Source organism: Eublepharis macularius, chromosome 8 (genome assembly GCF_028583425.1).
Source record: "Eublepharis macularius isolate TG4126 chromosome 8, MPM_Emac_v1.0, whole genome shotgun sequence".
Lineage (NCBI taxonomy): Eukaryota > Metazoa > Chordata > Lepidosauria > Squamata > Eublepharidae > Eublepharis > Eublepharis macularius.
In genome coordinates, this window is record NC_072797.1 from 101,966,767 (window position 1) to 102,255,124 (window position 288,358).

General features: G+C 42.3%; 1 protein-coding gene across 4 annotated transcripts; it reads left to right on the plus strand.

Moving 5' to 3' along the window:
- Positions 1 to 30,843: 30,843 nt before the first annotated feature.
- On the plus strand, positions 30,844 to 176,759 carry SMARCA2 (SWI/SNF related, matrix associated, actin dependent regulator of chromatin, subfamily a, member 2). Of its 4 annotated transcripts, none has more exons than XM_054987638.1 (34): positions 30,844 to 30,932; positions 41,722 to 41,980; positions 58,294 to 58,423; positions 74,640 to 74,966; positions 76,807 to 76,908; positions 78,590 to 78,839; positions 87,863 to 87,989; positions 88,385 to 88,558; positions 90,119 to 90,292; positions 92,347 to 92,517; positions 98,062 to 98,115; positions 99,759 to 99,889; positions 100,051 to 100,111; positions 102,050 to 102,150; positions 102,299 to 102,446; positions 104,659 to 104,822; positions 108,904 to 108,970; positions 109,459 to 109,569; positions 112,473 to 112,715; positions 112,992 to 113,105; positions 113,860 to 113,967; positions 115,082 to 115,168; positions 117,579 to 117,625; positions 118,635 to 118,801; positions 122,228 to 122,391; positions 124,708 to 124,935; positions 134,168 to 134,245; positions 137,683 to 137,901; positions 153,173 to 153,390; positions 169,361 to 169,466; positions 170,721 to 170,822; positions 173,085 to 173,214; positions 173,968 to 174,110; positions 175,861 to 176,759. In XM_054987638.1, the coding sequence occupies exons 2-34, from the start codon at positions 41,756 to 41,758 to the stop codon at positions 175,894 to 175,896; spliced, it is 4,707 nt and encodes a 1,568-aa protein (XP_054843613.1). In that variant the 5' UTR covers positions 30,844 to 30,932; positions 41,722 to 41,755; the 3' UTR covers positions 175,897 to 176,759. The 4 variants fall into 4 exon arrangements, with proteins under 4 accessions (XP_054843613.1, XP_054843612.1, XP_054843615.1 ...); XM_054987637.1 differs by lacking the exon at positions 30,844 to 30,932 and adding an exon at positions 32,486 to 32,827; XM_054987640.1 differs by lacking the exons at positions 30,844 to 30,932; positions 41,722 to 41,980; positions 58,294 to 58,423; ... (13 more) ...; positions 108,904 to 108,970; positions 109,459 to 109,569 and adding an exon at positions 111,561 to 111,577.
- The last annotated feature ends 111,599 nt before the right edge of the window (positions 176,760 to 288,358 follow it).

The window sequence follows — 288,358 nt, forward strand, 5'->3', positions numbered from 1 at the left end:
TATCTGAAAATGGTTGTTGTGGACCTAAACATGATATTCAAATAATGTATGGTGGTTGTGCTCTAGATAATCTGTGTAATCTTCCCTTAGTGTAATGGGTATCTCTGTTTTTCCATATTGTTTTTTTGTATTCTCTTTATTGTTTAGAAAATAAAAAAATTAAAATAAAAAATACAATAAGTCACTATTAATTTTCTTTTTCTTGCTATGATTTTAATTATGTATTTCAATTTTTAATGGACATTTTATAGGTTCTAACTGATATTGTATGTATTGTTGTTTTCTCTGGGTGTTGTTTGCTAAGGTTATGAACTAATGCAATCAAGTTTATGATGATGATGACAGGAGCAGATACACTGGGAGTATGCAATATGTAAACGACTCCCTTCCACAAGGACTCATAGTAATTTGGGCAAATGCAAAAAAAGTGAAGACCCACAATCTGTGACGAAGATACACTTTCCAGAATATGTGGATTTTATATTTTGATCTCATTTATTTACTGCGTTTCGGTCCTGCCTTTTCTCCACCATGGAATTCAAGGTAGCTTATTTGGACCAAACGAGACACAATGAGAAAGGCCACCGTTTCTTTCAAGACTTCCCAGGTTTTTAAAAACTGTTAATTTCCAGCCCCAAGTGGCTGCTTTGAAGATTTGGAAAGCATCACAAAGGGTGGGGGGTTGCTTCCATGATTTAAAATTTAATTGGTTCTTGTTCCAGATCCATGTATTTTACCACAACAACCAATTGCAATATTGGAGATGGGCATTTTAAATTAGAGAAGGGCATAGGAAGAAGACTGTCTTTCATCCACAGCCATAGAAAAATGTTGAGTGTGTTTTGTATTCTACTCATGATGAAAGGATTCTACGAACAGATCCTCTGATGTATTATTTTGCCACAAAAGTCAGATGGGAGAGCGATGTGGGCTGCAGGACTGAGGAAGGGCTCGCCCCATGCACTATTTCTCTGATTTTCCCATCATGATCCAGAGGCTAAAGCTGGCCATGCTACACAGAAAAAATCATAGGTCTTTTCCCCCTAGAGAGGCTAAATGCCTCTCTAGGAGGCAATTTTGATCAGGGAAATGCCACGGAGGAAATAGTCAGCCCTATTCCCCATCCTCATAGCTTGAGCTTTATCACCTTCCCCCACCCTATTTGCAGCTAAATTATGCATTGGGGAATGCAATCAGAGATCACTGTCACATATAGTTCAGCCCTCAGTTCTTGCACGGCAGATATATGGTTCATAAGGATGTTCCCTTTGGAACTGAGAGAACTGGAAGAACAAAAGCTTTAGCCTCCTCCTCTTTTAAACTGTTTCTAAAACACTGTATGTAGATTTATCCATTTTGTTTGTTTATGTGTTCCCTTATTATGTAAAAAGAAAAGCTTGTTGAAAGTGCAAAATTGCTTCTGTTTGGAAGAAGTTTATATATTTCTTTTCTTTTTAAAAAGTTTTCAAGCTAGTTGTACACAAATCACCATAGATTCCTGATTTCTTTCTGAAAATATTTTATGCTAATATTTAGTTTTCATATTTATGCCAAGTACAAGAAGATTGTTTTAGTGTTTTTAACAAATGAAATAGTTTTTAAAAGCTGTGCAATTTCTCTGTTACAGCTGCACCCTCTCCTAAAAAAATAATTTTGTTGTTTAAATACGTGGAAAGGCTTCCTTCCATCCTCTGCCCTGCAAGGCAACTTCTAACTCCATCTCCATGCAAGACTTCACTCTACTGTGCAGGATCAGGATTAATGCTTATAGAGTGCTACAAATTAAATGCATTTTCCGTCATCTAGAAAAAGCCATACAGAAATTAGCCATAATAGGGATGAGCAGGTTCTAGCATGAGCAAATTTACTATCAACCAGGGCTTTTTTTCAGCAGGAACGCGGGGGAACGGAGTTCCAGAACCTCTTGAAAATGGTCACATGGCTGGTGGCCCCGCCCCCGATCTCCAGACAGAGGGGAGTTGAGATTGCCCTCCGAGCTGCTGAGCAGCGCGGAGGGCAATCTAGACTCCCCTCTGTCTGGAGATCAGGGGGCGGGGCCGCCAGCCATGTGACCATTTTCTCCGAGGGCAACCCACTGAGTTCCAACACCTCTTTTCCCAGAAAAAAAGCCCTGCTATCACCGCAGATATATTCTCCAGGTGTATATTTCAAGTGAAAACGTTAATCATCATAATTGCAAAATATGTTTGCTGACCTTGTCAATTAAGTGGTTATCCTTTAGTGTTTAGACAAAATTTTTAAGGAACGTAAGACATTTTATTGTTGATCAGCTGAAAAATATTTATGATACATGAGAGTGGATTGTGAATATAACCAAGAGTTACATGATTGGAAATATAGTACAAAGTCCAGTAGCACCTTTAAGACTAACCAACTTTATTGAGGCATAAGCTTTCGAGAACCACAGCTCTCTTCATCAGATGCAACCTCTGGATCTATTATTGGCAATGCCATCCTAAGAAGAATCACAGTGTTCTTGTTTCTTGGCTAAGGATTGCACTTTGGACTATACATTGGTTTATGATTTTAAAGCCTATTGACGTTGAATATTTCACAGCTTTGTGAGTCTTCTTGACGTTGAGATGCATTAAAGGTTTTATCTTTGCCTACTGCCAGTTTGGGAGTCATCTGGAAAACATTGTCTTACAGATTACTCCTGTTGAAATTTCACAATTATTAGCCACATCTTGAAAGCAGAGCATTTCTCCTGTATCTTCTAAATGGTATAACATGTATATACAATTGTAATGAATGCTCATTAAATTATTACAACCTCGTTCTGGTACTCACACTTCCCATCTTTTCCCTCTGTAGTTCATCTGTGACCCTACCATTCAAACTAGCATGAAGATAGGAAATTAATTGAAAGAACTGCAGATGGCATATTTTCATACATTTCCCCAGTCTATTCAAGTTGCTTCTAAGGAGGAGCATCCCCAGTGCGAGATATGAAGAAAGAGTCAATCAAAATATGGACTGGGGTTGGCTAGTTATTTTAACTGTATATAGACTTGGACCTTTTATGTAAACATTGCATATTTCAGCAGCATGGTAGCATTGGTTAGCTACATGGCAAGCTTGGCCAGGACTGTCAGAGTAATGACAATCTGTGGTGAAAAGGTATCTATTGATTGTCTTTACTGTGCTTAGCCATCTTTTTAAAGTGAAACTGTTCTAGAAATTGTTTGTGCCTCATTAGGCTGCCTCAGTCTCTGCAAATGCGAAATTTGCTTTAATGGCATTGTTTTGAATTGCTGAGGGAAGAATCTATCAACCGCAAGGTGCCCTGCTGCTGAACTCAGCCAAAAGGCTGTTAATAACTCCAGCAGATGTTTCAGCTTTTTAGGCCAATAGATTCCTCCCCTCCCTTTTGGAGAATCATTTGCCACCGTGAGACAAATCTGGAACTCGCTGTTGCTAAAGCATAAAGAAAGATCTTGGACCAATCACTGACAACAGATGCTAAAACAAAACAAAAAAGTCATCAAATTATTGTTTATGCTTCTGGGATTAACATTTTAAGTGTGAAAACAGTTTGATAGTGAAAAGAAGCCCTAATTTATGGATCTCATATTTATAGTTCAGTATTACTACATGGTGATCTTCTGTAAAGAATGTCACTCTTTTTAAAGGTTTTAGATGTTTTATATGCTGATGCATAGTTTCCTGGTAAGCCATCTTGAGGCTCTTTTCAAGGAGGGAAGGTGGGACAGAAGTGTTTTAAATAAACAGTCTTTCAAATCTCCGCTCTTCTCTCTTGTAGTATACTGCTCCTTTGCAAGGTAAGATGAAGCAAAGAAAAAATTTCTGTTACTGGCTAAACAAGTAGAAATCTGATGGCAGAAGGTGCTTTACTAAGGTGCTATTTTCTTTCTATTGTTTGGAGATTGGTTATTCATTCATCTGACATAGAATGGACTCTCTGAGATTCCCAGTAGAGCATTGCTGTTTTATTTTAACACTGCATGTTTTTAAGTGCTCTGACCTTCACAGTTCTGCAATACTAGAAATATGTTTTATAAATCCTACCATCATTGTGCTGTGCATACAGTATGAAAAAAATCCTTGACTCTGCAATGCCTGAATAGATTTGGTTGGCATCTTTATGCTGTTATGAACTTACATTACATCTGTATTCCTAATGAAAAGGGGGGGAGGGGAGAAAGAACGATAAAAGCTTCCTTATTTTGAAGGTGAGGTTAAAAGACCCTCCTATGACAAGGGGGAATGACCCTGAAAAGACAAGTGTGTCCCATTTATAAGATGTTCATGATGTACCAATTGTATAGACACAGAAAACAGGAAAGTTCTAACAATGTTCACTGCCATACTCATATGGAATTGTTCTGAATGCTAAGAGTGCTGGCCTAGATAAGATGCTTATAAGCATCTTTCCTATGAGCAGATTTCTATGGCATATGATCAGACTTTCCAAAAGACCTGGTGAGAGGATAAGAGAGATCTCATTAAAAAAACAAAACAAAAAATCCTGAAGGACCCAACAGGGACCACTGATACTGACACACATTAAAAGCTGGTTTAGAGGACTAAATGGAATGCGGTTGATTAATTTTGCCATCCTAAACAGAGTTACACCCTTCTAAGCCCATTGACTTCATTGCACATAGAAGGATGTAACTCCACTTAGAATGGCACTGTCAGTCTGTCCTGAATTCAGCAGGTGGCAAAACTATTTGTTGCATCATATTTGTAAATTGTAGCTTATGCCACATTTTCTGCATTACTGGAAAAGTGGGTTGAATAGCTGGTTGTGTGATGAAGTGGATATCATCTATGGTACATTACTGAACAATGTCTTTATAACATGCTGAATTCTGCCCCGATCCACTCAACCCACATTTGGTTCTCAGAATTCACCTATTGTAATGTCTTGCAAACTCTATAAAAAGTAGCAGTTGTGGATCATCATTCTCCATAGCTCTCTGAGCATTCTGATATAAATGCTCATATATAGTTTATTGTTTAGCCAAAGGTAATCTCAATCACAAATGCCTTAAACCAGATGTCTTTGTGCCCTGTAAGAATAAGATGACATGGAAACATTAGTATAGACAAATGCTTCCATATGTGACTTTTTCTGAGCAAATTTTTGCCTAGGGTCCATGTGTATAGCACCTGAAATGATATGAGCATGCACACTAATGTATAAATAAATACTTTCAGGAGGAGAGCAGTTCATAAATATGTTGGAAACAGACCTTATTCTGTTGCCTACATGCAAGTTATTTTCAAAGTCTAATAGAAAGAAATATATTTTAAAAGAAGGCAAACAATCTCTATCTGGCTATCTATCTGTGACATCTTGGTAATATTTGTTTCATTTACAATATACAAACAGAGCATATTGGAAGCAAATCAATACACACAGCAGGCAGGAAATCTGCTAATCCTACATCAATTCCCTTGCCCCCCACCCCCATGATTCACCTTTAGCCAACTTGCAGCTTTCTTTCCATCACTGTCTCCTTCTACCTAATTCAAAACTCTAAATTGGTACCAAACTTTGCTTCCTATCACTTGATGGAATTGTGTCATCCTGTACCCCCTCATGGAGGGTGAAAGAGTCTGGAGGTCCAAAGGGGCCTGGCCTAGACTGCAATCCCCATTACCAAAAAAATGAGATACACTGTCAATAATGCCTGCTCAGCCCCAATTGGCGACCAGCTATTCCCATGACGTATTCAGGAAGGGAGGGTGGATTGACCTCCGTGATGAATGGAGGCTGAGGGAGAGGGCAGAGTGCTACATCCCTTGCGGCCCCATTCTGATTGGCTGAGCCACCTACCTCAGCTCCTACCCATCACACCTTGTGCCATATTCAAATTATGTGGGCTGGAGCAAAATTGGTCCATTGCTGAATATGATGAACTTCACTTTTTCTGATAGGATTGCAGACCCAAAATACATGAAAGTGTCTAATTTACTCACTGTCACAAACATACACACTCCTTGCTGCCATGTCTGATGGCAACTATAAATCAGGCAGCCAAAAATATAAGGAGATAAAATAAACAGAACAATAAGACACTAAAGGAAACCAATCTATGCTCCAGTTTTTCAAATCAGACAAGAACTTTCTGCAGTCGGGAAAATACAGAAACTAGGGAAGCAGACGAACAAGATCAAGATGAAAAAGGTTTCAATATAGAGATGGAGTCTGTGGCGACTAATTTTCAGTGAAGTGTGCATAGCTCTATGGATTCTTTGCCCACTACCCGAATGGGTGGCAGAAGCTGAAAGAAGGTTCAGCAAGTGAGCACTCATCAAGAACTGTAGGTGTTCCACAACATGGCAAGGAAGAGTAAGCCACCAAGCCAAAGTATATTTGTTCACATATACAAAAGATACCACTTGTCAAATTCATTCACCTTCCTCTGGTGCAAGGAGTCTTCCTTGGATGCCAGATTCTCTTGTGTTAGAAGAATGTTCCTTGTATAAGAGGAAGATGTCATGGTTAGCTGAGATGAGTGCTAACACACTGCTGCTGACAACACAGAAGGCACAGAAAAGTGGCCGGGTTTATTGCAATATTGAAACATTTATTGGTTTCAGAGCTAGAGACTAGAGATGGGCACGAACCAGAATACAAACTAAAATTAGTCACGAACTGGGCCAGTTCATGCTTTGCGAACATGCTGTTTGTGGAAGCTTGTTTTCCACGAACTTCCACGAACTGGTCTCCCAGTTCGTGTTAAACCCCAATGCCCCTTTCTGTGCCACTGCAAAGCAGCACAGAAAGGGGCATTTAAACCTACAGATCAGCTGCTTGTCAGGGAGATCCCCAACAAGCAGCTGATCCAAACCGGTGGGGGTTTAAATGCCCGTTTCCCTGCCACTGTGAAGCAGCTTGGAAAGGGGCATTTAAACCCCCAGATAAGCTGCTTGTTAGGGATCTCCCCGACAAGCAGTGGATCATTTAAACAGTGGGTGTGGCTTGGCTGGCTGGCAAGGGGTTCCTAGCAGGTCAGCCAAGACCCACCCACCCGCTGTTTAAATGGCCATTTCTCTACCACTCGGAGCGGCAGGGAAATGCCCATTTAAATAGTGGGGCTTGGCTGCCTGGCCAGGATTTCCTGGCTGGCCAGCCAAACTCCACCCACAGTTTAAATGGCTGTTTCCCTGCCACTCTGAGCGACGGGGAAATGTCCATTTAAACAGTGGGTGGGGCTTGGCTGGCCAGCTGGGAGCTTCTGGCCAGCCAGCCAAGCCCAGTCCCGATTTAAATAGACATTCCCCCCTCCCCCCCCCATTTGGAGCAGCGGGGAAATGCCCATTTAAACTGCAGGTGGGGCTTGGCTGCCTGGCCAGGAGTTCCCGGCCGGCCAGCCAAGCCCCACTTTTTAAATAATCAGCTGCTTGTCTGGGATCTCCCCGACAAGCAGCTGATCCAGAGGTTTAAATGCCCCTTTCCATGCTGCTGCAAAATGGCACAGAAAGGGGCATTTAAACCTCAAGAACCTCAAGCCACAAACCGGTTCGAGAACTCGGGTAAGTTTGGGAAAGTTAGAGCCAAAACACATGAGAAGAAATACCTAGATTCAGCACGTGTTCTCTTACCTCAAGGTTTGCCGGGATCTGTAGGTGTCCTGGAAGCTTAAAGTTTAGCATTTACAGAGCAGCAGGAAGGGAAATACAGGTGCCTGTATTTCCCTTCCCCTTCCTGCTGCTCTGTAAATGCTAAACTTTAAGCTGCCAAGACACCTACACTTCCCAACAAACCTTGAGGTAAGAGAACAAGTTTAGCATTTACAGAGCAGCAGGAAGGGGAAGGGAAATACAGGCGCCTGTATTTCCCTTCCTGCTGCTCTGTAAATGCTAAACTTTAAGCTTCCAGGACGCCTACAGATCCCAGCAAACCTTGAGGTAAGAGAACACGTGCTGAATCTGGGTATTTCTTCTCGTGTGTTTTGGCTCTTAGTGGTTTGAGGTTCATGAAACACCACGAACTACGAACTGCACGGTTCGTTTTTTCCCCAGTTCGTGCCCACTTCTACTAGAAACTGCAACTTTGGTCTTAATAAAAAGAAAATAGTTTGTTTTATCAAATAGATCCACCAAGAGGTTACTACAAAAATAAAGTGCACATTTTTCTGTGTGCTTGGTCATATGTCTGTTTTGAATTTCAAATCCAGAGCAAAGGGTAATTACAGAATTATGGGTTTTTAATATAATCTCTGTCTCAGCACTTACATTATACATGGGCTTTTGCTACAATGATAAGGGGAGAAGTTGAATGTCTATTGTTATACAAAATATGGCCTTGATGTAGCCCAGCTATTTTTCTTTTTAGGAATATGTAAAAGGATTTTTATTCCTATAGCCATGTGCTTCTTAATTTCAAAAGAAATAAACAGCAATAGACTTCCCCACCAACAGCTGCCATATTCTGTGTTTAAGTAGCATAGAATATTCCATGTCATTATATAATAGCAAAGTGACTGCCTACAATAGTAGACAAGGTAAACATGGAAAAAGAAAAAAGAAGTTACAAATTACAAGCAGAATCCCATGGCCAGCTTAGTTTCATTCACTCATAAATTTATTGAATGGAGAGGACCAGAATCTGTATCAACTAGTACAGTATATTGCACATACCCGAAACTTTATATGTCATCCTGTCATGGCTGAATTCTGTAGGCAAGATATTTTTGACTGTTAGCTAACCAGAAAGGAGATGCAGGTGCCCTTCTGATATCTTCAATAAGAACCACCCTACTTCATTTATATGCAATAAAATGTATATGGTGCCTGTGTGTACATGTTTTGGGCGGGGGAGCAAGATTTGAGTTTGCTGCCCCTGTGTATGGCCTGTATCTGTCTCTCTTCAACAGAATTTCTGAATGAACCTATGTATAAATGGTATACATGTAGACTCTGTATTTGCAAATAGGAACTTAAGGGTCCTAGATTTTGCATGCAGAGTAAACATGCATATGGTTTTGCATGCACATAAAATGTTTCAGAAGTAATGCTAAATGAGGCCAAAGGCATACTCCCATTTCCTGATATATGGGTGTTCTTTGTAAATACCACAATATGATCAGACAACCTTCTTTGCATTCAAGCAGAATCAAGACAGTTCAACATTTCCACAGAGAACTATCTTCTGTATGCTTTTATACCTGCTTTTGAAGCAGGTGGTGTTACAAGTTAGATAAACAGTTCTTAGATTTTAAGGTTTTTTATACAACAAACGTGAAATGAATAAACCTGCTGAGAAGGGTCATAACAATGGGCCCTGACTTACACATTCAGAAAACAGTGGGAACAGACCTCCATGCATGAAAACTTTATACACATGCAAGCTTGTCTGCATGATCAAGGACTCCAATTTTTACAGGGTTTCTGACTGTATCCTTGCAGCCCGACCTGTGTTCAGGTTATGTGTGTGTTATGTGCCGTCACGTTATCACCAACCTATGGCGACCTTAAGATGGAAAGACCTCCAAAATGTCCGATCATTAACAGACTTGCCAAGATCCTGCAAACTGGAGGTTGTACTTCTTTTATTGAGTCAAGCTGTCTCGTTTTAGGTCTTCCTAGCAAACTGATTCAGCTATAAGGTCAGGCCACTTTTAGCAAAGATTGAGAGGCCAGTGGATTTCATCAAATATTTATTTATACATTTATTTATTTAGCAAATTTTTATGCCACCTTCAAGGAACCTGCCCAAGGCAGCTTGCATAATAAAACATAATAAAAACAAAACACTAAGAGTTATTAATTAAAATCCAGCATTTAAAAACTTGGCCATAGCATAAAAACATTATTCTTCATGTACAGAAGGCTTTCAATAGAGCTAACTCTGGCAAGAATCATATTTTCTTTTGAGTATGGAGAGCTGAGATTGTATTTCTTTGTTAGTTGAAAAAGTCCTGATTTCTATTGGTATTAGATTTATTTCAAACATTCCCTTTTTAATTTGCTTATTGAAAAGCTTGCCATGACATACCTATATCTCTGTATTATTTAGTACTCTCTTTGAATTCATATTGTTCCTTCAGAATATATTGTCACTGTAGATTGTCTCAAATTGAATTTATTTGAAATTATTGTATGCTAGTTTATGCAAAAGTATGGGTAAAATTATTTTCTGTTGTCTGTTTGTAGCAAAGAAAAACCTGAACATAATGGAAATGAGAGCTGAAGATTTAGGTCTTTCCAAGATTCCACATAGTCCCATTCAGGGCCTTTTTTCTGGGAAAAGAGGTGGTGGAACTCAGTGGATTGCCAGCACAGGGGGCAACTCTTGGAGGGAGGTAGTGCCCCTGGTACCACATGTGCGTGCCCAAAGTGCACACATGCTCCCAGGGCCAATGACGTCACTTTGGGTCAGCTGGAACAAGGGGGGAGTTTTTAAAAGTTTAAATCACCCTCGGCAGAAATGGTCACATGGCTAGTGGCAATCTAAACCCCCCTCTGTCTGGAGACCAGGGGACGGGGCCACCAGCCATGTGTCCATTTTCAAGAGGTTCCGGAACTCCGTTCCACCATGTTCCAGCTGAAAAAAACCCTGGTCCCATTCCAACAACTTAAGTTACTTGACAAAAATGTCTAGTTAGCTGAATTGGTCAATACATTAATTTTACCTCCATCTATATTAATTGTATGCAACAGACTGTTGTATATACCTATGTTTCATCATTAAGTATGCCAATTACCTATTACTACAACAGATTGTTCCAAAATGGTTCCATGTTACTCAGAAACAAGGTCAATTTAAGGTTTTTAGGTCCTCAGGTAACTTAGAATAGAAGGGACACATACAATATTCTGCAGGGAGGAAATGCAAACATGTCTGACGGGAAACACAGAGGGAGAGAATGCCTAAAGCCCCCTTTTTACAGGAAAAAGAACCTCCTGCACACTAAATATCTAGGTTTTTATGTATCACTAAGATTTTCCCCCCTTTAATATAGTAACAGAGTATTATGTAGTATATTTACAAAACTATTGTTTATTTATTTAAAACATCTGTAGCCCAGTTTGTGCCCTCAAGGAGGCAAACACTTAAAAAGACATTAACTTTAAAAACATGTAAACCAGCAAACTGAAACAAACAGAAAGATGAGTCAATAAGGGAACACCAAATGAAACAAGTTAGAAAGATGCCATCAAGAAAGTTGGTTTCCTTTAAGAATCAGTGGCCGTTTCCACACACGCTGGATAATGCACTTTCAATGCACTTTAGAAATCCTTTGGAAGTGGATCTTTTGTTTCACACATGAAAATCCAGTTCCAAATGATCACTAAAGAGCATTGAAAGTGCATTATCCAATGTGTGTGGAAGCAGCCAGTGAGAACTGAGTGAGAGTTTGCAGTATAGGAGCATGTGCTCAGAGAGGACTATTCTTAGAAGTTAGGCCAGAGTATACACAATAAGCTTTCCTAAGGTAATTTTGTTGATAAGCAGAAAGATATAGTTAGTAGCACCCTGATAGGTAGACACTGAACTTAGTATTGCCAGATCCCCTTACCTTCCTGGTGGGAGGAGGGAGAACCCAACACTCATCAGCCTGGAAATCTACACTCACTCCTGGGCCGTTTCCAGACGGCCCCCCCGCCTTGCGAAACGTCGCGCGTCGTCGCGCGTCGTTGCGCAGAAAACGCGAAATATCGCGTTTTCTCGCGCGAGTTTTGCGCGACGTCGCGCAAAACTCGCGCGAGAAAACGCGATATTTCGCATTTTCTGCGCAACGACGCGCGACGACGCGCGACGTTTCGCAAGGCGGGGGGCCGTCTGGAAACGGCCCAGGTGTCAGCATGATAACATCACTTCCAGGAGTGAAGTCATTATGTTGGCCATGGGAATGCCCCAAACAAAGTGCAGGAGCATTCCTGATGTGATGACGTCACCCCTGGAAGTGACATCGTTGTGTCCTGCTGGGTGTGTGTCCAGTGCAGTTTTGCCCAGGAAGTATTTTGCCTCCTGGACCCATTCCCTGTGGCTTTCCCCCCCTGCCAGCCAGGGGGGGGGGAGGGCACAGAGGCTGGGATCAGGGAATTCCTGGCAGCCCTACCTGAACCATTTAGAACAAAATTAACATTAAAAATGTTGGAAAATATTATGAGTTTAAAAGAGAATAGATTTTTATTGGGGTTTCTCGCTATGATAATATATAAAGAATGCAGCAAATAAATTTCCTTTATTTTACATATATATATGTACTATACTATACTATACTATACTATACTATACTATACTATACTATACTATACTATACTATACTATACTATACTATACTATACTATACTATATATGTCTTGTTTTTTTCTTTTCTTGCAGAGCTGTAAATTTTTGTTGTTTGAATTTGTTGTACCACTTCTGGACTATCAGATAAGGTTACTGTAATTTATAGAGACCATGGTCACATTGATGTTGCACAGAAATGAAAGGAGAAAAAACAATTACTCTCTACAGGATTATAGCTAATTTTGAGTGAGGATTTACCTGACTCAGACTAGGAATCTTTTTTCAGTATGAAAGATCAGCTATGTTAGAATGAGTAAGTTTGCAAAACTTTTTCTCTTTATCGTATACATTTTAAAATGTACATCTGTGGTAGAGTAAAAACCTCTGCACCATACACTTTAAAAAAGAAAGCAGTTATTTGCCCTATAAAGCACAATTTTGCATCTGAAATAAAAAGAATCTATTCTTACAACAATTATCTCAGAATGGCTGTGTATGTCTCTTTCTCTCTCTCTCTCTGAAAAGAAAGCTTTTAAAACATTAAAACAAAGACAAATATTTTATTTTTCAAGTACTCCTCAGGGACTGTAATCTTCAGCAGAGATATAAAATGTGCATGAGCTATTACTGCTGCAAGTTAGAAGAATGAAATTTATAATTTCAGACAACAAATTAGCTGGGGAGCTCATTTGTATTTTCTAATCAGAACAAAGCCTAGTGCACTTCTAGAATATGCTTAAAGGAAAAACTGCAGTAATTAGTCACTTCATACACATAGCACTGTTTAAGTAAATATCTATTAATGGGGAGGGCCTGATACAAATATTATGTTTTCTAGTATGTTCACAGATTCATAGAGTTTCCTTAAAGCAGCTTTGTACTGACAAGAAAATTGAGTAACAGCTTTAGGTATTTTAGCACCTTAGGCAAAACATTGATATGATATACATATACATATAATTTTTCGGAAGCGGATAAAAAGTTTAAGCCTGCCATCTTACTCTCTTATTGCCTGCCCTCTTATCTTCAGCCTCTTATCCTTCTGCTGCTCATCTGGTTTTTTTCACCTCCCTATGATTAAGTTTAGCTAGAAGCCTGAGGATCTTACTATATCAAGATGTTAAAAATCACATGAAGCAGTGGTGATGGCATAAGAAGGAACCTTCTGAACATCAGGGGTGTGTAAAATGAAACAAAAGAAAATTACACCCAGAATTTGCTGTTTCGTTTAGTTAAAGTGGCATCCAGAACCGTGAATCCAGTCCAGGAGACCAAGTTATAATGGCATCCTCCCACACAGTAGTTCACATGTTTTGTTTCAGTTTTTACAGTGCAGTGGCAGCTGCAGCAGGCAGGCAGCATCTTGTTTTACTTAATGGCAAATTACCAACTGGATCCCAAGAGAGCTCTGTTGGCAGGAAGGAGGAACTGCAGTGCTCATGAGTGCAGCTTCCTCCCCCCACCCCCGCCAGTACTATCTGGGCAAAGGCATTGTCTTCCTGCCAATTGGGTGAGTCCTTGCAAGAGGAGAACCCTCCTCCATCCGCTCTGGAAATATTTAGAAGATGGAATGTTCTTCTTCTTTTGCAGTGCTATCCGGGCACTAGTTTGTCTCCGTCCTCCCCATCAGAGCATTTGGACGGACAATCAATCAATCAATCAATCAATCAATCAATCAATCAATCAATCAATCAATCAATCAATCAATCAATCAATCAATCAATCAATCAATCAATTTAACTTAATAAAAGCCCTGGAAAACTTTAATCAGGCTGCAATCCTAAAGACACTTCCCCTGGAGCATGCACTATTTAATAACATGGAACTTACATCTGAGTAGACCTGTTTAGGATTATCTCCCCCCCCCATCCAGCATCTGCCAAAACATAATTTAAAAACAAATTCTCCACATCAAGCTTAAGAAAAGCACCCTGTGAGCCATTCGCCTACTCTGCCTTTCAAAAACTATTCTGCCTGCCCCACAGGAAAAGAAAAACTTATGGAAAAAATATACGTCTGTTTAGGCAATGGTGGGAATTCAGACAATCATGCTGCCTGCTTGCCTGCACTCAGGCAATGCAGATTGGTGAAAACACCCCATTTTGCAGCAGAATGCTGAGCATCAAAAGAAAGGATCCAGATCCGCCCAACATCATGAGAATGAAATTGCAAAGCACAAGGAAACATGGCAGAAGTACGACGACGATCATGGGAGATAAGATTGCGCCCTGTGGAACCCCACAAGATAGTTCCCATTCTGGAGATAGCTGATCTGCAATGGCAACCTTTTGAGTCCATTCCATGTGAAATGATTTAAACCAGCCCAAGGAACATCCTTTGATGCCCACTTCTGTTCATAATGCCTCAATAGGATGGCACAGCTTACTGTGTCAAAGGCTGCAGACAGATCCTGGAGGAGCAATAAGGCGGCATGGCCTTTGTCTATACTCTGACGGAGATCATCCACTAACGCTACTAGTGCTGTCTCTGTCCCATGCCCAGACCATGAATCCAGACTGGAAAGGGTCTAGAGCACTAGAGTCTTCCAAGAAGTTCTGAAGTTGGTCAGCTACTGCTGTCTCACTCACTTTGCCCATAAAGGGCAGATTAGAGACTGGATGATAATTGGCCACATCAGTTTTGTCTAGAGAAGGTTTTTTAATTAGCGGACGGATAACTGTCTGTTTGAGTGGCCGGGGGAAGGTGCCCTGAGTTAGCAACTGATTTACAATAGATCTCAATGGTTCACTTATGTGATCTTGACTTGATTTTAACAGCCAAGATGGCACTCCGCGGGGTTTTCAAGACCAGAGACATTCAGAGATGGTTTGCTATCATCTTCCTCTCTGTAGCAACCCTCGACTTCCTTGCAAAAACTGGGTACAGCATGAGAGGTTTGCAGCAGCACTGCATAGTGTACACAGTGTACACTCAGTGTGCCTCTGAGTGTACACAGAATGCCCCTATTTCACCATCAAGTAACTATAACAAGCCCCTGTGCATTTGGGATTAGAGGGCAGAGCTTTCAGATCAGAAGTTGAGGATTGTGGGATGATTCAAATCCAAATCCCAGGAAGTTTGATTTTATACATCAGCCATGTCATATGGTTCCCCAAGTGTCTGGTAATCTGTGTGGGCCTACATATTGAATATGCCATATATATTATGAACTCAATAGATTTTGTACTCCACTTGCAATTTTTTCACTGAATTAGGGCAGAATAGTCATCAAGACGGTAATTAGAACATAATTAATTATTTCTCTTCTCTCATCGCTGACATTTCTGCCTTGGAGTTTGTTTTCACCTTCTCAAATGACCTCCCCCCCCCCTCTTTTCTCCCCTCCTCAGCACTCTCTGGGCCAGATTATGATCTCAGCAACATGCTGTCACTTAGATAAGAAGCTGGCTAGGTGCCTCCACTTCTCTCTCCTCTGCTTGATGATCTGTCTCTCTTTCTAAAACTGTCTTCATTGCCGTTCCCACAGTAGGAGGTATACTTTTTAGGTATCCTTGACTACAGCTCTCACACAGTCCGCAATTACGGGCCAGCTGGATCAATTCCTATGGTGATACCATGTTGAAATTTAAAGACATAAGCCAGTCATCAGCAGCAGCATGAAATAGTGGCATATCAGAGGTGAACATTCACACTGGAGCTTATACTAGGCTGTGACTTCCAAACACTGGACCATAGTCAATGGGATGGAGTGAAGCACAGTGGAAAAACAGCTACCAAATTTATCTTCTCAGCAATGCGGCTTCTCTGCCAAATGGGCTTGAGCTGATACTGCAGTCACAGCTAGCTTGGAGGTGGGCCCACTGGAACTTTTTAATGCAAAAACTGGGTACAGCATGAGAGGTTTGCAGCAATAGTCGTGCTGTTAAACAGGAAACTTGTCCAGCAGTTGGCTCCCATTTGAATGCAGTGTTGTACAATAGTAAAAACAAATTACTTGCATACAATCAAATACTAATGCAAGTTATATGCAAAATCATGCTGTTGATACATAGAAACAATATCTTTACAAAGTTCCTAGTCTTGTCATTTTGTAAGAGTCAGACTAAGCACTGATTTATATGACTTTGGTCAGGCCTGATTCAGACACAGGCATGCACTTAGGAAGCCCGGAGCATCTAGTTAACTTTCCTATTTCAAATCATTTAACTCCTGGCAAGAGGTAAACCACAGATAACATCTTAGGTTCGTTACTGGATATTGTACATAAGCAATACAATAACAGAGTCCCTGCTTCCATTTTAAGCCTTTATTGTTACGAAATAATTATTCAGCATCCATTATAATGACATAGATCATTAAAAGAGAACAATTACATGAGTCCAAAAATGTATCTTACCCAAAGATATGAAGGTCACAGGCAAGGAGCCTGTTCTAAGAAGAAGCTCTCTATCAGTTTAGCTTACCATATTTATAGGGTTTCAGACCCTTCTCTTAACAATAGCTGCTTCAAAAACTCAAATTTTTGGCTATTATTATCTTATGATTTCATACACCGACCAAGGTTATCTATATTGGAAGTATCTTCTTGAAACATATAACAGTAACTACTTCATTCTTGCTACTTTTGTGTTAACAAAATCTATGCTGAATCAGTGATTACAAGTTTCTCATACATCTGAATACCTTTTGGTCCTTCATCAGAACATCTAATAATATTGCTAGCTTCTATGAAGTTAGACATTCCTGCCATTCTCAAATGTTCCCTGAATCTGGGCCTTGGTACATTGTATGCCTTAATATGAGTTAGATGGCTCTTCTGATCTACATGGCAATACAACTGTGCAAATCTATTGTTTTATTCCCCTCTCCAAAGTTATTTTATGCTAGGCCTAGTCTAGACTCCCTTGGTGGCCTATCTAGTTATGGGGCTAGGATAGCCCTGTTTTTATGTCTGTAGGTGTCTAGAATAACATTCTTGGTCATATCCAGCAACTTTTTCCCTATAGATTTTAGCTATATCCATGACAACTTGGTATAACTTTTCTGGAATTGTTCCACTTTGGATGGCAGATGAGCATTCACATATTTATATATGCTCTCCCATGTTAAAAAAAACTCCTGCCTCTATGAAGTTAATGGCTAGGTTAGAACTTTCTTCCCTGAAGCAGTACATGTCCACAAGCAAGAGTTTCTGAAGTAGGTGATTATTCAGACACATCTATACATTATGAAGTGGTATGATCCCAGATGGAGTGTACCACATGCTTTTGAAACACATAAGTCAACACTGAGTTCACAGAGTTTATGCAAATTAAGAACACTGGAAAATAAAGACTTGATCCAATTTGTTCTGCAAGAGTGAAGGCAGAAGAAGGACTCCAGCACATGTATACACACACACACAAAGTGAAACAGGCAAGCAAGAAAGTCCCCATTCACTTCCAAATACTACTACTATTGAAGCAGCAGCAGCAGCAACAATCTGAATACTCAAGGCATTTTACAAATAGTTAGGATGTGAGATATGAATGATTATTGTTCTGGTTTTTACTAGAAGATTTTCTGAAGAAATCTGAAGAAAAATTGGAAAAACATCTGGTCTTGTACTTTAAACGCAAGACAATATTCAGTCTTTCTATATACATTTACTGGCTGAAATAACAGAAAAGGGAACCATTTTAAAGTTACGATTCATCATTTACATAACGTTTTATAAGTTCAAATGTCCTTGCAACCTTCATTTTCCTTGCGCTCACAACAAACCTCTGAGGAATGCCATTGTTTCCATTTTAAAGATAAGAACAGAAGCCAACAGACAGCGACTTGCCCAGGACTGTGACTGGAACTCTTGGATCAAAGTCCAGCTCTCTAAAGTAAAACATGGTGGCTCGGCAGCCCACACATGCTAATTACTGCTCTCTAGTCATCTTTTTCACTCTTTTCTCCCTTAACTGTCTGGATATATTAATGATATATACCCACATTGCTTCTTGCCAGTTTGACTTCTCATTTTTCTCTAACAATCGAAGGGAGAGCGCACCCTCCAATACAGGAAAGCCCCATTAGTAGTTCACTGGAAAGAGGCTTTAGGAGCACCTGTTTCTTCCCGTTCTTTCTGACTGTTGGGGTAACCATGGCTTATATGTACAAATAATGCAACAACAGTATCAACTCATTCATTATTTTCCTCGCCATCAGCTTTATAATCAATTAATCAAAAGGATCATTTCTCCTTTCCCACAAATTCATTTTCATTAAATTGTTAACAAAATTTACTCATCTATTTCTTTTCCCATTCCTTAGCCCCAAAGAGGTATTTTTAATCAGTTTAAAACTGAGAAGGCTCCCTTTTAATTTACCTGACCAAATGGTTTCCTGTATGTGAGATCACAAACAGTGTCAACACTCCTGCATTTCCCCTTCTGCTTCCCCTTCACCAAGGATTCAGGCAGGATACAACTTATTACCTTATGGACTCCAGTGCCTTAAGACAATCCTATCAACTTGGAGAAAAGTAGAAGCCAGGAAGCCATCCGCATTCATTTCTTTTATAACAGGAACACAGTGGATTTCAATGAAGGATAAAAACCAAACTGTATTGGTAGAAGACATGAAAGCAGGGATGGACTTAGCCATAGGGGCATCCATGGCAGCTGCTGTGAGCCCAGGACAGGGCAGGGCCCTGATTGGCCCCCTACCCCCCTGCAGTGCAGGGGAAGTGACAGGGAGAGCAGGCTCCCATCACGGGCACACACCTCTCCCCTCTGGGGCTTGGGCAGCTGGCTCGGCAGCAGCAGCACACAAGCACACCTTCAGTAGCTAGCCTGTTGGTGGCAGTATGCACCTGTCCAGTCAACAGCTGCCTTGAAAGCTGCCTTTTACTTGGGCCTGGATTAGTGTTGCCAGGTCCCCGTCCTCCCAGCAGGAGGTGGGGGGCCCAGCACTTACCTCCCACCCTCTTCCTCATGTGATGACATCACTTCCGGGGCACAGCCGTTCCAGGAGCACTCCTGCGCTCCACAGGGGGCTGGATCAGGCCCAAATCAGGCCAGGTTCAGGCCAATTCAGCCTGAATCATGCTGCTGTGGAGCACAGGAGTGCTGCTGCACTCCGCAGTGGCCCGATCCATCCCGATTTGGGGCAGGGGGGTGGAAGCAGGGGACTGAAAACCCTAGCCTGAAGTGTTCCCAGAGGTGTAATGATTCTGGGGCTCGATCCTGGACTTTTGCATAGGGCTCCAAAATCCCAAAGGGCAGCCTTGCATGGAAGTTGGGAATTTGTTTTGCAATTGTTGATTTTTCTGCAAATGTGTGAATTCTGAGCTCTCAAACAATAAATGGAGCCAAGTATATTGTGCTAGTTGTGCCCTAATGTGACCTCTGAGTGGGGTGTATATGCCTGTAATGTCAATAAATAAGTAGGACATATTTATTTATCCAAACAGACTCTTGGAATATGCCAGAGGGGTAGCAGTGTTCATCCATTATAGCAAAATATAACAAAAAAGCCCCAAATTATTTTGGTAAAAAATGTGCCACTTGACTTCTTTGAATATGCCTTGAGCCCAAATGACTCTGTTGCAAGCACTTAGTTATACCACATAATTATGTAGTGAGGATTCTCTTCTGAATGCTATTGTTTTGCCTCATTTTAGGAACTGAACAGTAACGGAATTTGACCTAATTTACGGAAAGTTCTGATTTCATGAGGTTAACCATCAAGGTAATTCAGAAATGTCCACTTGCAGTGCCTTGCCTTTTAGCTTAGTCTGGACAATATACTCATACAGCACTGATTTTAAAACATTTATATTGGCTGTAGCATAGTGGTTAAGTGGTTGGGTTGTGAATCAACACTCTGCTGGTTCAAATCCCACTACTGCCATGAGTGCAGCAGGTGGTCTTGGGTAAGCCATTCCTCTCAGCCTCAGCTCCCCAGCTATATTGTGGAGATAACAACACTGACGTTGTTCACTGCTCTGAGTTAAGCACTAATCTGTTTAGAAGAGTGGTACATAAGTGCAGTGGTGGTTGTTGTTGTTATTCCTGTTAGTTTGTAGGTACAATTCAAGGGGATGATTTTAACCTTTACAGCCCTTCATAAGTGATCTGAAGGATCTCTTTTCCTGGTAAGGCCCATTTACCATTTTCAGTCTATGCAATGTCTCCTCCTGGATATTCTTTCCTTTGGGAAAGGTACCTTTAAGATAAAGATAAAGGTAGTCCCCTGTGCAAGCACCAAGTCATTACTGACCGATGGAGGGACGTCACATCATGACATTTTCTTGGCAGACTTTTTACGGGGTGGTTTGCCATTGCCTTCCCCAGTCATCTACAATTTACCCCCAGGAAACTGGGTATTCATTTTACCGACCTTGGAAGGATGGAAGGCTGAGTCACCCTTGAGGCAGCTACCTGAACCCAGCTTCCGCTGGGATCGAACTCAAGTCATGAGCAGAGCTTGGGCTGCAGTACTGCAGCTTACCTCTCTGCGCCACAGGGCTCTCTTAAGGTACCTTTAGCCTCTTTCAAATCATTTGCCTTTCACTTGCCTTCTCAGTGGTAGTCACAACTCTCTGGAATGGCTAGGCAAAAGGTGTGCATAAGGGCTCAAGCACACGATACATTTTTTACAGGGGGTGTCCTCAGGCTGCTTTAAAAGATGTGCACTAGCCCAATTTGTGTGCTTAGCTCCATTTGGATGGGGACCATGGTATGCAGAGAGAAGGAGCTTACACCTACCCCCACCCCTAAACACCATGTTCCCAACTTATAACAAAGCGTTGCTATTTGGGAAAACATAACGTGTAGCTCATCAGTACACAATCACATGGAACTGGTGGTTTATTTGTTCTGGGTAGGGTTCTGTTTACTTTATTACTGCTGTTGTCTGTAGTGCTTTTATTTTATGTAAGATTTTTAATTTTTATGAGGCACTTCATATGCAGAAGCAGCAGCATAAAATTCTGAAATAAGTAAATTTCATCAAGGGACATTTACTTCTGCCATTTGGAATGTCTGATTGGTTTCCCTGGTTGAGCCGATGGCTGACAAGGGAAAATTCTGCTTATAATATTTAGTTGATTAAGGCTTGTTCTTACACTATTACAATTAAAATATAATACAGGCTAGGTGTAAAGTATTCTTAGCTGTTTAAGTATTCCATGTGTCCTTACCCCTTCTACATATACTTATCACTTGCATTAATCCACACATGTACAATAGTGCATATGTGTGGATCAACACGTGTTAAGTGCATTTAAATATGGTGATATGTGTGGAACAATTACACAGGCACGTGACACATAAAGTCAGGCCTTACCTATACAGGAGCTACTGAAGAGTGACTCCAAAAACTACTTTGGAGATATAGAATTCAATAAAAGAAAACCTGTAGCATTCATTTTGAGAAAAATGATTTCTACAAACTCAGTTTTGCCTGGAAGACGGCCCCCTATCTCAACACAGCTGACCTGGCCACTTGGATCCATGTCATGGTGACATCTAGTCTTGACTACTGGGAAGTACTGTACATATGTCTCCCCTCTACGTCAATTCAGAGACTCCGGCTGGTGCAGAATGCTGCTGTTTGGTTATGAATATCACTCCCATTCTGCAGTAACTTCGTTGGCTACCTGTCAGCTACCAGGACCAATCCAAGGTATTAGTATCACATAGAAACTCTTCATGGCCTTGGTCTGTCTTATCTATGGAACCACCTCTCTCCCTATATTCCACCACAGCAGCTTAACTCATCTGAACTGGGCCTTCTGCAGGTGTTGCTTTTCACACAGACAAAATCAACAGCTGTCTGTACATGTGTATTCTCTGTGGTGGCCTACACTTTATGGAATTGCCTACCTGAAGAAGTTAGGAAAGTTCCCACTCTTCTGACTTTCCTCAAACTATGCACAACTGAATTACTCAAGAAGGCTTTTTTACTCAGATAGGAGGGTTGTACTATAAGGAAGCAGCCTCAAAAGATGCATAAGTAAAGGGATAGGGACTATAGACTTCGCTACTATGTAACATCTGTTGCTGTATGATCCTACTGGATAGTTTATATGTTGTTCAATATGTCAGTTTCAAAATCGCTTATAGTTTGTTTTAGCGTTTCTTCAACTCTGTATTAGATTTTTGCTAGTTTTAAATCTTTGCAAATTTGCATTTATATACTCTGTTTATTGAAATGTCTGCAATTGTCTGTACTGACTCACACTGGATAATCAGCCTTGAGTCTCTGAGAAAGGTGGACTATATATAAATAAATTTTAAAAATAAGTAAGCGTGCATCAAAGCTTCCACATGAAGAGTAAGGAGACTACTTGCTTCAGGATTCACAGTATCTTTGCTGTAGTAAATCTTGAATAGGGAAAGAGCCACGGGTAAACACAGCGTGCTTCTTAATATATTGTTATTATTGAAACAGGTTAGGAAAAATAGGCTAAATAAATCTTTTAAACATTCTTTGTTTAACCACCTTTTGATTTACTACCTTGTCCAGCCAGAATAAGAGGTGAGGAAAAGTATCTCTGGTTTAAGAAATATTTGGCTGAAGAGACAGTAGTCAACTGGAAGAAAAAAATGTACCTTGTAGTTTCTGTCACTACATTTTATGAGATGTGCAACTGTGTCTTTATTTTGATCCTTTCCCTACATTCATATAGTGGTGGAATATATCTTATTATTTTATTGAATCCAACGATATGAAAGCTGCTCATGTCTTCAGGTGAGTAGCCTAGCTAGTTATACTGTGGTAATTATGATGATGATAAACACAAGGCCTCAGTTCCATACAGTGACTATGTGTATAAAACTACTGTTGCAGCAGCAGCCTGGCACGCAAGCTCACCTAGTAACATGTAGCAATGATGCAGTTTTCCCGGGACTCAGAAGTTCTCATCTGAGCCTCTCTTTGTGAGGATATCATTCTAGATAAAAAAAACATTAGGATGTTTCATTTGCCAACATTTTATATGGGAATTAATCTGAACTCCCAGATAGAAAGTAACACGTATAAATGATATATATATGATGACATGAATGTGTCAAGTTCAATGGGAGTGTAAAAAAGGCATTCACAATGGATTGCCCCCCCTTTCCACTCCACTCCAGGTGGACGAATCCACAGTACTGTCTGCGCCCTCTACAAAGTGGATTGTGAGTAGTACTCTGCTCTGGGGATACTGGTTAGTGAATCAGTATTAATAGCTTTTGGAACGTTTTTCGAAGTTGCACTGTGTTATATTTAAATTGGATTTACATTTTGAATTTGCGAACATTACTCTAGAATTTGAACCTGGCCCTCAGGAGGACTCAGGGAGTTACAACATCACTTAATGTTAATTCCGGCACATTTTCTTGTGGCTGTTTGGCAAACTTATTTCAGGGGTGTTTAGTGGGGGGCACATGTCTTGTCTGATCTGGCCAAATCTTCTGTTTTTTTATACCTTGTTGACTGACTGTTATAGTATTTCTATTTCCACAACTTGTTGCATTGTTACTAGCCTTGAATTTAATAATAACTAATAATAACTGCACTTACATACTGCTCTTCTAGACAAATTAGTGCCCCACCCACAGCAGTGAACAAGTTAGTGTTATTACTATCCCTTCAATTCAGCCGGGGAGCCGGAACTGAGAGGAGTGGCTTACCCAAGGCCACCTACTGAGCTCACTGCAGTAGTAGGCTCTGAACCAGAAGAGTGCTGATTCACAGCCAAACCCCTTAACCACTGGGCTACAGCAGCATATAAATAAAATGCATAAAGGATTCCTCAGGGCCAAACTAGACACCAGTCTCTCCTCTCCCCAAGTTGTTTTTTCTCTATAGCAGAAATGATACGCTAGGTCTCTTCAGGCTACAGGGAATATACTTATATCTTGTGTGTACATCTGTACTTCTGTTTGTAAGATCCAGCGTATGTTCATTTTGTAACTGAAACCAGTAACCAAAATCTGGGTAAGTGTAGGGCTGGTATCACACATTTAGCTGTTCACGTGCATATTTATTTAAATATTTATACACTGACTTTTGGCTCAAGGCAGCGCTGAATGCAACATGAGAATTACTTAATACGTGCATTTTAAAAAGCGTATACTGTACACAGATTGTGTGTGTGCTCGCTGTATCTTGTGAACAGGGCTAGAGTGTGGGAACGTAAGTGCAGTTGAGAGAGGCAATTCTGAGTGGAAAGTAGCTGATGGGTCGAGTTCGGCGCACACTCTACTGCTCTTCCTTTCCTCATGGCAGCCTCCTGTGATTGTTTTTCATTACACAGAAAAATAAAGGAGAATGTTTTAGTGTAACTATGTATAACTTGTTTTACCCATTGTTGCTCAAAAGTGAGAAGGAAACAGGAACAACTAGGTAGAGGAAGAAACATTCAAACTCATGTTTTCCTTTTGTTCTCTCTTCTCTGTTATAGCTCACGCTTGCAGTTTTATAATTTAATGTCCGCTGGGGCCACTTCAGTAGAAAGCAGAGGCTTAGCTGTGTGTGCCTTTTCTAGGAGCCAACCCTGAAGCATTGCATAACAAATATGCCATGGGTACTGCCAGATAACCAATAATCTCCAGCTTCTTCAAAACCATCCATATAATTTACTTGGAAGATTCAGAAGGCAGCCCTGAACTCCCGTAATAACAGGTGATCAGTATAAACATCTAGATTATTGTTCTGAATAAGAATCATGTACATTAGTAAGAGATTCCCATATCAGAAGACTATCTCAAACACTGTACTGTATCTGAGAATAGTCCCTGATTCCAGGAAGATAAAAAGCTACCTGGTTTAAAGTTTAGCTCTCAGATGCTCAGTTCTAGCATTTAGACTAAATCTCCTTTTTTCTAGTATGTTAACTTTTTGTTCTGGTCTAATTGCAATTCTCTGGAGGCAAAGGTAGGAGCTCTGTCCTCCAATTTACCACATACCTATTCCCTAACCCCACGATATGGATTGCCTTTGTTGGCTTATGATCTTCTAGAGATATCTGGCAGGTCACTGATGGAAACGCAATTCCACAAGGAAATTCTTACATTTTTATATGATATCCTTCCTATTTTGTACACTGTATGCGTTAAAACCTCCAGTTTGCATTATGACGTTCTAAGCTCACAATCAACACTTGATAAATAATAAAAAATGATTATATTTCTCAACTGTCATCTCAGCATTTGATTTATTCATTTTCACAGCAAATGCCTACAGTACCACAAAAATCATGCCCAGTTCCACCTCAATACAGGAATCTGTCATTCTGATTTTTTAATGAACAGCTATGAAACAAATAGAGAACAGTCTAGCTAGAGTGGGGAGCTGACTTTGTTCTAAGTTGCTAGCATTGCAAGTTTGGAATCAAGCAGTCAGCTCAATTATAATCATTTGCATCCATATAAAGTAGTTGCGATATTTAGTTTCTAGATCAACTTTGACTACAGGTCAAACTTCCTTCTAAGAGTTCTAATATGGTACTAATAGTTCAGCAGCATCTCTCTTTGGACTGTTTTTGGGTCAGTTTATTAAAATCTAGTTCTTTCTAAGCTTTATAACTTACGAAAACCTTAGCTGTTAGCCAAGTTACATTATTTTTGTCTTTACTTATCAAGATCAATCAGCACAGAAATAATTTATCTATTAAATAGCACTCTATGATTTTACATATTCAGAAGAATTCTGCCTTTGTAGACTGAATACTTTTGTTTGTTCCACTGCTTTATTTATTTAAAACATTTGTTAGCCACCTTTCTACCTTACAGTACTCAAGATGGCTTATGGAGCAAACATAAAAATACATTAAAACCTCAATTTAAAATCACCATATAAAACTATAAAGAAACAGTAAATTAATTGAATGAGGTTCTAAATAAAACTGACTTTTAAGATCGAGAGTGAGGCGGCCAGGCATACTTCCCCAGGAAGACTGCTGCACAATTGTGAGGCTGCCATGGAAAAGGCCCTCTCTTGTGTACCCACCAATCAAGGTATGACAGACAAAACTGGTTCTAGCTCAGTTTCTCCTTGGAAACAGCCAATGAGAGCTGGCAGAATGCTGGACTACTAACAGTTGCAAGTCTATTGGAAGACCAGTTAAGGCACTTACTGGGGTGAGAAAATTTTAAAGCTGCTAGGAGAAGTAATAGAAAAATAGCTGGCTGTTTACTCTTGTTCTAATAAATAGTAATCATTCTGTTAACCATAATATATCTATGCATTTTTAAATCGTTCACTACAATATTCTATATCATAAATGAAATTTACTCTCCTTTCTGTTTTAATCCTGGCTGGCTTGGAGTTATTGGCTGAGGGGAAAAAACACACACACGCACAAACCTCAAACACTCTTGGTCACAACCAATGGGCCAAAATATTTAATCTAAATGGTGGTAGTGTACATAGGGAGAATAAACACTAAATTACCTTTTCCCCAATAGGTCTGGGCAGTAGTTGCAAGAGAGGAATGTAGGGAGCTGGTTGCCTGTCTCGTAGAGCCTCTAGGAAGAGGAGAAAGAGAGAGGACCTGATGTGGATTTGGGTCAGGGCTCTCTGTCTGAAAATTAGAGGTTAGACAAGTGGCTTGTTGTGACTGCTTTTAACTTCCCGTGAAACTCCAAACCTGGGAAGGGAGATTTACGGTAGATAGCAGTGTCTTGGGGGGGGGGGGGGTAAGGATTAAGCTTCAGTTTGTTCACCCTCATTATGCAAACAGAATATCTGTACAGAAACAAAACCAATGGACCCCATTCCTGTACCCTAAACGATGGATTTGAAAAAAGCTCATCTTGCTGTAACTTGAACACCACCATTTAAGATCCCACTGTCCTCTAAGCATCCGACAAAAATCAGCTACTGTATGATTTATAGCTAACAAAAGTAATCAGCGCTTTAACTCTCACACCACTTGAACAATTTATTTTTCTAGAGAGATTAATTTCATATTCCTTCCCTTTCTTGTATCCTCCTGACTGAAAGAGATGGTCATTTGGTTTGATTTTTTGCTTAGTTCAAGGCCAGTCCAAGTGAACTACCTTGTGCAAGCTTATCCCATAGATATATTCTGTTTACTCTTCCACAGTGAAAAAATACAAAAGCACTGAAGATCTACCTAGCATTAAAAATGGGAAATTGTGGAAGAAGGCTGAAGGAAATAAAAAATTAAAACACTCCTGCATTTCTGCTCCTAATTACACAGTTCTGTCTCTAAACTCTGCTTGGCAATCAGAGAAAACAAAATATTACACATACAGTTGTGACCCCCCCCCTTTGTTCCTTGTACTCTTTGGATATGCACTGCTGCTTGTCTTCTGCTTTGTTCTCTTCATTTTAAGACCATATAATTTGTGAGGCCATCTTCACCCCCTTTTCTTTTTTTCACCTCCTTTTCATAGTCTTAACCTCATCTCTCCCCTAGAAAAGATTCAAACAATCCCTCTACTATGTTCATTATCTCTAATGCAATTAGAATCCCCACTTCACATAGGTAAGCCTCAAAAGGGAGATGGGAAGGGCACAAAGTCCATACTATGGTCACTTTTTAAGAGCTCTGGTTGCCAGTGCAGGAAGACATGAATAATAATACTTAGTATTTATACAGCTGTTAAAGAGTGTTTGAAGTGTTTTGCGTACACAGTATCCCAATAAAGCCTACAGCCCAGTAGTACAGCTTAGCTTTAACCTTTTTTAGTTGATACATAGCAGTAAATGATGCCCTGCCGTATCAGGGAGTGGGACCCCTCCCCCTCAATTCGCCCAGAAACTCCAGTAAGGCAAAAGCAAAAGCCATGTAACACCTTTTATTAAGACCAATCAAAATGACACAAAACAGTGTTAGCTTCTGAGTAATCCAGAACTCTTCATCAGGCTGACTATTAAAACCCAAAGGGAGTGGGGTGGAAAAATGTTTCAGGTAATGATCTTGAGACCTCTTGTTTGCTCCTGTTTTGAAGGTCCTATGGTCTTAGAATGTACTGGGACTATTGGGTGAAGGTGGCACCCTGGCCCTCTTGTAACAACGACTGCTTTAAAGAAAAATCTAGCCTGATAAAGAGTTCTGAAGAAATTCAAAACTTGTATACTGTTTTGTGTCATTTTGATTGGTACTATACAGTTCTTTGAGTTTTTCTTCAGATCAGCACAGGAACTTTGGCTGCTAAAGGGATCCTTCAACCAAAGGAAAATGAACTGGGAAAAGTCTGCAGTCTAGGCAATGCTTCCCAGACTGGTTTCCATTAACTCTTTACCTGGTCCATAAGATAAAATTAATATCCAGTGTTTACTATGGGCTACCATGTTCTCCCTCTGCTCTCAGCCTTTTAAAAAGAACTCATCGTTTTAAGAATAACACTTGATTAACCCCTCAATTTTTTATTCACAGTGGAGGCTGTTATCATAAATACAATTTATGTCAAATTGTTTGTTTTGTTTCAGGATTGTATAAACTATCAGATTTTCTGCTTGTTTTCAGTTTCTGCAATCTATACCCTATTGTATGGTGCATATGAATGTCCCAGCCATTGATCATGTTGATTTACATGGTGTAATTCACCTTGAGTCTCAGTGAGAAGTAACAATAACAACAACAAAGAGCAGAATAAAGATCAAGCTCTTCATTTGTACGTTGGATACACTTGATGAAAAGGGATCTGATGCCAAGGAAAGGGTCCAATGGAAGCTAACTCATGCTAGATTAAGGAGGAGAGGTTATCACTTCGACTGAGTAGGCTGAAGATCTAGGTTGGAGGTGGCAGAGAGGTACTCCCGAGAGGCATAATATAAACTTCAGGCTTCTTAGTTCACAGCTCAGTTACTTCGCCTCTATGCATGCCCCAAATCCCCATAATTTTAACCAATGCTTTGTTTCAGCAGAAGTGGTACATTGGTAAAGTGCACGGGGGGGGGGGGGGCATCATTTTTGGCATCAAGCTAATATACTCATCTTGGGGAGGCCCATCACTGAGTTACTACCAGGCCCATCTGTACTATTTTTAGCTTGCATGAAATATTTCAATGCCTGTACATTTCCTTCAGTACAGAAGCTGTTAGCAGAGCAGAAGCATTTCCCCAGGCCAACTTGCAACACTGGCATACAATATCCAGCATGATAATATACACCATCCAGAGTTTTATCTGATTGCGCAGTGATGTGAAACTACTACGACTGCAGAGTTCCTCCTGTTTGTAAATTATTGTATTGGTACTACCCTTCCCAAAACCCTGTGCACTTGCTTTCTTGGCTGTATAGCACTGGCACACAGTCCCTCTGCACAGCAAAACCGAAGGTTTACTCAGTTAAGATGGTCATGGCATACATATTCTAGCCGGAGGGGATAGTTCTGAATACTAGGCTTTAGAAAATGATTGACAATGTTGGAATTTTATGAGTCAGGGAAGCATATTACTCAAGATTGACACTAACAGATTTGCTGATTTTAAAAGTCTTGTAAGTCTGGAATTTCCTGCTGAATTCTGCAATAGTTTTATAGACTTTGATTAGAACAAACAAATGATTATACTCCCATCCCTTCCCCTGTCACAAGAGGAAATCTTCAGGTTCGGATAAAGTAAATGGCATTGGGAGAGAAGACGTAGTTTGCCGCTGGTAAAACAAATTCAGGATATTTTAAAAGGCATGATGAGGAAAGCAATGCACAAAATCACGTTACTTACTTTTGCTAGCTGTAAGCACCAGATTTACCCTCAATTGCCCTCCTTAGACTCCAGCAGGCTTTTTAGCATACAGATTACATTCCTATGATTGCTTTCAGAGCTGCCTCCACACCAGTGACCACTGCCTCCCTCCCTTTTTCCCCTGCCGGACTGTTTAGTAAACAACCGTCTATAGCTCCTGGTGCCAGGTCTCCATTAATGGGCCCTTGGAACTTGAAAGGGCAGCTGATTGGCAGACAGATTGAGCTGGAATGTTCTCTGCATTCCCTGCCTCTTGACACAAAAGGAAGCTTCAGGTTCACGGATCAAGATAGGGCTGAGAAGTTTTAGTATGCATAACAATGACCTTCGATGCCTCACCTCAACCCCCCTCCCCACATAGGCAAATATAAACAACGGGCACAAAGCTAGCATTCTGCTCCAGTCAGCTCGCTCCTCCCCGTCGCCCTCGCCTCCCTCTTCCCTTCTCTACAGGCGTGCACTGGCAGGCACCGCTAAAATTCTAGCACCTTCGTCACCTGCCGCCCCCCTCCCCCATTATGATCACTAGGCATCCGCTTCATCTCTTTCCCAAGCGAAGAGTCTTCAGTCACTCCCTTGCAATCCAAACACACGCAGGAATGCAGCCGAAGAGGGTGAAGGGGAATACCTCCCGTCCTCTCTTCTCATGCACGCGTTAGACATGCAAAGAAAACATGCCTGTTCACACGCGCGCACATGCACACACACGAGGCGCAGCCTGCCTGTCTCCACTTTCTTGAACACCAGCAGCAGCCCCGCCCCCACATGGCTGTGGCGTGAGTGACAGTCGGCGTTTACCAATCGACTCCTCGCTTTAGCATTTAGGGCGGGGTAAGTTCTCTGCCGGCTCAGCCAATGGGAAGATGTCTTTCAGGCGTGTGGCGTCAGGATGGGGGAGGGGGCAGAGCAGAGGAGGCGGGGCAGGGGTTCGAGGGGGGGGCGGCTGTCATCAATGAAGTCATATTCATAATCGAGTTCCTCTCTCTGGATCGGTACTGGGGGTGACTCATAGAGCGGGAGAGATCCAGTCACAGCACTCTCTCCAAGCAAGGTAAATATCACCTACAACTCCCTTCTCCTTCCCTCTCCGCCTCATCCATCTTTTCCTCCTTTCTCGCTTCTCAGCCTCCTCGTTACTCCGCTCGTATGTTTTGGAGAGGGGGAAGGAAATAATTTAGTTTGCATTTGGCCATGCTCTCCCGCCGCCTGCTAAGGAGAAAAAAAATACCCCGAGCCACCGTCTTTCACCCCCACCCCCGCTCCTTTGGGTCCTTGCCTGGATATTCAGCCCGTCTTTCCAAACCTCCAAAAATTACAAGAAAGTTTTGGATCGAAATCATCATTCATTTTAGGGGCTGGGGGGGAATGGTGGCTCCGAGACGTGTCATAATCGAGAAGCCCCGCCGCTGACTTTGTGAGTCAGCTGAACCCAGGGGGACGAAGGTCGGCAGAGGAGGGCTGCAACACGGCGAGAGATATTGGGAGGTGGCGGGAAGGAGCCAGGCGACGGCCAGCCGCTCTGAGGGTTTTGCTCCAAAGGGAGCTTGGAAAAAGCAAAGACTTCGGGCCAGCAGGCGGGAGAGAGACAGAAATAGATTTGCAGGGGCTGTTCGCCCGCCTGGTTGAGCTGGCCAGCTCCGGCGGGCTGGGAGGTCGGCGTTGCCTCCTGTGTGACTCCCGGCATTGATTGACTGAGCAGTATTTGGGTGGCTAGAAATCAGGAGCCGTGAGGGGAGGGAGAGGCTGCCCTGCCCGCTTCCCTCGCTGTCTTCCTCCCCAGCCTGGCAACAACCGCGGGGAGGGGGCTCGCTTTGGAAATGGAGGCATGCGGGGCTACACGAGCGAGCCCTGGCTGAAGTTCGCCCAGCCCTCAGGCAGGCAGGCGAACAAACCTTCCCGGCGGGAGCCCTTTGCCCGGGGAAGGGGCTGGTGCTCGGGACCACCCCCTCCGCCCCGCTCCTTAGAGCTGGACTTGAAACAGCGAGTCCGAGGAAGAGGGGAACGGGAGGCTTCCCTGCCAGAGGAGCGGCGTGAAGCAGCAGAAGCCGGGGAGGCCATGATCCGGATCATCTCCCTGTCAGGCTTTCACAAACATTGCGCGCACCGGAGGGGAGGCCAAAGGGGGAGGCCGGGATTCGACCAGCCGGACCGAGGTTTTTCAAAACCGGAGGAATGAATCCGCTCGGTAGGGGCTCTTTTTGCTCTCCTGCTGCGAAGGTGGTGTCGGCGCGTGTCCAAAAATAGCCCGGCGTCCCCCCCATCTTTGCAGCAGAGATGCACAAGGCAGGTTTTCCTTTTCAGCCCCCACCGGCCAGACCTTTCCGGCAGGGCGAGCAATCGCCCTCGACCGGGGATTTATTCCTAAAGGTGTTTGCGCGTGAAAGACGAACAGGGGGCTTGCGCGGCGCCCTCCGCGGGCGAGCAGTGGGGCGCCTGGTCCCTCGCCATGATTACTGCTGTTGTCAACGCTGCTGGGCCGGGGAAGGGGAGGAAAAAAGTTTTTTTGGTCGATGATGAGGCGTGCGGGGAGAAGGGGGAGGATTCAGCGCGAGTGCTGCCGCTTGCTCCTGGTGGCCGGGCGTGTGAGTGAGGCTGCAGGAGGAAGAGGACAGCTGGAGCTGACCGCTCTTTCTCGCCTGGCGCCGGAGCCTGCTGGGGGGAGAGAGGAAGAGGCGAGGTTTCGGCCGGCTGGGGTGGATATTTTTTGTTCCAGCCCTCCCCCTGTGTGTGATCGGCGGCGGAGAGAATCAGGAAGTCGCGGCCGCCGAAGGAGCCTCTCTCGCTCTCACACAGACATGTTTGATCCGGATGACAAGATGACGGAGTGAGGGGGGGGGGGGCAGAGACGGGCCTAGCTGTGTCGTGAGAGAGCCCTGCCCGCGCATCTGGCCTCGCACCCCCTCGTGGACGCCGAGAGCCTCCGTGGCTGGGGTCACTCTGGGAAAGGTAAAAAAAGCCTCTGAGGGGAGCGAGGAGGAGGAGACGGGACTCGCCTTGGCAAAATGGGGCCTGGAGTTGCTCACGGGGGGGGGGGGGCGTCGAAAACTTTTAAACAGGGCTCTCTCTCCCCGAAATGTGCCCGCTGTTGCTCGTCTTTTCTCGGGCGAGCGCCAGTCCAAGCATCGGGGCGTGTGACAGACGGAAAAGTTGAGGCCTGTGTCGGCTGCCAAACTCCCGGAAGAGTCTCGAATGCTGTAGAAGCCGTCGTTTACAATCCAAAATGGGGAGGAGAAAACGCGCCTAGCGTAACGGGGAGGCATGCTGTAGCCGCGAGGTGAAATTTGGATTCGCCTTCATACGTTCCAAACGAAATGCGCGGTGCCCCCTCGCTGCTTCCCGACCCTACCGCGCAACTTCCAAGGCCTTCTGGGAGACTTTCGGAGGCCTCCATTTGTTTTCAGGCGTAATTATGAGCGAGTTCCCTTCTGAAGTGTTCCATCTACATCACATTACCAGCAATTTACAGCAGACAAGAGGGGTTGATTAACCACTTTTTTTACTGCGGTGTTTTTAAGGCAGAGAGACATACCGACTGCTTTCTGTACTTGCATCTTAATGTGATTGTGGCGATTGTCTTGTATGCATGTTTAATTGAAATAAAAACCAGTTTGTTGAAATTAGGAAGTTTATAGAATTTTAGGTTTGAGTGATTTACATAAATAATTTTAGCCAGAGAGCTTTACCAAACATTTCAATGAACTAAGTATTGAGTTTAAAGTGGATTTGGGGTTGGGGAGACAAGAAGGGGAGCTGTGCCTTTTACATGGCATTTGACATTTGAACCATTGTTCTCTAGTCTTCAGTTTTTTCTGTGTCCTTTAGTTCCTTTACTTCAGCTTCCTTTAATTCCAGCCACTAACTCCTGAGGGCTGGACAATGCATGTAAAGCCAGTCTTCCAATTCCTTTAGTACTATAACAGCTACATGTTAGGAGGTGGGGCAGCTTTTGCTGTGTGAGTTACTGTATTGTTATGGAAATTTAGGCACACTTTCTCTTTGTGAACCTAATTGCCCTATTATTCTCATTGTTGTATTTTTTTTCTTTCCTTCTCTGGAGAGTCCCTTTGTTACAGCAGGAAAAAAATGATGTAGCAGAAGGACAGAATTAGAGACAGATTTTAATGTCCATCTGTAATCCATCAGCCATACCAAACAAAAAGATCCTATCGGTTATGAGCATTTTAAAGCAAATTCAAAGTTCAGCATATCATGTAACAGATGTGGGCTTGACAAAGGTGAAGGTAGTGCTTCATTAAATAAGTATTTCTCCTGAGTTATGTCTGTGCTTCTGGACTGGCTATGCTGGAGGATTTCATAGAAAGTATGCAGCTCCGGAGTGTGTTCAAAGCAGTCTTAGATCTTTTCTTTTGTTCACTTCTAAAGTAGTCGGTGAGCATTCCTTGTCAAGTTTGAAAAGTGCTTTGACCAAAGCCTGAGGCTTGAGACTGACAAGAAAAAGTCCTATAGCTACTAGTTTTGTATTAATGTTGTTATCCTGTTTAATATATTCTTTTCAAAAGTATAACTGAAATTAATATCCATCCCCTATATGCACTTTTGTTTAAATTTGAAGTTAAGATGAGAAGGTACTTTTAAACAGTTTGTACTTTTTATTTCTGTTTCAGACTAATGAGCTCCTAATTATTATTGTTGTAACCCCTGTGATCCATGCATGAAGATTTCACACTTGGGAACAAATGGAAACACTTATATGAACTCATAAAAATACTTCCATTGAGTTTCCTGGTGTTTTTGAAGATAATTGTGTATAGGCTGCTTTTCTCTCCTACTTCCTCAGAATTCACCTCTGTTGATTTTATTCAGTGTGATTATTCCATAAATCTTCAGAGCTATATCTGTAGAAGTCCTTAGTAAGGTGAATAGTTAGAGATTTCACATAAGTGCTCCAAAAAGATGCTGTAAAAACAGGACCTCCCTTTTAGCTTTCAGATGATAAATAAACGCAGAGGATTATATTTCTTAGTTTGGAGGTTTATGCATAGTTCTAAATATCTCTGGTTGGTAAAAAAGAGCTTTGTACTTTTCCCTTCATGGGTGGAAAGGACATGCGAAAGTAGAAGATAGAATAGACTTAAATTTACTACTTAACATCGTGTGGGAAAGTGCCTGCTAAAGTTGCGCACCCCCTTTCACCTTAAAAACCTCATTGGATATACCCTTCCAAGTTTTTGGTGTACACATGTATACTCATCATGTGCATCTACAGAGAGCCAAATTCTCTCTTCTTCGTTGTCTCCCAGTAGTATAACCTTTGTTGTGCCCCTCCTGTCTCTTACAGGCGCTCTCTGTTGTAGTCATGTCCATGCTGAAGCATCCAGGGTTACAACGGGCAGTCCTCCCTTTTAGTGATTTCTGGTAGGTAGTGAGTGACCCATGATTTTTGCTTACATAAGTGTTGACTTGTTTATAAGTCCCAATGCCAATAACATATGCAAAATGACTTGTTTCCTTCAGTGGTCCCTTATGTTCCCCCTTGGGGCTCTGTTCCTTAACTGCCAAAGAGTGATTGCTCTCACAAACAATGAGTATTTTACCTCTTCTGTGAATTACTTTGCTATTATGTGGACTGTAATAAAGAGTGGATATTTAGTCAATTTTCTAATAATGTGTAGACATATTCCTTGACAAGCCTTCAAAAAAGTAGAAAACATTTATTGACTTTTTCTTTCTAGATAAATCATTATCTCGGAGGATAAGTTGTAAAAAGGGTCTGGTGAACAGTTTACTTTGAAGGATTTAGTGCTTGCCCCAGTGAGCAGCTGACCACCAAGCTGATGTATTTTGCAGTACTGCTGAAAATCCTTTTTCTATGGCTGGATCTCCAGAGTTGAAGAAATATTTGGAGCTGCTTTCTCTATGATTTCTGTGACTTGCTAGTTAATCTTGCTTGTAAATTGGCCCTTTATTTGTATTCTGCTGTCTTAGCTGTGCTGATCTGTACCTCTGCCTCCAGATTGGTTTATTGTCATGCACTCTCTGTGGGGCTAAGATGACTCAAAAGCTGCCATTGGTACAAAATATGGCAGCACCGCTCTTGTCTGCGACCAGCTGTTTGACGAATGGGGGGCGGCGGGGGGATCCAACCAGCTTTTCCACTGTCTTGTCCAACTCCCCTCTTTACTGTATCTTTTGTCTCATGTGGCTTTTGTCCACACAGGTCCCATGATCCTCAGCAATCCCCGTGGGTTGGTGAGGGGAACCCTTCCCTTTTTCATCCACAGAAAAGCCGTTTGGATCCACCCCAATATCTCTGGTACTTTAGCATCTACACTGATTACCTGTTTGTTTCTGGGCCCCTTTGAAGTGCCTAATTAAGGCCTTCACAGTCCTGTGTCCCTCATGCCTGTTGTTTCCCCTCTTTTGACACACTCCCATGCCTTAATTGAGCTCTTCGGGTGGCCACCTCCTTACAGTGCCTTCCCTAAGGCTAGTTGGTTCTGCAACAGCCAGAGCTAGGACACTCTCCGCACTCTCTGTTGTGGCGCTGGTAGTTTGGAATGGCTTTTCATAATGGGTGAGGAGGGCACCCTTTGCTATTTGCTTTATGGAAAGCACGCAAGAGCATTTCATTTGAGAGTTTTTTTGTGGAGGATAAAGAAATTGTTGAGAAGGTAGTGTTGCAAAGCTTAGCCATGATAGTCTTTGTTGTTTAAATTTTTATTGCAACTTACTGTTGCTTGTGTGAGCCACCTTGAGTCTTGTGGAAAAGGTAGGATTTAAAAAAAAATAGAGGGAAATTGCAGTATCGGAGTGATGTTATGTTTCTTCCCTCGCTCATCTCCACCCAAAACTCCACTGTATTAACTAATGAGTGTTTTTGTTGAAGTAATCAAAAGCCCAATCCTGTATTCCGTTGTATTGTGACAGCAAAGCCCTGGATCAGGTTTTAAGGTAAAGGTCTCCCTCAAGAAGCATGATCATATCAAAGTAGTCCATGTTGGTTTTTGCCCTAGGTTAGATTACTCTAATGCCATCTGAGTGAGTCTGTTTCTGAAGAGAGTTCAGAAAATTTAGTTACTCCAAAATGTAGGAGCGTTTGCTTCTTGGATTAGATTTACACATGTTAAGACTAGAGCCAGTGCCTGAAGATTTTCACTGGTTACATGTTTCATTCAAGGTGCTAGTTTTAATATTTAAAGCCCAGTATGGCTGGGACCGTGGTCGTTGAATGGCCATTACTCCCATATAAGCCTGCTTGGGCACTTTATTTGGCCCCTGTTCATGTTCCCCTGCCTTCAGAAGTGAAGTTAGTGGTCCCAAAGGAGGAGGTATTTTTTTTGGCCTCCCATCCGTGGAATGTCCTCGAGCATCCTACATCCAAAGCCTAGACTTTCCCTGCATTTTAGTTGTTTTTTATTTGGTTGTTTGTTATTCCCCTGAATTGGCTGTTCTTTTCTTGCCTTCATATGGTTTTCCGGTTCTGAGATGATGCTGTTTTTAGTGGTTCAGGGTTTCTTTCATTCTTTATTTTTTTGCTGGCTTTATGCTTGTTGCTGGGTATTTAACTCGGGGTGTTTGGTGGGTATGAATTGTTTCCTTATATTGTAAATTTTCTAGAATACATTGACCTGAGTAGGCGGTATATAACTATTTGAAATAAACAACAAGGGGATAACTAATGGCATAAGCCAGTTCTGCTTCCTGTTTTGGACAGCAGGTAACATCACCCCAGGAAACAGCAAAATAGCTTAAAATGTATTAAAATGCATATAGTTTCTGGCACTGATTCACTTTAGATTTACTAAAACATTGGCAGCAATAGTTCTGCAACGCGTCACTGGACTATGCCCCTCTCCAACCAAAGAGATATGCAGTGTTGGGCTCCTCTTGGATGTTTGACTGCTTTTGGATTCCGAAGTGGAATTTAACTTATTTTTTTTCTTTGGAACATGTTATTTTTCCTTTTCTTCTATTGATTTTGCATCAGTCTTATATAATAACTTGGCAATTAAATTTTATGCACCATCTGAGAGTATCTCATGGACTTCAGCAGTGCTGTTGATCGCAGCCCTTGTTATAGTGTATAGTTAATGGTGTGGAATGCATGAACTAATAATGGGTAACAATAATTTAAGTTTTGACAGTATGTATGACATATTTTCTCACCACCCTCCCCAAATGGTGAATCTAGTACAAATCTGTTCCATATCTTCAGTGACTCTCTTAGTGTAGGGAAACTCTTAGAAACACTTATCCTCACAGAGTGAGGATTTTAAAATGTTATAGAGTCCATCTCTTACCTGAAATTAAATGCAAACTATAATAGTTTAATACTGATTAATGTTGAATTATGAATTTAAAACTCCAATTATTTGGGTACCTTGCAATAGTAACTCCTAGTAGCACATTAGAAATCTACCATTCTAGGTATTGCCTACCATGATGTTCTCTCACTTGAGGACATTACTGTGGGCAACTCATATTTCCTATCTCAGGCTTACTTTTAGACTTCTAAAATTTAATGTTATTGATGTTGTACTGGCTGTTCAATTTTCTACTTCCAAGTTAGTTTTGTAGAAATTACAAGCTGGATCATCTTTTTAGTCTTTATAGGCATTGTCTTGCATTAGATCTCTTACATCATTTCAATTTAAGGCACTTAAATTGCCTTATAGTATTTGCACTGGTCAGTGAGGGCATGTTGCTACCATACTTATAAATGGTGTAGGAAAATATCCCTGTTCTAAAATTTACTTGGATGGAAACCTCATAAATTAATTAACGCTCCTTCCATTTTCTATCTCCTTTTTCTTTTTGTTAGTTTCCAACAGGAGAATGAATAGAAAATGTACATTTACAGGTGGGTGCAAATTCTACATGAGTGTAACTGGTTCCTGGTGTGTGTGTGTGGTTGTGTTTGCTTAAAAGGGCTTCTAGGAATATAACAGAAAGCAACCAAACTTGAGAGGATGGGCTGCTTTCCCTAGAATAAGGCAATAGATGCAGTTACAGAATGAGTTTAGAATGGGAAACTGGAAGGAGTACATGATGAGAGGAAAGTATTGGCAACGTTGCCAACTGGCAGTGTGTAAAATGGATCTAACCTGTGGGGCAAACTAGACTCACATAAAAAAACAAGAATTCAGAATTAGAGCTATGTCTTTCTGTTCACTAGTCTTACATGTATAGTGCTGAATTATCTCCGGAGCCAATGTTGTACTTGAGAGCAAATATGTCCTGCTTTGACAAGGTTTTACATCCCTTTAGGGCCACATCAGTGGCCTGAATCCAGTTGCTTATGTTTCTCCGTCAGGGTGAATGCAGCTATTCTGTAGCACATAGGGATGCTGTTTGCACGGGAGCCAAAACTTTTCCCTGTCCGAGACAGAGAGTTGTATGATTCCCCCAGTACAGGTACGTGTATGTGTTAATTCATCTCTATATGTCCAGCACAGAGAGGCATGGTGTCCCCTTCCACCTAGGAACCCTGCAGTGTTTGGCCTCTCCGATTGTCATAATGATAAGCATATCTTTAATCCTTAATGCTAAACAAGTGTCTTCTTTGTACTGTGATGCATTCTCTGACTACCCAATCACATAATGTTACCCCATGGGACTGAATGAGGATAATAAGACAATTTCAAGAGAAACAATACTCAAGGGGCAAATTTGATGTGCGGGGTTGTCCAGGATAATGATGATCTGTACAGATTCTGCAGATGGAAAAAAACAAAATTTTGAACTCTTGTCTTCATTAAAAATTCTAATTGCTGCGTGAAAATGTTCTCCTTCTTAAATGGTGATTATTGTGGAGGTGACTTTACAAATAAGAAATAACTACATATATACAGAAAAAATAGTGCTTCTAGTGGACAGTTTTAGTGAAAGGTAATGTATGTTGCTCTGAACCTAAGGATGGTATGTGCAGATGCTATTTATGGTTCTTTTGCACTGGCTACATAGCAGTTTCTGTTTAAATTTAGCCTTGTTCATGTAGCAGTGCTACATTTCACTTTGATTTTTCCCAGTACTGAGAATTTTCACTATAAGATATACACTCTTTAATGGTGATTTCTTCTGACTGTGCTTGGCTCGTGTAAAAACTCATTTTCTAGTATAGAAATGCCTTTGTTCCAACCTCCCTCCAATGCCTTCTTTGTAAGCACCTTGTAAGTGACCCAGCAGATGCAGTTGTGTGTACATTTAAATACTTCCTTTTGTGACAGTGCTATGGGAATGTGGGGGACTAATTAGCCCCTGTGGTGTTCTGTAGTTATTGTTTATTTTAAACAGGATAGTTTCAGAAGTATTTCCATGCTATGCCTTGCAAAGAATTGGCTCCCAAGGTAGTTTATTTTAAGTAACTTTAATAGTTCTTGTTCTAATTCATTGGCTGGCTAAACCAGAGGAAGAGATAGATATTAAAATGCAAGAATATAATGTTTACAAAGAAATGTGTTCGAATAATTGAGTATTGCTGAGTGTTCAGTGTCAAGCTATAATATGATATAAACAGAGAGCAATCTAAGGCATCTGGGCTTTCCCCTGAAGGATGAAATTCATAAAGCATTGGTACAGTACATTCAGAAGTTCTTCCATAAGCTGAGACTTGGTTGTTTTGCACACTATGTGCCAGAAGGCAAGACCAATCACAGATTCCCTCTGAATATTTCCATGGCATACACAAAGTGGAAAAAAGATACGTATATTTGTAATTTCAGATGTTACAATTTTGTGCTTCAGGCCGTCACTGTGTACGCTGAGGATGTGCACTGCTGCTTCCTATAAGGATCCAGTGTAGCTACCCGTCCTTTACTTTGGAGCCTCCATGGTCAATGTATTGTAGGTTAAAGATTGGGTCCCAGGATGGTCATGTGGGTACGCGCACGTGCTGGCTATCCCTCAGGTTGTGCTGGAAATGTGTTGGGAGGACAGGCACAAACTGTCCAGCACTAGGCAAAGCTTGTTAGAGAGTATGGAACTGCGGGATAGGAGTGGCTTGTTGAATATGAGGCATGGAAGGACTTCTGTTTCAAGAGGTGGGATTGGCAAGAGCCAGTGTGCTTCATATGGCAGTGGTATAGTGTGCGTGAAGATACTCAGGGGTGGCTGGGGAGACTGTTTGCTGCTTATCAGAGGCTGCTCCACAGGCAGGGCATAAGAAGACAGTCTATGGGATCATACAACAAGGGCATATTACATATATCCACTACATCAGCAGTGTAAGAAGTGACTTTAATTTGCTTGACATACAAGAGTAAGTACATGTCATTTGTCTATCTAGGTACATTCTGTCATTTGTCTGTCTAGGTATATTCTCTTTTTCTCTCATGAAAATGCATGAATGTTACCACTAAATGAGTCTCATTCAGCACACATAGGTATACCACTGTACTCACAGAGAGGATGACAATTTCCTGGATTCCACATTAGGTATTATATGTCCTGCTTTGTGACTTGATGTAACTGCAGGGGGTTTCAAAAGTTGTGGTCATCACTATTATGTTTTTATATACCATCCAGACCTTTTAGTTTTTTTCAAAATCCTGATAATTTAGGATTGAGTTTTTGTTCCATTCCTTGTGGGTTTCTTAAATAGAAAAATGTATCCAGGTCTATCTCTATACATTACAGTTTAGGCATAATTCTGTAGAATTCCACTATCATTGCAGAACTCTGTTTGATAACTAGTTTGGTTTGATACAAAACTACTTTAAATTAACTTCTTTTATAACTTCAGATTACGCAATTGAAAGCTGAGCAACTCCTTAAAAATTGCTAAACACTAATTTATTTCCACAAGCTCCTAACCTTACTGATAATGAACAGTTGGCCTTGAAATTATGTAAATAAATTGTCTTTTTCCTTACTCCCTACAGCTGTACCAGTGATTAGAAGACAGCCACAGGATAGATGTCTACACCAACAGATCCTGGTGCAATGCCTCATCCTGGTCCTTCCCCAGGCCCAGGTCCTTCACCAGGACCAATATTGGGTCCTAGCCCAGGCCCCGGGCCCTCACCAAGTTCAGTACATAGCATGATGGGACCAAGCCCTGGACCCCCAAGTGTTCCACATGCAATGCCAACTATGGGACCGAGTGATTACCCACAAGAAGGCATGCACCAAATGCACAAAGTAAGTACTTCTTGCATGCATACACATTTTATTTTCCAAATGTCTGCATAACAATAGTCCACAGTACTTTGTGCCATAGGACATTGTTGTGCGTTTTATATCATCAGAGTAAGTGGATAAAGTACAGTCCTGAGATAAGAATAGCCTTTGTGTTCCAAATTAAACATTTTTATGAACGATAGATATGGAGCACCTCTGAACGTGCACTCTCTAATTAGGTCCTTTAGCTGCTTTTCAAGGATACACCAGTGTTTCTAGAAAAAAACAATGTATATAGGCTTAAATGTAGTTTGAACTGAAAACTGTTGAAATCTTTAGAAATGGGTGTGAAAGCATTTAAGACGGGAGCACAAGAAACAATGCTCTGCTCCTACTACAGGCATGGAAATGGTCACTCACCTTGTTGCCCAGGACAAGTAAGAATCAATTTCAGACAAGAAGATAGGGAATTTTTAATATATTGGAAGAAAAGGTTTGCATTTATTTTCCTCTTTACTCTTTCAGCATTACATAAAACACTGGCATAGTTACTTACCATTAGTGAATCTTCGGAATGCTTGGGCTAGTAACTTTTGTGGACTTACTTGGAAGTCTGGCCCAATATACTTCTTGCAACCCAAACTTGCATTAACATTGGTGGGTTAGTCTTCCATGCCAATTTGCTCAGTGCAAATCTCCATTAGGTCTCTGATGTGCTCAGTTTTTGATTGCACTTCAATAAGGGATTCCCCATTCATTTCAAAATTTGAGATGCTCAAGGTAGAGTTCTACATATGCAGTGTGGAAGCATTTGATGATGTTTCCAACAAGGGATTGAACAATAGCTCTGTAGGTCTGCGGTGTCTCCAGATATGTAGAAAATCATTTGATTGGGCCTAATGTACAGTGTATTCTTCATTTTCCCCCTTGTTTTAAGGGGGAAATTGTTCATAAAATGAATGATCTGTACAGTGTAAATAGGTGTGTCAGTTTTTTGAAAGTCTTATTTTTGAATTAATCTCAGCTGCATTTGTTGGGAGGGTGAAAATAAACTGTGCACATTAAACTCTGTTTAATTGCTTGAGTATTTTGAAGTAATTTGCCAGTGTACTCTGGTTCTCAGAAATTTGGTGAAGTCATAGAAATAGAAAGTGTCCCAATAGCAATAATCTACAGTGTAATCTCTTAATTTACTACTGCTCTGAAGGCAGGTGGAAATCAGTTAAATTACTACTTAACACCCCCAAGCTGAAGCACCCTTTGCTTGGCAGTAAGTCTCATTGGTTTCAGTGGCCAAAGGCCATCTACTAGGGAACAACTCCTGTTAAACTCAGTGGTGTTTAAACATGCCTGGGGCTGAACTGGGCATCTGGTTAATCCTGTTCTGTGCTCTGCAGTCAAGCCCAGTCAGGTTTCTTCCAAAATAGTGTCCTTGAGCCTGGGCTGATAAGGATTAGGAGGTAGGCTGGAGCTTGGGGCTTGAGTGGACACTTGGAGCAAGGGTGTGGTGCTTGATGATGATGATGATGATGATAACAACAGCAACAACATTTGATTTATACACCGCCCTTCAGGATAACTTAACACCCACTCAGAACGGTTTACTACTACTACTACTACTACTACTACTACTACTACTACTACTAACTTATTCAATTTCTTGCCTGCCCTCCCCACAAGCGAGCGCAGGGCGGATTACAACAATGTCATGAAACAAATAAACCATTTAAATACATTAAAAATCAGTCAGCAGTAAATACATTTAAAATCCCAAGATGGTGGTTCCCTCCACATCATCGCAGCCAGATATAAGTAATGGGGGGAGAGAATATGAGCTGGTATTGTACGGTGACTTTTCATATAGGGAGATGGATGTTATGTAGCCCCTCCCCCCTAACAGGAGACTGGTTGGGAGACATTTCTAAAACAACTAAGAGTGGCCTCAACCATACGCCTGATGGAACATCTCCATCTTGCAGGCCCGCTGAAAAGACATAAGGTCCTGGCGGGCCTCCGACAGAGTTCCACCAGGTAGGGGCTAGGACTGAAAAGGCCAGCCAAGCCTCCCTGGGGCCAGGGACCACCAGAAGATGTTTCCCACTGATCTAAGCGCTCTCTGGGATACATAATGGGAGAGGCGGTCTCTCAGGTATGTTGGTTCCCATCTGTTTAGGGTTCTAAAGGTTAAAACCAAAACCTTGAACTTGATCCAGAACTCTACAGGAAACCAGTGTAGCTGCTGTAAGATCAGAGTAATGTGTGCCCTGTACAGTACGCCCATCAGGACACACACAGCCACATTCTGGACCCGCTGTAATTTCTGGGTCAGTCTCAAGGGAAGCCCTACATAGAGTGAGTTACTGTAATCTAATCTGTATGTTATTATTATCCCCACATCAATCACCATGTGAGGTGGGTAGGGCTGAGAGAACTCAGAGATCTGTGACTGACCCAAGATCACCCAGCTGGCTTCAGGCGGAGGAGTGAGGAATCAAACCCGGTTCTCCGGATTAGAGTCCTGCCACTCTTAACCACTACACCAAACTGGCTCTTGGAACACAGGGCTTGCTTCTGGTGGACTGGCAAGGGTGTTCTCATAGTCTGAAAGGTAATTGACCCCAGCTGCTGGAGCTGGCAGCTGCAGGCAGGTACTGCAGGCAGGTGCTGGAGCTCCTGGGGCTGCGCTGTGTTCCCGCCAGGTTGCTGCAAGGAAGTACCATCATCAGTGCGCTGTTCCAGTTTCACAGTGGGGTTGTGTGCAGCTGGTCTGGCACTTCACCTCTTCAGTGCCACCTTGGTCTGGGCCTTCTGCTGCTGCAAAGTGGGAGAGAATCCTGGGGGCTATGGGCCCAGGCTCAATGCCTTGGCAGCTACCTGAGGGGCCAATGGCGACATTTCCTTCACAGGCTCTGGTAGGGTAGCCTCTGGCATTGATGGTATAGTGAAACATAAAAAGAGGCAACCCTGAGAACCAGGACTCCAGAAAAGCGGGGGGGGGGGGGGGGGACACTCCCCAACAGGTCAGCAACGTGAAGACTACTCCAAATAAACTCACATGAATGGATCAATTCATTACTATACAGCCACAGTAAATATAAATTTTTTTACAGCTTTGGTGAGGGGAAACAATGTTGTTGAAATTTTTCTGTAAACATAATAAAAAATTAATTCTCCAGCTTGTTGTCCAGTAAATCAAATCTATGTGATATGGTACTTTTGGGGCATGCTCACTTTATCTCTTACTTCCTTTGACCCGTATAATAATAATAATAACTGCACTTATATACTACTCTTCTAGACAGATTAGTGCCTTACCCAGAGCGGTGAACAAGTTAGTGTTATTATTATCCCCACAATACAGTTGGGGAGCTGTGGCTGAGAGGAGTGGCTTACCCAAGGCCACCTACTGAGCTCATGGCAGTAGTGGGATTCAAACCAGTAGAGTGCTGATTCACAGCTGAACCACTTAACCACTGTGCTACAGACTCTTAACCTACTAGCAGTCATATCTGGTGAAATACATTCCTACTGCTCACTATTTCAACAACATTGTTTGCCCTTAACAAAGCTGTATGCAAAACGATAGTCTTTGCTGGCATCAAAGTCATTGTTGGGCGGGGCCACAGCAAGCGTCCAGTACTCTGGCATTTTCCGACATGCCCGTTTGAAGAAACAAAAGGACAAACTAAATGGCCACCTAGTTGGCAAGTATTGATTTCTTATAAATACATACTTTCAGCATATACAGTCTTGCAAAGATCCATTGGATTGGATGCACCTGAAATAGAGAAAACAACTATTTTAATAGGAACGGTGCCTCCCAGAGGTCCTTCACGGCCATTGTGGACTTTAAAGTTGATATTGTTAATTAGGTCTTGTATTTTGTCTCTGTAATAATAATACAGTATTATTGATCATAGGCAGATATTTGAGCACTTAGCACTTTAGTATATTTGCACTGGAATTTGTATAAAAATATTTTTAAAAAACGTTTATAATATTTACTGCGGCTGTATAGTAATCAGTTGATCCATTGATCCATTCATGAGAGTTTATTTGGAGTAGTCTTCATGTTGTTGCCCTGTTGGGAAGTGTTCCCCCACTTTCTTTGGATTGATGGTATAGTGTCAGCGCAGTGCTGCGCCTTCTCTGGTCTCTCTGGTCTTCCTCAGCCACCCACTTTGGCTCCTTGGGGTCTTCTCCTGAGGCCTCTGAGCCTGAGTCACTAAAGGTCATGACAGATTCATTGAGATGGGTGACTGTAGGCATTGATTAGATGGAAAGGTTGCCTATGTATGTTCCCCCCCCCCCCCCGAAAACAGGTGATAGTTCGCCAGATTTTTGAGCTACTCTCACATTCCAGGAAAAACAGGCCTCTTCAGAGATGCGCTAGGTTTGCTCTTTATTAGAACTTCAGAGCTCCGTACTCTGTCTTCTGTTCAGGAGCTAGACTTCTCTGAGGAGGGGTAAACGTTATTCATTCCTGTGTTTCCTGTATTGTATATTGTCCTGCACAACTGAAGGCTTGTCTTCAGCTTGAAGCAATTATTGTTTCTGATTGTAACTGTGGAAATCCCCATTAAGTGGCTTAATGCTATGTAATCTAGTAGGACAGATTGAATTGTGCCCAGTACAAGCTTCATGTGGTCCATTGCAATCATAAAACTACTTAAGTTTAATCTCATAAGATTCCAATGTGACTACTTAAAAAAAAGTAGTTTTGGGGATAGACTTCATGATTTGTCAGAGTTTGTTATAATGCTAGCTAACTTGATTATTTGCATTCAAAGTAATCAGGTGACTACTATGATTTCTTCAGTGGGATCCCATCATGATGGTGATTAGAAAATTGCATTCATGGGATGCAGTATATATTTTTCTTTACCATAAGTATCTTCTTTACTGGGAAGGATGTGTTTTTCTTTTCTTTGCACCTGTTAATTGTGTTCACCAATGCAGACATTTAACTCAGTGGACAATGTAATTTTTAATACAAATTAAGGACGAAAAACTATTCTCCATAATACCATTGTCCAGCTAAAGTTTAAGCACCCTTAAATCTAATGAATTCTAATCAGAGCACGTGTTTGCTTTTCTATGTTTGATACTAATAGGCTTTAAAATTACTTAAGTTTGTCTGGAGCAAGTCCTCTATATAGAGAGTGTGAGTTCTTGAGAATTCTGTTGGATGGAAAGACCAGATAAAAATATTTTTTAAAAATCTTAAAATGCTAACCACTAATTTGCAGGTTATATTATCTGCTTTATGATATGCATGTTGAATTGGATTAGTTTGTAAGCTACTACAATTTCCCATGCTAAGCAGAAACCTGTTACAGATTGTGAAACTGTTGAAGGTAATTCTGATGATTGGAAATGGAAGCCACTGCATCCATTGCAGTGCTTTTTGGCTTGTTTTAGCCTTTTTGTAACTTTCTGATTATTGTGATTATAACTGGTTTGTTGAAGGGTGTTATGAGGTCACTAATCCGTATTAATTTGACTTTACTGGACATCCTGCGGAGCTTCCCTTCCTGGTCCTCAGCCTTCTTTAATGATTTACTCCTCTTCTATATGCAACGGGAATTTCTGAACAATTGCTATATCAATATTGGCAAGTGCCAAGTAGCACATCCACAAACGTGGTGGGGTTTCTAGAAACTTGGGAAACTCTCCAGTTATGCAGAAAATTATGGCTTTGTAAATGAAACAGAAGTACCCCCCCTCCCAAAGTCCTAATCTAATGAAGGCGGAATATGCTTCAGGAGCACAGGTTCTTAAGAGCCATTTAGAGTCAGTTAAATGGGAAAAGTGAAGGGGAGAAATTAACCTGCTCAAACCTCTCACACTAATAGAATCCTGGAGTTTGTAGAGGGACTTCCAAATTGTTCTACCCCCCATGCAGTTCATCACTAGCCTTCCAGCTTGTTAAATGCCAATGCTAAACATGGGGGGGGGAACCCCTTCATTTATGTCAACTAATATACTGTATATACTGGTTCTTTAAATGAAAAACTCTATAACTAACTTGGATATCTCTTCGCTGAAAGCAACTGAAAATTTTGCCTCTAAGTCAACTAACTCCCCGACTATGCAGTCCTACACCAACCTCCCTATGGTAGTCAGGGCGGTGGAGTTACTATTATTATTCGCGAGTCCTTCAGCTTCCGCAGCTCTCCAGTACAAACTATAGCTGGTATTGACTGCATGTTCTTGTCTCTGGGAATTAAAGACAGACTGGGTATCCTGCTTGTTTATAGACCACCCAGCTCCTCCATAAGCACCTTTTCTGAGTTGGCAGAGCTGCTAGCAGACATGGTATTGGAGACACCTAGAGTTACTGTTCTGGGAGGCTTCAACATCCATGCTGAGTGTTCAAAGTCAGGCCTGGCTCAGGAATTTATAGCTTCCCTCAAAGAGTGTCAGGCCCTACATGTGAAAAAGGCCACACACACGACTTAATATTCTGCACTGAGCTTTTGCTTTGAAGGAAAGTCTTATTTCAACTTTAGAACCATGGTCAGATCATCATCTGCTGAAGACGATAGTGAATATGGCCCCAACACCCCACAAAATAGAGGGTCCAGTTAAAATGATTCACCCACAAAGGCTCATAGACTGTTCCAAATTCCAAAATGCCTTAAGGGATTTTAGAATTCCAGACAGATGCTCCCCAGAAGCTGCTGCAGGAGTGTGGAACACAAAGCTCCTTGAAGCTATTGACACTATTGCTCCTTGTCAACCCCTCCAGCCCTTGGAACAGAAGCTGGCACCATGGTTTACCATGGAGCCAGCTGACTTGAAGAGGGCTGGAAGATGTCTAGAAAGACACTGGCGTAAAACCCGCCCAGAAACTGATAGAACTTGCTAAAGAACACACTGGATGATCTATGAAAGCAGCAAAGAAACATTACTACTAAGGAACATTGCATCGGCTATTTCATGACTATCCCAATTGTTCAGAGTATCTAGACACCTTCTAACCCCTAAATCTGAACCTTTACAGTCCCAAGAACAGATAATTAGCTGCGAGGCTTTTGCTAAGTTTTTTGCTGATAAAATAGCACAAATACATTCTGATATAGATGCTAGCTACAATGCAAATGAGATAGAAAAAATGCTTAATACATCATCTGGCCTACATTTGAACTGCTTTGAACCAATTACAATGACAGACCTTAACAGGATCCTGGCATCTATGAAAGCCACTACTTGTGTGCTTAATCCTTGCCCATCTTGGCTGTTAAAATCAAGTAAAGATCACATGAGTGAACCACTGAGATCTATTGTGAATCAATTGCTAACTCAGGGCATCTTTCCCCAGCCGCTTAAACAGGCAGTTATCTGTCCGCGAATTAAAAAACTATCCCTAGACAAAACTGATGTAGCCAATTATTGTCCAGTCTCTAACCTTTCTGGTAAAAGTGATTGAAAGAGCAGTAGCTGAGCAACTTCAGATCTTCTTGGAAAACTCTAGTGCTCTAGACCCTTTCCAGTCTGGATTCAGACAAGTGCATGGGATAGAGACAGCACTAGTAGCATTAGTGGATGACCTCCGTCTGAATATAGAAAAAGCAATGTCTCCTTATTGCTCCTCCTGGATCTATCTGCAGCCTTTGACACAGTAGACCATGCCATCCTGTTGAGACATTTAGAAACAGAAGTGAGCATCAAAGGATGTGCCCTGGACTGGTTTAAATCGTTTCTCTTGGAGCGGACTCAAAGGATTGCCGTTGGAGATCAGCTATCTCCAGAATGGGAACTATCTTGTGAGGTTCCACAGAGCGCAATGTTACCTCCCATGTTATTCAACCTCTGTGTAAAACCTTTAGGAGAACTTATTCACAGCTATGGAGTTGGATGTCATCAAAATGCCGACTACACCCAACTCTATATCTTGCTATCCAGGTCCCCACAGGATGCAGTAGAAATCTTAGATCGCTGCCTGACAGCTGTGGTGAAATGGCTGAAAAAGAACAAATTGAAATTGAACCCAGACAAGACGGAAGTTATGCTTGTTGGGAAGTCAGAGATCTTGAAAGACATTGTACTCCCCACTTTTGATGGAGTTCGTCTTACCCTTGCAGACTCAGTTAAGAGCCATGGGGTTATATTGGATCCAGCACTACTACTAGAAAAACAAGTTAAGGCAGCTGCAAAAAATGCTTTCTACAATCTCACTCTAGCCTGGAAGATGGCGTCTTACCTCGACACGGCCAACCTGGCCACCTGGATCCATGCTGTGATATCATCAAGAATTGACTATTGTAGTGCACTATACATTGGTCTTCCATCTAAGTTAACTGGGAGACTTCAGTTGGTGCAAAATGCTGCGGCCCGACTGTTAGCAGGAGTGAGAAGGAGCATGGACATCACTCCCATTGTACAGTCACTCCATTGGCTACCTATCAGTTACCATGCTCAATTCAAGATATTGATTATTACATACAAAGCTCTTCACAGCTTTGGCCTGGCATACGTACTCTCTATGCCCCTCCACAGCAGCTTTGCTCATCTGAATTTTGCTCTTGCAGGTGCTAGCCTGCACATGGGTGAAATCAACAACAGCCCATACGTGGGCTTTCTCTGTGGTGGCCCCTAACCTGTGGAATGACCTGCCTGAGGAGGTCAGGAGAGCCCCCACACTCCTGGCTTTCCGCAAACAATGCAAAATTATTCAAAAAGGCTTTTTACTCAGATAGGAGGGAAGTATTGTAAGGAGGGGGTCTCAGATGTTTCGCTAATGAATTAGGTACCATAGATTTCACCACTATGTTGCCTTACATATTATCTGTTGCTTTAAATATGTACTCCTATATACTACCTGTGCTTCATGTTGTCTGATGTCAGTCCTAGAACTGATTATGCTGTTTCAGCAGTTTTTTAACCCCATATTGAATCCTTGCTACTGTTATGTCTTTGTAAACTTGTATTTATTTACCCTATGATGTTGTTTATGGAAACGTCCTTGACACTGTATGGAAATGCCTGTCCTTGTCCTTGCTACTGATTGTACTAATCTCATGCTATGTAATCCGCCTTGAGTCTCAGTGAGAAAGGTGGACTATAAATAACATAAATAAATAAAAATAAATATTCTGTTATTTTCTAACTGGAGTCATGGCATTAACAAACTTTCTTAGTATTTGGGAAGTACTAGTTTTACATCTTTAACTATGATATATTTGTTTTTTTAAAAGATTCTGTCATCAAAACTAGGCATCTCCTCCCCTTCCTTTTGGCAGGAGAGGGTAAGCTAGTTTACAAATGCCATTCTGTATAGAGCAAACATTTGGAAAACATATATTATTTGTCTTGCCTCTGGCCATCTTCCCCATCTCCTCCTTTCTCTTTAGACTTCTAAGTTCCATTGCAGCTTTTCTCTCCATTTCCTCCACTTTCTTGCCCTTCAAAGCATTCAGTATATATACACACTGTCCATTTTGTGATGTAAAGTTTCAGGTGGTATGGATTGGGCTGAAACTGGTTATTACAGAAAGCTGGGAGCATTTCAGCTGCATGCCTTTTCCTGTGAATGGCTGCCAAACATTTCTCCTCCCTTTAAATAGCGATTCCCCAGTGAGATATGCTCACAGCCGGCAAGGGAAGTAAATGTTTTAGATGATCTTGTGTTGATTTTTTTTTAAAGTTTAGGTTTAATTTTAAGGTTCCATTTCCACAACTTTGACTTTTCTCCTCTCCAGTTGCTAGTTACTCTCTGTGTGCGGCATTGATTTCATCTTGTCACTGTATAACACTCTGCCCTGTATTTTACTACCCACCTTTACACTATTATCCTTGCCCAGATACCTTCTTGGCCTTTAGATACCGAGTCTGGCATACAAACCTTGTTTTCCTCCCAGACACAGGCAATGGCGCTCCTTGCTGAGGGTGATTTGGCAATTTGTCTATTGCTCCCTCCTCCCCCTAAGAGGGAGGGTTGATTTCCTCAACAGAATGTTCACATTCAAAGAAAAACTGCCTTTGGGGTGTCCTGATGCAGCAGATCGTCTTCGTCCTTCTGTGCAGCCCCACATTGGGACTGCGCAGGCGCAGGCCAGCCGCGGAAAAGATTTTTCTAGCTCTAAGAGATGTGAGGGGGACGTTCGGATCCACCGCGCATGCGCGCCGGTGTTCCCGCCAATTTTGAATGCATATATATCCGAACGTCCCCGGCATTCCCTCAGTTCCTTTTTCGCCGCCGTCGAAAAGGTTCTTATTGTCTAGCGTTCGTTTCAAGCGTCTCTTCGGAGTTTTGGATCGTTTCTTCTGCTGGTCGGTATTTTCCCCTTGTCATCTGTCGGGAGATACCGTTCATTATGTCGCAGACATCTTTGTTTAAAAAGTGTCATAAATGCGGCACTAAGATGACCCATTCGGACGGCCATGAGCTCTGCCTCATCTGCCTGGGCGAGGGGCATGTTGTCGAGCGCTGCTCCATTTGTATGTCCTTCACTCCGAAGGCAAGGAGTGATCGGAAGGCCAGGCTCCGTGCCTTCTTGTGGGATGCCAACCTTCTCCCCCCCAAGCCGTCAGGCTCTTCGGGAGATAGGCCGCGCTCCGCCGCTCCGTCACCGGCGCCGTCTCGTAAGTCGCCAGAGCCGCTCCCCTCGGAACCGACGGGGCAACCCGTTCCGGAGGCCCGTCCTGATTCCGGTTCCGGGGACCGTCCTTCGAGCCGGAAGGCCAAGAAGCGTTCCGCGCCCAAGCCGAAGTCCTCCTCCAAGCCTTCGGTTCCGGAGGCTGTTTCGGAGCCCCCGTCCAAGAAGGCCAAGGCGAAGTCGAGGGCCAAGGACCGTGCATTGTCCCCAGCTCCGACTGTGCTGCCTGGTTCTCCGGCCGAACCAGTCCTGATACCCGACGATGTGGTGAGTCTCCACACCCCGTCGCCTCCTTGCACGCCTCCTCCGTCGGTTCCCGAGGAGTTTATGCCGTTTCCGCCTTTCCCGGAACCGTTCCAATCTTTTGAGCACTCCCTGCCGTCCGCCCCGGCGCCTTCAGAGGCCTCCGTTCCACTGCCGTCTACCTCGTCGGTTCCGATGCCTCTTCGCTGGCCTGCCCCGGTGCCTGCTCCTCTGCCCCCTTGCCAGCCGGTCGCGGGGGTTGGGAACATGACCTCCTGGCAGGATTTTGTGGCGTGGTTCCAGCAGTCGCTGCCCTTCCTGCAACATCCGTCGGTTCCGATGGTCTCCGTTCCGGCTCAGCCAGTCGGGCTCCCAGCACCCGCTCCTCCACCTCCGGGCTTACCTCTGCGACCGCCGGTTCCTGCAACTTATCCGTCGGCCCCGACCGCTCACCGGTCTTCGGTTCCGACGCAAACCTCGCCGGAGTTTTCGGATTCCGAGGATGATGAAGGTCTGGCGTCACCGTCGGAGTGCTCTTCAGACGCGGCCTCGGATCCTTCCCCGGATGACACCGTGGGTGGGCCCCGCTCATCGTCCCCGAATGACGATTACAGGCTATTCTCCGAACAAATGGTGCGGATGGCCGCCGCGCTGGAGATAGACGTCTCCTCCACGACCTCCAAGCCCAAGAGTAAGCTGCTGGAGGCGCTGTATTCCGGGTCCCCCGCGTCGGTGGCGTTTCCCCCTGTGGAGGATTTTGTTGATAACGCTCTCGCGCTCTGGCAGGCGCCGGCGTCCCTGTCCGCGACGGCAAAGAAGGTGGAACGGTACTACCGTTTAAAGCAAGATGATTGCCCGTACCTCTTCAATCACCCGAAACCCTCGTCGATCGTGGCTGAGGAGGGTCAGGCTCGGTTCCGTTCCGGTTCCTCGTCGGCCCCGGCGGACCGAGAAGGTAGGAAGCTGGATGGCGTGGGCAGGAAACTCTACTCATCCGCGTCTCTGGGATTCCGTATTGCCAACTTCCAGGCCATAATGGGATCCTATAATCTATTCCTGTGGAAGAGGCTGTCTTCTTACCTCTCCGACCTCCCGGAGGATCGCCGCCACCTGGTTAAGGCCCTCCAAGCCGAGGCCGTGAAGCTGTCAAAACAGCAAATGACAGCTGGCAAGGACGCCGCCGACTCTGCAGCGCGAGCGATGGCAACTTCGGTGGTCCTGCGTCGGCACGCCTGGCTCCGGTCCACGGCCCTGCCTCCGGAGAAGAAGGCGAAGGTGGAGGACTTCCCGTTCGAGGGGCCCCAGCTCTTCTCGGAGAAGACGGATGAGTCCCTCTCCCTGATGAAGAAGAATCAGCAGACGGCCAAGTCCCTCGGGGTCGCCCCCTCAGCCCAGTCGTCGGGTCCGAGGTATCGCTATGGTCGGTTCCGATCCTACCAGACCCCTTACCAGCCTTACCAGCAGCGTCAAGGGCGCTTCTTCTCGGGCCAGTCCTACGGTCACCGATCCTACTCTGCCCAGCAGCGTCACCCTTCCAGGCGCTCCGGCCGGTCCAAGGGCAGGCAACAGCCCTCTTCGCCCAAGCCTTCGACCTCGGCGCAGAAGCCCTCGGTCTTCTGACTGCGCCTGAACGCTCCCCCGTTGGCCTCCGAGGGTGCTTCCTCTGCTGCCCAGTTTCTGGACAGGCTTCGACCTTTTTTGCCCTGTTGGCAACGTGTTACTTCTGACGCTTGGGTCCTGTCCATTGTGGCCCATGGTTACAAGTTAATGTTTACGGATGCACCCCCTCTCTCTCTCCCTCCCCGTTGTTCTCCATGTTGTGATGTTGTGTTACACAATAATGTTATGGAGTTGGTTACCAAAGGTGCTGTCCGGGTGGTCAATGTCTCTACTTCCCCATGGGGATTTTACTCCAGATACTTCCTTGTGGATAAAAAGGGTGGAGGTTCCCGGCCCATCTTAGACCTTCGAGGCCTCAATGGTTATTTGAAGGCTGAGAAGTTTCGCATGCTGACCCTGGCGCGAGTCATGGAACTCCTAGAAGTGGGCGTCTGGCTGGCCATTCTAGACCTGAAGGATGCCTACTTCCACATTTCTATATTTGAGGGCCACAGGAAATACCTGCGGTTTGTGTATGGGGATTCTGTGTATGAATATACAGTGTTGCCCTTCGGGCTAGCCTCTGCACCCAGAGTGTTCACAAAGTGCATGGCCACCGTAGTGGCATACCTGCGGTCCCAGGGTTGCTTTATCTACCCGTACCTGGATGACTGGCTCCTGGTGGGGCCCTCACCTGACTCTCTCCAGGCCCATATTGCCCTCACTTTGTCCGTGCTGGCTAGGCTGGGCTTGGTGGTTAATGGGGATAAGTCTATCCTGACCCCAGGCATGGCCATTAGGTTTATTGGGGTCCATTTCAATTCCCTGCTGGGTAGAGCCTACCTGCCCCCTGACCGGTTGGCCAGGCTTTCCGCTTTGGCCCGGCATTTTATGCATTGCCGGTATCAGACTGCCCTTTTGGTTCAGACTCTGTTGGGCCTTATGGCCTCCACCACAGGGGTGGTTTTCTTTGCGCGCCTGCGTATGAGGCCTCTGCAAAACTGGTTTGTCCGGAGGTACAACCCCCTCACCATGGGTCAGCACCAGAGGTTTTCCATCCCCAGGGTGGTGCTGCGCTCTCTGGCCTGGTGGACTGTCCCTGGGAACCTGTCTGAAGGTTGTCCTTTCGGCCCCTTCCTAGCTGAGGTCACGGTTTATACCGATGCCTCCAACTTGGGATGGGGGGGGCGCTGTGGACAGCTTTCGGCTCAGGGCATCTGGTCCCCATCTGAGGCATCCATGCATATCAACCTTCTTGAGCTTAGGGCGATCCGTTACTCCCTCGCTTCTTTTGCAGATGCCATTCGGAACAGGAGGGTTCAGGTCCTGTCGGACAATACCACGGCCTGCTACTACCTCAACAAGCAGGGAGGGACGGTCTCGCTCAAGCTCTGCAAGGAGGCAACGACTCTATGGAATTGGGCCATGGTCAACAACGTCCTTCCCAGAGCCGTGCACATTGCCGGGGATCTCAACACCTCGGCGGATGCGCTGAGCAGGGTGTTTCTGCCTCAGCACGAGTGGTCCCTAAACAGGGTTTACCTCGACCAGGTTTTCCGCACATGGGGCACGCCGTTGGTCGACCTCTTCGCCACTGCCCGCAACAAACAGGCCCCGCTGTTCTGCTCCCGGGCCGGCATTGGCCGCCACTCCCTAGGGGATGCCTTCCAAATACCTTGGTCCCCAGGGCTCTTTTATGCCTTCCCGCCCTTTCCGCTCCTGTACAAGGTTCTTTCCAGGGTCAGGGCCTACCGAACCCGCTGTATCCTCGTTGCCCCTCGGTGGCCTCGCCAGGATTGGTTCCCCCTTTTGCTCTCCCTGTCCCGGGGGCGATGCCTCCCCCTGCCTCACGCCCCGGACCTCTTAACCAGGGACGGGGTGTGGCATCACGATGTGGCTGTACTGAATCTGGCTGCCTGGCTTCTGGGCAACCGGGAATGAACCTCTCTTCTGGGGTGCTTGGGGTGATCTTGAATGCCCGGAAACCGTCCACCAGGTTGTCCTACCAGAGGAAGTGGTCACGTTTTTCCCGGTGGTTGGCCCCAAAGGGGGTTTCTCCCTTTAGTTGCCCGCTCCCTGTCATCCTGGACTACCTCCTGGAACTTTGCTCCCAGGGCCTTGCGTTTTCCAGTATTAAGGTCCACATGGCTGCAATCTCTGCCTTCCATGAGCAGATTGATGGGAAGACAGTTTTTACTCACTGGCTTTCCAAGCAGTTCCTGAAGGGCCTGTTCAAGACCTTCCCTCCTAGGGCCCATCCCATTCCGCAATGGAGTCTCTCCCTGGTTCTCTCCCGGCTGATGCTCCAGCCCTTTGAGCCTCTATCTTCTTGTCCCCTACCTTTGCTCACTCAGAAGGTGGCTTTCCTGGTAGCAATCACGTCCTCCAGGCGTGTTGGGGAGCTGTCTGCCCTGCGGTGTGACCCTCCCTTCCTGCAGTTTTTCCCTGGTACTGTCATGCTCCACACTAGCATGGAGTTTCTGCCCAAGGTAGTCTCAAGGTTTCACCTACAGCAAAAGGTGTTCCTCCCTTCCTTTTTTCCAACACCTTCATCCCCAGGGGAACGAGCACTACACACGTTGGATGTAAAGCGTGCTTTATTGTTTTATTTGCACCGCACCAAATGTTTCAGGAAGTCTCCTGCCCTGTTTGTGTGTTACTCTGGCCCTCGCAAGGGCTCACCTGCTTCTGCCCAGTCCATCTCTCGCTGGATTGTGTCTACGATTAAACTTTGCTATCAGCATGCTGGAGTCCAGTGTCCCTTGTTGGTTACCGCTCATTCCACTCGAGCGCAAGCTGCTTCTGCTGCCTTCCTACGAGGAGTGCCGCTCCGGGACGTCTGCCAAGCTGCGACATGGTCCACTGCAGACACTTTCATCAAGCACTATTCTGTGGATGTGCATGCACGACGTGACTCGGCTGTGGGCACAGCTGTCCTGCAGTCCTTGTTCAAGTAGACACTCACACCCGCCCCCATTGGTGAGATGCTAGTTACTCTCCCAATGTGGGGCTGCACAGAAGGACGAAGACGATAAACAGGGTTTCTCACCTGTAACTGTTGATCGTCGAGTCTCTTCTGTGCAGACACACATTCCCTCCCGCCTGCCCCGCTGTGAGTGTTTGGTTTCTTCCATTGTTTCTCCGGCGGCTCAGGTGAACTGAGGGAATGCCGGGGACGTTCGGATATATATGCATTCAAAATTGGCGGGAACACCGGCGCGCATGCGCGGTGGATCCGAACGTCCCCCTCACATCTCTTAGAGCTAGAAAAATCTTTTCCGCGGCTGGCCTGCGCCTGCGCAGTCCCAATGTGTGTCTGCACAGAAGAGACTCGACGATCAACAGTTACAGGTGAGAAACCCTGTTTTTACTGCTTATAGTTGGAGGCTGGGCCAATAACAAATCTTTTAATTGGCGCCACTAACTGGTAGCTCGCAGATTACGTAAGTGGTATTTGTGGTCTCCTACTTGGTCGCTAATGCCGACAAAAATGTAGAAGGTTATCTTTGGCAATACTGTTGTCTAAACACATCACAAGAGATCTTTAAAGGCAGCAAGAGTATGGTGTAATAGTCTGAATGAAATGACTAAAGAGGCCATGTTTCAATGTTCTTCTTTACAACTAGTATTAAAAGATTAAAGCATGCAAGCATCAAAGGTGTCATTACAGAAAATATTGGTGCCATATCATGGTTCACATAGGTCTGATCACTTTGTTGACTTGGATACTGTTCATACCACTTTTATTTTTCTGTTTTTTTCATACACTTCAATTTTAATACTGCTTTTAGATTTTAACACTACAGATAATGTCACTTGTCATAAGCCCTGCATAGTGAGTTAGAAATTCTCTGAAACAATGTCAAATTCTTTATTGGTTGAATCTTGCAGTCCATCGATGGTTTGCATGAGAAAGGAATGGTTGAAGACCTGCACAGCACCTCCATGAAGTCAGCAAGTATGCGACCTCCTCATCCTGGAATGGGGCCACCACAAAGTCCGATGGATCAGCATAGTCAAGGTTTATATCCACTATGTTTTTGATATATTTTGGGTCTAGTCTAAGTTCTTTAAAGCTACAGTATAATATCCCAGTTAGAAGTGTATACATTTTGGGTATGTATGGGATAATATGCCCAGACCTGGATAGTACAGGCAAGCCAGATCTCAACAGATCTTGAAAGCTAAGCAGCATTGGCCTTGGTTAGTTATGAGATGGGAGACTTCCAAAGACCAGGGTTGCAGAGACAAACTGCCTCTGTTAGTTCCTTGCCTTGAAAGTCCTAGCAGAGGTCACCATAAGTCATCAATGACTTGACAGCACTTTCCACCACCACTATGTGAGAATACATATAACATGCACATGTAGAGGAGGAGGAGGGAGGGGTGATATGCACAGGTGGTGTTTGCTGAAAACATTGGGTTCAAAATTAGATACAGATGAGGCATTTCCCCATGCCCCCACACCTCTTTTTGGGTAGATCAATTATCATTGTGTTTAAGAGCCGGTTTTAAGGTTAAGAGGATGCAGTCTTTTGGCTCATATGAACTTGCCTTATACTAAGCTGATAATAGTGCTTGCATATAGTGCTGTTAAATGTTGAAAATGCTTCATATAAATTATCTTTTTGTAGTCTTCTCAACAGTCCCGTAAGGTAGGTCAGTGCTGTTATCCTAATATTACAGAAATGGGGCTATGACTTGCTTAAGGTCTCCTAATGACTTTGGATCAGAGATGAGATTTGACCGGGGACTTCTAAATTTGTTGTACTCTATTATAGCTAATAGAGTTACAATGAACCTTTATGGCTTCCCAGTGCCTTGACTGGCAGTGGCTCTCCAAGGCCTCAGGCAGAAACCCTGTAGCAGTGGTACCAGCCCTGCTACATTTTAAACTGGAGATTCAAGGAATTAGACCAAAGTTATGATTATGCTCCTTATGGCTGCCTTCTCAGCCCAGAGATATCAACAAGAAGGAAAGTTGCAAGGGGAAGGCTTCTCACCCTCTGTTGCCAGCTCTGGCTTGCTGCTCCGGGCTTGCTGCCGCAGTCCTGACCACTTGTTCACCACTACAGCTGGCAAGAGGGAGAGTGGGTGATTGTGGGCAAGACACAAACCAGATCTAGCTGCAGATTCCTGATTAATCACCTCTTGAAGGCCACCATGGTTTTTTTGTATGTGTTTTAGGTTGCCTGTGCTCTGGCAGAGTATTGTTTTTAACATTGCTATTAACTTGGTGGTGGAGGACAGTGCCATCAAGTTATAGCTGACTTGTGGTGACCCCTGGTGGGGTTTTCATGGCAAGAGACTAACAGAGGTGGTTTACCACTGCCTGCCTCTGCAACCCTGGTCTTCGTTGGAGGTCTTGCATCCAATTACTAACCAAGGCCGACCCTGCTTAGCTTCTGAGATCTGATGAGATCAGGCTCACCTGGGCTATCCAGGTCAGGGCACTATTAACTAGGGGTGGGATGTAGAATTGTACCCTCAAATTAGATTGCTAAAAAAATTTAAGTTTTTTTTACAAGTCTGGGGAATCCTGGATTTGTGGAACACTATATTGTAGTTGTGGACATTGTTTGGGTTTATTTGTTTGCATGGGGACCAGCCCATGATTATTTGATGCAGAGATATTTTGTGTTTTATATCTACATTTAAATCTAATGATCTGAACTCTAGTTTTGATGACCACATGTTAGCAGTTGCTGTGTGATTGTTTTGAGAGTAGTTTTTCAACATTTGCCATAATTTATGTGTGTATTAACTGTACTCAAACTTTGTATTTAATTTCTGTTGTGAACTGCCCTGAACCCTCTTGCAGAGAGGGCAATATATAAGTGTAATAAACTGAACTGAACTGCCATGAACTGTAACAGTTCCAATTACTTATGTCTGCCATCACAAATCAAACATAGTTTAGAGTTCAGAGTTGTACTTGGATCTTGGAGACATGGCTGTGAATCTTACCTCGATAGGAATCCATTAGTCCCCATTTCTTAAATGGAGATGACAGTGACTTGCTTAATAGATTTTCATGAGGGCAAAACTTGGACAATTCAAAATGGTTGGTCATTGCTCAAACCAGTGAGGAATGATGAGACTTTTGTTCCCAAGTAGTAGCATTGAAGATAAGTAATTTTTAGATGCTGATATTGAAGAGAACAGACATTCAAACAGAGGAAAATAATCTTCCCTATCCCTTCCTCTTTGGTGTTGAGATGTTTTTAAAATTACAAATGATGAATTTTTGCCATTCTTCTTTCAAAAACCCTACCCAGGAGTCAGATTCTTTGTGAGCTTCCTTTCACCATGCAGGGTCCTCTAGTTAGACCACCTGATTTATAGACTGTTGCAGTTTTCTGCATTCTGTCCTGAATTCCATGTGTGGATGTTTTGAATCTGACAACACACATGATCTGTGTGCAGTTTTTTGTCACAATATGATTTCCTAAATTTATTTTCATGGTGAGAAACAGATGGGTTTCAGTCCTGAGACTATATTTCTCTAGGACAGAGATGATCTCCGTGGTGATAGGATGAATGCATTGAAGCTTTTTTGTTGAGACTGAATTCAGGTTTGTTATCTAAAAATTAAAAGCTAGGATGTGTTATAAATCTTTGAATATCTTCAACTGTATTAAGTAGATTCTCAGAAAAAAATGCTTAGATTCTTATCCAAATGCTAAACAGCAGGAATAATCAGCTGTTGTTTGTCTCAGGAGCACGACCTAACAGGTCCCGGAGGTACCTGGATTGTCTCAGAGAGAGGCTGAGGGGCAGTAAACATCTTTGCCCAGGAGCAAGAGGAGAATAGGAGTAGGTACCTCCCTGAGGCTCAATTTAGATTCACATCACAAATAACAGCGGTGTAATTGAATACCACCAATATTAGTTCATCCTGTATTCACACTGAATATTGTTTTTCTAGTGTTAGATGGTACATTGTGATATAATTCTGCTTTGATTGTACATGCCTACCTTTGCTAACCAAGGTGCAAAGACGAATTTCTTGTTTTCCCAGATCTCTGAGGGCCAAACAACGTATTCAATAGTACAAGAGATCTATGATTAGGTACTGAGTTTTCTTTTAAGGCAAAAGCAGGCACAAAGGGAAGAAGATTCAGATTGGGGCTGCAGATGGACGTAGCTCTTTCTTTCACTGTGCTGTTTTGGAGGTGCAAAGCCTTCCCTCTGGAGCTGCTTATTTACTCTTTAGGAGAAAACATATGGGGACTCTTACTAGCCCTGTGTGGCTAATAGCAGCCCTGAGGACAGGGCAGGGAATTTGAGTTGGGTAAATAGTGGTGGAGGAGGAAAGGGTCAAACCTCTAGTCTTCTTATATCATGGTTGTAGTCATATTCTGCCCCCCCCACTACTTCTTTGTCTTGAATATGCATGCACACACACACAAACATACCCCACTACGTGTCAAAGATCCTAATCACAGATCTTGTGTCATATATAGTTTGGCTCTGACATCCAGGAGAAAGAACATGTGCTTTACAGATTACATACTTATTACTAGTTACAAATATTGAAATTAGATGTTTCTCAGGGATATAGCACATGATTTTTTAAAAACTTCTTTAATGGCCAAAGCAGCTGCAATATCAGTCTGAGTCTGTACAAGTTACAACCCACCAAGCCTGTAGATGCAAACTGGCTATGCCTTATGGATCACTCTCCTTTCCCTGTTTGCCTGAGATGTATCTAACAGGCAGTCTGCAGTATTTGGTTGTGGGCTGCATTTAACTTGGTGGGTCAGAAGTCATGTAGGCTAGTTTTAGGTGGAAGGTTTACTTTGCATTCTGTAAAAGAAAAATAGTAGGTACAGATAGACTTTTATTACTGGACCAGATGTTATTAAAAATCTGTGCAACCCATATGTGGATTTAATACTTGCTTACCTATTCTGTGCTAGACAGATTATTCTCACTACAGCCTATTTCTGGTTCCTGCATTAGTAATGTGCCTGCTGCCTTAGAAACTTCCCATTTCATTTCCTTGCTCTCTATGTCTGCAGCTGTTTGTTTTCAGATGTGCATGGAAACAGGGAAGACCTCAGAAAGGTGAAATGTTCATATAATGGCATACATTATATGTAAGCTCTGGGAATGGAAGTTGATGTAAAATCCTCTTACATCTCTGACAGTGTAAAAACTGAGCGAGTGGTAACAAAAGTGCATCACTTACGGTTCTTTCCCCCCAAAAATTCACAGTTGAAATCAAACACTGGTAATATCATTTAGGGATCTCTATGTGGCTTTCAGACATTCTTTATTTTAAAAATAACCTCAGAATGAATATTTCCTTTTTCAGAATGTTCGTGTGCTGTTGAACTCTGTAAGGTAGTACAGTGTGTCCCCTTGAAAAAAATTCAAGTAGCAATTAGTGCAATGGTTTTGTTTATTTATCTTCATTGTAATAATGCAGTATCACTTGTTTTTTGATTCATTCACATACACATAATGTCAGTCTGATCTTCAGATGAGAAAGTTGTATTCATTGTACACCATACACATATCCACACTGCATGGATAAACAAATGTCTTTAAACAGCTAGACTGTTAGACCATAACAGTACATTCTATGACTGGGGCTGCCATATGGGTTCTGAATTAATACTGGACCCCAGGGAGAGGGAGGGGAGACAAGCTAACCTTTTTTAAGAATCGTGCATGCAGTGCGCACTCCTGTCCAGTGCAATGTCACTACCAGATGTGATGTCATCATGACAACCCACTTCCGAGAGCCTGGGCTTCTGGCCACTCCTGTGAAGCACTGAACAGCCACAGGAGGCAGCCCAGGCACCCAGGGTGCTGGCCACTCCTGCCTGTGCTGCTCAGCCACAAGAGGCTGTCCAGGCACCCAGGCTGCTGGCCTCTCTTGCTGGTGCCACTCAACCACAGGAGGCCACTGGGGCTGCTGGCCATTTCCCTGGGCTGGCCATGGCATGGCACAGCCGCAGAAGGCCAGGCAGCTGGGCTGGGTGATGGGGGAGGGGAAGGAGAGGGGCCAGGTGTCCAATATTTAGGGCATGTTTCCCCCAAACAATCTCCAAAAATACTGGACTGTCTGGGTGGAAACCGGACATGTGGCAAACCTCCTTATGATGTTACTTTTAGACGCATAAACAAATGTACGAATCATGATACATAGTTGCATACACAAGTGGTTGAGAGTTTAATGTAGATTGTGTTTTGATTACATATGATTATTTTCTGTTCAGGTTGCTGAAGTATTAGGGGAGCAATGATTGTGGTGGATAGCAGTTGATTGTCAGTTTGTTCCTTGACATTTTGGTTCTTGATGCAGAAAATCTAAATAGTATCCTTTCTTCCTTGTTTCCGTGGGTCTACATGGAGGAGGTTTTTCTGAACAATTCTCACTGAAATGGATAGGGTTATGTAAGAGCATTGATATGCTCTTGGGAAGAAAGATTGTAGACTATACTACTGTGTACTGTCTGTAGCTGTGTGTTCTTACTGAATAGTTTCCATGTCATTAGTATATCATGTCAAATTGCTTGTGTTTTGTTTCAGCATTCTATCACCTCTGGATCAGATACTCTGCTTCTTTTCAATTTCTGCATTCTATGCCTCACTGTATTGCTTATTGAATGTCCCAGCCATTGATCGTATTGCCTTACATTATGTAATCCACCTTGAGTCTCAGTGAGAAAGGCGGTCTATAAATAACAATGACAATTGAGTAAAGCTTTTGCAGAAGAATCACGCAAGGAGAACTAAGAATAGTGTGGCTTCCATTTTATTTCTCTTAATGGCAATCAATATCTGCAGCCTTTCTTTGCCTCACAGTAGAGCTCATTATGGTATGAACTGGGACTTCATTGCAAAATATGAAAACTTACAGCAGAAGTCATTCTTCTGCTGCAGCATGGGCAGGTTTTGCTAGTGTTCTGCTTGCATTAAAACATACATCTGATAAAGTATTAATTTCCGAATTAGTTGTGTGGAGCACTGTTATAAATTGTTGAACTACAGAACAGGCTGGTGTGGAAAATTTTGGAACCAGCTTTGTTTAAGGGAGAAACAGGAGAGAAAAGCAGAAGGATTGGGGTGTGGGCAGAGTGATGATTAACCCGTCGGCTCCAGTGGATTAATATAAACAGATTGCAGTGTTTGGTTATAAAACATAGCAAACAAGATTATTGCAGTGGAGTAGTGACAGTTTGATCTATTTGTAAGGTAGGTGTGTTAAGTACATTGTCTGTTTATGTTGGAAGTAAGGATATGTGATATACCACTATTACACTTCTGCCTATCAAATGTTAAAATCACTCAGGGTTTTTTGTGGGCATCTGTAACTTAAACTAGAGCTAGGATTTACCTCATGATTTCTAAAAAAATGTATTTATACAGTACATGCTAACTTTGGGCAGCTGCTGACATCAGTCAAAAAATGGAAATGTCTTGTCCTTCTTTGCATAATGTTTGTGGTCTGTGGTAGTGAGTTTTGGCTAGAGCTCTTATAATTATGCAAGCCCTGCTGATTTCAGTGTTGCATAGTTGTGTATAACTGAATAGTACATCATGAGTGCTTACCATATCAACATCATTCATCCTTAGAATGACAGTGGGAGATAGGTGATTCTTACTCTAACTCACAAATGAGAAGATGGAGGCTGGGAATGATTGCCTTGTCCAAGTACACCCAGTGAGTTTATAGATAAACTAGGATTCAATCTTTTTACCGAGGCAAATTTGTTTTCCAGAGCTTTCTAAAAACTGTGTTGTATGAAGATTTTTATCTAAGGCAAAAGTTTGCAAAAGATTTTAAGGATTAAGTTTGCAAAAGTTAACAAGGATTACAGGGGAAATGTCAAAATATGGATTGTCAGGGGTTGGCAGCCCCCTCCCCCCTGAACTTACCTCTCAGGCCCAGAAGAGGGCCCGAGGAGGAAGACGCTGCCGCAGCTGAGCTCCAGGTGGTGGCCAGGGCAGCCAAGGGGCACAGAGCCGCCTGGAGACAGGCGGCTAGGCCTGTGGCAAGCGCCACTGCAGAGGCTGAAACTGTCCCAGCCCCAGGAGGAGTGGCAGAGCGGGAGCAGATGGCCACCTCAGCCCAGCCCGCAATAACAACACCGCCCAGGGGAAATCCTGGGCCAACGGCTGGGCACATTCCAGTGAGGAACAAACTGGTGGGGCCAGGAGGAGGGGTGGAGGCGGCACAATGGGCTGCCAGAGCTGTGGGTTTGGCCGAGCCTCAAGAGTGATGGACCCCACCCTTGTGGTCCCATCCACGCCGGGTCTGGCCAGGCCCAGCCAGCCCCACCCTCCAGAAAGGTAGGAGTAGGCAGGGCGGTACTCCCACAAGCAATCCACTGGGGAGAGGGGAGGGACTGCAAGAGATAGGGTGGGACCAGAGGGAGGCGGGATACCCTTTTATGGGAAGGCCCCATAAAAGTGGGCAGCTCAGGAAGACAGGTGAGGACTAGTTGGAAGGCAAGTGAGCAAAAGACAGAGAGGGAGTTGGAGGAAAGGGACAGGGCTGAGAGAGAGAGAGGTCTTGACCAACCAACGAAGGGAGAGAGGGTTGAGGGTGCTGTAAACCCTCCTCCTCCCCCCAATTCTGAGGCCTACCCTTAGCCTTCCCAAGGGAGTGGGGCCAACCTGGAGGGTGCACCCCCTGCTGGTTCCGACGACCGGAGGGCTGAGGCCCACATGGATGCAACATTCTATCACATGTGGTGGACGTGCAAAAAAGCAAGGAAATATTGGATAGAAATACATGGAGAAATGCAAATGATACTAAAGTTTCGTTTTGTATTGAACCCTAAAAATATATTATTTAATATCTTACCAAGTTATATTATAAAAAATACATACCAAACTGTTTAAATATATACTGACAGCAGCAAGAGTAGTATATGCAGCAAAATGGAAAACAATGCTATCCAAATTTGACAGAATGAATGAATAAGCTATACGAATATGTGCCAGTGGCAAAATTAACATCTTATATACAAAATAGGCTGATCCTAGAATTTCAGGAAAAATTGAAAGCTTTTTTTGATCATGTAGCTGATAATTAAGAATAACTAAGAACAATTATCAGTAATATAGATTAGTTACCTAATTTGTAATCTAAAGTGTTGAATATAATTATAAGTATCATTGTATTTTATAGAAAATGTCTTAAAAATTTAACGAAGGGCATGCTGGGAAGAAATACTTTCCCATGTTTTATATATTCTGTTATATATAACTATCTCAAATCTACACAACTATGTTCTAAAATCCCTTTTTTCGTTCTGTATCTCCTCTTACTATTATTTGGTTTTTCAAAATAAAAATAAATTATATGAAGAAAAAATGACTTTTATCTAAGGTACTCAATAATGATAATTTCTGAGTACTCTATAAAGATACTTAACGTATTTTCAGGGATATGTATACGGGACTCATTTTGTCACATTATTGAAGATTTTACTGTTTTCTGTGTTCTTGCATGTAATACAATTGTCAAATCAGATTGCCTTTTACACTGTAACGTGTAAAAGACTGCTTCTAAGTCCAAATAATAAATGTTTTGTTTGCTACACATTTATGATTTTTTATTTTCAGTGTTGGGGACATTGAAACAGAGCACCAGCAGCAAGTTCCCCATGAGCACTCAATTTTAACGTGCTGTAGGGGCCTGATTCAACTTGGAACTGTGGTACAGGAGAGGAGGGGCTCCAGTCTTCTCTGCATACACTATTTTCGCAACTCAGAATGGCCCTGGGAGACGTTATTTGCCTCATAGCAGTGCACTTGAAGCCCCCAGTGGGGCAAAAACCACCCACCCAGGGCCATTTGGGGTTGGGAAAATAGAGCATGAAGGGAGGGCTGAAACCGCTCCTGCACTGCAGTCCCATTCCAAATGGGGTTCCTTCATGGTTTCAGAATTAAACTCCCATAGGCAATGTGCAGCTGGTGTCCTGCTGCCCACCTAAGAGACAGTCATGTGTTAAATGAGATGTGCTTTAATAGCATAGGATACAGCAGTTTGCAGCTCTCTCTGGTGTTCACAGTTTTGAGTATGACCAAAATAAAGTTTTATATTTGCAGATACGAATTTTATGTTATTAAAATGGTAAAATAAATGGAAGCATATAGGAAAATGAGTTTTACATATATTATGATTTTCTTTAGACATTTTTGAGAGAAATCTGCCCCCCATGGCTTCAAAATTTTCAACGACTAAGTATTTCTATATTTAAAAAGTTCAATTCATTTATTTAACATATTTCTATGGTGCCTTTCCACTCAGTTCAGGGTCCCCAAGGTGGCAAACATTAAAATACTTCAAACAGAGAGAAGAGTTAATAAGAGTTAATGAGGGAACACTAACAGTGCAATCCTAACCCCCCAGGCAGCGCCGTTGCTCGTGCACCAGTGTAAATGGGGTGGCACTGGACGGCACCCTATTGACTTTTGCAGGATAGTTTCGCCGGTGCCTGAGCGTGGCAAGGTGAAATGCAGCGGCCCCTGAGAGGTCCCACCCACCGTTGCCCCGACAACCCTGCTCACACTAGCCAATGGCCACACCCCTCCCCTCACATCCAGGCGAGGGAAAAGCAGCAGCGCAGCCAATGGGGAGGCCGCGATCTCTGCCACCGCTGCCGCCAATATGCCCCTGTCAGAGGGCAGGCATCCCTGCCAGGGAGGGGGGGCAGAGGTGACAGTGAAGGTACAGGTCGAACACACACCCCTCGCCCGTCCAGCCCCCATTTCTGATGAGGCACTTGCTGCGCCTGCACATACCTGCTTCCACTGCCACCCCCCAAAGAAAAAGGTTCCCCCCCTGAAAAGTAGGGCCAGACAGTAGAGAGCTGATCTCTGTTGCCTGGGGAGCAGTTGTAATTTCTGGAGATCTCCAGCTACCACCTGGAGACCGGCAACCCTAATTAGTCCCCCGGTTCCGGAGAAGCAGGTGGGGGGAGGAGGCTGGGCTGGCAATGAGTGACAGGAACGCCCATTGGGAACCACGTGGGGGGCCGGGAGGCTGTTTGGAAACGAGGGGAATGAAAAGCGCACTCAGACTTGCTGCCGCGCAACGGGAACACATCACTGCATCTCTACAAAGCGAGAGCGGGGGCCAGACCCTGATAGCCACGTCCCAGTACTGGGGAGAAGTTCCCCCCAGAGCCAACTGACAGACCCTCCCCATTGCAAGCCCATCCCTGCTTCTGCAAACACAACCCCCACCCCCTGGCAGCAGCTTTCCACATGCACCCCGTCTTCCTGGCTTTTCAGATGCCACAGCCGCTCACCCTATCAGAGAATGAAAGTCCTCAGTGCTTCCCCCCTCCCCCCAGACATTCATGGGCCACAGTTCAATTCCCACCCCTTTGCTTGACGTTACATTGGGGGGAGGAAGGGGGCAGGGAGGCTGAACGGGGTCCACTTGATACATTTGTGGGGATGTGCAATTGGGAATGTGTGATGGTGTTGGGGGAGGGGCTAAGGACAAAGTCAGTCAGGCATGCAAACACACAAGTTTGTTGTTTTTCAACTCGTTTTATTAAACTGGAAACAGTGCCATTGTTTCTAGGCTGGAAAGGGGGCCAAGGCATTTTGCGCAGCCCTCCTTCTAGCTCCCAGGGGCGCGGCTGAGATGTGGACTGCTGTGAGGTATTGCTTCCTGGGCTGGATCCAGATGTCACTCGGAGAGGATTCCGGGGGGGAGGGGGCAAGCAGACATGCTCAAGATGTGCCTGCAAGAGAAAGACACACATGTGGGCTTTGCCTTGGTCCACAGCTGAGGTAAAGCCCACACTCCAGGATCTGAGGAGATGCGCATAGTAGAGAGCACCAGTGGCAGCGGCAGTGACCAGCTGATGCAAGACCGTCTGGCGAGGATGCACTCTGTCTTGAGGTGCTTTTACCTTTAAGGGAGGAAACGAGCTGGTAGTTAGAAACACCTGGTCAAGAGTAGTTTTCTGGGCAACTGCCTCTGGGGCAGGCAGGGGCTGCCGCCATCGCCCCCTCCCCTGCTGAGCCTCACCTGAAGAGGTCAGGTGGGTTCAGGTGATGGGGCAGTTAGCACTAATCAGCGGGACGGTTAGCCATCGCCCCATCTCCACCTTACCTGTCAGCACTCCCTCGTGCCTTACCAAGCTGGAACTTCAGAGTCAGGACACCTGCAAGGAAACAGGAGTGGCTGTTGTTAGTTAGCCAGGCATTCTGGACTTTGCCCTTCTTCCCTTCAGTGAGTGCACAGTTCTCCCACTTTCCTCGCAAAGTCCCCAAAGTGCACCCAGTGCCTGCCACCGTGGGCACCCTCTCTCCCGCCTAGTGTTCAAAGTGCCCACGGCACACAGCAAAGGGGCAGAGCTTCCCGCCATGTGCTCACTTACTTGGGGCGCGGGCAGCGCTGGCCGGTTGTTTTATAGGGTGCGTTTGCAGGTGATTGGGTGCGTGGAGGAGGGCTTGTCCACGCTGGGAGCACACGCTGATTGGTCCCCATGGTAGTTCCCATCCTATGCTCCTTTGGGCCATGGGGGTGGGGCTGGGCGCTCGGAGAGGGGGGCCGAGTTTTCACCGTTCAGTGGACGCCTATGGGCTACGCCTTGTTCTTTCGTGGCGTAGCTCTTTTGCGCCACTGTGGGCATTCCCGCTTCTGGAAGGGCTTAGGGAGCAAACTAACTCCGGCCCTGCCCTCCTCCCCACCCCTCCTGCACTGATCGGGGCTCTACGCCGCTCCTCCGCCTCCTCCTGGCCGCCTCTCGCTTGCGGCGGTGCCAGCCCACCAGCGGTGCTGTGCCTCGTGCCACCGCCGACAGAAGGGCATTTACGCACACATAGGAGCCAGTTCCGCCGTCGCAAGCCTTAGTTCGATTCCTATTCACTTTTCCTGTCCCCGTTAGGGTTGCGCTGCCCATCAAACAGAAAAGTTTTCACCCATTGGAGGAAGACAACAGTAGATGAAGACAAACAAATCTCCCTAGTGCCATGACACAGAAGGACCTTTCTTGAGTTGCCACCTATGATGCTACCAGGGGCCTAAACCCCCTAGGAGGAATGTTTGGTGTAGTGGTTTGGGACTCTAATCTGGAGAACCAGATTTGACTCCCAACTCCTTCGCTTGATGCTAGCTGGGTGAACTTGGGTCAGTCACAGTTTCTAGGAGCTCTCTCAGCCCCACCCACCTCACAAAGTGATTGTTGTTGTAGGGATAATAATAATATACTTTGTAAACTGCTGAGTGGATGTTAAGTTGTCCTGAAGGGTGGTATATACATAGATGATGATGATTGTAGTTGTAGTTGTTGTTTCTGGCTCCAAAGACCTGGAACCCTGAACAACTTCCCTCAGAATCGGGCAAAGCAAACCTTTGCTGGTTTCCAGGGTGGTCTCACTCACAAATAAGTACAACTGCTGTAAAATATAGAAACCTATCTGTCTAAACAACACTTTCAATACCTTGAGCTTAGATAGTACTTCACTTCTGAGCATAGAGTAGATCCTTGAGTTGTAGCATAGGCACACAAATTGGCACAGTAAGAGGTAACAACTGGATAGCTTGGTAGAGAGTAAGTAAGTTAGGGCAGCCAAAAAAGAATAGATTGACCAATGCTCAATTACAGAATTTGGCCTGCTGTATCAGATGACCAGTAATAACCAATAAGATCTTCTTATGGGAACTTTCCTGAAGTTACACGCCATTACTCCTTTCTTCCTCCCTCCCAAATCAGTTAGAGCCGTTCTCTGAGATTTAGGACCTTGAGAGAGAGGAACAGGAATGCCTAGGCCAAGTACATCTTATTTAGGCCAACTGAGCAGTTAATATTCTCATTATCCCGTAGATGGAATAAAGGTACTATTGCATCACACCACCAGTCTAACCTCAGATGGCAGGAGTACCCAAAGCAGGCCCTTTAAATATCACCTGAGTGGTTGGATGGATTCATATGGGAGTAGGTGGCCCTTTAAGAATGATGCCTCTAAGGGATATAGGGCTTTAAAGGTCAATACCAGCACCTTGAATTTGGCCTGGGAATAAATTGTTGAGCCAGTGTAGCTGAAACAAGACTGTAGTGATACAGTCTCTACAACTCACACCAGTTAGTGTTCTGACCACAGCATTTTGTACCAACTGCAATTTCTGGACAGCCCTTGAGGGCAGCCCCATGTAGAGTTCATTGCAGTAATCCAATCTAGATGTTACCAAGGCATGTACCGCAGTAGTGTACCACCACCACAGTTGTGTACCACCAGGACACCCCATTTTCCTGCCCAGGAACAGCTGCTGGTGAAAGGCACTCATGGCCACCACTAACAACTGTTTATCCAACTGGAAGCCTGGGTCCAGCAGCACCCTTAAGCTATGAATCTACTTCTTTAGGAGAGACTGTAAAGCCATCCAGAACAGGAGACATCCCAGTTTTGGGGTCAGACATTTCCCCCGCTAGTAACACCTCCACTTTGTTGGGATTAAGTTTCAGCTGCTTAGCCCTCGTCCATCTCAAAACTTCTTCCAGGCATGTGTTCACGATTTGCTAGATCTGCTAGAAGCATGAGATAGAGCTGAGTGCCATCTGCATATTGGTGGCAACTGAGCCCAGATCTGCCTGTCCTGGTAGCTTGCAAAGCAGTGCTCCCAGTCCCAGCCTGGAAAGGCTGTCCAGGAGGATGCCATGATTGATGGTATTGAGAGATCCAGCAGAATCAATACTCACGCTTCATTTGTTCATCTCCCAATGCAAGTAATCTACCAGGGTGACTAAGGCCATTTCAGTTCCATAGCCAAACCAGAAAACAGACTGGAAGCGATCCATATAACCCTATTCATATAAAAGATAAAAGTAGTCCTCTGTGCAAGCACCGAGTCATTACTGACCCATGGGGGATGTTGCATCACAACGTTTTCTTGGCAGACTTTTTACGGGGTGGTTTGCCATTGCCTTCCCCAGTCATCTACACTTTACCCCCAGGAAACTGGGTACTCATTTTACCGACCTCGGAAGGATGGAAGGCTGAGTCAACCTTGAGCTGGCTCTCTGAACCCAGCTTCCGCTAGGATTGAACTCAGGTCGTGAGCAGAGCTTGGGCTGCAGTACTGCCGCTTACTGCTCTGCGCCACATAAGAATGCTTAAAGCTGGCCAGCCACCACTTGTTCAGTCACCTTACTCAAGAGCTGTACATTTGAGACTGGATGCCATTCAGCTTTCCTGAATCGAGAATTTAGGAGTAGATGCACCACTTTCCACTTCAAGGAAGGGATGACAACTTCCTTTCCCAGTCTGTCAGCCCCTCCCTGCCCAGGCTGGGCAAGGATTATATAAGCAAGTGGTAAGACTCAAACGTCCAAGTATCTTGTCTTCATCCTCATACTGAACAAACTGAAAGGTATCTCACTCGAGTGGACACGTTGCCTACTCTGGGACCTTCTCATCCTGTTATTGCTAATGTAGAGTCCAAGTTGGATTGAATGTGAGCAATTTTATCTGCAATGTACTGAACAAAACAAGCCCCTGACCACCCAGAAGGGTCCCTCAGATCTATGTTTTGTGGATGTAATGGATGTATTTGGTGCTGAGTAATATTGTTTTATTTATTAATAGATAATATCTTTTTAAAATAAATATTTAATGAAAATATTTATGTCCTGCCTCTCGTGGCTCAGGGCTGTAGAAAATATCTATATTTGGTGTTCAGGTGTTCACTCACTAAATGAATAAGCTTTGGGGCTTGAATTGATACCTCAAAGATGCATTTATTATTTTTCCGTAGGTTCCGTGGGTTATAGATACTGGGCCTGTATAAATCTTAATGACTGCACTGCACATTGCAAAATAGATAGAATTTTGGCTCATATTTGATGTGCCAATCGGTGTTGACTGGTTCTCTGCTACTATTCTCCTGTCAGTACATGAAAAACGTGAAGGGGAAATGCACATCTCTAAATGCTCAGTTGTATGTTGTGAACACATGCCAGGGAGGTGCATTTGGCTGCAGCTACATGCCATTTGTCCACAGTATGTTTTGAAACATATGGCTTCTCTTCACATGTTTCATGTACAGGTGGGCACTAGTGTAGCAGTGGCAAAACATGAAAACATGGCTGCTTCATCAATTGGATCTTAAGTTGTATATATGCAATAGTTTTTCTATGAACTAGAGGCAGTATCATGGAGTTGTCATGTTATATAGTATACATGATCCTTTTTGTGCCTTTGTGCATCTTTGATCTAACTGGTTCTTTAAGTTTCTTCAAGTATTAGTATTAGTGAAAGTATTAGTATTAGTGAAACTGAATGCTAACTTGTAGCCACACAATTGAGTAATATGTATATGTTTTGGTATGAGCATCTTTTTAGATAGCATGCTCCCCTCATTGCTTTTTCCTGGGCGCTCTCTCTCTCTCTCTCTCTCTCTCTCTCTCTCTCTCTCTCTCTCTCTCTCTCTCTCTCTCTCTCACACACACATTCTCATCCATTCATTGTTTTCTTTTTGAAAAAACAGATGTTCCTAGATTGATTACTCCTGTGAGCAGTTTCGCTTCAATGTAGTCAGCTGGGTTAGAGGGTGCAGTTTCAGTAATGATTCTGATAGTAGTTAAAAGACTTGAGTCCCTTCAGCAAGACTTGCCCTATTACATTTGCAAAGTTATCAAGCTACCAGTGCTGGACCAGAGCTACTGCTGGGGTAGTGTTAAGAGGGAAGTCACTGTCATTTGTACATAGCCTAAATATCCATTAAATCCTTCAGCTGTGCTATGAAATGTCTAATTGTTAATCATTCAGTGTTGAAATTTGATAGATTGGAAGCTATGTCTCTAACCTTTTACTAGTTTGCGCATTTTTAAATGCATTGCAGAGAAACAGCAGAGTTCTGGAGATATGAGTATGTCAAGGTATATTTAACTTAGATGTGTCAAACTCTTTATTACCAAAGAAAGAAATTTCCAAATGGCTACCTGATGAATTTAAAGGAAGGAATTGGCATTGATTAACAGTTTGTGTTCTTATGTGTTGTTATTTGGAAAGCCATTAAAGACTGTTAATGATTGTTTTAATTGTAGTTTTTAGTAAACAGTCAAATTATTTGAGTAAAGGACCAAAATTAACTGTCTCAGGCCTAATAACAGGGAATACTTGTTGAGGTCCCAGTAATGTACAGGAGGATATGCTTGCTTCATATATCATATTCAGGTGTTAAATAGGCCATACTTAATAACTGTGATGAGTAAAACTACAGCTGATTATCCTTCTGCTTTCTTCATTAGGCTATATGTCTCCTCACCCATCTCCTCTGGGAGCACCAGACCACGTGTCTAGTCCAATGTCTGGAGGAGGACCAACTCCACCCCAGATGCCTCCAAGCCAGCCAGGACCCATGATCGCAGGAGATCCGCAAGTTATGAGCCAGCCCAGCAGAGGCCCTTCACCTTTTAGTCCTGTTCAGCTGCATCAACTCCGAGCTCAGATTCTAGCGTACAAAATGCTGGCTAGAGGTCAGCCATTACCTGAAAATCTTCAACTTGCTGTTCAAGGAAAGAGGACACTGCCTGGGATTCAACAGCAGCAGCAGACTCTTTACAACAAGGCAACTGGTAAAATAGCTGCATGCTGTTTATTGGTCAGCTCCCTTTTTGATTTATTCCTGTGCCATAGTTATGGACACATTGTGGCCTTGTTTGCTTCTTTATGCTTATTAAATAACAAATTGGGTTCCTGCAAGGAATTGCCAGTGGGGAATTTGAAGGGGGAGATACACGATCGAAAAATACTGCATTTATTACTCTGACAGCTGCGTTTTGGGGCTAGCTGAGCAGGAAACTGTTCATCTTACCCCAGATGGGAGTGGAACAGCACAGCAATGGAAGTATTTTTTCCTCTTTCTTCTGATGCTATATGGGAGGATTGATGGGAAAGGACTGGTTAGGAAAAGTACAGTTTATGGTACATGTCTCCAGTTATAAAATTCCTTGTGTATGAGCATACCAATATTTTTGTGGGGGAGAGGTGTTACATTCTTTTTATTTCTTTGAATTTTTCTAAGTTGTCTTCAAACAGAAACAGTCAAATACTAGTAGAAATCACCAACATAAATTCTCACCTGCCTTGCTGCTCCCACCTTATATCTCTCTGTAGATGAGGTAAATAAAAGCAGTAGGCTACTAGAGCAAGCAGCCAAATATAAAAGGGGAATTGGAACAAGTAATGGAGGAAAAAGGGAAATGGCAAATTGGTGAGATGTCAAGGGGAAGTATTGCAGCAGGGGAACCCAAGTTGTACCCCAAAAGTAAAGAACCTTTTCCATCTAAATTGGAAGGTTTGGGGGTTTCTCTTTAGTGCAGAGATGGAGTATATTGCTAATCCAGAAGTCTGTTGAAAGGAATAAATGAGACTTTGGGTACTGCAAGATGATCGTTTCAGTCAGCAAAGATGCTTTATTAACCTGAAGTACTTATTTCGTTCATTTTAAATTTACATTTTTATGCATTTCTGGGGAACTCTTAAAGTATGCATAAACCCTTCTGTTGTCTGTGAGTTGCCCTGTTTTGACTTTCCTGCTGATTGGCAGGCTTCCATTCGTTTCACCACTGAAAGAAGTGATGATGAGAGCAGGATTCTTCCCTTGTGATGATGTGGGGGTGCAGTGCATCTCATGGGAATCTCCCTCGGGCACAGTAGAGCCCTGTTTTTTCTTTCCCTTGGTCTCAGTGAGTTCACATAACTATACTGCTTTGGTGTGCTCTCTAATGTTATAGGAGATGGTAGGTCTGTTTCTTCCATGTTAACTTTTTATTTAGTTATTTACTTTATTGATAGCCTGTCTTTCTCACTGAGACACAAGGCATATAACACAACATAAAACAATATAATGCGGCAGCATAAGACATTCAGTTCACAATGTAATAAGCTAGGATCCAAAGTTAGAAAAAGAATGCAAAAAGAAAAAGACACTGGACCTGAGATATAGTAAACAGTGCAGAAAATGAAATTACAAAAGTAGAAGACAATGCAGTAAAAGTAATGACAGTGAACATTAAAATAGACTACAATCCTGTTTCCTTTTGTATAGAAGCATCCTCTGAACCATTCCTTTATATTTTACATCTACTTACTTGAAAAAATGCCTAACTGAGCAATTCTGTTTTAAACAGTCTACAGAATGAGAGAAATGTGGGAGCTTTCCTAACCACCTCAGGCAAGGCAAGGCCTACAACAGAGATTGCGCATGTACAGGCAGCTGTTGACTTTGAAGGGACTTAGCTTATTGCAATGCCTACACTTGCTATAGTGAACAGTTATACTTTTCATTCAATATTTAACAGGCTTGCATTTTAAAATATAGAATAACCCTTCAATATTCTGTTTCCTCTCAATGGCCTTAAAGCTTCCTCCAGAGAAAGGGGTTAATTCCATCTCTTCATCTACTACTTGCAGTGATGGGGATTCCACCATTGGGTGGCCCTGCAGCTGGGCCAGGAGCTGCTTCAGGAATGCCAGGACACACAGCTGCCATGGCCACAAAAACCTGGCCAGAAGGTAAGCCTGTTTTATAGCATATCCACTTTAACTGAAGACAAATATTTACATGGTTGGGCCTGGGAAAGGAAGAGAGGGAAGCAAAGACAACAAGAGCTATAAAACTCATTTTTGCTACAGGATTTTGGTGGCATGGTTCAGCATCAGTGTGGAGGGCATAGAGTTCCTCCAGGTGCCAAACTGTAGTACAAGCCCCTTCTCTGGCATCTCTGTGCACACACAAGAGATCTCATGCACTAATCATAGTTTATTGCTACAGCAGCATGGGCTGCAGAGCTGGTGCAAGATTTCCATTCAAGAAAAGCATAAGAAAGAAGTAAATCCATTACTTCTTTTCAGCAACACTCCTATCTGGAAAATACTTGCTTTTTAACTTTTCAGTCTGATTTTAATTTAGGCTGGGCAGGGTCCCAGGGGCCAGAGTGGGGGGCATGGGGCAGGGTACAGTAGGGTACTCAACTCCTGTGTGAATGGGGTGAGGGGTGGGTGCTAGATGGGGGCAGGGGTATGGCAGGACTTATTTTACTAGCTTCTTCATAGTCTTTTTTTTTTTGGAGAATGGAATCGGTTTATTGTTTCAGTGGAAAATGTTTCACTAGTGCATAGTCTCCTTTGAATAAAATTTAGGAAACCACACTTTCAGCTCTTGAAATCCCAAGCAGTCTTATTTGTGTTATACATAAGATGTGTCAGTAACAAAAGGAGAGTTCTGATGCCTAACTGCCTTTTCCAGATGGGCTTCGAACCTGTCTAAAAATATAAATTAACTGATTAGTGTCACCGGGAGTGGTCAGTTAATGTGTAAAGCTCCTAGGGTTTAACTTACTATTTTTTCTTTCTTATCAGTGCTATTCTTTACATATTTGCATGAAGAACAATCGAATAATAATTAAGGAATACTAGTCATGAAAAAAACAACAAATAAGCTAGAATGCAGGACAAATGTAAAATAATTAAAAGCAGCAAGGGATAGTGCATTCTTCAGTTTCCAGTGGGAATTGTTGCCCACCCAACCCCCAAACCTGTTCTGCTCTTTTTAAAGGATTTTATTGCTAAAAGAGCCTGTTTCTCATATTGCAAGGTATTTAAGGAAGGCCCTCTGACCACAAGAGTGGTGGAAGAAACACTTAATAATTTTCTTCCAGTTGAGATTTTTGTAGGAACATCATAATATTCTTGCACTGCATGTTTTATTGGTATTGATAAGTTGGTTTAATAAGTTCTTTAGTATATCTGAAAGGCTAAACATTCTCTTCCAAGTTATCTGAAATAATTTTCAAGAAAATAGGTGCAGAAATGTGCTTTTATATGGGTCATGTTTATTTCACACAGAAGGGACTAATATCTTAAAAAGTCCAGACATGGCCAATTATACATGTTTCCCTAATTCAGTAAGCCCTCTATTTGCATATTTAAAGAATCAAATGTTCAGATGCTCTTTTGGCATACCTGAGAACTGCAAGCTTAAAACTCAGTGTTTGACAAGCAGGATTAAGAAATGAATTGCTTTTTCAGATTTCTGCAAATATTTTCTGTAAAGTTATTTCATCCCTTACTGTATTTTCTTCCTTTATAGTGAATGGATTGTGGGAACTTTTTTGATCATATGGCCTAGGTTCTTATTTTGTTTAGATATCATTGGCCAATATATTTTTTTAAATGGATATATTTTATTTTACAGGACAAGTGGCAGATATGAGTGTCTCCAGTACACCTCAGAAGCTTGCTGTTCCCCCTCCTAGTGGACGACCTTCACCTGCTCCTGCAGCCCCCCAGCCTTCCACGGTAATGCCTGGTCCTTCTGTACCACAGCCCACTGCTGTGCAGCCGTCACCTATTGTTCCACTGCAGCAAAAACAGAACCGTATCAGCCCAATTCAAAAACCTCAAGGACTGGATCCTGTTGAAATACTTCAAGAGCGAGAATACAGGTAATAGCCCTGATTGAGATGCTTGTGTTTCTTAAACTGTTGTAATGATTGTAGCGCTGTTTTTATATGTACTGCTTACTGGAGGTAACAAATGTTATAAAACTGCTACTGTGTAATTGTTGGGTGACTTAAAACAAAAATGCTGAATCAACAGAGGAATAGAGCAGTGCCACTGAGAGGTACCATTAAGTCCCTTTGGACTAAGCAGTTAGAAACACTTAATGGCAGATGTTTGAAGGCCTTAGGATCTGTTATCAAACTTAGTTAAGCAGTATTCACTAGTTATAAAAGCATTCATGTACAGAAATGTAGAAGGTACCCACAATAAATATAACTTTTGGGCTAGATAAGACTTCTGGAAACTTCTTACTGATAATAAAATACCATAGAGTAAAAGATCTCCATTCCAAAAAAGCATTTCCCTAAAAATGGGCTAGTTTGTGCATTACCCAGGGTTCAGGGTTTTGACTTGATGCTGAGTACAAGTCCTCCTGTACTTTTGCGGGTTGTTTAAAAGAGAGAGTTTTAAAATGATATCAGCCCGGTAAGCTACCTCTGTCCAACTCTTCATGGCTCAGAAGCCCTATGTTGGGGGAAATTATAATGCAACATACCTTCTGAAATAGTGTTGTACCATCTGTTGTCAGCAACAGGGCAGTCTTATGGCACAGTCCTAGGCACATTTACTCAGTTCCACTAAGTTCAATGGGATTTGCTTCCTGGTAGCTGAATTTAGTGCTGTTTGGTTTAAAAAGTATGTTTGGCTGCAGCAGAAAATCCTACTGCTACCATTTGTCAATCTCTCCCACTGAAGACCTTCAACTCATCGCTCCTGCTGTTCCTAGGGATCCGTTTCTCCCGGGAGCTGAATGTCAAACTGTATTGCAGGCTGCAGTGGAAGGGGGGGGGGGTTCAAGGAAGTCCCATTCTGCCCACGGTAGTAGCCCCTTCCATTTTTGAGATTTACCAAGGCTCTATATTGTGGCTTGCCATGTGTTTGACAGCCCTCATAATTTTGCAGTCTAGTGCAGATTGTAAAAACAAGCAAGTTTATCATTCTGGGGTGGCTCATTTGCTGTTGGTGGGTTAGATTTTGTGCAGGCCTGGCTTATAGTGATGTTGCACAAAATGTGCGTATACTCATCCATGTTTTCATTGTATATATACTACACTTTTATCTGTTGGGTCTGATTTTTGCTTCTGGATTCATGCATAAAGTTATTCCATGTTTCCTGTTAAGTAATAAAACTACAAGATATTTTTATACCTGTTTGAAAAATTGCTTAGATGAGATTGCAGTTTGGCATAATAACCTTCTCTGAGAAGGGACTGTGATTAATATGGTCTTGATCAAATGGGCTTCTAAGGATTTCAGAATTTCTTGATATTTTATACTGAGGAACAGGCTCTTGCTGCTGAAATTGCAAACAACACAGCCAAGGGGAGTCATGCTGTTCCTGAGGTTTTCTGTTTGAGGCTTGGAACTGCTGTGACAGCTCTGACCCTCAGTATGCAGTGCTGGCAGTTGTTGTCTTTGAGCCTGGCTCTGCCTATGGCTTGCTATGACTCAGCTTTCTGTGCTTGCTCTGGGAAGTGTCAGGGCAGTGCAAGTGATTCTGGATTATGTCCTTAAAACTGCTTCCACAGACTGAAACCTGTCACAAAAATAGTGTTGATGAGCTCAACCTGTGTTTGGCCTCTGTTGAATTCTTTGTCTTTAACTGATGTTGCATCATATATTGGTCTAAAATGAGACTATGCTATCCTTTGTTGTTATATGGCTAACAAAGTATATAGTAAAACAAGTATCTCAAATCTCTGTATAAAACCTATATATATTGTTATAATAATACAATAACAACATTCGATTTATATATGGCCCTTCAGGACAACTTAACGTTCACTCAGAGCGGTTTACAAAGTATGTTATTATTATCCCCACAACAATCACCCTGTGAGGTGGGTGGGCCTGAGAGAGCTCTGGGAGAGCTGTCACTGACCTAAGGTCACCCAGCTGCCTTCAGGTGGAGGAATGGGGAATCAAACCCAGTTCTCCAGATTAGAGTCCCGCTGCTCTTAACCACTATACCAAACTGTTAATATACAGAGAAGAGTTCATCTTATTTGCTGTTTGAAACTGGGCCAACATGATAAATTTATGCCATATTTCTTATTAAGCAATCTTAACACTTTCCCCCCCAAAGAACATACTGCTTTAATCTTAATGAATAAGTCTTGTAAAACTAATAATGTGCAGTGTAATTTAATGTCATTCCAGTGTGTGTAAAGCGTCTTTTCTTTTCTGAGCTAATAAAAAAATTGCACACTATTGTCCTGAAATTATGAGTGCAGTGGATTATGTCAAATTGATCCTTTTTATCATTACAAAAGTAGGAAGTATCCCTAGTAGAAAGCTTTTCTGGCTCTTGGTGTAATCAGTCCTGCTGTATGGTGCCTGTTCTAAAAATCCTCTATCTCTTCTAATGTTACTTTGGTAGTTGCGTTCGCTGGGAATACCTTTTGGAAGAAGGTCTTTATCTTTAGTTCAATTCAAAACTCACTTTCTGCATGGATGAAGACAAATAACTGTACTGTGGAGATTAATTAAACGTATTTTGAACAGGGTTACATTAAATCCCTGAAGCGCTTGTAAATGGCAGCTTCAAGAAACTGCTCTCCTCTTGGCCCTTTCTTATGACTGAATGACTTTAACATTTCCCCATGAATATAAGAACTGTCTTTATTATCTGTTCCAAGGATTAGACGTTAAGCATGATTCAAGTATTTGATGCATTTATTTTAGGTGAAAGTTGACTGTCATAAACTCTTTTAAGATAAAGCATTAATTATGGTTGCATTTAGAGAGCATTACCTGTAGTAATTTTTTTTAAAATGCAGATTTCTTTCTTAATTTTTATGTGAAAGTCACTTGGCTGCTGCTTTTATATAAAACAAAATTCAGTTCTTTTAGTAAGGCCGAGATAAAGTGCATTCCACTTTAATGGCAGTAGTTACCATTTGTAGATACTTTTCTTAGTGCATGTGTTTCATTTGACTTTACAAGTGAGGATTTTCGGCTGTCGCATGCTAGTTTATCTGACAAGTTTTTATTCAGGGAAATGGGTTATCAGTAACACTGGCTTCCTATGGTCATGTTTAGCAAATCAGTTGCCAGTCTCGGAAATTTAGACTTTCTGCTTTCCTTTCCCTCCCTCCCTCCCTTGATGCAGTCAAATGGTTGTCAGCATTTTTAGGCTTGCCAGATTTCCCATTGTGGCAGGAGGCCACAATGGGATAGAAGATGGGAGCGGGGGATCCCCCATCCCCACCCACGGAACAGCAACCCTACATGCTTGCCCCCAGCCCTCCCATTTGTTGACAGGCTTAGACTGCCAACTCTAGCATTCATAAAGTTCCCTTCTCGCTACAATTTGAAATGGGTTGAATCGTGTTATCCGTAGTTAAAAGAGAGCCAACATTATGTTTGCACTAGCCAGGTATATTTCAAATAAGTATCTTATCATATTTAAGCAGATGCAGCTACTATTCAATTTTTACTTAATATCATCACAGTGTGCTAATGCTCCTGCCCAAACAGCTTGCAGTCTTACAGTTCCTTCATACTTGATGTCAAAAGATGGTTCCCCATATTTCTTCAGTGGAATGTACCATTCTGCACCCCTGTGTCCCTGTTTGCTTGCACGTACAGTACATGCATGTGTGTGTGTGGGGGGGGGAGATGATGTCACTTCCGGGAAGTGACACCATCGTGCGAGTCAAAGGGTGGCCTGGGAGTGCTCCAGGGGTCACCAAGGGGCTGAATTGGCCCGTTGCGGGGCACAGTTCGGCCCAAATCAGGCCTGCTATGGGGTGCAATTCAGCCCAAATTGGGATGCTGTGGGCGTGGGAATGCGCCATGCTGCCTGGGGACACAGCATGCCGCCCTGGAGGAGCACCCTGAGAAGCGCACAGGCTAGGTAAGTGGGGGCAGGGGGAAGGTAGGGGCAGGGAATCCCCCACCCCACACAGGGGAATGGCAACCCTCATTTGTGTGTCTGATAACATGGCCTAGAACTTGGCTACTCATGACCCTAGAGACATGTTTTTACTGCATGTTTTCAGAGGCACTAATACCATTCTGTATAACAGAAAAAGAGATTTTTCTGAAAAGTTGTCTTTAAAAGAGAGAAGTAGAAGAGGTAGCTTTTTGAATAGAGATATGGGGGCTGGTCCATCTAGCAGAAGGACACCATGCTGAACTTAAAACCTCTCAAAATATTCTAGTTTGTGGATTCTCTTCTTTTTGTCTTTAGTTTTGTAGCACAGTTATTCTGTGGGCTTTAGTGGATCTGCTAGGAGTACACACTTGAAATGTTTTTTCTTGTCTTTTTGCTTGGGAAATCATTCATTACAAACAGCCCAGCTCATGCAAAGCTTAATAGTATGAGACATGTGGTCTCTGTTTGGAGTCTGTGTTTCCAGTACAGGGAATGTTTGGGTTTCTGCCAAAGCTAAGAAAGCAGAAGGAACTCTGGCTTAACCTTCTAAAGATTTTTCATATATCAGAAGATGTTTACGGTTGATAATGTATTTCAACATTTCTGGCTTATGCAGAATAATTCAAATAACCTTTCAGCTCCTTTATCCCATGGTTGACCTTGACTAGCAACCCACAGCTTGTAAAATGGGTTAATAGCCTTAATTTAGAATGTGCCTTGAGCTATCCAGTGATAGCCATTAGATAGGAATGAGTTCATTAAAGAGAACGACTCTCTTGTGGATTCAGTGGACTTTTTCTTCCCTATCCTGTCCTGACTTCTCTAAGCCCTGCATAATGGAACTAGGCTTTCTGAAGATGTCCATTGGGCAATACTGATTAGTTGCTGCATTTGTCTTTTCCCTCTCCCTTTTTCTTTTTTAACATCCAGTGCCACTTTTATATCTTTTGTAATGCAAGGAGGTAGAGCAGTCACCAAAAATGTCAATTTTATATTGTTATTTTTTTCTTGTTACTGTTCTAAAATCCCACCCCACCCCTCTTTCCAAAACAGGCCAATTACTGAGTGGCGCAAAAATCATAGAGATTTTTACAGTGTCATACAGTTATTACAAGGAACAAAATGTACCAGCATCATTCTGAACAAATAACTCTCCTACTAGGAATCATAAACTTCTCCTTTGGACCTGAACAAATATCTGTTGCCTTTAATGGAATTCATTCTTGCCAGTACTGTAGCCCTTTCTGATTTACTGCTCAATCTGTATGAAAAACCTGTCTGACCTAATTTTGCTTCAATTTTCTGTACTCTTGAGGATGCCAAATGAGGCTCCTATGGTTATGTAGTATTACATCCTTTTTGGTTGTTTCAAAAAGTTCAGAATTCCCTGTCTGCCTGCTGTATCCCATTGAAGTTTGGAGACATTGTCTGGAGAGAAGCAGGGTTTTAAATATAAAGATATGTCAAATTATTTGTCAACCACCGGCAAAAAACATTTGAATCCACATTTTGAATATGATTAATTTTTGTGTTTATGAAATTCTAATGTGCCCATGTTGCTCCTGGTGTTAGGGTTGCCAGGTCCTCTTACCCTCCTGGCACTTACCTGCAGCTTCGTGTGCATGCTTCTGGCATGGCACAATAACATCACTTCCGACAGGGACATCATTGTGCAGGCCCCAGAAATGCTCCTGGGCTTCACGCTGGGCCAAATTGGGCCCCCAAATGGGCCCAGTGCAAAGCCCATCGTAGGCCTGCACGATTACATCACTCTTGGAAGTGATACTGTTGTGCTGCTCCAGGTGCGTGCCCTGAGAGGCCAGTTCCCACACCTGTTTCCCTGATGGCCAGGTGAGTGGTGGGTGGGGGGAGGAGGAGGAGGAGGCTAGGAGTGGGGAATCCCCTGCCCCATTTGGGGAACAGTAACCCTACATTGTATGTTGACTCAGGACAGTTTATACATCAGACAAATAAAGCTGTAAAGCATTTTTATAAACTTTTTTTTACTGCACAGTATCTGGCTGTGGGGTGAGGTAGAAGTTGGATTTTTGAAAAAAAAATCCGATCCTAGGAAAATAGCATGTCACAGGGAAGGTTAATTTGAGTTTCCCCCCTGAGATGCTAGATCTTTCTAAATGCAATTTGGAAGTACCCAAATATGTAAAACCTACACCTGTTGGCCTGAACATTTTACCACTTGATTCTGTGGAGATAATGAACCAGCCCTCAGATATGTTTGTGTACATTACAACTCATGTTTGCTTTCCCCCCTTCTACTTCCCTTACAGTGGCTATATATATGTATTTATACCATGAGAAAAGGGATTAAGTAAAGATACCTAATGGTGCCCTGTCTTTCAGCTGAATTTCACTTTAACATGAGGGTCCTATGGAATGTGTTATTGTTCTATCCCAGCAGTGTTACAAACGCCTGATCAATAAGCCTAAAGACAGCTGTCTGTCTAAAAGCATAGTTTATGCACTGACTTGGAACCTTTAGGAGGATGAAGTGAGGCCTTAAAAATTTCCTGTGAAATGTTTAAAGACTAGGTTTTAATTTCTACATATGTTGTTAGGTAGAAATCCACTTCCACTAGAAACTAATGAATGATAAGTGGCAGGAGATGTTTGGCTGTTGCTTTATTTTTGGGCAGCTGAGCTTTCAGGATTCTTTGGTGGCTCATGCCCACTTAGTCTGGCCTGCAAATAACCTTCAAAACTGTTAATGCATTAGTTAGATTCTGAAGAAAGGAACGAAGCCTGGTTTCATATTTTGTTTCTTTTAAGGTTTAGTATCTTTATGAAAATAAATTTTCTCCAGTTGTACAGTTTTATTAAGTTAATGGGCCTGCCCATCCGGTGGCTCCTTGCAGTTTCAGGAGCTGGCTTAAGATAGGAATCTCTTGTGTGCAAAGGTGCTCTCTCATTCATCTCAGTGGAAGGAACATGACTGGTTGTTCATCTGTAACGTTACAAGTCTAGCTAGTGCGAACATTGATTATTTATTTATAACATTGATAAATGAGGAATCTCAATGAACTTTTTTTCCTGTGCTGTTCTCAGGAATATCTGGGATCTGGGATACTGCATAACCTAGTGGCTGTACATTTAGGGCTGCTGCTGCTGCACCTGGTCCAAATAGTTCCAGTAACCCGTTAGTCAGGAGTTTACAATGTACTATCCTTCCTATGACTGGATGTTGGTCTCAGAAGGAACTGAGGCAGCTGCTATGGTCGGTTGTTGCAGAGCTGCTGGACCATGTAATGCCAGTATTTTGCAGCATTTGGCTTCCTGCCCTGGTATTGGAGAGAGGAAGTACATTAGCACCAGTGTAATGTTAGAATTCATTTGGCTTCTAAAAGTGTTGTTCTTCAAGAGTCTGTCTGGTGCCGGACTGACACAACTCTTAACATTTTGCTTACTTAACAGCTTTTCATATCAGAGCTGCCAGCTACTCAATTAGCATCCGTAACATTAATTCTTACATTTAGTAGTGCGATAATAAGAGATCAAAGATATGATAGGGACAGCTTATAATTAGATAAATTTATGGATATTTGAATGGAATGATCAGAACTAAATTTTAGTGGCAGTTACGTTTTCCATATTAATTTCCAGAAGTGTGGGGGGATGACAAGATCTCTTCAGCTGAAGTGTGAAAAAAATTCCTTGCCTTTCAAGGCTGTTAGAAGGTTCTCACCTTTTCTTTTTTTCATCTTAACATATATTTCTCTTGACTGTGGTCCCAAAGTGTTTCTATATATGTTAGTAATTCTTAAACAATTTATACCCCAAAGAGCTTGAATATAAATATTGGCATTTGTAAGCTCCTTATTTTTAATGTGTGTGAGTGTGAGAGAGAGAGAGAGAGAACGAATGACCGAATGACCAAATGAATGAATGCCACAAGAAAAATACTCTGTGAGCTGCTGTGGTTCCAGTTAAAAGGATCAGATAGTCAGTGATGTGAAAGACCTCCACCGGCGACCTTGGATAGCCGCCACCAGTCTGAATAGACAGTAATGACTTTGATGGACCAAGGGCCCGATTCAGGGTAAAGGGACTTCATGGGCTCATACTGCCTTATTGTTTATCTTGTTTATTTGCAAGCAGATGCCGTTGTGTTCAATGGCACTTGCTCTCAAATAACCACAGGATTTTAGAGATGTTAAATCTATCAGATAGGCATGGAATTGAAAAATAAAACTGTTTTTCCCTACATATGTGGTCTGAAACCAGGGTGGAGCACTCCCATACAAACATTTCCGTCACTTAAAATCTACTTGAGAAGCTCTGCTCTGTTTAGTTTTCCCTTTAGAAATAAAATGGGTGAGCACTACACACACATCCTTCCCTCCTATGGTACCTTGATTGCAGAACCTTCTCTAGAAGGATTTACCTGGTGCCAGGTGAAAATACATATTTTTCCAGGCATTTGAGGGATTCTGGTTTTTTTGTTTTTGCTATATTTTAGTTTAGGTTTTGTCCTGTTTCATTTGTGTGGATTTGAAAAACATGGTTTACTATTAGGGTTACCATTCTCCCGGTGGGGGTGGGGGATCTCCTGCTCCTAGCTACTGCTCACCTGGCCAGCCTCCTGGGGCACTTCCAGAAGTGATGTTATTGTACAAGCCACAGAAGTGTTCCTGTACTTCATGCTGGGTCAATTTAAGCCCCAAATGGGAAGATTCTTTAAGAAGTGCAGGAGCATTCCCTCAGCCTGCATGATGATGTCACTCCTGGAAGTGACATCACGTCAGCCCTGGGAGTCCATGCAAAGGCTTCCAAAAGGTGAGTGCTGGGTTCCCTCCCCTCCTCTCTAGAGGTTAATGGGACCTGGCAACCTATTTACTACTGGTCTTTGTCCTGTTGCGGTTTTATCACTGCCTACCTGGCCCTTTTTATTGATCTTTATTAATATTTATTTTTAAAATGTTACTTGGAGGGGACCTTGAGAACTATGCTGATGCATGCTGGGTGGAAATGTTTTAAATAATTCCCTGTTTTTTATCCTTATCTACTTAGGCTTCAGGCTCGAATTGCTCACAGAATTCAGGAATTAGAAAATTTGCCTGGCTCCTTGCCTCCAGATCTGAGAACTAAAGCCACAGTGGAGCTGAAGGCGCTTAGACTACTGAATTTCCAGCGGCAGGTAATAATGCTTTCTAAAAGAAAGTGTTCCCCCCCCCCCCAGTTATTTGAGTTCTGGTATGTGAGGGGTTAAAAGAACAACTATGTACATAAATATTCTATAAAACTGAATCAGTTTTAAACTATTTATAGTGAATCTTGTTGATCTGTATGCTATTTTGTATATACATCTCAGAACTGGATGAATTTTTAAAAAATTAATTTCTGTTTCTGCAATCTTAGCTCTAAGGTTAACTTAATCAACTTAGCAGACTCTAGGAATCCAGTCATAGTTGAAGAAATCCTAAGGCTGAACAGAAAAAGAAGAAGCTTTGTGAAAAACTCGTTTGTCATTATTCAGTTAAACTGCTCTGAGAGATTATTTGCTTTTTAAAAAACTTTTATTGCGGATTACAGTTAAGACAAGAGGTTGTGGCCTGCATGCGTCGTGACACAACTTTGGAGACTGCTTTGAACTCTAAAGCCTACAAACGCAGCAAGCGCCAAACTCTGAGGGAAGCCCGAATGACTGAAAAACTTGAGAAACAACAGAAGATAGAACAGGAGAGAAAGCGTAGACAAAAGCACCAGGTATAGATATTTTCAGCAACTGCTTTGTTGGTCTATTACATTAAGTATTTTTTTTTGTCTTGACATCAACAGTGTATAGCAGCCATTTTGGTTAAAAACAGCCAGTTGTGTCCTTTATAGTTTATTTATTCATGATTTATTCATTTATCCAAGGCTGCATTCTTAAGCTGTGTTCTCTAACCTGTACTCTTTACCAGGGGTCTTGAGGCATCCTACAGAAATAAAAACCAGTGGACTAAAATAAGCAACAATGTTAGCAATAAAAAGCTATATCATTTGCATAAACAATCATACTATAACATATTCCTGATATAAACAACCCTAGAAGTAAAGTAAAAGGAACAGTAAATACTTGCACTTTGGAAAATAAAAATGTTTTTTCCTTTTGTCTGATGTTCAACAGATTCAGTACCAGAGAGTTCCAAAACTGAGGCGCCAGAACAGAGAAAGCTCTGCCTTTCATAGTTTTCCATCTTGTCTCTGAAACTTAGGGGGCATGTAGAACAGGGCCTCTAACCAAGGTCTTAGCTGCTGGGTAGGTTCTGAAAATTAATCTAAACAAAACAGAGGTATAGTTGGTCTGTCTAGTTTGTTGGAGTGTTAGGACTAAGCCTGTTGTCCATAGAATTGCTCTCCCCTTAAAGCAACATGGGAGTGTCTGCAGACAGATGTAGGGTGATCATATATGGCACATAGGGCTTTTATCCATTTTCTCCCTTTAAAAATCCTTAATTATTTGAAACCAGGTTATCTGAAGGGCTGCCTACTGTCATGTAATCTTCCCAACAGCTGAAATTTTCTTGAGAGGCCCTGCTCAAGGTTCTCCTATGCTAGTAAAGTGGATGGCTACTGGAAGCATGGCCTTTTCTGTGGTAGCTCCTTTGCTTATCCCCCTGGTACAAAGTTTGATGACATTTAGGTGCCAGGTGAAGACACTTCGAATAAAAATAACCAGTGCTGGTGACTAGTTTTACATTTTTTCATTTGGTTTGTTATTCTCTAATTTATTGTTTACTTGTTTATTATGTGACCTCTTTTGTTTTCAATATCTAGTGCTGTTTTTGTGCTGTTAAGATGAATAATATAACTATTGGGATATTTACGGTGCTATCCTAAGCAGAGTTACATCTTTTTATGTCAGCTGACATCAGTGTACCTCTGCTTAGGATTGCTCTGTTAATAACAACTTTAATAATATTGCTAAAAACTGGTTTTTACTGTATTTTTGTTTGAACTATTCAAAACTACAGTATTATTGCATCGTTGATTAGCATTTAAAGTATGTCCTACTTTAGGGCCTGAGCCTGAGTTCTTTCAGCTTAACCAATGTGCGCTTCAGCCAAAGCAGATGTGTATATGGTTTGACTATGGTTATCATCTTAGCTTTAAATCATAAGTGCTATTCAGGAGTTAGCTTTTTCATTGCAGAACTAAATACATACTCTTGCAGCTTAATACCAAGTCAGTAAAAAGAAATATATCTGAATCTTCTATAGCATACTCGGTTTGAGGAAACTTATATAAACACACCCAGTTATTTCATATTTAATTATTTTACAGGAATATCTCAACAGCATTTTGCAGCATGCTAAAGATTTTAAAGAGTACCATCGGTCAGTGGCTGGTAAAATTCAGAAACTTTCAAAAGCTGTGGCTACTTGGCATGCCAACACTGAGCGTGAACAGAAGAAAGAAACAGAGAGAATTGAAAAAGAAAGAATGAGAAGGCTGATGGTAAGAGTGGCATTTGGTAAGAGGCCAGTCAATGTGGTTCTCAATACATATTTTGGTGGGGTGATAGTGGTACCGAATGCTGGGGTTCCACCTTGCCTACCTGTGTGGGGTGCAATGTCCTTGCAGTCCCCATTGGAGGAGCAGAGTGTCCCCTTTGTTGTCTGTGTCCTGTAGGAGAATATCTGTCAGGGTTCTGAGTAGAGATAGGCATGAAATAGGAAAAAACTGAAACAAGTGTTTCGTATTTTGTCACATTCCACGAATCATGAACTTTTACGAAATTGTCCCATTTCACAAAACGATTCATTAGTTTCATGATTCGTCAGAACCCAGGGCACTTCAATGGCCCCCTTCTTACCCAGAGATACTAAACTCACAGGGAGACTTCAGCAGGCTCTCCTCCGCCCACCCTCACCCAACAAAACAGCAAGAACAAATGCTCTAAATAAGAATATAAGCAAAACAAAATTAAAGAAAAAAAAGGTAGGCCTCAGTCAAGCTTGGCCCAAGAGCCAGGCAATGCCCTGAGACTGGGGTTGGGTGGGGTAGAGGAAAGAAGGCACCCTCACCTTCCCAGCAAGGCCAAGAGCTGAAAATAAGAAAGAGGCTTTTCAGTTTCTTTTAAAGCTGCAGCAAATCCACCCCAAAGCTCCCAATTCCACTCTCTCAGTCCAAATCCCGGCAACAGGTCTTGCCTCTCCCTCTGTCTACTAGAACTGAAAAGCACGAGGCAGAGAGCTGTGCCTTATGTAAGAAATGCTTACATAGAGCAGAACAGAAGGTCTCCAGTTGGCAGACAGACCTGCCTAACAGGGTTTGGACGGATGAGATTGGTGTTCTCATGACTACAGAAGACCCATCTCCTCAGTTGCCTACCCCCCTGCTCCTTGGTGTATAGGGCAGAATGGAAACTCTCCAGTTGGCAGGGAGAGCTGCCTATCAAGGTTATGTGGGCTAAGATTGGGATTTCCAATGGCAACAAAAGGTCTGCAGACATTCCGGGCCTATATTGCCTAGGGAATCAATGGATTGGCACCAGCCTGTCTGGCATCACAAATCATTCACGAATCAAATGAATCGGCCCCCAAAGTAATGAATTTCATGAAAACTGCGGCCTCATGAACCGCGTTTCACAAAACACGAATTGGCCCGATTCATCAAGAAATTTTATTCTCATTTCGATTCGTGCCCATGTCTAGTTCTGAGCGGAGCATAGTTAGGCAAATGCAGCATCAATGTTGGTTTTCTCCCTTGGATATTGGTGCTAAGGGCTCCTTCTGTGGCCTTTATGTTCAGTTCCCACCAGCATAGCACAAAGCCCTGTGTTTCAGATGTTCCTGACATGGGTCAGAGAGGTATAGTACCGTGTTATGTACCGTGTCATATGAACTATGCTTGTCCAGGCTGAAGTTTATATGGTGATGGATAGTGGAATGTGCTGTGGACGGATGTTACTGACTGCAGACTTATCTGGCATCCTAAGCTGCTGCTATATTTGGGAGCAGTTTGGAAAGTGAGAGGAGGCACTGTTTATTTCACCAGTATGGGATGATTTTGAGGTATGTCGGGGTTTTGGTGGTGTAACATTATATTAGCATCTGGTTTGTAACCAGTGCTGGATGGATTTAGAAACGCAGCTACATTCTGATCCTCCCATGGTATGCCCTGATGCTGCCCAGGCCCAGTATAGCCGTTACACCTGCATGGCACCGGCAGGGTTTGCTGCTGGCATATCTCTGGAATATGCCAACATAGCACTTAGTTGCCATTCTAAGCCTTTTAGTATCTCAAACATAATTGAGGCAATTGTTTTATTTTAGGCTATATTGGATAACATTTAAAATTTGGCTTCTGACAAACACATTTTCAAAATGGTAGTCTGTTAGTAAATGTGTGGTTGAAGTCCCCCATCCCTTACTTGGATAACACCCAAACACATGCGAGAGGTTGAAACTGCTCCATCCACCTCAGTTAAACCTGTCTGGATCTCATATGGGTAACTGTACTCAGTGGTTAGTTGCACAACATTACTTTTTATTTCCCTGCATTGCTAGGCTGAAGATGAAGAAGGCTACCGTAAACTGATCGATCAGAAGAAAGACAGACGTTTGGCATACCTGCTACAGCAAACAGATGAATATGTGGCTAACCTGACTAATCTGGTGTGGGAGCACAAACAAGCACAAGCTGCCAAAGAAAAGAAAAAGAGGAGGAGAAGAAAGAAGGCAAGTATATTATTCAGCTGTCACTATCTGCCATTTAAAATATATCCCTTCATCCTTTCCATTCTTCCCCAGAAAAGTAAGTGGCACCCTTTCAGAAAGTGTCTCTGAGGTCTCAATAAAATAAATTAAAAATCTTTGCCAGATAAAATCTATGCTGCAAAGAGAGGAGCATTTCATTTTTAACACTGTCAAATCCCCTTACCTGGTTATAAGCTCTCCCCTTCCAAAACCAATTGTTTCAGATGTGAATACACAAAAGAAACACATCTCTAGTTAACTAACTCTATATGCTCCTGATCTTACTTCAGACTATGTTCACACTTGACTAGTTTCAGGATTTAACAGGCAGACTCTCCTTCCAGGATTCTCTATAAGACAAAGCACATGTGTAGTCAAGGCTGCATCTCCCTCAGTGGAAACAGAGTTAAGAGAGAGATGGATGTTGGCTGAATTCAATTCCAGTTATCTGAGATGTGTATGAACATGACTCGTTGCTATTCTTTTGCCTCATTCCTATGACCTTCTGGTATGAAGGATTCCTGGTTTGAAATGAGCTGTGATTCCTCCTTACATATAAATGCAGGCACCCAGGTATTCTCTGAGAGAGATGAGAGAGGAGAAGAGAGGTGTTTCTGTGAGCACAGCACCAAGCTGTCTAATTTCAGTTTAATTGGAGTTTGTTGTGATTCCTGAGTTCAGGCAAAGTGTCTGCGTGTATGCTAATCCCAGGAATTTCCTACGTAAGTAAAGGCCTCCCCATCTCAAGACGTACAGATTCACTGGCATTTGACCTGTAGATGCTGGTTTGCACTTTAAGCAAAAGCTTCCTGGCATATTTCCTACATTAATTTAGCTTGGAATCACAGTTCATAGATGTGCACAGTTCTCAAGGTAATCAGGAGGATGGTCAATGTGCTCTTCCCCCTCCAAAAAATGTTTGAAGGAGAATGTGAACTGATATTAAATTAATTGTCCTGAGGTTAGAAAAGCATAAATTATAATTCCCAGATCGCAATCAGGGCAGCTTTTTAATCATCTCATTAGATGCAAAGTAGTAAAAAGTAAACTTGCTTTTTTTTGTTTACAGTACTGAAAGATAGTGGGCTTCCACGGTTTTGGTTGTTTTGCTGGATAAAACACACCAAAATGAAATTAAAAGGCCCTTTGCTTTTTCATTGTATTCTCATTCTTTATTTGAATCTGGTTTCAACTGCTTTCACAAATTTCATAATTTGGTGTATTGTACTATCACAATATAAAACAGAATGTGCAGAACATGCAGTTTTACTCAAGAGTGCCTGGGTGCCACATCACAAACCTGGATTTTTCTTTACTCAAGAGATTTTCTATCATTCGTACTTAATGTTATTTTACATGTTTTAATTTCCTGGGTTTTACCAGTCACATAGTGCCTTAAATCTACTACTCACCATGATCTATGACACCTATTTCCTGTTAAATAACCAGGTTACTGCTCTGTCAGCAGGTCAGTTTGCTAATTTATCCAAGGAGCTGTGTCAGTGTCTTTCTTAATATTTCAAACCTTCCTAGTTTGTAATATTATGCGATTGTCTATTTAAAAATACAATTCAGACTTCATTCTTCAGTAACAGTGACATAAAAGAGGGTTCTTGAGGCTTAGTCCTGTAGGCAGAGCATTGGTGAAATGACTGATGCTAAAGAATCATTCTCTTTAAGCTGCCCTGTATATAATTAATTCCCTTTACTCTGGGGGACCACATTGGTTATGAAGAATTCATTTTGTACGCTTAAGTAAGTTTGAGTTTTCTCCCTAGTTGTACTTCTATGGAATAGCTAAAATCAAAACTAAACCCACTTGGTAGAATTTTTTGAAACAATTTTGTGTATTTTTTTGAAGATGAATATTCTCAAATGTGCACCCTTCCTCAGGAAGATGTTCCTAAGTAACAGAGAGCCTGATGATAAGATTCAGTTCAAGTTCTATACATGCCTCATGCAAAGTAGAAAAATTCCACATGCCTTTTTGCATGGGCTTAGTGACAGTTCATAGAAATTGTTGTGACCCCACTCTTCCAGTAGTCTCAGAGCAGCTAACAGAGAATCAGAAATGTACAATAAAGAAAGATATACTAACAACATAACCCTCTTCCTACAATTAAAAAAAAAGATATTCTCCATCCACTCCATTAAAATCCTGAAAAGTTAACAGGTATCATAATTAGCAGCATCTGCATTTAAGATCCCTTAGTCCAGTGGCTCGCAGCATAAAATTCTCCAGAACAGCCAGGCTTGCCAGGAGGTTAAGTGGATCTAGCAAGCATAGGACGTCAGGGAGATAGTTCCATATTGTGGGAAGAGGGCTATGAGAGACCATAGTCTCTGATTGAGCCAAATGGACTCTCTGTGATCAAGGGATAATCAAAAGAGTGTGTTGGGCTGCATGTGTGTTCTGTTCAGGTTTATAGCAAGAGAGGCAGTCAGAATCCTGTTGCCTAGAATTTTAACCATCATTCCATCCCTGTGTAGGGCTAGATGCTGGTTGCTGTGAATCTGAAGTATTTTTCTTGGCCTAATATTCGGTTTCTCTACATGTACATAGCTGAAATTTACAATTTTACTATATTGATAGTAATAGTATAAATGGTTTAACTGAAAAATAGTATGATTGTATGGAAGCACAGCTTCTGTTGTGTAAAAGATATTGGTAAGCAGTGCAGATATTGTCAGTTTATGAGGAGTTTACATCATTGAGACATAGATTTTAAGCTTTCTGTCTTTCCTCCAACAGCTTTGGGTTAACATTTTAAAGATAACGGTGAGGGTATAATATATATTGTAGAGCTGATAGTCTTAATTCACTCTGTTTCAGCGCACTGCTGAATAACAATAATGAAGTATGCAATCACAAGGCATTTATCAGATGTGATTTTTAACAGATAAATGTGAGGGGTTTAAATATCTGAGGAAAAACAGGGGAGCCTTGTTTGAAGGCGTTGCCACTTGTAACGTTTTGTTTTGTCACCGTATACTACTGGTAAATACAGTGGATTTCATTGTAGAACTGTGTGTGATATGTAATCCTATGATCATTCTTACAATCTATTTTACTTTACAGAGATAAGCTGGTAGGACTGTGGTTTTAAAGGGGAGAGACTAGTACAGATGAGTGAGGAGAGTGTTAACCTTTTTTCCTCATTCCATTTTCTCTTTGAAAATTGCCAAATTGCCACTCCCCCTTGCTTTTATCCTGGGCTGGTGGTTTTCAGCACGAAGCCAGCTTGAAGCTAGAATTTTAAGAAGCCCTTCTCTGTGCTATTCTCTGTCTTGAAACATCAGCCCCAACTGCTGCATTTGTTAAAAGGATCATGAAATTTCATGTAATTTAGAGTCTTACTCAGTTTGTAAAAGTTTTTTAATTATATGGTCCAATTATGACCACATAAAACAGTGAAGAGAGGGTTTTAGAGTTGTGCAAATATCGAATGCAAATACATTGAACACTTGATATCTGCATATATTTTAGTTTAATCCCTCTCATTAATTTTTTAATTAATTGAAGTATATCCAGCTCCAAAATATAACTAATCAACATAATGCAAATTAATATCAGTATTTCACTTTCTTCAGAGTGAAATACTGATGTTTGCAAAAGAACCTGTCAGTGGTGCACTCCCACCTACCCTTTCTACCAAATATTTTCTCATCTGATTTTCTTTACACTCACTTTTCTCTGGCCATTTCTGCATGTAATGGTGGTTCTTGTATTGTGTTTGGGATTCAGGTATGAAGGACATGTGTGTATTAAACTGAGAGAGGCCCAGTCCTTGGGTGGGGGCAACTCAAGACAAAATATTGACTGGTACAGAGGCGTGCCCTTTTCATGTTTATTTCCTCTTAACTCTCAGTTCTTAGCAGCTCTTTAATACTGAAGTAGACACGCAGAATGTCAGCTCTGGGCCAATTTCAGGCCTCTCCTTTTGCTTTGAAGCAGTGGTCAATACAGAATAGTGAGTCTGGTGCAAAGGAAGCAGACTCCATTCATAGCTGGTTGATGTTAAAAGTAGCAGCAAATTGCTCTAAGTGGCCCACCTAACTGCTGCTGCCAGGACTTGCTTGCATGCCACCTGACGTCTGCCACCCCTTGCTGGTGCCACAGCACAATCTGCCACCACAATATTGCCCCCATCCAGGGAGAGAAAGGGCAACAAAACTTAAGCCAACTTGTCAGAAGTTTTTGTTATTCCAGGTGTAGTGTCCGTTTAAATGACAAATGCAAAGGACTCAAATTGTTCCGCAGTGGACAGTAAAGGTGCTAGTTTGTTCTAAATAGAACAAGAGAAATGAATGTCAAAAAAGAAGGGGAAATATGGGCTGCTCTTTATGACATTTTGTGTTGGCATGCAATACCCAAATACAAGATGTACTCATCTTCTGGCAATTGCAAAAAAACAGCTTTTCTCTTATAAATATTCCGGTATGTGGGATATCTTCCCACTTATTTGGAAAAAGTACTTTGTGACTGGTAGATGCAAAATATGAAATGTGTATATTTAGTGCATCGATATTTGGAGCCATCTATAGAAGATCATATTGGAAGCAGTTGTTTATGATATAGATTGGGGCAAATAATGGAAGTGAAATGATAAAAATAAGCATGCAGGGAAGCATAATAGACAGAGAACACATGGGAAGTGAAAGATATTAGAATGAGAAAGGAGGCAGGTAATGAGAAAGAAGTGGGATATGTTGAGAAGACAACAAGTGGAAACTACCAGGGGAACATGCAGCCACCACAAAATTACCCACTTGTTTTAAATTTGACTGCTTTGTATTGTATATCTATTTACTCTAGTGACAGCATTTCTGAATGCTGCAGAATCTGCACTATATTAAAGGGGGAATTGGGCCCAGTTTAATTTCTGAGCCTGGTAGAACTAGGGCTGCAAAATTCCTTCTGGGGGCAGGAGTTCTCCTGCCCCCAGTGATTGTTGCCTGCCAGCAGTTAACAAAAGAAAAAAATAATCACCATTAACGCTGGTATGGGTTATCCTAGAAGTAAATCACGTCGTTGTCAACAGCTGCCCCCCATGTCCCTCCCAATCTCCCACTGGTCACCAGGCCATGCCTCGCAGCCCTGTGTAGAACTGTGAATCATTCGCAGGGGCAAGCCAGTCAGGTCCCAGTTACAAGAGTATTCCTTGTTTTGTTAAGTAAAACTTTATGGGAACAAGTATTTACAGAACAAGTTTAAAGGCTGTTTACTTTAATGATAAGCATTGATCTTGAAGCATTGAACTTATGAGGCCTACTTTTCATTCCTGAAGCTCTTTAGACTCCCTGTAGAAACTGAAAAAACTGTACATATTTATTTTAAAGTACAATTCTGCATCCATGCCCACCTGCAAACAACCAATTCTTATTGTCCAAAATGTGTTTATGATATGTATCATAGCCGTACACATCTAAGGTAGATATAAAATATTCCAAGTATAACATACTATACTTCACATTTTTTTGTATTTTCCTAATGTTCTTAGTTTGACTCATATCATTTTGTTACAGAAGGCAGAAGACAGTACAGAAGGAATGGGATCTGGACTTGGTCCTGATGGAGAGGTAAGAATTCTTGTTTCTCTTTAGAAGGTATTTCAACTTATTGCCCTTAGTTCATAATGAGCATTGGCCATAGTCCAAATGTGTAAGGCACGGTCAAAGGAAAAAGGACAGGGCAAGCGTACTCAAACTATTACCCTTAGTATCGGTTTCAGGATTGGGCCTATGAATGTTTATGAACTGCTGTAATGTAGTTTGAAAAACATAAAATATATTTTTATAAAAATACAAAGAAAAATGTTTGAGGTTTTCATACAAGCGTGCTAAGATGACCAGCATTACCTTTTCTGATCTTCTTAAAGAAGAAAGGTAAATTAATATTGGAATAATAAAATAAATTATACACAGATTGTTACCAATTAAATTGGATTTTATTTTGTGAAACTTCAAAATGTGCAATTGTTGAATATAAGCTGTAAAGAAGTGATTTGTGTGGGAAATTAACAGTCTTACAATAAATAACAAATGATCTTGGAGTAAGGAAGTTGATGACTTGTGCATAGTTTTCTTAAATAATATAATTTAGAAGTTTCTGTTCTGTAGTTAGAAATAATGTTTCAGATAAATATTCATGCAGATTACGTTGTCCAAAGACCTACATTCTAGATTCAGCTTAGTATTACCCTGTTCATCTTTTTTCCTTCACAAGTAAAAGGAGACTTTTTAACATGATCCACAGCTGATTTTGCAAATTGGATTGTTACACCCTAACTAATCAAGCAAACACACACGACTAGCTATACATATTGCTGTCTTTTCTGGCATGCAATAAAATGTGTAGTAAATTGGTTTAATGGAAGACACTTTGTCCAACACAACTAATTGAAGATTTTAATGAGTGCCCTTGCAGTTAATGAGCTGTCTCACTAATGAGCATGCTGAAGAGGTCTCTAGAAAGTTTATCTGGGTGCATGTATATGTAGGCATCTTATGCTGATAATATGATGAATAGGGTTGTTTTTTAAAAAGTCATTTCTTGTTTTGAGGAAAGATAATAAGGAGACATTAGACCATTCATTAGCAGTACCCCCTCCCCCCTGGAGATTAGTTAAATATATTGAAATGCTGCTCGTAAGTTGCTAAGAAATAATAAGCCTTAAAGTACAATATATTTTTGTAGATTTGTATATAAATGGCAACAAAGAAATAGAAATGAATGTTGTTATTTTAACTCCTGAGTCCTGACACTTTGGCTGTGCTGTGCTTAGTGAACTATACTATATTTTTGTCATATACTAAAACCAAACATCTGAATGGTTTTGATTCATACTGATTGTCATCCATTTTTGAAACTGAGAAGGAATTTTCCCTGAAGCCCAATTTTGTGATTTCCTTTTTAAAACTTCTTCAGCATGTGGCTTGGCTCACTTGTACCAAGCCATCTCGTACTACAAAGTTTGTAAGAATCTTATACAGTGTCACATTATAGGGTACATTGTGGGGATGGTTTTTTGTAGGGGGAGTCTGCTGTTGGGTAGGGTATTTCTGACCTGTACATCCCTTCTGTTTTTCGCTCTAATGTGGTAACTTGGTGCTGACATGGATTTTGAAGAAGAAACTAATATGAACTTTGTAACAGAACTGTTTCTGTCAGATAGAGATGTTTTCTTCACAGATTAAGCTGTACATTTCTCCTTTCTGTTCAGCCCATAGATGAGAGCAGTCAAATGAGTGATCTCCCAGTCAAAGTAACTCACACTGAAACAGGCAAAGTTCTTCTTGGACCAGAGGCTCCTAAAGCTAGTCAGTTGGATGCTTGGTTAGAAATGAACCCTGGGTAAGTAGCTAGAAATTAGCAAAAAAACACTTTGGGTTTTTTGCTTTATATTTATATATTTGCAGATTCTATGCCTTTTTGAAATGCATATTTATTCTTACCCATATTTGGAGTCTGTGTTTCACTTTTTCAATTTCTCTTGTCTGCTTCTTCCCCATCAGCTATGAAGTTGCTCCTCGGTCAGACAGTGAAGAAGAAAGTGGCTCTGAGTATGAGGAGGAAGTAAGGGAATACTTCACTTTGATAGATATGTTTTTATTTATAATACTAATTTGAAAAATTTGTGTTTTATTCACTGAATGAGAAGCATACAAAAGTAGTTCTAACCATTAAAATAATCACTATTATAATATTACATGATAAATCATGGGGAAAATAGCTTTAAAATAAAGTTTGCTAAGTATCGTTTCCTTCTTTTGTATTGTAACAGATAACAAGAGCTACTTGTTAATACTAATTCATTTGGCTTTTCTGGTCTAAATAAGAATTTTTAATGTGATAGGACTGAAATTGCTATATTAGAATCCTATTAATTAACAGGGAAAATAAAGTAGAAGTTATAACTCTTCAGGTAGTGACAGAATACATATTTCTCTTCAATTATGGATGCCCATGTATCACAATAAGCCAGGAGGTTTACATTTTTAGAACTTGTCCTCTATTAAAGCAGATACTAGTTGTCATTATTTACCACAGCTAGTGTCATGTCTACTTAAATCAGTTTTATCTTCACATAAGTAGACTTGTTTATCTGCAAAGTGTTATATTTTTAATCAGTCCTTTATTAAAATACAATGATGCTTCAGATAGGAAGGAGAAAAATGTGAAATGCAGCTGTTGGTATGTTTTCTTACTTTAGCAATCAAGCATGGATTCAGCAATATGCAAAACTTATTTACCGGCATTGTTAAGTAACAGCTAGGAAAATACATGTGCATAGTTACAGCCCAGCACTAAGGAGTGAGTGTGCTTTGATTATTTCTTGAGACTCTTTGCTGTGACTCTGGGGTAAGAAAAGGTGGAAAGGAGTCTGTTAAATGAGTATGGCTGGATGCTATTATTGCTTTTCTCATTCTGTGTCCTGTATCCAGATCAGTTTTGCTCATCTCTAGTCATAAGCTACTAGGGCACTGCAGATTTTAAGTGCTATCCTAAGCAGAGATAAACCTTTTTAAGGCCCACTGATGTCACAGGACTTGGAAGGGCGTATCTGTGCTTAGGATGGCCTTGTAAGCTGTTGAACTGAGAAGGTCCTGGCAAGGTGAATTCAGAGGTCCCCTTAATATGTTCAAGCTTTTTTTTTTTGTCTTATAGTTTCCTCCTTGGTGAACACAATGAGTTCTAATTTTCCATCTCAGAAGGCTGACAAATGCGGTTCAAAGCCTCAGATTTGGGAGGGGAACAGCCTTTTGAACTCTAAAGCCTATTTGTCTTAGAGTCTCTATTGGGTATACAGAGTTACTTTGTGACCTGGCAGATAATAGGGTACTTCATGCTTATTGGAAACTCCTGTATTTATACTAAATACAAGGCTTTTAACCTCAGGCACACTCTGCTTGTGCCCAAATATATAAATTGGTTACTTCTCACTCACCTTAATCTCTTATCAAGGAAAGAAGAGATCATACAGATAGCTGACAGTATAAAAAGTGAAATCAGAACAGGAAGCTGTGACAGTGGTTTCAGAATTTTAATGTAGTATGCTTGGATTGGGTGGGTGGTTAATGAAAAAATTAAATAGTCTTTTGGGCATCGTGTTCTGAATACTTTAAAATTCCTAAGATGTTCAGCTGTGATGGGTATTATATGGCTCTATAGAAGTATTTTTTCCCCTGAGCGTATGATATGATGGAATTTTCTTTCTCAGAATGTTATGCACCATGTCAGGTGTCTGTGGAATACAAATGAGATAGAATTTTCTCCTTATTAAGTATTTTAAAAATAGGGGGAAGCAAGGAAGATCTGACAATATTTTAAAAATTCTGAAATTAAATGCCCATAACAGTACACGCACAAATAATTGTGATAAACAAGCACTGCTTGTTAAAAGGCTTTTTTTAAAATAAAAGATATAAATTATCATTTTAAAGAAGTAATTTTGCTTTTACTAAGTTCTTACTGATGTTACAAATATAACACCTGGTCTGTTCTTTTCTGCAGGATGATGACGAAGACTCAAGTAGGCAAGAGACAGATGAGAAGATCCACTTGGATCCAAACAGTGAAGATGTTTCTGAACGAGATGCTAAACAAATAATTGAGTGAGTCTAATTTGAGACGTCTGCTCTCTCCAGGAAGGAAACTGTTTTGTACCACATATATTTTGCAGTTGAATGAAGAATGCTTGCTAACCTCTCAAACTTTTTAGTAACACAGGGTTCCAAATGACTCTCTCTACTTGCTTTGAAGGACAGCCAAACAAGATGTGGATGATGAATACAGCATGCAATATAGTGCCAGAGGGTCTCAGTCTTACTATACAGTGGCTCATGCAATTGCAGAGAGAGTAGATAAGCAATCTTCTCTTCTTATTAATGGCACACTAAAGCATTATCAGGTAAGAACTCTAGAAGAAGACAGCTTTCATATTTGCAAATATTTCCATTTATAGTATAACTCCCTTCAGCATAACTTTACATCAGGGGCTCTTAAAGTCTGCCATAAGGAGCCTCCCTGAAAAAGATCAAAGCAAAATGGTTCAGTCTTACAAACTAATACCTTAGAATCCAATAATTTGAGCTCTTGATTCCCTGTTCAATATTTTAAAGCAAGGGTCCCCAACATGGTGCTCGTAGGCACATTTGTGCCCACTGATACCTTTCCTGGTGCCTGCTGAGTGTTTAAGTATTTTTAGAAAGTGGGGAGGCCAGGTGGGCTTTTGCAAAGCATGGCTTCTGACTCGCCATTGGAGTATTGATCATCTGCAGATTTTTAAAAACATTGTTTTGGCAGAAACTGCTTCTGCAGCACAAGGATCTTCACTGTATGGCTGAAGGTAAGCTGTAGCAGCTGTTTTGTGGATGGCTACGTTTCCTGCTGCAGCTGTTTTGTGGCAGCCATATTGTTGCTGTGCCCACTGTACTGTGTCAGAATTTCAGATGTTCCTGCAGGCTCAGAAAGGTTGGGGACCCTTGTTTTAAAGTATATCTAATTCCTTCTCCGCTGAGCAGCCTGGCCTCACATATGTGACAAGAACTTTGTCTTTTGAGAGTATTGTTTCACGACTTCTGCAGTTTTTGAGAACTTCTTGCTTGCTGCAACCAAAAAGCCATGTGCTCTCCCTCTCAATTGCATACAAACTGCATGTTTGTTCCCCTTGTGATGCAGGATAATGCCATAAATTAGATGCCTGTCAACCAGAGTACCTCCTGCCCTGATCATTGTTCCCATAAATGATTGAGGTCTGGTTCAGACATAAAGTGTCTCCCTTCAATCCATGCAGGATCAATCTAATCAGGAGCCAGCCTTGAAAAATATGCACTTTCTCCTTCCCTTCATGTGAATGTGTTTAACCTTTCCTTGCCTGTCTTAACCATGGTTTAGTGATGCATCTGTGTAGGCACAAGCTAGGTCACATTAAATAGATTCCTCCATAACTAGAGTTTTCAAATCCTCTTGAAATCATTGCTTCAAACTCTGTTTAATATGAAAACATTTAATATGAAAGCATCAACTGTGATTAGCATTAATGTAAATGCTAGGCCTAGGTCAAATGTCAAAGTTTAGTGGGTCAGGAGTTTGTCATGGGCTCATACAGTCCCCCCCTTCTCTCTTACGTGTGAATTTCCTCCTGGGCTGCTCTGGCCATGGTTTGCTGTAACATCTAACTTGGGCAAACTGGTCTACACTGATCTTCCAAACTATGGTTTGTTGATTAGTGTTGAGCATCATTCCCTGAGCAGTCACAGCTACTTGTTCTTACAGCATCTTCAAAACGGAGACGAGTAAGTAAGTTCCCAATTCCCCAAACTGCTTTGGAGGATCATCAAAATTAAGCCTAAAACATTGTTAATGCAGAGAGGTGCTGTGAAGGAAGAGCTCAGCAGCTGCCATCCTAATTCTCAGTGGCAGAGCAGCACCTGGTTCCTCCCCCAATGGCTGTCATCCTAGGAAGAAAAGCTAACGTATTCACTTCACAAATATTAGGAAAGGAGGAAAAGAGAGGCTTGTTTATTATTTGCTCGTAGACAGCTTTGAGCAGTGAGGAAAAGTGATACAGAAATATAGCAAATACAGATTTTTTTCTCCCATTCTAAATGTCTGAAGTTTTTCTTAGGTATCATTCAGTTTTAAAAGTTGCATTTTTGAAAGTTTTATCTCAATGTACCAATATGGAATTAATTCTGTAGTCCATAATTTCTTCAGTTTTTAAAGAATATTCAGGATAGTTTTGTTGTTGCCACACGCAGTATGAAGGGTAGGCCTCTTCCAAAAGGGAACGGTGGGAAAATCTAGACCCTGGAAATATAAAGCCTCAAGGCATGTATGAGCTATTGAGTCCATTGTATATCTCAGTTGCTGCCACATTAATCATAAAAGGATCATGCCCAAATTATAAAACAGTTTTGGGAGCAAAGGCATTCTAAATGTTGGTCTACATAGCTGCAGTGATTCTTATATAGAGAACTTTTTGTATCGTGTCCATTGTACTGGCTGCAGAAAACACATCCTCAGCTGACAAGCACCAAAGCAGAGATGTTTTAAAAATTGCTTGAACTATTACCATGGGCATGGATACTAGGTAACTGAAGCAATCTCCTTCATTTCAGATCCAGGGTCTTGAATGGATGGTTTCTCTGTATAATAACAATTTGAATGGAATTTTAGCTGATGAAATGGGGCTTGGAAAGACCATACAGACTATTGCACTCATCACTTATCTGATGGATCACAAACGGCTCAATGGCCCCTATCTCATCATTGTTCCCCTCTCGTAAGTCAATGAACTCCTCCTAATGATATTTTTCTATGCTATGCAGATTGGCTCATTAACGATGTGTACTTTTTTCACTTAATGGCTAGAGAAAGTGTGTAGAGGGGCAGTGCGGAGTGTATACTCTGGATTTAGTTTGCAAATCTCTTCTTCCCAATCTGGCATTGGTGACCAAATGGCTGATAAATGCCCTTAGTAGGCAAGCTTTACACTGTGTCACTATAGCTTGTTCCTGCTGTGATTCACAAGAGAGAAAATGCATGTATGGCAAGAATAACATTTCCCCTAAAGTTATTGAAGGAATTTTCTTTTAAATATCTTTAACATGGCAGTTTCTAAATAGCTACAGCATACTAGATTATTAGTGCTGCTGACTTTCTTTGATACAGGTACTGCCTAGGCATTGAGATTATTATCTTTACTTACTGGTTAATCACCAATCTTTGCATTTGCCCCATAGCTATGTATAATATTAGATTTAAAGGCAACATACGTATAAAAACATGTACACCCTACAGGCTTAGAGAAGAATCATTAACAGGCCTTTTCAGAATCCCAGTAAAGTATACTCAGTTCTTAAGACTGCACTGTTTGTCTCCATTTGGAATCTGCAAGAAATTTTTTTTATTACATTTAGCCTTAATAATATTGATAATGCTTTTTCAACATTATCCATTGCTGACCTAAAAGTGGCTGTCTTCAAACAGAAACTTCAAGAGGAGATTACAACATGAGATTGCTGAAGTGGAGTTAATTTACAAATTCAGAAAAATGGACACCCCCCCACCCCCATCCCCGGCTGAACAGAGATTTAGGATTTTATCTCACGACAGATGCTAATTTCTGCTCTAATCAAGTTGCATTGTACCTTTACATCCTGATGCCCTCCCTTGTAACACCCCACTCACCTTTTACTGGGATATAAAGGCTCAGGGATCTCCATTCCTACTCATGTCTGAAGCAGGCAGCTCTGACTCTCAAAAGCTTATACTCTGAATATCTTGTTGGTCTCTCAGGTGCCAATGGTCTCAAATCCTTCTGTTTTACTGCAGACCAATGTGGCTACTTATCTGAACTATGTCTTTTCAGAATTAATTATTGTAATTATATTAAGATTATCTTCCTTGATGACATCCATTTATACCAATGTGTCACTCAGTTAAAACAGTTTGTCCATGTTCAGCAAAATCAGGGTGCCAATCCCCTGGTGAGGGAACCCCCTACCCCTGCCTCTCATTTCCTCTTGGACTGGCACCAGAAGATTTTTTTTTTTAATTACTGTTGTGCCAGTGGTGTGATGTCACTTCCAGTGCGAAACTGGAAGTGATATCACATCTCTCCAGGAATTGCTGGAAACACTGGTAGAACCAGAATAGTTTTTGGTGATTCCTAGAGTTGTCTGATTTCACTTTAGAGTTTTCCCTTGAAGTGAGATCACGCTGCCATTAACATGTTCCCTCCCCCACTTTGGTCTCCTGCTGGTTTCCTGGCAGCCCTAGGCAAAATGTCTACCCATCTAGTACATTTTTATCCCCATGTTTCCCTCTTTATTCTTAAACGTGCCTATATATAGTTATAAATATAGATATACTAGCTTGATGCCCGTGCTTCACTATGGTATTTAACTACTTTAAATCCAGTTATAATGATGTATTGTCGAAGGCTTTCACGGCCGGAGAACGATGGTTGTTGGGGGTTTTCCGGGCTGTATTGCCGTGGTCTTGGCATTGTAGTTCCTGACGTTTCGCCAGCAGCTGTGGCTGGCATCTTCAGAGGTGTAGCACCAAAAGAGTGCTACACCTCTGAAGATGTGTCTTTTGGTGCTACACCTCTGAAGATGCCAGCCACAGCTGCTGGCGAAACGTCAGGAACTACAATGCCAAGACCACGGCAATACAGCCCGGAAAACCCCCAACAACCACCAGTTATAATGCTTAAAGGTATGTAACATTTTTTGATTTGTGGGGTGGTTTTTTTTTAGTTGGTTTTGTAGCATAATAGCATAGTACCCAAGCTTGGTGTTTGAATAAAGCGAAGCGTGTTGATGCCTAAAACTGATGAAGTGAATTTCAAAATAGAACATTTATTGAAGAGATTTTAAAAGGAAAAGATTGTAGTGCAATAAATAAAGTGAAAAATATGTACAACCTCTTTTTTTCTACTGAAGGACCTCATTGGTGGTTTTCCCCTCAGGTGCTAGGATCACCAGGCTGCTGGGTGAACTCACTCTGGAGCAGGTCACATAGAACTGCCCATGTGAGAAGCAGTCCTCCCTCAAGTCAATTCTTGCCACCTTCAGTGTCTGCCCCTGGGACTTGTTAATCGTCATACATAGCAAAGCAGGCCTTGAGGAGGAACTGCAGTCTCTTGAATTTGAAGGGGTTCTCTGATGGTATGAGTAGTATGTGTGGTATGAACACTGACTCCCCTCCCCCAAGCACTGCCAGTAAACAATGTGGCCTCAATGATGTTCCTGTGGAGGCTTTCACATGTAGTCTGGTGCCATTGCAGAGTTTGGGTGGGCTGGTTCTGGAGCAGCATCACTGGAGCCCCCACTTTGAGGAGAAGCTTGTGGGCTGGGAAGCCAGGAGGGTTGAGCATACTGAGGAACTCCACAGGGTAGTGGACTGCATCATCCATTTGCACCAGTGAGTCCACAGACCTGCACTCTATTTTGAGTGAGTTGTGTTTCATTAATGATGGCAGCCTTGTCGATCTTGGGAGTCAGAATGGTATGCTTGCTCAGCCAGTCCACGGACTTCTCCGTGATATTGACGATATCAGGGTATATCGTGGCTGTTAGGTCTGCTAGGGTCGTCATTACTGTGCCCAGGCCTGCAGAGATGGTCACCTTTCCCTTGGGATACACTCCGTCCCCTATTTTTAGTAGTAGTACAGAGAATTCCCCAGCAGACGCCTCGCCTCTCAAGTGGACCCTTATGTTCTTTCTTAGTGAGTTTCCTGATGAGGGGCCACACATACAACGCCTTGACACACACGGTAACCTCGTCAGCTCGAGTTCCCCTTGGGACTACTGGCAGAGTCTGCCTTACTGACTTTTATATAAAATCCCTCTTCGGGAGTCTTGTACCATCTTTATTCAACTGTCTGCAGTTTCCTTTACCTGATTTTTACCTCAGAACACAGAGTTCCACCAATCAGCCTGCATATGCAAATGACCTCAGGGCAGAGTTGCTGAGTTGGCTGGGGGGGGGGGGATGAGCAGCCTCCCAGCCACACAGGGAAGCTGTATCCCTATGGGAAAACATATTTTACCCCCTTAGGGGCCAAATTTCTTAAAATCCCTTCTTAGTGAGTCTCTTATATCACGAAAGGAACATTCTCCGCAAAATTTCATGTTTCTAGGTCCAGGGGTTTGGGTTGGGCATTGATAAGTCAGTCAGGACACGTGTCTTTATATATATAGATTACAAATAAAAACAATGTAGCAAAACCAACAGCATAAAAACAAGTCAGAGACATAAAAACGACATGAAATGATAGTGAGAAGCCTAAAATGATATTCACAAAAGAGTCCTCAGGCTAGAAGCAGACAATTAAAAACAACAACAAAAGCCGCAGTTAGAAGTCTTTGTAAAAAGAGAGCTTGGAACCTAAAGAAAAGAAAAGGTAGGTTCCAGGTGGCTTTAAGGGGGAAAGCAGGGTTTGGGAAGACAATCTTAATCGGCCTACGAGCTAGGTTAGGCTGAAAGTGTGACTGGGGCAAGATTACCTCATGAGCTTCATGGCACCCTGGGATTTTGAACTCACATTTCACAGAGTTTAGCACTTTGACCACTTAAACTACTTTGGAAAATAGTTAAAGCAATTCATTTGATTTAATTGGCCTGAACCAACTTAGGAGAGAAATCGTGAGCTGAAACTCGGGCAACTTCTCCTCACGTGATTACAAATGTGATTACTACGCAGCCTGCATGTTTTATTTTCTATTCATGTTGCAGTTTAAATATGAGGGTATAAAATTTGTTGCTGTTTATCACTTTTACTATCAGAAGCTGTTCTAAATAAGTATATTAGAAAATGTTTTTAATATGCCTCATATTCTTCCTCTTTTGCATAGGACTTTATCCAACTGGACTTACGAATTTGACAAATGGGCCCCTTCTGTGGTGAAAATTTCTTACAAGGTTAGGTTTTCTTTATATAGGGATAGATAACTGGGAGTATAATCTTTTCTCTCTTTTGGTGCGCTTAAAATTGCTTGATCAGTACATTTACTGTAATATACCATAATGTCTTTCAGGTTTTGAAATGCAGTAGAAAAGCGCTATGATGGGAGTGATAGAAATTATGAATAATGTACATTTGTGTGTTCCTGGATGCTTTATCATTAGGCTAGCTCAGTCATGATTATTCTTATGAAGGCAAGCATATGTAGGGGCATGAGGCTGCCTGCTGCATAAATATCTGAGCAAAGATTTCTATCCATCTTCTGTTTGTTAGGGCAAAGGTATTTTATTTTTTTTAATCTTTACTCCTTCTGTGAAGAGTTTAGAAATGTGACAAACATTAGTATAATTCTTGTTACATGTGCCTAATGTGATGTGTTTTGTTCAGATATCCTTATTCTACTGATCTGTTATTTGAATGTTTTTGTTTCTTTTTTTTCTTTCAGGGCACACCTGCTATGCGCCGATCTCTTGTTCCTCAGCTTCGCAGTGGAAAATTTAATGTTCTTTTGACCACTTATGAGTATATAATTAAGGACAAGCACATTCTTGCTAAGGTAGTGTTGTATTTCTGTCTTCTCTTAATGACGTGCTTTCTTCCCTTCCGAATTTCCCCCTTCCCCATAGCTCACATTCTACCTGGCAAAAAGACTCCAAGTGCAGCATCCATGATCACTGTTGTTTTTTGAAAGCCAGTTCCAAGTTTTTCTATGCCTGAATTGAAGTGTTAGGCCTTTCTTCCAGTCCATTCAGATTCTCCTCTCCTGCCGCGGCACTTTCAGGATTGCAGATGAGAGAATGGTTTTGCTACCTGTGGATCCCATCAATACTGCACAGCCGCTTCTCCATCATTCTGCCTAATAACATTTATCCTGGAACCCTGCTATTCCATTTTCATCCACAGCTCTTCTGTAGCTCTTTGTTTCTGAGGAGAGATGAGCATGGTTTAAAAAAGGTGTCAGGCTGTGTCTTTACTTTCCAGATGTGAAAGATAATAGACACTAGACTGAAACCTTTTGTGTTCATTATTAGTTGTGCATTAAACCTAAATAGCTGGAGAGAACTCCTTTGATGTAAATATCTCCTAAATAGTGTAATAGACTCTATAATATAGAGGCTAATCTTTGGGAACTGTTGCTTCAGTGAAAATGGGGGTATTTAAAATGCATAGGTAATGGAGATCACTTTGAGTTGTTAGATATATAGCCACAGTTTCACTTGTCAAACATCAATTCATGTACATTCCTTAATAAGATTTCATATGCTCACTAGAAATCACCTTTCTAAATGCAGTTCTCTTACTGCTTTCTCTTTCGTTTACTGCTTTCTCAGCCTTAAATAAAATGTGCACATTCTAGGCACAAAGGCTGTTTTACTTGTTCTGGAACCTTCTGATGAAGCTTTGTGGCTTGCTTATTAAAATACCAACAGTTTGGTTTAGGATTTGGAAAGATTTACATCTCCTCATTCTTTTGCACTCCGTATGGTACTTCCAGTCTTTTAATTAGCAGTGAGCAGCTGCTCTGATTCTGCTATATTGCTCGTGTCATTCTAGAAGCTGAAATTTCCTGGAATGATACCTGAAGTTGCTTCCACTGAAGTCATGCTGTTACTGTGATGGCCTCATTGCTTCCTTTTTTTTTAGTTCAAGAATTGGCTGATGGAAGGAAGTTTTTTACATTTCAGTTCCATCTACACTTTAATGGTTGTTTTAAATGAATTTTAATTTATGTGACACTCATTTTGCAAAACATGAATTTGGAGATTTTGATTTTTTTCTTACTTTAAACTGAATCCATTGCACAGATGTCTTAAAAGCATTGTGCTGTAAATATGGGTCATTGGAAAATTGTAATCTCTTTTGAGGAGGCTGTGCAGTAGGCTGTGTTTTGTAAGATGTGTCTAGTCAAGGATTCCAAGCAGCATTTTCTGTTAGCTTTGGCTATCAGGCTCTTCTTAATGCTACTATAAAAGAGCAAAGTGGTAGACAGAACAGTGCTCCACTTTGCTCAAAACTTCTTTTATCTAGAGCCTTCTCTCAAGAAAGTGTTAGACATCATAGAATACTTAGGGTTAGATCTTATAGCACTCTTCCAATAACAGTGTAATCCTAACCAGAATCCTTCTGTTAAATCCATGGAAGTCAGTAGGCTTAGACAGGTATAACTCTGCTTAGGACTGTGTTGTGAGAAGCTTTAATTAGGTAGAAAGAGCATTACAAGGTTTCCTCTGTTAGAGTAAGGCTTTTCGGTTTGCAGAAGGAAATCATAGGATCTAAACCCTAGGAAAAAAGAGAGATCTTTAATTTCCCTTACATGTGTTTTCTTATTTCGCTAGCTTAGAATGTTAAAAGTACAACAGAAGACTACTGTGGACAGAGTGGATTTCTGTTTGGAGCATGACTTTCATGCCTCTTTCCTCCTGCTACAGCCCCAAATGACACCCCTAGTGGACCCCCAAGAACACCATGAGGGGTGAGTCAGAGGTCTGCAGCAGGAAGGGAGAATCAATGAATATCACCCATGCCATGCATCAGTGGACATTCTCTGCTGGATTCAATCCTGTGTATGCTCCGTTGCTATCCAGTTATTTAAGTATTTGAGTGTTATTTGCACCATTGCAGTCTGTTTATGTATTTGCAGTAGTAATCTCAGTTTTCTCTCAAATATTCTTAAAGTGGTATACATAAAAATGTAAAACAATACATCATAAAAAAAACCCTAAAAATATAATCAGCTGCAGTAGTCAGCAATTTAAGAGGCAGGCTCCCAAATGCTCAGTGGAATAAATGTTTCTCTATGTTTCCAAAGGAGCTAACAGTGCAATCCTATGCAGAGTTACTTCAGTTGAAGCCCAGGGATTTCAATCAACTTGGACTGGAGTAACTCAGTTTAAGATTGCACTGTAACTAAGGTAGTTAAGTGAACTTCATGAGGGATGGCATGCCTGAATTCTGGTGGCACTACAAAGAGAGCCTCATTTCACTTTGATGTTAATAGAGCATTAAAAAATATAGTTCATAGCAGGGCTTATTGGCTGATCTTAATCATGAAAGGATGTTGGGTAGGAGTTATAAAGGAAAATACATAGACACCCAGTAGCAGGTTATGTTTATGCTGGATTATACTGATCAGGTGTCTGATTTGTGAACCAGCTGAAAGGTCCATGCTATTTTTAAGGAACACATATCCAGAGTGCAGTACTATAGACCAACCTAATATTACTTGCATGGTAAATTTAAATTCGATGCATTGAATATTTTCCAGTTCTGGTATTACTCAAAGTCGGAACAAATGATTCCAATTTACCTTTTCAAATCAACTAATGAGTATAATCATATCCCTATAGTCATATCCCTATAGTCTGTTCTTTTTTTTTAAGACAGAATCATTTTAGCCTTGCCTCAAATGGGAATTTAGGGGAATAAAGATTTGTTGCCAATGACTTTGTCCTTTTGTAGATTCGGTGGAAGTATATGATTGTAGATGAAGGTCATCGAATGAAGAACCATCATTGCAAGCTGACTCAGGTGTTGAATACTCATTATGTAGCCCCAAGACGGATTCTCTTGACTGGAACTCCATTGCAGAATAAACTGCCTGAACTTTGGGCTCTTCTTAACTTCCTCCTTCCAACAATTTTCAAGAGCTGCAGCACCTTTGAACAGTGGTTCAATGCCCCGTTTGCCATGACAGGAGAAAGGGTACTGGTGTATTTTGTTTAAACTTAAATTCACAGAGATTTAAATAGTTGCACTGTGAAAATTTATATTGAACTTGGGCCATACTTTTAACCTTAACATTGTAACATTACAACTTTAAAGTACTTCAAAGAAAATATCTATTCAGATTCTTCTAAGCTGAGCGGAAACATGGCATGATTTAAACATTATAAATCCATTTATAATGGAAAAAATGATGAAACTTGGCAGGTTTCTGTTGTTAAGAGCATATAATTTTTGGTCATTATGTTCCTGCAGGTAGATTTAAATGAGGAGGAAACTATTTTGATCATTCGGCGTCTCCACAAAGTTCTGCGACCCTTCCTGTTAAGGAGACTGAAGAAAGAAGTTGAATCTCAGCTACCAGAAAAGGTTTGTGCAGGGAATGCATTGCTGCATATTTCTCGTCACCTGAATGAATTTTGGGTTCCACAATGTTGCAGAATGCCAATGAAAAGTGTGGTGCTGAACCCAAAGATTCCAGGCCCCAAACCTTTCAAAGCAAACATAGTACAACTCTGTGTTGTGACTAGCGAATATGAGTGGCACAATGACTCAGACGTAGGAGAAAATCAGTCCCATAGAGCCAGTGTCCCAGAAGTTGTAGAACCACTCTGTACTGTACACTGTTAGTTGTTCACTGTACAACTAACTCAAAGTCATAATAATTTCTACTGTAATGATCTCTTTGTTTACCACTGCACTTTTGCAATGCTGTGAACTTGTAGGCACTCTAAAAGGTAGCCTGTATCTAAATAAGGCTATTTATTTATTTTCAATATTTATAAATTTCCTTTCACTGGTTGTACCCATGGTAAAGTGAACAATAAAAGCTACCTTTTCTGTAATCTACCTCATTAACTTCTGCTACAGCATAGGCAATTTTCCCACTGTCAAGACTTTTCTGTTTGGTGATGAAATCCTTTTTCTATATCATTGTCCTCTGTAGTCAAATGGCTAGGGACAGCATGAAAAAGAGGTAGCCTCTTAAGTCCTTCTTGACTAATAATCCTGTCTGCTTTGTAAACCTGTTTCCTGGTAAAGATACATTTCTATTACTGAGAGGGTTGGGTTTTGGTGGTTGGGCAGATTCTGCATTATTTACTACTAACCTTTCTCTCACTAGGTTGAATATGTTATTAAGTGTGATATGTCAGCACTTCAGAAAATATTATATCGCCACATGCAAGCCAAGGGAATCCTCCTTACTGATGGTTCTGAGAAAGACAAGAAGGTGAGAAATTCTTACTGCTTAGAACAGAGTCCTCAGCCAAAATAAACCTGTCCTAATCAAGAAACAAACCTTTGTTTAAAATCTTCTCAGGTGCAACTGGGAGAATTTAGCTAAGAGATTTTATTCCGTTCCAGATACAGGATGTCACAGATTGGTAGAGAAAGGATGGAGCATGATATGCTTTACAGTTCCTAAAACAAAACAGTACTATTAATTAACACAGATGGAAGGCCATCATCGAGATGTTGTAGAACAGGAATATTGTAGGGGACATGCATAGGTCTATGATATTATATGATCCGCATTTGAGAAGTCCAGATATTTATTTATTTTATTTATCTATGTCATTTAGCAGGAATCCAATACATTAGCAGGAATCCAATACAACATAGTGGTGACGTCTATGGTCCCACTCATTAGTGAAGCATCTGAGACCCCCCTCCCTACAATACAGCCCTCCTATCTGAGTAAAAAACCTTTTTGAATAATTTGGTTTTGCATCCTTTGCAGAAAGGCAAGAGAGTGGGGGCTCTCCTGACCTCCTCAGGCAAGCCATTTTGCATGATAGGGGCCACCACAGAGAAAGCCCATACACGGGCTGCTGTTGATTTCGCCCATGTGCATGGCAGCACCTGCAGGAGGCCCTGTTCAGGTGAATGAAGCTGCCGTGAAGGAGCATAGGGAGGGAGGCGGTCCCTTAGGTATGCTGGACCAAGGCCATGAAGAACGTTGTAAGTGATAACCAGTACCTTGAACTAAGTGTGGTAACCAATAGGTAGCTAATGGAGTGACTGCAGGATGGGAGTGATGTTCATGCTCCTGCTCGCTCCTGATAACAGTTTAGCATTTTGCACCAATTGGAGTCTCCTAGTTAATTTAGATGGGAGACCTATGTATAGTGCATTACAGTAGTCAAGTCTTGATGTTACCATAGCATGGATCCAGGGGGCCAAGTTGGCCATGTTGAGGTAAGAAGCCATTTTCCAGGCTAGGGAGAGGTTGTAGAAAGTAATTTTTGCGGCTGCATAAACTAAGCCACTTACTGTAATTTGTGAGCTTGTGCCTTTCCAAATTTTCACTGAAATTCATAACTGCTTTTTATTTACTACTTCAGGGGAAAGGAGGAGCCAAAACTCTTATGAACACCATCATGCAATTGAGAAAAATATGCAATCACCCATATATGTTCCAGCATATTGAGGTAAACATATGTAGGGTTTTTTTTCTAAGCCACTAACATATACTCATGAAACTGCATCAATAGGAGAGCAATCTTGTACTTTAATGGAGTAATCCTAAACAGAGTTACATACTTCTAAGCCCATTGGCTTAAATTGATTTAGAGGTGTTCAGCTATATTTAAGATGGTATGATAATTTTAAGTAAGTCTGAGCAGAAATGGAAGGCCATGCTCCATGTAAAAAGGCCCATCCTCCTCTTCCACAGTTTTTAAAAGTAGAAGCAAAAATAGATTTTGTCTATTGTTGTACTTTGTTATTTGCTAAAAGTAGCTGGAGACTATTCTGAATTGTTTGGGGCTACGTTTGATTGAAGATACTGATGACGGGTGGACCTAATCCTATGACTCGCTACACTTGAAGTAAGGATGTGGGATGGGTTTAATGATTACTGTGCCAGTGCATCATCAACTGTTATTATTTTTATTTATTTACAAAAATTTTATTCTGCCTTTCTGCCCTCATCAGGATCACCAAGGTGGCTAACCAATTAAAAACACATTACAAACAAAAACAGTTAAAACTTAAGAAAAACACACCATTCAAACGATTAGAATAAAAGTAAAATACACACATAGAATGACAACTAAGAAAGCCGTCTCCTGGGTTGCCTTCTGCCTAGTTTCAGAAGGCAGGTGCACCTGAAGCAGGGCCTTGGAAGATGACAACAGTGATTGGGTAGGTTCGAAGGGAGGTGGGTGGTCCTTCAAGTATGCTAGTCCCAAACCATGCAAGGCTTTAAAGATCAACACCACCACCTTGAATTTTGCCCAGAAACAGATTGGGAGCCAGCGTAGATTGGTCAAGACTGGAGTAATATGATAATATAACCGGAACATTTACTACAGTAGCCAGGTCTTTGCCCACAAAAGAGCACATCTGGTTGCTAATCAAAGCTGGTAAAAGGCACTCCTGGCCACAGCTGCCACCAACTTATTTAGCAGTATGCTTGGGTCCAAGAACACCACCATACTACAGACCCATTCCTTCAAGGGTAGTGCTGCCCTGTCTAGAACCATAACATCTTAAATCCCAGATCAGACTTTCTGATGACCAGTACCACTTCAGTCTTGTATGAATTAAGTTTCAGTTTATTAGCCTACATGCATTCCAAAACTGCATCCACCGGTTCAGAGATTCTACAGCCTCCCTAGGGTTGACCAGAAGCATAAGATAGAGCTGAGTGTCATCCATATATTGGTGACAACCCAGCACAAGTCTCCAGGTGACCTCACCCAGTGGTTTCATGTAGATATTGAAGAGCATAGGGGACAAGATGAAGTCTTGTGGGACACCACAGGCCAAAGGCCAGGCACTGAGCATCAATCTTTCAGCACCACCTTCTTAGACCTACCCTCTGGGTAGGACTGCAACTACCGCAAAAAGGTGGTTCTCAATCCCAGCCTCGAAAGGCAATTCAAGAGTATACCACAGTCAATGGTATCAAAAGCCATTGAGAGGCCTAAGAAAATCAACAGAGTTGCATTTTGTCTGGACAACTCCTGACTCAGTTAATCCACTAGGGCAGCCAGTCTCATAACCAGGACTAAAAAAAGACTGAAAAGGATCCAAATAATCAACTTCATCCAAAAATGCTTGAAGCTGTCCAGCCACTACTCATTGTTTGAGACTGGTGAATAGTTATTGAAATCTTCTGGGTCCAGGGTAGACTTCTTTAGTAGTGGACACACCACTTCTACCCCCTTTCTGAAGGAGACATTAACCACTTATCAGATCCAATCAACCAGCACCCCCCACATTTAAGTAGTCAGGAAGGGCAAGAGTCATACAAGCAGGTGGTATGCCTCAAACCTTCAAGGATTCTGTCCATATCTTCAGACTGAATAAACTGAAAAGTACCCCAAACAACTGGACAGGTCAGCACCCTGGTACCATCTGACTCTGTTGCTGCTAATGTAGAGTCCAAATTGGAGATAACACTCTCCCATTAGTGAGCTGTTCTATTCTGTATATATTTATTGGTATATTGTGAAAATGTTCATAAATTTAAAAAATGATTAAAATAATATAAACATTAACAACATCAACAACTGATTAGTATAGTAGACAAGAGTTAGTTGTAAGTATTAAATTAGTTTTATGTTAAGATGAAAGAATAAATTACATGTTGCCATTTTATGGGTCATTTCTTTACTGATCCATCCAGTTATTGAAAATAGGCCTAACACTTGCACATATGATAAGCAAGATTATTGAAATATGGTCCCACTCAGGAAAGATAGCTCCTAAAATCCAAAATATAATTTTAAATGCAGTTTTCTAGTACAACTGTTGTTTAAAGTTTGAGTTTTAAGATTACCATTGGATACCTTTTATTTAAAGTTAAATAATTCACTTTCAATTGTTTTACAGGAATCCTTTGCTGAGCATTTGGGCTATTCAAATGGTGTCATCAATGGGTAATTTTTATGTATCTATCCAATGTTTTGTTGTTGATTTTTTAAGGAGCTTTAATTGTTTCCAAAAAAGTGTTTAAAAATGCTTTCTAACAAGGTTTAAAACAGCTTAAAGTCCCATTAATTTTAATGGAGGCACATGTGTAAATCCCTTCCATTGAAATACGTGTGACTGGTCACATCCCAGCCTATATAAAGATGCCTGCTGTTTTAAAATTGCCTGTGCAGTTGAGAAATGCCTTATCAAACTATAGATCAACAACTAGGTAACTTACAGCAGAGTTACTCCAGTCTGAGCCCATTAATTTCAGTGTGCTTAGACTAGTGTAACACTGCTTAGGATTTCACTGTTAGAAGGCCAAGTTTAAAATACGTTGGAAGAGAGAAAGCTTAGGTGAAATCCTAAGAGCTACACCCTTTTGAAACCATTGAAGTCAGTGGGCCTAGAAAGGTGTAATACTGCTTAGGATAGCACTGAAAGCTTCTTCTACAAATTCAGGAAAACCCAAGTTTATTGTAGAGGTCCTAGAAACAGTAGCCTGAACCTTTGATAGGGTCAGTAAGTGATGAACCAATTTCCATTCTCCTTGCTCATGACCAGACACTGGATGTTCTATTCTCTGTCCACTTGAAGGCATGTTTTGAAAAAGATCTATCACAGGGGCTAGACCAGGAGGGACCTCTCAATTCTTTTCTATAGCCAGTCTTTGCTCCTGCTTTTTGCAGGAGGATCTAGTGGACTTTGGCTTTAAGTCTGAACTCTTTAATGCTTTGGAGCTGTAATGTTTTGGGGACATTGTCACTGCATGTTATAATGCCTCAGGGGAAAAATGTTTAGTGACTATTCCTGTACCATTCCAAACTGCTAAGTTTAACAGCATGTAGACAAGCAGTGGTTATGAGTAAAGGAATGTCATAAGTCTATCATAAAAGATGCCAGCATGATTAGACATATGCATAAGTATTGCTTTTAATAAGATTGTGGAGCAGATTGCTTTTTTTGTCTTCACAGAGCTGAGCTTTATCGAGCCTCAGGGAAGTTTGAGCTACTTGATCGAATTCTACCAAAGCTGCGAGCCACTAACCATCGTGTGCTTCTCTTCTGTCAAATGACATCACTCATGACCATTATGGAAGATTATTTTGCCTTTAGAAACTTTGCTTACCTACGACTTGATGGTAATGTCCATGATGAAGCAAACTGAGAAAATGTAGTGGAGTGTGTTCTAGGTGCTAAATCTTGCTCTCATCAGCTGGTCACTGTTTCTCTGGTTTAGTGTAATAGTAGTAGGTGTATGCAATCCTAAATTTCTGGGCCAAAAATATATACAAAAATCACTATTTCAGGTTGTAAACTATGATTTTCCAAAATGGGATTCTTAGTTTGCTACAGGGCCAACTTGTGTTCCCCGCGGCTGCACAACAGCTATGGGATATGGCTTCTTTTTAAAAAAGAGGACCTAAACAGGCTTGGAACACTGCTGCTGGAGGAGGGAGGGCTCCAGTTTTCCTCCCCAAGCCACTCTCCTGTGCAAAAACAGTGAGGGGGGGATATTTACCTGTTTCTGCTGCTCCACTTGCATAGAATACTCTAGATCCCCCGCCACCATCTGGATCCTAGATCCAAAATTATAATGAATTTTTTCTCAGCGCACTAGTACAAATATAATGACTTCAAGTGTCAGTGGTCAGTTAGGAAGTCCCTTATTTAAATTTCACATCAGTCATGAACTTGCTAGACAAATAAAGGTAAGCTCTCTCTCAGCCTCAGTAGACTGTCCAGTTTAATACTGGATAATAATACTGGATTGGTGTTGTAAACATTACTGAGATTAGAAACAGTCAAAAAGTGCGATATAAATGCCTCGGAATCATTCCTTTGACTTCCTTTAGTACCATTTTCCTCAAAATGTTGCTCTGACTACAAGTTCCATTAGTTGCTGGAGTGGGATTGCCTTTTGGTATTCCTGTATGCAGGAACAAATACAGCAGAGTTCCATTTTTACAAAGGATTTCCAGATAATACTATAGTCCCAGCTTTATTTTATTTATTTACTTATTTCATTTATGCCCCACCTTTTTCCCCAGTGGGGTCCCCAATGCAGCGTACATTGTTCTTCTCTCCTTCATTTTAGCCTCACCGCAGTCCTGTGAGGTAGGTTAAGCTGAGTGTGTGTGACTGGCTCAAGGTCAATCAGCAAGTTTCTATACCAGAGTGGGGATTTGAACCTGGGTCTCCCAGCTCCTATTCTGACACACTAACCGCTACAACTTGCTGTTAAAAAAACACAGGTTAGACAAACACTCAAGTCCATTATTGGAAGGAGTTTATCTTTATTTCTTTGGTCAGATCTTCAGAAAGACATTCAGTTCTTAAATTTAACACTAATTAGTACATTCCTACAAGATTTTTCTGTTGTATAAAGTGAATCGATGTGTTCTAGTTTAGGTGAAAGTAATTTACCTTATGCAAAAGATTTATGCGATCTGAAGAAAAACCAGAGTAATTTACCGTATGTCTTTCAAAATCAGTGTTTCAATAGCAGATTAATATGGGTAAAATGTTTTTGGATTGAATCTAAAGATGCCCTTTCATACAAGCAGAAGATACTTCTTATTATACGAAGGATTGTACAACAGAGCAGAATGCAGGTGTATGGGCAGTTAATAGCTAGACAATGGGCTTATTGGGCACATGGAACCTTATGCTGTGCGCTGAATTTCCTCTACTGACTCTTTTTTCCTTAAGACTCTACTGTTTTACGGGATCTTAATCTCCTTGTATTTTAATAACAGCAGCAGCAGCCATGTGCTTATATACTGCTCTTCTGAACAGATTAGTGCCAGAGCGACTAACAAAATCAGTGTTGATATCTCCACAGTACAGCTGGGGAACTGGGACTGAGAGCTAAACTACCCAAGATGACTTACACAAGGACACTCAAATGAAGGGAGATGCAATGTTAGCCAGGAAGTGTAATTTGAATTTCACCTCTCTCTCCGGAGCTGGCAAAGATCGCTCCTCAGAGGGTTTGTTAATTTCCTCTTTGCCTCCTGGAAGGCTCTGTCAATTATTAACAAACCCTCTGAGAAGTGATCTTTGCAGGCTGTGTAAAGAGGTGAAATTCAAATTACACTTCCCAGCTAACATTGCGTCTCTCTTCACTTGAGCATCCTCGTGTAATTCGTCTCATGTAGTTTAGCTCTGAGAAGAGTGGCTTACCCAAGGTCACCTGCAGAGTTTCACTGGGCCTGCAAGACGGCGATGTCCCACCTGTCCTGTGGTTGTGGTTGAGGTGTGGGCAGACTATCTAACTGCCCTCTTCTGCTGTGGGCCTTTAGGCTGTTCCTCTTTTATTGTGTCCTGCTGTTGATTCTGGCAGTCTGCCTTTGTCCTACCCCATAATGTCTGAATATACTGGATTGTGTGGCATTTAGTGCCACATTTTGAATTCAGATGGTTTTAATTCTACTTGTACTGTATGAGAAGGTATTTTTATCTTGCTGTATTTATTGTATGGTTTTAATTTATATGTGATTTGTTGTGACCTGCCCTGAGCCCGCTTGCGGGGAGGGTGAGCTAGAACTATTATAAATCAAATCATGGCAGTAGTAGGAGTCAAATCAGCAGAGTGCTGGCTCAGAGCCCAGCCACTTAACCAACAGTATTTTTAGTACAAACTAGTAAGCAAAAAGCTGTATCTTTATATGAGATACTCCCTGAATATACCTATGTTCTAAAGTGCTTGCAGCTCAGGACAAATAGTGTGTGCACAAAATGGAAACTTGAGATACTCAGCTATATCATGTCTGTTGATAGTACTTTGAAAAGTATGTATTTAAAGACCTCCCTACCATCAGTGGAATAGAGCCCCATCAGAAGAAATTTAACTTGTTATTTGTGACTACCTTGTTCTATTTGCTTAAGTGAGAATTAAAACGCAATTCTGTCTGTATGTTTGGGAGAAAGTATAGCTGTGTGCATGAAGGCTTACTCCTCAAAGACATGGACAGGGCTTAAGTGGTTGGTTTTGTAATCATGCTAGTGGCATTTCTTCACGCCTTATAAATTACTGACTTGCTCTGTATTCCAGATCTTACATATATGTTGGCTTACAATAATGTGTATCTTCTCTTATAATTTCTGTTACTCTGTCATTGATGCATTGCAACATTCTATCAATTCATAACAAAACAAAATAAAACACTAGATTTTATTCAGTATGCGTTATTTATGCCTCTCTCAGAACATGGGTTTTACAGGTGCTCATGTGAGGTGTTGACCCACATTAGATAAGATACCTTGTTAGGACCAACTATTTTTGTTAAAAAACTTTTCTTTAGAGCCTCTCTCAAGTAAAAGATGTTTTTCCTACTGGTTATTTCTCTGGAGCCAACACAATAATAACATTGTATGCAAAAATGCTTTGAATAGGTCAACATTTTTTGTGGAAACTCCAGCATTTCTTGCAGATACAGTGATTTTTGTATTGCATGAAATGTCAAAGTCAGTAGTGAGGGAAAATTAAATACGACAATCCTTTATAGATGCACCCAGTTATGACAGCATCTATATGCATAATTTTTAATGACTTTTCTTTTCAGGAACAACAAAATCTGAAGATCGAGCAGCTCTGCTGAAAAAGTTCAACGAGCCCAATTCCCAATACTTCATCTTTCTGCTGAGCACAAGGGCTGGAGGTCTGGGCTTGAATCTTCAGGCAGCTGATACTGTCATTATTTTTGACAGTGACTGGAATCCTCACCAGGTTATTTTCTGATCATTGTTTATTGTTCCCTCATTACATGGGGGATCCATTTCTTTTGCATTTTGAAACAGTTATGAATTCTTGTTCTTATTTCTCCTTTTTTTGGCTTGTTTTAAATCAGTTATATAGAGCCCCGTGGCACAGAGTGGTAAGCTGCAGTACTGCAGTCCAAGCTCTGCTCACGACCTGAGTTCGATCCTGGCGGAAGTCAGGTTCAGGTAGCTGGCTCAAGGTTGACTCAGCCTTCCATCCTTCCAAGGTTGGTAAAATGAGTACCCAGTTTCCTGGGGGTAAAGTGTAGATGACTGGGGAAGGCAATGGCAAACCACCCCGTAAAAAGTCAGCCAAGAAAACGTTGTGATGCAACGTCCCCCCATGGGTCAGTAATGACTCAATGCTTGCACAGGGGACTACCTTTACTTAAATTAGTTATAATAAAAAATACAGTGGCTGCATTTATAACAAGCCTTGAAAGTCCTCAGGCTTCTGCTTTCTCTCACCTCATGCATGACACAGGAACTGAAGATTTCTTGGTTGCAGTTTGTTGTACAAAATATAGTTCGTTGCCTTCACATCAGATTTCTAAACATGGTTTTTAGGTTGGGTATATACAATAGTTAATGGTTGGTCACAAGCTAGAAAGTCTTCGGTTCCCAAGCAGTGCTTGCAGAAGGATAAGGGAAGAGTGGACAATTGTCAAAACTTCCAAGGCTTGTTCTCTTAAGTACAAATGATGATTTAATGTTCCATCTCAACACAGACTTAGTGTTCATGCTCTGTTAGCTGTGGGTTCTTCTGTGTAAGAGTTCTTTGGAATCTTTGATGCAGTTCAGTGCTGTGGATGCCAGCCTCTGGACAAGAAGTGACTGTTTCAGTAGTTTGGGAAGAAATGTTGTAGACAATAGACTGAAATTCAGAAAGGCAGCCCAGGCAATTTTGATGGTGTATTGTTTTCAGAAACATCAAAGTGAACCATGCACATTATATTGCACTTCCTTTTAGGGTTTCTGTTGACTAGATTTTATGCTAGTTTTCCTTCACAATGACTTGCCGAATAGCAATATGTTTATATCTAGAAAATGTTAGTGCATAGAAAAGAGGTTTAAAAGTTTTGTCTGAAGTTTAATTTGTTTGTTTATAAAACTTTAAAAACATTTCTCTGTAAATAATTCTATCAGTACTACAATATTTTATATTTACCCTACCTTTCTAGATCTTGGAACCTATAATTATTTAAAAACTCCACCTTATTGGTAGATTATATTATAGGTATCAAAACCAGGCTGGTTTTAAGATAGGGGTTCTCAAACTGTGTGAGGGGTACAGGATACCTGAAAGGGGGGACACAAAGTTCTAGGGAGGTATAAGATCTTGATGCTGATGGATCCTTCCTCTTCTTAACCTGGCAGGGGACTTCCAGTGACCCAAATTAGATATGAGGGAGAAATTGCATGATTCCAACTTGTATGGAACAAAGAAATGCATCAAGAGCTGTTGCTTTGTTCCATTGATAATTCTTTGATTAAAGTTAGTCCAGATAAATCCTGTTCTGTCCTTCACAGAATGCTAATGTTGTATTAGTATTGTTACCTATAGATCTTTGCATGTATCAGGGTGTACATTCAGCTGTCCATAAAAATCACCACATGTTCACTGGTAGAACAAATATATTGGTATTGGGGTCACAAGGCAAAGGAAGTTCTTGAAAATGGGCCCAAGTTCAAAAATGGCATTATTTTTAAGGTCTTACAATTACTGAGCATCACACAGGTTGTGTCTTACTGCTGAAATGTATTGGCAAGGTATTTGAAACGCTGTAAACTATCACAGTTTGTTATGAATGTTAATGAATATACTCTAAAATAAATAAATTCATATTTGATCTGACGACAGAGTCTCTTGAAATAAGCGCAGTTAGAATCAAAGGACATAAAGTATAATTGGTTGCTGCATGGGAGAACATGAAACTCAAATAATTGGATGCCTGAATTCAGTGATTTCAGTCTGTACCAACAGAAGGCATATGCTGATACCTTAAATCACTGAATTAAAGCCTACTCTTTAAAGCTATATTTACAAATGCGCCCTCAAATAAATACACAAATTAAATACATTCACTACATTATGTAACAAATGATCTTTCACTTTATCTTGCACACTGAGAATCTACCATTTAAGCAGGTTTTGCGTTTAGGTATTAGGGTTTGTCTTGTTTTATAACTTATGGTTATAAAATGTTTATGATACTGTTTTTCTTGGCCAGCCAATTTATAATTCAAGGCAACCAATACATTGTATTTAATATATATTTAACAGGATTTGCAAGCACAAGACCGAGCTCATCGAATTGGACAGCAGAATGAAGTTCGAGTCTTACGACTATGCACAGTGAACAGCGTGGAAGAGAAAATTCTTGCAGCTGCCAAGTATAAATTGAATGTGGATCAGAAAGTTATTCAAGCTGGCATGTTTGACCAAAAATCTTCAAGTCATGAACGGAGGGCTTTTCTACAGGCCATATTGGAGCATGAAGAAGAAAATGAGGTATTCTACAAGCTTACTGATATGCTTAAAAACAGAAACACATTCACTTCTGCCCCCATCCCCAGTCTCCTGAAGTTCATTATGTTAATAATAATAATAATAACAACATTTGATTTATATACTGCCCTTCAGGACAACACCCACTCAGAGCAGTTTACAAAGTATGTTGTTATTATCCCCACAACAACAATAACTCTGTGAGGTGGGTGGGGCTGAGAGAGCTCCTAGAAGCTGTGACTGACCCAAGGTCACCCAGCTGGCTTCAAGTAGAGAGTGGGGACTCAAACCAGGTTCTCCAGATTAGAGTCCCGTACTCTGAACCACACCAAACTGGCTCTCAGGGCTGTGTTGAAATGATGTGTCCGGGTAATACAAGTTTTATGACCTATATTTATTAATTCAAAACATTAATTTAAAATTTGCCACCTTTTCACTCAAATAGGATCCCCAGTGAGGTAACAACAGGCATTAAAACATTTAAAACATTAAAACAACATTTAAAATATATATAAATACAATAAGAACATATAGACATGTAATTTAAATAGTTTAGATTATATTTCTCTGTGCTAATGTGGGGTCTTTAAAGTTGTTGCTGTTCGTTAAAATGCAGAGGGAGGAAGAAAGGGAAAGAAAAAACATAAACGAACACACACAACTAACTAGGGAGGAGTGCCAGTAAGAGTTTACCTGGGGTACAGCAAACAAAAACATCTTCATCTGCTGGCAGAAGATAGTAGCAGGGATATAGAGGAATAGGGTTGCCAGGCCCCTTTACCCTCCCAGCGGGAAGGGGAGGCAGCACTTACATTTTCAATGCTCCTTGCGCACATTCAGGAGCACTCTCAGGGTGGTGCGACGACATCACTCCTGGGAATGATGCCATCATGCTGCCCCCGGGAACAAGCCCAGGAGTCCTGTTCCCCACCTCTCCCCACCCCCTTGCCAGGCAGGTGAATGATGGCAGGGGGTGGAGGGTGGGAGCAGGGGACCTGGGATCGCTATAGGGGAATCTCCCTGGGGTGAGAGTTCCAAAGTTTCAGCTGAGAAGGCCCTTTTTGGGGTTACCACCTATCTATCCTCAGATAGTGGGGGCATCCAAATCAAGACCTCCAAATATGACCAAAGTGAACAGATTCATATAAAAATTCTACATTCATATACCGATCCGATCCAAGCCACACAGTCGCGTCCGACCCTCGGCTACTCTGTAGATCGTCCCCCTCCAGGTCTTTCTGTCCTATAGCGCGTCGAGAGAGATCCGCAGAGTCTCGCAGTGAAGTTTTTACAGGGTAGTTCACCATTGCTTTCCCCAACCCAACACACTTAGCCGCACGACAGCCACAAATGGTAAGTCATACGTTGCCACCCCCCTTGGCACTTTGAGCCGGTGTGGGATAAGGGGGCATTCATATAAAAATAATACAAATTTGTATTAGCTCTTCTGTGCATAATCTATTTGGAGTCAGTGGCTTCTATCTAACCACATTAAGAACATGTTGAGAATCTTGACAACTGTTCATTTTTACAAATCTATTTGTATTTAGCAGTTGTTCTTTAAACAGTTTGTAGAGCTATTTGTGTCATTGAGCAGTTGTCTGAGGATAATGGCCTGTACAAATTGCAGGGATATCTTTTTTCAGTTTACTGAGACATATACCTTCCACAGCTTGAGTGATTAGGAGTCCGCACTGGGTAAATCCTACCTCATCATCTCCTTAATTTTCATTATTGTTTAGCTGTGATCATCTTGTTGTGTCTAATAAAGTTCATAAAAGTCAAAGGTATTACTTGTTCAATTATTGGATCTTCTAATATACTGCTATCAATGGTGTAATGATTGTATTACAAAGGAAGACCAATGGTGTCATTAAAAAGGAATGGGCTATTTTATAGTTTTTAGCATCAGATAATTGTTCTGAATATTATGTATAACAAATATGCTCAGTAGATTAGAAAGATATAGCAATGCACATTCTTATGTGGTAGCCAAATTATACATACATATTTACCTTTTTCTAATTGAACTTGTGTTTAAAAATTCTTTACCTCTTAAGGAAGGAGTTTTTAGTAGATTAAAATTCTGTTTCAAATCTGTCAAGGCTGGTCCACATTGTTGACTGTTGGTAATAATATGTGAGACCTAATTATAGTCTTTCAGTACCTAAGGGTTAATCGTTTGACATAACATCAGAGCGTTCAAACAGTGTTGAATTCTCAAAAACCTTCTTCTTTTCAATGGAAAAATTAACAGTAAAAATTAGTTGTATTTAATCCATAATGAGGACTCCTACATTTTTGTACTGTGGAGAGCAATTTTTAAGAGTTTTAGCTGAAAGGCTAGTTCTGATGAACTCCAAATGGAAATGGAACCAGGATAATTAACACACTTTGCTTTTCTCTGCATAATTACATAAGGATTATCAGGTAATAAACAATATCAAGAAACGGCATGGTTGAGTAAGGATGAAATTCAATCCCATTTTAGAGTGGTGAATTTAAGTGTTAGATCATGTTATGACCAATCCTCTTTCTATACAGGTTTCTATGCTAAAGGGAGTTAAACGTCATGCTCTAAACGTCTGAAATAGTTGCACTGATTTTGATAGAATTGCTTCAGGGGGACAGATTGGATGATTGCACCCCAACAATTTCTATAGTTTCAGTACAGGTTTTCCCCATATTTCAAAATGAATTTGCCCCATTCTTGAGTGTTTTAAAATAAACATTGGTTACATTTTCCTGTTTTTATATATCTTTATTTTGTAAGTATATGCTAAAATTAACTACATATTTTAATTATATTTTAATATATTTTAAAGGACTAAAAACATAATGTAAAGGATTCTTGATAGACTATAAATAAAAGTCTAAGTTTATATTCACCCCAGAAGCTGCATTAAGTAGTTTACAAATAAAGACCAGGGTCAAAACTGCCTGCTTCTTAGGCTCTCATGCAAAGGACTTGCACACAAGAGTATTTTTTGTTTGAATTGTTGATTCCAATGCCAAACCTCAAATTGGTTTTGAAATTCCCTAAGTTTCAAAAACAGTGTGAGGGGGTGGCTACTGTTTGATGCACACTAGTCTAACAATCCCTTTGGATTTATGGAACAAGTTTCAGAATTCTTTGTTTCTCGGGCAAAGAGGCCCTTAATTAACAATGTATAGGCAAATCAAGTTCGTCGTCGTCCTTCTGTGCAGCCCCACATTGGGACTGCACACGCGCAGGCCTGCCACGGAGAGATTTTTCTAGCTTTTTCATTCTGTTAAGGGGGGCGCTCGCCCCTACTGCGCATGTGCAGTAGCGTTCCCGCAAAACACGGTTGCTAGGGCGAGTGCCCCCAGAATCACTCAGTTCTTTCTTTGCCGCCGTCGAGTGAACATCTCTTCTAGCGTTGTCCTACTTATCTCAGGTTATCTTCATTTTCTTTTTCAACATCATGTCTCACTCTTCGCTGTTTAAAAAGTGCCAGAAGTGTGAGACTCGGATGACTCAGACGGATAAACATGAATTGTGTTTACTTTGTCTCAGCGAAGGCCGTAATGTCTCGGCCTGTAAAATCTGCCAGAGTTTTACCGCAAAGGCGAGGGGGGATAGAGCAGCACGTCTTAGAGCTGCCTTGTGGGAGCAATCCCTGTTGAGCCCTGATACCCAGTTTTTCATAGATCTGCCGTGAAAGGGCATTCTCCCCATTCTGAGTTGGTGACCTTGGTTCCATCAAAATGCTCTGCGGATTTGCATCGTCTGCCTGAACTGAAGAAACAGCTGCCCTCGGAACCTAATGTGCTGTCACCTGCTCCTCCCTCTATGGAACCGGTATCGGTTCCTGCACAGTTGGATCCTGTGCATGCCTGTCCTAACCTCCGCCTCATAAGGCTAAGGACAAGACAAAGCACAAGAAGCGCTCTGCTTCGGCATCACGCAGGGAGAAATCTAAGTCTCCTCCCTCTCTTATCCCAGAAGAAGAGGTTGCTGACTTTTTGCATACTCCTTCTCCACCACACACACCTCCACCTCAGGTGGAAGAGATGGAATTCCCTCCGATGCCGTCTGATCCCATCTTGCAGTTTGACCCTCTTACTGCTTCGAACTGTTCCAGCTGCCGCCATTGGACCCCAACCAACGTTCATCGTCAGCACAGATTCAACATCAGCCTCTTCCTTGGCAACAACAAATGTCTATGTGGATCCCGCGATCCCTCCCAGTTTGGCAAGCCGTTCCGGGCCTCGGGCATTTAACCACCTGGCAGGATTTTGTTGCATGGTTCCACTCCTTTGCCACCTTCGCTCATCACTCTACAAATACACCATTCCAACCCCAGCAGCCCGTTCCAGCCGCCAATCCGAATTTAGCGGTTCCATCCACCTCGACGGGTTCCATTTTTCTTTTGCCTGCCAGGCCATCGGTGCTGGTTCCTGCATCTTCGGCGCCAGCCCCGGTTCTGTATCAATGCGCCCTTCACTCTTCAGAGTTCTCCGGTTCTGAGGAGGAGGAGGACCTGGCCTCCTATTCCGATGCACCATCCGATCTCGCATCTGATCCCTCACCAGAAGAAACTCTGGGAGATTCTGGATCCTCACCTCATGACAATTACAGGTTGTTTTTGAAGCAGATGGTTTGCATGGCCACTGCACTGGAGTTGGAGATCTCTACTTCCACCTCCAAGCCGGAAAGCAAGTTGATGCAGCCTTTATACTCCGGCTCTCCAGCAACTGTACCCTTCCCTCCTGTTGAGGACCTTATTGAAATGGCTCATACTCTGTGGCTGTCGCCTTCCTCTACTCCAGCCACTTCGCGTAAAGTGGAAAAATGTTATAAGCTGAAGCAGCAAGATTGCCCGTTCCTATTCATCCATCCAAAGCCATCTTCACTTGTGGCTGAAGAGGTGCAGGCGAAATACCAACAGGGTTCCCTTTCCGCTCCTGCGGATCAAGAGGGCAGGAAACTAGATGCGTTGGGACGGAAGTTGTACTCATCTGCATCCCTGACATTTTGCATTGCCCATTTTCAAGTGATTATGGGATCCTACAATCTGTTCCTTTGGCAACAGCTGAATTCCTACATTCGTGACCTCCCTGATAGACATCAGCCTGTTTTGTGTGCCTTGCAAGCTGAGACTATGAAGCTAGCTAAACAGTAAATGACAGCGGGAAAAAATGCGGCAGATTGTTCTTCTTGCTCAATAGCTTCTTCCGTGGTCCTCCAGCGCCACGCTTGGCTTCGCTCTACGGCTCTTCCAAATGATAAGAAATCTAAGATTGAGGACTTTCCATTTGAAGGTCCGCTTCTCTTCGAAGAAAAGACGGACGAATTGCTCTCCGCAATGAAGAAGAACCATCAGACTGCCAAATCTCTTGGCATTATTGCCCCGCAACAGGCCTTCCAGTCTTGTGGCAGGTTCCAGCAAACCCATCCCTACTATCCAGCTTACCAGCACTCTTATCAGCCTCAGAATGGAAGGTATTCCTACCAACCATCCTATGGCCACTGTTCTTACCCCACGTCTCAACACCAGTCTTCAAAGAGATCCACCAGACCTAGGGGCAAGCAAGGTCAACCACCTTCACCCAAGTTGTCCACTAATGGACAAAAGTCCCTCTTCTGACTAGATCACTTGGGGGACCAGTTGGGGGACTCGCTTTCAGCCCTATTCCTGGACAGATTGTGTCCATATTCTGTTTTTTGGGAGTGCATTATTAGTGACTCCTGGGTGATGTCGATTGTTTCTGTGGGTTACAAGTTACTTTTTGATGAGAGACCTCCTGTTTCTTTGCCTCCTTTTTTTTCACATGATTGTTCTGTTGACCAAGTAAACGTGTTTGAGCTGTTGAAAAAAGGTGCTATTCACCAGGTTGATTTAAATGTGTCACCCTATGGTTTTTATTCCAGGTAGTTTCTGGTAGACAAGAAGGACGGTGGGTCTATCCTCGACCTTAGAGGTCTGAATAAGTTTATTCAAGTTCAAAAGTTCAGAATGCTTACCTTGGCCAAGGTCATACAGCTTTTTGAACCTAATGTTTGGTTTGCTATTATCGACTTAAAGGACACATATTTCCATATTTCAATCCACTCTGAGTATAGAAAGTACCTCCGTTTCATCTGCAACAGGCAGGCATACAAGTACACGATCCTGCCTTTTGGTCTGGCATCCACTCCCCAGGTGTTTACAAAATGTATGCTGGTTGTGGTGGCGTTCCTACGAGCCAAGGGATGCACTATATACCCATATCTAGATGATTGGTTATTGGTGGGCCCCACTGCAAACGATCTCTCTTAGCAGTTCACACTTGCTATCCTGTCTCAATTGGGGTTGCTTGTAAATTGGGAAAAATCTATCCTGTCTCCTTATAGGAGAATCACATTTATTGGGACCCTTTTTGACTCCTTGCAGGGTAGAGCCTTCTTGCCCCTTGAGAGACTGAAGCGTTTACAGGGCCTGGCCAAATTTTTCATTACTAATCGCTTTCAAACAGTCCTCATGATTCAGACGCTCTTTGGTCTTATTTTCTTTGCCTGCTTAAGAATGCAGCCTTTACAAAATTGGTTTGTCCGTAGGTATGACCCACAGCTCACCAGTCAACATGCAAAATTGTCCATACCCAGAGCCATACTCGCATCTCTGCGATGGTGGACTGACCCCCTGAATTTGTCACAGGGGGTGGAATAAGGAATCTTTTCTGCAGATGTCTCCCTATCTACTGACGTGTCCTCAGTGGGTTGGGGGAGGGGCACTGTGGCTTGAGGGTGGTCCAGGACACCTGGTCTCCTGCTGAGCTTAGAATGCACATTAATATACTCGAGCTTCGGGCTATCCGTTGTTCCCTTACCTCTTTCACAGGTATTCTGTGCAACAACCGAGTACTGGTCCATACAGACAACACAACCGCATTGCATTACCTGAACAGGCAGGGAGGGACGGCGTCGCTCAAACTCTGCTCCAAAGCTGCTGCCCTATGGGAGTGGGCAATAGTCAACATCCATCCACATGCCATCCATGTGGCAGGCTCTGCAAACACCACAGCAGACACCCTCTGCAGGGTGTTCCAGTATCAGCATGAGTGGTCCATCAATGACAAATATCTCCTCCCTATATACCATCAGTGGGGATTCCCTCAGTTAGACCTTTTTGCTACCAGGGTCAACAAGAAAATGATCAGATTCTGTACCCAGGCGGGGACAGATCCTCAGTCATTGGGAGATGTCTTCCAAATCCCTTGGTCCCAGGGTCTATTCTATGCTTTCCCCCCTACACCTTTGTTGACTAAAGTTATTTGCAGGATTCGTCTCTTCCAAACCCACTGTATTCTAATTGCTCCCTTCTGGCCATGCCAGGAATGGTTCTCGACACTTCACTCCATGGCCCAGGGCTGCTTCCTCCACTTCCCACCAACACGCGACCTCCTACACAGGGAGGGCATTTGGCATCACAACATCACCACTTTGAACCTGACAGTCTGGCTGCTGAACCCCACGGCTATGGGTTCTCTAGAGAGGTTTCCCAAATTATCTTAAATGCACGAAAGTTGACTACTAGGGTCTCTTATGGGCAGAAGTGGAACCGTTTTTGTCATTAGCTGCTGGCCAGCTACATCTCCCCTTTTGTCTGCCCCCTGCCATAGGTCCTTCAGTACTTATTCAACCTTCATACGGAAGGTCTGTCCGTCAGCAGTATCAAGGTTCATATGGCTGCCATTTCAGCCTTCCACGATAAAGTGGATGGTAAAACCATATTTGCCCATCACATCTCCAAACAGTTTTTAAAGGGTCTTTTCAAAACCTTCCCTCCCAAGGTGCCCCCGGTTCCACAGTGGAGCCTACCCTTGGTGCTTGCTCAGCTGATGATGCCTCCCTTTGAGCCCCTGGCCTCCTTCCCTCTTCCCTTTCTGTCCATGAAGGTGGTTTTTCTCGTGGTCATTACTTCATCTAGGCGTATGGGGGAAACCTCTGCTTTCCGTGTTGACCCACCCTTACAGTTTTTTCCCAGGAAAGTCATGTTACACACCAGTATTGAATTTCTACCAAAGGTGGTGTCTAAGTTTCATGTGCAACAGAAGGTGGTACTACCTGTGTTTTTTGCTAACCCGTCTAACAGTGCAGAAAAATCACTACACACTTTAGATCTTAAACGTTCTTTATTGTATTATCCAGACAGAAGAAAGCAATTTCATAAATCAAAGTCCTTGTTTGTCTGTTATTCCGGTGTTCGCAAAGGCCTTTCTGCCTCTTCTCAGACTCTGTCTCATTGGATTGTGTCATCCATTAGACTGTGTTATCGAAAGGCTGGGAAATCATGTCCTTCCCCAATCAAGGCCCACTCAACTCATGCTCAAGCTGCGTCCGCTGCCTTTCTTCGAGGTGTTCCATTGCAGGATGTCTGCCAAGCCACAACCTGGTCCTCTCCTGATACGTTCATCAGACATTATTCTATGGACACAAATGCACAGTGTGATTCAGCTGTAGGGAGAGCTGTACTGCAATCACTCTTCGATTAATCACTCACACACCCCTCCATTGGTGAGTAGCTCGCTATACTCTCAATGTGGGACTGCACAGAAGGATGACAACAAAAAACAGTGTTTCACTCACCTGTAACTGTTGCTTGTCGAGTACCTTCTGTGCAGACACACATTCCCTCCCTCCTGCCCCGCTGTGAGTTTTGTTTAATTATATTGCTTCTCCGGTGGCTCAGGAGAACTGAGGGATTCTGGGGGCGCTCGCCCTAGCGACCGCGTTTTGGTGCAAATGCTACTGTGCATGCGCAGTAGGGGCGAGCGTCCCCCTTAACAGATTTTAAAGCTAGAAAAATTGCTCCGCGACAGGCCTGTGCGTGTGCAGTCCCAGTGTGTGTCTGCACAGAAGATACTCGACGAACAACAGTTACAGGTGAGTGAAACGCTGTTTTTATACAGCATTTTTATGAGTGTGAGTTAATTTCCCTTCCCTAAGCCTTCTCCCGTATTTGCCTTATTTCAGGAAAATTACTAAAGTGATCTAATCTTGCTATGTAGAATGTGCATTAGGAGTATAATAAACTTTACTTGATACTGTAAAATTCTGAGCACGCTCAAATCCATGTTCCTTTTTTGCCCATTGCATAACCTTAAAATAGGTTAGATTAAGGTTTCTGCTGTTTGTAAAATAGTTGACTGTTATCCTATATATGTATATATTTTCCTTTGCTTGCCTCACACACACATTTATTGTGGGTAATTATATCTTTATTTACAGGAAGAAGATGAAGTCCCGGATGATGAGACTCTGAATCAGATGATTGCTCGGCGGGAAGAGGAATTTGATCTTTTCATGGTAACAGCACTATACGATCATGTCTCTAATTACTGCCTAATGAATTTCAGAGCCTAAACCTTTGATGGTTTCCTAAAGTCCTGAAGATGACAAACGCAAGAACGCTGTCCCAGAATAGTGTACAGTGTACTCATTCTGGCTCATTTCTTCATAATTGTGCTCACTAACTGTCTTTACAATGTAGTTGTGTCCAATATGGATGCTATTGCATTTGAAATTAGGAAAAAGTCTAATTATTCCATTATGTATTTCCACATAAAGTTATTCTGACATAGTTTGTGAGCTCAGGAAAAGCAACCAAGGCACATATTGCATGTCTAAGTTTGTGGCTGACTTGCTTCTGTGGATGAAATAAATAAGTGAATACTTACCCTTACATACAAATATATCAAGATTATGCATAATGTAGAAATGCTGCTTTCTTACGTTAAAGTCATTTGATCCTTTGATAGGCTTAAGCTGCAGAGATAAGCTAATAACATGCCACTGTGCCTAGGTAGCTGGGCAATTGTCACCTGGCTTTGACACCCTTTCCAGGAAAACTATATACTGTCCCTTGCTAAATGAAATGGCTAGTACAAATTGCATTGTCTGTCGGTGTATTACATTGCATCCAGTAGTCTGTCGGTGCTCAAGGGACGCTAAGTATGGCTCATGCCTACTTTTCACTCGCCTTAATAACCCATTTGTGTCTTTCAGTGACACATAAGCCCTGTTCACAAGTTACAGTGAACACAGTTACAATCCATGTACAGTGTACAGTTGATTTTCTTTATATGTTTAATTCTCATGTTAAGTGCAACACATGTTCAACTGAATGTGTGATTTAAATCCCACGTTTATCTAGGTACTAGTCCCCAGTTTCACTTGTAAAGTGAATGCCTGTTGGGTCTTTCTTACAAACAATTGTATGCATTTTTGGTGTAACGTGAACAGGGCTAGAGGCATGTAATCATGCCGAGTTCAAGTTGTGCACCTGTTCAAGGATGCATAGAATATAACTGTTGGAAACATATCCTTGACATGGTGATGTACTGTATTCCTGTTCTGCAAATTTAGCCTCTATGTTACCTGAGAAGCCGGGATGCAAATGGATTTGTACCTGCCCAGTGCCTGTTTGTATGTCAGACAGCATGGACCAAATGTTTTGTCCTTTGTGCTTTTCCTTCACTGTAGCATGAAATAAAACACTCCTGGATCCATTGGACAGTCAGAAGGTCTTGGAATGCATTTTTTCCTATGTGCCACAAGAGGATGCTGTGGCACCTGCTCTGTTGGTAGACCAACTGGTTCCTCTTCTTCATCTGTTCTTTCTTCCTCTGCCCATCTTTGCTGATCCTCAACTGCAGATCTTGATAAAAAAAATACAAGCCAGAAGCAACAGCATTGAGAAAACTGCGAGCTTCACTCCATGAAAGCACTGATTGATTTATAGATTTTTTTGTCCTACACGCTAGTACAGTATTAAAAGCAGTGTGAAAAAGAAAACAGCACAATAAATAATAAAATCACTTTAAAACATTTCTTAAAAATAACAAAGAAAGCAGAATATTGTAGACCTGAAACCTGAGATTGTACATTTACTTATAAATAAAATTAGGAGGAACTAAGAAGGGTAGGGTTTACTGAAGAAGGGAGAAAATTTAAGTGGAATTGAATTAAATATATAAATTAAAGAAGAATATTGAACTCTTTTGGACTGATGGACCAGTTAAAGAGCTGGTGCTAATCAAGACTAGCATGAAAAGCCTCTTCCATATTCCAGTAAATCCTACCATCCATGCCCTTACCGTTGCTAAAATACTTATACTTCAGCATTGGAAAGCCAAGCTACTGTAAATCACTGAATTGAAAACCTTACAAACTTAACAACATTTGAACGTATCGCGTATAGAAGGCAACTGTTCATGGACTTCTTTTTAGATATTTGGAAATCTTTTATAGATACCTATGTATAGATTCGCCAATAGTGTTTTTGTAGCTAGCACTGTTTTCTTTTTCTGTCCTGTTTGCTTTTTAATTTTTTAAAAAAGTTTTTGCACTAATAAATTTTTTTAAAAAATCCAGTAAATCCTAACAACATGAAATCTTGCAAGCTCTTTGACAGTTAACCAACTGGAGTCACAGCCTGCTGCCATATTGAGACTAAGGCCTATTTCAACATCTTTCTTCTGTTCACTGAAAAACCATCAGGAGTATTCATCCCTCAGTTTTGCTTCAGAGAAATGAGTGTCTTACCTCTCAAAAATAATTTCCTTTGTCTTCCTTTTACACCAATGTTATAGTGATATTGAAGAAACAAAGTGGATAAAGTTTGAGGGTATAATAGATTCCTAGAATTGAAAGGTATTTTGCATCTCTTGTCATTCTCATAAGTTACATTTAAATTTATAGTGTGGGAGAGTGTGGCCAAAGAATGTCTTATATAAATAGCTTTAGAGTGGGAGAGAATACAATTCTTTGCCCTATTCATTTGATGATTTAGTGAAAGTTTTCAAGGTTTAGTTGATCAGATTTGGGAGTTTGGTAAGTGTTACTGCTCTCAAGTACATAATTAAAAAGATTTTCATGTGGGCCTTTCAATTGATATCTTACAAGGAGTAAGTCAAATACTTCCAGTAGAAGAAACATATCCTGTGCATTATTTGTATACATTCAGTAATCTATGCATTAAAATTATTTGGTCTCATTTTAGCGTTTAAAAAATATACACACTTCCAGTTCATTTGAAGATTAGTTGAGTTTTCAAGGGGATTCATGGTCATACTGTGGTAAGAAACATAAGACTTAATTGTATGCAGAGTTTCATAGTCAGGAGTCAGGACTGAAATTCTGTACCTATATAGGCTTTTCATAGCTGTATGGGAGATTGCTGTCCATAGTGCCTTTACAATGTGCTCTACGTGGATTGTTCAAAAGCAGTGTTGGAGTGTGAATTTACCACCAAATTCTGTAGCAGTATGATATCATCATTGCCATATCCATCTTTCATTATTTCATACAAGTGATAGAACAGTTTTTTTCAAGGCTACTCACAAAACTAGTATATCCCTTGCTGAACTTCTCCTGTATTTGAGTTGCTGAGAATTCAAAGTACTGAACAAGTAATTAAGGCAATCACCATCTCCAAATGTAATTACATAATAGTAGCTAATATGCATTCTAGTAGTTTTCAAATACCAGCTTTTCCCTAAGACCAGCCAATTGAAAATTTATTGTTGTTATTTTTCATAATCCAGAACATAAATATGTCAGAGAAATCAGACTACGAATTTCTCTATCATAAGGAACAATTAGCTCCAAAGGCATGAGCTAGAAAAACTTTCCTAGGACCTCTATAGTTAATGCCAGTGCCTAGAAATTGGAAACATTTTGCAAGAATGAAATACAGTGTTTATTGTTGTTTAGAATGATTAAGAATCTTACTATTCTTACAGCGGATGGATATGGACCGGCGTAGAGAGGATGCCCGAAATCCAAAACGCAAACCACGCTTGATGGAGGAAGATGATCTGCCATCCTGGATTATCAAAGATGATGCTGAAGTTGAAAGACTTACATGTGAGGAAGAGGAGGAGAAAATATTTGGGAGAGGATCCCGACAGCGCAGGGATGTGGACTACAGTGATGCTTTGACAGAAAAACAGTGGTTAAGGGTATGTGCTGTATATTTTGTTATACACTGGATAGGTGGCTAATTTTGATTTTTTACTTCATAATTAGAAGAATGCAATAAAAATTTTCTCTATTGCAGATAAGGTCAGTTTATTCTTTTCAGAGTGAGTACATAATTTTAATTATAATTAACAAGAAAGCTTATGCTAGAACCTAAATTACAGCAACAGTAGTGCTGTCTTCCTTCTTAATTGGACGCAGGCCATTTATTGCAGTATAGTAAATTGGTGATTATTGTGTGTCATGTGTCTGGTTGAGTAAATGATTAAAAATCTTAACATTTTGAAAGGCCTTTTTTCTACATTTTCATTGTCTGGTGCCCATTAGACATTGCTGAGATCCAAAAGCTTGCTTCAGAATGAGAGGTTGCAATAAAACATTCAAGAATTAGATTGTTCTTGTCCATCCAGATGTTTTTCAGCTATTTAGAAAACTCTCCTCCTTGCAATATCCACAGATGCTCTGGCCTACTGATAGTTTGTGTGATCGGATATCTTGTTCTTATCTGCTTGGGATAGAGTGAGCACATGAACCACTAAGAGGTTCAACACAGTTGCATTCCTGTCTAGAAAAAAAATTAACTTTTCTGTATAAACTTGTGCGTTAACTTCTGCTATAATTGTTGTTTACTTTCTGTGGATGAATAAGAACCAAATAAATACCAGCAATTAAAATAATTAGAAGTTATGAAAGTGGGGTATTATCTGTAGATGCAAATCTGCGGTGTGTTTTTACTTGGCAGATCTAGAACTGACCTACATGGCTACTTTCCAGAAATGGTGGGTGTGATCTGAAGAACCACAAGCAGAAAAAAAATAATTGCTAGTACTATGCTACAAATGCCTGGCCAGTCAGCAACTGCATGTCTGCACAGTGCTGATGCTGACTCCTGTTGTCTCTTGGCTCTATCTACCACTGTGTTGTGTCTCCCAACAGTAAGGACCACTTGACAGCAACAGCAGCCATATCACTTTCTGCCTCTTACTTTCAGCCACCAGTGATCACATACATATAATACGAGCCTCTCTATAAGGAATTGCCAGAAAGGTTCAAATTACTTATATGACTTGGCCAAGAGCAATTATAAGTAAAAAACAAGCCTCAGGCTGAAAACCTGTGGTAGTTCTTAATGTGACCTTGCAGTATTATCGGTTAGATAACACAGGCTCTCATTTATTAATAGCTTATGCATAATATTAGTTTCAGTCTAGTTTTATGCAGAATTGCTTACATCTATCTAACTCTAATGAAGATTTATTTTATTTCGTCTTGTGGATTTGATTGAAAGCAATGAAATGCTCAAGAACTATAAAATACAACGTGTAGCTCTATACCTACTGACTGTCATAACCCTGGCTTGAGGTGTTTTCAGTAGCTGTTGATCTGGTGGTTGAGATGTTATGGAATGCTTACATTCCAGCTTCTCAGAGTTTTGGAAAACTGAGAGTACCGAAACAGCCCTGGTTGCCCTGGTGGATGACCTGTTCCAGGAGATGGACAGGGAGAGTGTGACCCTGTTAATTCTCCTGGACCTCTGTGTGGCTTTTGATACCATCTATTACAGTACCCTTCTGGACTGCACTGTTCTGCAGTTGTTTCAGTCCTCCTGGAAGGTAGGTTTCAGAAGATGGCATTGGGGGACAGCTGATCTGCCCCTTGTCTTTCAGCCTACGGAATATTGCAAGCTTCTGTCTTTTCCCATATGCTTTTCAACATCTATGTAACACTGCTGGGAGACGTCATCCAGAGATTTGGGTTGAGTTACCACCAATACCCAGCTACTGCATTATCTTCAGAGGCCCTGTTCAGGTGCCTCCACATTCCAACACGCTGGGAGAGGGCCTTATCAGTAGTGGTGCTAAAACTCTGAAACTCTCTCCCCAGCGAGATTGTTCCCTTCTGTTGTTGTCTTCCACCAGTGGGTGCAGCCTTTTTTGTTTTGCTTGGCATTTCCTCAGTGATCCTGCCTCCCTCGCCAATGTTTTAAACTGTTGTTTGTATCTTTTGTATTTATTTTTAGTTCTGGTTTTAAATTATTTTAATGGAGTGTTTCTGTGTTGGTTTTAATTGCTTTTAAGATGTAAACTTTAATTTGTTAGCTGCTTCAGTGGCCCTATAAAGGTAGGGTAGAAATCTTGTAATAGTATTATGTGAATGACATTCAGCTCTATCTCATGCTTCCAGCAGATTCCAGGGGTCTTTGGAAACTGTGAACAGGAATTTGGAGGTATTTTGGGGGTGGATAAGGGCTAATCAAAACGTAATCCTGACAAAATGGAGCTGCTGCTGATGGGGGAAGGTTTGACCCAGGAAATAGGATATCTCCTCTTCTGGAAGGGGTTTCACTTTACTTAAAGGAGCAGGTTTATACCTTAAGGGTGCGGCTGGATTGAGACCTCCTGTTGGATAAACAGGTGGTGGTGGTGGTGGCGGCGGCCAAGAGTGCCTTTCACTGTCTTTGACTGGTGAGCCAGCTGTAGCCCTTCTTGGGCAGGAAAGATCTTGCCACTGTGGTGCATGCCTTGGTAGCACCTAGATTAATTACTGCAGTGTGCTTTGTATGGGGCTAAGCTTGAAGACAGTCCAGAAGATGTAGGTGATGCACAATGCTGTAGCCAGAATGTTGACTGAAGTGGGTTGTAGAGACCATGTCACTCCAACTCTTGTTCCATCTCCTCTGGCTCCTAATTTTCTTCTGGGCCCAATTCAAGGTGCTGGTACTGACTTTTAAAGCTCTATACTGCTTGGAGACTGCATACCTTAAGGACAGCCTTCTCCCATATGAACCTACCTGTCCATTCTTTCAAGGCCCTGCTTAGGGTACCCCCACCATCTGAGGCTAGACATGTGGCCACCCAAGAAAGGGCCTTCTTGGTTGTGGCACCAAGACTTTGGAATTCCCTCCCCAGGGAGAGTCAGCTGTCTCCCTCTATCATTGTCATCCATCAATAGGTGAAGACTTAATCTGTTTTGTTTGTCTTACCCTCAGTAACCTTTGTTGTTGTTCCTCCCTGGTTGTGGTATATGTGTGTTTTTGTGTTTATATGTTTTTATTGAATTGTTTTATATGTACTTTATTTTAAATGCTGTTGAAATGTTTTAATGTATTGATTTTTGTTACCTTGGGGAACCTATTTGGGTGGAAAGGCAACATAGAAATGTTTTAAATAAATAAAATATTTAGCATATTGCTTTTGAGATCAGTTTTAACAGTAAAACTGAAGTTTTGGATCCTATAACATTGTTCCTCTTGCCCTTCTCTCTGCCTGCTCCAGATGTTTTCATCCACTGTGGTGCTTGCTTCCTTTGCCACTTCCTTGAAAAACAATGGTCTTGTGCATATGGAAAGGCTAGCAACAGAAGAAACAACCATCACAGCAGTCAGAGAGACGCACAAGGAGAACAGTGCCATAGAAGCCAAGCCTCAAAGTTATAAGATACAGTAATATTCAGTAAAATATCAGTGTTTAAAAATACCCCCAATAGCCTCCAAAATAGCAGCAATAGAGTCCAAGCAGTAACACAGTGAGGGAAGCAACTAATGAGCAGCAACAAGGAAATATAAACAGAACAGTCACAGACAAGACACACAAAAAAGTTATGCCCACAAGTGGTGTGGAAAGCTCTGGTATGTGCATATAAATGGGAAAGCATTTGTGAAAGAAACAGAAGGTATTGCACACAAAACATCCACAAATGTTTCCACTTGTTTTGTCTATGTCTTCCTTTTTCTTTAGCTCTATTGAGTGATCATTATGATACAAAAGAAAGACACATGCATAGTGTGCTGATTGTGATAAATTTGCCCAGGAAGAAAGGGCTTTTCAGTGTAAGTGTTGCTCTCTGTAGTGAATAATTGTAGATCCTTTCTTTTCCTTATTTTTGTTTTGCCTAACAATGCGTTGCTGGGAGAAAGTAACTGCTTCCTAAATAGCCCTTCTGTCTCAAAATACAATAATCTTACAAGGACAGTATCAATCTTGTCAGTTACCAACTTGTCAGTCAACTGTAAATTCAGCTGTGATTTACTTTTACTGGTGAAAAGGTGAGTTCAGGCTGTAAGTTGCCTTTCCCCTCCTCCTTTTCATTTGAAAAAAGCATATTTTCCATTTGGTTGAGAAGAGGTAAAGCCAACTGTTTTATGTCTAAATCTGAATGGATACCAGACTGTTGATTAGGAATTACTTAAGTGGAAGAAATTTTATTTGAGAGACTATTTTTAAAAAGGAAATATGATTCTGAGATTGATGATAAAATGAAGACAAGCATTTCTGGATGCTGGCAGTCTACTAGGATTTATTGATTTTGACTTTGTATTAGACTTGGGGCAGAAGATATAATACGATGCTTTTTGTCCCTTAACCATGATTGGCAGCAGGTTCTGATATCACATGCTTCCATCCTGACCTTCTTAGTTGGGAATTTCTCCTGCCATTTCCCCACTGAGCAAGTCTTGTATCAACACATAACTCTGGTATCAGATCCTGGTTAAAAGCAAACCTTATTAGCCCTAACTCTGATTAAGGCCAAAACTGACATAAGCCTTATTAACAATGGCCCATTCTGCATGGCACAGTTTAAGCCAGCAGTATTTTGTACTGCACAACTTCAAGGCGATTTGGCATCTGCTTTCTTATTCCAGATGGGTTGAGAATAGATCTGTCTGTTTGAAGTCACTTTTTGTGGGACTGGAACTGATACCACTTTTTTAAAAATTCAGCGTATGCATTGTAATGTTGCAGTGTAGGATCTCAGTGTGTCTGCCATCCCCCACTTCACCCTGTCCCTTTATTCGCTGTTTGGGCAGTCCCGTGCCCACCTTTCTTTCTTTTTTCTTTTTTAATTATGGTGAGGCAATTGGTAGCAGAGTTCTGGGTGCGGGGGGGGGGGAGGCTACAAAGTATTTTTCACACTTGCTTCAACATATTGCTCTGGTGTGAATTGTGAATTTTTCACTCTTTGTGAAAAACATTTTGCCAGAGCAAAATGTTAAAATGCTGCTGCCCAAACACAAAACAGCATTCTCACTGGTCTGCTCATATCACATGACCATATTCTGGGATGGGGAAGGCGGATTCTTTTTTAAAAAAAAATAATAATTTCACGTTGGGTATAAACACAAATAATAGATTTTGACCCTTTCAGGGTTGCTAGCATCCCGCTAGAATAAAATTACTGACCACCATTGCACTGTCATACCCTTATTCTGTTCACGCCATCTCACTTTCTCCTTTCAATTAGTTCTTAACTCAATCTTAGTTATAGAGTATGATGTTTTTAAAAAAAAATAAAAAGAAGTGACTGACAGGATAGCCTAAAAAGTAATTTTCCCTAGATCTTCCATCTTATTTTATGTACAGATAAAAAGTTAAAAGAACTAAAAGTTATGTGTGTAGTTTTTATTTTTTAAGTATGACCATTCACAGGGGTAAGGAGGAGAAACTCCCCTGCACTAGCTAGGTCAGATAGTCACTGGGGAAACACACACACACACGGACGCTAACTGTGTGTTAACACAATAAAAACAAATGTAACAATGATCTGGTTTCTTGCAAGTATTTACAGTGTTGGAGATCTGCAGAACACTTGATTGAGAGGGAAGATGTTTGTGTTTAAAGGAAACACAAACAATAAGATGCACTCTCTTGGCTTGTCCTGAAGGGGCATCCTAACTAATTACTGGTTAGAATAAAAATTGCATGTGATTTTTATAATATAAGACAAAAAGATAAAAACATATAAAAGACATTAAAATCCAGATTTTCTTCACATAAAACAGATTTTAAAAAAACTTAAAATCTCACCAATTTGTTATCTGATCAGACATAACTTTAACTCAATTCCAAGATGCTTTCCAAAGGGAGTGCCAAACTGGCCAGTTTTGGACAGATTCCTCCCTGCAGGGACAATGTGTAGAGGCCCAGCTTGACTATCCACAGCACAGAGATGTTAGTCCACAATGCTGAGGTGAGATGGGGGAATCTCTTCTGGATCTTGGGTCTCTGGTGAGCAATACCACAGGATACCTGGCCAATAAATCATATTTCCTAGTACTGAACAGCAGTAAAGCATGGTCTTCCACTGAATGAGACAGGTATTCAAATGTTCAGTCCCTTCCTGTGAGCTGACGACTGCTGATGAAAGATTTATATCTGGATTGAGTAGGCAAGTCAATTCAATTTCACAGTTTAAAATGTTGTCATATAACGTAAGTTCACAATCTTTAGCAGGAATAGCTGGAAACACAATTGGCTCATAGATCAATGGCCTTTCTTCTTCATTTCCCTTCTGAAGATTGTTTGCTGCTAAAAAAGGGTGGGATATAACCACTTTAGCTGACGTATGTAGACAGGTCAACACATTCTCAGATTCCTCCAACCTACAAATACTTCCATCTGGGTCATTGTTAGTCAAAGTCCCAAGAGGAGGGAAGAAGAAATACATTTGGTATCAATTAAGGGTTTTGGATGGCTGTGGGGAAAAGTTGGCTTCTTTATAGAATTAGGACTTGGCTTCCTTATAGGCCATTCATTTCCATTACCTGTTACAGGGGGCTGATTGACACTCCTGTCCTGACAATAAGTGGCTGAACGGTCATATCACGAAACATTCGAACAGGAGTGATTTGGTAGGACAGTAGGAAGGTTTTCATTTTTAGCAACATTAAGGGTAGATTGTTTAAAAGTCAAAAGCACCCCTTTTAACTGCTGACATGGCTGGCAGCCAATTCATGGCAGTTAGATCTGTTAACTGAGGATCTATTTGAAGGAGTTTACATAAGGAATTGATGACATTTTTATGTGAGGTCCAGCATTCAGCGTTCTTTCCAGTGCAAAGTGTAACCTGGTTTAGCTGCAATATCCTTTTGCAACCCTGAAAGGCATGATCAGCCTGAGCAAAAGTTTGACAATGATTTAAGGATGAAATTGGATACGTTTGCAAGTTAACTAATCTGGTATCTTCTTCAGAGTATGGTGCCTTGGCATTAGAGGCTGAACAATTAGTTTAAGAAACACATCTCTCCAAATATTTTCTTGTCAAACTTCAAGTGAGGTTCACAGACATTCAACTTTGCTAGACACTGAGACAAGTTGTTTATAAATGTCAAGTACTGTTTTGGCTGTCAGTAAACATTGCTTAGCCACAGATTCCATGACAGCAAAGTGCTGTGTTTCATTGCTAACATGCTTTTGCATTTTTTCCAAAGTGTCCTGAATGGACTCCTGTTCAAACAGGGAGGTTTCACCCAGTGATACAGAGCTATCTGAGGATTGGAAAGATTCTTCTGTTTCAAGCACAGCATAGCTATTCCTTAAAGTGGTTGTGACAAGTTTTTTTACATCTTCCCTCAGAAATTCAAATTCATTAGTCTTTAGTTGTTTTGTTGGGGGAGGCAACCCAGAATTGGTACAGCTCCAAGAGGGCGGATTCTTGAACATGAGCCCTGGTTGTAAATAAAGAAAAATAATAAGTAAACCCAAGAAGTGATCAATGGGGAATGTGGATTGCCATCAGAAAACAGGAGAGACTGTGCTTAAAGGGGTAGGATGCACAAATGTCACAGTATTGCGACTCTCCCCTAATTACAAAAAGCGGAGAATGGATGTTCAGTTGCTTGGGGCTTGTTTCAGTCGCCTTATGTGCGCACAGAAAAAGTCAGGCAAAGGTCGATTCTGCATCTCATGCCTCCTTTCCTTGTGTGGAAATCTGGAGATCGAGAAAAGCAGAATGGAATCTGAATTGTACTAAATTGACCAAGCAGAATGGGCCAATAATTAAGATCAGAAGATGTTGGAAACATAGAGGGGTTGCTGTGCAATCTTTTAATATCTCTAAGGGATCACAAGCTTTACATCTGCACTGGACCATAGAGAGGTCAACTTTCCTCACTTTGCTTAAAGAAAAATTTCTATCTCATCACTTGCCTTTCATTTTTCTTATCATTTTGCAAGTAATAGAAAGGTTGTCCATTTTTTACTGCCTTCGAAAAAAAGATTTAAAAAGTATTGCTATCTAGTACAAATACACATGTCTTATGATTTAAAAAATAATCTTAAAACTGCTGCTGTATCTATATATAGATAACATATTCACCTAACTACTATTTGACAGGAATGACCTTTGAGGCTGGGGTGGGGGAGGAATAGGAGGATGGTGGGCAGCTATACCTCTCAGCCGGTAGTTCTCCAATTATGGCAATGATGTGTGGTGAAGGGATCTCAAGAAATGGACTTACTTGTGTAGCTATTACAGCTTCCTTTTGTCTGGTGGCTGGCTACTGTTGTGTTTAGGCATTGGGTTGGGGAACATAGTACAGTGTTATACAGGGGTGGATTCCCACATGATCCAAAGGGGGGGCGCTTAAAGGATTCAGGCTGAGGACTGTGGTGGGCACCTCCTGGGCCAGCATGCTGACCACATTCCCACAAGTATGGTGACAAGAACGAATAACAGTGTCTACCAGTTCTTGCTTTATAACTGGTTGTCTTTCCTTGGTTACCCCAATGGGTAGGTTGGGGGATTCACTGCCAAAAATCGGGCTTGCAGTAGCACTTGTTATCCCCTACCCATGTTATGCCAATATCTGAAGAATCTGTAACCAGTAAAGTTGTGGCCTGATTTTCTCACTCCGGTGTTTTTATGATACCCTTTTCTCTTTCCCTCCTGCCTGGTCTCTGTTCCAGGAATAAATTCAGTTAATTGCTACAAGACAGAAATGGTCCTTGTATCCACAGGGGTGGGATGAGGATACTGGGCAGCTGCACCTATTGACAGCTATCAACCGAGTGTCCTATGTTGCCATCCTTTGGCCTCCCCCCCCCCCTTTGGTTGCTGGTTGTCAGCATTTGGGGGACAGAGCCAAGTGGTTTCCTTCTTATTCATGCCAGACCTTTAAAGGAGGATGGGCAGAGATAGTTCAACCCCTTTGCCAGCAATCCTGCCCTCCCTCTCTTGGAATTAATATTTTACTTCAGGTATTTCTAGGGGTCTTTGTTGCGGTGTCGGAATAGCTGCTAGTTGACAAGACTGGGAAAGAATTTTACATAGGCCAAGGACTCAGAGGCTTTTACTTCTCAACTTATAACTGGTTTGCTTTCCCTAGTTACACCCAACATGCAGGTTGGGGGATTCACTGTCAAGACTTGAGGAATGTGCCAAGACTTGAGGAATGTGTAATTGTTATAGCTGTGGCATGATTTTCCTCACTCTGGTGTTTCTACGCCATCCTTCTGACCTTCCCAAATGTACAGGAGAAGGGGGACAGAAAATTGTGACTTGGTTATTTTGAGAGTGAATTTTCAGAATCTTGTTTGGTGGTGTTACTGCTTAGTATAATCTGTTTTGTTACTTTGATATGATTTCTATATATATTTTTTTAATTTAAACTGTCTGCAAATGAAGAAAGTAGAAAAACACTCTTTAGAGAAACTCCTAAATGCTTTTGTTATGTTTTTGTCATAGCTGTCCTTTAGAAAACAGCTGAAGTTTTCATATCTTAATACATATTTTGAAGCTATAGGTAGGGGAAATGGTTCCCCAACTGTGTCTTGGGATCTTATGTCCCTCTTCCTCTCTAGTACAACCCATGCGCTGCTGTTGCAAATATGGGCACCGTGGATTTGGTTTCTGGCTGGGATTTCTGTGTCCAGCAAATTCTGTGTTTTAACCATCTTGGTTCAACTGCTAGGTTATGCGATACTCTGGGTAGAAGCTTGCTGAAATTTTCCCAGTCTAACATTTCTGAAAACTGTAGTTGTTAAAGTTGCCATATTAAACAAATGGGCCCATATTGTTTGCATTTTAAGGGATCGAACATTAACCACCTTGACCTTTCAGGTGCTGATTCTGTACGGTCTCTGCTTCATTTTTCAGCAATACAGCCTTTAAAAAACACTGTTAGGGTTAGATCTTCTCTCTAGATGAAATTCTTTATCATCTTCTGAATATAATTGTGCGTGGAAGATGGACCAGCCAGAAGCAAAGGGAGAGAAGGATGATATAGACCCAGGAGACTGGGAAAACTCAGGGCATGACTTATTGATTACAGATTCCTTGGACAAGGCATGGGCTGAAGATAATGGGTGCAGCTGACAGCCTGACTACTGTCAGTGAATCTCCCATGGAAAAAGAGCTAGTTTTAGGGCCAGAAAAGTGGCAGAAGATGCTGTTCCTGCACATTAGCACACTTTTGAGAATATGGAGGTGGCTGTCGTTCACCTTGCCTGCCAGAGCCCCTTAAGGTGACCTTTATGTTAGGGTTGTGCAGGACTTCACACCAGCCAGCTGGGATCCCCAGCAGGTGTTTAAACACAAGCAAGCAGTTGTTACAACTATTCTCATTTAACAGTACAATCATACATATATAGAACATACTTGGTTTTGCTCTGAGGAAAGTGAAGACCCTGGAGCCAGAATTCTGAGTAAAATTCCATTTCAGCCCTGTTTTCCAATCTGCCCTCTTTTAAAAAGTAGCACAGACAAAATTGGAGCAGTTCACTCTCTCGTCTGCCCAGTCTACCATGAGCCATACAGATACATAGTTAGAAAGGGGCAGGGCTGTGGGAAGCAGCATAAGACCCACATGGATGTGAATTGATGCTGTGAATAATAAATCAGACTCTTCCTGGTCCCTCACATCATCTGAGCATGACTGGAACTCCTGCCTAATAGAAGGGAGCTGAATTTCTGTAACATGAGCATGTTAGATTAGCATTTTATTAATAGGAAATATACTTACGACGAGCGTGGGTAGATCCCCTCTCATACAAGCAGCCTTTCACATATCTTTGCCACCCACTCCAAACCTCCCTCTTCACAGGCTTGGGGCTTTCTAGGCAAGTAAAGGCCAGGAGTCCACCGCTACATGCTACCTGTCTAGCCTCCATTGCTTCAGGCAGAGAGCCCTAACCCAAATCTTCACAGGGTTCCCTCTCTCCTCTTCCAGAGGCTCCACAGGATAGGCAGTCAGTTCCCTGTATGTACCTCCTCTCACCCAGCTACATCCCAGGGCTATTGGGGAAAAGGGAACTCAAAAGTTAGTTTCCCTCAATATATGCTGCCACTGTTTAATTTACTAGGCCCATTGATGTGTGTATGTGTATCTTATTTCTCCTCAGCTAACAACTTCAGGCCAGCCAGGGTTAAACAAAACAAAAACAAATTTTATTTACAAGATGGAACATAGGAGTGAATGGATTTTGACCTAAAAACCATACTAGGGTTAAACAAGGAAGGTGTCAATGTAACAGAACAGATTTACAGCCCGATATCTTTCTGCTGCCTTTCTTAGCAGTGTCTCAAATCTTTCTCTTTCTCAGTCTCTCAAAAGCCTCCTTTCCCTCCAGTGGACACTAAATCTCATTGGTCCAGCATTTCACCAGCCCCCATTGGCTGTTTCCCAGGAGAGGTGGAGCTAAAGCCATTCCTATCCATCACAATACTTAATAGAAATGTTTGTAACAAGTACATTAATGTTTCCCAACCAGGGTTCTGTGGATCCTTGAATTTCCACAGGACATTTTCAGGAGTTCTATGAGAAATTGTGGAACAAATAAATAAATAAATAGAAATACCTTTAAAAATTCCAATCGTTGCTGTTAATAAGGTCATGTTATTGATCTATCGATCTATCTATAAAATAGAGAGCAGCTCAACAGTTATGTTATTCAGCTGTCTATCTATCTATAAAATAAAGAGAGCAGCTCTTTACAAATAAATTTTATTGACGGTAATTTAGCAGTAATTGAATTGTGCTCCCTTCCATCAACTTTTGCTGACCTATAAACATTTTCATAGGTAAGGGTTCCTCAGGATTAGAAAAATCTAGGGATTCCTCCATGGAAAAAAATGTCAGGAAACACTACAGTAACAGCACACCAATATATGCTGCCCGAAGGAGGTTATCTAATCTTGCCTAAACCTAGGAACGGCCCTACCCATCGTTCTATTTGTATTCACCTCACTGACCTCGAATTAGTTGAATTTATGAGATGTGGTGAGCTGTGGCTTACAGACAGGCTATACACTGCCAGTCAGAAGCTGTTCTAGGTATGTTAGTAAAAGGGGCTATGATCAGATATCACAACATACTAATTAAACCAAAGTTTGTCTGCGTCATGCATGAATTCAGCTTATTCACTGTGAGAATGGACATTGTGGGCAAATTGGAGCTTGATCGAACTGGAACATTCCTCACATGAGAAAAGATGGCCCGGGTGAGGGAGCAGTATGAACAGTGGTCGAACATAGCTGTGTTCATGCTCAACTATGAGAATCCTCAGTTTCAATAGAGTTTATTGTTACATCAGAATACAGCCACAGTATGGAGTGGCACTCGTGCCCTGAAAAATGTATCAAATTTCTATGAGCCATCCCACTTAAATAAATTATCATTGTACTTGCATGTCTCCACATGAAGTCAAATCAGTAATGTACAGTATTATTTTGACATTATACCTTATTTTTAATTTGAGTAATAATAATTAATATATCATAATACCTACTTGGATTTGTATACAGGGAATATCTTCCAGTATTTGATATACATAAGCTTTATTTTGATGAAGTGTGAATTTTCATAACTTTTCAACAAAATTTGGAGAAGCAGTTTTGATTTTTAGTTCAAATTACTGCAAAACCAGTTCTTCCCATTCATATTTTTGTATTTAGGTATTTATAAAATACCTAAAGCCTTTATTGTGTAGACTTGATGATAATACTAATTGTAGTAAGTTCAAATATTCCTGTAGGTATGGCATGAGGAAATATTGGTGTGGTAGCAGAGGCATGTAGTTAGCCTGTTCATAATTTTTTTAAAAAAAGACTACAAAACATAGATTAATCATTTTTAAAAAATGCACTTTCAAAAGCATAATTAAATCACAGATTTTTTGTAAAGGATAATTTTTATATAGAAATTTCCAGAAATCCAAATATATAATTTTCTAAGAAAACAAAGGGGTTACAAAGGAAACAAAGGGGTTTGTGTATAATGTAGCTTTAAAATGCACACTTCAATATATTGCTTTTTCAAAAGTATGTATTTATATGTATATTTTATGTATATATTATATATTTGGGTTTTATATATATATACATATATATATATACACACAGAAAGAGAGGGGGAGAGAGAGATCCTATAATTAAAATGCTTCCAGGAATCAATAACTGCCCGGCAAAAAAAAAAATCTTGATTTGAGTTCCTGGAATAATAAGGGGAAAATATGATAAGTAGTTGTCAATATTAAAACAGGCTGAAGGAAGAAGGCTTTGGGCCTTGTGGTAGGTAGAATGAAACAGCAGATTTGAGTATCTACAGTCCTTTCCAGTATTACATTTTCAGTAAAATAAAATTACTTGTATATGAAAACATAGCCTTTCCCAGCTCTCTTTTTTTTCCTGATCAGCTGATGAAGAGACTAGCAGCTCGCTGCTTTGCTGGCTTGTTAATTTTATCCCCACTAACTGTGATTTCCGATAGCCGGCCTGCTGATAGTGGTAAGGTAAATATCCTTTTTCATTGCCGTCTTGAAGATTCAGTAGAGCTACATCACAGGCATGTGTAGGTGTGTAACACATCAAAAGCTGGGGTGTTCTCTGTGTTTGCTGTGTACAAATGAGTGCTTAAGGAGAGCAATAACATTAACTGTTGACAGCCTTGCATGCTGTATTTATTATTAGCATTTCTAGCTTCCAAGATTTGCAGAACAGTTTCCTTTCTTAATCTTCGCTAGCTGCGGTGTATCGTAGGTGTCCTCCTTTAGCCAAATGAATATTAATGAATTTGTGTGCAGATATTTTTTTGTTGCCTTCCTTTCTTCCTCCTTAACTCATCAGAAATCTCCAGCTCCTTCATAGTGGTTATCTGAATGCTGTGGAAAGCATGATGGAAATTGTCTTTTGATTATTAAGGCCTGGGTTTCAGGCTTTCCCCTCAGGATTGTATATGTTCGTGTTTGTTCTGTGGATTTGCACATCAGAGGATGAATAGGGAACAGACTCAGAAATCTCCCTGGTGTTTTTAACATGCCAGCCTGTTTCGTGTGGTGCAGCAGGTTTTATGCACAAAAACGTTTTGCAACAGACATACCCAAGTAAAAAAAAAATTATGTCTGGGATGTAATCACTCTTTGTATATTGATTGTTACACTCACATGATCATAAATATTAGCCATGTTTGGTGCTGTGGAAAAATGAAGGTAATTGCCTTATGATTAGAGCTCTTTCAGCTCTGAGAAAGGATTGATTAGCATTTGCATGTATTCTAGGCAGTACAGAGAAGCTAAAGGGACAATATCAACATTTATGTTTTGAGAAAGTATTCATCATAAATACTGATGTGATTTACTTTAAAAATCGGAAGGTTTTTCCTCACATTTTTTTAATGTTAAATTTTATGCAAGACTCCAGTATCCTGTATATCTGGCTTTTTTCTTCTGTTTTAAAACCAAAGAAAGTTCAGCTTCTCTGACTGTCACATGGATTTCTTAGATAGAGTGTGAACAGATTTCCTTTAAACCAGGTTTGTTGTTGTAGCAGATTTCATTCCTACTGCATAGTGCTGTTGGCTGTGGTTAAAAGCATACATTTGCAGGTAAATTTTAAACTGGTATTTGTTGCCTGATTGTGTTTGTATTGTATTGTTTTTCCCATCCCATAATACCAATATTCTTTACTGTATAATGATGTATTGTCCACCTCTTCTGCATTTTCAGTAATGGTTGTTAAAAATGGGTGAAAATTAGGTGGTGTTTTGGAAAAGATGGTTTGCAAGTTTGGAAATTTTGTTGGAAAACTCTTCTGCAAAAGTATCTGGCCTTTTAACTCTTTGAGATGTCTTTTGTGGGGAAAGGGTGTGTGTGTCTGTGTGTCTGTACACGCATAGGAGGGTTTGTGGGTTTTAAAGGCGACATTTAACTCATAATGATTGCCTTGTCTATGGACTTGCATTAAAATTGATATATGAATGTAGCTATTAAAATACCATATTGATTGTATTTTGAGTGTAGATGCTTTAGGCCTTCTGGGGTGTGGCCTTCCTGCCCCTCACAGCTACAATTAAATTTTTCAGGACCATGCCCATTTTGGCACTTTGAACATAAACCTACCGATAAAGATTTCTTTGTTCAATTTCCGGTTATAAATCAATTAAGTTTTTGTTGTGAGGTTTTCCACCTTGTGGAATTATTATTTTATCCTTTTGTTGAAGTCTTTGACTTTTGAAATATTTTCTGCTTCCATGCTTATTAGGCAATTGAAGACGGCAATTTGGAAGAAATGGAAGAGGAAGTTCGGCTTAAAAAGCGAAAAAGGAGAAGAAATGTAGACAAAGATTCAGGCAAAGAAGATGGAGAGAAGGCAAAAAAGAGGCGAGGAAGACCTCCAGCAGAGAAATTGTCTCCCAATCCCCCTAAGCTGACAAAACAGATGAATGCCATTATTGATACTGTGATCAATTACAAAGACAGGTGAGCCTATGTTTACCTTGATCTGCTTTCTTTTCTTTGTAAAGACTTGCTTAAAGACTATATATTAATCTTCTAAATCATTTTGAGAACAAGACACATTTTATATATGGTCCTACAATTTCTTGCATACATAACATATTCATTATAATCTTTAGACAATTTTATCATTTAAGATTTAAAGTGAAAGAATACAAGCATATCTACCAAGACAGGTGAATGTGTAAAGACTTATTTTAGGGTTCTCTTAATTCCCCCATCCTCTTATTATTATTTGGGAATTCCAAAGAGGTACATGTTCCATGATCACAGTTACCACCTGAGCTGTGTAAATAATATATATATTTATGAACATATGCAAGGCTTTGCTTGTAAGTATGATGCCTCTTCTGTTTTAGCAGAATAAGTAATGAATGGTGTGGCATTATGCTACTGCCTCCTGCACCATCTATTATAGCAAGTGAGGTCATGTTAAGTAGTGAGGAAATGACGGCTGGGTGTTAGGAGCTCAGCTTCATATTCAAATCATCTATGGATGCTTCATTATTTTGAATAATCTGTACAGTTGGTTACAGGTAAGGATGCTCAAACACCTGCTGGTTCGGCTTGCATCCTATTTGTGGGTTGCAAAAAGAGACCTGATTTTTCAACAAGAAGTTTGATAGTTTGTTGATATGCTTGTGGGTGTTCGATAGGTTGTTTCACTGGATTCCTTATTAACCATGCAGTATTGTGCAATTGATTTTTTTGCACATGCGCATTCTTACGAAGTCCAGTTAAGTTCTATTACACTTTCATCCTTGCTGTATAACTGCTCCTTTCAGCAGGTAATTGTTTAAATAGATAATTAGATCGCTCACAAATTGTAGGAATCAGTCATCAAAAATGCTGAGTTTCAATAAAATCCTACCCTTCGATATTCATCAAAGTATTCCTTAGTGAAACTAATGGCAGCTGATCAGTTTGAATTGGCATGTCTTTGTGCAAGCATAGTTTTGGGGCGACCCAATGCAAACTGGTTCAGCAGGCATTCATAGCTGCTCATCATGAAGTGACCAGCTCACCTCTGATCACTGCCTTCAAACAAGATAAGTTCATCAGTCAAATGTCTTTGTGGCAAAATCCACAGCATATCTAGTTACAGTGGTTAGAATTGTAATCACAAGAGTTTTTGAACTTTTTTTTAAAAAAAGACATACTGACAAGACACAAGAGGGTTGTGATTTCCTAAACAACGTTTTCATTTAGTTAATTTCAGAAAGCAAACTCTATGCTTTAAGTGGACTGCAGTGCAATCCTAAGCAAGGTTGTACTTTTCTAAACAAATTGATGTCAGTGAAGAGAATGTTTGTAGGTGAATGCTAAGTGGGGGAGGAGAGCGGGAAGGGGGGCATGGTGACAAAACACACAGACACAGTGCTGGAGGTAAAGAGGCCACAACTTTATTGAGATTACAGCTCAGGGAGCAAAGCCACCTTGTAAGACAAAGGTACATCATAACTTTGTTAAAATGCTGGGGCGGGGGGTTGGCTAAAATAGCTTAAGTAACCATTCTGTATTTCCAATTTGGCAATCATGATGCATTGCCGTTTCGAAAAGGGAGCAGTTTCAAAAACTTTTAAAATGTGTTTTTAGTATTTTGTTAACATTAATGTGTTGCCTGGTCTTCCTTCATTCCACATACTTCTTTTCTTTACCCAGTACAGAGAATACTAATGTTGTGCTTATGATGCAAGAAGCTGTGTCCCTTTACAATTATTACAGATTTTATTTCAGTGGGTTGGATCCCATGGCAGTATGAGTAGAAAGACCTTGTGGAAGAAGATGTTCCCCCTTTTCCTCTAGCATGTGCCCTCCAGATTCTTTTATGTGGGATGGGAAACCCTCATAAACAAAATGTACAGTGGCAAAGGGAGCTACAGAAACTGTCACCTCTTTAGAGAAGAAAATGTAGCTGTTTCCATTTGTGCTAGGGGGTATTGGGGGTGATCTCATCTGATTCCTGCTGGGTGGGCTAAGAATCAGCACTCTGCTGGTTTGACTCCAACTACTGCCATGAGCTCTTAAGGGGGCCTTGGGTAAGCTGCTCCTCTCAGCCCCAGCTCCCCAGCTGTATTGTGAGTATCATAATAACACTGACCTTTTTCACCACTCTGAAAAGGGCACTAACCTGTCTAGAAGAGCAGTGTATAAGCACAATTTTTGTTATTATGCAGGTCCACTAATCTTCTGCAGTCTCCTTACACTTCTGTAGTACCCAACCTAAATCATGGACTATTTTGTATAAGAATAACTTATCAGGATAAAAGTTACTCAGTAAAATTGGACCAAGTGTAGTGTAATGCTGACAATGTAGGACTAGGATCTGGAAGAACCAGGTAAAATCCCCGCTCAGCCATGGAAGTTCACTAGGTGACCTTGGGACAGTAACACACACTCAGCCTAACGTACCTCACAGAGTTGTTGTAAGGATAAAATGGAGGAGAGGAGAATGATGTAAGCTACCTTGCGTCTCTCTTGGGGAGAAAGGTGGCATATAAATGAAATAAATAAAAAGATGACAGAAATTAGAAAACAATAATTTCTACCAATATATAAAACAAAGTACCATAAATTACCATTTAGCCCTTGTTCCTTTACAAAGTGTCCTCCTAGCTAATTTCATTTTACTATGCCCTGATCTCCTTATCAGAGGCAGGCAATGGCAAACCACCTCTGTTAGTCTCTTCCCATGAAAACTCTAGCAGTGGTCACCATAAGTTATCTTTGACTTGATAGCACTCTCCATTCCTCAATCTGTTTATGAAAAATGCTCTCCTGAGCAATTGTGTTTTATACCTTCGGTGGAATTATAGAAGTATGGGATCGTTCCTGACCACCTAGGGTTGGCCGTTCCACAAAATGGGAGCCACAACAGAAAATGCGCGAGTGTGGGTTGCTGCTGAGTTTACCTATTTGCAAGGTGGCACTTCTGGCAGACTTCTGAAGAACAGATGTTATACACGTGGGAACCTGTAAAGAATTCCAGGGATATCTTACTCCCCGCCCCCCATGTCCTCTTTCTGTTTCCTGCCCCTCTTAGCTTCTTCCACTTTTCCTGCTTTCTTCTCTCCTTCCCACCCAAATTTGTCTGCTCCACTATCTTCACTTTTCCCCCTCTCTCCCCAGGCAGTTGTGTGGAGCCAGCTGAGCTAGGCCCAGTTGCACGGTGGGGAACCTCCAAGAACTTGTGGGGAGTATTTCTCTTCCCCTGTATCTCCTTCTGCACACTCTTTCCCTCCTCCTGGCAGTCTCCTTTCCCTACATCCTTCTCTTCTTCAAATCCACTAAACAACTTAGCTTTTATCTGCCCCCCATCTTTGCCTATATTTCTTAATTTACTTCATTTATATGCTGCCTTTCTCCACAATGGGGACCCAACGCAGCTTACGCCATTCTCCTTGCCTCCATATTATCCTCACAACAACCCCTAGTATGTGGCTGGATTAAAGTCACCCAATGAGCTTCTACAGCAGAGCGGTGATTTGAACCTGGGTATCCCAGATCCTATTGTAAAACTGTACCTTCTACATTACACTGGCTTGGGGCAGGGGATGGGGCTGCTATTGAACAGTAGCAAGCAAGTAGCAGTAATGTGGTATCAAATTTCCTGGTAGTTGCTTCTGGACCTGGCCCCAATTAGTCCTGCCTCAAAGGCCCAAACAACCCTGGAAAGGACCTTGCCCCCTCCTCCTGCCTTTTACTGACAGCAACTGAGGGTCAAAACCACACAAAACAAAACACACTTGAATTACACTCAAATACACTCAAATTACCTGTGTAATTCGAGTGTATTTTGTCTCGTGTGGTGAGACCTTGAGTCTGGAATACTGTCTGCACTGTTATGATTGCCAAGCAACAGCCACTGAGGGCATATTGTTAAAGCTACAGGCGCTCTTTTTATCATTGTGGGGATTTTTAACCCTCCGATGTATTTTTTTAGATTATAGATTTTTATGCAAACTTGGGGCATTTTTCAAGGTCTGTCTTGTTCATTCATGGCTCCAGTCTTCAGATATAAGTATCCTCAGGTCAGAGCCACTTGGCTATTAGCATATACTTCACCTGGGTCCAATAATAATTGAGCTGTGATGTTCTATGCTAACTGGAGTTTCCAGTTTGTTTATTAGTGTAGATCTGGATAGAGAGCGTTAGAATGTGATGCTGCTAGCATAACATGATGCCTAAATTGTTTCTTGATCTGCTTCTGTTCTTTATGAATTTACTTATCCCCTTTGGAAATAATGGCTCCCTATAACATAGAACTTTATTATGGTAGAAGGCGATCAATGGCACCTATTTCCTCTAAACAATTTGTCAAAATAAAATCAGAGTACCTGGATTGTAAATATGATCATCCTAATTGTAGAGATGAATAATCTGAGAAATGGTACACGAATAATTCTTCCCCATGGCATACATATTAAAATCCTGATAGTGTTATATAGCCCTCTGTCAGGGTAACAGAAACACATATAGTCTATTAAGTGGAGCTTGATAGAAAATATAATAAGAACTCAGCAATGCTTGGAGTTATTTTGAAGTTTCAAACCAAAAGTCTTCTAGTAATTTTCGATAACATTAAAAGTTTGTTTTCATCAAAGAAAATATATTTTTTTAAAGTTTTGCATAATGCTTATTGGTGAATGCGCAAGCTGTAGACACACTCATTTTCTCAAGAGTGTGTGTTGTCCTATTTACATTAATTAGAAATGTGAAAAAGTTGGACTAGTTAGTCGGGCCATAGTGGTCCCTGTGTAAGAGACTTCTGCCTCTATAATGAAGTATGGCAGCCTGTTGGCATTTCATGCTATCCTGGTATCACACCACAACCGCCTCCCTCCACTGTGTTCCTCCATGGCAGCTTCGCTCATCTGAACATGGTCTCCTGCAGGTGCCACCCTGCACATGAGCGAAATCAACAGCAGCCTGCAAACGGGCTTTCTGTGTGGGTAGCCCCTACCCTGTGGAATGGCCTGCCTTAGGTCAGGAAAGCCCCCACTCTCCTAGCTTTCTGCAAATGATGCAAAACTGAGAGCCAGTTTGGTGTAGTGGTTAAGAGCACGGGACTCTAATCTGGAGAGCCGGATTTGATTCCCCATTCCTCCACAAAACCAGCTGGGTGACCTTGGGCGAGTCACAGTTCTCTGGAACTCTCTCAGCCCCACCCACCTCACAGGGTGATTGTTGTGGGGTAATAATAACACTTTGTAAACTGCTCTGAGTGGGCATTAAGTTGTCCTGAAGGGCGGTATATAAATCGAATGTTGTTGTTGTTGTTGTTGTTATTCAAAAAGGCTTTTGAATTATATGGAGGGGTTCTCAGATGCTTTGCTAATGAATTAAGGACCATAGATTTCACTAATATGTTGCCTTAGGTACCACCTGTTGTCTTAAATGCGTGTTCCTATGAGCTATTTGTGCTTCTGTCAGCCCTAGAATTGTTTAAGTTCTGTTCTGTTTCAGTATTTCTTCAATTCTATATACTAATGCTCTGTCTTTGTAAAATTGTGTTTATTTACCTTACGACATTGTTTATGGAAATGTCCTTGAAACTAACTACTCATCTTACACTGTGTAATCCGCCTTGAGTCTTAGTGAGAAAGGTGGACTATAAATGACATAAATAAAATAAAAAATAAATAAACCTTGAAACACTTAATCACTCCAGACTGGACTTGACTCAGTAAAAGAAGACAGGGTTTTTGAGCATTCCCAAATATCATCCATCTTTTTCTTTAAAATGAATTGCATTCTAATGACCTGAGAAGTGGGTCTGAGCAGTAATATTGTATTACTGTATTGTGGACCTCTTTGAATTATTGCAGGGATAGGGTTTCCATTTTTGCAGGAGGGATAGGCAATTTGTTTATCTGCCTATGTGCCAGCAAACAAAAGAGGAGTGAAGAGATCCTTGGCAATATTCTCTGGGAGCAAATTCAGCCCCACTGAAGCTGCCAAGCTCTTCACAGGCTCACCTCTGAGAGCCAAGCTACAAGAGCCTAATTACATGAGGAGGAGCACATAAAGGGAGTCAGAATGTTAGCCAGGAAGCTGAGTTTTAAAAGAGATCAGAAGGCTTTGTCAATTTCCCCTCCCTACAGAGCCAGGAAGATTGCTGCTCAGAGGGTTTCTTAATTTCCTCTTTGCCTCCTAGAAGGGAAGGCGATACTGACAGACCCCTGGGGAGGCAAAGTGGAAATTAACAAACCCTCTGAACAATGATCTCCCTGACTGTAGAGAAGGGAAATTGACAAAGCCTTTCAATCTCTTTTAAAACTCATCTTCCCGGCTAACATTGTGACTCCCTTCACGTGCTTGTCCTCATGTAATTCATTTCTTTCAGCTTAGCTCTGAGTTACCAGGGGGTTCTCCATCTTCTGGAATTGTTCCCAGATGTTGGAGGACAAGGGGAGCCCACAATACCATGCAGCTGCAGGCACCCAGGAGGTGCCTCTTGTGAGGTGCTCAGACCAGACACACTGTGTCTAGACTGGGCAGAAGAAGATGGCTGAGGGTTAAGGGGAGGGTTAAGATGTGGGGAGGGGGTGTCACCACTTCCACAATCTCTTCCTCTTCCTCCACCATCCTTTTCTCCTGCCTCGCTCTGAAAGGCTTGCTGCTGGCCTTGGAGGAAACTGAGGAAGGCTCACCAATGGTCTCCACGTCCCTGGGATGGGCACGAAGGAAGGAAAACTCACATCCCCCAAGAGTCCTCATGCTGTTCCTCCTTTCATTGCTGGGTCTCAACAGCTGGAGGAGGGGGAGCCTCAGCAGCATGTTCCTGTCCAATGCTAGCTCCTGCCTCAGAGTGTGACTACAAGTGACTTTCTTCACATGGAGAACACTAGATTTTTCTCGCAAGGTTACCTGGGAAGTGAAAGTCTGAGTGGTCCTTCCCCTCTCTGCTAGAATCGCTGCCTGAAGAGCCACAAGAGGACTTCGTTTGGGGGCAGGCACCTGCTACTTTCTCCCAGGGCGTCCTGTGGGCTGCCTGTTCCCGGGGAGCTGCTCTGTAGAAAGTGGCCGCGTCGGTGAAGCTTCAGCTGCAGCAACAGTGGAAGGATCTGCTGCAGATTCTTCCGCTGTCACTGCAGCTGAAGTTTCACCGACGGTGCCGATTCCAGAGCAGCTCCCCAGGAGCAGGCAGCCCACAGGACACCCTGGGAGAAAGTAGCAGCTGCCCGCCCCCAAACAAAGCCCCCTTGTGGCTCTTCAGGCAGCGATTCTAACAGAGAGGGAGAGGACCACTCGGACTTCACTTCCCAGGTAACCTTGCGAGAAAATTCTAGTGTTCTCCATGTGAAGAAAAGTCACTTGTAGCTTTGCTCTCAGGCACCTATGATGGGGTGGCGCTCCTGCAGCTGCCTCAGGAAAGAGGGCCTTGTAAGCCCTCTTGCTGTCACCAGAAGCCAAACTGATTAACAGCAGCTGTACTTGGGTGGGGCTGTTCTGTGCAGATGGGGGGAGAGCTGCAGCCCTCCCCTCTACCCCTCTAGTCTTATCCCTCACCTTTCCTCCAGGGCCCCTCTCTGGTCTCCCTTCACTCATTTTTCTGCCCTCAGAACCTACACTAACTAGTAACCAACATTAAACAGATTACCAAAACACCTAGACAAAAATGAGTTTCTTTTAAAACTTACCTACCTATTCTAAAAGCTTGCTTTTTGTGGATCTAAACTTGGAGATGAACACACAAATCTCTTTTTTAAAGGCCCTATTTAGATATGTAGTGGCACTACACTAGTAAGCAGCTTAATTCTTCAGGAATCAAGCTACCCCTGGCTAATCTATAGGTAAGCCTATGACAAAAAACCTACTTGTAATGTGCCTGGCCTGGCTCCAAGGGAGCCAGAGGTGGGCAGGTAAAGCCTAGTTAGATGTCCCTAATAGGCAGCTTATTTATCTACAGAATTTGAGTGAACCTGAATTCTTCTTAATTTCTACACAAGCCTATTAACGGGGGGGAAACATCTCTTCGGTCTCTAAAAGCTACCAATTAAGTTTCGCTTTACAAGACCTACAACTAACCTTTCTTTTAAAAAACCTTTTAAAAGTCTCACTTCACAACCCTCTCAGGATACCCAAAAAGTACACCCAAACACCACTAGGGAATTTAAACTAAACTGAACCACGTACCCCAGCAAACATCCCTTCCCCAAAGAACAACCTTGTACCAACAATTGAACATCAAACCAAATTTATGGCAACAGAAAACAGAACCTAACCAAAAAACACCAAGCAGAAAATAGTGAACACTATAAAGAAAAAGCATCCCAAGCCCCATCAACAAGGGAAAACAGCCCCCCCCCACCAGCAAAAAAAGGTGAATTTAATAAAATTAATTGGACCTATAACAACAAACATCAAAAATCACCCACAACAGGATAAAACAAGACCCCCCCCCCAGAAGAACAAGCAGCAAAATGAATTGTAACCAACTTCAAACCAACCCCCCCTACACAAGCATAAGCCCAATCAAAGCACACACCCCTGCAACAAAAAAGTTTTTAAAATGCAAAGCAAAAAAAAAACCCTTTTCTCCCCCCCTCCCCGAAACCTATCCCTCCCAAACCCCAGGCCAAACCCTCCCTCCAAAGAGAGAAGAAAAACCTCAATGAGTCTATGACTCTCACACCAGCCAGCAGCTGGAAGGAACCCACTGAGCAGCAGGATCCAGTCACAGTCTATGTCAAGTCCAAAGCAGGCCAGACCACAAAGAAAGAGTCCAAAGCCAGCAGCAGGCAAGGTTTCAGATCTCTCTAGGCAGCCAGAGCATACAAAATGGAGTCTGCCCAAAGGCAAGCCTACCTATTTAACTCCTTGCAGGGCGCTTTTAAAAAGGCACTCTCCTTTTAGAGAATCCCATTGGCCAGAGAAGGAGAGCACCTCCATGGATTGGCCACTCACTTCTTCTCCCTTCTGCCTCACACCCCTCTCTCTTCTCCCTCCTCCCATCTGGTAAAAAAGGAGAGAAACTCATTTGCTGTTCCTTAGCTAGTAGCCCAGCTACTATTACTGAAGTTTATCAAATTATCCCAATTGAATTCAGTAAATTTGAGTTCAGGAATACCAAATCTGATTTGGTATTCCCTTTTGAGATCAATAACATCAAATTTTACTGAATCAGGTAAAATTTGGTATTTTTAAAGGAATATTGAATATTAAAGGAATATTGAACCCAAATTGCACATTACTACTAGAGACTATGATGGTTTAATACAGCTGGTTCTGTAATGAACAAGGGATTGTTGTGCGTTACAGGTGACAGTGACTAGGTCATATAGGAGTGACTATGGACGCTATGTCATCTTAGCACCCCTGAGAGTTTCAGTGACTAGTACAAAGGTGTAAAACTAACCTCTTCAAAGCCTTAGCTGTCAAATAAAGAGGGACAGTGGCTGGAGGTGGCAGGGCTTAAGGAAGAAGGTTTCTTATACTACCCTGCCAAAATAGAATGTATAACCAATTAAACATGGATCTCCTTTGGATAACATAGCCTGTTTAGTTATAGATGCAGCAATTTTGACCTTCTATCAAGATCTTTAATGGAAAAGAATTCTAGAGCTAGCTACCAACTGAAATTTGGTCAACGCCATTAATAGCATTGTGATTCTTTACCACAGGGGGTTTTAGTGGGAGGATCTTGCAGAACAACATCCTAAATAGTGCTGCCTCTGCTACATAGTTGCCTTCTCCCCAGCTGCTGCTGTAGATCCCAGACAATAGTCACTTTATTCTTACATTGGAGGGAAGAAATGTGGTTACTTAAATGTTGTTACTTCCAGAAACAGAGCATTCTGATCAGTCCTTACTGTGTATATGTGTATGTGTGGAAATAGCTAAAAGTTTGGGTGGGGGGAGAGGCAGATTCTTTCTTCCTTTTTTTCCTGTGATCTAGAACACACTTCATTGAGGTTACATATTACTAGGAAAGATTGATGTTGGACGTGCTGTCTTTGAGGGAAGGCCATCTTTCACTGCTAATCTCATTGCTGATCCAACTGTTTTAATTGTAAAGAATAATAATAATAATATTTGATTTATATCCCTTCAGGACAGCTTAATGCCCACTCAGAGCGGTTTACAAAGTATGTTATCCCCACAACAAAAAACCCTGTGAGGTGAGTGGGGCTGAGAGAGCTCCAAAGAGCTGTGACTAGCCCAAGGTCACCCAGCTGGCTTCAAGTGGAGGAGTGGGGAATCAAACCCGGCTCTCCAGATTAGAGTCCTGCGCCAAACTGGTTCTACAGTGTTATGTTAGTTGTAAATGTAGACCATTCATATAAGTAGTAATTTGTGCAAATGAGCCAGCAGAAGGTTATATACAAAATGTTTAAGGACCTGATCTCGTAGGTTATCTTTTAAAAGATGATACCATGCAGACCTGTGTACATGCACATGAAAATTAGATGTGAATGAAACTCATTCTGTGCTGCTGATAAGTAGTAACAAGGTTCTTACTGTGGGATTTATACTAGTTTCTATGAAAATAGAATTTTGCCCATTGCATTTCTTAAGACTACTATAGGAAAGGGCAAGTGCTGTTTATCTGTGAATCTGTGGTCAAAATTTTCCAAAGGTACTGGGTGGTATGCAAGTGTAGTGGAATAACTTGAATAAAAACAAACAATATCTGACAATTAATTCCTGCATTATAATCATAATCAATAGATCTAATTCTCAATGTGGCCAAATTGTGGATACTTAAATCTGGAGACTGGGGACATGAACAAGACAAGACAGATCTTCTTACAAATCTGAGGAAAGCCCCAAGTTTGCAAAATAATCTGAAATCTTTAATAAAATACAGTCGGGAGTTTAAAACACCCAAAATAATACAAGCAGCACCTGTAGCCTTAAGAAACCAATATAGTGGCCACAATAATATTGCTAGCATACAAGGCTTGGTTTCTGTCAGTAAAAGACAGAGGGAGGGGAGCAAGGTGCTTTACAGGGCTGCTTTGTCTTGTGATGGGGGACTTAATGTGGGTCAGGCCCACCAGCAACTGTGCTACCACGATTGCACGACTCAACTTGGACAAGTCACCCAGGCCTGGCTGCTACTGTTCAACAGCATCGACCCAACAAAAGCCAGTGGTATATAATGGTTAGAGTGCTAGACTAGGCTCTGGGAGACCCATGTTTGAATCACCACTCTGCCATGATGGAAGCTCACTAAACTTAAGCCAGTTAGATATTCTCAACATAACCTGCTTCACAGGGTTGTCGTGAGGATAAAATGGAGGAGAGGAGATGTGGGATATAAATAAAGTAATTAAATAATAAATGTAGCTGAAGATGGGGGTGGCAGATAAAAGATGGCTGGGTGGAAAGAAGAGAATGAAATAGGAAAGGGCGAGAAGGTATGAGGACTTTCAAGGAAGGGGAAAGAGGAAATAGTGACAGGGGAGAAATAGATGCCCCCAGCAAGTCCTTGTGGTTTCCCCATTTGTTCTAATTAGTGAAGGGAATTAAGTTTCTGTAGTCTAAAAGGCGATCTCTGAGTTTAATTTGGTTTGCAGTCCTAAACACAGGGATTAACAGAGCAGTCCTAAGCAGAGAGACCTTTCTAAGTTTAGGATTCCACTGTAAATCAGGTTGAAGAACCAAGGTGTTGATTCTTACTTTTAAAGCCCTGAGCGGGTTGGGACCGGCATATCTTCGGGAACGCCTCTCCCTGTATGTTCCCCGGAGACTGCTTCGATCAGCGGATAAATGTTTACTGGTGGTCCCCGGCCCTAAGGAAACCCGCCTCGCTTCAACCAGGGCCAGGGCCAGGGCCTTTTCAGTCCTGGCCCCAGCCTGGTGGAACACTCTGTCAATGGAGACCTGGGCCCAGCAGGACATATTATCGTTCCGCTGGGCCTGTAAGACAGAGCTGTTCCGCCAGGCGTTCGGTGACTGAAGGGGGCGGTGCCATGTCGGCCTCCCACCTTTGGTTCTCCCCACCATTGCACCTTAATGTATTTGGTTAATTTATTTTATTGTTGTTTATTGTATGTTGATTTTAGAATTGCTGTTTTCTTGTTTTTATTGATTTTAACTGTTGTTCACCGCCCAGAGCCCCTAAGGATGGGCAGTTTATAAATCGAAATAATAATGATGATGATGATGATGATGATGCAGCAATCAGACTTACTTCTGTATAAACAGCTTAATAATGTTATGTGTATTAGCTGTATCTCTTACTACCCTGTCCTTGGTGTACCAGTCCATTATTGTTTGTAGTATCTGCCAAATGAAGTGAGATTTGATTCTCAAAAGCTTATACCCTGGAAAAAAATTTTGGTATTTAAGGTGCTACTGGACTCAGATTTTGTTCTGTCAAATATGTTATCACCAAAAAATAACTGAAATTTCAGAGTAGTTTCCATTTCTTTTGCTACATTGTTATGCTAACAACAAAGGTTAAAGGGGGACTTGAATTAAAAAATAATAATAATAAAAGGAAAAACTGAAAATCTGCCCATAGCTGCTACTATAAATTTTAATAGGTTATTGTTTATATTGATTGCCTTTGATGAAAAGCAGTGAAGTTGCAGGTCTTTGTTACAGACAAATTACCTCATACAGAAGTTTGCAAAGGATAGTGGAAATTTCATTTGTTTGGGCTTATAGTTTAAATGCTGAGCAAGCATCTTTATTAATTTTAGTACAAGGATAAAAGTATTTGTTGATGAGGGATATAATTATTTAGACATGAAAAGAAACTTCCGCAGGTAAAATGAGGTAAAAGTTCCATATTACTTTTGAACAGAAACATACACACTATTCTAGTGCTTCCCTTTGGAATGCAAGATTCATAGTTTCACAACAGCAAAACTACCCTCCGGCTAAACTTCTTGAGCTGAAGTTCCCGTAGGGATCATCTTTGTCTCTTTCATTCCTGGCCTCTTAGCTTCGTGGTTAGGAACGGTAGGTCAGGTTTTATACATTGAATATTCTTTTTAATCATGGAATGTCTGCTGGAATTGACTTCGTTTCCTTACCATAACACACGCTACTGCATTTGCTGCTTTGTTAAGCATGCATGAAGAACAAGGATCCACTCCTCTGTGGAAATGCTCCAATAGACACCTTCTAGATAAAGTTTCTATCTACTCTACTTTTGCCCTTCAGACAGAGCTTGGGACTTTTCCTGTCAACATAACAGATTGGGAAGTTGAAAGGCAGGGTTCCAAAGCCTTTTTCAGAATTCCTACTTGTACTGGAGATGTCTGTCATTTTGACAAGAGTGTCGTTTGATTACAACATTGTTGGTTATGCCACACCATAGCTGCTGATTGCTATTTAAGCAGAATTTACACCTGAATATGCATGACATTTTAAAAAGATATGTGAAACACGTAGATGAAGCAAACTTAGACCGTTTTTCAACTTTATATGTGATTTCAGTTCAGAATTTGAGTTTTGTGGTTGTAGAATGTAGGCTTCTAGAGCTCTATCTTTAGAAGATACAAGCCTTGATACAAATGTGGCAAAAGCATAATTATGTAAATTGGAACAAACAAGCACTGGGTAGCAAATTGGTGGAATCACTTTCTTCAGAATTCGTTTGCTCCTGTGAGCAAAGGCAACACATCCAGTGCAATCCTAACCAAAGTTATTCCAGATTTTGTATAGCAACTTGCTGAGATAGGTGTTCTACTGTGTAGATGGGCATGCAGTAAGATTGCCCCTTTGCCTTGTAATGTAAAGATATACAAGATTCAGGGCACTCATTTGGGGAGGCTTCAAGTCTCCAAGGGTGCTGATACAGCTGCTGTAGTACAAGGTTAAGATCTGGGCTACTAATGTTAAAATCAGGATGCTGATTTTAACCCCCTTGTGGGGGTAGAGCTACCCCCTTGTGGGGGTAGAGCTATCCTGCTCTCTCCCACTTTCTGCTTGCACTGCATATGAATTGCAACTTTACACATATACATGCTGTTTTCAGATAGCATTTTAACTACTGTTTAATATATGTGGTGCCAGCTCAGTGCTGTACAGCATATACAAGTGACCTGCATTCTAGAGGAGTCCATACTATATTTTTCATTTAGAACAGGAAAAGGCAACATGCTGTGAAGTGTCTAAAAATCCATAATTAAAATCATTATAGCTTCTTCCTTTCAAAGACAATCTTATCAAATGAGTCCACCAAAGAAACTCGAACACTTTCTTGTGGTCTAGTTTATCTAATGTTAAATTGATGAATGACTAAGTGTTGCTCAGTTTTTCTAGTAAAGGAAGACTAGAAATTCTTCTGGCTGCACAATGCCCAGAGAATTTAACCTGTAAAATAAATGTACATCTTAAATCATAAAATAAATTGCTTGTTCATGCCACTGGGAATGGCTTTTCATGTTAATATTCTTAAAACACACCCTCTGTTTTTGAAATAAGATAGATTCATCACCTGCCAAGGTAGAATGAAAAAAAGATTTTCTTTTTAAAAAAATGCTATCTGTTTTTATTTGCTTACATGTGAAAAAAACAGCACTGAGCCAGTGCGGTCATAGTAGTGAGGTGCCACTCATCTTTTGGTAGATTCTACTAATTTATGCAGGTCCTATTGCTCTTCAGCATATAACCTGCTAGTTGCTAGGCAACCAGAAGAGGAAAAAGCGTGCATGCTTTTCATGTTTGGTAGATGTCTCATTTATTCCTTTAAGATTTGTATAATACTAACAACATAGATAAAAACCAGATCGCATATTCATAAATAATAATTTGCTTTTAGCATACCTTCAGTTTTAACCATCACAGCCTTTTTTGTTAGAAAAGGAAAATTTAGTATTATTTGTTTTTTATTATATCCATTTACAGGACACACATGCACAAAAGGACTAAGGAATTGAATCCTTCTATATAAAGGAGGAGGGGGGTGGTATGGATAAAACTCAGTACTGTGCAGCTGCTATAGGAATGTTAGCAAAACTGTCTGCTGTGTATTGTGTGAGGACTATCCCAGCCTATTTATGTTCTTATACACCATTGCCCTTTAATTAGTCCATATTCTTCCCAGAGAAAGGTTAAAGTGATAGTGTTGTGTTTCCCCAATTAGAAGAGTGGGTGAAGGTCAAATTCACAACTGCCCTTTTTTTCTTTTCTTTTTTTTAAAATGGTAACTTCTTATAAAGTGCATGCAAGGTAGCACTCCACAGCTTGAATAGCCACAATTTGAAGCCTGTGGCTAATTTTCAGCGATCTTGTACCTGTTTTTAAATGGCAAATGTACAGGTGGGGGGCAGGTAGAGAGGCAGCTTACGTGTATTGTTCACCCCACTGTGTCTGAGCAGCAAGGGACCAGTTTAACAAGGAAGTGACCTGAGGTTGACCTGTTCAGGAATAAATAAGCCATGGACTGGTGTCACACAGTCCATGTGACAATCCATGTATAATATGCATGCATTATGTCTGCAAATATGGGCAGAAGCAGTGGAATTGCTGTTTATAAAAGTGTGATGCTGCTGCTAAAATTGTGAAAATGTTCAGCATGCATTTAAGCTCTGTCATATGGCAGCTCACAGCTGTATGTTGCTCCTGGACAATTTTTTATGAAATTCAAAGTGAGCATTTTTCTCTCTAAGGCATAAATCCAAGATGTCAGCTGTAAATGCTGTGGCAGAAGAATCTGCCAAGGCAGCTTTCTAAATGCCAAAACAACAGGAGTTCCCTTTTTGAATAGTGATGGCAGTAGAGACTTTTTAGAATTTTTCAAAAGCTGTGTTTTGCATTTGGCCTACTGTTAGCAGTTTCCGAAAGAGGACAAGTGTTGAATGGGACTGTAGTAAATTTCCAGATTCTTACTAGTATATTCCCAGTGTTATCTTCCTTGCTAATTATCTCTATTTATGAAAGCATGGATGTAGATGGATGCTTTCTGTCTGAGGTAAAATCCTCAATGGAGTTATGAAGATACTTTGCATTTTTTTGTCTTTATTAACAGTTCTGGACGACAGTTAAGTGAGGTCTTCATCCAGCTGCCTTCCAGGAAAGAATATCCTGAGTACTATGAGTTAATTAGAAAGCCAGTGGACTTCAAAAAAATAAAGGTGAGCATCATTTCTGGTACTTGTGAATGCACTTTCCAGCATCAGCGCAAATGATCATATTTGGATTCTACACTCTTGCACCCCATTGTAAATATAAAATACTATGTGTTGTGAATCTTCCGCGTGTGTAATACTTCACTGTCAGCAGTTTATTTTAAACAAATTCTTCAGAGTACAAACTAATCTGTCAGCAATACAGCTGTGTGAACTCTGGAAGTTTGCTCAACAGTGGCAGGTTATCTGTAATAGAACCTAAGATTTCAAGGAAAGCTTTATTATGTTTACAAAAGCTCAGTTTGCAGAACATGAAACTCAGAAACATCTGGAAAGAGACTTTACTGGAGCTGTTTACAAATATATGGTGGGCACATTCATCTGAGGCTAGTTTGAACAATCTGCTTTTTTCTACCACAGCACGTGTGTGCGATAATAGTAGCTATTTCTCTTTCCAGAAAGGTTTCCCGCCCTCTGGTGGAGGCAGGGGATCCCCAACTGGCATTTCCCCCAACCACTTAGAGCAATAGCAGAAGTAAAATAAAAACTGGCCGATGATGTGACATCACTTCCAAATCTAGAAGTGACATCAGACCTCCATTAATTGCTAAAAACTATGTGACCATAGAGTTTTGGACAATTCCTGATTATGTCACTTCTGGATGTCATGCTGTCACCCAATTGCGGCCTCTCATGTCCCCAACAGTTCCCCCTCTCCCCAGTCTCCCACTGGTTGCTGAGCCTGGAGCCCTACTCTCCAGAGACACACACACAAAATTGCAGTTCTTTAAGCAGCATTAATAAATGTGACATATGTGCTACTGTAGTCTACATTACGGTGGCTATTATCATGGCTCTTATATTTGCAGACTTATTATAACAAAATGTTGTTGAGCCCATAGCTGCATTAAAATACATGTTTGTGAATTAGCCTTTTATCGGCCAAAGTGGCTGTTGGTTTTTTATTGGCCACAGTACTCAGTTTCCATTCCTACAGTGAAACTGAAAGAGCTGAAATTGACATAACTTCTATCCCTGTTATCTAGCAGTTCCACTCATCATATGGACTGCTTTTATTCTGTTTTGATCTTTTGTCTAAATGTGCTTTTTATGTTTATACTATATAATAAACTTAAATTAAAAGAGTAATAGCACTTACTTTTATTTCTGATCTAATTTGTTATGCTCAGTATTGCAGCATGTTGTTAATACACTTCCTGTATTTTCCAATTTTAATCTCTTTAAAAATGTACACGTTAGGAAAGAATTCGTAACCATAAATATCGCAGTCTAGGTGACCTGGAGAAGGACATCAATTTGTTGTGTCTCAATGCTCAGACTTTCAACTTGGAAGGATCACAGGTCTGCTTCAAATTATTTATCTTTGGTAATTAGGAATATTGATGCATGCTTTTTCAGTAAATAGCACAGTGTATAATGTGGATGAACATTTTGTATTGATCACTGAGAATTCTGTTACATGAAACGTTTTGCTAAAGCCGTAAATCCAACTTGTTTGAGTTAGCTGTTAATTTCACCTAGAGGATGCTAGTGTCCATGGATAATCCTGATGGCTCTCTGATCCTTGTTCTGCAATGCGTTTACCAGTATCTATAGTAGATCTCTGCATTAGTTCATTTTAGCCTATGTAACGAGAAATTACTAGCCCTCTCCAAATGTTGCATTGGTGTTCTGTACATGTGGGATGGGAGCCCACGAGCTGTGCATTTTGGGATCATGATATGTGTGATTGCTGTATATTGTGCATAGTGCAGCATATGGATTTTCCACACGAGTGCAGCTTCTATTCGTGCGAATGTATCCTTCTAACCTACCTCACCTCCATGTCCTACATCATAATATTATTTTGATGATAAAAGTGGTAAGGAAGGAACCATGTACACACACCCTAAACTCATTGAAAGAAGGGTCAAATAAAAATAATTTGCATTTTGCTCAAATAGATATAAAATTTAATAATAATAATAGCAACAACAACATTCAATTTATATACCGCCCTTCAGGACAACTTAACGCCCACTCAGAGCGGTTTACAAAGTAGGTCATTATTATCCTCACAACAAACACCCTGTGAGGTGGGTTGGGCTGAGAGAGCTCCAGAGAGCCGTGACTAGCCCAAGGTCACCCAGCTGGCTTCAAGTGGAGGAGTGAGGAATCAAACCCAGCTCTCCAGATTAGAGTCCCGCACTCTTAACCACTTTGATCTCAGTAATATTGAGGTGGATGCTACTCTCATCATAAAAACATAGAGCTGAAAGGGACTGGAAGGGTCATCTAGTCCAGTCCTCTGCACAATGCAGGAAATCCACAGCTGTCTCCCCCGCTCACTCCCCCAGTGACCCCTGCTGTACGCCCAGAGGAAGGGAAGAAACCTATCTTACCACTCTACTGAGTAAAGTTTTTAAGCCTTCTTTCAATCGAAGAAGCCTTCCTTCAAGTTAAGTCGCTCTTCCATTGGAGGAAGACTCACTTAAGCTGGGGGTCTGCTACTTGGATGATCAATACCATTCATTATGCTGTGTCTTGTGAAATGAACTGATCAACAGAGAAGGTCGCTTGTCCCTCATAGTCATTCACTTCAGAAGGTGGAAGAGCTCTGAGCAGGCTCTCTGAAAGTTAACCACCTCAGTTGATTGCAGGTATTTATGGGGACAGGAATCTTTTTAAACATCCTGGTCCTAGGCCATTTAGAGCTTTAAAGGTAATAACTAGCAGTTCAACAGTGCTGGTCTTTGCTGTGGTGCTATCACTGATTCATCCAGGCCTGGCCAGCCTTGTTCTCCCCCAGGTCAGGTGGAGCAGGTAGGCCAGTGACCATAATGGTCACTGATCCTCCCCTGATCACTGATGCCGTTTCATGTGCCCAATATTTTTATCCATGCTTAAGTGTCTCCACACTTAAGCATGGATACAATAGATAACAGTAACTAAGTTTCCATTTGTTAAACCTGGTTGTGAGGGACTGTGGTTAGTGTTAATGATGGCTACTACCAACTCTTTACCGTGAGTAAAGCCACTGGGGAAAGCATAGAGAGAACTGCATATGGAAGAAAGGAATGTGTGATTCCATGGCTTGTTGCTCATTGGGAGAGCTCTAAACATGATTAGAGATTGGGGTCTTTTTGTCTGTACGATAGTTCAGAGCTTCTTACCACAGGTATCCATTTTTAGCAAACATGGGCTGTTTCATTTTTTATGTTAATAATTAGCACCAGATTAGAGAAATTTGTTTCTGCTTGATATATTGTTAGGTTGCAATATAAATCTTATTTAGAACTTTCAATTGAAAACTCAGATATTAGTAATAAAACGTTAAATAATTAAAATGTAAGAGTAGGTGGTGCTTCAAAGTCTGAAAATTAATATGACAAAGAGCTTTATTTTTGTGCTGGGTTGTCATTGAAGCATTTTCCCCCTTCATTTATTGCATGAAAAATTAACATTGGCATTTCCTGTAAAATTCATGCAACAAGACTTATGACTTGTAATGGGGGAGAAAAGCCATGCTCTCTGTGGGTTTGCATAGAAAATAGAGTTCCACGCTGTGAATTTTTGATGAAGCACAGCTTGCAATTCTGATGCAGGTTTGCTTTCATGCTACAGATCTACGAGGATTCCATTGTTCTCCAGTCAGTGTTCAAAAGTGCACGGCAAAAGCTTGCCAAAGAAGATGAAAGTGAAGAAGAAAGTAATGAGGAGGAGGAAGATGAGGAAGACGAGTCAGAGTCAGAATGTAAGTTACGTTCCTTTAAAACTGTGTAAGTGAAATAGGTCTGATTTGGTATTCAGCCCTTTTTTTTTTTTGCCGGGATGGAAACATGACTTGATGCTGGCATTTTGTAAATGACAGCAGGTATTCTGGCCTGATTGTATCATTCCTGGCCTTATCCTGAAGTACATTTTAGAGAAAACTATATTATGTGTACCCTTTTAAACATTTTATTCTTGTTGTTTTTCAAGTGATTGTGGAGTAGAATTCCTGTTTCTCAAACTTTCTCTTGGCCAAATAATTTCAAATTGATCATTGACCAGAGAGCCGGTTTAGTGGTTACAAGCGTGGGACTCTAATCTGGAGAGCCGGGTTTGATTCCCCACTCCTCCGCTTGAAGCCAGCTGGGTGACCTTGGGTCAGTCACAGCTTCTAGGAGCTCTCTCAGCCCCACCCACCTCACAGGGTGTTTTGTTGTGGGGATAATAATGACATACTTTGTAAACTGCTCTGAGTGGGTGTTAAGTCATCCTGAAGGGCAGTATGTAAATCAAATGTTGTTGTTGTTGTTGTTATGTATTTTATTTCAAATACATTTTGAAATTTTAGTAGTCTCCTTTGTAATTTTGTCTGCATGCCCAAATTTCATTGTAAGGAATGCCACGGGGATCCTTTGCAGGATGAGCTGTCTGTATGACTTCTTAGTTGTTGTTAATGGCTGAGAAAATGTAAACATTGCTTGTGGCCACCAAATTCTTCCCAATTTTTGTTTTCCAGCCAAATCTGTGAAAGTAAAAATCAAGCTCAACAAAAAAGATGAAAAAAACCGAGACAAAGGAAAAGGCAAGAAGCGGCAAAGCCGGGTAAAAGCCAAACCAGTTGTGAGCGATGATGACAGTGATGAGGATCAAGAAGAAAATGTATGTTTTGCTTACACAGGCAGTAAATGTATTCACAGTGGTCTTCCCTGTATGTGCCATTCATTGCCACCATTGCTGTATTGACCAGATTCTGCATGTTAAAGCTTTGAAGATGAATACAAATCCAGAATTCTAGGACAGCAAGAGATTTGTCAAGTTGTACAGCCTGATCTCCTCCTGTTAATTAATTTGGAGGACTTGGGCTTATGGTGGAATCCAGAGAACAGCACAGTTGGTTCTGAGCACTCAAAGAGACTTTGGGCTTATGCTTCTCAAAAACAGTCCCCCTTTTCCACAATACAAATTGCTCTTGAAACCAATGGACATTTCTAAGCCTGTTTGCAAAATGCCAGAAGAATCTGGATATCAGCATCCCAGTAAGCATGCTGAACTTCACTGTCTCCTAGCCATCTAAAATTAAGTACCAAGATTAATTTGTGTATGTGTAGCAGCAAAAGAAATTTGTTGTGATAAATTTCATTCAAAAGAACCACATGACTACTGGAGTATGCACAACTCAGATTTGGACTTCATTTTCCTGAACACCATAGGCATATGGGCAAACTGCTTTTGAAGTCAAGAAAAATTTCAGTAGCTGTTTGTGGCAGGGAATCTTGCTCTTCAAATAAATTAAATGAAGAGAAATAAGGTACACACACACCTTGGGTGGACCAAAGGTAGTCCTTCAGATCTCAGCCAACTTTTGTTTTACTTGTCTTTATAAATACCCCAACTGAAATCCTATGCAAACTTAACTGGGGTAATGCCATTGAATCAAGCGGGACTTGGTTTTAACTAAAAACACATAAGATCAAGCTACATATGCTACACAACTATAATATAGAGCATATTCATGCTTCCATTCGTGTTACGGTTAGTAAAACAAACTTCAGAGATGGTTCTTTCAATAAATGTATTATGACCTACTAGGCCAAAGTTACTTTTCAGTTTTAACAAGCATCCAAATCTAAAAGAATGAGTTGCTATGCCATCATTAGACTCTCATTGTTTTCACTCTTCTCTTTCTTCTGAAGTCTGGTCCACATACTACACTTGCTCTCTGTGTGGGCAGGTGTGCTCACATTCAAAGCAGTTCAGCACCTTTTTCCTCCCATGCCAATAGCCAAAATAAGTGCTTTTAGTGGCAAAGGGAAATCTACCCCATTTGTATAGTGAGTGGCTGCCTAGCAGTGGACTTCTAAATGGTAACTGTCCACACATGGACTCTCCAGGTGATGGACATATGCTTGCCCAGAGTTTCACAGAGGGGAGCATAAAATGCCTGTATATGACTTTATATGGAATTAGTCCAGTAACTGCAGTCTACAAATGGAAGCAGTTTTCATCTTGTAGATCAGATATATAAGGTATACAGAAACCTCCTGTTGGAGGCAATCCAGCAGTTCCATAATTCATGTGAAACACCAAGCACAGTCCCATTCCCATGTGAAAACCTGTATTTAGGCTTGTATATTATGCACAGTGTATCCAGAGTCATATGCATAACTTTTTGCTACTCCCACAGTTCTCAGCCTTGGTTCAAATGTGTGCCTGCTCATTAGGGGGCTTAAGTGAACAGTTAAATGATTTCTTTGCTTTTATTTCAGTGGGAATTGCATGCCCAGTTTTCTCTGGATTTAATCTTATTTCTTTATTTTAGTTCTAATATAAGTCTTTAAATAGTTTCTCTGTTTCATTCTTGCCCCCAAAACTAACCTCTACCATTTTTTCTCCTGCCTGTCACATCTAGGACCAGTCAGAAGCAAGTGGCAGTGATGACGAGTGATACAGACGGTCAAGTTTTCTGAATTTAGAACCTTCTTCCCTTCTCTCATTTTACACTCAGTGGATTCATTTGTCAGATAGACATCTGGGTGCTTCTGTATTTTCATCATCTATAAACTAGCTTTAGGGTAGTGCCAGACAAACATAGGATATCATGGTGTAAAAAGAAAGGAAAAAATGTAACATACTGTGACCAAATGGGCCTCAAAAATAAAATAAGAAAAGGGTAAGGGAAAAAAGCTTTTGATGGGGAAAAAAAACATGGGTTGATAGTATATTTCTATGGGTTGGGTTTAGCTTACTAATGGTTTGACTGTTCCTGGTTTCAATATTTGATTAGATGCTATCAGTTTGCATCAAAAAGATTTTAAAAATGTCTTTTGTAGCATTGCTAACCAGGAGAAGCCATTAAAAGCAACTGGTGATTTTATTTTTCATCAGGCAGTTTTCAAGTTTTATTAGTTCTGTATTTGTTTTTTTCACTGTGGTACACATACGCAGTTTTGTTTAAGAGCTTCTAAATGTACAGTAGGTAGAATTTACCCTGTCCTGTCCCATTCATTGCTTCACTTTATGCTCAGTGATCTCTTGGGAAAAATATGCTTTTTGAACTGCATACAAGAAATGTATGTTTACTGTAAACTTTGCTTTTTTTCTTGATTTTAAAAAGTTGAGTTTAAAAATGCTATTGAATATTGCAATCTATATAGTATAATGAATGGCTTCTTTCATCAGATTATCTTTTGTGTTACCAATGTGATTTGCCACCTTTCCCCAAAGTGTACTTAATCTTTGCTTTCTTTGCACAATGTCTTTGGTTGCAAGTCATAAGCCTGAGGCAAATAAAATTCCAGTAATTTTGAAGGATGTGTGATTAATGTTCTTCTAACAGAAAAAGCCCTGATGATTTTAGCCCCTTTTGCTACCACTCATGGATACTCTTGAGAGAAAACATTTTGTCTGTGATATAATATAGCATAATAACATTCGATTTTTATATACCACCCATCAGGACAACAATGCCACACTCAGAGTTGTTTACAAAGTGTGTTGTTATTCTCACAACAAGCACTCTATGAGGTGGGTGGAGCTGAGAGAGCTCTGACTGACCGAAGGTCACCCAGCTAGCTTCAAGTGGAGGAGTGGGGAGTCAAACCCGGCTCTACAGATTAAGAGTCCTGCTGCTCTTAACCACTACACCAAACTGGCTATATGAATGACATAAACATTACTTAAATAACCTACTTTATCAACAAAGAATATCCAGAGGACTGCTTAATGCATCTATCCTAGATTAAATACAGTATTACATATAAGCAAGAGGCTCTAAAAATAGATTTTACATGAAGTTTTCTGCCACCAACATGAATGTTGATTAAAACTATGCAAAAACCATTTGTTTTAAGTAAAATGTGAGCTGCTACTAGAATATTGATCTTTAAATGATAAGACATTATTCATGACTTGACTGGTGATGGGTTGTACCAGTCGTACTACAGCTATTTTTTTAAAGAAATACCTGTCTAAAAGGTAAGTCTCTCCTTTATTCCTTTCTCTAGGAAGTGTTAGTACTGGGAGGAAGAAAGAGAAAAGAGACTGGCTGGTCTCCTAGTTTTCTGAGCTACTTGCAAGATTTGCTACTTCTACTTGCAGAAAATATATGTTAATATGCTTGGATCAGGTGTGCATTATTTCAGTTTCCTCTAAGTGGAGATCCTTTGCCACAGGTGATGAGGAAAGTTAAGGGAGACACCATAGCTAACAACATATTCATACTCCTTGTTGCATTTATATATTTTATCTTGCTTTTCTCCCCAATGGGGATCCAAAGCAGCTTACAATTAAAAAAAATTAAATTGAAGTTGGAGTTCCATTTGATTGATTTGTTTATTTAAAATATATATCACCTTTCCACCCAAATAGGCAGCAAGGCAGCAAACATAAAGCATAAAAACAAGAAAGATAACAAAATTACTAAGCTAGAATGACATCATATCACCACTACTAGCTTACAAAAAGAGTCCTACTGATCTGATGAAGAGTCAATCCTGTTTCTAATAGTGAGCTGCCAAATGGCTTTGAGAAGTCCACTAGGAAAGCATGAATGCCACAGTCATCTACCATAGTTTCTCCCTGCCATATTCAGAAATATTCTGCCTCTGAACTCAGGTGCTGTTTATTTTGGTGGTGCTTCTCTACCCGCATTGGAATAATCAGTCTCTAACCTGTTCACAAATAAATGGCAGCTTACCGTATTTTAATTTCTGGGTGACTCTGATTCTACCATTTGTTGCAGGAAACCAATTTCTGATTTAATGTTGCTCAGAGTTGTTCTGCCACAAAGGCCATTTCTCTGATAAGTCCCTTACACTCTTGTCTTCTGACACTGTTCATTTCCCCGAACATATAATTAAAGGCCACAAGTATAATGTGGAATGTCCCAAACTCCCCTCTGAGTCCCACTGTCGAACAGCCCATTCTTCCTCAAGCCCCAACTATTCCCCAGCACACAGCTGTCTCTAACAGAAATTGCTGTATAGCATATCAGTATGTTTAGAGATTCTAAACTGGAATCCAAGAGTAGCTGGACTGTGGATATTGCATTACTTATTACTTACTAACTGACATTGTGCACAGATATAGACCATGGGAAGAAAATACTGCTTTGTGGGATGAAGCCTCCTGCCACACTTTGAACTGGGGCCAGATTTGTATAGAAACTCTGATCTGACCCAACATCGTGGAAAGACATGCCAACAAAGTGCAGATAGATATCTGAAGAAGAGAGCTGTGACTCACAAAAGCTCATATCCTATCACAAAATTTGTTTGTCTTACAGATTCTACTGGACTCTTTCTCTTTTCTACCAAACATAGTTCAGGCATAGTGCTTAGTAAGTTGCCCAACTTCTGGTAAGGTATTGGAAGGCAATAGTATATAATACTAAGTATGTACATCAATATTGGCATCTGCATTCACCTGCAGCCCTGATCTAGATAGCCCAGGTAGGCCTTTGTTAGTAATTGAATGGGAGACCTCCAAGGAAGGCCTGGGTGGTAGAAGCAGGCATCAGCGAAGCACTTCTGTTGATCTCTTGAAAACCCCAGCAGGGCTAGCCATAAGTAAGCTGTGACTTGATGTTGCTTTCCACCATTCATTTGCAGCTCAAGTATAGACAAAGCTGCCAGGTTTAGCTCCATCCAAATGCAGGAAATGGAAAGGGCAGAACAAGATTCTGTTCTCACTGCCATGCATGACGACACAAAACACACATGCCTCCTTTTGTCTCCTAATGTTATGATAGTGCCAACCACCTCGTCCCTTCTCACTTAATAGATGGCTGGGAGTGTTAGAATGGACAGTGTTGACCACCTGTTAAGCATGGCTTATCCTAGACACACACCATCTGGATGTATCTTTTGGCATACCCAGTCGGGCAAGTCTGTTGTCACAGTCACATTGAATTGGAGCACTGATCTGCAGGGCTTCTAGGTAGTTTCCTTGTTTGCTTTGGCACTGGACAACTTTTGAGGAAAGTTCTAGAAGAATACAGATCACACAATCCAGCCTGGAAATGGCTGCCTGCATGCTTCCTCCACCAGTTCAAACAGCAATTCCAATGAGCCATTTGAAGCCAGGTAAATGCTACATAAGCAAAAATAAAATAGCACAGTCTTCTTTGTGCCATAGCCCCCTCCCCATAGTGTCTGCTATTTACCAGTAAAATCTATTGGGATATTTATTAGTGGATTTTGTGGTTTCTTGTTGAATTTGGCCCCTGAGTGATTGTCAGCTGATTCTCAGGAAGCTGCTGGTGGATATATGCTCTGATAAAAGATACAGGCTGCACAGATAGAACGATGTAATTTACTAGTAAGCTGTGGGGTTGTTGATCTAAATAAATCTAGAAAAGAAACTCTTAAAAGCTCTATACTTATAAAAGCAAGTGGTTTTAAAATTAAGTACAAACTTTAATGAACAAAGAGGATAGAGTTTAAAATACTTTCTCCCTAGTTCTCCTTTCCTAAATTGTAACCTAAATAGTGAAAGCGCAAGAGAGATTAAACGGATCTATCAGAACACAGTTTAAAATACTTTTTTAATATATTTTATCTTAAGTGCTGTTGTATTGTTTGAGGTGTTCTTTGCCTTGAGGACCCTTAGTTGGGTGGAAAGGCAGCATAGAAATGTTTTGAATAAAGTTGGGAGGGAGTAAAGCAGATGCAACTTAATGCTATTAATATATGTTTAAATTGTGTTCCAGTTTGTATAGCACATGAAGGGGCTAAGTGGCAATCAGCACAATCTTGCTAAACAGAAACAAACTTATCTGGACAGCTTTTGCCACCTTCTTTCCATTAGGTGGAGTCATAACACTTTCTGGTCTCTTCCATGTCAGGATTATGGGAGATGTTTTTACTAAAATTCCCTTTCCATTTTTTCCTCTCCTTGTCTCCCCCACCCTCACCTCACCATTTTCTATAAACATTATTTGCTTTCCTCTGCCTATAAATGAACCTGTAAACAGATTGTGAAGACCTTGGGGGAGTGCGTGTCCTGTATGTTCCCTTGCAGAGCCGGAAAGGAAATAGGCCACAGTACATTTGCATGGAAGTGGAAGCTTAGACCTCAATCTACTTGAGTGCTTCAACCTTTGTTTGCTGATGCCCATGATCTTGATGCAAAGCACAGACCTTGCCTCTCTTCAATTAAAACAAAAGAAAACCAACCAAGTGCTTGAAGGATTTGCCTTTCAGAGACATACTTGGTTCTGAATTTAGGGGAGGTTTCAACTGGCTCTGAATGACCACAGAATTTTTCCAGTCTTTACCCCCACCCCCACCCCCTCTTCATTCTCAGAAAAACCATCTTCCTTTTCATGTAAGAGTCCTATGAGTTTTGCTCGGGCTTATCTTTGCTAAGTGTTCACCTTCCATTTAAATGAATAGCAAAGTGCTCACTAATTTTAATGTAGCTCAGTCTTCTAACTACTGTTTTATAATCAAAGTAGAATGTCTAAGTTTGCATGAGGATCACTGAGTCAAATAAGCTGTGACCACATGTGCTGCTACTGAATGGTGTTTCTGCTGACCTAATTGTATTGATTTATTAAATCAAACTATGTTGGTTTAACATGCTATTTGCATAATGCATTCTGATAGCAGAAAATTTATCCTTCCAGATTGTGAAATTTCAGTTATTGACTTGCCGTAAACCATACTCCATGACTAAAGCTGTGTGAGTTTTGCAATTCCATGCAAATAAAAAATTTATTATTAGTGAAGGCATTCAACATTTTTAGTCACAGTTTCCACTGAAAAAACACCACGTTTCTAACGAAGCAGAAGTTGGTTCCCAGTTCCTTATTCGCAGTTCCTTATTCCTTATTCGTTATTCGCAAAGCCAAAGAAAAATATTGTGGGAAAACTGAAAAGCTCTAAACTCCGAAATGAAGTTTGCAGGAACACATATTATACACCTCCATATTCAGAAGACTCAGCAATCTAAGTGGACCTATACTGGGTCATCCTATAAAACCCAGATCTTGAGTAAACAGCTTCAAAATAGGATGCCCCCAGAACAATTCAATAAGAAGAAAGGGGCGGCAGCTGCAGCAAAAAAAATTTGGATCACCCCAAATCACACAGATCTGAACTCCAGAGATTGTCCCCTACAAGAGGACATGTGCTGGTGCTGATTCAGTCTCTGGATCTGGACCTAAGGCCTCCTATGTGGCCTGCCTGGAAAAAACTTGTATTAGGCATTGCTGTGAATAAGGAAGTGGGGAACTATAAGCCCCCGGCAACCCCAAATAATCTTTGGATCACCCCAAATCACCCAGCCCTTAACTCCAGAGACTGTCCCCTTCAAGAGGACATGTGCAGGTGCTGATCCAGTCTCTGGTTCTGGACCTAAGGCCTCGAATGTGGCCTGCCTCCAAGCACCCAGTACTAGACATGGCTTTGAATAAGGAAGTGGAGAAAATAAAAGCCCCCTTCACCCCAGAATAATCTTTGGATCACCCCAAATCACACACCCCTGCACTCCAGAGACTATCCCCTACAAGAGGACATGTGCTGGTTCTGATCCAGTCTCTAGTTCCAGAGTTGAGGCCTACTATTTCACCTTTCTCTCAGAACCTTGTAGTTTATATTGCTGTGAATAAGGAACTCAGAAATATAACAGCCCTCGGCACCCCCAAATAATCTTTGGATCACCAGAAATCAAACAGACCTGGGTTCCAGAGACTGTTCCTCATAACAGGACATGTGCTGGTGCTGATCCAGTCTCTGGTTCTGAACCGAAGGCCTCGAATGTGGCCTGCTTCCAAGCACCCAGTATTAGATATGGCGTTGAATAAGGAAGTGGTGAAAATATAAGCCCCTTGCAACCCCAAATAATCTTTGGATCACCCCAAATCACAGACCCCTGAACTTGAGAGACTGTCCCCTACAAGAGGACATGTGCTGGTGCTGATCCAGTCTCTGCTTCCAGAGCTGAGGCCTCCTATTTGGCCTGTCTCCCAGAACGTTCTATCAGACACTGCTGTAAATAAGAAACTGGGGAAAATGAAAGCCCTCTATGCATCAAAACAATCTTTGGATCACCCCATCTCACACAGACCCGAACTCCAGAGACTGCCCTCTGCAAGAAAACGTGCTGGTTCTGATCCAGTCTCTACTTCTGGAGCTGAGGCATACTATTTCACCTTTCTCCCTGAACCTTATATTAGATGTTGCTGTCAATAAGGAAGTGAGAAACATAAACACCCTCTGCATCCCCAAATAATCTTTGGATCACCCCAAATCTCATAGAACTGAACTCCAGAGAGTGTCCCCTACAAGAAGACGTGCTGATTCTGATCCAGTCTCTGGTTCTGGACCGAAGGCCTCGAATGTGGCCTGCCTGCAAGAATCTTGTATTATACATTGCTTTGAATACGGAAGTGGCAAAAATATAAGCCTCCCTGCATCCCAAATAATCTTTGGATCACCCCAAATCACAAACCCCTGAACTCCAGAGACTGTCCCCTACAAAAGGATATGTGCTGGTTCTGATCCAGTCTCTGGTTCTGGACCTAAGGCCTCCTATGTGGCTTGCCTGGAAAAAACTTGTATTAGATATTGCTTTGAATAAGAACGTGGGGGAAAGTGGTGGAAATATAAGCGCTCTGCCCCCCAAAGTGGTTCTGGTGCTGTAAGCTCCCTTTTCCGCTGCCTCCAAGAAGCTTGTATTTGGAACAGTTTCTCTCTCAAAGCAGCACAGGTCTCGGGTCTGCTGAGATTTGGAGCCTGGACTAGAGTGTTAATTTTTATGCCCTTTCCTATTATTCCCATTAAGATATACTGTAAAACCAGCGCATGTCCTTTTGTAGGGGACAGTCTCTGGAGTTCAGGGGTGTGTGATTTCGGGTGATCCAAAGATTATTTGGGGGTGCCGGGAGCTTATATTTTCACCACTTCCTTATTCAAAGCCATGACTAATACTGGGTGCTTGGAGACAGCCCACATTCGAGGCCTTAGGTCCAGAACCAGAGACTGGATCAGCACCACCACATGTCCTCTTGTAGGGGACAGTCTCGGGAGTTCAGGGGTGTGTGATTTGGGGTGATCCAAAGATTATTTGAGGTTGCAGGGGGCTTATATTTTCACCACTTCCTTATTCAAAGCCATGTCTAATTCAGGGGACTTGAAGACAGGCCACATTCGAGGCCTTAGGCCCAGAACCAGAAAGTGGATCAGCACCAGCACATGTCCTCTTGTAGGGGACAGTCTCTGGAGTTCAGGAGTGTGTGATTTGAGATGATCCAAAGATTATTTGGGGTTGCAGGGGGCTTATATTTTCACCACTTGCTTATTCAAAGCTGTGTCTAATTCAGGGTGCTTGGAGACAGGCCACATTCGAGGCCTTAGGTCCAGATCCAGAGACTGGATCAGCACCAGCACATGTCCGCTTGTAGGGGACAGTCTCTGGAGTTCAGGGGTGTGTGATTTGGAGTGATCCAACGATTATTTGGGGGTGCCGGGAGCTTATATTTTCACCACTTCCTTATTCAAAGCCATGACTAATACTGGGTGCTTGGAGACAGCCCACATTCGAGGCCTTAGGTCCAGAACCAGAGACTGGATCAGCACCACCACATGTCCTCTTGTAGGGGACAGTCTCGGGAGTTCAGGGGTGTGTGATTTGGGGTGATCCAAAGATTATTTGAGGTTGCAGGGGGCTTATATTTTCACCACTTCCTTATTCAAAGCCATGTCTAATTCAGGGGACTTGAAGACAGGCCACATTCGAGGCCTTAGGCCCAGAACCAGAAAGTGGATCAGCACCAGCACATGTCCTCTTGTAGGGGACAGTCTCTGGAGTTCAGGAGTGTGTGATTTGAGATGATCCAAAGATTATTTGGGGTTGCAGGGGGCTTATATTTTCACCACTTGCTTATTCAAAGCTGTGTCTAATTCAGGGTGCTTGGAGACAGGCCACATTAGAGGCCTTAGGTCCAGATCCAGAGACTGGATCAGCACCAGCACATGACCTCTTGTAGGAGACAGTCTCTGGAGTTCAGGGGTGTGTGATTTGGAGTGATCCAAAGATTGTTTTGTGTTTCAGAGGGCTTATATTTTCACTACTTCCTTATTCAAAGCCATGTCTAATTCAGGGTGGTTGGAGACAGGCCACATTCGAGGCCTCAGGCCCAGAACCAGAGACTGGATCAGCACCAGCACATGTCCGCTTGTAGGGGACAGTCTCTGGAGTTCAGGGGTGTGTGATTTGGAGTGATCCAACGATTGTTTTGGGTTTCAGAGAGCTTATAGTTCCCCACTTCCTCAAGAAATGCCAGTACCACAGAAAACAGTGGGAAGCATTACAAACAATGCAGTACTAGACTTCAGAAGTGAAAACACTAAAGTGGCACACTTTTATTAACACTTTCCCTGCCAAAAGTCTTCCAGAACACCATTGAACGGGCTGGAAAGGGCACTAAAGAAATGCTGTTACCACAAAAAGCAGTGGATTGTGTTAAAGACACTCCAGAACAATATTTTAGAAAACACTGAAGTAGCATGCCTTTATTGACCCTTTCACTGCTAAAATGCTCCTGGAACAGAACAAAACAGGCTGAAACAGGCACTAAAGAAACACCAGTACCACAAAAAACAGTGGGAAGCAATACAGACACTGCAGAAAACAAGATTTTAGAAGTGAAAACACTGAACTGATACACTTTTATTATCCCTTTCCCTGCCAAAAGGCTTCTGGAACACCACAGAACAGACACTAAAGAAATGCTATTACCACAAAAAGAAGTGGGAAGCATTGCATACACCAGAGAATCAGTTTTTAGAAATGAAAACACTGAAGAGGTATGCTTTTATTAACCCTTTCCTTGCCAAAATGCTCCAGGAAGAGCACAAAACAGGCCGGAACAGACACTAAAGAAAAGCCAGTACCACAAAAAACAGTAGGAAACATTACAGACAGTGCAGAACAAGATTTTAGAAGTGCAAGTACTCAAGTGGCATGCTTTTATTAACCCGTTATCTGCCAAAGTGGTCCTGGAACATCATGGAATGGGCCGGAATGGGCACTAAAGAAATGCCAGTACCAGAAAAAACAGTGGGAAGCATTAAAGACACCAGGGAACAATATTTTTGAAAGGAAAACAGGAAAATATTGTGCTTTTATTAACCCTTTCCCTGCCAAAATCTCCTGGAACACCACGGAACAGGCCAGTATGGGCGTTAAATAAATGCTAGTAGTTTCTAGAAATATCACATGTGCCCTTGTTCTCAGAAAAATCTTGAACTAAACATGGAGGTTGCAAACTTGCAATCCATCTAAACTAGTCATCAAGTCTTCCACTTGTTCAGACCTTGCACAAATACTGTCTGATATATGGGGTTGCCAGTTTCCATAAAAAGGTTCGGATGAGCTATGGGTGAATTCTGGAAAGGCGAGTTTGCCAGATTTTTAGGAGGTAAGAGCAATAGAGAGTGGGATCAGAACAGCAGACAGGGGGGCGGGACGTCGTGAGCATGTATGCCAGACGCATGAGGATCAAGCTCCTGGCTCCATCCCCCCCCCCGATCATTTTAAAAGCTTTCTAGCCTGATCTTTTTATGCCATAAAGATGGGTAAGACAGGAGGCAGCAAAAATAAAGCCATGGAGCCGACTCCACAGTTGGTTAAAACTTACTTCTCAGCAGGAGAGCCCAGAAAGGGAGCCGCAGCAGAATCATGTCTCACAACTAAGTTGGTCGCCGCTACTACTGTGGAGACATCTGATGAAGCAACCCAGGCACAGGAACCCAATATTAATCATAAAATTGACCAATTAGAGGATAAAATTGCTAGCAGAATGGAGAGGCTTTTGAAGCCCATGAGTGATCAGTTAAAAGTAATCACTGAAACACTCCAACAAGTGACTCATACTGCAGATTCTGCTTTAGAGCTCAGTTTGTCTCGGGATGGTAAAAGCCGGAACGAGACGGAACAGGCCGGAACTGGCACTAAAGAAAGGTCAGCGCCACAAAAAACAGTGGGATGTGTTAGAGACACACCAGAACAATATTTTAGAAATGAAAACTCTGGACTGGCACCCTTTTATTAACCCGTTCCATGCCAAAAAGCTCCCGGAACAGCACAAAACAGCCCGGAACGGGCACTAAAGAAAGGCCAGTGCCACAAAAAACAGTGGGATGTGTTAGAGACACTCCAGAACAATATTTTAGAAATGAAAACTCTGGACTGGCACCCTTCAATTAACCCTTTCCATGCCAAAAAGCTCCCGGAACAGCACAAAACAGCCTGGAACGGGCATTAAAGAAAGGTCAGCGCCACAAAAAACAGTGGGATGTGTTAGAGACACTCCAGAACAATATTTTAGAAATGAAAACTCTGGACTGGCACCCTTCAATTAATCCTTTCCATGTGAAAAAGCTCCCGGAACAGCACAAAACAGCCCGGAATGGGCACTAAAGAAACGCCAGTGCCACAAAAAACAGTGGGATGTGTTAGAGACACTCCAGAACAATATTTTAGAAATGAAAACTCTGGACTGGCACCCTTCAATTAACCCTTTCCTGTCGAAGATGAAAAAAGGCAGACTTGGCAACAGTCATGACCTGGGCCTCCATTGAAAGTGTAGCATCCAAGGTCACACCCAGACTCCTCACCATCAGGGAAGGTTTCAATTGTACCCCATCGAGGGCTGGGAGCCGGTTCCCAGCTCGATTGCCCCATGTTCCAGACACAGAACCTCTGTCTTCAGGGGATTCAATTTCAGGCGACTCTGATGTAACCATACCATCACAGCCTCAAGACCCTTGACCAAGGAATCCAAAGCCAGATCGGACTGGCCATCTGTAATGATTCCAAGTAAATGTGTGCATGTATCTTTAAATGCTTGATGAGATAGGTGAAGAGTGGGGGGTGAAGGAAATGGATGAGTGAGTGATATGATTGGTTGAGGACTGAGAGGGTGGGTGGAGTGAATGCAGTTTGAGACAGAGTAGAGAGAATATTTTCAGTTAGAAGAAAGCAGGCTAGCTGTGTGCTGCCTGAATATGTTGAAGTAGTTATGAGAGAAATGTAACCTGTGTGGAACCTGAACTGAGCATATTTGTGAAAGGACACTCAGTCAGGGAAAGAGAGGCCAGCTGTGTGAATGAGAGTAAATGAAGTAACTTTAAGAACCGAGAACTACGTTTATGAAACCGATACGCTTCTTGACTAAATAAAAGTTTATTTTTGTTTTGTTATATCCCAGTGTAGCTGTCATTGCTATACCCCATTCCTATCTTCAGGGCCACATAGAACCACGAAGGAGCCTGACGCTTAGGAACGTTACCAAAGGGAAAATTTAAATAAAATATCTTGGAATAAAATATTCCGGGTGGCAGCAGACTACCCAGAGGGTTAAGGGATAGATTAAAAGAAAAATCTACCCTAAAGAAAGTAAAGGTCATAACACCATCCATCAGCAGATAGAGCTGAGTGTCATCCGCATACCGGTGACAACCTAGCCGAAAGCTGCGGACTAACCAGGCAAGGGGGCACATATAGATGTTAAATAGCATCGGGGAAAGAATCACCCCCTGAGGGATGCCACATACCAAAGAATGGTAAGTGCCCGAGTGCCACCCTGTCTTAGATTGTGAAGGAAGGAGTTCAGCCATTGCAGGGCTGTTCCACGAATCCCCACATCGGCAAGGCAGCGGGTCAGAAGATTATGATTGATCATGTCAAATGCTGCTGTAAGATCTAAAAGTATCAGCAGTGCCGACCCACTCCGGTCCAGGTGTCGCCACAGATCATCTGTGAGGGCAACCAGAGCCGTCTCTATACCATGGCCAGGCCTGAAGCTGGACTGGAATGGATCCAGGATAGAGGCATCACCCAGGTATACCTGCAGCTGTTCCGCTACCACCCTCTCAATTACCTTACCCAGGAACGGAATATTCGAAACTGGGCAATAATTGGCTGGATCAGCAGGATCCAGTGATGGTTTCTTTAATAAGGACCGTTCCACTGCCTCTTTCAGTGAGTCTGGAAAAAACCCAGAACTCAGAGAAAGATTAATGATGTCAGCTAATGGTGCCCAAATCCCATCACCACCACTTTTCACCAGCCATGATGGGCATGGGTCCAGTGGGCACATGGTAGGTTTCACAGCATGCAGGACCCTGCCCACCTCCTCCTGGGAGAGTGACCTGAATTGATCTAATATCAGCCCTGAGGACAACCAAGGGGCCTCCAGTACACATACTGCATCAACTGTGGTGGACAGATCCTGGCGGAGTGACAAGATCTTATCCGCAAAATAGTCTCCAAAAGCCTCACAGCTTATTACCGAATTTACATTTTTATTTGTCCCATGTGTGAGGGACGTTAAAGACCAAATCACTCTGGAAAGTTGTGCTGGGCGAGAACTAGTGGACACAGTGGAAGCTGCATAGTAGTCTCTCTTTGCAGCTTTCACTGCCATCTCATAGGCCTTCATAAATGTCCTATAAGATGTTCTTGTCACTTCATCATGGAGTCGCCGCCACACTCGCTCTAGCTGTCTCAGTTCCCATTTGATTTGTTGTAGCTCATCAGTATACCAAGGAGCTACTCTAGTTCAGAGGTGGAGAGAGCGATGGGGAGCGATCTCATCAATAGCTTCAGAGAAACGGGCATTCCAGTCCTCTATCAGCTCATCCAATGAGCCACCAGGGGGCATCGGATCCTGCAGAGCGTTCTGCAATTCAATTGGATCCATTTGACTCCACAGGCGAGCATAAATCAGCTCGTTGCCCAAGCAGGAGGGGGTCATGGTGCCCAGACATGCCCTCAGGATGAGGTGGTCTGACCATGGCACTGCTATAGCTTCATCCAGATCCACCTGTATCCCAAACCCAAAGATCAAATCCAGTGTGTGTCCTGCTCGATGTGTGGGCATTGATACAAACTGGGAGAGTCCTAATGCTGCCATGGAGGCTATCATGTCCATGGCCTGTGAGGAGGTAGCATCATCGGCATGGACATTGATGTCCCCTAAGACCAGAAGCCTGGGGTACTCCACAGCCCAGCCAGCCACTGCCTCTAACAGGCCAGGCACAGCATCTGCTGGTGTGCTGGGCGATCGGTACACCAGAAAGATGGCTATAATCTCCTCGGCATCCCACACCAGGCCCACACAATCAATGCCAGCAATCTTTGGCAAGGGGAGCAGCCTGATGGAGAAAGACTCTCGAATGAGCACCACTACCCCAACAAGACATTTCCCAATATGTAAAACAAATATGAGAAACCTGTACCATAAATGTGTTGGAATATATGTGTGTTGCAAGGTCTGAGATTCAGTCATTATGGGGTTAATGTGTTTACATACCATGATATTGTTTAGATTGACCTGGAAGAGGAACCTGGCTCAAAGCCAATAATTTGCAAGCCCGCGAAACTTGAGAGTGTTTGTAAACTGTTATTGGTCAACAGGTCAGGTGATTTTCTTTCAGGGTCAAGAAGACAGAGGAAGAAGAAGATTCTCCATTCAGTTATCTCAGCTCTTTGTAACCAGTAGTGAGAATGTAGCTCCAGGCATTTGTTATTTTGTAGGCAATCCTGTTAACCTTTTTCCCTTTAGAAGTAAATGATTTTAAAAGCTAAACACGTGTGCTGACTCTCTATTGATTCAAGATCCATTGCACCTCTGAAGAAAAGCTATTTTTAACCTTTTTCCCCAACAAAGTGGACCAGTTGAAGTAATTATTAAGGTGAAAAAGATACTAGTGATTTGTGTATATTGTTCTTTGAATAACAGCAGTATGGTATGGCTTTGGATAGGCAATATGAGATCATTAACTCTCAAAAAAGGCAAACCTTATGAGTTATATCATCCTGCTTTCAGATAATACTGCCAGTCATTGCTGCATCTCAAAATAGTCTAGGAGACTCAAAGTTATCTCAGAAGTCTCAGTCAACTTGAGAGGAACAATCCTTACTGAAACTACTCCTTTTAGCTCTCCAGAGAGCCAGCTAAAAAGAAGAAACAAACAAAGTAACTGCAGACAAAAGTATCTCCTTTTCAAGAACAACATAATTCTCTCTCTCATTGTCTCACAGCAAACATGAGAAGGGGGTGGGAGTAGAAGACACTCTGTTGTGCCAGCCAGGAAAAAGGTGGGGAAATAGCTTCCAATGCTACAAAAAGAAACTTTTCAGCAACTTGAGGAAGCCAAGCAAGAAGTGAGAAGGAAAACAAAAGGGAAAAGGTGGGAAACTGCCCGAAGAAAAAAAGCGAAGAAAAAACCCCACTTCATAGAGCAAACTGTATCCCAGCAACACCAAAAGAAGATGGAAAACATTAAAATCTTCACTGCTATTCTGCTGTGTCTGGAAAGAAATGAGCAGAAAGTCAGCTTCATGGCTGCAATAAAAGGGAGGAAAGTAGGGAAATTCTGCTGTAGCAATGCGCAGAGCATACTTGCTGCAGAGGAACAAGTGCAGGGAAAAATACCTCTGCACTAGAACCTACAACTATATAGTCAAGCTTTTAAGGTTTCCTCAAAATCTGAAAATCCTTTAAAGAGTTATGATGACCTCGTCCAATCCTTAAGGCCACTTTTGGTAGGTGCTCGAGAGTGAAAACTGGTCAAGACCAATTTGTCATCTAAACCTTGGTTTGATCAAAGCTGTATTTGTGCTAAAAATGCTTTAATCTATGCCTATAAGCTAGCACTGAGAGCTGTTGAAAAGACCAGACAGGATGCGTATCGTTCTCTTTCATTTTTAAAAAAGCAATATAAATCACTGGTTGCCCACTGTAAGAAAGAACATACCAGAAAACTGTGGGCCAATATAACTGAAGCAACTACGAGCAAAAACTCAGTGGTGTTCTGGAAACTAGTGTCAAACCGCGCCTCCACAGCCGCCTCCCCCTTGGCTTCCTGTATCCCCACCAGATAAATGGACTTCTTTTTTCCAAAAAAATGTATGATGATCCTATTCAACCCCCTCCTGCCCTAACAATAGAAAATCTGGCCAAATGCCCCCCAGTTCATGTCGAAGAGGTAAAAGCTTATATTAGCCAGTTAAAGAATGCAAAAGCCCCTGGGCTTGATGGAATATCTCCAGAATTACTAAAAACAAATAAGGACTAGCCTCCCTATTTACTTATATTGATGAAACCGGCTACATCCCCAATGATTGGGGAATGACTATAGTAGTCCCCTTCCATAAGAAGGGAAAGAAGGAGGATCCATCCAATTATAGACCAATCAGCTTACTAAGCATTGTAAGCAAGTTGTCTACAAAACATCTGCTGAAGAAATTTTTAGACTGGCTAGAACAGGAGGATATAATTGCTGATGAGCAAGCTGGGTTTAGAGCTGGCAGGTCAACAATAGATCACTGCCTAGTAATGCAACACCTTGTAGAGAAATACGCTACAGGAGACCAAGCATCACTTTACCGGGCATTTGTTGATTTAAAAGCAGCTTTTGACACAGTCTCTAGAAATAGACTTTGGAGGAAACTGCAGGCCTCCTCTATTGATAGGCGACTGCTGTCCCTTTTGGGGGCTATGCACGAGCAAACTGCCCTGAGTAAGGTGCAGCCGAATTGGGCATTTGACTGACCCCATTCAAATTTACAGGCAGGTGTGCCTTCTGGCCCCCTTTCTGTTTATCTTCTACACCAACAATTTGGTAATCCTTTTGAATGACCCTGGATTGCACCCTCCCAAATTAGCAAATAGGCACATTCACGTACTGCTCTATGCAGATGATGCTGTATTACTTTCTAGGACCCCCATAGGGCTGAAACGAGCCCTAAAAAAAATCCCCCAATTCTGTGATACTGAACACCTTCTAACTAATTACCAAAAAACTAAGATCCTCGCTTTCGGTAAAAATCCAAAGATCAGACGATGGGAGCTTCAGGGGCATCAGTTAGAACAACTTACCAGCTTCCAATATTTGGGTGTAGTTTTGCAAGCCTCAGGTACCAAAACAACACATAGCAGCTTCATTGGTGATGTGGGAGAAAAAACAGCACACGGTATACTGAAATTCGATCGATCACAAGGGGGGCAGTATGTACCGGCTGCACTCAGTTTGTTTAAAGCCAAACCATTGGCCCAATTAGTATACGGATCATTCTTGGGGCTGCCATCCTCCTCTTTCTCTCAACTTGAGAGAGTGCACTCCAAATTCCTTAGAGCTCTATTACAAGTGCCCAAATGCATGCCTAACTCATGGGTTAGACTGGAAACAGGAATGTTAAGGGTAGAGGCCAGAATCACCATCCTTTCAATTTTCAAATGGCTGTCAGGACGTCTAAACCCGCAAGGTCTGCTCCCTCTGTTATTCCAAGACAAATTTCAATCTAATTGGCAAAAGGCGACTCTGAAATCCCTGGGAAAATTGGGTCTTTCCCCTCAAAGTTTGCTAGTCATGGGGTTAGACCGAGCAAAATCACTCATTAAGCAGAGAGTGACAGACATTGAAAGACAATGATTTACTTAGAGCACCAGGTTTTATTTCTTCAGATACTACTAAATATATTGCCGCTCCTGCAGCCTATTTTTACTTTCTTGAATCCGGTAACTCCAGAAGGGCATTTAGTTTAGCTAGAAGTTCAACTCTACTCTCTGCCATTCTGGAAGGAAAGTTTAAAGCTGTCCATTACTCTCTTAGGCTTTGCTCCTATCCCCTAAGAGAAATTGACTCAATGGAGCACATCTTCTTCAACTGCCCAAGTCATAGTAAAATTAGAGCAGAAACCATCAGTCCAGTAGTAGAAAGATTCCCTGGAAGTTCAAATAAAATCAAACTTGATTATCTTTTGTCTGTTCGGAATCACCAGACAACACATCAAGTAGCAAGATTCTGTGGCCAGGTCTACAAGCAACGTAAATTGCATAAGGCAGACCGAATGTATTTTAACCTTTTAAACAACTAATTTATGATCTTATTTTTTTACTCTTATATTTATTCATCGTTCTTCCCCTGTATCCAGTCTCGACTGTTTTTAAACTGATTTGCAAATGGTTTTATATGTACTGGTCGCAGACTGTAATAATAAACTTGACTTGACTACCCCTGCACTAAGAACAGCAGAAATACCTGAACCTACTTCATGGGATGAATTATCCTAGCTACCACCAGAAGACGCTGAGAAATGGAGAAAAGCGGAGGGCATGGTGTCGGTGTTGAAGAGAATGATAGCACATTGAAAGAGCTCCGTCTCTCCCATGCCTGAAATTTAAAATTTATGTTGGAAGGGTAAAGTAAAAATATTTACCCTTCCAACGTAAAGATACACTAAGAGATCCGAAAGGCAGATTCATATTTATTAAAGGCACTATAGAAAACCAAACTTACACATTTGGCTCAATTTATGCCCCAAACCAAGACAGCCTAATGAAATTCTAAAACAAAGTTCATTAGAATACACATGTATCACTTAGTATAATTTGCTCTAAACCATATTTTCATGACAAACCCACAGAAACAGCAGCAACATAATCTAAGAGTATAATGGAGAGCAACAAATAGAAACAGAAGGATTAAAAGTATCCTGCTCAGTAGGTTGGAGGCAAGTTCTGACGACAACAGGGTCAACAACAAAGATTCTCAGGTCAAACTCCATGGTCAAGTAACAGATTCCAAAATCAAAGACTGTGACCCACCAAGGCTCAGGCAGCCAGAACCGAAGAGCTCACCAACAGCCAAGTCCAGAATACCACAATTGTGACTAGCTAATCCCATGCTAGCTGCGGCCTTATAAAGGGAGTTTCTCCTACAGGTGAGGCTGGGTTCATTAAGCTTCTTTCTCCAAGCTGGCTCACCTCTGCTACTCAGGAGGAGTAGATCAGATCCTGTACTGGCTCTCCTGACATTTCCTCAGCAGGGGGAAGGCCGTGGGCTGCCAGGCATGCGCTCCTGTGCTTGGTCCATGCCTCTGCCCTTACCCTCAGCCTTTGCTGCTCCTGGGGTTCTTTGGGAGACAGTGGCAGGTCTGGCAGCAGGCAGGTCCATGCTAAGGCCGCCTGGCTTGATGACACTGTGGTTGCCAACCCTCCTGGAGATCCGCACAAATTACAACTGATTTCCAAATGACAGAGTTTAACATTCTCCGAGACATGGAGGCTTCTTAGGCTGGCCTATGTGGAATTATACCCCACATAGGTACTACCTGACAATTGATGCCAACCCACCTAGAGAACTCCGAGAGTTACAAATGACTTTCAAATGACACGTTTTAATTATCTCAAACAGAATGGTGGCTTTGGAGTGTGGCTTCTGAGGAATTATACCCCACTGAGGACCCTCCATATTATGATTGCCGTACCTGGAGATCTCCTTCCATTTCAGCTGAACTCCATATGTCCTATTTTACGTAAATTGGAGACAATGGTGGTATTGGGTATGGGCAACTGGGGTGTCTGAAGCACCTCCTTACAGTAGTTGCCAACCCGCCTGGAGATCTGTTTCCGTTACAACTGAACTCCATATGGTGACATTATCTCTCTTGGAGACAATGGTGTCATTGGAGGTCAGTGCCTGTGGCATTATACCCCTCCGAAGCCCATCTTACTGTGCTTCCCAATATCCAGCTGGTATCATCTGGCCCATAATTTAAACCCTATCCTCTGCTGCCAACAGGAACAGCTCCCTGCCCTCCTCTAAGTGACAGCCCTTCAAATACTTAAAGAGACCAATCATGTCCCCCTATGACATCATGCAATTTGGATGTTATGCCTCTGTTGACAGACCCCAAGATCGCACTCACCTTTTTTGTCACTTCATCACACTGGCTGCTCATATTTAACTTACGTTCCATCAGAACCTCATGATCTTGTTTACACACACTGCTAACCAGAAGTGTATCCCCCATCCAGTATGTGCAGGGCCAGTGCCAGAGGTTCTGGCACCCGAGGCGGCGTGCACACGCTCTGCGCGCGCGCGCCTGCCACGGACTGCGTGATGACATCATCGCAGATGTCATCACGCGCCGCAGGCGGGCTGGGCAGCTCACGGAGCCCCGAGCACAGAAGCTTCAAGCTGCTGCTGGGGCGGCGCGCGGATGCTGCTCTGTGCACCGCCCCAGCAACAGCTCATGGCTTCTGCGCCCGGTTGGGGCAGAGGAGCGCACAGTGGAGCTGGTGTGGCTGGCTGCAGCAGCAGCCGCAGCCAGCCAGCCAGCCCCGTGCTGCCGCCGCCACATGCCCCAGACAAGCGCAGAAGCTGCGAGCCACTGCTGGGGCAGCGCGTGGAGGCTGCTCCATGCACCACCCCAGCAACAGCTCACGGCTTCTGCGACCGGCTGGGGTGGAGGAGCACACAGCGGAGCTGGCATGGCCGGCTGCAGCTGCTGCTGCAGCCAGCCAACCAGCTCCGTGCCGCCACCACCACGCACCCCAGCTGGGCACACAAGCCACGAGCCACTGCTGGGGCAGCGCCCAGAGGCTGCGCCCGGCTGGGGTGTGTGGCGGTGGCGGCAGCGGTGGCAGCATGGAGCTGGCTGGCTGGCTGCAGCAGTAGCTGCAGCCCAGTCATGCCAGCTTCGCTGCACACGCCTCCGCCCCCGACACCCCCTCTGGCGCCCCTCCAATGCCCGCGTGCCCGAGGCTACTGCCTACCTGGCCTCCATGGGCGCACCGGCCCTGAGTATGTGTGTTCCTCATTTTTGCTACCCAGATGTAGAACTTGGCACTTATCCTTGTTAAATTGCATCTTGTTCACATCCACCCACTTCTCCAATGTGTTCCGATCTCGTTGAATTCTATCCCTATCTACTGATTTTGTTTGCTGCTTCTCCCAATTCGATGTTATCTGCAAATTAATGCATAGCCCCTCCACACCCTCATCCAGATCATTTATAAAAATACTGAAAAGTACCAGGCCCAGGACCGAGCCCTGTGGCACCCCACTGGGCACCTTCCTCCATTCAGATGAAATGCATTGACATCTACTCTTTGAGTGCGGTTCTCCAATCAGTTCCCTATCCATCTAACTATCCTAGAGTCCAGTCCACAGTCCTCTAGTTTACCCATCAGAACATCATGAGGAACCTTGCCAAAAGCTTTACTGAAATCCAGATAAACTACATCAATTCTCAAGATCCAGTAAGCCTGTCACTTGATCATAGAAGGAGATGAGGTTGGTCTAGCAGGACTCATTGAGGACAAATCCATGCTGACCTGCATATCACTATGTTGTCCATCAGATGCTTGCATACAGACATGTTTAATATCTGTTCCAATATAAATTTTTTTGTCACTGCATCTCACTGGCTGCTCATATTTAACTTACATTCCATCTGAACCCCAAGATCAGCTGTAATTCAAGTAGAACTCTAGGCCCCATCTGGAGGTTGGCAATCTTATCCAGTCTCCTGCTCTTCAAATCAGCTCTGCTGTTCTCCTCTATATGCTTGAATCATCTCTCCATGCACTTACTGACGCTTTAGTCAAATCCCTCTCCAAATACCCACGCTTTGTGCAGCTTTCTGACCGACATGTCGCCAAGTTTTGTTCACATTCATCCACTGTTCTATGTTCACACACAGCCCCTTTCCATTATTGTTGCATTCACCTTCATTTTGACCCACTGACTGAATTGATCTATGGGGAAGCAGTTTCCTTTGTTTGGTTGATTATATATATCAACTAGCTTGATGCCCGTGCTTCGCTATGGTATGCTGTGGATTATCAGTAGAGTGAAGATAATCCACTATTTTCTCCATGGTGAAGATAACCCACACTTTCTGGTACAACTGGTGCAATTTTGGAAGTCTGTCTTGTTTCCAGTATAACGCAAGAAGCATTTTCGCTGCAGCTAATAACAAGAGTATTCAGTTTCTCCTGATCGTTGGTACTGTTGGGTCTTCCCAGAGACCCAGAAGGATTGTCTCAGGATTTTTAGGTACATCACAGCCTGTGATTTCTGTAACAGACTTAAGTCCCAGAATGACGGGATTTTAGGGCACGTCCACGAGAGATGAATATAATCTCCAATTTGGCCGCATTGCTTCCAACAAAGCGGGGCTATAGTAGGATTAAGGTGATGGAGGGAACTAGGTGTCACGTACCATCTTGACATTATTTTAAAAGATGACATTTTAATATTGATTGCTTTAGTTTTTAGGTGCCTGCCTGACCAAATCAGGGCCCATTGGTTGTCCGTTAGTATGTTCTTGCAATCCCTATTCCATTTCATTTGGAATTGCAATTGGTTGGCTACTTATAAGGTGTGATAGTTGTAAGTATGTTCTTGCAATCCCTATTCCATTTCATTTGGAATTGCAATTGGTTGGCTGCTTATAAGGTGTGATAGTTGTAAGTATTGGTACCATGGCAAGGTATCTGCTGCATCTTTTTCAGTTTGCCCTTTTCTTAGGATGGCCCCTTGTTTGGTTATATCCATAATTCTACTTTTCTTAAGTATCTTCCATTTCTGGAATGAGATTAAATCCTTTCCAGGTGGAAACCAAGATTGGTCCAGGAAGGATGATAACGGAGAAGGAGTGGGGGCTAGATACTGCCTTACCCTGTCCCAAGTTATTAGAGTAGATTTCAGGAAAGGATTGGTAAATGTTTGAACTGGTCTACTTTTATGATCTGTCCAGATTTTATCTTTTATGTCATGTCATGTTTTAAATCAGGTATAGCCAATCCACCTCTATTGGAGGCACGTTTCATGGTTGAGAAGTTGATTCTAGGGTGTTTGTTAGCCCAGATAAATTTATTTATGAGACTTTGCCATGATTGGATATCTTGATCCATGAGATGAATAGGCAGCATACGAAAGTTAAATAAGAAAAGAGGTAAAATCATGGCTTTGACTAGCAGTATTTTTTCAGCCCAGGACAAATTTAACTTTTCCCAATCCTTAAACTTATTTTTAACCCTTACCTCCAGGGGTTTAAAATTAGAATCTTTTAGATTGGCTAAATTTAAGGGAATCGTGATACCTAAATATTCCCAATTATTACAAATCCAGTGGTATTCAAAAGTAGAAGCTATATGTGAACGTATGGCTGGGGTTAGATTAAGAGGGTAAATTTCAGACTTGGATTTATTAATTTTGAGGCCTGATAGTTGCCCAAATTTATACAAGGTATTTTCCAGGGGAGTTAATGAGGCAAGTGGGTTAACAATATAGAGTACCATGTCATCCGCAAAGAGGGAGACTTTATATTCGTGTTTTTTTATTCTAACACCTGCAATCTCAGATGTTTGTCTTATGGTTTCTGCCAACGGTTTGATAGAGAGGGCAAACAATAATGGGGAGAGGGGACATCCTTGCCGGGTCCCTCTAGTTACCTTGATGCTCTTTGATATCATTCCATTTATTTTCAGTTGAGCCGTAGGGTTGGCATAAAGCAAACTGATCAAGCGTATAAAGGATGGGCCAAAACCCATTTTTGACAGGAGTTTCAAAAGAAAATTAGTTTCTAAGCTGTCAAAAGCCTTTTCTGTGTCCAATGCCAATAACAGTGCCTCATTTTGGTTAGTATTACAGTAGTTGATAATATTAAGAGACTTACGTACATTATCTGTGATGTTTCTATTCGGGATGAAGCCAGTTTGGTCAGGGTGGACATCCTGGTTTACGATTTTGTTCAATCTATTGACTAGTATTGCTATAAAGATTTTTGCATCCTGATTTAACAGGGAAATTGGACAATAGGATGCTGGCAAGGTGGCATCTTTCCCTTTTTTGGGAATCACAATGACTGAAGCTTCATACCAGGACTGGGGAAAGATACCCTGTGAAAGAATTGTGTTGCAGGTCAGTCTCAATGGTTCCACTAGAATGTGCTTAAAACTTCTATAGAATTCTGCAGGGAAACCATCCCTGCCCAGGGTTTTATTAAGTTTGAGCTTTTAAATGATCGCTGTGATTTCCTGAGTGGAAATGGGAGAGTCTAAAAATTCCCTATGTGCTATAGTGAGTTGCTTTAAAGAAGTACAGGAAGCTAGAAAATTGTCCATTTCTGATGGAAGGGGATTTGTGGTTTTATAAAGATTAGAGTAAAAAGCATGGAATACTTCCAAAATTTCTCTATTGTTGGAAGTATAAGCCTTCTTGCTTTTTTTGATTAGGTGAATTTGTTGAGAGGAGGCTTTTCTTTTAACCTTCTAAGCAAGCAAACACAGTGTCTTAGAATTGCTGTGCCAGTATTTCTGTTTCAAAAAAAGTAAATTCTTTTTTATATTGGAGGACTCCAGCATTTCAAGCTTTTTCCGTTCTAGCAATAATTGTTTATAAGCCTTTTTACTATTGTATTTTTTGTGTATGTATTCTAATACTTGGATTTTATTTAGGATGTCTAATCTAAATTTTTCTTTCTTTCTTATAGAATGAAGCTAAAGAAATGATCTTCCCTCTAGCCACTGCCTTCATGGCGTCCAAATTGTTGCCTGAGCAACTTCTCCTACAACATTTTTCCTTAAAATAATTCACAAGCATTTTCTCTATTTCTTTGTGGATAGTTGGATTCAATAAAAGGGATTTATTTAACAGCCAATGTGATTCATGTCTCATTTTTCTGCCAAATCTAGTTGACTTTCCACCCATGCATGATCTGACCAAATTTTACTGCTTATACTAGAGGAGGTAAGGTTTTGATAAATTTTACGCGAGGCGTAAAATTCTTGTGTGAACCTGGTGGTGAGCAGAAAAGAAGGTGAAATCTTTTTCTTGCCTGTGTTGATTACGCCATACATCTTTAAGAGCAAATTTATCAAATAGAAGTTGCAGGTTTGATTGACGTGGTTTTTTCCTAAGACGACTCATATCATTCTGGGACCGGTCTAAATTAAAATCTGCAATACAGTTAAAATCCCCCCCAACAGAATTTCCCCTTCCGCAAACATGCATAAGCTGGATATGGTTTCATGAGGAAAATCAAGTTGTTTATCATTTGGCGCATATATAGAGGCTAAAGTTATCTTTGTTTCTTCCAGAGTCCCCTTAATAAATATAAATCTTCCTCTTGGGTCAACTTTGGAGTCTAGCCACTGAAATTTAACATTTCTCGAAAACAAAATTGCAACCCCCCCCCTAGTGTTTGATGAGCCGGGGGCTTGGAATTGCATATTAAACCTGTTAGATCTCAGTATCTGAGGCATTTCCTTTTTATAATGGGTCTCCTGCAGAAATAATATGTCTGCATTCTGTTTTGCTAGCACTGTGGAGACACGTTTGAGTTTTATGGCATTGTTTAAACCTCTGCAGTTAAAAGTAAGAATTTTAATTCTGTCCATCATAGTGTACTAGCATTTAAAAGAATTTCAGTGTTAAACACAAATTGTAGAGTCAACCCCAAGAAACAAAGCATTTGTAATGTTAGAGATGCACCTCCCTTAGCTTTACATAACTGAACAGAAGTGTCTGAAAATAAATGATCGTTCCAAGGATTAACCTCAACAATACAATCCAGTACCCAACTCCCCCCAACAAACAACATCACAAACTTAACTGTCATAACCCTCTGCTCACTTAAAACAAGGAGCAATCACACCAGAGGCACAAAGTTAGACACTCTGTGCAATGGGTAGAGAGGAGAGGAGACTCCCCCTCTCTATGTCTGGAGGTCCCTAAGAAAAACTGGGAACAGTAATGAGAACCAGGTGATTCCCCCCTCCCCCCACCGACCATAGGACTAATAGTAAAGGATAGAGCTGCAGATAAAGGTAAACGAGATAAGTCACATAGTGATAGTAGGTGCGTGTTTCTTTCTGTAGAGACAAACGGGACAGGGTAAAAGCTGGAACGAGACGGAAGAGGCCGGAACGGGCACTAAAGAAATGCCAGTGCCACAAAAAAGAGAAGGATGTGTTAGAGACACTCCAGAACAATATTTTAGAAATGAAAACTCTGGACTGACACCCTTCAATTAACCCTTTCCATGTGAAAAAGCTCCCGGAACAGCACAAAACAGCCCGGAATGGGCACTAAAGAAACGCCAGTGCCACAAGAAACAGTGGGATGTGTTAGAGACACTCCAGAACAATATTTTAGAAATGAAAACTCTGGACTGGCACCCTTCAATTAACCCTTTCCATGCCAAAAAGCTCCAGTGCCACAAAAGGCCAGTGCCACAAAAAACAGTGGGATGTGTTAGAGACACTCCAGAACAATATTTTAGAAATGAAAACTCTGGACTGGCACCCTTCAATTAACCCTTTCCATGTGAAAAAGCTCCCGGAACAGCACAAAACAGCCCGGAATGGGCACTAAAGAAACGCCAGTGCCACAAAAAACAGTGGGATGTGTTAGAGACACTCCAGAACAATATTTTAGAAATGAAAACTCTGGACTGGCACCCTTCAATTAACCCTTTCCATGTGAAAAAGCTCCCGGAACAGCACAAAACAGCCCGGAATGGGCACTAAAGAAACGCCAGTGCCACAAAAAACAGTGGGATGTGTTAGAGACACTCCAGAACAATATTTTAGAAATGAAAACTCTGGACTGGCACCCTTCAATTAACCCTTTCCATGCCAAAAAGCTCCTGGAACAGCACAAAACAGCCCGGAACGGGCACTAAGAAAAGGCCAGCGCCACAAAAAACAGTGGGATGTGTTAGAGACACTCCAGAACAATATTTTAGAAATGAAAACTCTGGACTGGCACCCTTCAATTAACCCTTTCTATGCCAATATGCTCACGGAACAGCACAAAACAGACTGCAGTTTTCTGCAGACTCGGGACTGAAAGCACACCCAGACCATGTTTTTCGCTTCCCTCCACCCCAACAATTATCTGTTGGTAGCCTGGGACTTAGCCTCAGGCGAAGAGGAGTTACCTGGCTGGATGGTCCAAGTAACAATCAAAAAATATGTCCTATTTTTTCAGTTATTTATTTGTTTATTTGAAAAAAAAATTAAGAGATGTCTGATTAATATATATAATAAACCAAAAAAAGGAACCCACTTTAAGGATTGCTTCCCATAGACCAATTCAGTTAGAGGGTCAAAATGAAGGTGAGTGGAAAAATGATGCGAAGGGTGTGTGTGTTTGTACAGTGAACAGTGGGTTAATGTGAACAAAATCAGTGATGCAAAAATTCGTGACAGCTTGGTTGGAAAGCTGCATGAAGTATTGGTATCTGAAGAGGGTTTTGACTAAAGTGTCAGCAGGTGCTTGGAGAGACGGTTCAAGCATACAGGAGGGAACAGCAGAGCTGATTTGAAGAGAAGGAGACTGGGTAAGGTTGCAACCTCCAGATAGAGCCTGGAGTTCTCCTGGAATTACAGCTGATCTCCAGATAAGAGAGATCAACTCCCCTGGAATAGCTGCTTTGGAGGGAGGACTCTATGACATTATATGCCACCGAGGTTCCTTTCCTTCCTAAACCACACCATCCTCTGATATTACCCCCAAATCTGCTGGCACAAGCAGGAGTCAGCAACTGTAAGACTGGGGAGGCTGAGAATGGTGAAGCAGCAAATATCATACTCTAGAATGTAACAGATAAAGGGCTTCTAAGCAAGATCAGGTTTGCCATTATGGCCTCTAGGAGAAAATTTCCTATGGGATGGTGGTCTGGGGTACCACTTGTCTGCACACAACACACACACACGCCAGTGCCCAGGCAGCCAGGAGGGCCAATAAGGTTGGCTAGGCAAGAATCAGCCAGTGGTCTAGTGGTGCAGAAAAGCCTGGTGCTGCAGCTGCTGCCTATCCTCCTCACTTGGCTTGCCTTTGCCTCAGTTGCCCCATCAGTGATCCCTCTTGATCAGAGACACCAGCCACAGATGACCAATGATGAGGCAAGTGAGGCAAAGACGAGCCGAGGGAGACAGGCAGCAATAGTCCTTGGCTGTGGTGCTGCCTCCTGCTGCTGGCTTGTACTTGCATATTAGCCCATTATCTGTTGGATCTCCTCCAGATGAGGCAGTGTTGATGGAAGAGGGATGGGACCAATGGTGAAGAACCATTTTCCATGGCTTCTTTGGCAACCCTGTCCACCCCCGTTGCCACGTCATAAAGATGATCCATTTCAGTGTGGTTGTTGCCCTCATCATGGCAGACTAAGATCATTTGTTGCCCTGATGAATGGCCTACACTGAACGTCTTATTTGGAAACTGCATCCTTGTTTGTTTTCCTGTACTTCTTAGTGCCTTTTGATATTGTTGACAATGCCATCCTGTGATAGAACAGCATTTATATTTGCTAACACTGTGACCTGGAACCAGGTATTTGGGACACAGGGAAGTTTAAATCCCAAACATCTGTCTGCCATGCAGCCACAAAGAGGTAGATAGATAACATGCACAAATGATGTCTTCTTCACCCACTGGTTTGTAAAGTGTGGGGCGGCGGGGCGGGGGGCGTCGGGGGGAGCGGCGCAGCCGCGACCCCCGGGGGCCTGGCTGTCTTTGTCTTTGTCTTCGTCTTCGTCTTCGTCTTCGTCTTCGGATGGGGATGGGGATGGGGATGGGGATGGGGATGGGGATGGGGATGGGGATGGGGATGGGGATGGGGATGGGGATGGGGATGGGGAATTTTATTTTTGGCAACCTCTTCTACATGCAAAACTTTTTTGGTACAAAGTTGTAATGTTATAAAATGGTAAAAATTTCATAAAATTGTAATTTTACAAACAATCCAACTCAAATGAGTTTATAGATAATTCAAACAGTATTGCTTCTATAATCATATTAGGCATAAATATTAAACATAACTTTTAAACATTAAGTAAAAAGTATTAAATACTCGGTAGAGATGGGTTGAAGGTTTTATCTTAAATCCTGAGCAGCTTGAAACCTTCAAGTGAGAACTGAAAACACGTTTCTCTGTTTTAGAGAAACTGCTTTTCAGTACAAAATAAACGGGATGTATGTTTTTCTTGCACTCTTCCAACCAGGAGACAGTCTCCTCCTAAGAGTTTAATGGCTTCTTTCATTAACAAACGCTAGTCGTTTTCATTACGTGAGGTATCTAAATATAAATGTTCATTTAAATAAAACATAGAAAAATAGAACAGATGAACACAACAAGAATTAAGTTTCCTAACATTTCTTAATGAAATCTAACTCAGTCAGATTAACGATGAAATGCATTCAAGTTACCGTAGCACATATTACAAGGGTACGTTTCCTGCCTAGATCTTCATGAGATTTCTTTTGGCCAAAACCCTGATCTGCTATTTGGATTACCGTTTTTATATATTATCTTATGCGGAAATCTAAGATCTTTTCATATGATAACAAAGATAAATATCAAACCAATCATAATTTAATTCTTTTTTACTATTTCCAATCATGTGACATTCTACCTAGCCAAAAGTACCGCTATGCCCAGCTGTAAGATAAGTGATATGGATAGTAAAAATGACAGGAAAAGTTACATGACCAGATCATCCTTGGTCTCTGCTAACAATTACAGGACATGTATCTGATACTGTTCACTATTTTTAATTGGCTGTCAAAGATGAAGCACCAGTTATACACCATACTAGAAAAAGAACTACAGTGATGTTCATACAGCGTTATTTAGAATGCATATGTTTCACAAAGTATGTGTTCTAAACCATAATCAGCAGTCTACTGGTTTGAATCCCACTACTGGCATGAGCTCAATAGGTGGCCTTGGGCCAGCCACTCCTCTCAGCCCCAGCTCCATTGTGGGGATAAGAATAACACTAACTTTTTCACTGCTCTGGGTGAGGCACTAATATGTGTAGAAGAGCGGTATATAAGCACAGTTATTATTATTTATATTTCCATGACACCATCCCTGTGAAATTAAGTATTTTGATAAATATGAAAGTGATACAAAATATAAATGCATTGCATAATGTGTGAGTGTACATATACAAACTTTAAAAATTGTATTGGATAATACCGCAAAGCATGATTACTGAGAAAGCTGCTTTCACTGCTTTCAGTGTGGAGAGCTGCTTGTAGATCAAAACAACCTGACGAGCTGTCTTCATGCAGAGTACACTTGATTCTCTTGGCTTTCAATTCTGCTTTCGTTCAGCATGGGTAAATCAATGTGTCAGCAGCAAACATTTGTATCACTCCTCTCTGAATGACCTTTTAAATTTTACTGCCTATCGTGTCAAAGCAATTAAAATTAATAATACAGTTACTAAGCTGCTAAGATCAATTAATGGCTCTTAGGCTTTATCTATTGATCTAGTGACATCTTCAAAACCCACTGGTAACACACTATACATACTTCTCTTCTATCCACAATATATACACAAGGATTGATTACATATTCTTATCTTCTAAATTACATATTTAAATGACATATTCTTATCTCCTAAATTAATTAGTCAAACTCTTACATCAAGGATTGGTGACAAGTTGTGGACAGACTATGCTTGGACAGAATGTACACTGAGAATAAATGACATCAAACAAATTGGAAACTAAATAAATCACTTTTATTTAACAAATAAATTTCTTCTGAAGTCTCTTTAGAAATTAAACAATAGAAACAAACTATGTGGCATTCCTCAAATCCACGTGTAGGATGCTATGGAAGTGGTACTTAGAGGGAAATTAATCTCCGTTGCCTCCTGTCATGAAGAGCAAAAAGAAAACATTAGAAATGAAATGATATCCAGAATAAGAAAACTGGAAGATGAACACAAAAAAGGCCACCCAATCTATAAACTTGCTTGCATGAAAATTAGAGGGAAAAACCTCCTCACATTCTATACAAGCTATTAAAGGCACCCAGGAAAAACTCAAACTAATTCTGTAAAATTAGCCGATGTATTTGCTGAATACTACCAAACCATTTGTACATCAGACAATCCTGACACTAATCATATTTTAAATTATTTATCATCACAGGAAATTTGGAAAAAAACCTCACAAGAACATAAACAATATCTGGACCAACCAGTCACAACAGAAGATGTTACAGTCACTATCAGATCCTTGAAAAAAATAACAAAGCTTCAGACAGGGATGGATTCCCTGCCAAATGTTTACAAAAAAATACATTCACCTACTTTCAACTCCACTAACTGCCACATGCAACTCTGTTATGTTAGGAGGTAGCATCCCTCTATCTTGGTCAGAGGCTGAAATAGTAGTTACTCCAAAAAAGGACAACGATATTACAAATACTAAATCTTCTCAACCAATACCCTTACTGAATCAAGACCAAAAGATCTTTACAAGCATATTTGCCAAAACATTGTCTAAATTTAAATAACCAACTACATTCACCTTGACCAGACAATACACGTAACACTTTAACTATAATTAATTTCTGTGAAGCATACAAAACCCCTGCATTACTTCCGACCTTTGATATAGAGAAGGCATTTCATTAAGTGGAAATACCATATCTAAAACTTTTACTTCAAAAAATGGGTTTTGGCGACCAATTCTAAAATGCCATTAATGCTCTCTATCTTTCTCCAAAAGCTACAGTTAGGACTAACAATGTACATTCAATAGATATCCATATAGCAAGGGGAACTAGACAAGGCTGTCCCCTTTCCCCATTTCTGTTTGCCATAACTATAGACAGGGCCAATGCTACCATTAGACCAACTAGGCAGCCGCCTTGGGCACAGACCTCAAGAGGGGCATAGTTTTAAACAGATTACTTTCTTGAAAAAAATGCAACTGAGGAAACCTATTGAGCACCCCCTAAATGGTCCTGTCCACAGACATCAAGCAGCTCAAAAGCTCACCATAACTTTTTTATTTATTTATTTATTTATTTGATGTATACCCTGCCCTCCTCACAGATGGGCTAAGGGTGTCTAACAACATTAAAAAATACATTAAAATCACAGAAACATAAAATCAATAATATTTTTTTTAAATAATTAAAATAGTCCAGGAGCAGGCTATTTAAACAAATATTGGCAGTCCGTATACAGGCATGGCAGATGGCTGAGGGCAGCTCCGGAAGAAATGGTGGTCTTAGATGGAAGAAGAAGGACACTCGCTGGCACTCAGCCAAAGGCCCAGCAGAACATCTCCGTTTTACAAGCCCTGCAAAACTGTAACAGGTCCCACAGGGCCCAGATCTCCAGCGGGAGAGCATTCCACCAGGCCAGGGCCAGGGCAGAAAAAGCCCTCGCCCTGGTTGAGGCCTGATGGATGACCTTTGGGCCAGGGACCACCAGGAGTTGCTTGTCTGCAGAGCGCAACACCCTGCAGGGGACGTAATGGAAGAGGCGGTCCCGCAGGTATGGAGGTCCCAGTCCATGAAGGGCTTTAAATACCAAGGTTAACACCTTGAACCGGATCTGGAACTCCACTGGAAGCCAGTGCAGCTGGCACAGCACATGATGAATGTGCGCTTGGATGGGCGTTCCGGTAAGGATGGGTGCCGTTGCATTCTGGATCAGCTGTAACCTCCGGGTCAGACCCAAGGGCAGTCCAGGATAGAGTGAGTTGCAGTAGTCTAGCCTGGAGGTGACCGTTGCATGGATTACTGTGGCCAGGTCCTGTGGTGAAAGATAGGGCGCCAGTTGCCTGCCCTGTCGAAGATGAAAAAAGGCAGACCTGGCAACAGTCATGACCTGGGCCTCCATTGAAAGTGTAGCATCCAAGGTCACACCCAGACTCCTCACCATCAGGGAAGGTTTCAATTGTACCCCATCAACAGCTGGGAGCCGGTTCCCAGCTCGATTGCCCCACGATCCAGACACAGAACCTCTGTCTTCAGGGGATTCAATTTCAGGCGACTCTGATGTAACCATACCGTCACAGCCTCAAGACCCTTGACCAAGGAATCCAAAGCAAGATCGGACTGGCCATCTGTAATGATTCCAAGTAAATGTGTGCATGTATCTTTAAATGCTTGATGAGCTAGGTGAAGAGTGGGGGGTGAAGGAGATGGATGAGTGAGTGATATGTGTCAGGCTATGGCATTCCAGACTTGATAGTCTGTTTCACTCCTTTCTGCAAGAAGACGAGGTCTTTTGATTTCAAAAGGTTTATTGTGAAAGACAGCATTCAAGTCCAGATGTGCATATTCCAGGATTAGAGATCCTGGCCAAGCAAAGCGTTGCTAGGAATGAATCATAGAGCCCAGCCTCCCCCCCCCCCCCAAGTTCATACAGCAAAACTTCTCAGAGGTGCGCTGAGCTGGCCAAGGTCGAAACAGCAGATAAGACAGGATCCTTTCCCATGGAATCGGCTCCTTGCAGGTGTTGCCTGGAGGGAAAGAAGTCTAAACACTACACGATTAAATATGGCGTTACTTAGGTTAAAACAGTTTCTGACAATATGATTGGTTGAGGACTGAGAGGGTGGGTGGAGTGAATGCAGTTTGAGACTGAGAGTAGAGAGAAAATTTTTAGTCAGAAGAAAGCAGGCTAGCTGTGTGCTGCCTGAATATGTTGAAGTGTTTATGAGAGAAATATAACCTGTGTGTAACCTGAACTGAGCATGTTTGTGAAAGGACACTCAGTCAGGGAAAGAGAGGCCAGCTGTGCGAATGAGAGTAAATGAAGTAACTTTAAGAACCGAGAACTACGTTTATGAAACCGATACACTTCTCGAATAAATAAAAGCTTATTTTTGTTTTGCTATATCCCAGTGTAGCTGTCATTGCTATATCCCATTCCTATCTTCAGGGCCACATAGAACCACGAAGGAGCCTGACGCTTAGGAACGTTACCAAAGGGAAAATTTAAATAAAATATCTTGGAATAAAATATTCCGGGTGGCAGCAGACTACCCAGAGGGTTAAGGGATAGATTAAAAGAAAAATCTACCCTAAAGAAAGTAAAGGTCATAACACCATCCATCAGCAGATAGAGCTGAGCGTCATCCGCATACCAGTGACAACCTAGCCCAAAGCTGCGGGCTAACGGGGCAAGGGGGCACATATAGATGTTAAATAGCATCGGGGAAAGAATCGCCCCCTGAGGGATGCCACATACCAAAGAATGGTAAGCAGACATCTGTTCCCTGAGTGCCACCCTCTGTCCTAGATTGTGAAGGAAGGAGTTCAGCCATTGCAGGGCTGTTCCACGAATCCCCACATCGGCAAGGCAATGGGTCAGAAGATTATGATTGACCATGTCAAATGCTGCTGTAAGATCTAAAAGTATCAGCAGTGCCGACCCACTCCGGTCCAGGTGTCGCCGCAGATCATCTGTGAGGGCAACCAGAGCCGTCTCTGTACCATGGCCAGGCCTGAAGCTGGACTGGAATGGATCCAGGATAGAGGCATCACCCAGGTATACCTGCAGCTGTTCTGCTACCGCCCTCTCAATTACTCAAAGTTATCTCAGACGTCTCAGTCAACTTGAGAGGAACAATCCTTAGTGAAACTACTCCTTTTTAGCTCTCCAGAGAGCCAGCTAAAAAGAAGAAAACAAACAAATTAAGTACCTGCAGACAAAAGTATCTCCTTTTCAAGTACAACACAATTCTCTCTCTCATTGTCTCACAGCAAACATGAGAAGGGGGTGGGAGTAGAAGACACTCTGTTGTGCCAGCCAGGAAAAAGGTGGGGAAATAGCTTCCAATGCTACAAAAAGAAACTTTTCAGCAACTTGAGGAAGCCAAGCAAGAAGTGAGAGAAGGAACACAAAAGGGAAAAGGTGGGAAACTGCCTCCAGAGCTAAGAAAAAAACCCACTTAGAGCAAACTGTATCCCCAGCAACACCAAGAGAAGAGGCAGAGTGGAAAACACTAAAATCTTCACAGCTATTCTGCTGTGTCTGGAAAGAAATGGGCAGAAAGTCAGCTTCATGGCTCCAATAAAAGGGAGGAAAGTAGGGAAATTCTGCTGTAGCAATGCGCATAGCATACTTGCTGCAGAGGAACAAGTGCAGGGAAAAATACCTCTGCACTAGAACCTACAACTATATAGCCAAGCTTTTAAGGTTTCCTCAAAATCTGAAAATCCTTTAAAGAGTTATGATGACCTCGTCCAATCCTTAAGGCCACTTTTGGTAGGTGCTCGAGAGAGAAAACTGGTCAAGACCAATTTGTCATCTAAACCTTGGTTTGATCAAAGCTGTATTTGTGCTAAAAATGCTTTAATCTATGCCTATAAGCTAGCACTGAGAGCTGATGAAAAGACCAGACAAGATGCATATCGTTCTCTTTCATTTTTAAAAAAGAAGTATAAATCACTGGTTGCCCGCTGTAAGAAAGATCATACCAGAAAACTGTGGGCCAATATAACTGAAGCAGCTACGAGCAAAAACTCAGTGGTGTTCTGGAAACTAGTGTCAAACTGCGCCTCCACAGCCGCCTCCCCCTTGGCTTCCTGTATCCCCCCAGATAAATGGACTTCTTTTTTCCAAAAAATGTATGATGATCCTATTCAACCCCCTCCTGCCCTAACAATAGAAAATCTGGCCAAATGCCCCCCAGTTCATGCCGAAGAGGTAAAAGCTTATATTAGCCAGTTAAAGAATGCAAAAGCCCCTGGGCTTGATGGAATATCTCCAGAATTACTAAAAACAAATAAGGACTGGTGGGAAACTTTCCTAGCCTCCCTATTTACTTATATTGATGAAACCGGCTACATCCCCAATGATTGGGGAATGACTATAGTAGTCCCCTTCCATAAGAAGGGAAAGAAGGAGGATCCATCCAATTATAGACCAATCAGCTTACTAAGCATTGTAAGCAAGTTGTCTACAAAACATCTGCTGAAGAAATTTTTAGACTGGCTAGAACAGGAGGATATAATTGCTGATGAGCAAGCTGGGTTTAGAGCTGGCAGGTCAACAATAGATCACTGCCTAGTAATGCAACACCTTGTAGAGAAATACGCTACAGGAGACCAAGCATCACTTTACCGGGCATTTGTTGATTTAAAAGCAGCTTTTGACACAGTCTCTAGAAATAGACTTTGGAGGAAACTGCAGGCCTCCTCTATTGATAGGCGACTGCTGTCCCTTTTGGGGGCTATGCACGAGCAAACTGCCCTGAGTAAGGTGCAGCCGAATTGGGCATTTGACTGACCCCATTCAAACTTACAGGCAGGTGTGCCTTCTGGCCCCCTTTCTGTTTATCTTCTACACCAACAATTTGGTAAACCTTTTGAATGACCCTGGATTGCACCCTCCCAAATTAGCAAATAGGCACATTCACGTACTGCTCTATGCAGATGATGCTGTATTACTTTCTAGGACCCCCATAGGGCTGAAACAAGCCCTAAAAAAAATCCCCCAATTCTGTGATACTGAACACCTTCTAACTAATTACCAAAAAACTAAGATCCTCGCTTTCGGTAAAAATCCAAAGATCAGACGATGGGAGCTTCAGGGGCATCAGTTAGAACAACTTACCAGCTTCCAATATTTGGGTGTAGTTTTGCAAGCCTCAGGTACCAAAACAACACATAGCAGCTTCATTGGTGATGTGGGAGAAAAAACAGCACACGGTATACTGAAATTCGATCGATCACAAGGGGGGCAGTATGTACCGGCTGCACTCAGTTTGTTTAAAGCCAAACCATTGGCCCAATTAGTATACGGATCATTCTTGGGGCTGCCATCCTCCTCTTTCTCTCAACTTGAGAGAGTGCACTCCAAATTCCTTAGAGCTCTATTACAAGTGCCCAAATGCATGCCTAGCTCATGGGTTAGACTGGAAACAGGAATGTTAAGGGTAGAGGCCAGAATCACCATCCTTTCAATTTTCAAATGGCTGTCAGGACGTCTAAACCCGCAAGGTCTGCTCCCTCTGTTATTCCAAGACAATCTAATTGGCAAAAGGCGACTCTGAAATCCCTGGGAAAATTGGGTCTTTCCCCTCAAAGTTTGCTAGTCATGGGGTTAGACCGAGCAAAATCACTCATTAAGCAGAGAGTGACAGACATTGAAAGACAAACATTTTCTTAGAGCACCAGGTTTTATTTCTTCAGATACTGCTAAATATATTGCCGCTCCTGCAGCCTATTTTTACTTTCTTGAATCCAGTAACTCCAGAAGGGCATTTGCTTTAGCTAGAAGTTCAACTCTACCCTCTGCCGTTCTGGAAGGAAAGTTTAAAGCTGTCCATTACTCTCTCAGGCTTTGCTCCTATCCCCTAAGAGAAATTGACTCAATGGAGCACATCTTCTTCAACTGCCCAAGTCATAGTAAAATTAGAGCGGAAACCATCAGTCCATTAGTAGAAAGTGTTAGAGATTTATGGTATTTTATATATATTTAGTTTAGTAACTTAGCAGAGTATCATAGCAGAGTAATTTAGTCAGAAGCGTTTAAACCCTCACAAACGTGCATTAATTAATCCTCAGACAAAATTCATAGAAAGGTAGAACTTACAGTTTATTGTAGCAGATTTCTCCATAGCAATATCTTCTGGTAATAACAAGGGAAAGAACCTATCTACAGAGTTACATTCTCTAGGCTAATACCACGGCCTGAAACTATAGGCAGCGAGGTTGTAGGTGCAGGTTTGTGGACAAAGAGAAGGGCTCCATGAGGAGCATGGTGGCTTTACATCTTTCTCTTAGAAGAGCATGAGGGAAGGTGTGAAATCTCCCAAGAAGCACAGAGGCAAGAGAGGAGGAGTCAGTAGGCGTTCCCACCTTAGACAAGAGAGTGGCAGATTGCTAGACTTATACATTACATTCAAAGAGACATGCAGCACCCCCCAGTGTCCAAAGGCAGGCTGAGTCGCCTATTCCAACACTCCCTCTCGACTCAGAATGCAGTCAGCATTCACAATGTTCAGGTCACTTCGTAGACCTTGGTACTTGTCTCTGGGCAGCGGCTCGGTAAAGATGTCCGCTGTCATTTCTTCAGTGGGACAGTAGTGCAGCTTCACAATTCCTTGTGCTTGAAGTTCCTTCACGAACTGCTGTCGTGTCCCAATATGTCTTGTGCGCGGAGTATTTCCTTCTAAAAGAGAAAGGGCTATACAACTCTGGTTATCTTCTAGCATTTTAACTGGTAAAGGTTCTGTAATGCCAAAATCTTTAAGTAACATTAAAAGCATTTGTAAATCGTTGCATGCTTCTGAAGCTGACACAAGTTCTGCTTCAGTGGACGAAAGGGCCACAATTTCTTGTTTACGACTGGCCCAAGTTACAGGTCCATTCCTATAGAAAAACACATAACCAGTAGTGGATTTCCAGTCTGGATTATCTTTAGCCCAATCTGCATCAGCATATCCCAATAGTGTGGGATTTTTACTAGCTGGCAGCCTTAGTTTAGAATCTGCAGTACCCTTTAAATATCTCATTACTCTTTTTACTCCGGTCCAATCATTCACAGTGGGTTTACTTACCCTCCTGGATAGAATACCTACAGCTGTTGCAATGTCAGGTCTTGTTGTCATTGCTAGGTAAAGAAGCTTGCCTATGGCAGTTCTGTACCCATTGTTCCCTGGTAGAGGCTCATTTGGTTCCTTTTCTTTCAGAAAACCTACTTCCATTGGTGTAGGCATCGGATTGGCATTTTACAGTCCAAAACTTTCCAGTAGTTCTAGTATCTTTTGTCTTTGGCTGAGAAGGCAACTGCCATCTGGTTCTCTCTCGATCTGGATCCCCAAATAAAAATTAGCATTGCCCAAGCGTTTCACCTCGACTTCCTTGTTTAGATGAGATATAATTTCAGCACAATCACTTGAATTTTCATAACAAAGGATAAGATCATCAACACAAGACAAGATAAAAGTCCATCTCTCATTCTTGTATCTACTGTAAAGACAGAGGTCAGCTTTGCCTCGTTTGAAATCTAGATCAAGTAACATTTTGGTCAGTTTATCATTCCAAGATTTGGCAGCTTGCTTAAGACCATAAAGTCCTTTCTGAAGTTTGCATACTAAGTGTTTATTCTGTTCATCTATGAACCCTGGAGGTTGACTCATATACAATTCTTCCTCAATTTTGCCATGTAAAAATGCAGTCTTTATATCCAGGTGTTCTGTTTGCACGTTTCTAGAAGCTGCTATGCTTAAAAGCATCCTGATTGTGAAATATTTTACAACTGGTGCAAAAGTCTGATCATAATCAGTTCCATAAATCTGAGAATATCCTTTGGCTACTAATCTAGCTTTGTATCTCTCAACTGCACCATTCTCATTTTTCTTAGCTTTAAAAACCCATTTACATCCAATAACATTCTTACCCTTAGATAGTTTTGTGAGAGTCCATGTTTTGTTCTTGTGTAGAGCATCTATTTCCTCTTGTGCTGCTTCCTTCCATTTCTTTGCTTCTGGTTCAGGCATTTGTTGAACTTCGGCCCATGAAGTTGGTTCTTGTGGTGGCGACGACCTTGCAAGGTAGGTCAGTCTCTCGGCTGGAACTCCTCTGTTGACGCGCTGAGAGCGCCTAAGGTCCTGAGTCACCTCTGCCTCCGCAGCGGGCTCTGGCTCCTCAGGCACATCTACTGGCCTGGGAATTTCCGCCTTTATTCTCTCACCTGGCCGGGCTTCTGGTTGCATCTGCTCAGTGGCTGCACCCATTGCCTCATCACCGGGTTGGATATCTGGTCGCATCTGCGTAGCGATGTCATCTGGCCGATACAGCAGCAGCTGGCTGTCATCATCCTCTCCCTCTGAAGGGTCACGTGTAGCAGCATTCTGGTTGCTCCTATGTCGCTCATCAAATTGCACAACTCTGCTTGTAGTAACATTGTTAGTTTCTGGGTTAAAAATCCTATATCCCTTACATCCTGGAGCATATCCTACAAAGATGCCTTCTAAGGCTCTGGGTTCTAGTTTAGATCTCTTTTCCTCTGGTATATGCGCATATGCTTTGCATCCAAATACTCTAAGATGTTCTATGCTTGGCTTCCTATTATGCCATAACTCATAAGGAGTTTTGTTAGTAGCTTTAGTGGGCAATCTGTTTTGTAAGTAGATTGCAGTCATGGCCGCTTCTCCCCAGTGTCTGTAGGGAAGTCCTGAATCAATTAGCATACATCTGACCATATTCATGATAGAACGATTTTTGCGCTCGGCGACCCCATTCTGTTCGGGGTTATAGGGAACAGTGAATCTATGTTGGATTCCATTTTCCCTGAGAAATCTCTGTGTGGCATGGGAAACGTACTCACCGCCATTGTCGCTTTGAAAGGCTTGAGGTTTCCTGTTGAACTTGTTAGACACCATGGAAACATAATCACGCAGTTTCTGCTCAGTCTGCAATTTTTCTTTCGGCAAATAGCACACTGCATATCTCGAGAAGTCATCAATGAAAGACAATATATAAAGGTTATTTCCTGTTGATGCTGGTTTAATAGGACCACATAAATCAGTATGGATTAGTTCAAGTGGTTGCCTTGAGCACCTTTGGCTTTGTTTGGGAATTGAAGGTCGAGTTGCCTTTCCCTTTATACAACAAACACATAATTCATCATCATTGCCACATGCACTTATATTAATACCTGTTACCAAGTCCTTAGACTGCAGCTCCTTTATGGCTTGCATATCGCGATGTGCAAATCTTCTATGCCATAGTTCGATTGGTTCTCCTTTTGTGGTAGCTGTTGTTGCCTTGTAGGCCTTTTCTCCTTGGCAGTCCAGTTCAAAGACTCCATTTCTGAGACTACCTGTGGAATATATCTCTCCTTCGCGAGAAACTGTACATTTGTTATTCTCAAAGTGTATAGAAAATCCTTTTTGTGATAGTACAGGTACGCTTAGTAGGTTTGCCTTTAAATCAGGAATGTAGAAAACTTCTTCTACTTTGATTATCTTTTTAGAGAAATCATTATTGCTATGAAGCATAATAGAGCCTTTCCCATCAATTTTCACACTTGTCCCGTTAGCCATCATAACGTTCTTAGATGCACTGGTATCTAATTCATAAAACAGATTAATATCTGAAACCATATGGCAGCTGGCACCACTATCTAAAACCCAGCATTGTGGGCTATCATTTATTCGAGCAATATGAGACACATGATAATTATTATCAGCCTTTGTTTGAAGAAAATCTCTAAAATTACTAGCTCTTGCTTTTGAAAAATCGTCTCTGTTTCTCTCTGCCTGTTGGCTCCCGCTTGCAGCAGTATAATTGTTTCTGCCCTTGTGGCTGTAGCTTCTGTTGCTAAAACACTCCCTCTGGAGGTGACCGGGCTTATTGCATTTGTGGCAGAAGGGAGGAGTCTGCCTTTCTCTAGGATTGGCTCTTTGCCAGTAATCAATTTGCCTAGGTCCTGCCCCTCTGGGTCTGACCTCTCTGACCATGTAACATGAGTCAGTCTTGCATTTCTTTTCCTGAGGATAAGATCTCTGTTCATTGTACTGTGATCTTATCTGATCTAGCACTTCCTCCAATGTAGCCCCTTTTTCAGTAAGAGACTTTGCTAAACTGGAATAATTCTTTGGTAGTGAGCTTAAAACCAGAGCAATTTTCAAATCTTCATCTAGAATCTGACCAACAGTAGCTAGTTTATCTATTTGATTCAACAAAGATTCAATACGAGCATTCATATCTCCATTATCTCCCATTTTAGTCGAAAATAGCTGTCCGAATAAATCAATTTGTAGTAACTGGTCTGACTTTTTCAAGAAATCTCAATGTATTTCTCTAGAAACTTTGTTTTCCCTCTTTAACTTTTAGTTTCCTGTATAAAGCAAAAGTATTTCTCTAGGAACTTTCTTCTCTTTAGTTTTTAGTTTCTATATAAAGGCTCAAGTTAGCCAAAACGTTTTAAAAGGAGGTTTCTCTGCTTTTCTGTGCACATTTGAGGGCAGGAAAAAAGCTGTTAGACTTTTCACCTAATTTCTTTCTTTGTTCCTCGTAAGGTTGCCTGTGAGGGCATTCACGTGCTAACTGAGTCCTTTTGTTCTGCCTGGCTGTTAGACCAGCAGTCAAGGAAAAAACTTTGCAGTTTAAAACTCTTTACTTCTAGATTCAGCTATGGGCTTTTCTTTGGCCCTGAGGAACTTATTCAAGACTGGGCTACCATTAACCCTGTTAGAGATTTATGGTATTTTATATATATTTAGTTCAGTAACTTAGCAGAGTATCATAGCAGAGTAATTTAGTCAGAAGCGTTTAAACCCTCACAAACGTGCATTAATTAATCCTCAGACAAAATTCATAGAAAGGTAGAACTTACAGTTTATTGTAGCAGATTTCTCCACAGCAATATCTTCTGGTAATAACAAGGGAAAGAACCTATCTACAGAGTTACATTCTCTAGGCTAATACCACGGCCTGAAACTATAGGCAGCGAGGTTGTAGGTGCAGGTTTGTGGACAAAGAGAAGGGCTCCATGAGGAGCATGGTGGCTTTACATCTTTCTCTTAGAAGAGCATGAGGGAAGGTGTGAAATCTCCCAAGAAGCACAGAGGCAAGAGAGGAGGAGTCAGTAGGCGGAGGAATCCCATGCTAGCTGTGGCCTTATAAAGGGAGTTTCTCCTACAGGTGAGGCTGGGTTCATTAAGCTTCTTTCTCCAAGCTGGCTCATCTCTGCTACTCAGGAGGAGTAGCAGAGACAATTTAGGTAAAATAGGACATATGGAGTTCAGCTGAAATGGAAGGAGATCTTCAGGTACAGCAATAATAATATGGATGGTCCTCAGTGGGGTATAATTTGTAACTCTCGGAGTTCTCTAGGTGGGTTGGCATCAATTGTCAGGTAGTACCTATGTGGGGTATAATTCCACATAGGCCAACCTAAGAAGCCTCCCTGTTTCGGAGAATGTTAAAACCTGTCATTTGGAGATCTGTTGTGATTTGTGGGGATCTCCAGGAGAACCCCAGGAGCAGCAAAGGCTGAGGGTAAGGGCAGAGGCATGGACCAAGCACAGGAGCGCATGCCTGGCAGCCCACGGCCTTCCCCCTGCTGAGGAAATGTCAGGAGAGCCAGTACAGGATCTGATCTACTCCTCCTGAGTAGCAGAGATGAGCCAGCTTGGAGAAAGAAGCTTAATGAACCCAGCCTCACCTGTAGGAGAAACTCCCTTTATAAGGCCGCAGCTAGCATGGGATTAGCTAGTCACAATTGTGGTATTCTGGACTTGGCTGTTGGTGAGCTCTTCGGTTCTGGCTGCCTGAGCCTTGGTGGGTCACAGTCTTTGATTTTGGAATCTGTTACTTGACCATGGAGTTTGACCTGAGAATCTTTGTTGTTGGCCCTGTTGTTGTCAGAACTTGCCTCCAACCTAGTGAGCAGGATACTTTTAATCCTTCTGTTTCTATTTGTTGCTCTCCATTATACTCTTAGATTAGGTTGCTGCTGTTTCTGTAGGTTTGTCATGAAAATATGGTTTAGAGCAAATTATACTAAGTGATACATGTGTATTCTAATGAACTTTGTTTTAGAATTTCATTAGGCTGTCTTGGTTTGGGGCATAAATTGAGCCAAATGTGTAAGTTTGGTTTTCTATAGTGCCTTTAATAAATATGAATCTGCCTTTCGGATCTCTTAGCGTATCTTTACGTTGGAAGGGTAAATATTTTTACTTTACCTTTTCAACATAAATTTTAAATTTCAGGCATGGGAGAGACGGAGCTCTTTCAAACTGCTATCATTCTCTTCAACACCGACACCACGCCCTCTGCTTTTCTCCATTTCTCAGCTTCTTCTGGTGGTAGCTAGGATATTTCACCCTATGAAGTAGGTTCAGGTATTTCTGCTGTTCTTAGTGCAGAGGTAGTCAAGTCAAGTTTATTATTACAGTCTGCGACCAGTACATATAAAACCATTTGCAAATCAGTTTAAATGCAGTTGAGACTGGATACCGGGGAAGAACGATGAATAAATATAAGAGTAAAAAAATAAGATCATCATAAATTAGTTGTTTAAGCTGCCTTATGTGATTTATGTTGCTTGTAGACCTGGGCACAGCATCTTGCTACTTGACATGGTGTCTGGTGATTCCGATCAGACAAAAGATAATCAAGTTTGATTTTATTTGAACTTCCAGGGAATCTTTCTGTTGGAATAGGCGACTCAGCCTGCCTTTGGACACTGGGGGGCGCTGCATGTCTCTTTGAATGTAATGTATAAGTCTAGCAATCTGCCACTCTCTTGTCTAAGGTGGGAACGCCTACTGACTCCTCCTCTCTTGCCTCTGTGCTTCTTGGGAGATTTCACACCTTCCCTCATGCTCTTCTAAGAGAAAGATGTAAAGCCACCATGCTCCTCATGGAGCCCTTCTCTTTGTCCACCTTCCCAGGTCCATGCTAAGGCCGCCTGTCTTGATGACACTGTGGTTGCCAACCCTCCTGGAGATCCCCACAAATCACAACAGATCTCCAAATGACAGGTTTTAACATTCTCCGAAACAGGGAGGCTTCTTAGGTTGGCCTATGTGGAATTATACCCCACATAGGTACTACCTGACAATTGATGCCAACCCACCTAGAGAACTCCGAGAGTTACAAATTATACCCCACTGAGGACCATCCATATTATTATTGCTGTACCTGAAGATCTCCTTCCATTTCAGCTGAACTCCATATGTCCTATTTTACCTAAATTGTCTCTGCTACTCCTCCTGAGTAGCAGAGATGAGCCAGCTTGGAGAAAGAAGCTTAATGAACCCAGCCTCACCTGTAGGAGAAACTCCCTTTATAAGGCCACAGCTAGCATGGGATTCCTCCGCCTACTGACTCCTCCTCTCTTGCCTCTGTGCTTCTTGGGAGATTTCACACCTTCCCTCATGCTCTTCTAAGAGAAAGATGTAAAGCCACCATGCTCCTCATGGAGCCCTTCTCTTTGTCCACAAACCTGCACCTACAACCTCGCTGCCTATAGTTTCAGGCCGTGGTATTAGCCTAGAGAATGTAACTCTGTAGATAGGTTCTTTCCCTTGTTATTACCAGAAGATATTGCTGTGGAGAAATCTGCTACAATAAACTGTAAGTTCTACCTTTCTATGAATTTTGTCTGAGGATTAATTAATGCACGTTTGTGAGGGTTTAAACGCTTCTGACTAAATTACTCTGCTATGATACTCTGCTAAGTTACTGAACTAAATATATATAAAATACCATAAATCTCTAACAGGGTTAATGGTAGCCCAGTCTTGAATAAGTTCCTCAGGGCCAAAGAAAAGCCCATAGCTGAATCTAGAAGTAAAGAGTTTTAAACTGCAAAGTTTTTTCCTTGACTGCTGGTCTAACAGCCAGGCAGAACAAAAGGACTCAGTTAGCACGTGAATGCCCTCACAGGCAACCTTACGAGGAACAAAGAAAGAAATTAGGTGAAAAGTCTAACAGCTTTTTTCCTGCCCTCAAATGTGCACAGAAAAGCAGAGAAACCTCCTTTTAAAACGTTTTGGCTAACTTGAGCCTTTATATAGAAACTAAAAACTAAAGAGAAGAAAGTTCCTAGAGAAATACTTTTGCTTTATACAGGAAACTAAAAGTTAAAGAGGGAAAACAAAGTTTCTAGAGAAATACATTGAGATTTCTTGAAAAAGTCAGACCAGTTACTACAAATTGATTTATTCGGACAGCTATTTTCGACTAAAATGGGAGATAATGGAGATATGAATGCTCGTATTGAATCTTTGTTGAATCAAATAGATAAACTAGCTACTGTTGGTCAGATTCTAGATGAAGATTTGAAAATTGCTCTGGTTTTAAGCTCACTACCAAAGAATTATTCCAGTTTAGCAAAGTCTCTTACTGAAAAAGGGGCTACATTGGAGGAAGTGCTAGATCAGATAAGATCACAGTACAATGAACAGAGATCTTATCCTCAGGAAAAGAAATGCAAGACTGACTCATGTTACATGGTCAGAGAGGTCAGACCCAGAGGGGCAGGACCTAGGCAAATTGATTACTGGCAAAGAGCCAATCCTAGAGAAAGGCAGACTCCTCCCTTCTGCCACAAATGCAATAAGCCCGGTCACCTCCAGAGGGAGTGTTTTAGCAACAGAAGCTACAGCCACAAGGGCAGAAACAATTATACTGCTGCAAGCGGGAGCCAACAGGCAGAGAGAAACAGAGACGATTTTTCAAAAGCAAGAGCTAGTAATTTTAGAGATTTTCTTCAAACAAAGGCTGATAATAATTATCATGTGTCTCATATTGCTCGAATAAATGATAGCCCACAATGCTGGGTTTTAGATAGTGGTGCCAGCTGCCATATGGTTTCAGATATTAATCTGTTTTATGAATTAGATACCAGTGCATCTAAGAACGTTATGATGGCTAACGGGACAAGTGTGAAAATTGATGGGAAAGGCTCTATTATGCTTCATAGCAATAATGATTTCTCTAAAAAGATAATCAAAGTAGAAGAAGTTTTCTACATTCCTGATTTAAAGGCAAACCTACTAAGCGTACCTGTACTATCACAAAAAGGATTTTCTATACACTTTGAGAATAACAAATGTACAGTTTCTCGCGAAGGAGAGATATATTCCACAGGTAGTCTCAGAAATGGAGTCTTTGAACTGGACTGCCAAGGAGAAAAGGCCTACAAGGCAACAACAGCTACCACAAAAGGAGAACCAATCGAACTATGGCATAGAAGATTTGCACATCGCGATATGCAAGCCATAAAGGAGCTGCAGTCTAAGGACTTGGTAACAGGTATTAATATAAGTGCATGTGGCAATGATGATGAATTATGTGTTTGTTGTATAAAGGGAAAGGCAACTCGACCTTCAATTCCCAAACAAAGCCAAAGGTGCTCAAGGCAACCACTTGAACTAATCCATACTGATTTATGTGGTCCTATTAAACCAGCATCAACAGGAAATAACCTTTATATATTGTCTTTCATTGATGACTTCTCGAGATATGCAGTGTGCTATTTGCCGAAAGAAAAATTGCAGACTGAGCAGAAACTGCGTGATTATGTTTCCATGGTGTCTAACAAGTTCAACAGGAAACCTCAAGCCTTTCAAAGCGACAATGGCGGTGAGTACGTTTCCCATGCCACACAGAGATTTCTCAGGGAAAATGGAATCCAACATAGATTCACTGTTCCCTATAACCCCGAACAGAATGGGGTCGCCGAGCGCAAAAATCGTTCTATCATGAATATGGTCAGATGTATGCTAATTGATTCAGGACTTCCCTACAGACACTGGGGAGAAGCGGCCATGACTGCAATCTACTTACAAAACAGATTGCCCACTAAAGCTACTAACAAAACTCCTTATGAGTTATGGCATAATAGGAAGCCAAGCATAGAACATCTTAGAGTATTTGGATGCAAAGCATATGCGCATATACCAGAGGAAAAGAGATCTAAACTAGAACCCAGAGCCTTAGAAGGCATCTTTGTAGGATATGCTCCAGGATGTAAGGGATATAGGATTTTTAACCCAGAAACTAACAATGTTACTACAAGCAGAGTTGTGCAATTTGATGAGCGACATAGGAGCAACCAGAATGCTGCTACACGTGACCCTTCAGAGGGAGAGGATGATGACAGCCAGCTGCTGCTGTATCGGCCAGATGACATCGCTACGCAGATGCGACCAGATATCCAACCCGGTGATGAGGCAATGGGTGCAGCCACTGAGCAGATGCAACCAGAAGCCCGGCCAGGTGAGAGAATAAAGGCGGAAATTCCCAGGCCAGTAGATGTGCCTGAGGAGCCAGAGCCCGCTGCGGAGGCAGAGGTGACTCAGGACCTTAGGCGCTCTCAGCGCGTCAACAGAGGAGTTCCAGCCGAGAGACTGACCTACCTTGCAAGGTCGTCGCCACCACAAGAACCAACTTCATGGGCCGAAGTTCAACAAATGCCTGAACCAGAAGCAAAGAAATGGAAGGAAGCAGCACAAGAGGAAATAGATGCTCTACACAAGAACAAAACATGGACTCTCACAAAACTATCTAAGGGTAAGAATGTTATTGGATGTAAATGGGTTTTTAAAGCTAAGAAAAATGAGAATGGTGCAGTTGAGAGATACAAAGCTAGATTAGTAGCCAAAGGATATTCTCAGATTTATGGAACTGATTATGATCAGACTTTTGCACCAGTTGTAAAATATTTCACAATCAGGATGCTTTTAAGCATAGCAGCTTCTAGAAACGTGCAAACAGAACACCTGGATATAAAGACTGCATTTTTACATGGCAAAATTGAGGAAGAATTGTATATGAGTCAACCTCCAGGGTTCATAGATGAACAGAATAAACACTTAGTATGCAAACTTCAGAAAGGACTTTATGGTCTTAAGCAAGCTGCCAAATCTTGGAATGATAAACTGACCAAAATGTTACTTGATCTAGATTTCAAACGAGGCAAAGCTGACCTCTGTCTTTACAGTAGATACAAGAATGAGAGATGGACTTTTATCTTGTCTTGTGTTGATGATCTTATCCTTTGTTATGAAAATTCAAGTGATTGTGCTGAAATTATATCTCATCTAAACAAGGAAGTCGAGGTGAAACGCTTGGGCAATGCTAATTTTTATTTGGGGATCCAGATCGAGAGAGAACCAGATGGCAGTTGCCTTCTCAGCCAAAGACAAAAGATACTAGAACTACTGGAAAGTTTTGGACTGTAAAATGCCAATCCGATGCCTACACCAATGGAAGTAGGTTTTCTGAAAGAAAAGGAACCAAATGAGCCTCTACCAGGGAACAATGGGTACAGAACTGCCATAGGCAAGCTTCTTTACCTAGCAATGACAACAAGACCTGACATTGCAACAGCTGTAGGTATTCTATCCAGGAGGGTAAGTAAACCCACTGTGAATGATTGGACCGGAGTAAAAAGAGTAATGAGATATTTAAAGGGTACTGCAGATTCTAAACTAAGGCTGCCAGCTAGTAAAAATCCCACACTATTGGGATATGCTGATGCAGATTGGGCTAAAGATAATCCAGACTGGAAATCCACTACTGGTTATGTGTTTTTCTATAGGAATGGACCTGTAACTTGGGCCAGTCGTAAACAAGAAATTGTGGCCCTTTCGTCCACTGAAGCAGAACTTGTGTCAGCTTCAGAAGCATGCAACGATTTACAAATGCTTTTAATGTTACTTAAAGATTTTGGCATTACAGAACCTTTACCAGTTAAAATGCTAGAAGATAACCAGAGTTGTATAGCCCTTTCTCTTTTAGAAGGAAATACTCCGCGCACAAGACATATTGGGACACGACAGCAGTTCGTGAAGGAACTTCAAGCACAAGGAATTGTGAAGCTGCACTACTGTCCCACTGAAGAAATGACAGCGGACATCTTTACCGAGCCGCTGCCCAGAGACAAGTACCAAGGTCTACGAAGTGACCTGAACATTGTGAATGCTGACTGCATTCTGAGTCGAGAGGGAGTGTTGGAATAGGCGACTCAGCCTGCCTTTGGACACTGGGGGGTGCTGCATGTCTCTTTGAATGTAATGTATAAGTCTAGCAATCTGCCACTCTCTTGTCTAAGGTGGGAACGCCTACTGACTCCTCCTCTCTTGCCTCTGTGCTTCTTGGGAGATTTCACACCTTCCCTCATGCTCTTCTAAGAGAAAGATGTAAAGCCACCATGCTCCTCATGGAGCCCTTCTCTTTGTCCACAAACCTGCACCTACAACCTCGCTGCCTATAGTTTCAGGCCGTGGTATTAGCCTAGAGAATGTAACTCTGTAGATAGGTTCTTTCCCTTGTTATTACCAGAAGATATTGCTATGGAGAAATCTGCTACAATAAACTGTAAGTTCTACCTTTCTATGAATTTTGTCTGAGGATTAATTAATGCACGTTTGTGAGGGTTTAAACGCTTCTGACTAAATTACTCTGCTATGATACTCTGCTAAGTTACTAAACTAAATATATATAAAATACCATAAATCTCTAACACTTTCTACTAATGGACTGATGGTTTCCGCTCTAATTTTACTATGACTTGGGCAGTTGAAGAAGATGTGCTCCATTGAGTCAATTTCTCTTAGGGGATAGGAGCAAAGCCTGAGAGAGTAATGGACAGCTTTAAACTTTCCTTCCAGAACGGCAGAGGGTAGAGTTGAACTTCTAGCTAAAGCAAATGCCCTTCTGGAGTTACTGGATTCAAGAAAGTAAAAATAGGCTGCAGGAGCGGCAATATATTTAGCAGTATCTGAAGAAATAAAACCTGGTGCTCTAAGAAAATGTTTGTCTTTCAATGTCTGTCACTCTCTGCTTAATGAGTGATTTTGCTCGGTCTAACCCCATGACTAGCAAACTTTGAGGGGAAAGACCCAATTTTCCCAGGGATTTCAGAGTCGCCTTTTGCCAATTAGATTGTCTTGGAATAACAGAGGGAGCAGACCTTGCGGGTTTAGACGTCCTGACAGCCATTTGAAAATTGAAAGGATGGTGATTCTGGCCTCTACCCTTAACATTCCTGTTTCCAGTCTAACCCATGAGCTAGGCATGCATTTGGGCACTTGTAATAGAGCTCTAAGGAATTTGGAGTGCACTCTCTCAAGTTGAGAGAAAGAGGAGGATGGCAGCCCCAAGAATGATCCGTATACTAATTGGGCCAATGGTTTGGCTTTAAACAAACTGAGTGCAGCCGGTACATACTGCCCCCCTTGTGATCGATCGAATTTCAGTATACCGTGTGCTGTTTTTTCTCCCACATCACCAATGAAGCTGCTATGTGTTGTTTTGGTACCTGAGGCTTGCAAAACTACACCCAAATATTGGAAGCTGGTAAGTTGTTCTAACTGATGCCCCTGAAGCTCCCATCGTCTGATCTTTGGATTTTTACCGAAAGCGAGGATCTTAGTTTTTTGGTAATTAGTTAGAAGGTGTTCAGTATCACAGAATTGGGGGATTTTTTTTAGGGCTTGTTTCAGCCCTATGGGGGTCCTAGAAAGTAATACAGCATCATCTGCATAGAGCAGTACGTGAATGTGCCTATTTGCTAATTTGGGAGGGTGCAATCCAGGGTCATTCAAAAGGTTTACCAAATTGTTGGTGTAGAAGATAAACAGAAAGGGGGCCAGAAGGCACACCTGCCTGTAAGTTTGAATGGGGTCAGTCAAATGCCCAATTCGGCTGCACCTTACTCAGGGCAGTTTGCTCGTGCATAGCCCCCAAAAGGGACAGCAGTCGCCTATCAATAGAGGAGGCCTGCAGTTTCCTCCAAAGTCTATTTCTAGAGACTGTGTCAAAAGCTGCTTTTAAATCAACAAATGCCCGGTAAAGTGATGCTTGGTCTCCTGTAGCGTATTTCTCTACAAGGTGTTGCATTACTAGGCAGTGATCTATTGTTGACCTGCCAGCTCTAAACCCAGCTTGCTCATCAGCAATTATATCCTCCTGTTCTAGCCAGTCTAAAAATTTCTTCAGCAGATGTTTTGTAGACAACTTGCTTACAATGCTTAGTAAGCTGATTGGTCTATAATTGGATGGATCCTCCTTCTTTCCCTTCTTATGGAAGGGGACTACTATAGTCATTCCCCAATCATTGGGGATGTAGCCGGTTTCATCAATATAAGTAAATAGGGAGGCTAGGAAAGTTTCCCACCAGTCCTTATTTGTTTTTAGTAATTCTGGAGATATTCCATCAAGCCCAGGGGCTTTTGCATTCTTTAACTGGCTAATATAAGCTTTTACCTCTTCGGCATGAACTGGGGGGCATTTGGCCAGATTTTCTATTGTTAGGGCAGGAGGGGGTTGAATAGGATCATCATACATTTTTTGGAAAAAAGAAGTCCATTTATCTGGGGGGATACAGGAAGCCAAGGGGGAGGCGGCTGTGGAGGCGCAGTTTGACACTAGTTTCCAGAACACCACTGAGTTTTTGCTCGTAGCTGCTTCAGTTATATTGGCCCACAGTTTTCTGGTATGATCTTTCTTACAGCGGGCAACCAGTGATTTATACTTCTTTTTTAAAAATGAAAGAGAACGATATGCATCTTGTCTGGTCTTTTCATCAGCTCTCAGTGCTAGCTTATAGGCATAGATTAAAGCATTTTTAGCACAAATACAGCTTTGATCAAACCAAGGTTTAGATGACAAATTGGTCTTGACCAGTTTTCTCTCTCGAGCACCTACCAAAAGTGGCCTTAAGGATTGGACGAGGTCATCATAACTCTTTAAAGGATTTTCAGATTTTGAGGAAACCTTAAAAGCTTGGCTATATAGTTGTAGGTTCTAGTGCAGAGGTATTTTTCCCTGCACTTGTTCCTCTGCAGCAAGTATGCTATGCGCATTGCTACAGCAGAATTTCCCTACTTTCCTCCCTTTTATTGGAGCCATGAAGCTGACTTTCTGCCCATTTCTTTCCAGACACAGCAGAATAGCTGTGAAGATTTTAGTGTTTTCCACTCTGCCTCTTCTCTTGGTGTTGCTGGGGATACAGTTTGCTCTAAGTGGGTTTTTTTCTTAGCTCTGGAGGCAGTTTCCCACCTTTTCCCTTTTGTGTTCCTTCTCTCACTTCTTGCTTGGCTTCCTCAAGTTGCTGAAAAGTTTCTTTTTGTAGCATTGGAAGCTATTTCCCCACCTTTTTCCTGGCTGGCACAACAGAGTGTCTTCTACTCCCACCCCCTTCTCATGTTTGCTGTGAGACAATGAGAGAGAGAATTGTGTTGTACTTGAAAAGGAGATACTTTTGTCTGCAGGTACTTAATTTGTTTGTTTTCTTCTTTTTAGCTGGCTCTCTGGAGAGCTAAAAAGGAGTAGTTTCACTAAGGATTGTTCCTCTCAAGTTGACTGAGACGTCTGAGATAACTTTGAGTAATTGAGAGGGCGGTAGCAGAACAGCTGCAGGTATACCTGGGTGATGCCTCTATCCTGGATCCATTCCAGTCCAGCTTCAGGCCTGGCCATGGTACAGAGACGGCTCTGGTTGCCCTCACAGATGATCTGCGGCGACACCTGGACCGGAGTGGGTCGGCACTGCTGATACTTTTAGATCTTACAGCAGCATTTGACATGGTCAATCATAATCTTCTGACCCATTGCCTTGCCGATGTGGGGATTCGTGGAACAGCCCTGCAATGGCTGAACTCCTTCCTTCACAATCTAGGACAGAGGGTGGCACTCAGGGAACAGATGTCTGCTTACCATTCTTTGGTATGTGGCATCCCTCAGGGGGCGATTCTTTCCCCGATGCTATTTAACATCTATATGTGCCCCCTTGCCCCGTTAGCCCGCAGCTTTGGGCTAGGTTGTCACTGGTATGCGGATGACGCTCAGCTCTATCTGCTGATGGATGGTGTTATGACCTTTACTTTCTTTAGGGTAGATTTTTCTTTTAATCTATCCCTTAACCCTCTGGGTAGTCTGCTGCCACCCGGAATATTTTATTCCAAGATATTTTATTTAAATTTTCCCTTTGGTAACGTTCCTAAGCGTCAGGCTCCTTCGTGGTTCTATGTGGCCCTGAAGATAGGAATGGGATATAGCAATGACAGCTACACTGGGATATAGCAAAACAAAAATAAGCTTTTATTTATTCGAGAAGTGTATCGGTTTCATAAACGTAGTTCTCGGTTCTTAAAGTTACTTCATTTACTCTCATTCGCACAGCTGGCCTCTCTTTCCCTGACTGAGTGTCCTTTCACAAACATGCTCAGTTCAGGTTACACACAGGTTATATTTCTCTCATAAACACTTCAACATATTCAGGCAGCACACAGCTAGCCTGCTTTCTTCTGACTAAAAATTTTCTCTCTACTCTCAGTCTCAAACTGCATTCACTCCACCCACCCTCTCAGTCCTCAACCAATCATATTGTCAGAAACTGTTTTAACCTAAGTAACGCCATATTTAATCGTGTAGTGTTTAGACTTCTTTCCCTCCAGGCAACACCTGCAAGGAGCCGATTCCATGGGAAAGGATCCTGTCTTATCTGCTGTTTCGACCTTGGCCAGCTCAGCGCACCTCTGAGAAGTTTTGCTGTATGAACTTGGGGGGGGGGGGGAGGCTGGGCTCTATGATTCATTCCTAGCAACGCTTTGCTTGGCCAGGATCTCTAATCCTGGAATATGCACATCTGGACTTGAATGCTGTCTTTCACAATAAACCTTTTGAAATCAAAAGACCTCGTCTTCTTGCAGAAAGGAGTGAAACAGACTATCAAGTCTGGAATGCCATAGCCTGACACATATCACTCACTCATCCATCTCCTTCACCCCCCACTCTTCACCTAGCTCATCAAGCATTTAAAGATACATGCACACATTTACTTGGAATCATTACAGATGGCCAGTCCGATCTTGCTTTGGATTCCTTGGTCAAGGGTCTTGAGGCTGTGACGGTATGGTTACATCAGAGTCGCCTGAAATTGAATCCCCTGAAGACAGAGGTTCTGTGTCTGGATCGTGGGGCAATCGAGCTGGGAACCGGCTCCCAGCTGTTGATGGGGTACAATTGAAACCTTCCCTGATGGTGAGGAGTCTGGGTGTGACCTTGGATGCTACACTTTCAATGGAGGCCCAGGTCATGACTGTTGCCAGGTCTGCCTTTTTTCATCTTCGACAGGGCAGGCAACTGGCGCCCTATCTTTCACCACAGGACCTGGCCACAGTAATCCATGCAACGGTCACCTCCAGGCTAGACTACTGCAACTCACTCTATCCTGGACTGCCCTTGGGTCTGACCCGGAGGTTACAGCTGATCCAGAATGCAACGGCACCCATCCTTACCGGAACGCCCATCCAAGCGCACATTCATCATGTGCTGTGCCAGCTGCACTGGCTTCCAGTGGAGTTCCAGATCCGGTTCAAGGTGTTAACCTTGGTATTTAAAGCCCTTCATGGACTGGGACCTCCATACCTGCGGGACCGCCTCTTCCATTACGTCCCCTGCAGGGTGTTGCGCTCTGCAGACAAGCAACTCCTGGTGGTCCCTGGCCCAAAGGTCATCCATCAGGCCTCAACCAGGGCGAGGGCTTTTTCTGCCCTGGCCCTGGCCTGGTGGAATGCTCTCCCGCTGGAGATCTGGGCCCTGTGGGACCTGTTACAGTTTTGCAGGGCTTGTAAAACGGAGATGTTCTGCTGGGCCTTTGGCTGAGTGCCAGCGAGTGTCCTTCTTCTTCCATCTAAGACCACCATTTCTTCCGGAGCTGCCCTCAGCCATCTGCCATGCCTGTATACGGACTGCCAATATTTGTTTAAATAGCCTGCTCCTGGACTATTTTAATTATTTAAAAAAAATATTATTGATTTTATGTTTCTGTGATTTTAATGTATTTTTTAATGTTGTTAGACACCCTTAGCCCATCTGTGAGGAGGGCAGGGTATACATCAAATAAATAAATAAATAAATAAAAAAGTTATGGTGAGCTTTTGAGCTGCTTGATGTCTGTGGACAGGACCATTTAGGGGGTGCTCAATAGGTTTCCTCAGTTGCATTTTTTTCAAGAAAGTAATCTGTTTAAAACTATGCCCCTCTTGAGGTCTGTGCCCAAGGCGGCTGCCTAGTTGGTCTAATGGTAGCATTGGCCCTGTCTATAGTTATGGCAAACAGAAATGGGGAAAGGGGACAGCCTTGTCTAGTTCCCCTTGCTATATGGATATCTATTGAATGTACATTGTTAGTCCTAACTGTAGCTTTTGGAGAAAGATAGAGAGCATTAATGGCATTTTAGAATTGGTCGCCAAAACCCATTTTTTGAAGTAAAAGTTTTAGATATGGTATTTCCACTTAATGAAATGCCTTCTCTATATCAAAGGTCGGAAGTAATGCAGGGGTTTTGTATGCTTCACAGAAATTAATTATAGTTAAAGTGTTACGTGTATTGTCTGGTCAAGGTGAATGTAGTTGGTTATTTAAATTTAGACAATGTTTTGGCAAATATGCTTGTAAAGATCTTTTGGTCTTGATTCAGTAAGGGTATTGGTTGAGAAGATTTAGTATTTGTAATATCGTTGTCCTTTTTTGGAGTAACTACTATTTCAGCCTCTGACCAAGATAGAGGGATGCTACCTCCTAACATAACAGAGTTGCATGTGGCAGTTAGTGGAGTTGAAAGTAGGTGAATGTATTTTTTTGTAAACATTTGGCAGGGAATCCATCCCTGTCTGAAGCTTTGTTATTTTTTTCAAGGATCTGATAGTGACTGTAACATCTTCTGTTGTGACTGGTTGGTCCAGATATTGTTTATGTTCTTGTGAGGTTTTTTTCCAAATTTCCTGTGATGATAAATAATTTAAAATATGATTAGTGTCAGGATTGTCTGATGTACAAATGGTTTGGTAGTATTCAGCAAATACATCGGCTAATTTTACAGAATTAGTTTGAGTTTTTCCTGGGTGCCTTTAATAGCTTGTATAGAATGTGAGGAGGTTTTTCCCTCTAATTTTCATGCAAGCAAGTTTATAGATTGGGTGGCCTTTTTTGTGTTCATCTTCCAGTTTTCTTATTCTGGATATCATTTCATTTCTAATGTTTTCTTTTTGCTCTTCATGACAGGAGGCAACGGAGATTAATTTCCCTCTAAGTACCACTTCCATAGCATCCTACACGTGGATTTGAGGAATGCCACATAGTTTGTTTCTATTGTTTAATTTCTAAAGAGACTTCAGAAGAAATTTATTTGTTAAATAAAAGTGATTTATTTAGTTTCCAATTTGTTTGATGTCATTTATTCTCAGTGTACATTCTGTCCAAGCATAGTCTGTCCACAACTTGTCACCAATCCTTGATGTAAGAGTTTGACTAATTAATTTAGGAGATAAGAATATGTCATTTAAATATGTAATTTAGAAGATAAGAATATGTAATCAATCCTTGTGTATATATTGTGGATAGAAGAGAAGTATGTATAGTGTGTTACCAGTGGGTTTTGAAGATGTCACTAGATCAATAGATAAAGCCTAAGAGCCATTAATTGATCTTAGCAGCTTAGTAACTGTATTATTAATTTTAATTGCTTTGACACGATAGGCAGTAAAATTTAAAAGGTCATTCAGAGAGGAGTGATACAAATGTTTGCTGCTGACACATTGATTTACCCATGCTGAACGAAAGCAGAATTGAAAGCCAAGAGAATCAAGTGTACTCTGCATGAAGACAGCTCGTCAGGTTGTTTTGATCTACAAGCAGCTCTCCACACTGAAAGCAGTGAAAGCAGCTTTCTCAGTAATCATGCTTTGCGGTATTATCCAATACAATTTTTAAAGTTTGTATATGTACACTCACACATTATGCAATGCATTTATATTTTGTATCACTTTCATATTTATCAAAATACTTAATTTCACAGGGATGGTGTCATGGAAATATAAATAATAATAACTGTGCTTATATACCGCTCTTCTACACATATTAGTGCCTCACCCAGAGCAGTGAAAAAGTTAGTGTTATTCTTATCCCCACAATGGAGCTGGGGCTGAGAGGAGTGGCTGGCCCAAGGCCACCTATTGAGCTCATGCCAGTAGTGGGATTCAAACCAGTAGACTGCTGATTATGGTTTAGAACACATACTTTGTGAAACATATGCATTCTAAATAACGCTGTATGAACATCACTGTAGTTCTTTTTCTAGTATGGTGTATAACTGGTGCTTCATCTTTGACAGCCAATTAAAAATAGTGAACAGTATCAGATACATGTCCTGTAATTGTTAGCAGAGACCAAGGATGATCTGGTCATGTAACTTTTCCTGTCATTTTTACTATCCATATCACTTATCTTACAGCTGGGCATAGCGGTACTTTTGGCTAGGTAGAATGTCACATGATTGGAAATAGTAAAAAAGAATTAAATTATGATTGGTTTGATATTTATCTTTGTTATCATATGAAAAGATCTTAGATTTCCGCATAAGATAATATATAAAAACGGTAATCCAAATAGCAGATCAGGGTTTTGGCCAAAAGAAATCTCATGAAGATCTAGGCAGGAAACGTACCCTTGTAATATGTGCTACGGTAACTTGAATGCATTTCATCGTTAATCTGACTGAGTTAGATTTCATTAAGAAATGTTAGGAAACTTAATTCTTGTTGTGTTCATCTGTTCTATTTTTCTATGTTTTATTTAAATGAACATTTATATTTAGATACCTCACGTAATGAAAACGACTAGCGTTTGTTAATGAAAGAAGCCATTAAACTCTTAGGAGGAGACTGTCTCCTGGTTGGAAGAGTGCAAGAAAAACATACATCCCGTTTATTTTGTACTGAAAAGCAGTTTCTCTAAAACAGAGAAACGTGTTTTCAGTTCTCACTTGAAGGTTTCAAGCTGCTCAGGATTTAAGATAAAACCTTCAACCCATCTCTACCGAGTATTTAATACTTTTTACTTAATGTTTAAAAGTTATGTTTAATATTTATGCCTAATATGATTATAGAAGCAATACTGTTTGAATTATCTATAAACTCATTTGAGTTGGATTGTTTGTAAAATTACAATTTTATGAAATTTTTACCATTTTATAACATTACAACTTTGTACCAAAAAAGTTTTGCATGTAGAAGAGGTTGCCAAAAATAAAATTCCCCATCCCCATCCCCATCCCCATCCCCATCCCCATCCCCATCCCCATCCCCATCCCCATCCCCATCCCCATCCCCATCCCCATCCCCATCCGAAGACGAAGACGAAGACGAAGACGAAGACAAAGACAAAGACAGCCAGGCCCCCGGGGGTCGCGGCTGCGCCGCTCCCCCCGACGCCCCCCGCCCCGCCGCCCCACACTTTACAAACCAGTGGGTGAAGAAGACATCATTTGTGCATGTTATCTATCTACCTCTTTGTGGCTGCATGGCAGACAGATGTTTGGGATTTAAACTTCCCTGTGTCCCAAATACCTGGTTCCAGGTCACAGTGTTAGCAAATATAAATGCTGTTCTATCACAGGATGGCATTGTCAACAATATCAAAAGGCACTAAGAAGTACAGGAAAACAAACAAGGATGCAGTTTCCAAATAAGACGTTCAGTGTAGGCCATTCATCAGGGCAACAAATGATCTTAGTCTGCCATGATGAGGGCAACAACCACACTGAAATGGATCATCTTTATGACGTGGCAACGGGGGTGGACAGGGTTGCCAAAGAAGCCATGGAAAATGGTTCTTCACCATTGGTCCCATCCCTCTTCCATCAACACTGCCTCATCTGGAGGAGATCCAACAGATAATGGGCTAATATGCAAGTACAAGCCAGCAGCAGGAGGCAGCACCACAGCCAAGGACTATTGCTGCCTGTCTCCCTCGGCTCGTCTTTGCCTCACTTGCCTCATCATTGGTCATCTGTGGCTGGTGTCTCTGATCAAGAGGGATCACTGATGGGGCAACTGAGGCAAAGGCAAGCCAAGTGAGGAGGATAGGCAGCAGCTGCAGCACCAGGCTTTTCTGCACCACTAGACCACTGGCTGATTCTTGCCTAGCCAACCTTATTGGCCCTCCTGGCTGCCTGGGCACTGGCGTGTGTGTGTGTTGTGTGCAGACAAGTGGTACCCCAGACCACCATCCCATAGGAAATTTTCTCCTAGAGGCCATAATGGCAAACCTGATCTTGCTTAGAAGCCCTTTATCTGTTACATTCTAGAGTATGATATTTGCTGCTTCACCATTCTCAGCCTCCCCAGTCTTACAGTTGCTGACTCCTGCTTGTGCCAGCAGATTTGGGGGTAATATCAGAGGATGGTGTGGTTTAGGAAGGAAAGGAACCTCGGTGGCATATAATGTCATAGAGTCCTCCCTCCAAAGCAGCTATTCCAGGGGAGTTGATCTCTCTTATCTGGAGATCAGCTGTAATTCCAGGAGAACTCCAGGCTCTATCTGGAGGTTGCAACCTTACCCAGTCTCCTTCTCTTCAAATCAGCTCTGCTGTTCCCTCCTGTATGCTTGAACCGTCTCTCCAAGCACCTGCTGACACTTTAGTCAAAACCCTCTTCAGATACCAATACTTCATGCAGCTTTCCAACCAAGCTGTCACGAATTTTTGCATCACTGATTTTGTTCACATTAACCCACTGTTCACTGTACAAACACACACACCCTTCGCATCATTTTTCCACTCACCTTCATTTTGACCCTCTAACTGAATTGGTCTATGGGAAGCAATCCTTAAAGTGGGTTCCTTTTTTTGGTTTATTATATATATTAATCAGACATCTCTTAATTTTTTTTTCAAATAAACAAATAAATAACTGAAAAAATAGGACATATTTTTTGATTGTTACTTGGACCATCCAGCCAGGTAACTCCTCTTCGCCTGAGGCTAAGTCCCAGGCTACCAACAGATAATTGTTGGGGTGGAGGGAAGCGAAAAACATGGTCTGGGTGTGCTTTCAGTCCCGAGTCTGCAGAAAACTGCAGTCTGTTTTGTGCTGTTCCGTGAGCATATTGGCATAGAAAGGGTTAATTGAAGGGTGCCAGTCCAGAGTTTTCATTTCTAAAATATTGTTCTGGAGTGTCTCTAACACATCCCACTGTTTTTTGTGGCGCTGGCCTTTTCTTAGTGCCCGTTCCGGGCTGTTTTGTGCTGTTCCAGGAGCTTTTTGGCATGGAAAGGGTTAATTGAAGGGTGCCAGTCCAGAGTTTTCATTTCTAAAATATTGTTCTGGAGTGTCTCTAACACATCCCACTGTTTTTTGTGGCACTGGCGTTTCTTTAGTGCCCATTCCGGGCTGTTTTGTGCTGTTCCGGGAGCTTTTTCACATGGAAAGGGTTAATTGAAGGGTGCCAGTCCAGAGTTTTCATTTCTAAAATATTGTTCTGGAGTGTCTCTAACACATCCCACTGTTTTTTGTGGCACTGGCGTTTCTTTAGTGCCCATTCCGGGCTGTTTTGTGCTGTTCCGGGAGCTTTTTCACATGGAAAGGGTTAATTGAAGGGTGCCAGTCCAGAGTTTTCATTTCTAAAATATTGTTCTGGAGTGTCTCTAACACATCCCACTGTTTTTTGTGGCACTGGCCTTTTGTGGCACTGGAGCTTTTTGGCATGGAAAGGGTTAATTGAAGGGTGCCAGTCCAGAGTTTTCATTTCTAAAATATTGTTCTGGAGTGTCTCTAACACATCCTTCTCTTTTTTGTGGCACTGGCATTTCTTTAGTGCCCGTTCCGGCCTCTTCCGTCTCGTTCCAGCTTTTACCCTGTCCCGTTTGTCTCTACAGAAAGAAACACGCACCTACTATCACTATGTGACTTATCTCGTTTACCTTTATCTGCAGCTCTATCCTTTACTATTAGTCCTATGGTCGGTGGGGGGAGGGGGGAATCACCTGGTTCTCATTACTGTTCCCAGTTTTTCTTAGGGACCTCCAGACATAGAGAGGGGGAGTCTCCTCTCCTCTCTACCCATTGCACAGAGTGTCTAACTTTGTGCCTCTGGTGTGATTGCTCCTTGTTTTAAGTGAGCAGAGGGTTATGACAGTTAAGTTTGTGATGTTGTTTGTTGGGGGGAGTTGGGTACTGGATTGTATTGTTGAGGTTAATCCTTGGAACGATCATTTATTTTCAGACACTTCTGTTCAGTTATGTAAAGCTAAGGGAGGTGCATCTCTAACATTACAAATGCTTTGTTTCTTGGGGTTGACTCTACAATTTGTGTTTAACACTGAAATTCTTTTAAATGCTAGTACACTATGATGGACAGAATTAAAATTCTTACTTTTAACTGCAGAGGTTTAAACAATGCCATAAAACTCAAACGTGTCTCCACAGTGCTAGCAAAACAGAATGCAGACATATTATTTCTGCAGGAGACCCATTATAAAAAGGAAATGCCTCAGATACTGAGATCTAACAGGTTTAATATGCAATTCCAAGCCCCCGGCTCATCAAACACTAGGGGGGGGGTTGCAATTTTGTTTTCGAGAAATGTTAAATTTCAGTGGCTAGACTCCAAAGTTGACCCAAGAGGAAGATTTATATTTATTAAGGGGACTCTGGAAGAAACAAAGATAACTTTAGCCTCTATATATGCGCCAAATGATAAACAACTTGATTTTCCTCATGAAACCATATCCAGCTTATGCATGTTTGCGGAAGGGGAAATTCTGTTGGGGGGGATTTTAACTGTATTGCAGATTTTAATTTAGACCGGTCCCAGAATGATATGAGTCGTCTTAGGAAAAAACCACGTCAATCAAACCTGCAACTTCTATTTGATAAATTTGCTCTTAAAGATGTATGGCGTAATCAACACAGGCAAGAAAAAGATTTCACCTTCTTTTCTGCTCACCACCAGGTTCACACAAGAATTTTACGCCTCGCGTAAAATTTATCAAAACCTTACCTCCTCTAGTATAAGCAGTAAAATTTGGTCAGATCATGCATGGGTGGAAAGTCAACTAGATTTGGCAGAAAAATGAGACATGAATCACATTGGCTGTTAAATAAATCCCTTTTATTGAATCCAACTATCCACAAAGAAATAGAGAAAATGCTTGTGAATTATTTTAAGGAAAAATGTTGTAGGAGAAGTTGCTCAGGCAACAATTTGGACGCCATGAAGGCAGTGGCTAGAGGGAAGATCATTTCTTTAGCTTCATTCTATAAGAAAGAAAGAAAAATTTAGATTAGACATCCTAAATAAAATCCAAGTATTAGAATACATACACAAAAAATACAATAGTAAAAAGGCTTATAAACAATTATTGCTAGAACGGAAAAAGCTTGAAATGCTGGAGTCCTCCAATATAAAAAAGAATTTACTTTTTTTGAAACAGAAATACTGGCACAGCAATTCTAAGACACTGTGTTTGCTTGCTTAGAAGGTTAAAAGAAAAGCCTCCTCTCAACAAATTCACCTAATCAAAAAAAGCAAGAAGGCTTATACTTCCAACAATAGAGAAATTTTGGAAGTATTCCATGCTTTTTACTCTAATCTTTATAAAACCACAAATCCCCTTCCATCAGAAATGGACAATTTTCTAGCTTCCTGTACTTCTTTAAAGCAACTCACTATAGCACATAGGGAATTTTTAGACTCTCCCATTTCCACTCAGGAAATCACAGCGATCATTTAAAAGCTCAAACTTAATAAAACCCTGGGCAGGGATGGTTTCCCTGCAGAATTCTATAGAAGTTTTAAGCACATTCTAGTGGAACCATTGAGACTGACCTGCAACACAATTCTTTCACAGGGTATCTTTCCCCAGTCCTGGTATGAAGCTTCAGTCATTGTGATTCCCAAAAAAGGGAAAGATGCCACCTTGCCAGCATCCTATTGTCCAATTTCCCTGTTAAATCAGGATGCAAAAATCTTTATAGCAATACTAGTCAATAGATTGAACAAAATCGTAAACCAGGATGTCCACCCTGACCAAACTGGCTTCATCCCGAATAGAAACATCACAGATAATGTACGTAAGTCTCTTAATATTATCAACTACTGTAATACTAACCAAAATGAGGCACTGTTATTGGCATTGGACACAGAAAAGGCTTTTGACAGCTTAGAAACTAATTTTCTTTTGAAACTCCTGTCAAAAATGGGTTTTGGCCCATCCTTTATACGCTTGATCAGTTTGCTTTATGCCAACCCTACGGCTCAACTGAAAATAAATGGAATGATATCAAAGAGCATCAAGGTAACTAGAGGGACCCGGCAAGGATGTCCCCTCTCCCCATTATTGTTTGCCCTCTCTATCAAACCGTTGGCAGAAACCATAAGACAAACATCTGAGATTGCAGGTGTTAGAATAAAAAAACACGAATATAAAGTCTCCCTCTTTGCGGATGACATGGTACTCTATATTGTTAACCCACTTGCCTCATTAACTCCCCTGGAAAATACCTTGTATAAATTTGGGCAACTATCAGGCCTCAAAATTAATAAATCCAAGTCTGAAATTTACCCTCTTAATCTAACCCCAGCCATACGTTCACATATAGCTTCTACTTTTGAATACCACTGGATTTGTAATAATTGGGAATATTTAGGTATCACGATTCCCTTAAATTTAGCCAATCTAAAAGATTCTAATTTTAAACCCCTGGAGGTAAGGGTTAAAAATAAGTTTAAGGATTGGGAAAAGTTAAATTTGTCCTGGGCTGAAAAAATACTGCTAGTCAAAGCCATGATTTTACCTCTTTTCTTATTTAACTTTCGTATGCTGCCTATTCATCTCATGGATCAAGATATCCAATCATGGCAAAGTCTCATAAATAAATTTATCTGGGCTAACAAACACCCTAGAATCAACTTCTCAACCATGAAACGTGCCTCCAATAGAGGTGGATTGGCTATACCTGATTTAAAACATGACATGACATAAAAGATAAAATCTGGACAGATCATAAAAGTAGACCAGTTCAAACATTTACCAATCCTTTCCTGAAATCTACTCTAATAACTTGGGACAGGGTAAGGCAGTATCTAGCCCCCACTCCTTCTCCGTTATCATCCTTCCTGGACCAATCTTGGTTTCCACCTGGAAAGGATTTAATCTCATTCCAGAAATGGAAGATACTTAAGAAAAGTAGAATTATGGATATAACCAAACAAGGGGCCATCCTAAGAAAAGGGCAAACTGAAAAAGATGCAGCAGATACCTTGCCATGGTACCAATACTTACAACTATCACACCTTATAAGCAGCCAACCAATTGCAATTCCAAATGAAATGGAATAGGGATTGCAAGAACATACTTACAACTATCACACCTTATAAGTAGCCAACCAATTGCAATTCCAAATGAAATGGAATAGGGATTGCAAGAACATACTAACGGACAACCAATGGGCCCTGATTTGGTCAGGCAGGCACCTAAAAACTAAAGCAATCAATATTAAAATGTCATCTTTTAAAATAATGTCAAGATGGTACGTGACACCTAGTTCCCTCCATCACCTTAATCCTACTATAGCCCCGCTTTGTTGGAAGCAATGCGGCCAAATTGGAGATTATATTCATCTCTCGTGGACGTGCCCTAAAATCCCGTCATTCTGGGACTTAAGTCTGTTACAGAAATCACAGGCTGTGATGTACCTAAAAATCCTGAGACAATCCTTCTGGGTCTCTGGGAAGACCCAACAGTACCAACGATCAGGAGAAACTGAATACTCTTGTTATTAGCTGCAGCGAAAATGCTTCTTGCGTTATACTGGAAACAAGACAGACTTCCAAAATTGCACCAGTTGTACCAGAAAGTGTGGGTTATCTTCACCATGGAGAAAATAGTGGATTATCTTCACTCTACTGATAATCCACAGCATACCATAGCGAAGCACGGGCATCAAGCTAGTTGATATATATAATCAACCAAACAAAGGAAACTGCTTCCCCATAGATCAATTCAGTCAGTGGGTCAAAATGAAGGTGAATGCAACAATAATGGAAAGGGGCTGTGTGTGAACATAGAACAGTGGATGAATGTGAACAAAACTTGGCGACATGTCGGTCAGAAAGCTGCACAAAGCGTGGGTATTTGGAGAGGGATTTGACTAAAGCGTCAGTAAGTGCATGGAGAGATGATTCAAGCATATAGAGGAGAACAGCAGAGCTGATTTGAAGAGCAGGAGACTGGATAAGATTGCCAACCTCCAGATGGGGCCTAGAGTTCTACTTGAATTACAGCTGATCTTGGGGTTCAGATGGAATGTAAGTTAAATATGAGCAGCCAGTGAGATGCAGTGACAAAAAAATTTATATTGGAACAGATATTAAACATGTCTGTATGCAAGCATCTGATGGACAACATAGTGATATGCAGGTCAGCATGGATTTGTCCTCAATGAGTCCTGCTAGACCAACCTCATCTCCTTCTATGATCAAGTGACAGGCTTACTGGATCTTGAGAATTGATGTAGTTTATCTGGATTTCAGTAAAGCTTTTGGCAAGGTTCCTCATGATGTTCTGATGGGTAAACTAGAGGACTGTGGACTGGACTCTAGGATAGTTAGATGGATAGGGAACTGATTGGAGAACCGCACTCAAAGAGTAGATGTCAATGCATTTCATCTGAATGGAGGAAGGTGCCCAGTGGGGTGCCACAGGGCTCGGTCCTGGGCCTGGTACTTTTCAGTATTTTTATAAATGATCTGGATGAGGGTGTGGAGGGGCTATGCATTAATTTGCAGATAACATCGAATTGGGAGAAGCAGCAAACAAAATCAGTAGATAGGGATAGAATTCAACGAGATCGGAACACATTGGAGAAGTGGGTGGATGTGAACAAGATGCAATTTAACAAGGATAAGTGCCAAGTTCTACATCTGGGTAGCAAAAATGAGGAACACACATACTCAGGGCCGGTGCGCCCATGGAGGCCAGGTAGGCAGTAGCCTCGGGCACGCGGGCATTGGAGGGGCGCCAGAGGGGGTGTCGGGGGCGGAGGCGTGTGCAGCGAAGCTGGCATGACTGGGCTGCAGCTACTGCTGCAGCCAGCCAGCCAGCTCCATGCTGCCACCGCTGCCGCCACCGCCACACACCCCAGCCGGGCGCAGCCTCTGGGCGCTGCCCCAGCAGTGGCTCGTGGCTTGTGTGCCCAGCTGGGGTGCGTGGTGGTGGCGGCACGGAGCTGGTTGGCTGGCTGCAGCAGCAGCTGCAGCCGGCCATGCCAGCTCCGCTGTGTGCTCCTCCACCCCAGCCGGTCGCAGAAGCCGTGAGCTGTTGCTGGGGTGGTGCATGGAGCAGCCTCCACGCGCTGCCCCAGCAGTGGCTCGCAGCTTCTGCGCTTGTCTGGGGCATGTGGCGGCGGCAGCACGGGGCTGGCTGGCTGGCTGCGGCTGCTGCTGCAGCCAGCCACACCAGCTCCACTGTGCGCTCCTCTGCCCCAACCGGGCGCAGAAGCCATGAGCTGTTGCTGGGGCGGTGCACAGAGCAGCATCCGCGCGCCGCCCCAGCAGCAGCTTGAAGCTTCTGTGCTCGGGGCTCCGTGAGCTGCCCAGCCCGCCTGCGGCGCGTGATGACATCTGCGATGATGTCATCACGCAGTCCGTGGCAGGCGCGCGCGCGCAGAGCGTGTGCACGCCGCCTCGGGTGCCAGAACCTCTGGCACTGGCCCTGCACATACTGGATGGGGGATACACTTCTGGTTAGCAGTGTGTGTAAACAAGATCATGAGGTTCTGATGGAACGTAAGTTAAATATGAGCAGCCAGTGTGATGAAGTGACAAAAAAGGTGAGTGCGATCTTGGGGTCTGTCAACAGAGGCATAACATCCAAATTGCATGATGTCATAGGGGGACATGATTGGTCTCTTTAAGTATTTGAAGGGCTGTCACTTAGAGGAGGGCAGGGAGCTGTTCCTGTTGGCAGCAGAGGATAGGGTTTAAATTATGGGCCAGATGATACCAGCTGGATATTGGGAAGCACAGTAAGATGGGCTTCGGAGGGGTATAATGCCACAGGCACTGACCTCCAATGACACCATTGTCTCCAAGAGAGATAATGTCACCATATGGAGTTCAGTTGTAACGGAAACAGATCTCCAGGCGGGTTGGCAACTACTGTAAGGAGGTGCTTCAGACACCCCAGTTGCCCATACCCAATACCACCATTGTCTCCAATTTACGTAAAATAGGACATATGGAGTTCAGCTGAAATGGAAGGAGATCTCCAGGTACGGCAATCATAATATGGAGGGTCCTCAGTGGGGTATAATTCCTCAGAAGCCACACTCCAAAGCCACCATTCTGTTTGAGATAATTAAAACGTGTCATTTGAAAGTCATTTGTAACTCTCGGAGTTCTCTAGGTGGGTTGGCATCAATTGTCAGGTAGTACCTATGTGGGGTATAATTCCACATAGGCCAGCCTAAGAAGCCTCCATGTCTCGGAGAATGTTAAACTCTGTCATTTGGAAATCAGTTGTAATTTGTGCGGATCTCCAGGAGGGTTGGCAACCACAGTGTCATCAAGCCAGGCGGCCTTAGCATGGACCTGCCTGCTGCCAGACCTGCCACTGTCTCCCAAAGAACCCCAGGAGCAGCAAAGGCTGAGGGTAAGGGCAGAGGCATGGACCAAGCACAGGAGCGCATGCCTGGCAGCCCACGGCCTTCCCCCTGCTGAGGAAATGTCAGGAGAGCCAGTACAGGATCTGATCTACTCCTCCTGAGTAGCAGAGGTGAGCCAGCTTGGAGAAAGAAGCTTAATGAACCCAGCCTCACCTGTAGGAGAAACTCCCTTTATAAGGCCGCAGCTAGCATGGGATTAGCTAGTCACAATTGTGGTATTCTGGACTTGGCTGTTGGTGAGCTCTTCGGTTCTGGCTGCCTGAGCCTTGGTGGGTCACAGTCTTTGATTTTGGAATCTGTTACTTGACCATGGAGTTTGACCTGAGAATCTTTGTTGTTGACCCTGTTGTCGTCAGAACTTGCCTCCAACCTACTGAGCAGGATACTTTTAATCCTTCTGTTTCTATTTGTTGCTCTCCATTATACTCTTAGATTATGTTGCTGCTGTTTCTGTGGGTTTGTCATGAAAATATGGTTTAGAGCAAATTATACTAAGTGATACATGTGTATTCTAATGAACTTTGTTTTAGAATTTCATTAGGCTGTCTTGGTTTGGGGCATAAATTGAGCCAAATGTGTAAGTTTGGTTTTCTATAGTGCCTTTAATAAATATGAATCTGCCTTTCGGATCTCTTAGTGTATCTTTACGTTGGAAGGGTAAATATTTTTACTTTACCCTTCCAACATAAATTTTAAATTTCAGGCATGGGAGAGACGGAGCTCTTTCAATGTGCTATCATTCTCTTCAACACCGACACCATGCCCTCCGCTTTTCTCCATTTCTCAGCGTCTTCTGGTGGTAGCTAGGATAATTCATCCCATGAAGTAGGTTCAGGTATTTCTGCTGTTCTTAGTGCAGGGGTAGTCAAGTCAAGTTTATTATTACAGTCTGCGACCAGTACATATAAAACCATTTGCAAATCAGTTTAAAAACAGTCGAGACTGGATACAGGGGAAGAACGATGAATAAATATAAGAGTAAAAAAATAAGATCATAAATTAGTTGTTTAAAAGGTTAAAATACATTCGGTCTGCCTTATGCAATTTACGTTGCTTGTAGACCTGGCCACAGAATCTTGCTACTTGATGTGTTGTCTGGTGATTCCGAACAGACAAAAGATAATCAAGTTTGATTTTATTTGAACTTCCAGGGAATCTTTCTACTACTGGACTGATGGTTTCTGCTCTAATTTTACTATGACTTGGGCAGTTGAAGAAGATGTGCTCCATTGAGTCAATTTCTCTTAGGGGATAGGAGCAAAGCCTAAGAGAGTAATGGACAGCTTTAAACTTTCCTTCCAGAATGGCAGAGAGTAGAGTTGAACTTCTAGCTAAACTAAATGCCCTTCTGGAGTTACCGGATTCAAGAAAGTAAAAATAGGCTGCAGGAGCGGCAATATATTTAGTAGTATCTGAAGAAATAAAACCTGGTGCTCTAAGTAAATCATTGTCTTTCAATGTCTGTCACTCTCTGCTTAATGAGTGATTTTGCTCGGTCTAACCCCATGACTAGCAAACTTTGAGGGGAAAGACCCAATTTTCCCAGGGATTTCAGAGTCGCCTTTTGCCAATTAGATTGAAATTTGTCTTGGAATAACAGAGGGAGCAGACCTTGCGGGTTTAGACGTCCTGACAGCCATTTGAAAATTGAAAGGATGGTGATTCTGGCCTCTACCCTTAACATTCCTGTTTCCAGTCTAACCCATGAGTTAGGCATGCATTTGGGCACTTGTAATAGAGCTCTAAGGAATTTGGAGTGCACTCTCTCAAGTTGAGAGAAAGAGGAGGATGGCAGCCCCAAGAATGATCCGTATACTAATTGGGCCAATGGTTTGGCTTTAAACAAACTGAGTGCAGCCGGTACATACTGCCCCCCTTGTGATCGATCGAATTTCAGTATACCGTGTGCTGTTTTTTCTCCCACATCACCAATGAAGCTGCTATGTGTTGTTTTGGTACCTGAGGCTTGCAAAACTACACCCAAATATTGGAAGCTGGTAAGTTGTTCTAACTGATGCCCCTGAAGCTCCCATCGTCTGATCTTTGGATTTTTACCGAAAGCGAGGATCTTAGTTTTTTGGTAATTAGTTAGAAGGTGTTCAGTATCACAGAATTGGGGGATTTTTTTTAGGGCTCGTTTCAGCCCTATGGGGGTCCTAGAAAGTAATACAGCATCATCTGCATAGAGCAGTACGTGAATGTGCCTATTTGCTAATTTGGGAGGGTGCAATCCAGGGTCATTCAAAAGGATTACCAAATTGTTGGTGTAGAAGATAAACAGAAAGGGGGCCAGAAGGCACACCTGCCTGTAAATTTGAATGGGGTCAGTCAAATGCCCAATTCGGCTGCACCTTACTCAGGGCAGTTTGCTCGTGCATAGCCCCCAAAAGGGACAGCAGTCGCCTATCAATAGAGGAGGCCTGCAGTTTCCTCCAAAGTCTATTTCTAGAGACTGTGTCAAAAGCTGCTTTTAAATCAACAAATGCCCGGTAAAGTGATGCTTGGTCTCCTGTAGCGTATTTCTCTACAAGGTGTTGCATTACTAGGCAGTGATCTATTGTTGACCTGCCAGCTCTAAACCCAGCTTGCTCATCAGCAATTATATCCTCCTGTTCTAGCCAGTCTAAAAATTTCTTCAGCAGATGTTTTGTAGACAACTTGCTTACAATGCTTAGTAAGCTGATTGGTCTATAATTGGATGGATCCTCCTTCTTTCCCTTCTTATGGAAGGGGACTACTATAGTCATTCCCCAATCATTGGGGATGTAGCCGGTTTCATCAATATAAGTAAATAGGGAGGCTAGTCCTTATTTGTTTTTAGTAATTCTGGAGATATTCCATCAAGCCCAGGGGCTTTTGCATTCTTTAACTGGCTAATATAAGCTTTTACCTCTTCGACATGAACTGGGGGGCATTTGGCCAGATTTTCTATTGTTAGGGCAGGAGGGGGTTGAATAGGATCATCATACATTTTTTTGGAAAAAAGAAGTCCATTTATCTGGTGGGGATACAGGAAGCCAAGGGGGAGGCGGCTGTGGAGGCGCGGTTTGACACTAGTTTCCAGAACACCACTGAGTTTTTGCTCGTAGTTGCTTCAGTTATATTGGCCCACAGTTTTCTGGTATGTTCTTTCTTACAGTGGGCAACCAGTGATTTATATTGCTTTTTTAAAAATGAAAGAGAACGATACGCATCCTGTCTGGTCTTTTCAACAGCTCTCAGTGCTAGCTTATAGGCATAGATTAAAGCATTTTTAGCACAAATACAGCTTTGATCAAACCAAGGTTTAGATGACAAATTGGTCTTGACCAGTTTTCACTCTCGAGCACCTACCAAAAGTGGCCTTAAGGATTGGACGAGGTCATCATAACTCTTTAAAGGATTTTCAGATTTTGAGGAAACCTTAAAAGCTTGACTATATAGTTGTAGGTTCTAGTGCAGAGGTATTTTTCCCTGCACTTGTTCCTCTGCAGCAAGTATGCTCTGCGCATTGCTACAGCAGAATTTCCCTACTTTCCTCCCTTTTATTGCAGCCATGAAGCTGACTTTCTGCTCATTTCTTTCCAGACACAGCAGAATAGCAGTGAAGATTTTAATGTTTTCCATCTTCTTTTGGTGTTGCTGGGATACAGTTTGCTCTATGAAGTGGGGTTTTTTCTTCGCTTTTTTTCTTCGGGCAGTTTCCCACCTTTTCCCTTTTGTTTTCCTTCTCACTTCTTGCTTGGCTTCCTCAAGTTGCTGAAAAGTTTCTTTTTGTAGCATTGGAAGCTATTTCCCCACCTTTTTCCTGGCTGGCACAACAGAGTGTCTTCTACTCCCACCCCCTTCTCATGTTTGCTGTGAGACAATGAGAGAGAGAATTATGTTGTTCTTGAAAAGGAGATACTTTTGTCTGCAGTTACTTTGTTTGTTTCTTCTTTTTAGCTGGCTCTCTGGAGAGCTAAAAGGAGTAGTTTCAGTAAGGATTGTTCCTCTCAAGTTGACTGAGACTTCTGAGATAACTTTGAGTCTCCTAGACTATTTTGAGATGCAGCAATGACTGGCAGTATTATCTGAAAGCAGGATGATATAACTCATAAGGTTTGCCTTTTTTGAGAGTTAATGATCTCATATTGCCTATCCAAAGCCATACCATACTGCTGTTATTCAAAGAACAATATACACAAATCACTAGTATCTTTTTCACCTTAATAATTACTTCAACTGGTCCACTTTGTTGGGGAAAAAGGTTAAAAATAGCTTTTCTTCAGAGGTGCAATGGATCTTGAATCAATAGAGAGTCAGCACACGTGTTTAGCTTTTAAAATCATTTACTTCTAAAGGGAAAAAGGTTAACAGGATTGCCTACAAAATAACAAATGCCTGGAGCTACATTCTCACTACTGGTTACAAAGAGCTGAGATAACTGAATGGAGAATCTTCTTCTTCCTCTGTCTTCTTGACCCTGAAAGAAAATCACCTGACCTGTTGACCAATAACAGTTTACAAACACTCTCAAGTTTCGCGGGCTTGCAAATTATTGGCTTTGAGCCAGGTTCCCCTTCCAGGTCAATCTAAACAATATCATGGTATGTAAACACATTAACCCCATAATGACTGAATCTCAGACCTTGCAACACACATATATTCCAACACATTTATGGTACAGGTTTCTCATATTTGTTTTACATATTGGGAAATGTCTTGTTGGGGTAGTGGTGCTCATTCGAGAGTCTTTCTCCATCAGGCTGCTCCCCTTGCCAAAGATTGCTGGCATTGATTGTGTGGGCCTGGTGTGGGATGCCGAGGAGATTATAGCCATCTTTCTGGTGTACCGATCGCCCAGCACACCAGCAGATGCTGTGCCTGGCCTGTTAGAGGCAGTGGCTGGCTGGGCTGTGGAGTACCCCAGGCTTCTGGTCTTAGGGGACATCAATGTCCATGCCGATGATGCTACCTCCTCACAGGCCATGGACATGATAGCCTCCATGGCAGCATTAGGACTCTCCCAGTTTGTATCAATGCCCACACATCGAGCAGGACACACACTGGATTTGATCTTTGGGTTTGGGATACAGGTGGATCTGGATGAAGCTATAGCAGTGCCATGGTCAGACCACCTCATCCTGAGGGCATGTCTGGGCACCATGACCCCCTCCTGCTTGGGCAACGAGCTGATTTATGCTCGCCTGTGGAGTCAAATGGATCCAATTGAATTGCAGAACGCTCTGCAGGATCCGATGCCCCCTGGTGGCTCATTGGATGAGCTGATAGAGGACTGGAATGCCCGTTTCTCTGAAGCTATTGATGAGATCGCTCCCCATCGCTCTCTCCACCTCTGAACTAGAGTAGCTCCTTGGTATACTGATGAGCTACAACAAATCAAATGGGAACTGAGACAGCTAGAGCGAGTGTGGCGGCGACTCCATGATGAAGTGACAAGAACATCTTATAGGACATTTATGAAGGCCTATGAGATGGCAGTGAAAGCTGCAAAGAGAGACTACTATGCAGCTTCCACTGTGTCCACTAGTTCTCGCCCAGCACAACTTTCCAGAGTGATTTGGTCTTTAACGTCCCTCACACATGGGACAAATAAAAATGTAAATTCGGTAATAAGCTGTGAGGCTTTTGGAGACTATTTTGCGGATAAGATCTTGTCACTCCGCCAGGATCTGTCCACCACAGTTGATGCAGTATGTGTACTGGAGGCCCCTTGGTTGTCCTCAGGGCTGATATTAGATCAATTCAGGTCACTCTCCCAGGAGGAGGTGGGCAGGGTCCTGCATGCTGTGAAACCTACCATGTGCCCACTGGACCCATGCCCATCATGGCTGGTGAAAAGTGGTGGTGATGGGATTTGGGCACCATTAGCTGACATCATTAATCTTTCTCTGAGTTCTGGGTTTTTTCCAGACTCACTGAAAGAGGCAGTGGAACGGTCCTTATTAAAGAAACCATCACTGGATCCTGCTGATCCAGCCAATTATTGCCCAGTTTCGAATATTCCGTTCCTGGGTAAGGTAATTGAGAGGGTGGTAGCGGAACAGCTGCAGGTATACCTGGGTGATGCCTCTATCCTGGATCCATTCCAGTCCAGCTTCAGGCCTGGCCATGGTATAGAGACGGCTCTGGTTGCCCTCACAGATGATCTGTGGCGACACCTGGACCGGAGTGGGTCGGCACTGCTGATACTTTTAGATCTTACAGCAGCATTTGACATGATCAATCATAATCTTCTGACCCGCTGCCTTGCCGATGTGGGGATTCGTGGAACAGCCCTGCAATGGCTGAACTCCTTCCTTCACAATCTAAGACAGGGTGGCACTCGGGCACTTACCATTCTTTGGTATGTGGCATCCCTCAGGGGGTGATTCTTTCCCCGATGCTATTTAACATCTATATGTGCCCCCTTGCCTGGTTAGTCCGCAGCTTTCGGCTAGGTTGTCACCGGTATGCGGATGACACTCAGCTCTATCTGCTGATGGATGGTGTTATGACCTTTACTTTCTTTAGGGTAGATTTTTCTTTTAATCTATCCCTTAACCCTCTGGGTAGTCTGCTGCCACCCGGAATATTTTATTCCAAGATATTTTATTTAAATTTTCCCTTTGGTAACGTTCCTAAGCGTCAGGCTCCTTCGTGGTTCTATGTGGCCCTGAAGATAGGAATGGGGTATAGCAATGACAGCTACACTGGGATATAACAAAACAAAAATAAACTTTTATTTAGTCAAGAAGCGTATCGGTTTCATAAACGTAGTTCTCGGTTCTTAAAGTTACTTCATTTACTCTCATTCACACAGCTGGCCTCTCTTTCCCTGACTGAGTGTCCTTTCACAAATATGCTCAGTTCAGGTTCCACACAGGTTACATTTCTCTCATAACTACTTCAACATATTCAGGCAGCACACAGCTAGCCTGCTTTCTTCTAACTGAAAATATTCTCTCTACTCTGTCTCAAACTGCATTCACTCCACCCACCCTCTCAGTCCTCAACCAATCATATCACTCACTCATCCATTTCCTTCACCCCCCACTCTTCACCTATCTCATCAAGCATTTAAAGATACATGCACACATTTACTTGGAATCATTACAGATGGCCAGTCCGATCTGGCTTTGGATTCCTTGGTCAAGGGTCTTGAGGCTGTGATGGTATGGTTACATCAGAGTCGCCTGAAATTGAATCCCCTGAAGACAGAGGTTCTGTGTCTGGAACATGGGGCAATCGAGCTGGGAACCGGCTCCCAGCCCTCGATGGGGTACAATTGAAACCTTCCCTGATGGTGAGGAGTCTGGGTGTGACCTTGGATGCTACACTTTCAATGGAGGCCCAGGTCATGACTGTTGCCAAGTCTGCCTTTTTTCATCTTCGACAGGGCAGGCAACTGGTGCCCTATCTTTCACTACAGGACCTGGCCACAGTAATCCATGCAACGGTCACCTCCAGGCTAGACTACTGCAACTCACTCTATCCTGGACTGCCCTTGGGTCTGACCCAGAAGTTACAGCTGATCCAGAATGCAGCAGCACGCGTCCTTACCGGAACACCCATCCAAGTGCACATTCATCATGTGCTGTGCCAGCTGCACTGGCTTCCAGTGGAGTTCCAGATCCGGTTCAAGGTGTTAACCGTGGTATTTAAAGCCCTTCATGGACTGGGACCTCCATACCTGCGGGACCGCCTCTTCCATTACGTCCCCTGCAGGGTGTTACGCTCTGCAGACAAGCAACTCCTGGTGGTCCCTGGCCCAAAGGACATCCATCTGGCCTCAATCGGGGCGAGGGCTTTTTCTGCCCTGGCCCTGGCCTGGTGGAATGCTCTCCCGCTGGAGATCCGGGCCCTGTGAGACCTGTTACAGTTTTGCAGGGCTTGTAAAACAGAGATGTTCTGATGGGATTTTGGCTGAGTGCCAATGAGTGTCCTTCTTCTTCCATCTAAGAACACCATTTCTTCCGGAGCTGCCCTCAGCCATCTGCCATGCCTGTATACGGACTGCCAATATTTGTTTAAATAGCCTGCTCCTGGACTATTTTAATTATTTTTTAAAAAATATTATTGATTTTATGTTTCTGTGATTTTAATGTATTTTTAAATGTTGTTAGCCACCCTTAGCCCATCTGTGGGGAGGGCAGGGTATAAATCAAATCAAATCAAATAAATAAATAACTAAATAAATAAAAATGTTACGGTGAGCTTTTGAGCTGCTTGATGTCTGTGGACAGGACCATTTAGGGGGTGCTCAATAGGTTTTCTCAGTTGCATTTTTTTCAAGTAAGTAATCTGTTTAAACTATGTCCCTCTTGAGGTCTGTGCCCAAGGCGGCTGCCTAGTTGGTCTAATGGTAGCAGCGGCCCTGTCTATAGTTATGGCAAACAGAAATGGGGAAAGGGGACAGCCTTGTCTAGTTCCCCTTGCTATATGGATATCTATTGAATGTACATTGTTAGTCCTAACTGTAGCTTTTGGAGAAAGATAAAGAGCATTAATGGCATTTTAGAATTGGTCACCAAAACCCATTTTTTTGAAGTAAAAGTTTTAGATATGGTATTTCCACTTAATCAAATGCCTTCTCTATATCAAAGGCCAGAAGTGCAGGGGTTTTGTATGCTTCACAGAAATTAATTATAGTTAAAGTGTTACGTGTATTGTCTGGTCAAGGTGAATGTAGTTGGTTATTTAAATTTAGACAATGTTTTGGCAAATAAGCTTGTAAAGATCTTTTGGTCTTGATTCAGTAAGGGTATTGGTTGAGAAGATTTAGTATTTGTAATATCGTTGTCCTTTTTTGGAGTAACTATTTCAGCCTCTGACCAAGATAGAGGGATGCTACCTCCTATCATAACAGAGTTGCATGTGGCAGTTAGTGGAGTTGGAAGTAGGTGAATGTATTTTTTTGTAAACATTTGGCAGGGAATCCATCCCTGTCTGAAGCTTTGTTATTTTTTTCAAGGATTTGATAGTGACTGTAACATCTTCTGTTGTGATTGGTTGGTCCAGATATTGTTTATGTTCTTGTGAGGTTTTTTTCAAATAATTTCCTGTGATGATAAATAATTTAAAATATGTTTAGTGTCAGGATTGTCTGATGTACAAATGGTTTGGTAGTATTCAGCAGATACATCGGCTAATTTTACAGAATTAGTTTGTTTTTTTCCTGGGTGCCTTTAATAGCTTGTATACAATGTGAGGAGGTTTTTTCTTTTAATTTTCAAGCAAGTAAATTTATAGATTGGGTGGCCTTTTTTGTGTTCATCTTCTAATTTTCTTATTCTAGATATCATTTCATTTCTAATGTTTTCTTTTTGCTCTTCATGACAGGAGGTAATGGAGATCAATTTCCCTCTAAGTACCTCTTCCATAGCATCCTACACGTGGATTTGAAGAATGCCACATAGTTAATTTGTTTCTATAGTTTAATTTGTAAAGAGACTTCAGAAGAAATTTATTTGTTAAATAAAAGTGATTTATTTAGTTTCCAATTTGTTTGATGTCATTTATTCTCAGTGTACATTCTGTCCAAGCATAGTCTGTCCACAACTTGTCACCAATCCTTGATGTAAGAGTTTGACTAATTAATTTAGGAGATAAGAATATGTCATTTAAATATGTAATTTAGAAGATAAGAATATGTAATCAATCCTTGTGTATATATTGTGGATAGAAGAGAAGTATGTATAGTCTGTTACCAGTGGGTTTTGAAGATGTCACTAGATCAATAGATAAAGCCTAAGAGCCATTAATTGATCTTAGCAGCTTAGTAACTGTATTGTTAGTTTTAATTGCTTTGACATGATAGGCAGTAAAATTTAAAAGGTCATTCAGAGAGGAGTGATACAAATGTTTACTGCTGATACATTGATTTACCCATGCTGAATGAAAGCAAAATTGAAAGCCAAGAGAATCAAGTGCACTCTGCATGAAGACAGCTCGCCAGGTTGTTTTGATCTACAAGCAGCTCTCCACACTGAAAGCAGTGAAAGCAGCTTTCTCAGTAATCATGCTTTGCGGTATTATCTAATATGATTTTTAAAGTTTGCATATGTACACTCACACATTATGCAATGCATTTATATTTTGTATCACTTTCATATTTATCAAAATACTTAATTTCACAGGTCAAGGGATGGTGTCATGGAAATATAAATAATAATAATAACTGTGTTTATATACTGCTCTTCTACACATATTAGTGCCTCACCCAGAGCAGTGAAAAAGTTAGTGTTATTCTTATCCCCACAATGGAGCTGGGGCTGAGAGGAGTGGCTGACCCAAGGCCACCTACTGAGCTCATGTCAGTAGTGGGATTCAAACCAGTAGACTGCTGATTATGGTTTAGAACACACACTTAGTGAAACATATGCATTCTAAATAACGCTGTATGAACTTCACTGTAGTTCTTTTTCTAGTATGTTGTGTAACTGGTGCTTCTTTATCTTTGACAGCCAATTAAAAATAGTGAACAGTATCAGATAAATGTTCTGTAATTGTTAGCAGAGACCAAGGATGATCTGGTCATGTAACTTTTCCTGTCATTTTTACTATCCATATCTCTTATCTTGCAGCTGGGCATAGTGGTACTTTTGGCTAGGTAGAATGTCACATGATTGGAAATAGTAAAAAAGAATTAAATTATGATTGGTTTGATATTTATCTATGTTATCATATGAAAAGATCTTAGATTTCTGCATAAGATAATATATAAAAATGGTAATCCAAATAGCAGATCAGGGTTTTGGCCAAAAGAAATCTCATGAAGATCTAGGCAGGAAACTTACCCTTGTAATATGTGCTATGGTAACTTGAATGCATTTCATCGTTAATCTGACTGAGTTAGATTTCATTAAGAAATGTTAGGAAACTTAATTCTTGTTGTGTTCATCTGTTCTATTTTTCTATGTTTTATTTAAATAAACATTTATATTTTGGTACCTCACTTAATGAAAAAGACTAGCGTTTGTTAATGAAAGAAGCCATTAAACTCTCAGGAGGAGAGTAAACGGGAACATCCATCCCGTTTATTTTGTACTGACAGTTTCTCTAAAACAGAGAAATGTGTTTTCAGATCTCACTTGAAGGTTTCAAGCTCAGGATTTAAGATAAAACCTTCAACCCATCTCTACTGAGTATTTAATACTTTTTACTTAATGTTTAAAAGTTATGTTTAATATTTATGCCTAATATGATTATAGAAGCTATACTGTTTGAATTATCTATATACTTATTTGAGTTGGATTGTTAGTAAAATTACAATTTTATGAAATTTTCACCATTTGATAACATTACAACTTTGTACCACAGAAGTTTTAAGTTTTGCATGTAGAAGAGGTTGCCAAAGATAAATTTCCCCATCCCCCCATCCCCCCATCCAAAGACAAAGACAAAGGACATCCGGGGGTCGTGGCTGTGCCGCTCCCCCCAGCGGCCCCCTGCCCCACTGGGCACGCTGGAACCCTGACCCCCTGACTGGGAGTCCTGGGGGTTAACCCTCGCAAGTCAACCACCCAGTCAGGCTGCTTGGACGCTTCCTCTCGGACCTGCGGAGAGGAGCGTCTGGCATGGCCGGGAAACCGAAACCGAATCCTGACTTGGGCATCTCTAAACAGGAGTCTTGTTGTAGCACTTGAAAATTAAACATTCCAGCATAAGTTTATATGCACTAGAACCCACTTTGTCCCTGGGCAGACTTGTGTGTAGGGATAAAGAGCCATGAAATGTAAGTCTATAAAAATCAAATTTTAAAAAAGAACATTACAGAGAGAAATCTTAATAGCAGAAACTGGTGATAATGCAATTAACTATCTTTTGCTAAGAGATTTAGTGCAATGCTAAGATAGTTAATATACAAGGAATGTCCAATTTTTGTTAAATTATCTAGTTAACACCTGTAAAAGCTAAGGAATCCCTTTCCCAAGTCCTTGTAAAACTGTTGGAAGTTCTTTATAGTCTAATTCAGCCGTTTCACACTGGAGTTTTTCCTTGAAGTTCTTTTGCTGGAAGATGGTGACTTACACACATCAGCAACAGTATGTCCTGGGAAATCAAATTATTCTTTCACTGGTGTCTGCATATTGCTGTTTTTAAATTAAGTGCACAGTGAAATCCTAACACCTGCCTTCTTGGAAGTAAACTCTGTTGTGTTTGGTGCTTCTTTCCAGGTAAGTGTGAAAGGGATCACAGCTGTAGGTATTCAATTTGTTGTTGTCAATGGAAAGTATGTTTCTTTCCATCATTTCCCAATCCCCACCCGCCTCAATAAAATAGGAATTAAATTCTCTGGGATTGTACCTCTCATTCAAGGGATCCCACAAAGTGTCCCTGTTTTATGAGAGAGGGGGCCATTAGGCAACGCAACCCAGGAAAACAAGTAGTATGGTACATATATCTCCAAACAGGACTTTGAAATGAACTATTATTTTGATGGTTGTTGGGGGTTTTCCGGGCTGTATTGCCGTGGTCTTGGCATTGTAGTTCCTGACGTTTCGCCAGCAGCTGTGGCTGGCATCTTCAGAGGTGTAGCACCAAAAGACAGAGATCTCTCAGTGTCACAGTGTGGAAAAGATGTAGGTCATTTGTATCTACTCAGGAGGGGTGGGGTTGAGCTGAGTCATTCTGTAAGAGTTTCCCAGGGTGTGGAATGCTAATGGCGGGAGGCTTCACTGTATCCTGAGGCGGTACAGTGAAGCCTCCCGCCATTAGCATTCCACACCCTGGGAAACTCTTACAGAATGACTCAGCTCAACCCCACCCCTCCTGAGTAGATACAAATGACCTACATCTTTTCCACACTGTGACACTGAGAGATCTCTGTCTTTTGGTGCTACACCTCTGAAGATGCCAGCCACAGCTGCTGGCGAAACGTCAGGAACTACAATGCCAAGACCACGGCAATACAGCCCGGAAAACCCCCAACAACCATCGTTCTCCGGCCGTGAAAGCCTTCGACAATACAACTATTATTTTCATCTGGTAAATTCTTTTCACGTTACAGTGAATGTATGTACATCCTACTTGTACATGTATACATCTGTTTGTAAGGCACATTGTCACGGGCTGGGCGAGCCCAAGCAGGTGGTTCAAGTCCAAACCTTAATGCCAGAGTCTGAGGGGAGTTCCAAGAGCAAAAGCCAGGTCAAACCGGTGGTCAGCACGAGATAACGCCAGGAGTGAGTCCAGAGTCCAAGAGCAAGGTCAGGTCCAATCCAAGGTCATTTACTGGTAGTGTCAGGTCCAAAAGCAGGCACAGGCACAGGCAAGGCTCACAGAACACGGAGTGGTTGCAGGCAATAGACACGTTGCTTCCACGCCCAGCAGTTCCTCCAGATTGGCTCTTATAGCCAGGCGTGGTTTTCAGCCAGCTGCTGGGGCTCTATCCTGCCACTACTCATTGTCACTCTCCAGCAGCTGGCATTGGCTCAAGAGGCGAGCACTGCGCCGTCTCTCCTGCAGTTCCAGTCTCTGGCGCTGCCTGCGGCGTTCCTTGGGCGTGGGTGAACCTGGGGGGGTGGAGGCTCTTGGCTGCGCTGCACCTGTAGAAGTCCCTGGCTGAGCTTCCTCTGTAGTATCGGAGCTAGAGGGTGCTGGTGCCTCAGCTGCTGGCTGTAAGCTCTGATCAGCCAGCAGCTGTTGCTCCTGATTGCTGGCTTCTGCTGAATCAGGGCTAGGGCTGGCTACACAGGACTCCTCTTCTCCTGAGGAGTCCTGTCTGGCTACACGAGGCTCCTCTCCTCCAGAGGAGACCTCACTCTCAGACTGGGCCATGACACCATCCCCCCTCCCAAGGCCCCCCCTCCTCTGTGGCCTGGGCAGCCCCGGTTTCTGAGGATAGGCCCGATGGAATTGTCGGACTAGGCGGGGGGCATGGATGTTCACGGCAGGCTCCCATGAGAGGTCTTCCGGCTCATACCCCTTCCAGTCCACCAAGTACTGTACTTGCCCCCGCCGGCGACGTGAGTCTAGGATCTGGGCGACCTCATATTCCTCTTGCCCCTCGATGGTAATCGGAGGCGGAGGGGGCGGTGGCCCGGGATGGTGTGGGTCTGGGGGTGAAGCCGGGACTAGAAGGGACCGGTGAAACACAGGATGGATTGGGAGGGTTCGTGGTAGTTGCAGGCGGTAGGCCACGGGGTTCACCTGGTCTGTGATCACGAAGGGTCCGAGGAACCGGGCATCCAGCTTTTTGGAGGGCCGTTGGCTGCGGATATGGCGGGTGGATAACCAGACCTGATCGCCCACGGACAAGGGAACACCAGGTTGCCGTTTCCGATCCGCAGCCTCCTTGTAGATTTCCTTGGCAAGCTGGAGTTGCTCCCGTAACAGCTCATGCATGGATTGGAGTTCTTGGAGGCGATCATCAGCGGCTGGGATTCCCAACAAGGGTGCTGCGATAGGGAAGAAACGAGGGTGGTGACCATAGTTTGCCATGAAGCGGGTCTGCTGGGTGGAGGAATGCACTGCATTATTATATGCAAACTCAGCCAAAGGCAGTAGAGCTAGCCAGTCATCCTGTTGATGGTTTGTGTAGCATCTCAGATACTGCTCCAGGGTCGCATTGGTGCGCTCTGTCTGCCCGTCAGATTGGGGGTGGTGTGCTGAGGATAGGTGAACTTGGGTGCCAAGGAGGGCGTGCAGGGCCCGCCAGAACCGAGAGGTGAACTGAACTCCCCGATCAGAAATTATATGATCTGGACGTCCGTGGAGTCGAAAGACATGCTGAAGGTACAGGTGTGCTGTTTCCTGAGCAGTGGGGGGCCCAGAACAGGGAATGAAATGAGCCATCTTTGTGAACAAGTCCACCACCACTAGGATGCAGGTGTGGCCTTTGGAGCAGGGCAGGTTTGTAATCCATGGAAATAGTCCTCCATGGGCCAGTGGGTGTGGGAAGTGGATGCAAGAGACCAGAAGGTTTGCCGGGGACGCCTTTGGCCCGTCTACATGTTTCACAGGCTGCCACATACCGGGCCACATCCGATTGCACCCGGGGCCACCAGAAGTCACGGGTTAAGAGGTGGGTTGTCTTGTGGCGGCCGAAGTGCCCAGCAGGTCTAGAATCGTGGACCAGCTGCAGTACCTTTGTTCGTAATGAGCCTGGGGGTACATAAATCCGGCCTCGGTGGGTCAGTAGCCCCTCTTCCTCTGCAAATTCATCTGCCTGGGGCTGGGGAGACCCCCGGACGTTCTGGAGGTATTTCTGGGCAACTGGGTCCAGTAACTGTTGAGTCTGTATCTCCTCCACCAGCCCCGGAGGGGGTTGCATGGCGGCGAAAGTTTCTGGAGCCAGGATGGGCATTGGAGGTGGTTCCAGGTTGGGGGATGTGTTGTACTCCAGCTTCCGGGACAGAGCATCGGCCTTCTTATTCTGGGAGCTGGGAACGTAGGTGATCCTGAAATCAAAATGGGAGAAGAACAACGACCAGCGAATCTGTCTCTGGTTGAGACGGCGGGCAGTTTGGAGGTGTTCAAGTTTCCGGTGGTCAGTGAGCACTTGGACTGGGTACCGAGCCCCCTCCAGATGATGCCGCCAAACCTCAAAGGCTGCCTTTATTGCCAGCAGCTCCCGCTCCCAGATGGTATAGTTCCTTTCGGCGGGGGTCAGCTGGCGAGAGTAGTAAGCGCAAGGCTGTGGAGTGCTGGAGGGGGTTGCCCGTTGGGAGAGCACTGCTCCGATGGTGGTGCTGGAGGCATCTGCTTCGACTAGAAAGGGTAGCTGGGGATCTGGTTATCGCAGGACTGGTTGCGTGGTGAAGCGAGTCTTTAGGGTCAGGAATGCCTCACTGGCTTCCGGTGTCCAACGGAAAGGTTCTCGTGGCCGGAGAAGTCGAGTGAGAGGGATGGCTATGGATGCAAACTGGGGGATGAATTGCTGGTAGTAATTGGCAAACCCCAGAAATCGCTGTACATCCTTCCGAGAACGGGGGGCTTGCCAAGTCTGTACAGCCTCAACTTTAGCTGGGTCCATTTGGATTCCGTGGGGTGATAATACATGGCCAAGGAATTTCACAGTAGGCCGGTGGAATGCACACTTTTCCAATTTGGCAAAGAGGCCATACTGCCGGAGTCTTTGCAGCACCGTGCGCACATGCCGAGTATGTTGTGACGCGTCACGTGAATAAATTAATATGTCATCCAGATAAACGATGACAAACTGATCCAGGATATCTCGAAAGATGTCGTTCATCAGTCTCTGGAACACAGCTGGTGCATTAGTCAGGCCAAAGGGCATTACCAGATACTCGTATTGCCCATATCTGGTACTGAAGGTGGTTTTCCATTCATCACCTTCCCGGATGCGCACTAGGTTGTAGGCTCCCCTGAGATCCAGCTTGGTGTAGATCTGGGCTCCTTTGACTTGCTACAAGAGGTCAGGGATCAGAGGCAGCGGATACCGGTCTCGGATGGAGATTTTGTTCAGGGCCCGGTAATCATTACACAGCCAGAGTTCCCCATTTTTCTTTTTAACGAAGAGGACTGGGGAAGAGGTAGGTGAGGTAGACGGGTGGATGAACCCTCGCCGCAGGTTGGTGGTGAGAAAGTCCCGGAGTGCTGTCAACTCTGGCTCAGACAACAAGTACAGGCGTCCCACCGGCAGAGGGGTGCCGGAAATCAAGTCAATGGTGCAGTCATACGGCCGATGAGGGGGGAGTTGGTCTGCTCCTTTTTTCCTCGAACACATCTCCAAGATCCACATATTCCTCTGGCAGTGCCGAAACCTCCTGTGCAGCGGCCACCATAGGCCTTGGGCATGGATTTTCATGTGGGCATGGTTCCCGGAAACAAAGGTCTAACTGGCCCCACCGAACATTCGGATCATGGCGGCAGAGTCAGGAAAGTCCCAAGACCAGGGGAAACTGGGGAATGCCCACCACATCAAAACAGAGCCGCTCCTGGTGCCGCTGGATCTGCAACAGGAGGTCCTGGGTTTCCTCAACCACTGGCCCAGAACGCAGGGGCCGCCCATCGATGGCCTCAACAACAGTGGGATTCTTCTTTGCCCGCAAGGGAATCTGGTGTTGTGCAGCGAACCTGGCGTCCATGAAGCAGCGGGAGGCCCCTGAGTCTATTATGGCATACACGAATAGCCAACGTCCATCAGGCAGGCACAACTTGACTGGCACAAGGAATGGTTCTGGTGGGTCACCGGAGGCATTGGCTGTTCCCACAAGTGGTTTAGGGTGCGCCGACTCCAGGCTTATGGCTAGGGTCCTTCTTTTGGCAGGGCAGCCATCAGCATAATGGCCCACCCCACCACAATACCAGCAGAGGTTGTGGTTTCGGCGTCTCTCCTTTTCCTCTGGGGGCAAGCGTTTACAAGGTACCCCCACTGGCGTGGGCTCAGCTGGCTTTTCAGGCAAGGATCGGGATGGAGGTGGATGCCTTAGAGCACGTGCTTGTCTCCGGCTCTCCAGCCGTCCATCTATGCGGAGACATAGAAGAATGAGCGCTTGCAGTCCTCCTGGTCGTTCGGATCGGGCCACTTTGTCCAACACTTCATCAGACAGCCCTTCCAGGTACTGGTCAACCAGGGCCGCTTCATTCCAGTCCAGGTCCTGTGCAAGTAACTGAAATTCGGTGGTATATTGGGCTACAGTCCCATCCCCCTGGGTGAGGGCACGGATCCTCTGGTTAGCTTTGATGGCTTTCAGGGGTTTAGCAAAGGCAGCAGTGATGTGAGCCACAAAGCTTGGAAAATCCCCTAGCAGAGGGGATTTGGCCAGTAACAAGGGTGTGGCCCATCTTGCTGCCTGCCCCTTTAACAGGCTGAGGATGAAGCAGACTTAGACTTTATCCGTGGGGAAGTCTCTGGCCCGGAGTTCAATATATAGCTGGCATTGGGCGAGAAATGCTGGGAATTCCTCCACATCACCCTCAAAGCTGTCAGGAGGCTTCACTGGGCACTTTACAGGCAGAGGTGCAGCAGGTGCAGCAATCTGCTGCTGCAGAGTCAACAGTGCTTGAGTTAGTTGCAGTACCTGGTCCTGCAGCAGTGCCAGGCTCCCCGGGGTGGGCGTTGCCGCATCCATGCCGGGAAGGTTGGGTGGAAGCAATCTGTCACGGGCTGGGCGAGCCCAAGCAGGGTGGTTCAAGTCCAAACCTTAATGCCAGAGTCTGAGGGGAGTTCCAAGAGCAAAAGCCAGGTCAAACCGGTGGTCAGAGCACGAGATAACGCCAGGAGTGAGTCCAGAGTCCAAGAGCAAGGTCAGGTACAATCCAAGGTCATTTACCGGTAGTGTCAGGTCCAAAAGCAGGCACAGGCACAGGCACAGGCACAGGCACAGGCACAGGCACAGGCACAGGCACAGGCACAGGCACAGGCACAGGCACAGGCACAGGCACAGGCACAGGCACAGGCACAGGCACAGGCACAGGCACAGGCACAGGCACAGGCACAGGCAAGGTTCACAGAACATGGAGTGGTTGCAGGCAATAGACACGTTGCTTCCACGCCCAGCAGTTCCTCCAGATTGGCTCTTATAGCCAGGCGTGGTTTTCAGCCAGCTGCTGGGGCTCTATCCTGCCACTACTCATTGTCACTCTCCAGCAGCTGGCATTGGCTCAAGAGGCGAGCACTGCGCCGTCTCTCCTGCAGTTCCAGTCTCTGGCGCTGCCTGCGGCGTTCCTTGGGCGTGGGTGAACCTGGGGGGGTGGAGGCTCTTGGCTGCGCTGCACCTGTAGAAGTCCCTGGCTGAGCTTCCTCTGTAGTATCGGAGCTAGAGGGTGCTGGTGCCTCAGCTGCTGGCTGTAAGCTCTGATCAGCCAGCAGCTGTTGCTCCTGATTGCTGGCTTCTGCTGAATCAGGGCTAGGGCTGGCTACACAGGACTCCTCTTCTCCTGAGGAGTCCTGGCTGGCTAGCTACACGAGGCTCCTCTCCTCCAGAGGAGACCTCACTCTCAGACTGGGCCATGACACACATTCACTTTAAAAATGAAACTGGGTACCAATATCTAGATGAATGTGTGGTTTCAATAAGATGTTCAGCTGTACATGTGTTGAATGTAACATGAGCATTATGAGCATGTAAAGAACAACCAAGTGCACATTACACAGATTTTACATGCATTCAATGTAATAGGACTACTTTGTATTTAAAATGAGTAGAAGAGGAAATTGTTAATAGCGCAAGACCATATTGCACAATGGAAACATAACAAGTACTCTCAGATTCACCCCAAACTGCTGCTACTTAAAGATTCAGCCTCCTCAGGCAGTTTCTCTGCTTTATGTTTCCTGTGTGACTTAATTTCCTCCCAAGGGAAACCAAAAGCTTCTAGCCTCCTTTATGGCTTTGTAATTGGTAATCTTAAAAGGGACACCAATGTGCACTATAGCCAGGCATTTTATATTAATATAATTTGCATCGTGCAGCACAATCCTATGCATGTTTACTTGAGTTCAGTGGGACTTACTCTCTAGTAAATAAATTAAGGTTTGCAGCCATGAAGTTCAATCCTGTGCTTGTTTACTTAGCAGTAAATCCCTAAGTTCATTGGTGTATACTCCCTGGGTAAGCATCCACAAGGTTGAAGCCTTAGTGAGAAATCCTAAGCTGTCTACTTGGAAGTAAATTTCGTTTTGTTCAGTGAGATGTACTCCCAGGAGAGTACTCCCAGGATGTACTCCCAGAAGAAATTAGAGGGAGTGAGAGGAGTGGCATTACACAGGTGTTTGGTATCAGCACAGGGGCAAGGGTAGAGTCATTTGAGAGACCAGGAGAACTTCAGGTGACTGTAGGCAGGGCTTTTTTTCAGCTGGAACATGGTGGAATGAAGTTCCGGAACCTTTTGAAAATGATCACATGGCTGGTGGCCCTGCCCCCTGATCTCCAGACAGAGGGGAGTTTAGATTGCCCTCCATGCCGCCCCAAGGGCAACCCACTGAGTTCCACCACCTCTTTTCCCAGAAAAAAAGCCCTGACTGTAGGTATAACAAGATGTGAGGCTAAAAAGGACTCTCGAGGATTACAAATTTGTGCTGAAGCTGAGAGGAAGCCACTCTCAGGGTTTCACAGGAGAATGATTCTGGGGCAGTGTACCCAAATCCAAACACTTGGATCTACACTGTTAACAGAGTGTCAAAAAGATGGGTGAGTGCCCTTGTTCATCCTATAAGACAGCAAGTAATATACTAGAGGAAGATCCTATTTGGTTGAGCATTAGGAAAATATTTTGGTTATTAAAAAATCCCAAGACTGGACACTACAACAAACAAATTCCTGTCACGGTGATCTTAACCACAAAATCATCATGAAAACCTAACAGTAGAGCTCAGATAAATATCCCAATTCAACAATTTTCTGTGTGTAAAGGCTGAAGGAGAGCCAGTTTGGTGTGGTTAAGAGTGGCAGGACTCTAATCTGGAGAACTACACTCCAAGTGTAGTATTAAGTTGTCATGAAGGGCGATATATAAATTGAATGTTGTTGTTATTCTGATGCACCCATGTGCAAAAAAAGTTCTCCCTTCTTTTTAACATAAAGGGCAACTCTGTGCATGCATCTCATATATGGCAGTGAATGGGGCGTGCCCTTGAAAAACTGGGAAGTTTGATGTCCATACATGATGGTACACAGGGCTTTGTATCAGTGCAATGGTAGAAATAAAACCGTAAGATTTTTGTATTTTATATGTCAGTCTAAACGGAGCCATATTATTTATCGTGTGTCAAGTTTAAACATTTCCTCTCCCTCTCTCTAAGACTCATTAACGTCAATAGGATTTAAGCATTTCTTTTTAATTAAAATCCAGACATGGAAGAAATATAATAGCCGCTGAAGCAAAGGTACTAGAGGCAGAACTGATCTCTCTCTTTCTAAGTGTAAGATGAATGCAGCGGAATGAGTATTACAGAACTAATTCAGAAGGCGTGCATTCTCATTTTAATTAGTTGCAAATCCAGCTGTCTATGAAGACAGGGCCTTTTCCATCTAGTTACAAATATTTCCAAATGCCTGTTCTGTATGTCAAACATCAACATGTTCAATTCACCCTCTTGCGTTTTACAGTGGTTGCTGAACCAATCATGTGGGCTTTCATTTTAAATCATACAGAATAGAAATGATACGGCTTCTAAACAGTATGCTGAAGAAAAACTCCATTCCTGAAATGAATACTTAATATAGACTAAGGATGGAGCCTACACAGAGCAGTTGAATGCACTCCATAATTGCAGGTTTTGCAGGTTCTGTTCAGGGAAAAGCTTTTCCTGTTGTTTTCAAATGATACACTTTGGAGAATGAAGCTCCCTTGTATTTGGTTTCCAAAAACATGTGATTAACTGTGGTGTTCTCCCCCATATGTTTTGCTTTTTTCAACTTTAATTCAAAGCCATACATTGAATAACTGGGACTGTTAAAACGGTGGGCTTCCTGAAAAATGTCTGGGTTCAAAGTTTTGAATGCTTCAACATATTAGACAACTTCTTAGCAAAGGATGCATATATTCTAAAGTTGGTTTACTTCACTTTTGCATGATCTAGGAAGTGGTCATGAATGACATGGAATGACCACTGATCTCCAGACTACAGAGATTAGTCTCCCCTGGAGAAAGTGGCTGCTTTGGAGAATAGACTCTATGGCATTATACCGCGCTGAGGTCTCTCCCCACTCCAAACCCCACCTTCCCCAGGCTCCACCCCCAAGTTTCCAGGAATTTCCCAGTTTAGAGTTGGCATCTCTAGTTGGGACTTTCAGGTAGATTGTGAAGCCACATCTGCTGGGCCATGATGAATACCTATAAAGAAGCCTTTAGAAAATAATAGCATTGTACATCTGGAAGGGGTCTTTCAGACCATCTGGTCCAACTCTCTTCCCAATGCAGGAACAGCCTAAAGCATCCCCAACAAGTGTTCATCCAGCTGTTCAATGAAGACTGCCAACGAAGGGGAACCCATCACATCCTTAGGCAGCTAATTCCACTGCTGGTTTACTCTTAACGTGAAGAGATTTTTCCTAATGTCTAGCCAGTACCTTCCCTCCTATAGTTTAAACCCATTGTTTCGAGTCCTATCCTCTGTTGCCAACAGGAACAGCTCCCTCCCCTCCCCTAAATGACAGCCTTTTAAAAACTTAAAGTGAGCAATTATGGAAGGCCTGCTGCTCTTCTGCATACACAGAGAGTAACAGCCACATGTACCCTTTGTATACACACTGTGAGGAGCAGCAGGGCAGTGAGGAAAGGTCGCTCCATAGTGGCAATTATTCCTTTTTAACACAGGCAGATTCTAACACTCCAACTCATCCCCTTCCTGTGACAAGACTGTGATGACTTCCTGCCAAATGCTTTCAGTTCAGTGGATCTCATGCAAAAAGAGGGAAATAATCCTGCTTTCAATAAAAGTTTACTGCAGCAACAGGATTTGAAAAAAGCATTAACTAACTCTAGGCCTTCCGAGAACAGAAATATGTCACCTTCAGGATATAAAGACTGGCTTATGGGCAGAGAAGAAGTTAAAGAAAAGACCGGGAGAAAAACAAAAACAGCAGGCTCTAAACAGTAAAGAGACTATATTATAGATCTCCCTAAAGTTCAAATGGACTAAACTTGCCCTGTGTGTTAGCATTTACATTAAAACTGTTCACATGCTGTTGCCTCTCCAACCAAAGATGAGTCCTGTTTCAAGTGGGGTAATAATGAATTGAGAGTCAGATAGGAGTAATAAGGAAACGTCGTTATTAAACAATCCTGCTTGTAATTTCCAAACACATTCTCTCTCTTTCTCTGCTGAGTCACTTACTGCAACTATTCTCCGTCTCCCAAGTGTCCCTGGATTTTTTCATCTCTCTGTTTTCCTGACCCACTCAGTTCTACATACACTGATAAAGGTCCTAAGAATGGAAAAGCTGAAGCTCTTTTCAGACTAGATTTTACCCCAGAATGCTCTAATCCAACAAGGTATTCAAAAGAGGACCATAGCCAGTCTTCCTCACTCAGTATGGTTGCCATGTTGCCAGATGGGGGTCTTCAAATAAAAGATTTCAAAGATTTTTCTAGCAACATAGCAATGTCTATAACTCTGACCCCAAGCGTGTTTTTGTATATTTTAATGCTTATGAATGGTTAGCCTTTAACGGATACCTTCCTTAAATGGATGACTACCTTATGTTACCCCTTATCCCTTTGTACTGTACGCTGCCATGCCCACATTCATAACAGCAGCAGAGGGATTTTATTCAAGATTACCTGATACAGATTATATTGATAGGGCTGCCAACTCTGGATTGGGAAATTCTTGGAGATGTTGGGGTGCTGCTTAGGAAGCGCAGAGTTTGGGAGCGCAGCTATGGTGGGAGGCTTCCTGGCAATCCCTCCCATTGCCTACTAGTGCCTTAAAGGCTTGTAGAAGGAAATGGGGGAAAGAGAGCAGGAATGCTTGTTTTGCACTAGCAAGTGACATCACTTCCAGAAAAAATATATGAGGTCATGATGATATTGAGGGGATGCTCTAGGAGCATCTCTTCCAATGTCATGACATCACTTCCAATTTTTCACTGGATGTGATGTTGCACTTCCTCCACCCACCAAATCCTCTCAGGATGCCAAGCAGTAGATGTTACATCCTGTGATGTCACATCCAGTTCAAATGCTAGCTCCTCAAACTCCTCCCCTTCCTATGGTGCACTCAACCTAAAAAACTCTCTCCAAATTGTCTTCAGGTTTTCTCATTCTTAAGTAGGACATTTGCTAACAAAAGTCCTACCCCTCTCTCAATCCACAACAGGCTTCTAGCCTTTAGTGTCTTTACAGGTGACTTTCAATCAGTTTCTCCTAATCTCTGTGGTATACCATAGGCTCAGAGATTTCAACCATGCATTTGCCAAATGAAGGCATCTATGTCATAATTTAGTAAATTTCAGTACTAAGTCACCCTTATGAATGAGGCACAAACAAGACTCCTGTAAAGTTTGGTGTAGCGGTTAAGAGCACGGGACTCTAATCTGCAGAACTGGGTTTGATTCCCCATTCCTCCACTTGAAGCCAGCTTGATGACCTTGGCTTAGACCCGAAACAGACGTGATGAGTTACCTCAATTCAACCTGGGTTTCCTTGCCTCAAGGTTTGATGGGAAGTGTAGGCGTCCTTGCAGGTGCATCGCTGCATTTCTCCTTCTCCTGCTTGCGTGGCCCGGAGCTACATAGCCGCACGTGCTCTGCCTCCTCCCCCCATCGCACTGAGCGTCACTTCATCTCCCCCCCTCCCTCGTCTGGCCCAGTCCCCACAGTTCTGGGCTGCGCGGCTTCTGGTGGGGGCCAGTCGAGTGAGGGGGAGATACAGCATGCTCCGGGAGCCTTTCCTCCCGCTCTCCCGGTGCAGCCCGGTGTCGCTCTGTGGGGGCTGGGCCAGGCAAGGGGGGGAGATGAAGTGATGCTCAGTGCGATGGGCGGAGGCAACTCCACCTCCCTCCCTGACTAGCCGTACGCTGGCTGCAGCCCTGGTTCTAAATTTACAGCTCATGAGAGTCCTAACTGGCAGTCCTAACTGTTAAGGCGAACACTAATTGAGTCAAGTGATCTTGGTTATGGAATATTAGAGTTGTCTTCCTGGATCAGATCAAGTTCTCCTAGCTCAGCATTTTTTCACAGGAATGACAATTAATTCAGCAGGCATGATAATCTTCCAGAAACTAACTAGAGATCCAGTTAAGGACTAGCTAGAGATCCAGCTATGTTCACTGTAGTAATCATCTTTCACCCAGATACAAATTTAATTTAATTTTGTTTGTTTAAAGAAGCCAACTAGGTATTTTATTATCACAGTCTTGTCCCTCTCTGTTCTGCCTGATCACCTCTTTTCAACTTGCTGTGTCAGATTTATTGGACTGTCTAGGTGTGCATGGGTCCAATTGTAGAAATACAGAACTTAATAACAAGCCTGATTGTGCAGATTCAGGAGGAAAAAGTGCTTGTGTGTGAGAAATGCATAAAAATATTTCTGAGACAACGATGAGGAAAAATGAAATCAAATAAAAATGTGATAAGTGTGTGTTAGTGCTGGAACTGAATAATGCAGATACAGGATTGGAAAACTTAAAGAGTTATGGAGTAAGTAAATCATAGAATTCTGCAAATACAAAACACACTGGAACAATACTAGAAGGAAGGAGAAATATTTACCTTATAGAAGAGTGTGGTTCAGACATTAATAGCTACAAATTGGTCTTTAATATATTTAAAGAAAAAAGACATTTAATTTTTTCAGCAGGAGAACCATCTGCCTCATTGACATCATCAACAAACTGAAGAATTATGTGGTATATGAATGCACCCATTGTATTCTGGTAGTTTCTAGAAGATGAAGTGGTTTTGTCATTTCCTTATCACTGATGTAACTCATAATATTTTTTTTGTTATGCCAGAATTATGTAGCACGTCTCACCCCACATAACAAACTGTGTTTAATTAAAATTCCTTCTTCTGCATATCACCAAAAGGTCCCAATCCCTGTCTCTTGCAGCACATACCCTTATTTCCTTGTACTGTTTACACAGATAAAACTGAAAGCAATTCATGTGGATTTATATTTTATAGCTGACCTATAAAATATAGTCACAGGGCAGGCAAAAGAGATGGAATGGAAGATTTTTTTAAAAAAATACACAACAAAATTAATTAAAACAGACAGCTTAACTAAAGAAGTAAGAGGGTGGAAATTTAATCTTTTGAAGTGTTTGGGAAACCTGGGTTACTTGCTAAATAGGCAGCAGCACCAAAAGCTTATAAAGCCAGTAAGCAGATTTTAATTAACATGGTAAACAGTAATTTCCTAAACCATTTCTCCCACCCTTTCCTGTCCTTTTCCCCTTGGACTTTATAGCAATAGCCAAGAGAAGCTGTCTTTGGGGGTCTAATTTTCAGCTTCCTGTGATGTTCCTGTGAGAGAGAGAGAGAGAGAGAGAGAGAGAGAGAGAGAGAGAGAGAGAATCTACTGCAGAGTTTGAAGAATATGTCTCAGATGTATAACGGCTAACCCTGAAACCAGAAATTATTTTACAGGCGCCACTGCCAGTTGCCATGGTTTCCAAGAGGCAATAACTCCAAGGTCATTTCCTGAGTTTCCTTGACTATTGCTGTCTGCACAGTGATATCCTCACCCTTCTCAATGTGCTCTTCCAATCTTCTTCAACAATGCAAGGAATGAGGTTCAACTGCTGCTGCCGTAACAAAATGCTCAATAAGAAATACAAATCATATCATCCCAATTAATTTTGTAGGTGTCTGAGCTGTCCCAAGTCGCTTTGCCAACTTCTGGGGATTTCTGCACATATTTTGAGGGGAACATAATCTATTTTACTCATGTCACAGCGTTCAGTAGCATGCTTAGGAAAGTGGTTCATATGGGGAATATGTCCACTTCTTGGGCAGATGACAACAGGCTTTCTCTGTCAGCGCTGCTCTGAAAACAGAAAAGGGTTTTCAGAGTATCCACATGATGTCTCCTTCCATCCATGCTTCTTCCATAACCTGGTTTTCTCTGTTTCTGGAGCCTGCTTTGATCAAATTGTTAGGGAAACATCAGCATCAAAGTGCATTTCCCCACAGTGTGGACTGGAAGGTACGGATTGCTGAACCTCCCCACCCACTTCTAGTGCATTTTTCCTCCCTGTTTCCTTGCACCTGCCATTCCCGCCCCCACCACCTGCAGCAACAAGCTGGTAGGGGTAAGTAAAGATGGCATAGGGGGATGGAGAGAAAAAAATCAAAGAATTGCCTTGTGTGAACACTCTGTTACCACTGTGAAGGCTTCTGCAGTCACAGCAGCAATGAGTCCTTGATGCAGAATTGTCACAGTGTGGTTTATGAGCTTCTGTTGTCCAGGAAGACCAGTAGGTGAATAAAGGATGAAGCAGCGGATGTCACAGCATAACAGAATTCAAATTGTAGCAGCAGATGAGTATCTCAGTGGTCCTGGAACCCCTTGAGAGATGCTGGAAAGGAACGAGCAGCATTCCGTCACACTTCAGTTCCAGGACTCAGATGAATTACACGAGGCTATGTGAGTGTCTAGAATCTAGAATCGACTGTTAGCAGGAGCATGAACATCACTCCCTTCCTACAGTCACTCCATTGGCTACCTATCAAAGAAAGCTCTTCATGATCTTGGTCTGGCATACCTACGGGGCCGCCTCCCTCCCTATGTCCCTTTACAGCAGCTTCGCTCATCTGAACAGGGTCTCTTGCAGGTGCCATCCTGCACATGGGCGAAATCAACAGCAGCCTGCACAGGGGATTTCTCTCTGGTGGCCCCTACCCTGTGGAACAGCCTGCCTGGGGAGGTCAGGAGAGCCCCCACACTCCTGGCTTTCTGCAAACAATGCAAAACTGAATTACTCAAAAAGGCTTTTTACTCAGATAGGAGTGAAGTATTGTAGGAACCATAAACTTCACCACTATGATGCCTTGCATATTGTCTGTTGTTTTGAATATGTATTCCTATATACTGCCTTGCCTGTGTTTCATGTTATCTAATGTCAGTCCTAAAACTGATTATGTTCTGTTTCAGCAGTTCTTCAACTCTGTACTGGATCCTTGCTAATGCTGTCTTTGTAAAATCCTATAACATTGTTTATGGAAATGTCCATGATACTGTATGGAAATGTCCTTGATATTGATTGTACTAATCTCACACTATGTAATCCGCCTTGAGTGTCAGCGAGAAAGGCAGACCTTAAATGACATCAATTAATCGAATTAATCGATTGATTAAAACCATGTCTGTTCCTACCTGCCCGTATCCATTTTACCTTGGGTGAATATGTGTCCTGTAGCCCTAGACCATGCACGTGTCAAGTAACTGGTGTAGTTGCAGTTGCACATGTCCATGGTCATAATAATCAGCAAGCTGCCATTGCAGAGCGTCGTTTATAGGGGGCTTCTGCTTCCCTTTCCCCTCTTTTTGCCCTTAGATCCAGCTTACACGCAAATTGTTTTGCTTTTAATCTAGCATGTTTTAAATTCTTCCGTTTCTAGTTGACACCATCACTGCCCTACTCCTCCTTCCTGCACCCTCCTTCCCCCTTAACTTCTCCTCCTCTCCATGCAGTGTCTTGAGAGCCAGTTTGGTGGTTGTGGTGGTTAAGAGTGCAGGACTCTAATCTGGAGAGCCGGGTTTGATTCCCCACTCCTCCACTTGAAGCCAGCTGTTGCTGTGGGGATAATAATAACATACTTTGTAAAGTGCTCTGAGTGGGCATTAAGTTGTCCTGAAGGGCGGTATATAAATTGTTGTTGTGGTTGTTCAGTTGGGATAAGGAGGAGGTGGGAAGAAAGATCGTGGCAATACAATTAAGTATTTGAGCAAAAGTTCAGAAACATGCCTTATACATGAACCTGAAAAGGACGGGGTGGGGGGGATACTCATTCTCCAGTTTGGCTCAGCAACACAGAGCAAATTTGGCCATTGTTTCCAATGGGAAATGCGATTCGGGGCTTTCTGGGGATCTGAGGGGGCATTTTAGAACTGAATTTTACCAAATTTGCTGGGGATCTACTTCTAACTGTTCTCTAAAGACCCTCGAAGTTTCCAGAAGATTGTACCCTGGGGAAGGCAAGATCTATGTGTGTTTCTGCAGTTGCTGTCAGTTTTTCCCCACAATAGGAACAAATGGAATGGCTGGGTCACCTTCTTTGGGAGGCCATAAAATGGCTTCCCAAGGTCCAATTGTCTTGAAACTTGGGGAGTCTTTAGAGGAAAGTTATCAGCAGGTCCCCTGAAAACTGTATAGATTTATTTTGCAAAATGCCACCCCCATCCCCCTGTATAGCCCCCATAATTTTTCCCATAGGGAATAACGGTGATTGGAGGTGGTGGGGACAAACAGGCAAGAAAGAGTTGATTCTCGCTGACAGCAAGAAATGCTGCTGTGGCTCCCAAAGTGGGGATTCACCCCCCACCCCCCTTTGCATAGATGCCCCCCTTCCTGGTGGGCTGAGTTGCAAGATATCAGCAGAGGTGTGGAAACCAGCAGAGGAAACCTGGCAGGGTTTTCCCCCTTGATACATCCAATTAAGTAAACAAGTCTCCCTCTCAGGAAAGCTACAGAGGAAGGCTTGAGCATGCACAAAGAGAAGGTGCATCACGGGGGAGAAAGCCGTGCCAGTCTGTGTATGGGGATCGAGTGCAGTGTGACTGCAGTGGGCGAGTGAACAGGGAAAGATTGTTGGCTTTTTCTGGGTGAGATGGGAACAGGTTAGAGAAGTGTGAGTTTACGGATTAATTGTTTGCCCTTGAAAAAGCACACATGTGCGAAACAGATGTGGTCAATAATCTGTAGGGCATGGGCATCTGTTTGAAGAAGGAAAACAGCATGCCTGGAATGGTTATGTGAAGATCTTTCCTGCACCTTGCACTTTATTTTGGCATCATCTACCTCATCTATTTTAAGGAGGAGTTGTGGACCTAAGAGACTGTTGTCCTTGAGAAACACCCAGAGGCTATTCCATCAGCTATACCATCAGATATTTCGGCTTATATATTTGCATTTATATGTATTGATTGTACCTATTAAAAATACAAAAATTGTATTTATTGTATGGTTAGGAAATCCAGTACCGGGAGTTTTTTGAACAATAATATCAAGAGTTACTCCTTGGTTTCACCCTTTGTAGAGTCATAGGATCCTAGTGTTGCCCTTGGCTGGCAATCCCCAGGAGACTTGGGCAGACTGACACTCGCCAAAATAACACCCCATACCATCATTTCTGGCTGCTTAACTGGAAGTGATGTCACTGCAATGTGGGATTGTCTAAGATTTTCCTGCATCATAGGATGCTCTAGGTAAAAAGCGTAGAATTTTGGTGAATCCTTGAGTGTCCCGTGAAACAGTGACACCACTTCCAGTTATGCAGTCAGAAATGCTGTTATGGATGCTGTTATGGCCCCTCACTGCGGTGCAGATAGGCATGGAAAGTTGAGGGTAGGAGCTCCCTTGCCCATAGAAACCACATGGTAACTCTAGTGCATCCAGTAAGGTCAACCTGTATCTCCCAATCACAGGCTTTTTAAATGCAATCTGTACTCTCGTAGCTGGCATACTGTTAACCTTACTGAGAAAAAAATGGCAACACTTCAGCTCAACTGGTCCTCTAATAAAGTATATTGAAGTTCCCTGTTGAAATTGTCATGGTTCTTAAAGAAGGAATTGGCTTTCATGACTGTAAATGAAATAAAAATGTAGGCCATGCTGTTCCATTATATGAAGTGACTTCCATATTCTAGCACTTGAATGCTCTTTTAATGATCCGAGACTCACCCTTGGCATTTGTCATGAGTTGAGTGTTCCAGAACATAGAAGAGTACTTTCCCCTTCTAGTCTTATTATTTGGCATCTTTAAATCCCGGGCTCTTTCACAATCTATATTTTAAGCAGCAGCATTAGGCTCTCAAAGTGGCTTGCAATGACATAAACAATATCAGTCAGTCTCAAGGCTCAACTCACCAGGACACTTTTGTGTGTGTGTGTGTGTACTCACACAACCCCATCAAGCTGAAGGGGAGCATGACTGCAGCTATTGTTCTCTTTATTTACTTCATTTATACTCCTGCCTTTCTCCCCAGTGGGGACCCAAAGTAGCTTACATCATACCCTTATCTTTCATTTTATTCGCACAACAACCCTGTGAAGTAGGTTTGGCTGAAAGTGTGTGACTGACCCAAGGCAGAATAAGGATTTGAACCTGGATTTCCCAGATCCTAGTCCAATGCTCTGACCACTACACCACCCTGGCTCTCCACAGTCTCATCTTTTTGGAATCCTAATAACATCTTAGACTAAGCAATATTTATATTAATGAATCCTCTCAGTAGTACATCCCAATCATATCAGGAGGACACAGTATTGCTACATCTGCATAAGCCCTCAGGATGGGAAATGTTGAGATAATGACAGTAACTGGCAAGAATTCCATTGTTTTGTGGCAAATGCCATCCTAGCTGATTAATTTTAGGGTTTTGCAGGGCCCAACTATGGGGGTGGAGGATAATTGGGACACTTTTCGCAAGCTTGGTGGGTCCAGGAGGGAATGTCCCAGGCTGCATGTCTGTTACCATGATAAGATTTACTTATGACACTTCACAAATAATTTTTTTCTTAAGAGTGTATGTATAGGATGGGGGGGGCAGGGGTCTATGGTACAGATTTACGTCAGTCCCAGAGAACAGTGTTGGGTTATTTAGTTCAGTTGCCAAAACCCATCTCTCTAGCCAGCAGGAATCCAATTAGACCACACAAAGCATGGTTAATTATGTTAATCTCCCTTCTCAGTATAAACCAAAAATTATCACTTATTTACTATTATTTTTCCTGATTTGTTTTTCTTTGGGGGCTGCTTAGACTTGTACCATATATTCATTAACTTAGCCAGGGCTTTTTTTCTGGGAAAAGAGGTGGTGGAACTCAGTGGGTTGCCCTCGGCGAAAATGGTCACATGGCTGGTGGCCCCGCCCCCTGATCTCCAGACAGAGGGTAGTTCAGCGCGGAGGGCAATCTAAACTCCCCTCTGACTGGAGATCAGGGGGCGGGGCCACCAGCCATGTGACCATTTCCAAGAGGTTCTGGAACTCCGTTCCACCTCATTCCCGCTGAAAAAAAGCCCTGAACTTAGCTTGCAGCAAATAGAGCAACTTATGCTCAGAATCCACTGGCAGCCCACAGCCTACACACTTGGACTCAGTCTAGGCTTTTGTTATAATACTGGAAAATTCAGCTTTCATTGGGGTCAAATACGTAGTGGTGATGGCAAAGCAAAATTTTGTTTGATATTATTAGAATATATTTTATATGCTGTTCTTTATGTTTTCAAATGATTTTTATCATGAACTCTTTTTAATGGTGACTTGAAAGTGATATGTAAATATAGCATCAATTAAGTTTCAAAGGATGATAGAAATAATTTTAAAATGTTCAGAAAACATGTAGTTTCTTCCTGTCAACTCATTCTGCAAACAGCTGCATATTAAAGTATATATATATAAATTTCCCCAGGAGGAAGACAAAATCAAAGCAAATTTTAGTTTGGATTCCTGACCCAAAATTCATTGATGATTACTTGACAACAGCCAAATGTATATTATGTCAGAACAAAATTACATAAAATAATGGAGAATAGTCTGTGAAATACTGTTGCAGATCAACAATTACAATTACTAAAAAACTATTCTAAATTTTATTTGCAAAAATACAGTCACAGTCATTTAGTCAATCCATCACTAAGTCACTTTTTGGAAAATCAAAAAGAGTCCAGTAGCACCTTTAAGACTAACCAATTTTATTATAGCATAAGCTTTCGAGAATCAAGTTCTCTTCATCAGATGCCTGATCAAAACTGGGCAGATACAGAAGAGGAGGGGGAAAGAGAGAGAAAGAGAGGAAAGAAGGGGGCATAAATCACAAGAGGACAGAATGCAATTAGCATGGAGGCTATCAAAACATTCCTTTGCTTGGAAATGTAAACATCGGTGTGCAGTCAGTTTGCTGTATTAGTTTGTAGCAGTGAAGGTATCCAATTCCTATGTAGTATAAGCCTTCGGTAACCACAGCTCTCCCTGCCAGCTGCATCTGACAAAGAGAACTGTGGTCCCCGAAAGCCCACACCAGGCGTCACTGGGCTCCCCCAGATCACGCCTCTGTAAAGAGAATCTGTTACCTGTGATAATGTGATAACCATTTATAGTCTCTATTCAGTCCCAGCTTGACAGAGTCAAATTTGCATATGAATTCCAATTCAGCAGCCTCCCGTTGGATTTTGTTTTTGAAAGGTTTCTGTTGAACCACAGCGACCTTTAAGTCTTTGGTGGAATGTCGCGGTAGATTGAAGTGTTCTCCCACTGGTTTTTGGACGTTTCCATTTCTAATGTCAGATTTGTGTCCATTTATTCTTTTGCGTAGAGGTTGGCTGGTTTGTCTTTCAACAAACATTTGAAATTAGTGCACCTCAGAAGTTTCCCCTCACATATCCCCTGCTGGCAGATTTTATACAAAATTTAATTTATTATATTAGACAATTAAATCAAGTTTCATAGAATCATAGAATCACAGAGTTGGAAGGGATCTCTAGGGTCATCTAGTCCAACCCCCTGCAAAATGCAGGAAATTCCCAAATACCTCCCCCCCACCACACACACACACACAGTGATCTTTGCTCCATGTCCAGAAGATGGCAAAACTCCATCAGGATCCCTAGTACTTGGGTCAGATCATGAGAAGACAAGATTCTCTGGAAAAGTCAATAATGCTATTTGTGAAAGTAAAGCTTGTCAGATTTTCATTGTTGTCACAACTGAAACATCCTTTGTTTGCCTATGACAATATTCTTGTTAAGAAGCTCTATTAAAAAATGGAGGACAATACCAGAGTTATAGAAAACTGTGTGCAGTAGCAGGTTTTGGGGGTACATTAACTTTGAATGTTTGTGAATCTGTTTTTGAAAAGCAACTTTGGAAATGTAGTCAGTTTTTAATTATATATTTCTCAGAGTCCAAGTACTGGAAAGGAAGGAAGGGTGTACTTTTTCAAGGCCCAGAAATCCTGGGGGCCTTACGGGTCCAGGCTGCAACCTAGGGTGACTGGGCATGGCCTGGCAACCAGCAGGAGATTGGGGAAGGGGCATGGGGGACACCATCAGCAACAGCATGATATCACTTTTGGGAGGAACCCCAGAAGTGATGTCACACCTCTCTAGAGCTTTTTGCAATTCCTAGAGAGAACTGACATTACTTTCAGGTTTTCCCAGAAGTGATGTCATGCTGTAGACCCAGCAGCCTTTTTTTTTTTTGGTATTATTTTCTCCTGCCACCACTCCAGGTGGCAGCAGGAAATGGGGGCAGGGCTTAACAACCTTAACAACAACCACATTAGCATGAGGAAAAACATTGAAGCTAAATTATATATGAGTTTCCATGAGTATACTCCAGAATTACTTTCCTTTATCTATGATTATTTATTGGTTTATAAGCTCTTTGTGGCCTTGGTCCAGCATACCTATGGGACCGCCTCCTTCCCTAAGTCCCTCTAGGGTTGCCAGCTCCAAGTTGAGAAATTCCTGGAGATCTTGGGGGTGAAACCTGGAGAAACCTGGAGAAAGTGGGGTTTGGGGAGGGAAAGGACCTTGGCATGGCATAATTCCATAGAGCCCACCCCAAAAGTAGCCATTTTCTCCAGGGAAACAGATCTCTGTGGCCTGGAGACCAGTTGTAATTCCGGGAGTTCTCCAGCCACTACCTGGAGGCTGGCAACCCTAAGTCCCTCCATGGCAGCTTTGCTCATCTGAACAGGGTCGCTTGCAGGTGCCAGTGTGTACATGGGTGAAATCAACAGCAGCCCGTACACGGGCTTTCTTTGTGGTGGCCCCTACTCTATGGAATGGCCTGCCTGAGGAAGTCAGGAGAGCCCCCACACTCCTGGCTTTCTGCAAACAATGCAAAACTGAATTATTCAAAAAAGGCCCTTTTCTCAGCTAAGAGGGTGGTATTGTAGGAAAGGGGTCCCAGATATTTTGCTAATGAGTTCGGAACCATAGATTTCACCATTATGTTGCCTTACATATTATCTGTTGCTTTAAATATGTACTCCTATACTACCTGTGCTTCATACTGTTTAATGTAAGTTCTAGAACTGATTCTGTTCTGTTTCCCTGCTAATACTATGTCTTTGTAAACTTGCATTCATTTACCCTATGACATTGTTTATGAAAATGTTCTTGACACTGTATGGAAATGCCTGCCCTTGTCCTTGCCACTGATTCTACTAATCCCACACTATGTAATCCGCCTTGAGTCTCAGTGAGAAAGGCGGAATATAAATGACATAAATATTTAGAGTGCCTAGATTGGGTGAGTTTTGCTGGAGCCAATGAGAAACAGCCATGCTCGCCATATCCCCTGCCATAGTGGTCAGCCCAGGACCTTCTAAAGACGGGTGTGTTTGTGCATTACAACCCAGACTTTTCATTTGTGCAGCTAGTTTTAAATGAAGTATATATCATTTTACAGATTTTTTTTTTTGCACACTACCAATGACAATCCAGATTATGGTATTCCCCATTACTATGTATTTATGTGAAAGCTGAACAATAAAGAAAGCTGACAGGAAGAAAATTGATTCATTTGATATGTGATGCTGAAGGAGAGTGTTGCAGGTAGCATGGATGGCCAAAAAGACAAATTAGTGGGTTCTGGATCAAATCAATTCTGAATTCTCCCTAGAAGCTAAAATGACAAAACTGTGAATATCGTACTTGGGTCAGGTCATGAGAAGACAAGATTCACTGGAAAAATCAATAATGCTAGGGAAAGCAGCAGGAAAAGAAAAAGATCCAAAATGAGATGGCTTGACTCGATAAAGGAAGCCACGGCCTCCAGTTTGCAAGATCTGAGCAAGTCTGTTAATGATAGGACATTTTGGAGGTCTTTCATTCATAGGGTTGCCATAGGTTAGAAACAACTTGATGGCACATAGCACAACACACCAGTGACTGCTGCAGAAGTTTAAAGATAGTTTAACAACCTGGCATTTATTAAAAACTACAGGCATTCTACTATGGGGCAAGAATATCTGAACCACCAGGGCAGTGTGAACTTGTAAGGGCCAGACTACACATTACAATTTACACAAGTTCACAATGGCTACTAACAGCTGCCACACTGCAGCTGTGAGCTCACAGTGGCAACTCCGGCCATTTCCACATGGCTTACCTTGTTCTGGAAAACAGTGAAATCTCGCGCAAAATTGCACGAGAAGACACTGTTATCGCGTCTTCTTGCGTGAGTTTGTGCGAGATTTCACTGTTTTCCGGAACAAGGTAAACCATGTGGAAACGGCCTCTATTTAGAAGCACTGCAGGGATTCAGTTCTGATTGGGACCACACAGCAGCGGGACACGAAACTCTTTCGCCTGCACTGTTTTCCTGAGCTGAAATGGTGTGGGGGCCATTACTTGCCCCATTGGGAAGTACATTTATTTTTCAGCTCTCCCACATAATTATCTGTAGGCTTGGCCAGTGACCACAAATGGAAGGCTAGAAAGTAGTAAGCTCACTCCCGATGAAGAGTGGGAGCATGTTCATTATAGTATGATATGAGAGCTTCTGAGGGCTCATCCATAGTTATAAGAATCTTCAAATGGCCTTTTGTAGAAAGTGGCTTAGCACCACTCATAGAATACCACTCAAGATTTCAACAAGCATCTTGAGGGCTCTAAGCCCTATTCTTCTTTTCTTTGCTCTGGATTGTGGCAGAGGCTCTGATCACTACAAAGGAAGCTGCTGCCCAAAGACAGATTGAGGCAATCTAGATTTCCTCGTAACAAGAACTGGTCCATTCACTTGATTCTATGGTTCTGATAAATCCCTTTGTTCTGACGCCATTTTTAAAAAGGTCTAAACAAGGTCGTAAACGAATACAAATCAATTTGCATTAGACTCTACTTGGCCTAACATTCTAGCCATATGGTAGAAGCGGAAGTGAATGCTTATAATGTTTTAATATCTATTGAGATTTTAAGAAATTTTGCTTCTTTTAACCTATTAATGTCTTGCAGATTTTGTTTTCCTTTTTAATCAGAGGGTTCCCCCCCCCAGTTTTCCTTTACAATTCTGTGACTAATTTTTTTCATAATATTTTCTACTAACCTCAGCTCACAAGTTCAGAAGTACTAGATAATATTGGAGTTCTTTGACTCTGCTTAATTCTCTTCTCTTTGTAGAAGAGAATTAATGTGTGTCCTCATCACCTTGGTGAACAATTTACAGTGCAATCCTAAGTCTCACCTCCCCGCACATCCACAGATCTGTGGCATCACTCATCCCCTCCCTAAGGACTTTTGTGGGAGAACTACATCAACAGCCAAGCCTGACAAGGTATGGCAGGGCCACAGCAGGGAGTGCACCCTGTCAACCTTGCCAACATCTCCCAATGACCTCAGTGCCCCTCTTGAGAGGCCTGTGAGTGGCAAGCAAAGGCACAGCCAAGGCGTGGACTGCAATCTCCACTGCCTGTCAACTCCTCCACCCCTCAGAGAGCAGGTGGCCAGGGACCACAAGTTTCCCTCAATCACAGTGCCCGTACCAAAGCTTGGGGAAAGCCCTCCATGGAGTGGAGCCCAGGTGCTGGGAGAAGGCCCTTCATTCCCTGCCAGGGCCAGGCAGGATGTCAAAGCTCTGCCCCATAGCAGACATCCCCCCCACCCTGGAGTGGAATGAAGTACTCCAGGGTGCCAGTCCAAGCAGCATGGTCAAGGTCTGTTCCCAGGTGAGGGCACAGAGTCAAGAGCTGTCAGTGGTCTAGTCCGAGGAGCAGTTCGAATAGCAAGGTCAGGGAGTCTGAGGGTCAGCCACTGGCAGGTCTGAGGGCATGATGATCCACTGGAAACAATGCAGGAACCAAGGCAGTGGTCACAGCAAACCCCCACCCCCACCAACAGCCAGCATCAACCACAGAGACCAGCAGTTGGCAGGTGGCACCGGTGAGAGGGGAGGGAAGACCAGTATGATTGGGCAAGCCGGGGCAGCTGGCTCCACAGCTCATTCTTACCTGTTGGTGGACCCTTGCCCTTTCCCAAGCCAGGACTCTGGATGGGTTACTTGCCAGGGAAGTTCTCCTTCTGTGAGTGAGTGCAAGAAACTACCCAATTTTCACAATGTTCTCCCTGGGCACTCTTGCCCCACCACCATGTGCTCTCTCTCCCACCTCACACTCTATGTTCCTGAGGCAGAGGGCTCTTGACCAGAGCCTCTGACCATGTTCCTATTTACCTAGGTTCATGGGCCCCCTGGCCGGAGGTTATATAAGGTGGGGAAGGGAGTGATTGGGCATCAGGGAGGGGCTCAGCAGCTGTGGGGGTGCAAGTGGATTTATCGCCACAGCAGTCAGAATCCTATGCTCTGCTGAGCCACTTGGGTGGGGCCAGGCACAGGAGGGAGATGACTTTTCCCTTACAATGGGCACCTATGTCCTTTTTTCAAGGCATAACTTTCCACTGCTGCAGGGGCATTCCTGTGCCTGAAACGGCTTAGGGAGTGGACTAACTCATGCCCTGTCCCCGACCTGCTGACACAAATAGTTACCCCTCAGTTATGCCCCACGCCCAGCTGCCACAGCCAAGTGCTGGTGGGGAACCCAGGTGGAATGGTGCCGGGCTGCTGAGCCATTATAGGAGGGGGATACAACAGCATAAGTGCAAAATACACCTAGTCAGCTTCCAGAGCACTTTCACCCCCTCCCCCGGGATTGCGCTTAGGTGGTGGCAGTTAATTTTTTAAATTGTACATTTTTTACTTCATTCATAGTCCACCTTTTCTTGCTGAGACTCAAGGCAAATTACAATTAAATTAGACAGCAAAAAGCATCCAATAGACAATACTGGCTGCAGTCAGGAGATTGTTACTGGCAAGAAGAGCAGCAGTTTAAACAGAATACACTCTCTGTGTCCCCAGAAGCCCACGCTTCATGCCTTAGCTTTATATTCTGCCCTCTACTTGTTCATGGAAAGTTTCTGTTTTGGTTAAAAGCATCCAAATCTTTTTTTTTTTAAATGAGCATCAAACAATTTATTTTAAGTGTTATTTCATAGTGTTTTGTTACTTATTCTATTGTATCATTTGTAGTTCATCTTTTTCACTCGGACCTTTTCTGGACATATCTCTGGGCTTTGGAAAAAGTTCAGTTAGTAAATGCACGGGAACATTTTAATGCAAATGTTATTGAGATGAACATCTTACCTTCTACTCCATCCTCTTTTTCAAAAGTTCAGCATAGACTGCACAAAGAAGGCTGAGTATGAAAACATCTGGGGATTCCTGTTGCATTAGCTTTCTTGACATCTGCTCTCAGCCTAACTTCTAAGCACTATTTGCCATGACTGCAGAGTCAGTATTTTCAGCATGTTTTGGTTTTAGATGAACTGGCAGGTGTGCATCAGAATCCATTTTTTAAATGTAACTAACCACATGCATGATGCATCTCATTTGCGCAATTGCCATATAAATACTCAAAAGAAGATTTCTAGTGCTGGGCCATTTTGTAGACAACAATAAAAGCAAAATCATCTGAAAGCTAATGGCAGGAAACAAATCTCAAGAGATGCCAGCAGAGGGCTGTAAACTGAAATCCTTGACACTCTTGATAAATATTAGACTCTCAGTCACTTCTGGAGAAAAAGCACATACCAGGGTCATACATTATTTCATGAGGTTCTTTCAGTCTGTAACAAGAAGCTCCTACTAGCAATATGTATAATTTCTGTGTCAACAAGGTTAAAATCTGCAATATGCTGGTGAAGGTATCAAACATTTATAAAATGCAATGCCACTTTGTTCTCACATTTTCCTATTAGGTACTGATTTTGAACTATAGAGTAGGTACACATATGCATTGTGGGGAAAGATAATTGTTTACATGTTTTAGATTCCAATTTTATTGATGCATTCTATGATTTGGAGCAAACATTAATGCTGTTATCAGAAGCTGGTTGACTGAAAAGTGTTGCTATTCCTGTTTTCTGTCCCAGAATAATACTTATCAGAGCCCTGTGGCGCAGAGCAGCAAGCTGCAGTACTGCAGTTCAAGCTCTGTTCACGACCGAGTTCGATCCTGGCGGAAGCTGGGTTCAGGTAGCCGCCTCAAGGTTGACTCCGCCTTCCATCCTTCTGAGGTCGATAAAATGAGTACCTAGTTTCCTGGGGGTAAAGTGTAGATGACTGGGGAAGGCAATGGCAAACCACCCCATAAAAAGTCTGCCAAGAAAATGTCATGATGCGACATCCCCCCATGGGTCAGTAATGACTCGGTGCTTGCACACGGGACTACCTTTATCTTATAGTACTTATCACACAGTTTACCCTTAAGTTATCCTGAAGTGCACAACAGAAATGGGCAACACAATGCATTGTATTGGATTCATGTGGCAAATACTTGTTCAAGTGTTTTGAGCCTGGTCCTTTGTTTGAATTCTCCTTTAAGAATGATTCAAATATTGGAATGAGAATGGGGAGAGGGGAGTGTACGTGTCTGTGTGTGTGTGTGTGTGTGTGTGTGTGTGTGTGTGTGTGTGTGTGAGACAGCAGTGTCCTCTGTGTATACTGTTCACATTCATGACTCAGGAGTCCTTCTACTCCTCAACTGACTTGACTTTATTTATAGCATTGTAAGCCCAAAGGAAGCCCCCTAAGACAACATCTTCTCAAACCCTTCAAGGCTTATTAATTACTGCAATGATTTTGGATTAAGCTGTTTCAAATCTAAAAATGTCGTAACAATTGGCAAGCAGCCACCCACAGAATACACCAGTGAATTAGTGCATAGATAAAAAAAACTGTTTAACTTTCTGAAAGACCTTCTACTTGCTAGGGGGGGAACAATAGAAGATAAAAAAAAATCTGTAGTGCAATAAATCCATCCCACATGCACAACAAGCTCATGGCAGTGAGAGAAACAGCGGCGTGTTTATCAGTTTCCCTTTACATATCAGATGGGTTTAATTTAATACTTTTCCTATGCCCTAATCTTTTTTAGAGAAGCCAGCATGCAGTTCTGCTTTATTGCTAGTCATGAAATATTCATGTTGCTGCCAGGACAGCAAAGGAGTGATCCGAACTGAAGGCCCTTGATAGGGACAAAGAGCGACCAGAATGAGCAATCAGCTGCGGAGAGGACGCCGTGGAACTGGGTGCTGCTCATCCTAGGGGGGCAGGAGAAAGGATTTGCAAAAGTGAGTTGCTTGATGCCTAATCTGTTTAGGAAAGAAAACCTGCCAGGATTTAGAGCAAATTGTTGGATGTGGTTGAATGTGTATCACAAGATTAAAGAAGGTGGCATCACATGGTCAAAGTGAGGACAACTTACCTCACATGTTCTGTACTTATTTCTATACATGTTCTACCTAGGCAGAGCGTGAAGTCATCCTGAAAGGTGGTATATAAATCGAATGTTGTTGTTACTCACACCAAAATTCACATTTAAAATTTAAATTTCTCACTTCATATAACTTCCGTCTGCTTTTTCCCCCACACATGACATCATGTGTAAACTTCTGTATGCATGTGTTCTGTATCATACTAACCCTTTGATTATTTGTGCTGGTGTAACTGGCTGCTATCCACTTAAGTTCCACTCAAAATAAAGCACCTCTCAAAATCCTCTTAAGGTTTTTCTTACTGTTAAAAAAGGAAAATCCACTCCAGTGTTAAAAAAGAAAATCTCTAGAAGGGTGTCAGCCAGGAGTAGTCTTATCCCTCTCTCAATTCCTAACCAGCCTCTGACGGTTAGTTAGGATTGTCAACCTCCAGATGGCAGTTGGAGATTTCCCAGGATTTCAACTGATCTCCAGGCTACAGAGATCAGTTCCCCTGGAGAAAATGGCTGCTTTGGGAGTGGACTCTATGGCATTATACCCTGCTTAAGTCCCCCCCCTCCTCCAAATCCCATCCTTTTCTAGGCTCCACCCCCAAATCTCCAGGAATTCCCCAACCTGGAGATGCTACAGGGTTTTCAGGTGGCCACCTGTGATGCTGCTATGAAGGATGAACAACTTCACATCTTATAACAAGCAATACAAGATAAATTTCTACTTCCACCATCAGTTCTTTTTTGGAACAAGCTGTCATATAACTTTAAGGGAAAGAATTCCATCTCACCTCCTGAAGCTTGGCTTCTCAACACAGAATGATCAGTTACAAGATGCAAGCCTGGTTCGAGAGCGCCTGAAATTATTTTGATGTCAAATTGTCACAATTTGTTTTGCATTTTGCAAGTCTCTAGTCACCTGAGCTTACTTGCTTTAATCCTTGATTTAATTGCATTTGGTATAAGCATGTCAGGAGAAGAATAATAATTCACAAGTGGAAGTGTGATGTACAGGAAGATTGCCCTAAGCATATGAAAGCTCATAGCTCATACCCTACCACTAATTTTGTCAGTCTTATAGGTGCTACTGGACCTATATCATTGATATTATAATTAACTTCATGCAAAAACGAAGCCCCCCAAATGTTGATAAATTAATTTATTTATAAAGTCCTCTCACTTTTTGAACTTTGTCATTTCATACATAATGGTAAAGCCCCAAGGTTTAAAAAGCCATTTTTACTGCAGGAACTGCTGAGATTTTCCATCAATATACAGTGCAAAAATCTGCTGCTAGTATTTGTTTTTTGAATGTTTTTCATTCAAATAACAAGTACTGAAGATACTGAATGTTGGAGATACTAAGGAACAATGATAGCATTGAGACCAAGGAGCCTCACCTACTCGATGTAGCAACAAGCTGCAGGCCCCAATGCCTCTAGGTGCAGCAGAAGCAGCAAGCTGGCATGGGAGGTGGCACACAACAAGTTCTAGCCTACTCCAAAGGCCAGGCCCAGGATGCCAGGTGATGACATTGGCATTGGCAACCAGTGCCCCAAGGCAGCCAACATCAATGGCCTTGGAGAGGCCAGGGCTTCCCTGGGTGTCCAATGAGGTGGCGACCAGGCTCTGCACCAGACCGCATCCCGCAGTCAACAGTAAGGGCTGCACCTCCCCAACAAAGGAGGTGGAGACAGGCCTGGTGGGGCCAGTCCTGAGAGGTTGGAGGCAGGGCTGGGGCAAGGCAATCCCGGAGCCTCTAGCCCAGGTGTTCTGCCTCATCATTGGCAGTAGGGGTGAGCATCACGTGAGGGATGGGGAAGGAGGATAAAAGAGGACTCTGACATGTAGCTGAGGAGGAGAGTGGAGGGCTGACTCTGAAGCAAGAAAGCAGCCTCCAAGGCGGAGTGGAGGGGCTTGTGGGTGAAGCAACCATGTCTTTCTCCCTCTCCCATGTCTGAAGCTGAGGGAGCTCTCATGCATGGATGTCACCATGGTGGGTCTCCGGGAAGCAGCTCCACCTGGGGAGGAGCCTCACATATATGTTCGTCTGCATCTAGATTCTTACATAAGATCAATATACCATTTAGCGGTATTATACAGCCTTATCCAAAAAGACCTTGGTGGATCTCACTGGCTTACGGTTGTAGATTCATGTGTCACAGCCCTCCTACCTGAGAATGTATACTTCAGAAACAGTTATAGGCTGCTATAGCTTACCTGATAAGGTAGGTGCTTTGTAGTCAGACACAGGTACCATACCTGTAAGCTCCAAATAAAAGGCATTCAAGTAGCTAGGCTAGGAAAGGCCACTGCCTGAGACCTTGGAGACCTTCTACAATTAAAGTAGACCATATCTGTATCATTGGTACTGTCTTTGCACAAAGCAGCTTCTTATGTTCCTGTATGCCCAGAAATCCTAATTCATTATCATATCTAGCTCCTATTTGTTCTACAGCATTCCTCTTTTGCCAGAATTCTCTTGTTTTGTGACCAAGAGATCTTCTTTTGTTGCAAATCTGCATTATGTATCCTTTCTCAGACATATAAATATTGATATTGATATCATCACTTGTTGTGGGAGAAGGAACCTGAATTTGGACCTTTTATTGGTTTCTTTCATCCTTTCCTTTTGTGCAAGCAAGTTTGGATTCAGGCTCCTTCCTTCCTAACAAACCAATTCTTTCAACACTGCTCTGTTGAACAGATGAGATTTTTACAAAGATACTGCACGTCTCCACTGTTCAAGACTGGAGTAGGTTCTCTCTGCAAACCCCAGGGTAGTTCTTTATAAGGAGGTATTCTGAAATGCTAAGGAGAAACCGATTCTTTCTTAGGCTGCAAACTTGGGAAACTCAGCTTTTGCCAGTTTATAGCATAAACCAGCTGTGTACAACAGATTGGCTGGCACCTGTACCATTGTGAGTTCTGCTCACCAAAGTCATTTGCAACTCTTTTGGACCTGATCTTTTTAAAAGGAAGTTTCCAACAAAGAAGTGTTCAAGTTGCATTCTAAATACCTTTTTTTAAAAACTCAGATTGCCTGCATAAGAGATGAGTGTTTAACTGATGGTATGTCGGTCCAATACACTGTCAAAGGGGAGATAAGCCAAGCTCATATCAGAGGAGGGGGGAAATCCCTGACAACTCCTGCCGAAAGGTATATTGTGCTAAGCTTCTTATAGTTGTGTTACTTCAAGGACAGCTGTGAGGTGAAGCTTCCAGACTCCTATAGCCAAATTCTGTATCTTAAACCAGAAAACATTAATCAAGAATGCAGTCATCGAGGAAAATATACCCTAAGAACATTATCTGATCTGGTTTAAACATTATAAGAGATACAAAGTTGGTGCCTCATGTTTTCCAGCTCAAATTGGCTTGAAAAATATGAATATTTAAGTATATATGAATATATATTCTGGCCCTGTTCAAATACTTTTTACTCTTAGGGCACATCTACTAATATCCCAGCAATGCTTGTTCTTGATCTCACCTGCCCCCCTTCATCTAGCCTTTAAAATTTATCACCTAGCAAAGATCAGACAGATTATGTGTCCCAGGAATCTTCCCTTTTCCCTTACTAGAGCACAACTGTAGGTCCCATTCCAGCTTAAGTCCCATGCTAACACTAGCTGAGATTAGTACCAATCAAGAAGTGGGATGCATTCCTATCTACCAAAATTCATTAATACTGAGGTAGTGTTATGAAATAATTCAAATGTTTATAGAATAACATTAGAAATGGCATTCTGAAAACTTCAATTGAATAGAGTTGCCACCTCTCTTGCCCAAACTTGGAGGGTGGCTAGAGGAGAGCCTGCTGAAGACTCACTGCAAGTTTGGCATCTCTGAGTGCAAAGGGGGGAAGTCATAGGGCCCCCCGTAAATGATGAACCATGAACTGATGAACTGGTCCATAAACAGGGGCAGGTCCGTGAAAAATTTGTGGTCCATGGTCCGTGAAACACGGCTGTGCCCATGTCTAGTTGTAACATTACAGACATCTGGGGTGAGAACCTGGGCTGAAAGAGCTTCGATGCGGACTAGGTCCCACTCCTTTCCTAACATGTCTCCAGAATGATCCATTTCAGCTCTCTGTGCTAGTATAGTCATGCGAGCACTATTTTTACACCAGTACAGTGACATGCTACACGGCGACTTAGTTGGCATCCAAGGGATTGCACCCTTAATTAAAAGTAACTACTGGACACATGAAATGTTCTACCATGCGGTAGCAATTGGGGCCCTTTATTTATTTTATTTATACAGATATTTATATGCCATTTTTCTCCCCGAAGTAGCTAACAATATCATTCCTTCTCTACTTTTTCCTCACAACAAACCTATGAGCTGGACTATGCTGAGAGAGAGCGTCTGTCCTCTAGTCACTCGGCAAGCTTCCATTACAGAGTGAAGATTTGAACCTGGGTCTCCCATATCCCACAGTGTCACATTCTAACCATGCCAGCTCTCCTTCTGGCTGTGGTGACAAATGTGAGTCTAGAGGGCTGAGCCCATCTATAGTAGTCTCCTGGAACAGT

Excerpts from the sequence above, each read along its gene's own strand:
- SMARCA2 (XM_054987638.1), top strand. The coding sequence starts at position 41,756 with ATGTCTACACCAACAGATCCTGGTGCAATGCCTCATCCTGGTCCTTCC. Across the intron at positions 124,936-134,167 it reads AGCATGAAGAAGAAAATGAG|GAAGAAGATGAAGTCCCGGA; the intron begins GTATTCTACAAG and ends CTTTATTTACAG. Across the intron at positions 137,902-153,172 it reads CAGAAAAACAGTGGTTAAGG|GCAATTGAAGACGGCAATTT; the intron begins GTATGTGCTGTA and ends CATGCTTATTAG.